Genomic DNA, 275,293 nt, shown 5'->3' on the forward strand with positions numbered 1-275,293 from the left:
ACACATCTGAGGGATTCCACGGGGGCATGTGTCGATCCTGAGCGACCATTTCGAAAATATTTGAAACTCTGCACAGTTTTTCAATTTCATCTAAATCGTCATCATTTTCGATATCAAATCTTCTATATTGAGTCACGACTAACTTTTCAAAAGGGTGTATGTGAAAATGGTTCAAAATATTTAAAAGCTCACAGCAAAAACGGAATGTCTGATTGTTATGATTTTTCAGCAAAGTTAGACAACTAAATGGTGATTCTTAAGAAAATGTGCACAGTAAAAAAAATTTTTTGCATTTAAAATATCATTTTGTCAAAAAACTCAAATATCTCAAACCCTATCTTTTTTCGAACGTAATTTTTTAGGAAAACGGTCCATTATATTAGCCTATCCATAAAAATTTGGTGATGGTAAACTAATAAACAAAAAGTTATGACATTTCAAACATTTCACAATTTTCACATTTAGTAAAAAAATTTTTTTTCTGTGTAAGTTATTTCGAGAATTGCAGTTTGATGCAGATTTTATTGTTAAGGGACGTGATTTAAACAAGTTGTTTCATGATATTTTGATTTAATTATTCATAGCATCTATAAGAAACTTAGACACGATCCAGTGTTGTGATCAAAAGTATTGATAGTGCATAATTTTCATTGCACGTGACTGGCGAAAATTCTTTTAATAGTGTTGAAACTGTTGATAATAACGTTGATAGAAACATATCAGAAATGTTATTTTAAGACAAAAGCTGCAAAATCAAAGATTTATATACACGCTGTCTATAGTTTACCTGCAAAAAATATACCTCTTAGAGAATAGACTTTATGATCGGGAGGAAACGGTATCTTCAACAACAACAAATGCATGATAGGTACATACCATGACAATGCTACGAAAAAGCAAAAAATTCTACTACTAAGGTTGTTAAAGATCTTAGTAATTTTTCTTCAGTCAAGCAAATGACACAAACTAGTCAGTAAAAACTTAAAAGTGATTTTGTTTTATTGTACGAACAACATGAGTAGCTCTCAACTGTTGTAGGCCGTTTGATGGAAAAAAGTGTTCCAGAGTTAGAAATCTCAGAAAGACCGATGTCTGGTTGATGCTAGAATGTCCATTGAATACAAATTTACGCATTTGCACGTCCTGCCTCAAACGTTGACTAAAGAGCAATCTGTATATCATCGGTTGAGCAGAGCAGGAAGTTCGAAAACGACAGCAACTGAGGAAGCCAGATGATACTGACAACACGAGGAATTACAGAAGTATTATGCTGAGAGCCTGCCACCGTACCATCAGCGAAATCTGTTTCAACAAATCAATCGGAAGATGAGTGTATCCAAAAGGTCAACATCGAACGCTTTAACGAGATAGCTGGGATAAAAGTGATCCGATTAAATGGAGTAAGATGGACTACTTATTACCCGGAGAAAAATACCGTGAAATAAACGAAGCTGTACAAAACCTCTTCAAATTAGGATGATGATGTGGAAATAAGACTACGATGAGGTAATTATAAAAAGGAAAGGATTTAACAAAGAATATTAAAATGTTAACTGGTAGTCTTTTGTGTATAAACACTCAAATTGCTATCTACGATCTTGTTCGGATTGTCCAGATTCTTCATCATTGGAAAATACTTTTTCGCTGAGTTTGAAGAAAAATATATTGACTAGTTATCATTTGACAATGGGTGACCACGGATAGGTGATATAGAAACTATTGTAAAACCTGTAGATGAGTTTGTGTCATATTTTTGAAATTAGAAAGTTTAATCCCTCACGATTTCATTAAAACAGAACAATCCAGCTTTTTAAAAAATACGAAAAATACATTACAAAATGGTGAATTTTTAGTCATTTGTGATTTTCTGAAAATTACAGCTTTGTATTGAAGATGAAGTGCAGTCCTCCACTAACGTACAACAAGCTACAATTCATCCATTCGTTATTTATTTTAATGGAAGTACGACATTGAACACTTAAGTTTATTATAATTTCCAAGATTTAAGACACGATTCAGTATCCGTAAACTTGTTCATTGAAAAATGATTAACTTTTACGCGTTGATAAGCATAAAGTCAAAAGATATATTTCATGTCTGATGAGCAGCGTCGCAGTACAAAAATCGTAAGAATTTTTCGAGCCTATGTCAATTTAAATCAATGTACGGAATTGATGCAGAATGGCATTTTTGCACATCACATGGCAAAGGTCCTTTGATGCTATTGAGGAAAAATAAAGCGCATGGCCACAAGAGCAAGTTTAGCCAAAGAACGTGAGCATCAATTAAAACTGCGAAAGAACTTTTGATTGGGCAACATGTAGAAAGAAAAGATTTAACAAATTATCATTTGTTTTACTACTACCGAAGAGTACGAAATAAAGGCTTCAGAGCTCAGAGCAATTTAATAACGCGAAAACGATCCAAGGAACCCAAAATTTCACTGTTTCATTCCATTGTGGAAAATAAAATTAAAGCAAAACTATACTCAAACTGTGCTGATAATAATTAAAAGTGTTCGATATTTTAAAAATTTAATAAAAATAAATAAAAATAAGTATTAATAAACTGTTTTCATGATATCATAACCATACCAAAATTCAAACCCAAAACTCTTAGAGTTTCTATAACAACATATTGTAATCGCACATTTAATTTAATATTAGGATAATATTAATTCATTTTTATTTATTTATCATATAATATTTATACATATAATATACATAATATCGATGAATACATAAATATGGAATATCATACAAACAACTTGTTTAACTCAGCAAGGCCTTAACAAAAAATCAGCATCAAACTGGATTCTTGAAAAAAAATAAACGGAAATTTTTTTTTGTTTACTATATGTGAAAAGTGAAATGTTTGAAATTTCATAACTTTTTGTTTATTGGTTTACCATCACCAAATTTTATGGTAGATAGCTAATATAATGGACCGTTTTCCTAAAAAATTACTTGAAAAAGATAGGGTTTTGAGATATTGAGTTTGTGACAAAATGATATTTTTAAAGGCAAAAAAAATTTTTTTATCTGTACATTTTCTTAAGAATCCCATTAGTTCAATTTTGCTGAAAAATCATAACAATCGAAATTCCGTTTTGCTGTGCAGCTTTTAAATATTTTGAACCATTTTCACATACACCCTTTTGAAAAGATATGACTCAATATGAAGATTTGATATCGAAAATGACGATTTAGATGAAATTGAAAAACTGTGCAAAGTTTCAACTCAATAGAAAATCATGAATTAAAAATTTTCTTAAATTTTGATGCTGTTGCTTGGAATCGCTATCTTCGCAATCGACGTGTCCGAAAAAAAAGGCATTTAAAGATACGTTCAAGTGTGTCTTATTGGACATTACAGGCAAAATCCTTGTGAAGATGGCGCTAGGAGTAATAATCCTCGCTTTCGTGATTTTATCCTAGATTGAAATCAATGAGCAATTCCTTGATTTCTGATAGCAATTTGAATTAATTTCAAAGAAAAACATTAGTATCACTACACCCAAAAAACAAATCTTACAATTATTGTATAAAAATCTGGCATATAACATTTGCTTTTTATACAGATATTGTGTTAATAATACAAATCTGTGATTGTACGACAATTGCCTGAAACCATCCCGAATGCAATTTCCCCGAATGATTCGAATGTAACAATTTCGAATGCAATTTCCGAATGTAACAATTCGAATGGAACAATTCTGAAACATATTCGCAATGTACTGTATGTATCCAAAAAAAGCAGCGTTTAAAGATACGTCTCAAGTTTGTATTATTGGACATTACCAGCGCAATATCCTTTGGTGAAGATGGGCTGGCCAGGAGTAGTAATCCTCGCTTTCGTGATTTTTATCCTAGATTGAAATCAAGGATCACACCTTCCTTGATTTCTGATGTAAATTTGAATAAGGATTTCAAAAGAAAATATGAGTATCACTAGTGTCCAATCTACAAAGTACACCGTAATCATTACGCTTATCAGCTTAATATCCTTTGGTAGTATTATACTTATTGATCCTCCAAGATGTGTTTTAAATTATAAATAATTCGGGTAGAATGATTTCGAAGGTGCTTTTTGATCTATAAAGTCGAACAACGGCTGTGTTTTTAAAAAGCAAAATGCAAACGCCATTCTGAAAACGTTTTGGTAAATATTTTTTATCTTCGAAATCAAGCTTCTGTCCTGTAAATACCTTCTTAAGTAGAGGCAATGGTTGATGTGAATCCTTCTAAAAACAAATATTGCGTTTGCCTAGACTAAGGCAATGGTGAATGTGATTCCTTCTTTAAAAATAATGATTTGCTCGACTAATGCAATGGTAAATGCGTCGCTTTTAGGGAGTGTTTCCAGATATTATTGTTATTATTCTATCTTTAATAACACGTATCTGCCGAAATAAGATAATATGGATGTAATCCATTCTTAAAAAGAAAACATTTCCGAGGTAAGGCAATGCTGGATGTGGTCCTTCTTCAGAAGTAGGTGTTAGCTCGAAATAATGCAAATATGAATGAATTGAGAATGATAATAGATTAATGTGCTTTCTTATTTTGATGCCAATTTGGCTAGAATAAAGGAAAAATATATATGTATTGAATGTATAATATTTTATCGGAAAACATTTTGCCGAATCCATTTTCTCAGAATAGCATTAGGCTTTTTTAGACTATAATTGCTCCATATCTGGAAGCGCGCCTCTTATAGTGAACAAATTACTCTTCTTGTCTTATTATGGACAGACGTTCTCTCTCGAGTTTATATAAAGAAGAATTATCTCCTCCATTAGCATCACATCGGTAGACGGGATCATGTAAAGAAGGCACAGTCTCATTGATTTACTTTGTTTCACACAAACGAGCATTTAAAGAAGGGACTATCTAGCCTCTTTGCCTTATACCGGGCAAATGTGTTCGTTTGAGGTAGACATTGTCACTTCCTTTGCTTTAAACCGGGCAGATGAATTCATCTATACAAGGACACTAATACATTTAAAAGCAATATCTCTTCACTTCGCCTTGTTTTTCAACTTAGTGTTCCACTAGCATTTCCACAGTTATTGAAACCTCTCCCGTGCTCTGCCAGTTGCATGAATGTCTTGTGTGGCAAGTGCAATGAACACACTTGCTCAAAAAGCCGAAATGCTTCTCACCCGGAAGCGTCCTAAGCCAAACCGAGAATCGAACTGCAACCTCTGGATCAGAAATCCTCCAACCGCTTTGTGCGCACTCAAAAGAAGAGAGAAGCATTGGGAAATGTTATCATGGGAATTAGCAACATGCAACTGAACGAAGCATACTGATTTGTTAGAGGTACTATATTTTCGGAATTGTTTCCATCTGGGGAAATGTTACATTTTGGGAAATTGCATTTGGGAATTGTTACATTCGAGGAAATTACATTCTGGGGAAATTGCATTCTGGGGGAATTGCTTGGGAATTGTATTACAATCATAACAGATATTTCACTGATGGTTCTCGCATTAACGGATCCACTGGCTTTCGTTGTGTTTTTCAACGTAAGTTCAACCACCTTCCGAAATCTTCCCAAGAACCGTGTTCGGTTTATGTTGCTGAGCAGGCAGCACTTAATTTCGCTTTGGGGATAATTTCCGATCAGCCTGTAGACCATTATTTCATCTTCTCGGATAGTCATATCGTATTCCTATCGAGGCACTCCTGGTCGATGAAACCTAGTTAAGCACGCATCTTACTTTCTTACAACTTCGTAAGAGAGCAGATGCGTGATTTTGGTCGAAAGATCATTGAAGATTACCTTTGTATGGGTCCCATTCCCATTGCCTAATCTATGGCAATGAGAAGGCGGACTCATAGCAAAGGTGGGCGCACAGGAAGATATGAAGTTTATGATAGACAAATCTCGAACAACGAGTTTTTCCCATTATTATTAGTCCGTTAGAGTACTCTTCAAAATTGGCAAATGATTTGGTCACACAAATGAACTTCTTGACGGTGGCTGTTTTCCATAGTTCCTAAAGTTTCTGGTCGAGCCTGGTTTCAGAGGTGAGACTTGTCGAGGCTTCATTCGCACGATGTCGAGACTTATGTCCAATCACTTTTCACTAAACGCACACCTCTATAGAATAAACCTGGTCGATAGTAGCAACCTATGTAGGTGTGGAGCCGGTTACGATGATATCGATCACGTAGTTTGGTATTGCTTGAAAAACGACGCCTCCAGAGAGCAATTATTGGACACCCTTTGGCCCGGAGGTAACGAGGTAAACAACCCTACAGGAAGTAAGAGGTGTTTTGGGGGATCGCGATGTATGGTTTATATGCAGGCCATCTGTGCCTTTCTTTTGCTCGTCTGACATAAAAGTCTAATTCTCCTATTTTTTTTTTTTCTTTCTCGTTTTTGTTTTGTTGTTTCTGTCTTATTGTTCTGTGTAATACGAAGGCTTCTATGGCCATCTCGGAAGATGCTCCCTGACGAACCACAACCGAGCTCCGACGCTACGCCATACCGTTAATTACGTAAAATACCCGGATGAGCAGCTGTAATACCTTAAACCCAAATCCCAACCTTCAGTCCAGTCCTGAAATTACGCATCTTCTGAACCTTGAGTCGCCACGAGTATCTTGGTCTATGCCCTTTTCCCTTACTAACTGTTGATAATAAGATTATATCGATTGTAAATATCATAAAGTCTCGGCTCCGTTAAGTGTTATACACGCCTCAGCCTGTCAAATAAACACAATAGATAAAAAAAAACAAATGGTCGAACTGTCTGAAAAAGTCGTTTGACCAAAATAGACATTTGACCGAAAATACCATTTGCCGAAATGGTTCTTTGGCCGAAAAGGTCGTTTAGCAGAAGCCTTGACATTTTTTGCCAAATGGCCCTTTCTTTCAATCGACCATTTCGGCCAAACGGCATATTCGTTCTGATGATTCTGCAAACGATATGTTAGAGCAAACAGCCTTTCGGCCAAATTATCAGTTCGGCCGTATGTTACTTTGGCCAAATGCAATTTTTGGCCAAACCGTTTCTCACCCAAGCGTTAATTCCAGCCAAATGCAATACGGCTAGATGACTTTCAATTGATTTTCGACCAAACGAGCCTTCTCTTTTTAAATAATTTCCCATAGAATTTTCGAAGATTTTTTTATGAATATTAAAAAGAATTTCCCGTCCAAATCCAAATCGTGGATAAAGGGCGGGCTCTTCTCCCCATCTATTGGGTCAATCTGGGAAACGAGGGCTAGATTATATTATTCTATGTACGAACTTTCTTCTGGAAGGAGATTCTCTATTCATCCCGTGGATTCGCATAAGTGTCTCTGCTTATGGAACCACCCACCCATTTTTGGCCCTTCATACAGCATTTTGATGAAATACAAACAATAGTATAATCATGATCAAATCGTTTGTCAGATATGGCCAGTGCTATCGGCAGTGCCTTGCTACAATAGATGGTAGTATCATGGTAGTATCATCATCATCATCATCATCTTATATATAAAAATGAAATGGTCTGTGTTCGTATCCGCATAACCCGAAAACGGCTGGATGGATTTTTTTCATTTCTTCGGCAGAAACATTCGTTATAGTTTCCGACAGGTTTATATGATATTTCCTAATGCGAAAATTACGAGTAAAGTTGAGCAAACCGTGAATAACTAAAATTGTGATACCTATGCGAACTTTGCATGGGCAGTTCGGAACGCGCATTTTCGCCTACTATGCAGGACAGCGTCTGCCGGGTCGACTAGTTATCATTAAAAAGAATTTCCCGTCCAAATCCAAATAAATTCTCTTAAATTCCGAATAATTTTCCGTAAATATCCCAAACAGTTTTCGGTGAAATTCAAAAAATTTACGTGGAAATTATAATTAAAATTGGAAATTCTTCTTGAGTCGAGTCAAGTACGAGACACTGAAGACGGCCTTACTGTTGATGTCGAAATACGTATCTGTCAAGATACAATTAAGTGGTGGAATTCAATGGGATTGTCCAAACTCGTCTTATGACAATTAAAGCTTCTGTCAAATCCTGCAGTTACCGTCGCCGTTCTTTTCCATTGCGTTCGAAGCTTTAATGTCTTGAAAATATTCCAAAAAATGCAGAACTTTTTTTTAACCAACGATATAAAAAAATTGCCACGCCGATTCACGCCGCCGCCGGCTAAAATAGCTTTCGGCATGACGCCGAAAACGCCGCCGCCGCTGACCAAAATTTTGACAAACGCCGCCGCCGACGATTTTTGGACTTGAGGTGTGCAGTTTAGATTAGATAGAAATATTATATTGTTCTGCAGTGATCACTATCGCGGTGCGCCGATATTGATGCTGCTAGTTTCCCAGCTAGGACCGCCACACAGTGGGATGGATTTGAAAAAAATGGGACATCACTGCCGTAATCATTACAGCAGATCAGTATTATCGGCGAAACCTTTGATTGAAGCCTTTTGATGTCTTCTGGAGTGTGTAACAGGCCCTACGTTACAATTATATTATAACAACATAAAGATTAACTATCAACATGTAACAATTAACAAATTAAAATAATGCACGTTCTCTCCTGGAGCCCTGAGAGAGACGGCTAGGTGGGGCCCACTACGGGAAATGACGAGGTTTCATATGAGATTTTGGTCCATCAGCCAAATCCCGCAGATATATTTTTATTGCGCATCGCGCTTTTAGTCTACAGCAATTAGTTTGCTGTATTCATAGCTGAGCCTTTGTGTAGGATTCTTATCCTATTTGGGCACCTGAAATAATTTGTGCCATGTGGCAACAGCAATATAAAGTCTGTGTCTGGGAATTCCTCTATTTAGATTTTTAATTGCCTATCTTCAGGCCCAAACACAGAACATTTAGGAATGGAACAAACACAAATCCATTCAAACATTTGTCACTTACAAGAAAGATAAAATGAACCGTAACAAGTGTTTCTTTATTTTTAAAGCATTTTATTTTATGCGTAAGAAAAAATGACTTTAAAAAGTGAACGCCGAGCAAAAATATTTTATTTTGTAGAATGGAGCCATTGTAGAAATTACAATTACAAGACTCTTTGCCGAAGACACCAAATTTCTATCTCTGAAGTACACAAAGTTAAAGAGTTTCAACGTTGGTACCCCCTTTAAATTCATATTTTCCCTATAACTTGTTATGTTCGCCGTAGGTTTATGGATAGGGTGCATAAGCCGTGAGTAGCGTCGTACGCAATTTATTGGAAGGTTGGAGCGTTCGGTTGCAGGCGGTCAGCAGGAGACCAAGAGGAGCTTTGAACCACAACGATTAGAAGCAGTTCAACAGAAGTCCAGCTGGAGCTTCGGACCAACACATTCAGGAGCTAGTCGCAGAGCATCGAGAGGTGTATACAAACGTCGGTGTTGAGCCACTTGTACCGTTTTGATTCAAATCCCGCACATGTCACATATTCCGAACACTGGCATTTTTGCGCCCTTATACTAATTTTTTTTCTGTTTTCCGAACAAAGGACAAAGATTACAAACGAATTTAAGATATTGTGAAAAGAACTACGCGAATATTGTTGAAATGGCCATTTGAATACGAGTGTTCGGAATATGAGGCATGTTCCGAATATGAGTCTAAACGGTAGATATAGACGGAGGTTCTGGAGAAGTTGTTGGACAATCGTCGAATGAAAGTATATGCGACCCGGGATGACCCGGGATGGAAACTCTAGCCACAAAGAAAAAACCAAATAAAAATTACCTTTTAGTGTCATCCCTGTCGGGAATATATATCGTTATCGTATTCCTATCGAAAACTGTAAAGTAACAGCTGACCTAAACTTATTTACCGTACACAATTAGATGTTATGTTACTATCAGGGGGAGAAGGCGGAGCACTGAATCCCTACCACGACATGTGCTGGTTCTAAAATGTAAACAACAGTGTTAATTCTCTACCACCTTTTTGTTATGGCGAGGCAATTTTTATGCACACTTTTGTTTTCGATGTTTTATCAAAATTAAACACTCAATCATGCAGCAATATAACGATGTGGTATGCTTGAGATACCTGCTTGATTAAAGAGACTCGAAAAAGAATTTATTTGCAGTAACTAACCGAATATTAAAATGTTCGCATTAACAATTGCGCCATAACACTGGTTCTAAGCTTCGATGCAGAGTACACGAGCTTTGTTCGCCAGTTATAGGCGTATAGGGCCCTTGGTTACTATACACCGCTTAATTTAAAAAAAAAACTTAGCCCCTAGGTTCCTTACCGTTGAAACTCTACATGAGAAACCTGCGCCTGCCACAATCGAAACCTGACTTCATTGCACGCGCACTATACTAGCATCAGGCCGGACAAAACGAGGCAAAACATGCACATGTGGTAAGGCATACGGCAATATTGCAGTTTATGCTGTTCTAGCCATATCGGGCGGAGATGAACAAGATATGAGTTTGTTACTGTTAATTTCATAATTTACCGCTGTATGAGCGGTTTCTTCCTATGGGCTTTTGGAATTTTATGGCCATATGACAGCGTTGCAACTGATGACATCTTAAATTCCTCGTTTGGTTCCACAAACGTTCGACCGCCGATGCATTTACTGACGGAAAAAGAAAGCCTAAAAATGTTAATACTTTCTGTCGCAATTAGTAAATGCTACACATCGCATTTTGGGATAACCATCAGGTGTGAGTATAATTTAGCTTACCGTATAAGTAATTTATTTTACAAGTAATCAATAGCTGAATTTTCGGTCACCATTCGGCTGAAGACATTCCAAAAGTAAATAAATGAAATAATCTAACCCATCAAAAGGTGACACAGCATTTCTCGTATTTGGCGAACACACAAATCACTATGAAAATTCAGTAACATTATAGTAATGAAATTGATCGAATGCAATATTTAATGAAATAGGTTTACTCAAATTAGTCCACACAATTTCATTTTCGGCGATTGTGTTTCGAAATTCAAACAGGTCAGTGGGGGATAAATTGTTGTTAGCTTCCGTGAAATGTTCACCCCATTTTCTCTATTTTTTTTGTGAACCGTGGTTAAAATGTGAATTTTGCTTATTAATTATCTCCAGGGTAAACTAACTGCCATCAAATTTTGTCGTGGAAGTTGCGGGGATGTAATTTATCATATGTATACTTGACTATCCAGTCGTAACCTACGAAACTTAGCGATTCGCAGTTCTATGCTCCAATCGTTCAATCTTGATCCTTTATGCGTCGCCTAGGTCGTGGTCGATTGTATCGAGTTGTATAATCTCTTGGGGGATGTCCATAAACTACGCAGACTCCCAAGGAGGGTCGTAGTAGAAGTAGTAGTAGTAGAAGTAGTAGTAGTAGAAGTAGTAGTAGTAGTAGTAGTAGTAGTAGAAGTAGTAGTAGTAGAAGTAGTAGTAGTAGAAGTAGTAGTAGTAGAAGTAGTAGTAGTAGAAGTAGTAGTAGTAGAAGTAGTAGTAGATTTTTAATAGCTATCAATACGCCACCTGTAAGTGCAAAATGGATGCAAACAGATTCCGACATTTTACTTCCGAACTTCCTTCAGACATAATAACTGTCAGAACAAAATTTGAGTTTGACACCAACACATTGCCGGCAAAGCGTTCGGAAGTGTGAAAATCGTCTCCCGAACTTCAATTTAGTGCCAGCGACGTTCCCAGCATAGCTGCGAGGCGACAATGTCCAAGTAGGGGGATGTAATACCAACAAAGAAGAGGAAGACGTTTTCAGCGCCAAAACAAGCTCGATTTTGTGACATACCTAACGTGAATAACGTCGTAATGTTTTATTGTGGTAATTTCTTTGATTTGAAGTTTTTCCGATTTTTTTGGGTGAAACATTAACTTGTCTAAATTTCTCCTAAAAAATCTATTGAACTTCATTGAAGTAATAGTCTGAATTTCGGCGTAAAAATATCCTGCAACAAGATTCTTCTGTGTCGAGCAGAAAAAAATTTAAACAATTCTTGGAAAACTTTGCACTTGAAATTATTTGTAGATTCCATGGGAAAATCATTGGACCTCTTACAGGACTTCGTCTTAAATGGCTCTACATTCCAACTGGAACTTGACGGACTTTTTCAACTTAGTATTCTATTAGCATTTCCTCAGTTATTAAATAAAAGCTTTTCTATGCCCGTCATTGCATGAGTATGTATCTTGTGTGGCAAGGCAAGTACAATGGATACACTATGCCCAGGATGTCGAGAAAGTTTCCAAGGCTTCCAATCCTCTTGAAAACATAATTCAGAGCCCTTTTGAAAGGAAGCTCCTTTAAGCTTTTGAGTCTTTTTAGAGTAGGCTTCCGCGCCTTTTTATCAGAGGCTTCTGAGCCGCTTGTAGAGAGGCTTCCGAGCCTCTTGAAGGCGGGTTTCGAGCCACTTAAAATGACGCTTCTGAGCCTCTTGATAGTATACTTCCAAGCCTATTGGAAGAAGAATTCTGAGCTTCTTGAAGCGAGGCTTCCGAGCCTCTTGAAAGGAGGCTGCCGCGCCTTTTGAAAGAAGGCTTCCGAACCACTTGAAAGTAGACTTCCAAGCCTCTTGAAAACAGGCTTACGAGCCTCTTGAAAGAAGGCAACCTAACCACTTGAAATGAGGCTTTCGAGCCTCTTGAAAAGAGGCTTCCGAGTCTCTCGAAAGGAGCCTTCCGATCCTCTTGGAAAAAGGCTTCCGAGCCTCTTGAAAGAAGGCTTCCGAGCATCTTGAAAGGAGGTTTTTGAGTCTCTAGAAAAAGAGGCTTTCCCGAGCAGCACAAGTCAGACGAAAATGGTTGCAGCAACTTGATTGTCACCAAAACTGGTCACATATGAGTTGCAGTAACCTATGTGAGATATGTGTGCTGCTAGGGTTTGAGCCTCTATAAAAGAAGGCTTTTGAGCTTATTGAAAGCAGGCTTCCGAGAGGAGAGGAGGCTTCCGAGCCTCTTGAGAGGAGGCTTCCGAGCCTCTTGAGAGGAGGCTTCCGAGCCTCTTGAGAGAAGGCTTCCGAGCCTCTTGAGAGGAGGCTTCCGAGCCTCTTGAGAGGAGGCCTGGAGCCTCTTGAGAGGAGGCTTCCGAGGCCCTCTTGGAGGAGGCTTCCAGGCCTCTTGAGGAGGAGGCTTCAGAGCCTCTTGAGGAGGAGGCTTCCAGGCCTCTTGAGAGGAGGAGGCCTCCTCTTGAGAGGAGGCTTCCGAGGCCTCTTGGAGAGGAGGCTGGAGGCCTCTTGAGAGGAGGCTTGAGGCCTCTTGAGAGGAGGCTTCCAGGCCTCTTGAGAGGAGGCTTCCTGAGCCTCTTGGAGGCTTCTGAGGCCTCTTGGAGAGGAGGCCTGAGGCCTCTTGAGGAGGAGGCTTCGGAGCCTCTTGGAGGAGGCTTCTGAGCCTCTTGAGAGGAGGCTTGAGGCCTCTTGAGAGGAGGGCTTCCGGAGCCTCTTGAGAGGAGGCCTGAGGCCTCTTGGAGAGGAGGCCTGGGCCTCTTGGAGAGGAGGCTGGAGCCTCTTGGAGAGGAGGCTTCCTGAGCCTCTTGAGGGAGGCTTCCAGGCCTCTTGAGAGGAGGCTCTGAGCCTCTTGAGGAGGAGGCCTGGAGCCTCTTGAGGAGGAGGCTTCCGGAGCCTCTTGAGGAGGAGGCTTCCTGAGCCTCTTGAGAGGAGGCCTGAGGCCTCTTGAGAGGAGCTTCCAGGCCTCTTGAGGAGGCCTGAGCCTCTTGAGAGGAGGCCTGAGGCCTCTTGGAGAGGAGGCCTGAGCCTCTTGAGAGGAGGCTTCCAGGCCTCTCTTGAGAGGAGGCTTCTGAGCCTCTTGAGAGGAGGCTTCCGGGCCTCTTGAGGAGGCTTCTGAGCCTCTTGAGAGGAGGCTTCCCTGAGCCTCTTGAGAGGAGGCCTGAGCCTCTTGAGGAGGAGGCTTCCAGGCCTCTTGAGGAGGAGGCCTGAGCCTCTTGAGAGGAGGCTTCCAGGCCTCTGAGAGGAGGCCTGAGAGGAGGCCTGAGCCTCTTGGAGGAGGGGCCAGGCCTGAGCCTCTTGGGAGGAGGCCTGAGGCCTCTGAGAGGAGGCTTCTGGAGCCTCTTGAGAGGAGGCTTCCTGAGCCTCTTGAGGAGGAGGCCTGAGGCCTCTTGGAGAGGAGGCTTCCGAGCCTCTTGAGGAGGAGGCTTCTGGAGCCTCTTGGAGAGAGGAGCTTCTGAGCCTCTTGAGGAGGAGGCTTCCGAGGCCTCTTGAGGAGGAGGCCTGAGCCTCTTGAGAGGAGGCCTGGAGGCCTCTTGAGGAGGAGGCTTCTGGGCCTCTTGAGAGGAGGCTTCCAGGCCTCTTGAGGAGGAGGCTTCTGAGCCTCTTGAGAGGGAGGCTTGAGCCTCTTGGAGGAGGCTTCCTGAGCCTCTTGAGAGGAGGCCTGAGGCCTCTTGAGAGGAGGCAGGCCTGAGCCTCTTGGAGAGGAGGCTTCCAGGAGCCTCTTGAGAGGAGGCTTCTGGAGCCTCTTGAGAGGAGGCTTCGAGCCTCTTGAGGAGGCTTCCAGGCCTCTTGAGGAGGAGGCCTGAGCTTGAGAGGGAGGCTTGAGCCTCTTGAGGAGGAGGCTTTCAGGGCCTCTTGAGAGGAGGCTTCAGGCCTCTTGAGAGGGAGGGCTGAGGCCTCTTGAGGAGGAGGCTTGGCCTCTTGAGAGGAGGCTTCCAGGCCTCTTGAGGAGGGCTTTCCAGGCCTCTTGAGAGGAGGCTGGGCCCTCTTGAGGAGGAGGCTTGAGCCGCTTAAGAGGAGGCTTTCAAGGCCTCTTGAGAGGAGGCTTTCAGGCCTCTTGAGAGGAGGCTTGAGCCTCTTGAGAGGAGGCTGAGGCCTCTTGGAGAGGAGGCTGAGGCCTCTTGAGGAGGGGCTTTCAGGCCTCTTGAGAGGAGGCTGAGGCCTCTTGAGAGGGAGGCTTGAGGCCTCTTGAGGAGGAGGCTTGAGGCCTCTTGAGAGGAGGCTTTCGAGGCCTCTTGAGAGGAGGCCTTGCTCAGGAGCTGCTTGAGAGGGAGGCTTCTCTGGAGCCTCTTGAGAGGAGGCTTCTGAGGCCTCTTGAGAGGAGGCTTCCAGGCCTCTTGAGAGGAGGCTTCCAGAGCCTCTTGAAAGGAGGCTTCTGAGGCCTCTTGAAAGGGAGGCTTTGAGGCCTCTTGAAAGGAGGCTTCTGGAGCCTCTTGAAAGGAGGCTTTGGAGCCTCTTGAAGGAGGCCTGAGCCTCTTGAAAGGAGGCCTGAGGCCTCTTGAAAGGGGAGGCTCTGAGCCTCTTGAAAGGAGGCCTGAGCCTCTTGAAAGGAGGCTTCTGAGCCTCTTGAAAGGAGGCCTGAGCCTCTTGAAAGGAGGCTTCCTGGAGCCTCTTGAAAGGAGGCTTCCGAGCCTCTTGAGAGGAGGCTTCCGAGCCTCTTGAGAGGAGGCTTCCGAGCCTCTTGAAAGGAGCCTTCCGAACCTCTTGAAAGGAGGCTTCCGAGCCTCTTGAAAGGAGGTTTCCGAACCTCTTGAAAAGAGGCTTCCGAAGCTCTTGAAAGGAGGCTTCCGAACCTCTTGAAAGGAGGCTTCTGAACCACGTGCCTCTTGAAAGGAAGCCTTCGAACTGCTTGGAAGAAGGCTTCCGAGAGGTGTAAAAGGATGCTTCTAATCCTCTTGCAACGAAGCAACCGAGTTTTAGTGAAAAAAAAAATTTTGTTCATTCGACGTTTTGTTCGTTTGATCTTTGTTCCGCAGCCCTTCATACATTGTGTTGGTTGTGGAAAGCAGGATTCAATAGGACGAGACCAGTGGCATTCTAGCTAAAATTCCGCTTGAGGACCTTTCAAATCATTTCAACAGCACTAGTACACCTGCTGGTATAAATTGCGATATTGACACTATCAATCGAAAGGTGGCGATCAGAGCATAAAATATTCACTTTCATGAAGCACATTCACTTCGACTTTTGACATTCGTGTTTTGATTATTCAAAACATAGAATGACTTACTCAGTTTACTTCTTCATAAATTCATTCAATTGATTACCACTGAGTATGGTAACTGCGCGCGAAAAAAAAACAAAATTGGCCTTGTTGATATTGACATTTGGCGCTGAAAATGCCCTTCAATTGAACATCGGGATTAGATCTATGCGTGTATTTATTTAAATCATCAAACATGTGTTCAGTTTTACCATTATTTAATAATTTGTGATATTCAAATAAATACTTACTGACCCATATTCATTCTGAAAATTGAAAGTGCAGAGCCGAATATGAATATGTTTAGAAGTGAAGTGACAAAGAAGCCCGATGGGCTTCATAAAAAATAATCGAATATTTACAGCTCTGGTGGCGATGCTGCATTTTTATATCAATGTTATTTTGCATATACAGCAGTGACAACTGTTGTTGAATGGCGTAAGTTATGAATGTTACTTTTGTACACTCTAGGTGGAGAGCAGTCATAAAAAAAATTGTAGTAAACCGCTTGAGTTTAGTATGAAGCTGTAACCAGATCTCATTTATTGTTTAAAGTTGCAAAATGCAATAAGGGTATAAAAAATCAGAAAAATATTTCTAGGAACTTTTTTCAAATGGGCGTACATGATTCTGAGCTTGATTTTTGGAACGGCAACTGTGCTCATTAATTAAACTGTTTTGGTGAACTTATGTGCCTAACAGGAAGAATAGATTCCGATCTATCTGGTAGTACCGTTAGCTGAACGAAATATGCTGAATTGAGAGTGTATTAGCCATTTCAAATTTTAAGGTCAAACACAGTTACGCCTATTTGAAAAAAGTTCCTAGATTTATAGTTTTCCTACCTAGGTCACATATCGCTGTGGTGCGTAGTTAGTGAAGACGGGTGATTTGTCCATACAAGAAAATTCATTTTACTACAAATGTTGTGGCGCCATCTCTTTCAACCAGCACCTTTGGCCTTGCCCTATTGGACTTTATTGATCGCATTACATTTTATGTAAAATATAAATTTTTGAAATAGAAAATATACAATTATCACAATTGATTGAAATTGTAATATGCCCGCCATTACGTATTTTTGTCCGAGGTACCCCCTAGGGTACCCCCAGGGGTAGATGTACCCCATGTTGCGAATCGCTGGTCTAGACGATTGACGTCGCTAACCACACGGCCATGAAGCCCATGACTAAGAAAACAGTCCCTACCTCAAGTGTGTTACTCTGGTAGATGGTATGCTTACCTCTAAACGTTAGAACCATCAATTCCTTCCAACACACCTCTTTAGAACTGCAACGATACGAATCCGAATCCGCGATGAAGTTGAGAGGTATGCAGTTCCACATACCGAGCTACGTAGTCCCTTTTCGTTGCTGTGGTCTCTACCGTATTATCGCGTGATTATTGCTTAGTTTAATATTGTCTGACACCAACCCCTTAAATTACCAGGAACCATTTCCCCTGAAATTATAATTCCATGTTGTTTTTATTTTCTAAATTTGCAAAAAATTGGCCAAATTACAAAAAACTTTAAATTTGCAAAGTAAGTTTGTAGTTCTCAAATAAAGTTTACAATTAAAATGGAAGAGCTTTATCACCGAAGTTACTAGAGCAAATTTTTACTCTCTATAGTCAACTAATAACTTATCCGATTTTACCGATAACCGACGAGTCCGGTTGTTATTACAAAATAATCCTTTAAAAACGCTCCAATTATTATACACAAGCTTTGCAGGTTCGAGTTGATATTATGCTAAAATAATTAATACATGCATGGTCTATGATTACGGGGGACTGTCTGTTTCGAGCATAGATAAACATCTTGGCGCAAAATTGCAAATGAAGCCATAAAACGAGCTCTGGTGGGCAGTCACTTCCAATGCAATGGAGTTTGAACTATGCCCACGAGCATGGGTGCCGATCACGGAAACGAATCAAAGCATGAAAAATGTCTGTTTATCGCACGGCCGTACAGCATAATTTGTCGAAGCCAACATTGTCACTGACAGATGGCTACACAAAAAAGCTGGCATTTTTCAGCATTGATGCAGACCACCACCACCACATTTGGTGCGAGCTGGTTCGGCTCACTCGCTTCAAAGGGTAGTACCAACCAACAATGACACGAATCCGATACGGTATAATATATGGAAGTCTTATGATTTATTGAACGGGGCCCATAATTAACAGTGTGATGAAAATTTATGACATTTCCAAAATTGAACAACCTAACTGATTATAAAAAACGACGAAAATCAATCAAAACTTCATTAGCATCGTTGTGCCTTATATGTTTACATTTGAGCAATAATACTTATAAATCACGAACCATTACTTTAAATCTACAGGAAGATGAAAGATTGAGAAATATGCAGACTCTGTCTCAGTAGATGATGATATACAGATTACTAATGATCAACACCTAAGATCAATTGTGTGTTTGACATTGATAGTAAAATATTACATCCATAGTACATACATATTTTTCAGTATCTTAAATAATAATTTTAATATGTTTTCTAATGTAAATATGAAAATTCGCTCAATTATTACGTGCTATAGCGATTTGTCAGCAAACCCAATGAAAGTTCAATATAATTCATATCGACAATCAAACATCCGTAAGGCTACAACTATTAACTAGTTCTACAGGGCAACAAGCACCTGATAAGATTGAACACATCCCAATGCTAGTAACAGCTACCGGGCAAATTGAGCGACATACCCACATCATACTCGATATCAATTACATTTGCTCGGACACGCGCTAGCTCTTGAAGGAAACTTTGCCTCTACAGGGTGTCATTGTTCGAGCGATACACTATTATTGGAAATCGACTCATAGAAGCAGATTTATGCCAATTTCAAAATTATGTTGTTCTTTATTTACTGATATAATCTCTTTGAACTGTTTGCTGATTTTGAAAAGGAATCAGAGCATTTAAAGTTAATTGCCTATACTTCGGGTATTGAGCCACCCGGAACGGTTATTAATTACTATGTCTGAAACTCGATTTATGCATATGCACAACATGTGATAGATTTAGTTCGGCAAATGTATTGGAGGGTAACCACTTCCTTCGGTGGGTTTGATCCCACGAAACCAGTACGCTAGACAGGTGCATTCCCTACAAAGCTACGAAGAACCTCCGTCGTTCTCCGTAATCCGGAATGCCTAATGCACTGACTCAACACACATGGCCAACCTCAGCACTAGTGGAAATTTTCATATTTTTTATTGCTCTTTATTGATTTTCTTGTGAAAACTTTTTTATTTTTTTGTGGAAAAAAAAACATTTATTTTGTGGAAGTTTTGTAATTGTTTATTGCCAATATTGATTTATTTATGGAAATTTTGTATTTTTTCTATGGAACATTTTAATTTTTTTATGAAGAACTCTTGTTTATATTTGTTTTTGTTTTGTGGAAAATTCTTAATTGTTTATGGAAATTTTGCATTATTATTATTAATTTATATTATTAAACAAATAATTAAATAAGCACTTGGTTTCCAACATGACCGATTTGTGGCATAGTTGTCGACATACCTCGAAAACTATCAATTTGTCATGACTACCCTGTGCATTCTATAATATTCGTCTACAGATGGGGAAAATGAAATAAAAAGTACTAGCACACACAGCAAGACTCGTTTTAATATAAACATTGGTGGGCGCGGTTCGGCTGATTGGTTAGTCTCAGGCTCCCTGCTTCCTGTGTTGAGCAAGTTGTGCTCCATCGAGCGCATATCCATATGTACAAGATATAAGCCCACATCAGTGAATGAACCCCTTGGCGAAGAATTCACGCGAAACACTGTCATTTCGAAAGATGATTAAAAAGATAAAATGCTATATTAAAGTGTGATAAAATCTTAATAATGTATTAATTATAGACCCAGTTTAAAATTACTTATGAGATATATGCAATTGAGAGTCTAACCATTATATGATAGTGTATCCACATGAAGTTTTTCTTTTTGACATTATTATTTAATAAAGCATGATGTAACACGATTTCTTGATACCCAGGGTTCTAAGAGGTCGAAACTTCAGTGTGGTTACGAAGAAGACAACGCTAAGTCAGCACTGAACACTACGTCTCGGCGGTAGGTACAAACTTGATATAAACAATTCAGATAAATGGCAAACCAATTTGTTACGGTTTATACAATATCTGAAATTATCAATTATGCATCGTATAATTTTAACCTCTCCCGTTCTCCGAACGGCACGCGCTTACCTCGATATTGTTGCACTAGACCCGTTCGTGTTCCTAATCTCGAGGTACCTACTAGAAAACGATAGTTTTGTCTGTGGTATTGGATTGTAAAATTTTCGACTGCTCTGAAGCATAAACTACGTAAAAAAGCGTCGCCAAGGCGCAATTGACTTCTGTTGGAATAATTCTTCTTACTTCAGCAATACTATTGATATCTAATATTTGCTTTATTAAAATAAAATATTAAACACAAATTGACAATATAAACAAAAATATGCAAAACAATAAATTTGAACCAGTCTAATCTGGAAGCGGCGAAGGTACCTTCAACACGTTGTAATCGATTATAAAAGTGGTCGCGGAAAAAGATATTTCAATTCCCACAATAAAGCGGCACGCAAGAGGCCAGACAAATGATTCGAGATCAGAGTGGGACGTACAGATATTGGATGTAAGCGAATGTAGATCGGCGCAGGGATAGGATCTTAATTAATGCATAGGGTTATGATAGGTATTGGCGGCCGTGGACCAATTCCCGACACAGATTCAAACCAACGATGCTATTTTTTCACTATACTATAAAACAAACTGTTTTGGGTTTGCTCAAGAATTTATGACATATCTAGTTAAGACTGAACTGAGCTATCTAATCGGATCTAATGCGAAAATAGTACATTTCCCTAAGTAATGTGATTTCATGGTAATAATTTAATCTTTACGAGCAGATTTTAAATCTTGATCGATCTTATTTTAGTATCAAATGTTTTGATCGGCATAAATAGGGGAGTTTCGATTGTGGGTACCCTTTTGTCTTTGGTCCTTGACTTTCGCCCTAGATGATCTATATTGATTTTTTTTAATTTCGTAAATTTGACATTTTTAGATATTTCAATTTTGTGATTCGGTGGGCATCCTTGAAAACTCGGCTAAAAGTAAAGAAGAAAGAATGAAGCTTATCTAAATCTAAAGAAAAGGAATTATTTGTTTATTCTAATAGCTAGGCGGCACTAAAACAAAAACTCAGATCAATTGTAACCGTGCGCAAATCGTCTGAGGAAATTTAATAACTTTGGTGGCTTTAGCGCCACTCTCGCGTACGAGAGACCACCAGTCTGTTGACTTGCCCGACTATTTTTGAGACGATTCCTCAGGGAAAATCCTCAAACGGTTGCTGGCTTAATGTTCAAAATCACCCGCTGAAACCTGGAAAACCACCCTAAAATCCTTTACCCTGGTTACCCTCGTAATCACTTAAGCTCGCTCAACAATAAACGCAAAACCAATAGAGGAATAGAAGTTTGAGGTACAATCTACCATCGGAATAACGGAAACGTAAAAGAGAACAGCAGGTTCCCACGGAACTGCCGAAACAAAATCAATTGACTCTAGAGCTTCAAATTCAACAAATTTATTAGTCTACCACTTCATTCGGATTGGACGGATTTTCTGTACTAGCTAGGGGGAAACTATTGCATGGCCATGATTATACAAGTTTCTACGTACCTGCGCAGGATTTTCCGGTGACTTTGGGCTTCGGCGGGGTGCCGATGACAATGTTATTTTCGGCGGAGCTCAGAAGACGAAGGGGTTTTACGGCGGTGTGCCGAAGACGAAGGTTCTTCCGGCGGTGTGCCGAAGACGAAGATTTTTCTGACCGTGCTGGCGACGCAGTTGTCGCGATGGCGTCGTGGTACCGGCGGCTTGCCAGTGAGCGTTCGATGCTCCACACGATGGCGGCGTGAGCTTGTGGCAAAATGGCCGAGCTAAAGGTGTGGAGGAAGTGGCGGCTGGACGGAAGGCTTCCGATTTGAAACCGTCGAGAGGGTCCGAAATAACCGTTCCCTCGAACTAGCAGCCCACTTTCCCTTACGACCCGGCTTCACGTACCTTTCCGATTCACCGGGCGAGAGCTAAAAAAAAGCTACTAATTCTCGGTTCGGGTTCGGTTCAACGTACGATAATTTGCGACGTACGGGAACCGTGCTCTCGACACCTGACCACCAAGGGGGTTGTAACGTAATGGTGGTCTTATCGATAGTTTTAAGCGACTTTCGGGTGAGTTTCGCTCGACTAACTAACGGACTTTACTCCCCTCCGTTTGACTATTTCGGAAGGCGGGCCTTAGCGGGACACACAAGCTCAATTTTGGTCGCAAAATGGACGGGACTCCAATTCGACTCCGCTGGTCGCCACACAATTCCAGCCCGTACAAAAAAGCGCCTACGCGCTGGAAGTCCAACGCGAATGGCGAACGTTAGTCGTGTGCAAGATTATAATCATAAATTTAAATTATCTTTTTTTTGTCTCTATCTCTACTCCGGCAAATGGAGAGAATCGCGAAAGTGTCAGATGCACTGACCGAAATAAGTAGAGTAGCTATCTGTAAGACACCAAAAGATTATGTTTCAAGCACTTCACTTTACCACTGTTCTCAATTGGTCGGGGTTCAGCCAAATCACACCAAGCGCCAACGAACAATTACCGATTTTTCTGCTCAAACTTTCGTTTAGCAAATTTAATTGATCGCAAATCGCATCGAATATCTCTCAACTCCATAACTGAGGATATACTAAGGTACCCCGGGGCAAGTGGGACCTAAAAAAAACGCTAGTTCAGCAAAATTGTTAACGCATACTTAGAAAACAGGGTATTTCAAGACATTAACCACGGATACATCATTATATGCTTCCGTTGTTGAAGTGTAGACGTTGTTGAAGTAAGCCATTTATTCAGTTACAAAAAATATTGGTAGTGATATAAATAAATTTACCTGTAGGACCCACTTACCCCTTCAAACGGGGCAAGTGGGACCTATTCTGCTCTATACTGTCGAACGAAACTAGTTTGATGAATGTAGATATAATGTTCATGTAATTTCTGAATCGTAGTAGGGGAACAGACGGCTTTGGCAGGTTTTGTTCTATTATTGGCAGGGGGGTTTTTGTCGACCGAATTTTATGAAATTTGGCCACAATATTCTTCGATATGCAAAGAATGTTTGGGCCAAATTTGAGCAAAATCAGTCATAAAAAACCCCCCTGCCAATAATAGAACAAAACCTGCCAAAGCCGTCATTACCCCTATTTCAGATCATGGATGGAGGTTTATTGCTTGTCAGACTTTTGTTTTTGCAAAAAGAAAGGGATTTCAAGGTTAGCAGATATAAAAACAAGACAACATCCGGTTTACTGTTAAATTGGTTGTTGTCTGGCTTTCCATTCGCTTACTTTCTTACCAAATGTGTTTGATAGAAAGGATAAGCAAATCTTTGTTCACTTTTCGAATGAATGTTTCTCTGTTTAGAACACAAATTATTACATAAATTAGAACTTTAAAGGGAACTTTTGTGTTATAAATTTTTAAAAGATCGAAATGGCCAATTTATTTCTTAAGAACTTTATTTATCTGAAAATCTGTCAATCTGATGCAAAGTTTAAAAATAACAAAACACAAGACAAAACCTGTTAATCTATTGTTAAATGAATATATTGTTTGCACTGTAAACGGAAAATTTCGCATAGTTATAACCATTGCTCTTTTCCATGGGGGAGATAATTTTCAGAAAGTAAATTACACATTTGGTAAATCAACTGTATACTACTTCTAAACAACGAAACCAACGATATCAACTGCATTTGATTCAGATCCATATAAAATATGAGTGTCGAAGTTATTTTTCACTAGTTATTTATTTATTTATTCAGACTAAGGCCGAAGTGGCCTGTGCGGTATATAAGAGTCTTCTCCATTCGGCTCGGTCCATGGCTACCCGTCGCCAGCCACGAAGTCTACGGAGGGTCCGCAAGTCATCTTCCACCTGATCGATCCACCTTGCCCGCTGCGCACCTCGCCTTCTTGTACCCGTCGGATCGTTGTCGAGAACCATTTTCACCGGGTTATTGTCCGACATTCTGGCTACGTGCCCGGCCCACCGCAGTCGTCCGATTTTCGCGGTGTGAACGATGGATGGTTCTCCCAACAGCTGATGCAACTCGTGGTTCATTCGCCTCCTCCACGTACCGTCCGCCATCTGCACCCCACCATAGATGGTACGCAGCACTTTCCTTTCGAAAACTCCGAGTGCGCGTTGGTCCTCCACGAGCATCGTCCAGGTCTCGTGTCCGCAGAGGACTACCGGTCTAATGAGCGTTTTGTAGATTGTCAGTTTGGTACGGCGGCGAACTCTATTCGATCGGAGCGTCTTGCGGAGTCCAAAGTATGTACGATTTCCAGCCACTATACTGCCGTCATACGCATATTTGTCCCATGTTTGCTGGGATTTCCTATGTACATGGGACAGTTATGCGTATAATGGCAGTATACGTCTCCGAATTTCTCTGCTGGTATCATTTTCGGCAGTCACCAGTGAGCCCAAGTACACAAATTCTTCTACCACCTCGATTTCGTCACCACCGATGCCAACTCGCGGTGGGTGGCTCACATTGTCTTCCCTTGAACCTCTTCCTATCATGTACTTCGTCTTCGACGTGTTGATGACTAGTCCGATCCGCTTGGCTTCCCTCTTCAGTCTGATGTAGGCTTCCTCCATCTTCTCAAAGTTTCGTGCCATAATATCTATGTCGTCAGCGAAGCCAAATAGCTGGACGGACTTATTGAAAATTGTACCACTCGTGTTAATCCTTGCTCTTCGTATTACCCCTTCCAAAGCGATGTTGAATAGCAGACACGAAAGACCATCACCTTGCCGTAACCCTCTGCGGGTTTCGAAGGGACTCGAGAATGCCCCTGAAACTCGAACTACGCACATCACCCGATCCATCGTCGCTTTGATCAACCGTGTCAGTTTATCCGGAAATCCGTTTCGTGCATAAGTTGCCATAGCTGGTCTCGATCGATTGTATCATATGCGGCTTTGAAGTCGATGAATAGATGATGTGTGGGCACGTTGTATTCGCGGCACTTCTGCAGTACTTGGCGAATGGCGAACACCTGGTCCGTGGTGGAGCGTTCGCCCATAAAACCCGCCTGGTACTGCCCCACGAACTCCCTTGCAATTGGTGCTAGTCGACGGCATAAAATTTGGGAGAGTACCTTGTAGGCGGCGTTCAGCAATGTGATTGCGCGGTAGTTGCTGCAATCCAGCTTATCGCCCTTTTGTAGAAGGGACACACGACACCTTCCATCCACTCCTGCGGCAAAACTTCTTCCTCCCAAATCTTGACCCAGTGCAGCGCTCTAGCCAGTGCCTCACCACCTTGTTTAAATAGCTCTCCTGGTAGTTGGTCAAAAACGGATTGACTAGTCATCAACACGTCGAAGACGAAGTACATGATAGGAAGAGGCTCAAGAGAGGTCAATGTGAGCCACCCACCACGAGTTTCTATCGGTGGTGACGAAATCGAGGTGGTTGAAGAATTCGTGTACTTGGGCTCACTGGTGACCGCCGATAACGATACCAGCAGAGAAATTCGGAGACGCATAGTGGCTGGAAATCGTACGTACTTTGGACTCCGCAAGACGCTCCGATCGAATAGAGTTCGCCGCCGTACCAAACTGACTATCTACAAAACGCTTATAAGACCGGTAGTTCTCTACGGACACGAGACCTGGACGATGCTCGTGGAGGACCAACGCGCACTGGGAGTTTTCGAAAGGAAAGTGTTGCGTACCATCTATGGTGGGGTGCAGATGGCGGACGGTACGTGGAGGAGGCGAATGAACCACGAGTTGCATCAGCTGTTGGGAGAACCATCCATCGTTCACACCGCAAAAATCGGAAGACTGCGGTGGGCCGGGCACGTAGCCAGAATGTCGGACAGTAATCCGGTGAAAATGGTTCTCGACAACGATCCGACGGGAACAAGAAGGCGAGGTGCACAGCGGGCAAGGTGGATCGATCAGGTGGAGGACGACTTGCGGACCCTCCGCAGACTGCGTGGTTGGCGAAGTGCAGCCTTGAACCGAGCTGAATGGAGAAGTCTTTTATGTGCAGCACAGGCCACTCCGGCCTTAGTCTGATGATAAATAAATAAATGGTAGTTGGTCAACCCCAGGGGCTTTGTTGTTCTTCAGCCGGCCAATCTCCTCCTGGATTTCTTGGAGATCCGGAGCCGGTAGAACTATGTCCTGCGCGCGTTCCCCAGGTCCATCACCATACCGCCATCCTCGTCTGCCACATCGCCATTCAGGTGCTCTTCGTAGTGCTGCCGCCACCTTTGGATCACCTCACGCTCGTTCGTAAGAAGGTTCCGTTTATGTCCTTACACATATCGGGCTGTGGCACGTGGCCCTTACGTGAACGGTTCAACTTCTCATAGAACTTTCGTGTGTTATTAGCGCGGTACAGTTGCTCCGTCTCTTCACGGTCTCGATTTTCCTGCTGACGCTTTTTTCTCCGGAAAATCGAGTTTTGTCTGTTCCGTGCCTGTTTATATCGTGCCTCGTTCGCCCTCGTGCGGTGTTGCAGCAATCTCGCCCATGCTGCATTCTTCTCTTCTACTAACTGCTCACATTCGCCGTCATACCAGTCGTTTCTCTGATCCGGGGGCAACGTGCCAAGTGCAGCGGTTGCGGTGCTACCAATGGCGGATCGAATATCTCTCCAGCCATCTTCAAGAGACGCTGCGCCTAACTGCTCTTCCGTTGGGAGTGCCACTTCCAGCTGCTGCGCGTATTCTTGGGCTAGTCTACCGTCTTGTAGCCGCCCAATATTAAGCCGTGGCGTCCGACTTCGGCGCGTGTTGTACACCGTCGAGAGTTTTGAGCGCAGGCATACTGCAACGAGGTAGTGGTCGGATCCAATATTCGCACTGCGGTAAGTGCGGACGTTCGTGATGTCGGAGAAGAATTTACCGTCGATTAGAATGTGGTCGATTTGGTTTTCCGTTTCTTGATTAGGTGATCTCCATGTGGCCTTGTGGTTATTTTTGCGGGGAAAGAAGGTGCTTCGGACTACCATTCCGCGGGAGGCTGCGAAGTTTATGCATCGTTGGCCGTTGTCATTCGATACGGTGTGCAGACTATCCGGTCCGATGACCGGTCTATACATTTCCTCCTTCCTACCTGCGCGTTCATGTCACCGATGACGATTTTGACGTCCCGCAGTGGGCATCCATCGTATGTCTGCTCCAGCTGTGCGTAGAACGCTTCTTTCTCGTCGTCGGGTCTCCCTTCGTGTGGGCAGTGCACGTTGATGATGCTATAGTTGAAGAAACGGCCTTTAATCCTCAGCTTGCACATCCTTGCGTTGATTGGCTGCCACCCAATCACGCGTTGGCGCATCTTACCCAGCACTATGAAGCCGGTTCCCAGCTCGTTGGTGGTGCCACAGCTTTGGTAGAAGGTAGCCGCCCGATGCCCGCTTTTCCACACTTTCTGTCCTGTCCAGCAAATCTCCTGCAGCGCCACGACGTCGAAGTTGCGGGGATGTAATTCATCGTAGATCATCCTGTCGCAACCTGCGAAACCTAGCGACTTGCAGTTCCATGTTCCAAGCTTCCAATCGTGATCCTTTATTCGTCGCCTAGGTCTTTGCCGATTATATCGAGTCGCATTATCTCTTATATTGTTCGTAATTATTGGTTTTCTAGGCGGCTTATTGGGCCTGCGCAAACCTCCTGTCTCGCCGGAGGGCCATCGTGTCAGGGCTGTTTAGCGTCCCACCTAACACCAGGACTTGGGCTTGTGCGCTTTGAGCGGCACACGGTCGCTTTGGCGGAGCCTACTTGCGGATACATTTTTCACTAGACAACAATCTAAAAACAGGTAAACTGGATCTATCGAAAATGTTGTTCAAATATGTCCCACTTGCCCCATGTATGTTAAAACACAAGGGCAAGTGAAAATTGGAGATTTTGGTTTTAATCAAAACTTTTAAATCGTTTTCGGTGTCACACAATTATTTCATTGCTCAAAGTATTCGCTTTCCACATCAATGATTAATTTGAAAACGACTATTTAGTTGGGAATCCATTGAATGAAAATAAAAGTAATAGCTTTTGCCGGTAGTTTAAAGTCATGATTAAACAATACCATTAGTATGGTGCCGCAAATGGTTTTGATTCCAAATATTTTTGTGTCAGGCGAATTCGTTGATAGTTCTGCTTCATCTTTCTAGAACATTGTTACCATTAAAAACGTTCACCGATTAATCGGCAGCCTTAGTACCCACTTACCCCGTATTTTCACTTGCCCCGGGGTACCTTACTGCAAATGTATGCTTAAATTGATATGAAACTATTTCCGTTGTCCTTGTACCAACAAAATATCACAAGCCGAACCTCGACCAATTATGGCTGAACCCCGACCAATTATTACCTTCAGCAAAATTTCACTTTTGTAGAAATACTTAAATTGTTCGGAACTTGGAAACCGCGATACTTCTCTTCCTCTAGTGCGCGCGAAGATGAACGAGCTTAAGGATTTTTACCTTCAAGAAACCATCAAGGACAATTGCTGGTTATTTACACAGATTCAATTGGCCATATCGATTTGGCGCCTTCTTAGGATCGAGCAAATGGTTGAAAAAGAGCTATCTAGTTTCAGGAGCCATTACTCCACTCACTGAAACAGTATACCACTTTGCTTAGCCAAGACGCAAGCCGCTCGAAATATTTCCTCACCCGAGACAGTCAATTAGTCGGGCAAATTCTGATTATATTATGGTCTCGCTTTGTACTGTGAATCGTCAAGTCGACTTATACTTGTGACACATATATGATACCAATATCACTGTACAGCATAAAATCATATGTCTGTCACCCAGAATCACGCTGGTATCACGATAGCACGATGATTTCCGTACCCTGCCCTTCGACCGTTGTATTGTACGAAACAGAACATAATTTGTTGTTTGAAATGTCAAATACGCCGTTTGACATATGAAATAAAAACAAACATTTGCAAGCTGACTGAGTAAAAATCGTTTTTCTGCAATTCCGGGTGATATTTTTCGCAACATTGGCAAAATAATCATTCGTAAGCCCATTATTTGCTACAATTGGGTTGTTTAGGGATATATATGTTTTTACATATTCAGAATCTGCATAAAAAACTGAGCCTAAGCCAATTTTTCAGATTTTTTGGAGCCCCGGAACTATTTTTTTTTTGCATTTTAAATTTATATGGGACTAAAAAATTGTTCTAATGCTGCATGGGCCAACTGTTATTCTATGAATGTTAGTGTCATTCAATCGATTGAAATGGCTTTTTGTTTGCTGAATAAAAATGTTAATAAAAGGTTTACAAACAAAATAAAAAAATGTTGGAGATCAGCAAAGCATGCTCTTTATGTTAGACTAAAAAAACATATTTTTCATATTTTTCTTTCCTAAACAATCCAATAACGCTCTGGAGATGTCTTCCTTCCGGGAAGACCGTCACATTTGCATAATATTCAATGGTTTGAGTTCTGTATCGTGTGATTTCGAACATTTTGTGCAAGGATCCCATGGGTTTTAATTGGAATGAGGTCTGGGAATTGGGAAGAACGCGGGATCTTTGATTTTCCATTAGTCAGCATCTACTTTTCAAAATGTCCAAATGAGTTAAACGAGCCGTTTGCACTGAAATCACCCCAAACCACTAACGTCCGCAGAAATAATTGCCCTGTGGAATATGTACTCGCATATTTCTGCTAAAATACCTAGACGAAGAATTGGAAAACTATTATGTTTTCATATCGATGAATGAACTGCTGACGCGAATTCGCAATTTATTCAAAAAATATGGGTAAATATTGTGTAATCTATATAATAAAAACTAGTTGACCCGGCAGACGTCGTCCTGCATAGTAGGCGAAAAAATGCGTTCTGAACTACCCAAGCGAAATTGCTATATAAATCTTAATTTCAGTTTTTCACGATTTACTCAACTTAAGTCTTGATTTTCGTAAAAAGAAATATCATATAAACCCGTCGGAAACTATAACGAACATACCTGCTGAAGGAATGAAGAAAATCCATCCAGCCGTTTTCGAGTTATGCGGATACGAACACAGACCATTTCATTTTTATATATATAGATGAGTTGAGATTTCCTTCCTGACGATTTAACTCGCAAACGGGATGACCGACTTCCAAGAAATCGAAGAAAATTCCAAGATTTTTTCCCTAATCGATTCGTTTTGGGACCCGCAAGGTTTGTATATACAAAAAGTGGGTGAATTTAAATGTAAAAAATCATTAGAATACAATTTTGGGTTAGATGTTAAGGAAAACAAAACAAAAGCACGGAAATTGATCTAGAGTGCGGTGCTGCAAATAGTTCATTGTGACATTTGCAACACCCGGGCAAAGCTGGGTTTCTTTAGCTAGTACTCATATAAACTATAGTAACAGTTTATGATTTCTATACATTTTGATGAAACATATAGTTTTGGAAAGCGGTAGAAACAGTTTCAAAACAAACTGACAAAAAGATACAACGGTGCTGGAAAGAAAAGATGTGTGTCATCTTGTCACTGTACGCGTACAGCGTGATACGAAAATCATTGTGCGGAAATCATATGTCTGTCGATAGTATAAGGCAGGCGTTTATAAGATAAGTTGTTCCCAATGTGAAAAAATCTATGTAGGCCAAACAAAAAGATCATTAGATATAAGGTTCAATGGAACATATGGCGGAAGTGAGTAAGGCGAAAAGAGAAAACGATAAGGGATTACATTACGAATTTAGATCTAAGGTAGCAGAGCATGTGTATAAGGAAAATCACCCAATTACGGCATCAAATATTAAAATCTTAAGAAATTTCTCTTCCCATGGAAACTCGATGTAGCTGAGAGTTTGGAAATCCACCGACAGGTACAAACAGCGCTGTTGAATAAGGATCAGGAAATGGCAGCTCTTGGCTCTTCAAGTTTCTACCTAAACAATAAAGTAATCAACTGTATAGGTAAATAAAGTAGGCAAATAAGATTAGATTAGGTACCTAGCGTAGTATAAATAGTGTAAATTGCGATTGTTTTCTTCAAGTCGAGTCAAGTACAAGACACTGAAGACGACCACACAGTTGTGGTCGAAATACGTATCTGCAAAGATAACGAAAATTAACTGGTGGAATTAAATGGACAGTACTTAATTCGTCTTAGACGGTTTATTTTTTTTTTTGTTATTTTCAATTGTTCAGGGTTGGAAAAGTCTCTTATAAAGTCAGTAATAAAGTCCTCAATGCATGTTTAAGAGTGAATTAAAATAAAATAACAAAATTCCACATTTTTTTAAACATATTTTGAAAAATTCGTAATTATTTCACCCTTCGAAAAGCGAAATATTTGTAGTTCAATATTTATCCACAACTAACTTAATTAAATAGAGGTTATGGTGGTGAATGATACATTTTGAAATTTTTACTAACTTCTTACACGGAAAATGAAAATTAGGCGCATAAATTTTGAAATTTCCACAGCTTTTGAATTTTGTCAAAAGGTTTTTATTACATCTCCCGTTTTGCAAGCAAGTGTGTCTCGTTTTTTCATCGAAGTGATCTGGTCAGCCTAGCCAAAAAGAATGTTCATACATCTAACTACATAAAAATTAGCGAAAGCCTTTTGGATTGGGCTTCGTTCTAGCACTCTTTCATACTGTCTTTCAGATGAATAATTTATATATGGTGAAACTTTTGGGAATATATTTTGACGAGACAATATCTTTTGAACGGTAGTAAAAGACAGTGCAAAAATTGTTATATTTCATTCTGCCTTTTTCATACACAAACTGCAGTTTCACGGAAAACTTCGAGCTCATGTTAAACTTCATTACCACAATGCTGAAGAACGTGTTTTACCCGTGACGCTCGGTAAATACCATTACGTGGTGTGTTACGGAATAAGGTTTACCATGGTCATATTGCTAGCCTCTGGATGTCCCAGCTTATACCTTTCTCAATATCCAACTTCGTTGTATTTATGATGGTGTCGCCAAGTCAGTTGCCCCCTGCTAAGATCCATCCTCTCCCTAGTAACGGTGAAGATGCACACGGCCAGCAGTAGTGATCCTCATGCTTTTGTAATTTTTGTCTTTGCTTGATTTCTGATAGCATTCTAATAAGGATTTAAAAAAAAACATGATATTCCTAATTTCCGATCTACTACGAGTTACACAGTGACAATACGAATGCACCTCAGCTCATACAAAGTCACTATTTGGCCACTTTTTCTGCTTCTGAAAGTCACTATTTGGTCCATTTTTTCGTCATCGTTAAAGGCGTTAAAAGGACGCATGTGTGCATCGGGAAAAAGCGGTAACGCAGCGTCGCCGCACCGATGCACACCTGCGTTTTTTCAACGCCACGTGCACGCAGCGTTGAAAAAACGCTACGTGGGCATCGGCCCTTAGTCACTAAGTCACTGTTTTGAACGGCATTTATCGCTACCAGCCCTGCCATGGGAGTTTAGAAGTCATTTGGTCAAATGGCTCAGGAAAAGCCTGTTATAAACTTCCAGCTATAAGCAAATAGCACGTTTCATGTGATGGCCGTCTATTTTTCTGAGACGTCTACACGTTTTGATCAAAACGTTTATTTGCCAGAGAAGCTACTGCGTTTAGAAGCTTATGGCACTAATTGATTGATATTGACGCTGTGAGAGAAAAAAATTCAGAGTAATGGCTCCCCCAGACCTAAGCGATTTGATCGCCGCAACGGTGACAACTAGTCGCCGCGATTCTATCGTTGGGTAGCTGCAGGCAATGTTCGACTTACGGTTCCATACCAACGGCGATATAATCGCAGTCGCCAAGCGTTAGAATCGCTTCGCGATTGTCGCATCGCGTGTGATTGGGGGAGCCTTAAGTGTAACTGAATTCAAGAGTTATAAACTCCGATCCACTGACCTGCTTGCCCTCTAATAACGACAAATGGAGCACGGAGTAACCTATTTTTTATTTCTCTTTTTATTTCTAGGCAATTCATCATGCTCTCAGCTGAAGCTCCCGTAGGTCACAGCCATCATCTCTTCCCAGACCGGCTGAGTGCTCCTATTATAACACGCAGAAAGTTTAGCTTCCCGGCGAATCTCCACTCAACGGTTCTACATGGCGATCCCCCGGGATCGTTTAATGCTGGATCTTTACAGCCATCCAGCACAGCATCTTCAGCACGTAGACGGTTAAGTAATGTAAGCGACGTAGTCACCCGGAAGCTATCCAGCACAATAGGATGGAAGCAACCGGTACTGCCTTCGCAGGATATAATAACTCAAGGAAAGTGTCTCTGTGGCCAGTACATACGCTGCCGACTGAAAAAGTCTGGTGTCTTCAATAGGAAACTTGGACTACAGAGAATACGAAGTATCGTCGGTACGCCAACCATTCACGTAGTGCGCGAAGTGTTCCCAGCACTATTAAGTGTAAAATACTGCTTTGAACTGAACCAGTGGCAATTTCACTGATCCAATAACTTTTTTTCCAGGTGGGCGAAGAGCTTGAACGAATGTATCCCCGCGTATACAACGGAGTAGCTCGCCAACTCAGTCGAATCGGACGCGGCGAACTGAAAACGCCTGAAACAGCCCCCGTACTGCTGAGTGCAATAGCGAGGGATCTGTTTCGTAGTGATATCACGTGGGGTAAAGTGGTTTCTTTATTCGCCATTGCTGGTGGACTTTCCGTGGACTGTGTCCGCCAAGGGCATCCGGACTATCTGCCAAAGTTGATCGAAGGAGTGGCCGACGTAATTGAGGACGAGCTCGTTACGTGGATTTCGGAAAACGGAGGCTGGGTTAGACGTTTTATTACCAAATTATGCATTTCAATAACTTACGGTTTTTTTTTGTAGGTTGGACTTGCGAACAAGGTACGCCCCCCACAGGAGGAAGTGACTTTTGCAGGACGTTGTTTTGTCGGAGCTGGTTTAGTAGTTTGCTTATTTGTTTTCGTGTTATTGTTGAAAGCGTTAGGGATCTACATGTTTCCAAAAATATTTACATAACAATACAATATCTGTCTACAAAAATCTTGATCGTTTAAATTATCACAAATCACACCCCTGAGTTAGCATTAGTATAGGTTTGATTGACCCTCATTGTTTTAGAAATCCTTATTTAAGGAACGATCAGTTAGAATACAGTTCTATCACATAAGATGAAAATCCTTAAAAATGGACATTTTCTTCCATAATGATGAATTTATTCCCTGCGAGACAAATATGCGTAGAAGAAATTCAACAATGGGACAATTGTGTGTAGAAGGGCAGACAAAGCTCGAAAAGGACAAAAGGTAAATGAAGAAGGAAGAACGAAAAAGATGGACTACTTCTACACTACACGTTTGTTGCTTCCAGTTTGTATTTCGCTCTTTAAAGGAAGCACCACGCTAGACAACGAACCAGCATGCAACGCCATTGCCTCTGCCAAACACTTTTTTCTTACGCAAATTTTTGCGGCTGAGGGGGGAATCAAGCCCACACTCCGCAGCAGAATGCAGTTGAATGCCTGTCGACACTAACAGCACGGTCACGAAGCCCAAAATAAAGAAATAACGAAGAATAATGAAGAAAGTAGGAAGAAGGAAGAAAAAGAGAAGAAGAAAACAACAAAAAGGAAGAAATAGAAAAAAAGAAAGAGAGAAGAAGGAAGAAAACAGAAGGAAAAGAGGAAAAATGAAGAAGGAAAAACGAGAAGGAAGAAGAATAATTAAATTAGGAAGAAATGAAAGATGGTAGAAAAACCTATAATCCACCTAATGGTAATGATGTCTTTCTCGTTCGTTTAAAATGGTTGAGAAACATATAAGAAAAGCCTTAAAATAACACTAATGGATAGGTCTTAATTTTCACATTCGTTTATACTAATTGTAAAATTTCCTGATTTGTTGCAAGCAAATCGGATGAGTGTACACACACTTCAATCATTTCACAGATTTGATCTGCTGTTGAGGTTTCGGCGAAATTTCACAGAAATCTGCAATTTATTTGTGTAAGTGCCAAGAAATATTTTTTCCTATAAGTTTTTGAAATCTGTATTTTGGCCATAACTTTTGATCTTATAGTCCGATCTGGCGCCAGCTTTCAATAGGAAACAATTCGACAGGATTCCACGTTGAATGCATTTTGTTGAAAGCAAATCGGTTGAGGATAAAAGAATTGAGACTTTCACGCGTCTCAGGGTAATTCGCCATAACTTTTGATCCCGTAGTCCGATTGCATACATACACACAAACATCACCTCAATTTGTCGAACTGAGGCTCCGAGTCCGGAATCTTCTTTCAAGAGGTGTCAAGAGGCTCGAAAACCTCTTCTCCTCTCGAAAGTCTCAGAAGCCCCACCTCTCAAGACGCTAGGAAGCCTCCTTTAGAAGATTCAGAAGCCATACTGTGAGAGACTTTTTTCGTAAGCTGTCATGAAAAAGTATTGATTCGGAGGCCTATATCCCATGATAAATTTCTTTTAAAAAGCTCCACATACGGGGAGCACTGGTTCTGAATTCTGATGGTACATTTCAACTTCAGACCGCATTGTGCTTTCGTGCTGTGCGGTTCTATTTTCTGTCTTTGCGGAAGGAAGTTTTTAATACTACACGAAGCTATTTTAATTTCAACAGTGCTTCTCAGCGCTATTTGTACCCACTGATCCCGTTACGATCTTTGCAAGGACCCGTGCCTTCGTTTTACGTTGGACCCGTTTGCGGAAGTAAAATTCCGACAAGCGGTGGTAATTCTGCAGGGACACCGTTCTGGGAAAAAACCTCTTAGAAGGTCACGTCTCCACGCTCAGCAATAAGTATTAATAAAAACAAGAGGAAGGGGGAATCTCTGAATTCTCCACTTCCTTCAAAGAAACAAGGTTTCAAGACCGTCCAGCCCAAGCGCGGAAAAAATAGAAGGAAACTGGAGACTTCAGATATTCCTTCTAACTCTAATATCGGAAATAATTCTTCTCCTATCAATCAGTTCGATTTGATTAATGACGAATTTGAGAAAATCGAATCGTGATTCGAATCGAAAGGTGATTCGATTCATGCGAAGAAACAACGGATTCCGCCAATTGTGGTATCTGTTGCCGAGTTTTCTGGCTTTCGGAATGAAATCTTGAGTAACCTTCAGGGGATCAAGGTTTCATTTCAGATTGCTAGGAAGGGTGACTGTCGCGTTTTGCCGGGATCCTTTGACGATCGCAAACGTCTTCTTCAGTATTTAACTGAGAAGCGCCATAAGTTCTTCACATACGACGACAAAACTGAGCGATTGTTCAAAGTCGTCTTGAAAGGTCTCCCCAGTGATGATAAATCACTGGATGAGATTAAAATTGAAATTTCTGAATTACTTGGATTTTCACCAGTCCAAGTAATTAAGATGAAAAAGAAATCTCACTCTGGTACTTCCCAGTCTGGTACCGTTCATGGATTGGAATAATGCTCAAGCAATTCCAATGGTAAAATTTTATTTGAAGATTGTTCTGCGGGATATTATACTATTCAATATCCCAATGGACAAACTTGTTTTTCTTCCAGTCGAAATCCTTCTACAATTGATTTAGTTTTAACGGATTCAAGTCAGCTGTGTGGCCAACTGGTAACTCATGCTGACTTTGACTCTGATCACCTTCCTGTGACATTTGAAATCTCACAAGAAGCCATTTATAATCCAATCAGCTCTACTTTTATTTATCATAGAGCTGATTGGGAATTATATAAAACATATATCGATAGGAATTTTGATGTTGATATTCCTTTGAATACCAAAAGTGGCAGAGGCATTGCAATTCCTAAATCGGCACCAACATTTCAAAAGAGCGAAACTGATTTTGTAAACAAATTCTTCTCACGTCGCTGGTTGGTTAATTTGAGCCCACCCACGTAATCCAACACCACAGATGGAAGCAGCGAATCCTCTTCTTGCATTCAAAAGTGCTGTATTGCGTGGGTGGGAACAAATTAGACCACCAGCGACGTGCAAAGTCTTGTTTACAAAATCAGATTCGCCCTTTTGAAATGTTGGTGCCGAAATGTGAAATTAAATTCAACTCCATTATTATTGACGACGATCTTCAGCTATTGATCCGTCTTAAAAATGTGAGGCGAAGGCAATACTAAAGAACTCGCGATCCCGCGTTGAAAGTTATTTGGCGTGATTTGCAAAATGAAATTAGTCCGATTGAGGACCAGGTTACACGGTGTTTCGAAGACATTCTCAACCAAGAGAATGTTTTTGACCCTTCGTTGGGAACTAATTTGGATGAAGTGAGATCTATTACTAGAAAATTTAAAAATATGAAAGCCCCGGGTGATGATGGTATTTTCTACATACTTATCAAAAAACTTCCTGAGAGCTCTTTATCCTTTTTGGTTAATATATTTAACAAATGTTTTCAATTGGCATACTTCCCAGATAAATGGAAAAACGTCAAAGTTGTTCCTATTTTGAAGCCGGACAAAAATCCAGCTGAGGCTTCTAGTTATCGCCCAATCAGTTTGCTTTCTTCAATAAGCAAACTGTTTGAAAAGATTATTTTAAATAGAATGATGGATCATATTAATGACAATTCTATTTTTGCTGATGAGCAATTGGTTTTCGTCATGGGCATTCAACCACTCATCAGTTATGAAGAATTACGAACTTAATTCGGCTCAACAAATCTGAAGGATATTCGGCTGAATTGCTCTTCTTGATATAGAGAAAGCATTTGACAGTGTTTGGCATGAAGGTTTGATTGTAAAATTGATGAATTTTAATTTTCCTCTGTACATTATTAAACTGATCCAAAATTATTTATCCGATCGCTCACTGCAGGCAAAGTATCAGAATTCTAAATCTGATAGATTACCTGTAAGAGCTGGTGTTCCCCAAGGCAGCATACTGGGGCCCATATTGTATAACATTTTTACTTCTGACTTACTTGATTTACCACCAGGGTGTCAAAAATCTTTGTTTGCAGATGACACGGGCCTCTCAGCCAAAGGACGAAGCCTTCGTGACACTCGTAGTAGATTTCAAAAAAAAGTTTGGATATTTTCTCCACTTACTTGCAAAAATGGAAAATTTCCCCGAATGCTTCCAAAACTCAGCTTATAATTTTCCCACATAACCCAAGAACTTCTTATTTGAAACCTTCTAGCAGACATATTGTCACTATGAATGGGGTTCCAATTAATTGGTCTAGGGAAACCAAATATTTAGGACTTTTGCTGGACAAAAAAATAACTTTTAAAAATCACATTGAAGGCCTTCAAGCCAAATGTAACAAATCTCAAGTACTTATTCAAAAGGACGTAAGTAATTTTGTAAACAAAAATTCAAACGTCGATTCGTCCAATCTGATGGCACTCCCACGCAAACCAACACCTCCAACAGGTAGCCGAAGGCTTCCGCTACCTGTCTGTGGTTATGGTTTGCGCGGGAGTGCTATCAGATTGGACAAATCGACGTTTGAATCTTTGTTTACAAAATCACATACGTCCTTTTGAATAAGTACCCTAGAAATATATTAAGTGCCTATATCCACTTATAAACAGAAAATCAAAACTTTGTCTTAAACTTTTGATTTACAAACAAATTTTTAGACCAGCCATGTTGTATGCTGTGCCAATATGGTCTAGTTGCTGCAATACCAGAAAGAAGGCACTCCAGAGGATTCAAAATAAAATTTTGAAAATGATTCTGAAGTTGCCTCCATGGTATAGTACCAATGAACTTCATAGAATTTCTAATATTGAGACATTGCAACAAATGTCCAACAAAATAATTTCCAATTTTAGACAAAAATCGTTGCAATCTTCTATTGCCTAAGATAATAGTCTAAGAGATGAATGCATGTATTAGATAATTAGCAAATAAAATTAGTTTAAAAAAAAAATGCATTTCAACTTGTTTTACTTTTTTGCCTTTCTTTTATCGTTGTTCGTTATCTATGAAGAGCGATTTCTGCAAATCCTGATTGTAATTAATGGCCATGCCGGAAGGCCAGTCCCCGGAACATAGGCAATTAACTTTGAATGAACTATCACCTTATGAGTTTGAGTTGACACTTTGGTACAAACTGTTAACGGTAATGGCCTGTTAGGGGAACTGGGGGTAGGACGCCCACGTTAAGGAAAATGCCATTTTTATCAATGAAAACCACCATTTCAGCCAGTTTTCATCAGCGCATACTGAAGAACAGCATATCTGCGACTGACTACCGATAACAGATATCTAATTGTCCATTTTATTGCACAGAAATTTGATTTTTAAAAAGCACCCGAACAAAAATGATTTTGAAACCATGCGGGGTGAGATGCGCCAGTGGATGGGTTAAAACGCGCATGTGCTTATCGTACTGATTTTCATTTTAATTGCCTACATTAAAGCAATTAACCGAATGTTTCAGCTGTTTCGGTCATACGAAATGAGCATGGGCGTAATGCCCCACACCGACCTCAGAAGTTTGAAGGCCCATAAAATCGTTTTAAAACCATTTTTGACGACGATTTCGTGTGGAACATAAAGAACACGAGTAAGCAGCATGGCTCAATTATTAATTTATCAATGTATAACAGCGACAGAAAGACTAAATTCCACCGAGCTAGAATTGCATCAAAACACGCAAAAATCGTTTTTTTCGAGTTTTTCATGTATAACTAGAGAAAAATCATGAAATATATGTATCCAATGGCAATATTTTTCATTGCTTTATCGTATAGACTATTGAAAATAATCAAAATGGGGATATTTAACCTTATTCAGGGGTGGCGCGTTTTAACCCCTATGGGCGTGCTACCCCCACTTCCCCTATGTGCTAATTTTGAACACTGCGCTCCGTTTCTCCTTGACCTCCGCTCAGTGAGATCTTTACATCCATCTTCTGGCTCTCAAGTAGGTTGCGCTGCGGTTTGTTCGCTCCACCACCAGTAGACCGATTGTCTATTGTTGCTCGGTTGAGTCTTTCGCAGCATGTTTGCATTGCACGCGCGTAACAGGAAGGCCATCAACTCGTCCTCGTCACAGTCGAAATACATACTACCAACCCCGTGAAACAAGCACTAGTTCTTGAAGCCACCGTTTGTTGGTGTGGCGCTAGTGCTGTTCTTGAAGTTTAAAGCTCCGTTCATATTGTACCGTACATTTCGCGCAGGTATTTAATTATGTATCGCAAATCGATCGTGAAAATTTAAATTTCAATAACTTAAGTTACATTGTTCTGTTTTCGTCATTAATTCAACATTTTACTTGCGGTAATAGCTGCCACAATATAATTATCATCAAAATCAGCAGAAATTATCACCGAAAAAAACAATAAATTAATTTCGATAGCCGCCACAATTTAACATGTTCTGGTAAGGTGCAATCTATTTGACGTTTGTCTTGTGTCGTTTGTCATCGCAGTGATCATCATCATCCTCATGAATTTATCATTATTGGCGAATAAAGGTTGCATGAAGATGAAGAAGTCTAAGGATAATATTTGAAAAAAATTGCACGAGGAAACATACGGGAAGTTTTTTAAAACTCTTTTCAAAAATTTTAGGAGCAATTTAATTAAAAACGGTTAGCAGTACGGGGCTGGACTTTCCTTCTACTGTCAAATTTTATTTTGTGATATCACACTTGATACGCAGTATGAGAAAAGTCCAACCCCGTACTGCTTTCCGTTTTAAATTTGCAATTGCAAATTGCAAATTTGAATCGCAGCAATCTTCTCATTGAAGCATGTCAATCGAATGACCTGTGCTCAAATGACCTGTGCAAATTGAAAATTCATTTTTGAACAGCCTAAAAAGGGGATGTCCAAAATATGTTGCACTTTCCAAAACAAAGAATATTTTCATTTCAGATTGTTAAAAATCTCAGCGATTTATAAACATCCGCTGCCCATTTCAAACTTCCTTTTCATAAATAAGACTTACATCTATGAAATTATGTGATTTCAGCTTGTATCATACGTCTCATTTGAAAGATATAAGGTAGGATATTGGGTAGCACTTCCTCTAGGGGTTCAAAATGCAACATTTACCCTAAACTTGAAAGCGCCAGTTCGAAGATTTAAAAAATACCCAGTCTTAAAAAAGGCTGGTGCACCTCCCAAAACCATTAAAACGTAAATCTATCAAAAGTAATCTTGCTCTGCAACCAGGGTTATTCGATAATTATTGAACTGCCTCTATGAGATGTGAGACAGCACATCTACTTTTCAGTTGACGAACTCAATTCATCTATTTGATCTTGACGCATTAGCTCTTTGGTTACAAACTTCTCACTATAATGTGGGCGTCGAAACTAAGATAAATTAATCTACTTAGTCATTGTACGTGCCATCGACAGGTGTTTTATGAAACACTATTGGAACCTTTTTTCTTTATATTTGATCTGATCCAACTGGAAGTGGATGTCGCATTATAGATAAAATTATGCTTTAAACTGGACCATTTGTGTGTTGACATAATAATAGCTTTTTTGAAGCATAATGGACTTAGCGTAAAAGTCAGGAGATTAAAAATAATAACTACCGAGCTGCCAATGATCATGCACCGGAAAAAGTTTTTTTAGCTGACGAGAAACCTAACCATACTGCTCATGTCGCAAATGTGTAACATTTGAATTTTTGTCGATTATGAGTTAATCTTAAGAATGCTAAGTCACCTAAAAATAAAATCAGATTAGTAGTGATTCAAATTGTTCTGCTGCATTTAATTTTCAATATGAATATGAAACATGCATTCTCCCAGCAGCTGCCTCAGATTAATTTAAGTTCAGATTCACTGTTGCACAGCTTTGTTCTATTTTCTGCAGATTGAATCACGAGATTCAAATTTTGTATGTTTTGGCGATTGAACGCGTTATTTTAACTACGGAATTTAGATCAATGCACTTTGCAATTACGCCGCATTTCTATGCAGCAAAATAAATAATTATTTTATTTATTTAAACAAAATTCAAACATGAACTGAAAACTGCTGGAGATACCAGCGTTTTTTTTATTTTGCTTCAGATTCCAACGAGAATTTGGAGGAAAAATAAATCACTGCTTATCAATAAGTTAATTGGTTTGGTTAATATTTTTTCTACTTGCAAAAATTTGGTTTTTTAACAGAACGATGCATTAGAAATTAAAGGCCCACTCTTTATCACAATGCCAAATATTTGTCAAATTTCTTTAGATATCTGTCAAACCGTTAAGATATCGACATTGGTATCAGGCAGACTTGACAAACTTGTTATTAATAATAATTTGGTATTTGTTATTGTGACAAATATAGTGCTGATAACTTTTGCGCTATAACGAAACATGTATAGCTGAAATAAACGAATCAGCTATAGAGATAAAATTATTTATTTAATTTATTTATTAAATTATTTTGCAATACATTTATGAAACATATTTTAGATGGTGCGCTTAAAAAAACTGTTTCTTTATTTTTTATTCGAATTAAATCTCTCCTCGAGCGATATTGTCGCATGCGTCACTGTGTTCCGTGCTTAAAGCCACTGCTTGACAGCTAGCACCAAGTTTAGCACCAAGTTTTCGGCTTCAATCAAATTGTATGCAGATGACAGCCGTTTCAGGGGGCTGCATACTCCCTGCCTTGATAATCGTGTCCTACTAGAGATCGTGTAGATTGTAGAAAATGGTCGCTGGTCTACTCAGCTCCGTTCCGATGAAAAGTACTTTTGGAGCCAACATTGGTTTAACTTGGCCACGGCCCAGCAACATTTGCCGCATCTGATCAGTACAGCGGCAGTTGCCCATGCTTTGAAGTTACCTGCCATGTCCAGCTTAACTGTTTTACCATTAATAATCAATTCTTGGTCTTGCTGGCGTAAAAGAGAATGCACTTTAAGCGCCTTCCAACATAAATAAGAATATGGGTGAACAAATAAAGAATAAAATCATGTCTTCATTACCTCAAAATATATAAATTTTATTTGATTCTAGTCATCATATAGATTGAACCTTGCAAGAAACCATGGTACATAATCCGAGTGTTCTGAAACCACGGAGAAACTGTAACGATATCACGTCACGGTCACGACGAAATGAAGAGGGCTAACCTGGAGCAACCCGCACATCTATACACATATACGCAGTCTGACGTTTCACACCATTTGATCTCCAGGGTAAGCACGATCGTGAAGATCAGTTCGATCTGAAGAGTTTTAGTCGTACCAGCAGCTGGTCACAACTGGATTATCTAACTGCTGTCATAAGATCGGCCTATACGAAATTAGCGGTTTCCCGTAGTCGCTATCGGATACGTGCGCATTCAGATGACTCGATCAGCATACAGTTTACCACTGACAACGGCCTATTAGAGTAATTATCAACCGTGCAGCTTCCAAATCGATGGACCTGTTATCAACATATCATGGAGATGCCATCGCCAACACTTGCCAATAATTTTACCAATGTTTGGACGAATCGACGTAGTCCTATTCATCATTTAACCACTACACAGGATGTGATTAACCAGGTGAGCCAATAATTACAATCGATCATAATACGAATGTCATTTGAATCAAAAAATAATATAGCAGAGTAAGTAACACTTATCAGATAGCACCGCCTATGAGATAGTTCAATTCATTGATCAGATAAGAGTTATAGTGAAATAAGAACCAATACAAATTATTTCATTCTCATGTGTAAGTATGCTGCTTTGGGATCATCAAAACATTGGATTGATTCTAAGAAAGTCTACATATCATTTCGAGAGAAAGAAGATTTACCGGACAGTGCAATAAGAATAGATTTTTTTCCGGCGTTCATGTGTGTTATTACGGCGAACTTACCTGTAGTGACATTCAAGGTCGTATTTTTTCTAATCCCCCTTTTCCCCCTTCCGCACTCTTTTTCATTCTTCAACCGCACTGATGTGATTACGATCAGGGAAAATGTCTATGTGGCGAGTACATTCGAGCACGACTGAAACGATCTGGACTGCTGAACCGGAAAATTTTACAGCGTTTGCGCAGCACGATGGAAGTTCCTAACTGTGTGGTCGTTCGTGAGACATCGCCAATTTTGAACGGGATGGGCGAAGAGCTAGAACGAATGCACCCTCGACTGTACAGCAATGTGAGTCGGCAGATTTCAGTAGAACCATGGGGCGAACTAACCGAACCGGACTCGGTATGCTATCTCCTACATATCGTTGCAAAGGATCTCTTCAAAACAGACATCACCTGGGGAAAGGTGATCTCGCTGTTTGCGATTGCTGGTGGTTTGGCGGTGGACTGCGTTCGCCAGGAGCACTACGACTACCTTCAGCAGTTGATAGAAGGCACCACTGACGTCATCGAAGAAGATTTGAGTGTATGGATAGTCGAGAAAGGCGGCTGGCTGGGGCTGCAGGACCACGTTCATCCTCCGCAGGCGGAAATTACATTCCTCGGTTGGATGGCGATTACCATATCAACACTGTTTGTGATCTACTTAATTTCGGTTTTACTTAAATATCTTGGCTCAAGTTATTGGTCAAAATTCTAACTAAACGCGCTCACGCAATTATTCGCACTGCTTATTTTACTTTTATAACCAATTTGTGATCATAAAAATAATTGTTCAGAATGTCTAAAGCACAACATTTACTTTGTTTGAATTTTAAATAATAGTGGCCAAATCATAGGAGCAAACTAAAACGTAATCGGCGACGAAAGGGTTATTACGTACGAAAAGTGTTATTTCAATTGAAGGAATACAATGGTGCTCTTTGAAAATATCTACTGTTGATCGTTTCACCGTTGTTTTTGCTATTCGGCTTCAGTAATCCAGGTCGTACCAAAACGTTTCAACCGCAATTACGAGTGATACTAATGCTCAAAGAAAAGAATAGCTAACATATGTAAATCTTTTTTTCTTTCTGTTAAACCATTGTAATGAATAAATTTGTTGAAATACAAACAAAAAATACTTTTCACATTGCAATCCGAAACGCACTTTGAAATATTACGGTGTTTACAAATGGTCGGGTTCAGCCAAATCGCGCTTCCCAACTAAAAGACGGATTCTATAAGCGTCTAGACAAGACCTACCTACGAAGAATTTTCAAAACACGACGAGGAACTCATCATCGGTGACACAAGTTGCCCAGTCATTGGCAAGGAGAACCTCTACACAACTATCAATGACTACGGCCTAAGGCTAGTCAACTTTGCCGCAGCCAGAGGAATAGCTATCTGTAGCAAATACTTTTCACGCAAGAATGTTCAAAAGCATACCTTGAGATACCCAAATGGCGATACATGAACGATCGAAAAAATCCACAAAATGATTGATTTGATCTGGGAGGGAGAAGAAATGCCTTCGAGTTGATGAGCTCAGATAGGGCCATTGACAAAGCACGTCACGCTTTTAGGGGAGAGACCTTTGCCAGCGAATACGAAAGTGGTTTTCGACCAGATGGCTGCGACAAATCCTTGATAAATTCCGAGTATTCCGAGAATACAACTTGTGTTTTGATTGTTATTTAGTATTTCAACAAATCTGTCTGAGGAATTTAAGACAACGTACGAAACAGGTCGACGGACGAAGGGTGGTATATAATGCCACAACATGGCTGATCAACCGTATCAGTTTATCCGGAAATCCGTTTTCGTGCATTAGCTGCCATAGCTGGTCTCGATCGATTGTATCATATGCGGCTTTGAAGTCGATAAATAGATGATGTGTGGGCACGTTGTATTCGCGGCATTTCTGCAATACCTGACGTACGGCGAACACCTAGAGCGTTCACCCATAAATCCCGCCTGATACTGCCCTCGAACTCTCTTGCAATCGGTGCTAGTCGACGGCATAAAATTTGGGAGAGTACATTTTAGGCGGCGTTCAGCAATGTGATTGCGCGATAGTTGCAACCAGGCTTGTAAAATGTCATCTGCATGTCATTTGACTAATTTATTCATAACTTTCTTTAGAAGCCTAATTTTTTTCATAATTTTAGATGTACTCATAACGCTTGAGTAGGGCTATATTTTTGTCCAACGGTACGTTGCTCTAAATATAACATCTGAGGCTGGAGAGTGAAAACTCTCCAAAATGTCACGTGTCATTTGACATAATGTCATTTGAATGACATTTTGCCTCCCACGCCTCAGATTACATATTTTCAGCAATGTCTTGTTAGACAAAGTTGTAGGCACATTTAAGCGCTATAAGTTCGTCTTACATCATGAATTGATAGCTACCTTCTGGAAAAAGTTCTGGGAAAATTATACAAACGAATGCAAATGACATTTTACAACACTGGTTGCAACAATCCAGCTTATCCCCCTTTTTGTAGATGGAACACACACCTTCCACCCACTCCTGCGGCAGAACCTCATCCTCTCAAACCTCGGTAATTTATATATTTATTTATAATTCATCTGACAGCTTAGTCTTAATGAATGAAACTAAAACTAACGGTTACAATAATAGTGACCTCTTCACCCTATTTTTAAAACGTTCGGGTGCTTCGCAAAAGTCAAAAAGCTCCTCAATCATTGTAAATGTCCTGATCATTGCAGAGACTGATTCGTTGTGCCCAAAGAACGTACGATGAAATCGATCCTGCAGTAGTGATCGTTGTCGAAGAGGTCGTTGAATGGCACGAATATCCAGTAGCCCGAGCAACCGAGGAGAGTCGATTTCACCGCACAGTAGTCTAGCCACGAATGTCGCTTGCTGCAGCTTTCGCCTTCTTTCGAGGGTGTCCATATTGAGCAATTTACACCGAGCAGGATATGGAGGAAGATTAAGTGGATCACGCCATGATAAATGACGCAGGGCGATTCGAATAAACCTCCGTTGGACACGTTCAATTCTCATGTTCCATACAACGTCATTCGGAGTCCAGACAATAGAAGCGGTTTCCACGATAGGTCGCACCAGCGCACAGTACAAGGACTTCAAGCAGTGTGGATCAGTGAAGTCCTTGGCAATTTTCGATATGAAACCCAGCTGGCGGTTTGCCTTAGCAATTATCGACGTATAATGAGTGTTGAACGTCAATTTTAGATCCAACACAACTCCAAGGTCAGTAACCTCCGTAACTCTTTGAAGTGTGGTTCCATCAATACGATAATCAAACAATAATGGGTGTTTTGAACGATGGAAGGTCATAACAGAGCACTTTGGAACACTGACAGTCAATTTGTTCTGATAGCACCCGGAAATGAACACGTTCAACAAACTTTGCAGACGATAACAGTCATCATCTGATCGTACTATTAGATATATTTTCAGGTCGTCTGCATAGATAATTCTACAATCCAAACCCAATTTCGATGCAACGTCGTTAAAGTAGAGTGTGAACAGCAGAGGTCCCAAGTTGCTTCCTTATGGCACGCCAGATAAGTTGCAGAAAGGGGACGAAAGGGGACGCGATAGTTTGGACAACATGATGTTGTGGTCGATCTTGTCGAAAGCAGCCTTCAAATCGGTGTAGATAACATCTACTTGAGTCTTATTCTCCATAGCAGTAATACACGTGTGAGTGAAGTTGAGCAGGTTCGTAGTGACTGATCTACCCGGTATAAAACCATACCGATCGGTAGAGATGTAGTTCTTCAATTGGCTTAGAATAACATCACTGATAATTATTTCGAATAACTTTGATGCTGCAGACAAGTTGGTTATTCCTCGATAGTTCTTGACATCCTCTCTATCACCATTTTTGTATACCGAAAACATATAGGATTGTTTCCAAATGTCCGGAAAAATGCTGTCGTCCAGTGATCTTTTTTTCAACTTTTTGGCAGCAGCGATAATCATTCCAGGAGTAACCACGAATGTTGTCAAATTAAGAAGGTTCAGAGGTACATTTAATGATGCAGATTCATATCCAACGTTTGTCAGTTGAAAGAGTTGCTGAACAGTACCATCAGAAGCTGGACGAGCGGATTGTGGGAAAATATTCACGACGCTGTGACTACAACAGCGCCGGAAGTGTTAGGCACAGCACAGCGACGCCAACGAAATGGTTGGTTTGATGAGGAGTGCCAGCGAGTGACGGACGATAAATATGTGGCTAGGAGTCGAATGCAACACGAAGAGAGTGCGCAGGAGAACATGGATAAAAACGGTATGCGGAGGTTTTACGCAACTGTCAATGGCGCGCGGCATAAGCCTGCGCCAGTGCCCGCCATGTGCAATAACCGAGAGATGATTTTGCTGACAGACAAGACTATTGTCCAGGTGGAAGGAGCACTTCGAAGATTTGTTTAACGGTGGAAATGAAGGTGTGAAAGATGAAAAATAGTAAAGGTGCTGGGAAGGACAAGATCCCGGTCGCGCTCCTCAAACACGGAAGTGATCAGCTTCATCAATCAATCCACTACATTATCCAAAAAATATGATGAAAATAACATGCTGTGATTCATGAGGCATGAGGCATGATGAAGCGATGCAGTTTCAACAGAACGGGCCCCCACCGAATAAGTATGTCGAAGAATAGAGAGTTGAGATAGGCAGGTACGATAGGCATAAGACGAAGCAATATAGACAAATCATATGAACACTACTTCCGATTATATAAGCAACTTTTGGGTAATTGAGTTTCGAACTTTCGCATTGATTTTGATTTACAAAGGTGCGAATGCACCTAAGGCATTTAAGTGATTAAGCATTTATTTATGGCTTTGCCAGGCGGCAAGAGCAGACGAATATAATATTGTAATATGGTGTGCAAAACTGTGTGAAGATTTCGGGCGAACACTCCAGTTCGTTCGAATCGCGCCGGGGACTAAGACAAGGTGCCTGTTGTTCAACATTGCGCTAGAAGGTGTCATGCGGAGACCCGGGTGTAACAGCCGGGGTACGATTTTTAACAGATCCAGTAAATTTATTTGCTTCGCGGATGACATGGACAATGTCGGCCGAACATTTGCCAAGGTGGCATAACTGTACACCCGCCTGAAAAATAAAGCAACAAAAGTTGGACTGGTGGTGAATGCGTCACAGACAAAATACATGCTTGTGGGCGGAACCGACTGCGACAGGGCCCGCCTGGGAAGCAGTGTAACAAAAGACGGGGATACCTTCGAGGTGGTCGAGGAATTCGTCTACCTTGGATCCTTGCTAACGGCTGATAACAATGTAAGTCGTGAAATACGAAGACGCATCATCTATGGAATTCAGGCCTACTACGGGCTCCAGAAGAAACTGCGGTCAAAAAAGATTCGCCACCGCACCAAATGTGTCATGAACAAGACGCTAATAAGACCGGTTTTCCTCTACGGACATGAAACATGGACAATGCTCGAGGAGGACTTGTAAGCATTCGGAGTATTCGAGAGACGGGTGCTTAGGACCATCTTTGGCGGTGTGCAGGAAGACGGTGTGTGGCGGCAAAAAATTAACCACGAGCTTGCCCAGCTCTACGGTGAACATAGTATCCAGAAGGTAGCTAAAGCGGGAAGGGTACGATGGGCAGGGTATGTTGCAAGAATGCCGGACAGCAACCCTGCAAGGATGGTGTTCGCTTCCGATCCGGCAGGTACGAGACGGGTGGGCAGACCAGGTACAAAACGACTTGGCGAGCGTATGGCGCATTCGAGGATGGAGAGATGCGGCCTCGAACCGTGTATTGTGGCGTCAAATTGTTGATTCAGTGTTATCTGTTTAGATGTAAACTAAATAAATGAATGAACAATGAAGAACACTTAAAAATCATGCAATGATGCAAATCGCGCTTCGAATCATGAGCGATTCTTTGGGCCATGATTCTGGTGGAATTTGACTCACGCATGATTTGAATCGCCGATGAGATTTGAGATTTTACCAACACTGCTTTGGAATCAGTTCATTTAATATGTTTTAAATAAAAAAACGAGTTTCGCGAAACGAACGAAAAAAATTGAGGTTTTCTACGAGTTTCCACCATTGTCGGTGACTGAACAATGCCTATCTCAAAAATGACGATATTTCAAACGACACGTGAAGGTTCGATGGAATCTATAGCCAACAGGTCCGAAACAATGTTAGGATTCATAGTTATGATAAAGATAAAATTGTCTTCCAATTTATATAAGACAAACATAAATTTACACAAAATGATAAGCATTAATGAATATCAAAAAATGTACTTACCAATTTTTAAACAGCACGTGATATTACCTCTAACAAATATCAACTCCTGTAAAGATTAGAAAACAGGGATACAGTATAAACAATTTTAGTATGTCAATGCTTCATTGTCTGATTTATTTTTCGATACATTCAGAAATATTCTTTAAATACTCTTTAACTAAAAATAAGGCATATGGATGAATATATTTAATTATACGAAATATCAGGAATACATTATTGGCGATTCTATTCGTCACACATTCATCAACGATCATACAAAACAATAATCTAAAATAAATTGATTAATAACGTAACGGTTAAGCAATCGCAAGAAACACTTGCTACGTAAAATGCCTATCTTTTTCCCTCTTTATCTTATTCATAAACGTCAATAGTTCGATTACCATCATTACATTCTGTATTTCGATTCGATACCTAATTAAACTCTGTCCGTATTCATAGAACTACACGCAGTACCAAAGACTTATAGCATTAAATCCTGTCGCAAGTCGTCTGTGCTTACCGGAGATAAACCTGCAACTGCATCGCTGACTGCAGCAGAACCTTGATACCCGGCATGAAGTTGGCAATCTGAGCAAAATCGGGCCCGGACACCAACTGCGTGTGCAGACCAATGCCGTTGGCATAATCGCCAGATTGGACCAACTGCACCAACTGACTGAGGGAAGTTAACGTATTTTGGGATAACTGTACGAGAGAAGAGTGAATTAATTTTCATATGAGCTCATTTTAGCGTAAAGAAAACTTACCCTGTGTTCGCGGAGCATATCGTATAAAGATTCTAATCTCTTCGAGACATCCTCAAGCTTTCGCTTAGTTTGCTAAAAGATAGAAAAACAAAAATATTAATATTTTTACAATCGGCGTACACTAAAACAGCTTACCGGGTTGCCAGCTGCTTCAATGCAACTTTTTTTCAATTCTTCGAATACTGTCTGTAGGTAGATATACTCTTCTGGGAGGGGAGGTTTCTGTTTTGGTGGCTCTGGTACTGCTGGGGCCGGTGGTTGGGGAGTAGGTTGCTGTCGGAAGTTGGCATTGAAATTGGCTCCGGGTTGTTGTAGTTGCTGCTGCTGCAGCTGTTGTTGCTGATATGGCAAGTTTTGTTGGAAGTTTTGATAATTAAGGGTTCCGGTCGTTGTGTGCTGGTGTGGTTGAGCTCCAGCCATTGCAGGATTGAAAATGGTTGGTTGTTGAGGTGGCATTCCTGGAGTGGTAGCAGCAGGTAAGTACTGACCCGTCATATAATTGCTGTTTGGATCCGGATAGCCATTTTGTGGATTGGTCGGAAAACCACCCGGTAACGGGGCCGTGATAGGTGCCACTTGAGTAGCCTCAGGTTTAGCCTGGAAAAAATAATGAATAACGTACGAAATAATGAATATGACTGTATCAGTGCATAAAAATCTTAACTTTTATACGAATAAACTAAACGAACAAACAAAACAACATATTTTTCATTCAGAAAAAAATAGGAAGAATGATCCATGAATTACTTTAACCTTTTAGAACGCGTGCGGTCCTGAGTCCTGTATGCAGGATTGTCCTTGTTGTACACAATACAACAGCGCGCGTGCTAAAGTGTTATTTTTTTTTTCATGAACTAGAAAAAGGCTTAGCAAGTTGATAGGACAACAAAAAATGTTATGAGATTGTTTTATCATTCCATTTTGCTTCAATTTCGAAATATTTTATTGGACTTCGACTTCGAAATTTGCAGCATCAACATTTACAACGAATTTCTGCAATTTTGACGTCGTGGCGCTGCAGAAACTTTGCTAGATGGGACAAAAATGGATCCACGCCCATGAGTGAGTTGAGTAAAAATACAAAAAAAAACTGCACAGATCAGTAAGCCAAGTATTAAGCCACCCGGAGTGGAAATTACTTACTATGTCTGAAACTCGATTATGCATATGCACAACATGTGATAGATTTAGATCGGAAAAGGTATTGGAGGGTAACCGCTCCCTTCGGTGGGGTTTGATCCCACGAAACCAGTACGCTAGACAATTTAAAATCGCCTACCGTGCATTTAGGAAGTTAGTCTGTTTTCGATAGACTGACCATACATACGTACCGTATTTAACGGGACAGTCCCGTTTTTTAGTCCTTCTTGTGCTGTCCCGTCGTAATCTAAAAAATCCTCAATTTGTCCCGTTTTTTCAATGATTCTTCTAAAGAGCTCCAAAATATTATTTAAAGAAATTCAATATTTTTGGTAGGAATATAAAATCAAATATATAGAAAGTGTTTTTCTTGTGTCTTCGTTAGAGAGATTTGCAGCCCTCGGCTGGCTCATCTCTCAACTAAGAAGGTGGACGAAACCCATCAAAAATGTAAGATGTTATGTCATTAATGTTGCTTTTTAAAGAATGCTGTCTATGCCATTTTGTATTTTCCATTGATCGACTTTTCTTTTAACAGTTTTTAACTGTTAATGACAACAGGTGTAAAAATTGGCCAATTTCATCAGTGGATTGAACGAAATTAGTAACTTAGTAGGCAAGTATTTCCTGAAAATCAGATCACGCCTGAACGTAAATAAAATAAAGCGCAGACACAGACATGTTAATTTTCATATTAAGTTCATTTTCGATTATTCTTTTTGAATCGTACGAAGTAGGTAATTCATTTTTTTCCAAATCTGCTTTACCACATATTTTTCAATCATTGGATTCCTCAGGTGTGATGCTACTTTTAGCGTCATTGAAATCAATTTCGATTAAAAAGGACTGCTGAATCGATTAGATTTGACATTTATTCTCATGTGCCAACCATATTGGATCCTTGCAGTGAAATCAATAATCCCCCCAATCATACCACAAAATTTCAACTCAATGGACACAATAACGCCCCAATCACGAAAAAAACGCTCTTTTCGCATTTGTCGTTTGAAATTTTCTCTTGAAAATATTTTTTCTTGGCCTTATAATGTGCAAAACCGGCCATAGTCAGGATACTTTGACTATTGCTTGTTATTTTCAATTGTTCAGAATTGGAAAAGTTTTTGATTTTGATGAAGAATAAAATCCTTAAAAATAGTAGAATAAAATAAAATTCAAAAATTCCACTTTCTTTTTGCTTTTCTCGTATACAAACTATACGTAATGTATGTTGTGTGTAATGTGTTCGCTCCAAAAACGAACTTTTTATAGGAGTCCTGGAGACCCATAGTGTTATATACCGATTGACTCAGCTCGACGTATTGAGGTGATGTCTGTGTGTGTGTATTGTGGTGAATGATTCACTCTATAATTTCTTACACTGAAAATGAAAATTAAGCCTATAAATTTTGAAATTTCTACAACTCTTTAATTTTATCACAAGGTTTTTTGACATGTCCGCGTTTGTCCCGTATTTTCACCGAAATGATCTGGTCAGCCTAGTTTTCGATGATGGTTAAAAAGTATTCGTCTAGCTGTGTGTTTTCTAGAAAATGTCAAAGAAAGAATCTAGTAAGCTCAAAAAAATAAATCTATCGATTACATTCTGTAGCAGATTAATCAATTCATCTCCATTATTGAAAATCGAATAGAAAAACAAAATAATAACAAAAACAAGTGTAACAAAACATAACAATTCATTAAATATGGGCTTAAAAAGTATTCGTCTACTCAAGTTTGGCGCACTTTTCAAATGAAAACAAGAGTTGTAGAAAGGAATTCAATATTTAGTTGGATTCCCCGGTGTATTTGTGATAGCTTGTAGTCTTTGTGACATGGAACTGACCAAATTAGCCGTGACGGGGGACGGGATTTTCTCCCATGCTTCTTTCAATGCTAATTTAAATTCGTTGTTTTTGGTAATGCGACTTTTACGAATTTTGTCGTCCAGCACTTTTCAATAGTGATCAATTGGTTTCATATCTGGGCTCTATGGAGGCGTTTTGAGTTGATTGGAGTATTAAAGAGTAGCTACAGTTTAGTATTTCGGGCTGTGTGCTTGGGGTAATTATTATTTATCAATGTTTAGAAAATGTTGACATGATTTGTGTTTTACTTCTTCTATCAGGGATTTCTTATATCTGGGATTAAATTCAAAAGAGAAGAAAAAAGTCTCTCAACTATCATCTCTGTATACAGAGGGGCAGTAGGGGCAATATGAACATACGGGGCAATATGAGCCACCCTCATTTTGAGCTTATTGACAAGTTTTATCAAGTAAAAGTTATATTATCTTTAGGAGAATACTCCATCAGCAGCTCCATCATCAACCAAGCCATCCGACGAGTTGTTTACACAAGCCGATTTTCCTCCCGTGAACAATGAACTACAAACATTATCGCCGCCGAACGAATCTATATTGTTGAAGAACGACGACAAGAGAAGGAAGACGAATGGACTGACATAGACGAACACACATCGAGCTCATCTGCCGACTACACTGAGGTTACACACAAGCGACGGCGTTCAAAAAGGAAGGAAGAAAATGAATCCAAAAAAGTTTGCGGTGATCAGTGTTCCTCAAGCACGGAACACAACGACAGGGTTGTTTATGTTGCACGCAAAGAAAGAATATTATTGAAGAAAAATAAAAGCGGGACGGGTTATACCAGAAATTGGTAATCAAGATTTTGGCTCGTATTAGAAAAAAAATCTGCAGGAGAATGCTCCACGTATGCCTCAACGTGAAAACCGCATTAAAATTCAATTCGAACATGAAAATCCACTTGAAAATGTTTCACAGCATAGACGCAAAATTTTTATAAAATTTGAAGTTTATAAATAAGTTTTTGACACAAAACTGATTAAAATACAGGTCAAAAATGCATCATAATCAAAAGATATATTATAATTGATTATTGTGCACACATGTTTGTACTTTTATTTTAACTTTTTTTCCAAAACTAGTCTCTATGGGGCGATATTGGCATACCTGTACAGAGCAAGATATCAGGTATGCGAACCAATTCAAATTTCAGTTGCCAAATACAATACATAATATAATCATCTAGGGGAAAAGACGGCTTTGGCAGGTTTTGTTCTATTATTGGCAGGGGGGTTTTTGTCGACCGAATTTTATGAAATTTGGCCACAATATTCTTTGATATGCAAAGAATGTTTAGGCCAAATTTGAGCATAATCAGTCATAAAAACCCCCCTGACAATAATAGAACAAAACCTGCCAAAGCCGTCATTCCCCCTACGTAAGATTTAGTTCGTAAAAATTACTACACCGCATTACTGCGATCGAAACAGAAAAAAGGACCATTGATCAATTAAAATGTGGCTGTTCAAACAACGAAGAGTGGCAAATCGGTTCAGTCCGCTGATGTGCGGATTATCAATTTTATTTGGTATGGAATACTTCTATGAATGAACGCAGAGCTCGGTTAAAATAACGTGTGGTTTATTCAGAGTTTAGTTTGAGAATGATAAGAAAAATACAAATGTCAAAGAGCCAAGATTGCTACGATGGAATGGTATGATTGCCTCACACCAGTAGGTTGCTACGATGTCAAACACTCTAAACTGTTGTAGGAATATCATATTCTTCCATATTACCAATACTGCCCCAAATGGTGGCTCATATTGCCCCGTATAGTCGGGAACACACATTGAAATCAATAGATTTTAAAAAGTGCATTCCAACAATGTTCAAACATTCCAACAATTTGGTACGCATTTTTCACCATTAAACGACGTAATATGAAAGGTAACACTCCCTAGTATAAGTCAACCAGATTTGAATGATGATTTTTTGGGTTTTACAGCGATATGTAGCATACCATGAGAGACTTTTTTCGCAAGCTGTCATAATGAAGCAATGATTCGGAGGCCTATTACCCCATTACCCTATCACAACCCCCCCCCCCCCACGCGGGGAACACTTGTTCTAATGATGCCTTTCAACTTGTTCTACACAGCTGTGCGGTCTTTAACACAAAATTAGCGAAAACAAAGCAAAAATCCTCACTTCTCTGTGGGGGCTGCCTATCCGATTATGTTTTTTTGCACTTGTATACAAGTTTGATAAATTTGTTATCATGGCTTGTTATGATTCGGAACAGTTTTTGCTTTTCTTTTAACATTGTTCGTTATCTATTGAAAGCGATTTCTGACAAACACACCAAAATCGATTCTCTGTCCGAATACAGCACCATATTAGGTATGTGATTCCGCAAAAAAAAATACAAAATAATAAAAAAAAATTTTCGATATTTCAACTTTTCTGAAATTTGCCTCCATGCGGGTGACTTGCAACAGCTGATACACAATACTTTTTTTTCAAAAACTGTTAGTTCAGTTTTTAAACGTTTGCTTCCATTGGTTTTCTGTTTACAGAATAACTTTTGCGTCCGGGACCATGCCGCGTAATTATAGGAAGCCTGCCGGAAGTCGCATGTATGCAAATTTCTCAAAGGAAACTTTGATTAAAGCAGCAGTGGAAGTTAAAAAGAACGACATGTCTATCCGAGAAGCGGCTCGGCGTTACGAATTGTGCTCATCGACAATTTCACGCTATCTCAAGACAGAAAACAGCGAAACTAGGGCTTACGGTGGTCAAACGGTTTTGAGTCCTCAAGAAGAGCAAACACTGGTGGATGGTTTGTTGCTTGCAGCGGAATGGAGAATGCCTTTTCAAACAAATGATCTCAAATTAATCGTGAAGAAATTTCTGGATGACGAAAATAGAAAGGAGAACCGTTTTAAGAACAATTCTCCAGGGAATGACTGGTGCAGATCTTTCTTGGACCGACATAAAGAGCTATCGAACCGATTGTCGGAAAATATCAAACATTGCCGTGCAGCTGTTTCCAAAGAAACGGTAACCGCCTATTTTGAAAACCTTGATGAAACAATCAAGCAAGTGGAGCCGAAATTAATCATCAACTATGATGAAACCAACCTTACAGATGATCCGGGGCGCACAAAAGTTATTGTGCGACGAGGTGCAAAGCACGCGGAACGAATCCTCGATTCCACAAAAACCACTTCCGTGATGTTTGCTGGAACGGCATCGGGTGTATTGCTGCCTCCATTTGTGGTTTATAAAAGTCGATTTTTGTATGATACCTGGACCGCGGGAGGACCTCAACATACGGTGTTCGGGTGCTCTAAGAGCGGTTGGTTCGACAGTGATATGTTTGAAAAGTGGTTTTACAAGGTAGCACTAACACATTTTAAAAGACACGATGATAAAGAATGTCAATCTTCGAAAGTTCTTATCGAAGATAATCTTGTCCATCCGAGTATTGCAAACGTGCAAAGAATACAATATAAGATTCGTGTTTCTTCCACCAAACAACACACATCTTTGCCAACCACTCGATGTGGCATTCTTTCGCCCGTTGAAAATCAAATGGAGGAACGTTCTTTTGGAATATAAGGCAAAATTCGCTGGTACAGTTCCGAAACACTTGTTCCCGGGTCTTCTCAAGAAGACCATTGATAAACTTGATAGTGCTACAGCAAGTTTGCGGGCCGGATTCCGTACAACCGTAATATTCCCTTTTAATCCACAAGAAGTGATAAAGAAACTGCCAGGTGCCAAAAACGACAATGGAGCTGAAAATTCGTGGTCGAACGCTTTTATCAACGTTCTAAAGGAGGCGCGTTTTGGAAAATCACAGGAAGTAGGAAAGGTCCGAAAAAGACGAATCCAAGCTGAACCTGGGCAGGTTGTTACAGTGGAACATTTAACAAAGCAAACTTCACTGGTTTCCACATCAACACCAGCAAAACGCACAAAGAAGGCCCAATTTGTACCAACTATCATCGTTGAAAAAAAAACGAAATAAGGGGCCGGCATCCTCAACTAATGCCCCAGCGCCGAAGAATAACACAGGATCAAAGATTACAATGATTAAGTTGTTCTAGATCATGTTATGATTGAATTTGAAAAAGTGTTGCAAGTCACCCCATCTGCGGGGTGACTTGCAAAACCCATCGTTTTGATACTATTTTCATATTTTGAATATCTTTGCATATCTGTTTATACGTCTAATCTCGAGTATGAGCAAGCATTAAATGTATTATATACTAATAGAATGAATAAATCCTTTTATTTCTGAGTTATGAAGAGAGAAAGCTGTGAAGTGTTGCAAGTCACCCCGTTTGACGGTATACGTTGATATGGAGTATCGCTAGCATGGACCGAAACCTGTCGGAACATTTTTAGAACATCTACAGTGAAGACATACCGAAAGACTCGGAAATTCAATAGAATAGATTCCAGATCATTTTGCATGGTAGGTCCAACTTGCAACACATCGTTTATCGAAACGCCTATGGATGTTGGCGCTGACCCATCGAAGACGACTCTTAATGTCGAACGATTTCGACGGAAGCTCTTCGGTGATCTTCGGTGCGATTAGAAATTCAAGCTCCGCCGAATACTCCGATTGGCGAGACTTGATCGTAGTTCGTAGAACATGACGGATTCTAGTGGATCCACCATTCAAGCTGCTAACTTGATAATCCGTAGCGTGCTTCTTCAATGCCAATAAATTGGCGAACCTTTCGGTGATCGTGAACCAAACCGCGGGCTGTTATGGCAGCCTATAACCATGGAGCACCTAAACGACTTCTAATTGGCGGATGACGTTGCACTACTCGCGCAACGGCGCTCTGATATGCAGAGTAAGCTCAACGACCTTGCCGATCGCTCCTCCTCGGCGGGTTTAGTCATCAACGTCAACAAAACCAAATCGTTGGATGTAAACACGGTGACTCCTTCCAGTTTCACAGTAGCCGGGCAACCAGTGGAGAATGTTGAAAGCTTCCAATATCTTGGTAGCCAAATGGCGTCAGACGGCGGTACCAAGATCGACATAGGCGCACGGATCAAGAAATCAAGGGCTGCCTTTGCGAGTTTAAGAAATATCTGGAAAAACAGGCAGATAAGTGAACGCACCAAAATACGAATTTTCAACTCTAACGTGAAATCTGTGCTGTTATACGCTAGCGAAACATGGTGTGTATCAGTGGAGAACACTCAACGGCTGCAAGTGTTCATTAACAGATGCCTGCGGTATATAATTCGGGCCTGGTGGCCTCACAACTGGATCTCAAACAACGAGCTCCATCGTCGTTGTCACCAGAGGCCGATAGCAACAGAAATTCGGGATCGGAAGTGGGGCTTGGTCGGCCACACTCTACGTAGGGGCGGAAACGAAATCTGTAAGCAAGCATTAGACTGGAACCCAGCGGGACATCGCAGCAGAGGCAGACCCAGAGGCTCATGGCGGCGAAGCCTCAATAAAGAAATAAAAGAAGTCGACCGAAATCTAACCTGCAACAGGTTAAAGCGATAGCCGGGCATCGCTCAGGATGGAGATCTTTCAAGTCGGCCTTTTGCACCACCGGAGGTGTACAGGATCCATAACTAACCTTTCGGTGACGAAATTATTCTGCGAACACGAATCGATTAGGGTTCGACGCAGAAATGGCACGCTGCTTCGACCGTTAACTAGTACCACGGCCGTCGAGAGAAGGGTCTGTTTCTTCAGAGTAACCACCGTTGTGCACATTGTGACATTCTGTTCACTACGGTCGGTTTCGGGCGTGCCAGCAGATGGCAGCTCAGAACGAGCTCTACGCTCGTCTGTCAAATGGGAACTCGAATCATCCGGGGTCGTTTTCACCTGCGTTTCATCATGCTTCTTCTCTTCTGGGTGCAGCAAGGTATGGTGCCTCTTACTGCATTTCCGGCAAGAGTTCGAAGAAGAGCAATCGGTCGTACGATGCCCTTTCTGCATACAGTTAAAACACAATCCAAACTTTCGGAGATGGTTGTATTTTTCATTACACCGTTCTTTTTGAATTGTTCGCACTTATACAGTTCGTGTTTGTAGTCACACATGGTACACTTCTGTTCACTTGTCATAGCTAGAGTTCTCGATTTCACTGCCGGTCGAATCGGCTTCATATTGTCCACTGTTTTAGAGTTGGCTTCCATTTTCTCCAGGATCCGGCACTGCTTCTTCAGGAACTCTATGGTTCCGAGGTAATCCAGAAGAATACCGGACTTCTGTTCCCCTTCCCATGCCTTTCGTGTGTCATTGTCCATTTTAGACGACAGGAGATTCAATACCATGCGTTCCCCTAAACCGGACATTGGCAGACCTAGTTTCTTCAACGCTTCAACGTTTTTCACACACGTGTTTATCAGGCGTTTATCCTCGAACCGCTCAGTCAGAATCGCCCACGCCGCTGCATAATCATTATTCTTAATAATGTCTTGGTCAATTATGCCGGCTACTTTGCCGATGAGGGAATTGCGCAGATGGTACAATTTAATTGCGGACTATTCGTTATCGTACCGTGCCATAATCGTTTGAAACATGCACTTAAACGAAAACCACGACTCATAAGTTCCGTCAAACGTTGGAAGTGGTGCTTTCAACTGAGGCTTCCCTCAGTTGAAAGCACCACTTCCAACGTTTGACGGAACTTATGAGTCGTGGGACACTTTGGGACACTGTTGGCATGGGTGTGGAGGAATATGGTGTTGGCAGCATAGCAGTAACAACTGGTGTTTGCTCCGGTCGACGAACTTCATCCAAGAACATCGCAAGTCGGATGCTCAAATCGTTATATAGCGACTCAAAATCAATGAATCGCTGTTCTTGTTCACTTCTCCGTTCATCAGAGAGGGCGAGGGCATAAATGGCATTTTGCAGTTCATTATATTCACTATAGCGTAGTTCAACTGTTTTTAGGTTTTGTTGCAAAAAATGCACATTGCTCAGGTTAGGGTTCGGTTCTTCATCATTGTCTTCGAGTGCATGTTTAATGCGTGTCAACTTGCCCTTCACCGCTCCTCTCTGATGAATAAGCACTTTAAGTTTTTCTTCCATCATTTTTGGTTTTTCCTTTTGTTGTTGTTCACTGATTTGTTCACCAATGCTGAGTATTGAGCTATTCACTCCCCTATTCTTGTTCTCCAATTTTGAAGGCGTTCTATACATCTTTCGCCATACACACACACTAATACGAGCGAGTGCTACGAGCCGCGCCGACGAGGCCGAGCCCCACTACATTCGGCTGTTGCGTCAGTCGAATGCTCTGGAATAATCTTTTCCAAAAAGGATCGCGATTTTCGCGTCAAACATTACGTCAATTGGTCACTGCGAGATGTAATCACAACATCCGGCCTAGAAGGACCACACATTATGTCCAACAAGGCAAGTGGACTGTATAGACTAAAGACACTATAAACAAAGACGGGAAATGTTCCAATTGGAATTCCAAATTTACTGTCAGTGCTATTCCAATCGAGCAGAAGACCTGTCATTCCAAAAAATCACGCAGAACATTTGGTAAGGGCTAATTTAACTTCCGCAAATAAACATGTTTAAATTATTGTTGTAATATTTTTGGATAAATGTAGCCTAATAAACCCCTACAAATGGTAGAAAATGACTCTCAACTTGTTTTTATTGTATTTGCTATCTCATTTGCGTGGGTATAAGCGTTACTAATCATTTTTTCGAAATTAGGAAAATCACTTACACCAATTTGAAAACTTTGTGCAATATGAGCAGTGTTGCGCATTCAGGGTTGCCTGTCGAATTATTTGCTCAGGGATCAGATTTCGCGTCTTTGTATACAGTGTCTTTAGTATAGACGATATTCCGATTCGGTAGCGAAAGAAAAACGCGTGTTCTTTCTACCGTCAACTGCACAGAAACTATAGTGTATTTAATCAATAAGTTGTCTTGGGAAATACAGTTTTTAAACAGGTATCAATACAATGTTGTTGGCTCTACATTAACGACGTATACACAGGATGCTGTCGAAGCATGGGGCCTTCATGTTCTTCGTTGATTTGATATAGGATTATAGGCCGTCAATTCGCCAGCTGAGATCTCCAACTTCTCCGAAAAGTCATTGGGAATCAAATGGATGTTATTAGCATGCTCGTTAACGGCTGCTTCGTGTGGACAGACGATGATCTGCCCAAAATTGTGTGAGCTGACGAAGTGACGACCTATTTTAACGACCTTCTCTGCAGGAGTTATCAAGCGATCGTTAGCGCCATTTTTGTCTAGTCTATACGATTGACGTCGCTAACCGCACATTCACGAAACCCACAAATGGGTTGCTATTGGTTTTGTATTGAGCCATGTAGACTTGTTGGACGCATTTGCTCCAGAATGGTTTGGAGAACTTAGAACATCCGGATTGGACAAATCTAGGGGCTGTATGGGCACCATGGCACGGCAAATGCTGGGTAAAGCGTACCATTGGTACTTCGCGTACCTGAAGGAATAAAATAGACCCCATCTCGCGGTCCTTAGCCTCTTACCCAGCAACTCCTATCCCTACCTCCCCGCTGTGCTGGACCTTAGGGAAGATCGGGTAACCAACCCCGGTGGGAACTATGGTCGTATGCTGACAGGGAAGAGGGGGTTTGCTCCTCTCCGGAGGTGCAAATCTTATTAAGCGTCTGTTCTCCATGTCAGGATCGGCTCACAACAGCGTCTGTTCTCCATGTTAGGGGCGGCTGATCATCGTCCGAGTGCCAGCGAGGGACTCTAAGTGAAACTGTGCACCATGGTCCACCGGAAATAAGGAGGAATGGTCCTCCGGAAATTTAGGGGGTTTGGTGTCAGGCCCTGCAAGCCAGCCTTTAAAAATCATAAGCAACGAACAATCAACAAGAGAGTACGGACCGGAACCATCGGCGAAGACCACTGCGACGAAAAGGGACTAGCGATTGGAAACTCGGTTCGTGGAACTGCAAATCTCTCAACTTCATCGGGAGCACACGCATACTCGCCGATGTGATCAAGGACCGTGGATTCGGCATCGTAGCGCTGCAGGAGGTTTGTTGGAAGGGATCAATGGTGCGAACGTTTAGAGGTAATCATAACATCTACCAGAGCTGCGGCAACACACACGAGCTGGGAACAGCTTTCATAGTGATGGGCGATATGCAAAGGCGCGTGATCGGGTGGTGGCCGATCAATGAAAGAATGTGCAGGTTGAGGATCAAAGGCCGGTTCTTCAACTTCAGCATAATCAACGTCCATAGCCCACACTCCGGAAGCACTGATGATGATAAGGACGCATTCTACGCACAGCTGGAACGTGAGTACGACAGCTACCCAAGCCACGACGTCAACATCATCATAGGAGATTTGAACGCTCAGGTTGGCCAAGAGGAGGAGATTAGACCGACTATTGGAAAGTTCAGCGCTCACCGGCTGACGAACGAAAACGGCCTACGACTAATTGATTTCGCCGCCTCCAAGAATATGGCCATTCGCAGCACCTACTTCCAACACAGCCTCCCGTATCGGTACACCTGGAGATCACCACTGCAGACAGAATCACAAATCGACCACGTTCTGATTGATGGAAGGCACTTCTCCGTCATTATCGATGCCAGGATATATCGTGGCGCTAACATCGACTCTGACCACTATCTGGTGATGGTTAAACTGCACCCAAAACTATCCGTCATCAACAATGTTCGGTACCGACGACCGCCGCGGTACGACCTAGAGCGACTGAAGCAACCTGATGTCGCCACTACATACGCGCAGCATCTCAAGGCAGCGTTGCCGGAAGAGGGTGAGCTCGATGGGGCCCCTCTTGAGGACTGCTGGAATACAGTCAAAGCAGCCATTAACGACGCAGCGGAGAACAACGTCGGGTATATGGGTCGAAGTCGACGGAACGATTGGTTCGACGAAGAGTGCAAACAGATTCTGGAGGAGAAGGACGCAGCGCGGGCGGTCGCGCTGCAGCAAGGTACCCGGCAGAACGTGGAACGTTATAGACGGAAGCGGAGACAGCAGACCTGCCTTTTTCAGGAGAAGAAACGCCGCCTGGAAGAAGCGGAGTGCGAGGAGATGGAACAACTGTGCCGTTCTCAAGATACACGCAAGTTCTATCAGAAGCTCAACGCATCCCGCAAAGGCTTCGTGCCGCGAGCCGAAATGTGCCGGGATAAGGATGGGAGTATCTTGACGGACGAACGTGTGGTGATCGAAAGGTGGAAGCAGCACTACGAGGAACATCTGAATGGCGCTGAGAGTACAGGCAGTGAAAGTCAAGGCAGCGGAGGAGATGACTACGTCAGTTCAGCGGACGATGAAAGCCAACCAGCCCTCACCTTGAGGGAAGTTAAGGATGCCATTCAACAGCTAAAGACCAATAAAGCAGCTGGTAAGGATGGTATCGGAGCTGAGCTCATCAAGATGGGCCCGGAAAAGCTGGCCACTTGCCTGCACAAACTGATAGTCAGAATCTGGGAAACCGAACAGCTACCGGAGGAGTGGAAGGAAGGGGTTATATGCCCCATCTACAAGAAAGGCGACAAACTGGAGTGTGAGAACTTTCGAGCGATCACCATCCTTCCCGAGCAACACAAGTTAGACTAAAATGGTTGTAGCAACTTGACAGTGACTTAATCTGGTCACATATCAGTTGCAGTCACCTATGTGAAACATGTGTGCTGCTAGGGTTAATGCCGCCTACAAAGTGATATCCCAGATCATCTTCCGTCGTCTGTCACCATTAGTGAACGAGTTCGTGGGAAGTTATCAAGCCGGCTTCGTTGACGGCCGCTCTACAACGGACCAGATCTTTACTGTACGGCAAATCCTTCAAAAATGCCGTGAATACCGGGTCGCAACGCACCATGTGTTCGTTGATTTCAAGGTGACATACGACAGTATAGACCGCGTAGAGCTATGGAAAATTATGGACGAGAACAGCTTCCCTGGGAAGCTTACCAGACTGATCAAAGCAACGGTGGATGGTGTGCAAAACTGTGTGAAGATTTTGGGGCGAACACTCCAGTTTGTTCGAATCGCGCCGGCTACTAAGACAAGGTGATGGACTTTCGTGCCTGTTGTTCAACATTGCGCTAGAAGGTGTCATGCGGAGAGCCGGGTGTACCAGCCGGGGTACGATTTTCAACAGATCCAGTCAATTTATTTGCTTCGCGGATGACATGAACATTGTCGGCCGAACATTTGCAAAGGTGGCAGAACTGTACACCCGCCTGAAACGTGAAGCAACAAAAGTTGGACTGGTGATGAATGCGTCAAAGACAAAGTACATGCTTGTGGGTGGAACCGAGCGCGACAGGGCCCGCCTGGGAAGCAGTGTTACGATAGACGGGGATACCTTCGAGGTGGTCGAGGAATTCGTCTACCTCGGATCCTTGCTAACGGCTGACAACAACGTTAGTCGTGAAATACGAAGGCGCATCATCTGTGGAAGTCGGGCCTACTACGGGCTCCAGAAGAAACCGGTCGAAAAAGATTCGCCACCGCACCAAATGTGTCATGTACAAGACGCTTATAAGACCGGTTGTCCTCTACGGACATGAAACATGGACAATGCTCGAGGAGGACTTGCAAGCACTCGGAGTATTCGAGAGACGGTTGCTTAGGACCATCTTTGGCGGTGTGCAAGAAGACGGTGTGTGGCGGCGAAGAATGAACCATGAGCCCGCCCAACTCTACGGCGAACCCAGTATCCAGAAGGTAGCTAAAGCCGGAAGGGTACGATGGGAGGACATGTTGCAAGAATGTCGGACAGCAACCCTGCAAAGATAATGGCTTCCGATCCGGCAGGTACGAGACGGCGTGGAGCGCAGCGAGCGAGATGGGCAGACCAGGTGCAGAACGACTTGGCGAGCGTGGGGCGTATCCGAGGATGGAGAGATGCGGCCTCGAACCGTGCATTGTGGCGTCAAATTGTTGATTCAGTGTTATCTGTTTAGATGTTAACTAAATAAATGAAATGAAAATGGGCACCATGGGTTGCTATTGGTTTCGTATGTTGACCTGGTAGACCAAGGCTCTGAAATCCACAATGGTTTGAAGAACCTAGAACATCTGTAGAAAAATTGTCAGCATTCATGATTCGTCATCTCTGAAATAGTATTGGGTACAATTTTGAGAAAAAACAGCAGTAAAATCGTTCATGCGCGATATTCGTTTCCAATTTTCGCCCTAAAAAAGTGCCCAATTGACGATCCTTCCTCTAAGAGGTAATAGGGGGAAAAGTAGGGGAACGGTTCGGCACTTCATCCCATAGCTCCCATTTCCATCCCATCAAAAACAAAGTAATGAAAAGGTATTTGATTTGTTATTTATGTTTGTGATTTTTTTCAGCAGTGAGCACGCATGTTAGCAAAAAGAAGCGACAAGATTGGTGATGTATTTCTCTGTTTTGCGAAAACGGAACAGTTCCTCTAGATGTAGCCGATATTGTTTTAAAAACAATCTGAGGTCAGTTTCGGAAAATTTATGAGCTATCGATTATTTTGGGTATATAAACATGTGAATTTGGCTGAGAAATACCTGAGATATTGCTAAGTCAAATCCAGGTCAATATGACCCGAACACCGTAAGTGTGAGTTTTTTTAGTTCTTCAGGAACGTCGTACAAAGTTCAGGAACACAGTTTTCCACAAACTAGGAAAAGTCAAGAAGTTTAAGATCTTCACATTATTGCGTTAAAAAGTTATAAAAATTTGAAAGTCCGATTCGGGTCATATTGGAAGGTTAATCATAGTGAATCAATATTTGTTCCGGCCTAATATGAATTTAATTTAAACAAAAATGGTTTATATTGTTAGCACAAAACAGATAGGCTTCTTTGTCAGGAAATTTAATTCTGCCTTTATTTCACTAGCTAGCCTGGTGGTTGGGAAACAAAATTTACTGATTAATAAGCATGACTTGAAAGCAAAAGTGCATGTTTCTCTCATTTCTGTCCCTTTATTTCGCTTTGAATATGCGAGAGAGATGTTCAGCTTCTGTTGAAGTTGATAGTGCTGTCTAATGAGCAGCTTGTTGTAGCTCGAAGTTTTTTATACCCCACTCGTTTCCATTTGTTGACAAAGAAGACCGAGCAGGATTGGAGAAACTTCGGGCTACTTCAGCCTGCTCATTGGACAACATTAATGAGACCACTACGACACTGAGTTGCTAATCTATTTTATGATGTTGTTAGTCAATTATCTATCATATTAAATATATCCGCATAATATATCCTTTTGAACACTGAAATAAACAAAAATGGGAGTTGCATGCGAATAGCGGCATCAGGGCTGGATTGAAATATGTGGCCACTTATAATATTAAACGACAAAAAGCAACGAAGTAATCACTCCATTAGAACTAAAACATTGTTGATAGAAAAAAGTAGAAAAAGTCTTGAAAATTAAAGCTAGGAAAGTAAACGAAACAAGTCAAACAACAGTTCTAACCTGCGGCGAGGATCGATTTGACTGATCGTGTGAATCAATGATTTTTCGCCAACGACGAGTACCGGCATGGACCGCCGACATTTCACATTGCTCACTAAACTATATATTGAGTCGCAACGATGTCACAGTACAGAAATCAACGAAACAAAAAGTAGTTCACATATATAGAGAGAGGTACACGACAAAATAGAGAGAATAGAGAGACGAATGAAAGTAATAGGAAAGATGAGTTTCAGAATTGTGTATGAGCTGGTAATGCCGCACTTACCTGTGAGCGGGAATTACTCTTCAAGGCGGGCGGGTCGTTCCAGCCGGGCGGAGGTGTGGGATTTTTCTGAATGTTGCCCATGGGCGGAGGAGGAACCGCTGCCGTGGGTGGCGCCGATACGTCCAATGGCTGAACCCCGGGAATGTACGGAGAAACCCCCGGTTGTGCCAGTGGGGCCGGGGTGAAAGGTTTGAAATTGTTCGTGTGCTGCGCTGGCTGCGGTGGATTGTAGAGGGAAGCCGGAGGTTGTTGATTAATCGGTTGTGTGTTGAACTGATTGAACTGGGACGCCGGGGATGCTTGGTAGGCATTCGGGTTATACATGTTGGCAGGTGTTTGGCCGTATGATGGACCAGAAGTAACAGACGGATCGAGTACATATTTGGATCGAGTTAATGGGTTAGAACCCGATTGAGAATTAACGGATGATGGACGTGGTGGATCTGAAGCGATGGGAGGGCCCAGTGGTGGTTTGGTAGCTACTGGGGGAGCTACAGTTGGAGGAGCAAATGCAGAGACCATAGGCTGTTGTTGCGGTGGTAGTCCTGCTTGGAACGGGCTTGTGTTCCACGAAGGTTGACCCATCGGCTGCGAAACTGGTGCTGGGGCTGGAAGCGGAGTAGCGTTGGATGACTGCCAATTTTTTATTTTAGCAGCTTGACCAATTGTTGGAAACATGGGATTAAAAGCTGGCGGATGTTGATTGTTCACAGAGCCTCGCTGTCCCGAGGAATAATAATTATTTTGTTGAACCGGTACATTGCTTTTGTGTCCGAGAGCGTAATACAAGCGATCCCTCAAATCTTCCATGCCCGGATCATCGGAATTTCCGACATATGTCAAGGCAGAATTTAATGAACCTTGTGCAGCTAACAATCCAGCATACTGAGAGAGCAGATCGGCCAGTTTTCCAGACACATTGGATGATCTGCCTTGCTTTTCTAAAGCTTTCTGCAGAAGCATTGCTACCTCCACTAGTTCCTGCAAATCTCTATTGCTGTTGTTATTCTTATCCGCATCACCGTTGACAAAATCAGTCAACGGATTGTTCGATTTTTGCAGATTCCAAGCTTCTACCAGTCGTTCAGTACTTCCCGCACAAATATAACACAGTATCGCATTCCGAGCAAGCTCGGTGTCATTCCCCGCTTCAATCTGTAAACGTTCACCGAGCCTCTCGCAGAGCAAGGGTAGTTGATTTCTGCAATGAGTCAGCGCAGCCACCAATGCCTCTTTCCAAGAATCAATAGTGCATTGCGTAACGACACCGCTCCAGTCTTCCGTAACCAGCGCCGAGATGATATTAGCAAGATAACTTTCGCTATTCTTCAAATAGCGTAACTGAACTCGTGCCAAGAGTTCTGAGCCACCTAAAACGAGAAAAACGAAAAAGTAGTCCAATCACATTGCAAACAAATTCTATGCTTGTCATAAGACGAGTTAATACAATCCCATTGAATTCCACCACTTAATTGTATCTTGACAGATACGTATTTCGACCTCAACAGTAAGGCCGTCTTCAGTGTCTCGTACTTAACTCGACTTCTATGGTTCGAAAAAAAAATCATTCCAGACTCTTACCGGTCATTGCCAAGATCAGCGCCTCTGTGGTTTTTCCGGCGTTCATACACAGTTCAACGGCAGCCTCCAAATTTCCGGTCAATAGAGCCTCGCAAATCAAACCTTCGCTGTCCTGACCAGTGTGAATCCGATACGGAGCGTATGACTTCTTGTCACTTTCGTCGCTTTTTGGCCCTGCGCCCGATGAATGTTGGTGCTCGTTCAACAGTTTGTTTCCGGCAGCAATAGCATCAAAAACAGCATTGTTATCCATTGTCTAGTCGAATGAGAAGCAGTTGATTAGAACGAGTCAGAAAAACAAACGAAACGAACACTCATGGCTTTTTTAGAATATTGTGGTAAGTACAAGGGAAAGCTGGTTGGCTGAAATGCCTAAATGAATGACAATTCTATTCATTCGACTGCAGTATCTACGGGAATTCAATGATAGACATATGTTTCACTATGGGTTTGAATGTGGCTCGTCTTACCGAGAGATCAGTACTATCGTCGGTGCTCGGATCCGTCTCGGTGGAATTATTCTAGCATAAAATATGGAAAACGCCACATGATGCAAATTTCTGCTCTAGCAAAATACGGTGAAAAGTCGTACAAAATAATGGAGAAATCAAACACATGTAATAATTTGGATCAGAAAATCGATAAACTTATGCATCGAACAAACACATAAAAAATATAAAAAATTTATCAACTACATAAGCAGCTATGGTACTGATGAAATAGTTCGGTTTAATCGACAAACAATTAACTTGTTACCAAAAGATCGCAAATCTTCTATATAACTTGCAGCCAATTGGAAATCAATCGTATTTAAAGAGAACGCAACATATTTAATCTAAAAAGTGGGTAAAATTTAATGCATTACTCACTCGACTAAGTCCTGCCATTTGATCAGTTAGGCCATCTACAGAGTTTGCTTGCTCTGCTGACGGAACCGCTTCCTTTCCGCTGTCCGAATATTTCTTGAATTTGTTCACCATGTCCTCAGAATGGTAACCTTAAATAATGAATTGTTATCAAAATATAATCAAAATATGTTTTGTTTCATACTCACCCAACAAATTAAGCATTTCAGCATGTGGGTCATCTTCAAAGTTTGCCTTCAGGAAGTACCACAGAAAACGGGAATGCTGATCGTTCGTTTGATCTGCCTTCTGCCGACAGTAATCGACAAACGTTCCCTCAGCCAACACGTTTTCGAGTCGATTTGATCGTTCAACCAGTTCCGGATCGGTAATCACCTGATTTACCGTCACCGATCGGTTGTTTCCATTAAAGGTAACCAATTTGCCACCAAACTGAAACGGTAAAATCTTCATCAGTATCCAATGTTCTTCTAGCTGGGCAGTAAAAATCTACGTACACCAAAGCAAGCACCAGCGGGTCGCTTCAGCCATTTGGGCGCGCGTTTCAAATCATTACACGATGGTTGAGTTTGTGTGGCCAACTGAGGAGTTGGCTCGTGACCAATGTGTTCCATCCCTGGGAACGAATCGGCGATTTTGTTACTGGTTTGAACCTGCTGGTGGACGCCGCCAAAGATCGAATAAACCGTGACGTTGCCGTCGAAACTGGATCCGGCTATTAACGCCGGATTACGAGGGCACCACGAAACATCAAAATTCCACTGATTAGTCGTGGCTAGCTCGGAAAGAATTTCACCATTCTGAAAAAAAAGTAAACGTAAATAACATCCGAAAACCGAAAAAAAATAATTCGCCACCTTACCGTGTCCTCGGAGTTTTGATTCCAGCAGTAGATTTTGTTATCTTTGCCACAGGATGCCACCAAATCAAAGTCCTTCGGGCACCAGGTGAGACCAAGCACCCCGCGTTGATGAATTTGGAAGCTCTTAGCCGGAGCGGTGGCATAGCGCAGATCCCACAGCTGAATCGACGGTGCCTGGTCCTCTTCGCTTGCCATCCAAAGCTGGGTCGCAACCTCCGGGTGCCACTGAACAGCTCGCCAGCGAACTCTTGTCTGCGTGTCGTTCAGTTTGATGATGGGCTCATTTTTACGCAAATCCCAAATAACGCATCGCGATGAAAACACCGAAGCCAGTATATGCTGAACCTGACGATTCCAAGCCAGATCTTGAATATCTTCGGATGGTTGCATCTTCTGACCTGGGCTCATCGGGACCGTGGTATTGTTGAGATCCCAAATGAATATTTCCGATTCAGACGCACCGGACGCCAGCAAGTTGTGCTGGAATGGATTGTAATCTAAGCTGCGAACAGCGCCACTATGTTTATCCTGTTGGGCAACAAGCCCGTTTTCCCCCGATAGCAAACTGGCTGCGCTGTACACCTGAATGATGCCACTTTCGCAGCCGCCGACAATCAAACCATTGGGATGATTGGTACCGTAATCGAAAGGACTCCATAGCACCTTGTGGAATCGATGAGAACTGGCTTGGCTTCCAACCAGTTCCATATCGTAGCTTGGGTCCGAGAGGTTGATCGAGTACAATTCCAATGCAGCCGAAGTACTGAAGGAAGAGTCCAACTGTTGTGCCGCCGTACCGGCAGCCAACATGATGGGGGTTTGCTGAACCGGCGACCATGCTACGTTCACCGTTTTTTGAAGTTCCTTTACCTTCATTTTGGATTCTGTAAACGACAGAGAATAAGACTCAGTATGCTATTCCGCTAAAATGTTGGAAGTAACGACGCAAGTCTGTTTAAACTCCAAACACGAAATTGGAATCAGTAATCACTAGTTTTGACTTCTAGCCAGTCAGGCAGGCAGCGTTTCAGCCCGACTTTGTTGCAAGTAAGCGATAAGACTCATATCATCTTCTTATTGTTTTTCTCTCCAAAATTTTTTTTCGGTCAATAAACTTCTGCCGTCACTGCTTGCTAAACATTTAGAATTTAACTTTTCACAAATTAAATAGCTGTTCCTAGTAGTTTTCCCGGAGAAGATCACTCAGAAAGCACAGTTTTCAATACTAAAATCTATGTTCGGCCAAGAGTTACTAAAAGCAGTAACCGATCAGATCAACACATAAAAAAATTGCTGACTTGGCCGACGGTGCAAACCTAAATACATAGATGCCTAAAAATCGATCCGAAAATACACTATTATCCGGCATTTGCGTGGTAACTTGTATCATGATTATTTTCTACTTCCCAATAGCTTTACCTTCAATGGGAAAAGTTGAGTAAATATCACGAAAATCACGCAAATTTAAACTTTTTTCAGCACTAAACACAACAGGCAAAAATTTCGGATTGACTGGTTTTCCGATTTTTCTCCTTTCTGTCATCCGTTCCAACGTGGCTGATAAAGAAGACCTATAATCTGCTTTATCAACGTAACCGAACGACCGGCGTTGTCAAAGTTTCGTTAAAAAAACATAAACATTCGATAAGTGCACCCGGAGAAAAGGGAGCGTCAACAAATTACGTACACGCTTACTTCAGTTCACCCAAATATGGGTATTATTGAGCGTCTGTTCTCCATGTCAGGATCGGCTCACAACAGCGTCTGTTCTCCATGTTATGCTACGTTTTGACAGGGCAAGTGAGTTGAACAACTCAGTTGAATTCAATTGACTTGCCAAAAGTTGAACATGTTCAACTTTCTTTTCGTTCAAGTGAATTGAATTAAGATGTTTACACGTTCCATTCGCGTGCGATTCAAGCGACTTGCTCAATTCACTTGCCTTGTCTAAACGTAGCATTAGGGGCGGCTGATCATCGTCCGAGTGCCAGCGAGGGACTCTAAGTGAAACTGTGCATCATGGTCCACCGGAAATAAGGAGGAATGGTCCTCCGGAAATTTAGGGGGTTTGGTGTCAGGCCCTGCAAGCCAGCCTTTAAAAAATCATAAGCAACGAACAATCAACAAGAGAGTACGGACCGGAACCATCGGCGAAGACCACTGCGACGAAAAAGGACTAGCGATTGGAAACTCGGTTCGTGGAACTGCAAACCTCTCAACTTCATCGGGAGCACACGCATACTCGCCGATGTGCTCAAGGACCGTGGATTCGGCATCGTAGCGCTGCAGGAGGTTTGTTGGAAGGGATCAATGGTGCGAACGTTTAGAGGTAATCATACCATCTACCAGAGCTGCGGCAACACACATGAGCTGGGAACAGCTTTCATAGTGATGGGCGATATGCAAAGGCGCGTGATCGGGTGGTGGCCGATCAATGAAAGAATGTGCAGGTTGAGGATCAAAGGCCGGTTCTTCAACTTCAGCATAATCAACGTCCATAGCCCACACTCCGGAAGCACTGATGATGATAAGGACGCATTCTACGCGCAGCTGGAACGTGAGTACGACAGCTGCCCAAGCCACGACGTCAAAATCATCATAGGAGATTTGAACGCTCAGGTTGGCCAAGAGGAGGAGTTTAGACCGACTATTGGAAAGTTCAGCGCTCACCGGCTGACGAACGAAAACGGCCTACGACTAATTGATTTCGCCGCCTCCAAGAATATGGCCATTCGTAGCACCTACTTCCAACACAGCCTCCCGTATCGGTACACCTGGAGATCACCACTGCAGACAGAATCACAAATCGACCACGTTCTGATTGATGGACGGCACTTCTCCGACATTATCGACGTCAGGACATATCGTGGCGCTAACATCGACTCTGACCACTATCTGGTGATGGTTAAACTGCGCCCAAAACTATCCGTCATCAACAATGTTCGGTACCGACGACCGCCGCGGTACGACCTAGAGCGACTGAAGCAACCTGAGGTCGCCACTGCATACGCGCAGCATCTCGAGGCAGCGTTGCCGGAAGCGGCCGAGCCCGACGGGCCCCCTCTTGAGGCCTGCTCCAGTACAGTTCAAGCAGCCATTAACGACGCCGCGGAGAACCACGTCGGGTATATGGGTCGCAGTCGACGGAACGATTGGTTCGACGAAGAGTGCAGACAGATTCTGGAGGAGAAGGACGCAGCGCGGGCGGTCGCGCTGCAGCAAGGTACCCGGCAGAACGTGGAACGTTATAGACGGAAGCGGAGACAGCAGACCCGCCTTTTTCAGGAGAAGAAACGCCGCCTGGAAGAAGCGGAGTGCGAGGAGATGAACAGCTGTGCCGTTCTCAAGATACACGCAAGTTCTATCAGAAGCTCAACGCATCCCGCAAAGGCTTCGTGCCGCGAGCCGAAATGTGCCGGGATAAGGATGGGAGCATCTTGACGGACGAATCGTGATCGTGTGACCGAAAGGTGGAAGCAGCACTACGAGGAACATCTGAATGGCGCTGAGAGTACAGGCAGTGAAAGTCAAGGCAACGGAGGAGATGACTACGTCAGTTCAGCGGACGATGGAAGCCAACCAGCCCCCACCTTGAGGGAAGTTAAGGATGCCATTCAACAGCTAAAGACCAATAAAGCAGCTGGTAAGGATGGTATCGGAGCTGAGCTCATCAAGATGGGCCCGGAAAAGCTGGCTACTTGCCTGCACAAACTGATAGTCAGAATCTGAGAAACCGAACAGCTACCGGAGGAGTGGAAGGAAGTGGTTATATGCCCCATCTACAAGAAAGGCGACAAACTGGAGTGTGAGAACTTTCGAGCGATCACCATCCTTAATGCCGCCTACAAAGTGATATCCCAGATCATCTTCCGTCGTCTGTCACCATTAGTGAACGAGTTCGTGGGAAGTTATCAAGCCGGCTTCGTTGACGGCCGCTCGACAACGGACCAGATCTTTACTGTACGGCAAATCCTTCAAAAATGCCGTGAATACCAGGTCCCAACGCACCATCTGTTCGTTGATTTCAAGACGGCATACGACAGTATAGACCGCGTAGAGCTATGGAAAATTATGGACGAGAACAGCTTCTCTGGGAAGCTTACCAGACTGATCAAAGCAACGGTGGATGGTGTGCAAAACTGTGTGAAGATTTCGGGCGAACACTGGAGGTTGGTTGGAATCGCACCGGGGACTAAGACAAGGTGATGGACTTTCGTGCCTGTTGTTCAACATTGCGCTAGAAGGTGTCATGCGGAGAGCCGGGTGTAACAGCCGGGGTTCGATTTTCAACAGATCCAGTCAATTTATTTGCTTCGCGGATGACATGGACATTGTCGGCCGAACATTTGCAAAGGTGGCAGAACTGTACACCCGCCTGAAACGTGAAGCAACAAAAGTGGGACTGGTGGTGAATGCGTCAAAGACAAAGTACATGCTTGTGGGCGGAACCGAGCGCGACAGGGCCCGCCTGGGAAGCAGTGTTACGATAGACGGGGATACCTTCGAGGTGGTCGAGGAATTCGTCTACCTCGGATCCTTGTTAACGGCTGACAACAACGTTAGTCGTGAAATACGAAGGCGCATCATCTGTGGAAGTCGGGCCTACTACGGGCTCCAGAAGAAACTGCGGTCAAATAGATTCGCCACCGCACGAAATGTGTCATGTACAAGACGTTAATAAGACCGGTTGTCCTCTACGGACATGAAACATGGACAATGCTCGAGGAGGACTTGCAAGCACTCGGAGTATTCGAGAGACGGGTGCTTAGGACCATCTTTGGCGGTGTGCAAGAAGACGGTGTGTGGCGGCGAAGAATGAACCATGAGCTCGCCCAACTCTACGGCGAACCCAGTATCCAGAAGGTAGCTAAAGCCGGAAGGGTACGATGGGCAGGACATGTTGCAAGAATGCCGGACAGCAACCCTGCAAAGATGGTGTTCGCTTCCGATCCGGCAGGTACGAGACGGCGTGGAGCGCAGCGAGCGAGATGGGCAGACCAGGTGCAGAACGACTTGGCGAGAGTGGGGCGTATCCGAGGATGGAGAGATGCGGCCTCGAACCGTGCATTGTGGCGTCAAATTGTTGATTCAGTGTTATCTGTTTAGATGTTAACTAAATAAATGAATGAATGGGTGAAGAGTACCTAAAATCCCCAAAAAGTGCACATACAATCACCGTTCACCCATATTTGAGTGTTTCAGTATATGAACAGTTTATAGGTGAATATTACCCAAATTTAGGTACTTTTTTGAACTTTTACCTGAGGTCCTTTCTAATATGGATTCAAAATTGCATTTTGCGTTTTCCGATTTCGGAAGAAACAATTGTTAATATCAAACAAAACTGTATTTACAAATAATCTTTATTTTTGTATATAATATACATTCCCCCAATATTATTTTTTAAAAGGGTATAAACCGCGTTTTATGTTATGCCGATGCAATATTGTCAGATTTTCTGGATATGATACACTGCGCGGCGTTTGTAATGTTCCAAAATGGGTACTTGCACAAAACTTCACGCGGCGAATGACTGTCGAAAGGTACGGCCGCGCCAAACGATACACCGCAATGCTATTCACCCATAAGAATCAAGTAAACGGGGTGCAAAAAGCGCGGCGGTACCTTTCATGAAGGGTTTGCCGCGTGCAATTTTGAGAAAATCAGGCAATATATGGCCCAACAGCATTCCTGCCTGCTTCACGGTTGGGAACAACTCGTTGCGGAGATCATGTAGATTGGTGATTTGGTGGTGATTTTCATATGGTCTCATGGCTGTTGCTTGCCAGTTCTGTGAACGAGGAAGAAAAATTATATCAATTAGAGAATGAAACTATTGGTAGTGATTAAGTTTTACCTGATGATGATGCTACCATCCGTATCTCATGGATTATATGGACGGTTATGGGGGCCGACAAGGGCTGCTGCTTCCGGTTTCCCTCTGCTTCCGAAGTGCATTGCTACGGGCCAGGTCTACGCCGAGCTCTACACCACCCTTTGAAAAAGATTTATGTAAATGGTACATTCCATTGCGTTCCAGAAAGTCCGGGTAAATCAGTGGGACTTCTGCTGCTGGTTTACCGGATGATTACACTGCTGCGATACTTGCCCTTTCGGAGAAGATTCCCAATACCTACGAATAGATCAAACTATGTATTAGAAGAAATTATCAATCAGGTCAAGATGTACTTACGTATGCTGCTGATTCGGTGGGAATCATCTTTTCCGCATTTCATATAGCGTTCCGGAAACGCTGGCGGGATCAGCAGGCGCGCCGGTTAGCTGCTGGCTAGTTATCAATAGATGTTCCGCTGCTGCTATAGTATCCATGAAGGAAGAGCATGCTGCTGCAATTTTGTAGTGCGCAACCCTCCTCGGTGAAATATAACAGTTGGTTCGAAACCTGCGAATAGAATAAATTATAAAATAAATAACTTAGAAGATGAATTTCAACGATTATGTATTTTCTTACCATTTAGTCCGCATTCTGGTGGTTTTGAAGCTCCGAATCCATTTTATGAAATTTGTCAAAACAATTTTTTTTCATCCAAATTTGGGTAAAGAAAATAACGCATAAATGGGTAAACTATAGATTTACCTATATTATAGGTAAATTTTACCAACTTTTTCGGTAAAATTCACCTATAATATGGGTATTGCTTAATACACCCAAATATGGGTGAATCAAGTACCTATTTATGGGTGAACTGAACTAAGCGTGTATATAAGGCTTACACGCTTAGATCAATTTACCTATTTATGGGTACTTTCATTACCCATATTTGGGTTTTGTATACATTACCGGGCCGCCGCAGGCGGCCCGACTCGAAACTTACCGAAATATCGTTTATCACTCATCACGCATGCAAAGCTTTTTATTGCACTAGTGTTAGTGACGGCGAGATGAAAGCTCATCTGCGCCGGCGCAGACGTTCGTTGTTGAAAAACAAATTTGAAAAAAAAACGTTGCTCCGTTAATCAGTCGAAAAATAATCACCCGTCGGGATAAGTGGTCAACATTTTTCGCGAGTGAAGCAGTGAAAAATGGTAAGTATATTTAATTTATCCGTCGGATTTACGGGATTGGTTTACATATAATGGAATTTCTTCGAAGCGGATTTTTTTACAAAAAAAAACCTGATTAAACCACCTAGCCTAGCCTTTCTCGTGCAAATAAGAACTCATAACTTCCGGTTCCATAGTTCGATCTTGCCAATTTTCAATAGGATACAATGAGACAGGATTCTATGACAAGGATTAGTGAAATTTTTTTTTTAAATGGTGTAGGAAACAATGGGACAGGATTCTGCGTCGAATGCAAGCAAATCGGTTGAAGATTAGTGCCTGGAAAATGAGTAACACTTTTGCTACGTTATGATGGGTGAGTGCGTACCCATAGTACCTTTCTCATGCAAATAAAAACCCATAACTTCCGATTACATAGTTCGATCTTCAATTCGATTTTCAATAGGAAGCGAGAATTTTTCGCCAGTATTATACAAAATACAACAACATGTGTGCCCGGAGTGTTAAAATGTACAAGACATGTGTGACATCGTGTAATACCCCCCCTCCATGTTTCCTGCAGGATTCTGCATCAAATGCAATTAGTTGCAAGCCATTCGGTTGAAGATAATTGCCTGAAAAATGAATGAAAGTTTTGCTACATTTTGATGGGTGGGTGCGACAGACACACACAGGCAATTCGTCGAACTCAGTGGATCGGCATACAGTCAAACCTCCATGAGTCGATATTGAAGGGACCATCGACTCATGGAAATATCGAGATGTGGAATAGAAAAGCCTCGGGAAGCTGTTTGAAGGGACCATCACAGTAGCCCAGAAAATATTTTTTAATATGGCATAATTTGCTTCCATGAGTCGATATCGAGTCATAGAACATCGACTCATGGAGGTTTAACTGTATAACACTATGGATCTCCGGGCCTTCTATAAAAAGTTTGTTTTTGGAGCGACCATATCGCCTTTTCGTATACCTCGCTCGCATTCATATATGTATCTGGGCACTGGTTTGCGCAAAACCAAATCAGTTGTATTGTAGATTCAAATACTCAACAATTTTACTCCTAGAACTATTCTTAAAATAATAATAAAAGCGCATAAAACTGTGTAAGGCATTAGGTCGAGGTCATCAACCCCGTTTGCATTCACATATGCACCTGGGCACTGGTTGGCGCAAAACCAAATCAGTTGTAGATTCAAATACTCACCTGAATTTTATTCCTAGAACTATTCTAAAAAAATGATATAAACGCATAAAACTGTGTAAGGCATTAGGTCGAGGTTATCAACCCCGTTTGCATTCACATATGCACCTGGGCACTGGTTGGCGCAAAACCAAATCAGTTGTAGATTCAAATACTCAACCTGAATTTTATTCCTAGAACTATTCTAAAAAAAATGATATAAGCGCATAAAACTGTGTAAGGCATTAGGTCGAGGTCATCAACCCCGCTCGCATTCTTATATGCACCTGGGCACTGGTTGGCGCAAAACCAAATCAGTTGAAGATTCAAATACTCAACCTGAATTTTATTCCTAGAACTATTCTAAAAAAATGATATAAGCGCATAAAACTGTGTAAGACACCAGGTCGAGGTCATCAACCGCGCTCGCATTCTTATATGCACCTGGGCACTGGTTGGCGCAAAACCAAATCAGTTGTAGATTCAAATACTCACCTGAATTTTATTCCTAGAACTATTCTAAAAAATGATATAAGCGCATAAAACTGTGTAAGACACCAGGTCGAGGTCATCAACCCCGTTTGCATTCACATATGCACCTGGGCATTGATTTGCGCAAAACTAAATCAGTTGTAGATTCAAATACTCACCTGAATTTTATTCCTAGAACTATTCTGAAAAAATGATATAAACGCATAAAACTGTGTAAGGCATTAGGTCGAGGTTATCAACCCCGCTCGCATTCTTATATGCACCTGGGCACTGGTTGGCGCAAAACCAAATCAGTTGTAGATTCAAATACTCAACCTGAATTTTATTCCTAGAACTATTCTAAAAAAATGATATAAACGCATAAAACTGTGTAAGGCATTAGGTCGAGGTTATCAACCCCGTTTGCATTCACATATGCACCTGGGCACTGGTTGGCGCAAAACCAAATCAGTTGTAGATTCAAATACTCACCTGAATTTTATTCCTAGAACTATTCTAAAAAAATGATATAAACGCATAAAACTGTGTAAGGCATTAGGTCGAGGTCATCAACCCCGTTTGCATTCACGTATGCACCTGGGCACTGGTTGGCGCAAAACCAAATCAGTTGTAGATTCAAATACTCAACCTGAATTTTATTCCTAGAACTATTCTAAAAAAATGATATAAACGCATAAAACTGTGTAAGGCATTAGGTCGAGGTCATCAACCCCGTTTGCATTCACATATGCACCTGGGCACTGGTTTGCGCAAAACCAAATAAGTTGTAGATTCAAATACTCACCTGAATTTTATTCCTAGAACTATTCTAAAAAATGATATAAGCGCATAAAACTGTGTAAGGCATTAGGTCGAGGTCATCAACCCCGTTTGCATTCACATATGCACCTGGGCATTGGTTTGCGCAAAACCAAATCAGTTGTAGATTCAAATACTCACCTGAATTTTATTCCTAGAACTATTCTAAAAAAATGATATAAACGCATAAAACTGTGTAAGGCATTAGGTCGAGGTCATCAACCCCGTTTGCATTCACATATGCACCTGGGCACTGGTTTGCGCAAAACCAAATCAGTTGTAGATTCAAATACTCACCTGAATTTTATTCCTAGAACTATTCTAAAAAAATGATATAAGCGCATAAAACTGTGTAAGGCATTAGGTCGAGGTCATCAACCCCGTTTGCATTCACATATGCACCTCGGCACTGGTTGGCGCAAAACCAAATCAGTTGAAGATTGAAATACTCAACCTGAATTTTATTCCTAGAACTATTCTAAAAAAATGATATAAACGCATAAAACTGTGTAAGGCATTAGGTCGAGGTTATCAACCCCGTTTGCATTCACATATGCACCTGGGCACTGGTTTGCGCAAAACCAAATCAGTTGTAGATTCAAATACTCACCTGAATTTTATTCCTAGAACTATTCTAAAAAAATGATATAAACGCATAAAACTGTGTAAGGCATTAGGTCGAGGTCATCAACCCCGTTTGCATTCTTATATGCACCTGGGCACTGGTTGGCGCAAAACCAAATCAGTTGTAGATTCAAATACTCAACCTGAATTTTATTCCTAGAACTATTCTAAAAAAATGATATAAACGCATAAAACTGTGTAAGGCATTAGGTCGAGGTCATCAACCCCGTTTGCATTCTTATATGCACCTGGGCACTGGTTGGCGCAAAACCAAATCAGTTGTAGATTCAAATACTCAACCTGAATTTTATTCCTAGAACTATTCTAAAAAATGATATAAGCGCATAAAACTGTGTAAGACACCAGGTCGAGGTCATCAACCCCGTTTGCATTCACATATGCACCTGGGCATTGGTTTGCGCAAAACCAAATCAGTTGTAGATTCAAATATTGCTTTTTGCATTGAAACTTTTCGTTTCGTCACTGAAACCATTGACACTTGTCTTCAGCGACTGCTTCCGCGATAGAGCATTTGCACATTTCATTCACTCATACATCTACATTGCTGTCAAAATGTGCATTTGACAACTAAATTTTCAGCTAAAAGCTCTATTTTTTGACACCGGTGCACTCACACAACCAATCGACATCAGTTGTCAAAAAATCAAGAGTACCAACTTGACCACTATCTCCTTGTCGCCGAGTCTGGCGCTGAGTGCTCGGCGCGGAAACCCAAAGGTGGGAATAAAATTTTGGGGCTTATGCGCAATACTCAACCTGAATTTTATTCCTAGAACTATTCTAAAAAAATGATATAAACGCATAAAACTGTGTAAGACACCAGGTCGAGGTCATCAACCCTGCTCGCATTCTTATATGCACCTGGGCACTGGTTGGCGCAAAACCAAATAAGTTGTAGATTCAAATACTCACCTGAATTTTATTCCTAGAACTATTCTAAAAAAATGATATAAACGCATAAAACTGTGTAAGGCATTAGGTCGAGGTTATCAACCCCGTTTGCATTCACATATGCACCTGGGCACTGGTTTGCGCAAAACCAAATCAGTTGTAGATTCAAATACTCACCTGAATTTTATTCCTAGAACTATTCTAAAAAAATGATATAAGCGCATAAAACTGTGTAAGGCATTAGGTCGAGGTCATCAACCCCGCTCGCATTCTTATATGCACCTGGGCACTGGTTGGCGCAAAACCAAATCAGTTGTAGATTCAAATACTCAACCTGAATTTTATTCCTAGAACTATTCTAAAAAAATGATATAAACGCATAAAACTGTGTAAGGCATTAGGTCGAGGTTATCAACCCCGTTTGCATTCACATATGCACCTGGGCACTGGTTTGCGCAAAACCAAATCAGTTGTAGATTCAAATACTCACTTGAATTTTATTCCTAGAACTATTCTAAAAAAATGATATAAGCGCATAAAACTGTGTAAGGCATTAGGTCGAGGTCATCAACCCCGTTTGCATTCTTATATGCACCTCGGCACTGGTTGGCGCAAAACCAAATCAGTTGAAGATTGAAATACTCAACCTGAATTTTATTCCTAGAACTATTCTAAAAAAATGATATAAACGCATAAAACTGTGTAAGGCATTAGGTCGAGGTTATCAACCCCGTTTGCATTCACATATGCACCTGGGCACTGGTTTGCGCAAAACCAAATCAGTTGTAGATTCAAATACTCACTTGAATTTTATTCCTAGAACTATTCTAAAAAAATGATATAAGCGCATAAAACTGTGTAAGGCTTTAGGTCGAGGTCATCAACCCCGCTCGCATTCTTATATGCACCTGGGCACTGGTTGGCGCAAAACCAAATCAGTTGTAGATTCAAATACTCAACCTGAATTTTATTCCTAGAACTATTCTAAAAAAATGATATAAACGCATAAAACTGTGTAAGGCATTAGGTCGAGGTTATCAACCCCGTTTGCATTCACATATGCACCTGGGCACTGGTTTGCGCAAAACCAAATCAGTTGTAGATTCAAATACTCACCTGAATTTTATTCCTAGAACTATTCTAAAAAAATGATATAAACGCATAAAACTGTGTAAGGCATTAGGTCGAGGTTATCAACCCCGTTTGCATTCACATATGCACCTGGGCACTGGTTTGCGCAAAACCAAATCAGTTGTAGATTCAAATACTCACTTGAATTTTATTCCTAGAACTATTCTAAAAAAATGATATAAGCGCATAAAACTGTGTAAGGCATTAGGTCGAGGTCATCAACCCCGTTTGCATTCTTATATGCACCTCGGCACTGGTTGGCGCAAAACCAAATCAGTTGAAGATTGAAATACTCAACCTGAATTTTATTCCTAGAACTATCCTAAAAAAATGATATAAAAACATAAAACTGTGTAAGGCATTAGGTCGAGGTTATCAACCCCGTTTGCATTCACATATGCACCTGGGCACTGGTTTGCGCAAAACCAAATAAGTTGTAGATTCAAATACTCACCTGAATTTTATTCCTAGAACTATTCTAAAAAATGATATAAGCGCATAAAACTGTGTAAGGCATTAGGTCGAGGTCATCAACCCCGCTCGCATTCTTATATGCACCTCGGCACTGGTTGGCGCAAAACCAAATCAGTTGAAGATTGAAATACTCAACCTGAATTTTATTCCTAGAACTATTCTAAAAAAATGATATAAACGCATAAAACTGTGTAAGGCATTAGGTCGAGGTTATCAACCCCGTTTGCATTCACATATGCACCTGGGCACTGGTTTGCGCAAAACCAAATCAGTTGTAGATTCAAATACTCACCTGAATTTTATTCCTAGAACTATTCTAAAAAAATGATATACACGCATAAAACTGTGTAAGGCATTAGGTCGAGGTTATCAACCCCGTTTGCATTCACATATGCACCTGGGCACTGGTTTGCGCAAAACCAAATCAGTTGTAGATTCAAATACTCACTTGAATTTTATTCCTAGAACTATTCTAAAAAAATGATATAAGCGCATAAAACTGTGTAAGGCTTTAGGTCGAGGTCATCAACCCCGCTCGCATTCTTATATGCACCTGGGCACTGGTTGGCGCAAAACCAAATCAGTTGTAGATTCAAATACTCAACCTGAATTTTATTCCTAGAACTATTCTAAAAAAATGATATAAATGCATAAAACTGTGTAAGGCATTAGGTCGAGGTTATCAACCCCGTTTGCATTCACATATGCACCTGGGCACTGGTTTGCGCAAAACCAAATCAGTTGTAGATTCAAATACTCACCTGAATTTTATTCCTAGAACTATTCTAAAAAAATGATATAAACGCATAAAACTGTGTAAGGCATTAGGTCGAGGTTATCAACCCCGTTTGCATTCACATATGCACCTGGGCACTGGTTGGCGCAAAACCAAATAAGTTGTAGATTCAAATACTCACCTGAATTTTATTCCTAGAACTATTCTAAAAAAATGATATAAACGCATAAAACTGTGTAAGGCATTAGGTCGAGGTTATCAACCCCGTTTGCATTCACATATGCACCTGGGCACTGGTTTGCGCAAAACCAAATAAGTTGTAGATTCAAATACTCACCTGAATTTTATTCCTAGAACTATTCTAAAAAATGATATAAGCGCATAAAACTGTGTAAGACACCAGGTCGAGGTCATCAACCCCGTTTGCATTCACATATGCACCTGGGCATTGGTTTGCGCAAAACCAAATCAGTTGTAGATTCAAATACTCACCTGAATTTTATTCCTAGAACTATTCTAAAAATATGATATAAACGCATAAAACTGTGTAAGGCATTAGGTCGAGGTCATCAACCCCGTTTGCATTCACGTATGCACCTCGGCACTGGTTGGCGCAAAACCAAATCAGTTGAAGATTGAAATACTCAACCTGAATTTTATTCCTAGAACTATTCTAAAAAAATGATATAAACGCATAAAACTGTGTAAGGCATTAGGTCGAGGTTATCAACCCCGTTTGCATTCACATATGCACCTGGGCACTGGTTGGCGCAAAACCAAATAAGTTGTAGATTCAAATACTCACCTGAATTTTATTCCTAGAACTATTCTAAAAAAATGATATAAACGCATAAAACTGTGTAAGGCATTAGGTCGAGGTTATCAACCCCGTTTGCATTCACATATGCACCTGGGCACTGGTTGGCGCAAAACCAAATAAGTTGTAGATTCAAATACTCACCTGAATTTTATTCCTAGAACTATTCTAAAAAATGATATAAACGCATAAAACTGTGTAAGGCATTAGGTCGAGGTTATCAACCCCGTTTGCATTCACATATGCACTTGGGCACTGGTTGGCGCAAAACCAAATAAGTTGTAGATTCAAATACTCACTTGAATTTTATTCCTAGAACTATTCTAAAAAAATGATATAAGCGCATAAAACTGTGTAAGGCTTTAGGTCGAGGTCATCAACCCCGCTCGCATTCTTATATGCACCTGGGCACTGGTTGGCGCAAAACCAAATCAGTTGTAGATTCAAATACTCAACCTGAATTTTATTCCTAGAACTATTCTAAAAAAATGATATAAACGCATAAAACTGTGTAAGGCATTAGGTCGAGGTTATCAACCCCGTTTGCATTCACATATGCACCTGGGCACTGGTTGGCGCAAAACCAAATAAGTTGTAGATTCAAATACTCACCTGAATTTTATTCCTAGAACTATTCTAAAAAATGATATAAGCGCATAAAACTGTGTAAGGCTTTAGGTCGAGGTCATCAACCCCGCTCGCATTCTCATATGCACCTGGGCACTGGTTGGCGCAAAACCAAATCAGTTGTAGATTCAAATACTCAACCTGAATTTTATTCCTAGAACTATTCTAAAAAAATGATATAAACGCATAAAACTGTGTAAGGCATTAGGTCGAGGTCATCAACCCCGTTTGCATTCACGTATGCACCTCGGCACTGGTTGGCGCAAAACCAAATCAGTTGAAGATTGAAATACTCAACCTGAATTTTATTCCTAGAACTATTCTAAAAAAATGATATAAACGCATAAAACTGTGTAAGGCATTAGGTCGAGGTCATCAACCCCGTTTGCATTCACATATGCACCTGGGCATTGGTTTGCGCAAAACCAAATCAGTTGTAGATTCAAATACTCAACCTGAATTTTATTCCTAGAACTATTCTAAAAAAATGATATAAGCGCATAAAACTGTGTAAGGCATTAGGTCGAGGTTATCAACCCCGTTTGCATTCACATATGCACCTGGGCATTGATTTGCGCAAAACCAAATCAGTTGTAGATTCAAATACTCACCTGAATTTTATTCCTAGAACTATTCTAAAAAAATGATATAAACGCATAAAACTGTGTAAGGCATTAGGTCGAGGTTATCAACCCCGTTTGCATTCACATATGCACCTGGGCACTGGTTTGCGCAAAACCAAATCAGTTGTAGATTCAAATACTCACCTGAATTTTATTCCTAGAACTATTCTAAAAAAATGATATAAGCGCATAAAACTGTGTAAGGCTTTAGGTCGAGGTCATCAACCCCGCTCGCATTCTCATATGCACCTGGGCACTGGTTGGCGCAAAACCAAATCAGTGAAGATTCAAATACTCACCTGAATTTTATTCCTAGAACTATTCTAAAAAATGATATAAACGCATAAAACTGTGTAAGGCATTAGGTCGAGGTTATCAACCCTGTTTGCATTCACATATGCACCTGGGCACTGGTTTGCGCAAAACCAAATCAGTTGTAGATTCAAATACTCACTTGAATTTTATTCCTAGAACTATTCTAAAAAATGATATAAGCGCATAAAACTGTGTAAGGCATTAGGTCGAGGTCATCAACCCCGTTTGCATTCTTATATGCACCTGGGCACTGGTTTGCGCAAAACCAAATCAGTTGTAGATTCAAATACTCACCTGAATTTTATTCCTAGAACTATTCTAAAAAAATGATATAAACGCATAAAACTGTGTAAGGCATTAGGTCGAGGTTATCAACCCCGTTTGCATTTACATATGCACCTGGGCACTGGTTTGCGCAAAACCAAATCAGTTGTAGATTCAAATACTCACCTGAATTTTATTCCTAGAACTATTCTAAAAAAATGATACAAACGCATAAAACTGTGTAAGGCATTAGGTCGAGGTCATCAACCCCGCTCGCATTCTTATATGCACCTCGGCACTGGTTGGCGCAAAACCAAATCAGTTGAAGATTGAAATACTCAACCTGAATTTTATTCCTAGAACTATTCTAAAAAAATGATATAAACGCATAAAACTGTGTAAGGCATTAGGTCGAGGTTATCAACCCCGTTTGCATTCACATATGCACCTGGGCACTGGTTTGCGCAAAACCAAATCAGTTGTAGATTCAAATACTCACTTGAATTTTATTCCTAGAACTATTCTAAAAAAATGATATAAGCGCATAAAACTGTGTAAGGCATTAGGTCGAGGTCATCAACCCCGCTCGCATTCTTATATGCACCTGGGCACTGGTTGGCGCAAAACCAAATCAGTTGTAGATTCAAATACTCACCTGAATTTTATTCCTAGAACTATTCTAAAAAAATGATATAAACGCATAAAACTGTGTAAGGCATTAGGTCGAGGTTATCAACCCCGTTTGCATTCACATATGCACCTGGGCACTGGTTTGCGCAAAACCAAATCAGTTGTAGATTCAAATACTCACTTGAATTTTATTCCTAGAACTATTCTAAAAAAATGATATAAGCGCATAAAACTGTGTAAGGCATTAGGTCGAGGTCATCAACCCCGTTTGCATTCTTATATGCACCTGGGCACTGGTTTGCGCAAAACCAAATCAGTTGTAGATTCAAATACTCACCTGAATTTTATTCCTAGAACTATTCTAAAAAAATGATATAAACGCATAAAACTGTGTAAGGCATTAGGTCGAGGTTATCAACCCCGTTTGCATTTACATATGCACCTGGGCACTGGTTTGCGCAAAACCAAATCAGTTGTAGATTCAAATACTCACCTGAATTTTATTCCTAGAACTATTCTAAAAAATGATATAAGCGCATAAAACTGTGTAAGACACCAGGTCGAGGTCATCAACCCCGCTCGCATTCTTATATGCACCTGGGCACTGGTTGGCGCAAAACCAAATCAGTTGAAGATTGAAATACTCAACCTGAATTTTATTCCTAGAACTATTCTAAAAATGATATAAACGCATAAAACTGTGTAAGGCATTAGGTCGAGGTTATCAACCCTGTTTGCATTCACATATGCACCTGGGCACTGGTTTGCGCAAAACCAAATCAGTTGTAGATTCAAATACTCACTTGAATTTTATTCCTAGAACTATTCTAAAAAAATGATATAAGCGCATAAAACTGTGTAAGGCTTTAGGTCGAGGTCATCAACCCCGCTCGCATTCTTATATGCACCTGGGCACTGGTTGGCGCAAAACCAAATCAGTTGTAGATTCAAATACTCAACCTGAATTTTATTCCTAGAACTATTCTAAAAAAATGATATAAGCGCATAAAACTGTGTAAGGCATTAGGTCGAGGTCATCAACCCCGTTTGCATTCTTATATGCACCTGGGCACTGGTTGGCGCAAAACCAAATCAGTTGTAGATTCAAATACTCACTTGAATTTTATTCCTAGAACTATTCTAAAAAAATGATATAAGCGCATAAAACTGTGTAAGGCATTAGGTCGAGGTCATCAACCCCGCTCGCATTCACATATGCACCTGGGCATTGGTTTGCGCAAAACCAAATCAGTTGTAGATTCAAATACTCACCTGAATTTTATTGCTAGAACTAGGGTAAAGTGACCAATAGTGGACCCCCAACCAATAGTGGACCCTACAGCCATTTTTGCATTATTACAGCACAATTTAAACATTGTGCTATGAAATTCTATCGGGAGAACCTGCCTTACAGTCCTATGATTTGATTACATGAGTCGGAAATGCTTTGAAAAGTCAAATTAGATGATTTTTTACAATTCTATAAAAAATAAACACGAGAGTGTCCATTATAGGAATATTTTGGGGGGTCCATAATAGGGAAGGAGAACGTCCCGAAACGGGACATGAAAATCAAATGAAGTGTCGACTATAGGGAAGCAATTTCCTATTATGGACCCCCAGGGGGTCTACTATAGGGCGAATTCAGTTAGACATTAAAATGTTAATTGCAACGAATAACGTCGTGTATTTGGGTGTTTTATGTATGTATCGCGAAAAGGGGATGCAGAGCTTGTTGTTAGATATCAAGCATAGCTAATATGTTGAAAATTTCTAAGCCTTATGACAGGAAGAGCTAAATTTCGCTACTAGGGGGTCCACTATTGGGCATTTTACCCTATTCTAAAAAAATGATATAAACGCATAAAACTGTGTAAGGCATTAGGTCGAGGTTATCAACCCCGTTTGCATTCACATAAAGCTATGTCCATTTAAAATCCGGAATCGTTTATTGTATTGCAGCGGCACGGAAAGTGACCGCTGCAAGAATTCTTTTACAGCGGTTTGTCTACCTAGGCGCCCACTTGCTGTGGTATAAATTTCACGAAGTTTCGTGCAGCGTGTCAAAAATTATTCCAGATGCCGAAAGCCGAAAGGAGAGAAAAAAGTCTGCACACCCACCTTGATAATCCTGCTCATGGAACCTACGTCAAATGGATTTCGGACAACTTCCTAGCCAAAAATTCTACATGGTGACGGCACGAGGAGTAGTTCCTGCTCGTCTATGGCATCTATAGTGTCTATAATTCGAACGTGAGAATCTCAATATGCTTTGTCTATTTTCAGGATGTCCAACCATCATCGAATGGCGCAGTGCCTTTCATATTGTTTAATGGCCAAAGAGGTGCTCGGGGAAGCATCATTGTTGACAAATATATTTTCCACAAAGAAAAGATGTGCAACGACACTACGTATTACAAATGCGCGGATAAGTCCGCATGCCGTGCGCGGTTCGTCGTTAGGTAATTTGTTTCTAGAACATTTTCGAAACTTTCAAAACCATATATAAGAGTTATGTTCAAAGACGTGTTTTTCCAGTCAAAGCCCTTTCGTTCTATAGGGATCGTTCAAAAACTACGTCCATCGTTTTTCGGCATTTTCAACCCCCTCCCCCCCTACTGTCACAATCTGTCACAAAACACTGACCCCCCTCCCCCCTGTTCGTACAACTGTATGATATATAATGGTTCGGCTTCATTGTACACTACTTTTACATGAAATCTAGTCGGAATCAATTCCCTTAAAAGCAAATTAAAATATTTTTAGCTAATCAAATTGTTTCTAAAGTGCAACAAGGTGTTTTTTCTTGTTGGACGTAACACAAGACGAGACCCCCCTCCCCCTGTCACAAATTCTAGAACCCCCTCCCCCCTCAAACCTTGGATGTAATTTTTGAACGATCCCTATAGTAATAAGTCGTGCCTACTTATCAATGGATCAATCAATGTAACTTATCTTGTACTCACCGCATCAGAACAACGGCACCACTGTATGGCAGTAACATTTGGGGAAGATGTACCCAACTAACATTTAATGTCAATGTAAATGTTATTTCAACTCGTTTATATGGCTTCAAGCTGAATATGTGTGCTATACATATGATCAAGAACTTCTATTCAATTCCTTTACCAGCAAATCTGGCGAATCTATTCAGCTGTTTTTGACGTGCCGGCACAACTACTTTACAGCATGTTACACATATATGTATAATGATACGGTATTTTCTATTTAGAACTTTTAAAGTAAATTCAAATATCATCAGAGAACAGCGCATTAGAAGTAGGGTCACGGTAGAACACTTCTCCATCTAACACTAACAATTAAGACAAAGTGGAACCTTGCGAAGATGCGGGAGTCATTGTATTCCGAGTTAATCTTATCTATGTTCTTCGTATTTTCTTACTAAGTTTTATTATTACGATTATTAGGTTCATTTTAAAGTATTTACTTTAGGTTATAATTAATTGACGATACTTTTGATTGGCACGCCGTCGATTTATCTTCTATTAACAAAATTATTTTTCAGAGGAACGGTTGGTTCGTATAGCACCAACATACACACCCATCCACAACACACCCTCGAAATTGCAAAAAACGAGCTGAAACAAGCGCTTAAAGTTGCCAGCGCTGAAAGTTTTGAGGGATACAAAGCGGTGTTTGATAAAGTTTGCCTTAGACCCGAGTAAGTACTTCAAACAACTAATGAAATTTTCATCATTATTGGTACGCGATATTTACTACAAGACAAGGGTCTATAATACCGTGGAGCATTTCCTCAGCCATTAGTTGAAAGCATTTCTATGCCCTTTTCTATTGCATGAGTATGTATCTTGTGTAGCAAGTACACCCAGGTTTTTTTTTACACGGTTTGGTTTTGGTCGTTTAAGACCTTCAGCGGCAATAAAGCAATGAGTTAACCCCACCAAAAAATTCACAAAAAATCAAAGAAAATTCAGGGGGTATTTGAAAAGCTGTAAAAGTTCAGGTTAACCGAGAAATTAATGAATTCCAACCGCGAAAAAAAAAACCTGGGTGTACAATGGATACACTATGCCCAGAGTGTCGAGAATGTTTCCCACACGAAAACATACTAGACCGGAATTAGAATCGAACTCGTCATCTCCGAATTGATATTCCTACGCCTTTACTCGCAAGGCTAACTAGAGGCTCAACTAAATTATATAGGTATACCGTTACCGTTCTTAATTTGAACTCTTTAAAATTTGAACATCGGTAAAATAAAAAAGTGTTCATACGTCATTTAGCACGTGGGATCGAGAAAAGAATAATGGAACATCGTAAAACGGAACGCAGAATAAAAATAAAACAGCAAAGAGAGCAGCCAGAAACCGGTTTGTTTTATGCTCATAGAGTAACCAGAAATTCAAATTAAAAAGTGAACTCCGTTAATATGAATGATGTACTAGTTTTTTTTGTATAGAAATTGTATTTTGGCCATACTGATCCCATAGTCCGATCCACGTGCCTAAAAGATGAGTGAGTTTGATTTAGCGCACATGCAAACAAGCACACACACACAGACTGACAGCCACACACACATACGCGCACGCACATACACACATCATCTCAATTCGTTGATACACCTTGGTGTACGAGAAAGGCAAAAAAGATCAGTGAAAATTTGTTCTCTTTCCAGACATCGCGAAGCAGCTAAACATGTACTGTATGCTTCTGTACAAGCCTCGATGAGGAACGCGAGGAGCAAATGCTTTCCCAGAGCACCAACAACAGCGTTGGAATTCGACAAACTTATGATGACGGATAACGCTACTGGATTCCGAACGATCTGTGGTGAAGCATTTTACCATGGTTGCGTCGGAGTGAAAGGTAGAGGTATTACCTTATTTTTCGTGGTCCCTGGAACGATAGCTGCACTGAAAGAGGCTGAGAGTACAACGCTATTCTTCGACGGAACTTACAAAACGAAGCCTACGATATTTAAGCAACTTATAATGGCTTACGCAAAAATACAAGAAAAGGTATGTTCTTATACGGTGTCCTGAAATGTATGAGTGACGATGACGGAAATTTAACACGGAACATATAGAAAATCAATTTTGAAATGCATTTTAAAAAATTAGCGCGAGCGATGTTCTTTGCTTAGTGTTGTACAAAATACAACAGCGCGCGTTAAAACGGGCAAATGCGAGCATTTAAAGAAAATAACATATTTTGCCTTATACTGGGCAAATGCAAACATTAAAAAGGGCAAACACAGGGGACCAAAGAGATGGCTAATTCAACTAATACTATCCATCTATTATTCAATATGGTGCACCACGGTTTTTGTATACCGTGATGGCGCACAATGTTTTTGAAAAGAAGCAAGGAAAATTATGTCGTGATATTCAGTGGCATTTGGCAACTTGGATATTACGATAAAACTATTAAGTCCTTTTTTGTTTCGAATGCGCGTTTAATTGCAATTTTTTCATAGGTCTTCCCTCTGGCCTTCATGCCTTCTGAAATCGGTGCAGCAACCACGAACGAATATGCAGCAATCATGGAAAAGCTTGTGGCCATTATGCCAACTGTAGCAGTTGTGGCAACCATATCAGACTTTGAAAAGTCACTGATGAAAGCCTGTCGAGCGGTATTCGAATCAGCAACACACCATGGATGTCTATTCCACTATAAACAGGTAACTAAAAACATGCATATTGAGGCTTTGGTCCGATTCGTGCATTAAAAACAAATTAAACTTAAAAGTGACAGTTTGGAAATTATGAAATTCCCCGCTCATAAGAATGGTTGGTGCTACCCAGCAAGACCAACAAACATCCATCAAAAACGATTCAACATCTGTCAAAAGTAATCTCGCTCTGCAAGTAGGGTTATTTGAAAATTATTGAACTGTCATTTTTAAATTTAATTTGATTTTAATTCTGACCAAAGCCTAAGGGTCTGTCTCATTTTGAGAATTAAACTAAAATTAAACTTAAAAGTGACATTTTAATAATTACCGAATAACCCTGCTCGCAGAGCATGATTACTTTTGACCCTTAGGGTCTGTCTCATTTGGAGAATTAAACTTAAAAGTGACGGTTCAAAAATTTAAAAATCACCCGGTCATACACGCTCATTTTTTTCTACTCAATAGTGAGTAGTTTTGTATCGCCGTCTCTTTTTTTCCCACAGAAATTTTACTCACTTTTTATTAAAAGTGGAACCACTGAAAATTTGAGTAGTTCCACTTTTTTTCTTTTTTTTTTACCCTTCCTTCGGAAGTGTCTATAATTTCACTTTGTATGCGTTACGCAGGTGTGTTACTTATTAATCTATCTAGTTAATTATTAAATAAAATGTATAGTATTTTAACCAAATTCACTTTGACATTGAAAATATAATTATAACAAATGATATAACATGGAATTATGCCTATTTTTCTGATTTGTTTCAAAGAAACAAATGATTTTAATTGAGGAACATATAGAAGCATGTACAAAAAAATCTTCTCAGAAAAGCAAAAAACGTAAAAATTGAAAGGGATTTCAAAAATTTCTTCAGCGGAAGCTAGATAGCAAATGTGAGCATGTTTTGAGACACTAATAGATCACTTGTATGCATGTATGTGTGCGTATGTGTGCAAATTCTGAAATTTACTACCATAAAAATCTCGCTCATTTTTAAGGTACAGCATCCCCCCGCTTATCCGGACCTCGCTAATTCGACGACTCGTTGGTCCGGATCTCGCTAATTCGGAATTTTCCGGATTAAAAAGTATCAACACCCATTTGAACACATTATGCTGTCAGTTTTCAAATTTGTGCTGTGATTTTGTTTTGATTTATTTGTATGGATTTGACAGTCGGATTAACGAAAGCAACCTCGATGGTCCGGCCATACATTTGTCGGATCAGCGAGGGGATACTGTATTGAACAAGTTTAGTTTTACCAAATTAGGCATCCATAAGGCGAAATATATGTTATTATTGAACGCTATTGAGTTTCGCGCAGATCAATGACTGATTTAGTTAGTTTTGGATTAATTAATATCGAGGTCTCTATAAATTACGAGTACAATATATGCAACCAGCGTTACGATAGTTGCTAACCATGTCACAATAGTTATTCAATCCGACGAGCGCCTTATAGATAGGCAGCATGAAGTACAGTACGTTATCACTCGTTGAGTTGTCTCTCAACCCATGACATCCGCCTTTACGTAGGCAATTATTTTGTCACTTTCACGGTAAATCGCCGTGGGAAGCTGAGTAGTTTTATCTTGTTTTAAATACTGGAGTCTGGAAAAAATTTCCTTATAACTAAGGAAGGGTCAAAATCTCACTGTAGGTGGATTAATCTGGGTTTTTAATTTTAAAAACCATTTCGTTTCAGGCAGTGAGGAGACATATAGTACAGCTTGGGGTGCTGCAAACCAGTTCAGAATATTATAAGTATCGCCTGGCTATGCAGCTTCCACATCTACCTGCACATCTTATTCCAACTGGCATAGAAATAGTTATTACTTATTTAAAAGCGAAAGCTCACGATAAAATAATCGCGGATAAATTCGGCAAATATTTAAAAACACAATGGATTAAACAAATTGATCCAAAGATCTATTCTACGTACCGGATGGAAATTACATCAAACAACGCGGCGGAATCCTTCCATGCAAAAATGCTACGTGAAATAGGGGTGAACCCAACACCATGGATCTTTGTGGGTAAGTAATTATCTATCTATGTATGTCCTATATCATACAGGGGTTTAGAAATCAAGAAGTAGGTATATTATAAACATTTCTTTTCATTTCTAGAGAAAATTATTTGCCTTTCAAAAACTACCGCTTTGGATATCGAGCGAGGGAGCAATTATTTATATAAAAGGCAACAAACAGAACGCCAATTGCTCGTAAACAAACTATCCAAAAAATTCGACGCCGACGGCAATGTAATGGCTTTTCTTATGGCACTTAATGCAAAAAATAAAAATATTGAGCTCGGCTGCATAAACTTAGAAGAAAAAGAAGAAGCTGTTCAACTTGATGTATTGGAAGGTATTATTTTATATATTTATTATAATTATGCCGTTTGTGCTTGTCTAAAAAACATTTTTTTACACCACCAAGAATAGGCGAATCCAAGTAAAAATAAAAAGAAATCACACGACGGTGGTAACTTTGACAGATCCTACAGCACAGCATAGGAAGATTATTTTGAAATGCTTTATAATAAACTGTAGAAAAAAAATCTGATTGATGTATGATACGGAAAAGTTCCGAACTATATGATTGATACATTTTCGGAAAATATACAAAAAATGAGATAAGCTTCCAAACATGTACTTTAGAACTTTTCCCGTATAATACATCAATCAGATTTTAATTACATTTTGTCTACAATTTATTATAAGCATTTTAAAATGATCTTCCTATGCTATGCTGTAGGATCTGTCAAAGTAATAGAGACGATTGTCGCTGCGGTTCCCTTGGCTCTCGTTCCCAAACATATTGGGTACACAATAGAAATACTAGAATAAGAGATTGGCGAAGACGCCATCTTGTTTCCAATCGAAAGCGGTTCCAATTCGATTTGTTTACTTTTTGCTTCCATAAGAAGCAAGCAAAAAGTTCAAGTGCTGCCAGTATTATTTTGTCGATTTCATGCATTTTCATACGTTGCCATTTCTACAGTTTTTCACTCCGCCGGTCTCTGGTTATAGGGTTGCTAGTACACAACTGTCAAAACGTACTGATTTTTCCCCATCGCCCCATCCTCGCCAGCAAAAGATGTTTCGCCAGTGACGATAGCGACAACCTTCCTCTATAGTTTGTTACCTCTATTGTCAAAGTTAACAACGTCGTGTTTTCTTATTATTTTTACGTGAATTCGTCTAAAGTTTTAACAAGATTACATATATGCACTTCAATGAACGGGCACAGCTGGTACTACGAATGTGTTCGCTCCAAAAATGAACTTTTTATAGGAGGCCCGAAGACCCATAGTCTTATATACCGATCGACTCAGCTCGATGAATTGAAGTTATGTCTTGTGTGTGTGCGTATGTTTTTTTTTCTTCCTAAGCAATGAAGGGGGAATCTGCTCAACAGACATCCTGGGTTGTCCAGGAAGTGCGGGGTTAGGGACCACCTCCAACAGCAAACGGTAAAACCAGAAAGAAATACTTCAAAGGGGGGGGGCAGTGCACAACGCACCCTCGAGGTTAGCTGCGTGTCCTTGCAGCATCGAACATCGTGACTCGCTTTTTTAGAGGAACGCCATGGTATCGTGCCAGCGCATTGCAGGCTTTCCAGGTGGCCTTACCACACCCTATGTCCTCGGAAGGTGGGAAGGGTCGACTTCGCGCCTGCTTCCCTCTGCACGACTGGTATCAAGAATGATGATGCCGCGTGCACCCCAAATTGACCTCTCTGCGATAGGGCCTATTCGCCAACACACAGAGGGACTTGTCGACGCGGTGCCTATGCCTGCCCCAGCCTTTACGAGGACCCCTTTCCGCCCTCGGGCTCGGAACCCGCCCGGTTGACCGCCACCGCGAAAGCGACGATACCATGTTGTTCTTCGCGCGGCCACTTGTTCGATAAAAGGATCGAGTTCGACCACATGGCACCGGTATGACCTATGAAGCCGACTCCGAACCCTTGGACCACCTCTTATTTACGCCTGAGCTAGCCATTCCTCGAGTCCACGCGCCACCTTCTTGTGTAGCTCCGAGACGATTTGGACGATAGCCGATAAAACGGTGTTCAAGCCAACTTCATCTTTACACATCCTCCGGACTAGGTTGTCCGGGGTAGTGTCCAGACCACATGTGGCAAGCATGTGGTCACGCATTGTGTGAAAACGTGGCCTCACGAACAACACGTGTTCCGCCGTTTCCTCTAAATCTGCGCACACCGGACACTCGGGCGATGCCGAGTGTTCGAACCGGTGTAGGTACTGTCTGAAGCATAACCATGGCCTGTAAGGACCTGGGTCAGGTTGAAAGTGATTTCCCCATGGCGCCTCTTGATCCACGTGCCTATCTCCGGTATCAACCTATGTGTCCATCTACCCTTAGTGGAAATGTCCCACGCACGCTGCCATTTGACCATTGAGGCCAACCTGACAGTCCTTCCGATGCCTCTTGTGCCGCGCATTTCGAAGCACTCTATGTCTTCACCGATAACGATGTCAATAGGCATCATACCGGTGATGACGCAAAGTGCATCGTGCGACACGGTACAGTACGCGCTCGCAACGGCACATGAGCCTATACGTATTTTCTAATTTCTGCTGTAGCAGTTGATACGTAGGGCCGTGCCCCAAGCTGGCCCCCCCAAACCTCAGTATAGACAGCGACACTAGCCAGAAGCTTGGCATAAACCGCAGAGCTATTGGACAACATCCGGGACAACGCCACTATAGCTGTAGAGGCACGCTTGCAGGCGTAATTGACGTGGCTAACAAAGGTGAGCTTACCATCGACCATTACCCCAAGAGTTTGATGGAGCGTTCAGAGGTGATCGCGCAGTTGCCTGCCCTTATCACCGCTTGTTGCTCCGACTTTCGGTTGTTAACAACAGCCACTTCAGTCTTGTGGTGAGCCAGTTCTAACTTCCTGGAACTCATCCACTCCTCTACAATTGCGGTCGAGTGGGCTGCAGTCAACTCCACCTCTTCGATCGATTCGCCGTAGACCTCCAGCGTAATATCGTCGACGACTACCACGCCCACCGGAAACTTCAACCTCAAGACACCGTCGTACATGACGTTCCATAAAACCGGACCCAGTATGGAACCTTGCGGAACCCCTGAGGTTATGTTAACGCACTTTGCCCCGCCTCCGTGTCGTATACCAGTACTCGATTCTGGAAGTAGTTTCCACGAATCTTGTACAGGTACTCGGGAATTCCAAGACGCAGGAGCGCATCTGCAATAGCTGCCCGACTGGCACTATTGAATGCATTCCTCACGTCGAGAGTCACTACTGCACAACAGCGAACTCCCCTCATCTTACGCTGGATAGCTATCTCCGCGGATTTGGTAACCGACAAGATAGCGTCTACGGTCGACTTACCCTTTCGGAAGCCAAACTGGTTACTGTATAGACCATCCGCTCCCTCCGTGCGTATCAACAACCTGTTGAGAATGATCTTCTCGAGCACCTTCCCCGCCGTATCAAGCAGACATATTGGTCTATATGCCGAAGGATCCCCCGGTGGTTTTCCCGCCTTTGGCAATAGGGCCAAACTCTGCCTTTTCCATGCTTCAGGGAAGATTCCCTCGTCCAGGCATCTCTGCATGACAGATCTGAACATCTCGGGAGCCTTAGCAATGGCCGCTTTGATGGCCAGTTTCGCAATTCCATCCGGTCCTGGCGCCTTACCTAAACTAAGGGACTGTGCAATCCCCGCAAGTTCCACCACAGTTACTCTTCCCTCGTCGGCCACCCTGGCCCCTGGCAGCTCCACAACGTGAGGCCAGGGACTTGGGTCATGACGTCGGAAGAGCCCCACGATGATCATCTCCAGCATATCTGGATACCACTCTGTAGGGGCCATCGCCCCACGTGCCTTGGCCATTACGACCCTATAGGCGTCACCCCATGAAATCGCGTTGGAACTTTGACACAGGCCCTCGAAGCAGGCTTTTTTGCTTGATCTTATCTCAGTCTTCAGAGCGGCTCTAGCAGTCACGAACGCCACCTGTCGTTCAACACGCTCCTCTTCTGTGCGTGCTCGCTGCATCCGCCTCCATGCCCGTGGGCAGGCGCGGCGCAGGTTTGCCAGTAAGCCGATGGCCTCCCATTCCTAGTGTGGACTTTCCTAGGCATGGTGGCATCGCATGCACGCGAGAGTACTGTTACCAGCTGCTCGCCGTTCAGACCGAGAGTATTGTGCTCGCGGCGGAGCGCTTCCTTAAAGTCGTCGAAGTACGATGTCTTCCACATACGAGGGCTAGGCTACAAAAAAAATTCTCACTCATTTTTTAGGCACTTATCCTCAACCGATTTGCTCGCAACAAGTTGCCTTCGACGCGGAATCCTATCCCATTGTTTCGTATTGAAAATTGGCCTAATCGGACTATGGGCTCAAAAGTTATGACCAAAATATTATTTTTATAATACACAAGAAAGGCTCTATCACCGCTAGGTGGAATAATCTGTTTTTTTTTCAATCAGCCAACTCTATACTATGATTGTTTGTTATACAGTTATACCAAATTGTAAGTTTTTCAATAACGTTTATTTTTAGAGTGTATAATATGCGCAAAGTGTGCTTCGGTTACGCTTACTCCATGCGGGCACAAACCGTATTGTAGAGTTTGTGTATGGAAGGCAGTATCTGACAACCCTAAATGTCCCATCTGCGGAACACTTTGGAATGGTATACAAAAGGACAATTAGGTAAGTAAACACAAGATGTCTTTATTGGGGGGTGATCTAACTTGCCAATGTCATGGCCCCAAGTCAGCCCTTCACTTCCATCCCACAGACTAAACCGGGTAACAACTTAAACAACTACAACAACTTCAACTCAAAAGACAGCATTGTCATCATTCCTGCCATATGAATCGACTTATTATTTTTCACAAGCGGTGCTGCTCAACGGTACCGTCCAACTGCCGGGATCATTAAGATGACCATCCCTTCGATTGACCGCATGACCTGTACCAATACTACCAATTCCAACTCAAAAGACTGTATACGCGTCATCACCACATCTATATCATACAAATCGATCCATTCCGCCAGTTAGAGATAGTGGCACAGTCAAACGGCATCATCTTGCTTCAACTGCGCAACGACGTGATCATCGATTAAGCGGGTGATTATGCTATTGATATTAATTATCCGATCTCAGGATTGCTTTGAGTATGACGTTCACTTTTTTAATTTCACAACTTCTCTTTTTCTTCTACCACGTTTTTTATCCTTTGTTCGATCAATCAGATTGTACTACTAAGCACCCTTTACTTCCACCCCACAGACTAAACCGGATAACAACTTCAACTCAAAAGACAACATTATCATCATTCCTGCCAAATGAATCGACTCATTATTTTTACAAGCGGTGCTGCTCAACGGTACCATCCAACTGCCGGGATCATTGAGATGACCATCCCTTCGATCGACTACCAACTCCAACTCAAAAGACTGTACCCATCATCACCACGCCTATATGCCTATATCATACGAATCGATCAATTCTGCCAGTTAGAGATAGTGGCGCTGTCAAACAGCATCATCTTGCTCCAACTGCGCAACGACGTGATCTTCGATTAAGCGGGTGATTATGCTATTGATATTAATTATCCGATCTCATGATTGTTTTGAGTATGACGTCCACTTTTTTAATTTCACAACTTCTCTTTTTCCTCTGTAACGTTTTTTTATCCTTTGTTCGATCAATCGGATTGTACTACTAAGCACATTTCACTTCCACCCCACAGACTAAACCGGATAACAACTTCAACACAAAAGACAACATTATCATCATTCCTGCCATATGAATCGACTTATTATTTTTCACAAGCGGTGCTGCTCAACGGTACCGTCCAGCTGCGCGACGCCGTGATCATTGAGATGACCATCCCTTCGATCGACCGCATTAACTGTACCAATATCAACTCCAACTCGAAAGACTGTATACGCGTCATCACCACACCTATATCATACAAATCGATCCTTTCCGCCAGTTAGAGATAGTAGCGCTGTCAAACGGCAACATCTTGCCTCAACTGCGCAACGACGTGATCATCGATTAAGCTGGTGATTATGCTATTGATATTAATTATTCGCTCTCAGGATTGCTTTGAGTATGACGTCCACTTTTTTATTTTCACAACTTCTCTTTTTCCTCTGTCACGTTTTTTATCCTTTTATCCCACAGACTAAACCGGATAACAACTTCAACTCAAAAGACACCATTATCATCATTCCTGCCAAATGATTCGACTTATTATTTTTTACAAGCGGTGCTGCTCAACGGTACCATCCAGCTGCGCGACGCCGTGATTACTGAGATGACCATCCTTTCGATCGATCGCATTAACTGTACCAATATCAACTCCAACTCGAAATACTGTATACGCGTCATCACCACACCTATATCATACAAATCGATCCTTTCCGCCAGTTAGAGATAGTGGCGCTGTCAAACGGTAACATCTTGCTTCAACTGCGCAACGACGTGACCATCGATTAAGCTGGTGATTATGCTATTGATATTAATTATCCGATCTCATGATTGCTTTGAGTATGACGTCCACTTTTTTAATTTCACAACTTCTCTTTTTCCTCTGTAACGTTTTTTTATCCTTTGTTCGATCAATCGGATTGTACTACTAAGCACATTTCACTTCCACCCCACAGACTAAACCGGATAACAACTTCAACACAAAAGACAACATTATCATCATTCCTGCCATATGAATCGACTTATTATTTTTCACAAGCGGTGCTGCTCAACGGTACCGTCCAGCTGCGCGACGCCGTGATCATTGAGATGACCATCCCTTCGATCGACCGCATTAACTGTACCAATATCAACTCCAACTCGAAAGACTGTATACGCGTCATCACCACACCTATATCATACAAATCGATCCTTTCCGCCAGTTAGAGATAGTAGCGCTGTCAAACGGCAACATCTTGCCTCAACTGCGCAACGACGTGATCATCGATTAAGCTGGTGATTATGCTATTGATATTAATTATTCGCTCTCAGGATTGCTTTGAGTATGACGTCCACTTTTTTAATTTCACAACTTCTCTTTTTCCTCTGTCACGTTTTTTATCCTTTTATCCCACAGACTAAACCGGATAACAACTTCAACTCAAAAGACACCATTATCATCATTCCTGCCAAATGATTCGACTTATTATTTTTTACAAGCGGTGCTGCTCAACGGTACCATCCAGCTGCGCGACGCCGTGATTACTGAGATGACCATCCTTTCGATCGACCGCATTAACTGTACCAATATCAACTCCAACTCGAAATACTGTATACGCGTCATCACCACACCTATATCATACAAATCGATCCTTTCCGCCAGTTAGAGATAGTGGCGCTGTCAAACGGTAACATCTTGCTTCAACTGCGCAACGACGTGACCATCGATTAAGCTGGTGATTATGCTATTGATATTAATTATCCGATCTCATGATTGCTTTGAGTATGACGTCCACTTTTTTAATTTCACAACTTCTCTTTTTCCTCTGTCACGTTTTTTTTTCCTTTGTTCGATCAACCGGATTGTACTACTAAACACCTTTCACTTCCACCCCACAGACTAAACCGGATAACAACTTCAACTCAAAAGACAACATTATCATCATTCCTGCCATATGAATCGACTTATTATTTTTCACAAGCGGTGCTGCTCAACGGTACCGTCCAGCTGCGCGACGCCGTGATCATTGAGATGACCATCCCTTCGATCGACTACCAACTCCAACTCAAAAGACTGTACCCATCATCACCACGCCTATATGCCTATATCATACGAATCGATCCCTTCTGCCAGTTAGAGATAGTGGCGCTGTCAAACGGTAACATCTTGCTTCAACTGCGCAACGACATGACCATCGATTAAGCGGGTGATTATGCTATTGATATTAATTATCTGATCTTATGATTGCTTTTGCATTTTGCATTTTGCTGATGATGATTTTATTTGACTCTAGCGAGTTGAGGAGTTTTGTAAAGCCTGGTGCATAGTATTTCACTGTATGGTAATTTAAAGTAATTTGAATAAAAGTTTCTTTCTCTGTTAAGTCGTTGAAAACAATTAAACGATGTATATTTACTTTGAACAGTTGAAATAATAAAATAAAAGCTACTTGAAAATTAAATTACAGCACCATTCATACTTGTAAAAAAAAACTACCAGCCAACGCTAATAATTTGTACTTGTATTATTAGACTTGTAGATTCATTATGCAACGGAAAAATACAAGTTACAAGCTACTCTACTAATATTATTAGTAAAATTTCGATTATGCTACAGGCCCCAGGGTGGTTCCAGCGATAACGCCTGTGTTTTAGTCTGTAGTGGTAAAACTCAAAACCTCAAAACTCAAGGACGATTCTAATGCACCTTAAAACTCATGGATGAGTTGAATCATCATATGTTTTCTTTTGTTCTCCTTTGTTAAAAACAGTGAATTGACGTTTCTCGCATAAAATATTAGACACTTTTTCATGTATAAGCAATAAATTGCCCCCGAATTAATTTCGAATGCGTTTTAAACCAAAATGATGATTTGGCAAATGAGTGGAATGATGCGTTTTAGCATTAAAAATTCAAGCGTGATGCATTCCTTTAAAATCGCAGACGATTTCGTTCGCACGGGAGGGCTCGTTGATTGAGATTTATGAGTGATGATGCGGATGAAATTTTTCGTTCGTGGTGGCGGTCGTGGCAACAGCAGTACATCTTTACATCCGTGTTCCCAACAGCATCTTTGAATCTGGCAATCAACGCCGTGCTGTTGATGAGGCACATAAGTGGAAATGAATCGGTTCTTTTCAGGACCACCATTATGTTTGGGAGGAAGGTTAAGTTGAAATAATTTTTTGACGTCAACTATGTCTAAGGGGAAGACTCAGATACAGGGTGTAAAACGGAAATTTCCAAATTCGAGACCGTCAGGAAATTAGGATAGATTTCAAACGCTAATAGCGTCTTTATCTTTCGATGGATTTTTAATCGCTTACTCTGCAGAAGTCGAATGATGGATTGAATCTTATGCATTTTTGCGTTACTGCTGCCGATTTATTGCAACAATCTCATGAATTTACTCTCAGTCAAACCAAGTTCCTCCAATGAAAAATTTAATGCCCTGAAAAGGACAGATTTCAGATCATGCGGATTCCTAATCACCAACACAACAGCAACCATTCGATAGTCAGAATATCACAAGAGTATTTCACTCAAATGCAGATGCTGGCTCTAGGATTTTACCGCTACACTGCAACAGATTGCCATCGTTGAATTCTCTGACGCAACGATCCTGTTACGAGCGCTACGTACGCCATCGGTGGGAACGAAGAGCGTGCGTCAGAAGGAGAAGCTGCAAAAATGTTGTTGGCGCGGCACCAGACGTATAAAAAAGGGTCAAAGTCTTCTTAGCGATTTCCTGAAGGTTTATTGGCAAATGCTTAAAAGCTAAAAGGAATATACTTCAATCAATCAACTTCAATCTTCAACAGTTCAAATTTCGTCTTATAAATAGTACTCACATTTCAGTGACTCTAGTCTACGTTTCCACGTCTTAGCTACCGTCCAGTGTTCAGTCTTACTTGATACTTGATGGGCTACAGCTCTTCGATGAACCTACGCCGAATGGAGTATCCTTCTCCACTGGACTCGATCCTGGGCCAATCGCTTCCAGTCGCCCTGAACATTGAGCGCCCTCAGGTCCTCTTCAACTGCAAAAAGCCATCGTGTACGCGGCCCTCCACGAAGCCTGCGGCCTCTTCCGGGTTCTCTACTAAATATTATCTTCGCTTGTCGTTCTTCCGGCATACAAACAACGTGACCAGCCCACCGTAGTCTGCCGTGTTGTATAAGCTTAATAATATCCAGCCCTTTATACACCTGGTACAATTCGTGATTCATGCGGCGCCGCCAAATACCGTTCTCCTGTTTACCGCCGAGTATTGTCCGCAGCACCTTACGCTCAAACACTCCGAGAGCTCTCCGATCAGCCTCCTTTAACGTCCATGTCTCATGGCCGTATAAAGCCATCGGAAGAATCAGAGTAGTATACAGCGCGAGTTTTGTTTTCGTTTGCAAACTACGGGACTTAAACTGGTTACGAAGTCCGTAATAAGCCCTATTTGCAGCTGCAATACGCCTTTTCACCTCGCGGGTAACATCATTATCGCACGTCACTAATGTTCCAAGATACACAAATTCTTCTACAACTTCAAATTTTTCACCATCCAGCACTATTTCGCTACCACCACCACTAATGAACCCACGTTGATTGCCAGCGACCATGTACTTCGTTTTGCTGGTATTGATCGTGAGTCCAATCCTCGCTGTCTCCCTCTTGAAAGGCGCAAAAGCCTCTTCCACGGCACGGCGATCAATTCCGATAATATCGATATCGTCCGCAAATCCCAGGAGCATATGCGATTTTGTTATAATGGTACCGCTTCTTTGCACACCAGCTCTCCTAATCGCTCCCTCGAGCGCTATATTGAACAGTAGGTTCGAGAGTGCATCACCCTGCTTTAATCCATCTAAGGTAACAAAGGACGTCGATATTTCATCCGCAACCTTTACACTTGATTTCGATCCGTCCAACGTTATACGAATCAGCCGTATCAGTTTCGCCGGAAAACCATGTTCAAGCATAATTTGCCATAATTCATTCCGTTTCACTGAATCGTACGCCGCCTTGAAATCAATAAACAGATGATGTGTCTGCAAGTTGTACTCCCGGAATTTATCAAGGATTTGTCTCAGGGTAAACATTTGATCCGTCGTTGATCGGCCCTCACGAAAACCTGCTTGGTATTCGCCGACGAAGGACTCTTCAAGCGGTCTCAATCTGTTGAACAGAATACGGGACATAATTTTGTACGCCGAATTAAGGAGGGTTATTCCTCGGTAATTGGCGCACTCCAGTCTGTGCCCTTTCTTAAAGAGAGGGCAAATGAGGCCGTCCAACCAGCTAGCATGCATTTCCTCGTCTTCCCATATTTTCGACTTAATATGGTGCAGAACTTCGTAAAGCTGCTCACTGCCATGTTTGAGAAGTTCAGCCGGGAGCTGGTCCTTCCCGCAGCCTTATTGTTTTCAGCTCTTTGACAGCTTTTTAACCTCATCTAGTGTAGGTGATTCCACAGCTTGTCCATCGTCGCTAATATTTATTCTGTTCTCTGATGCACCGTCACTTCCTCCATTCAACAAAGTCTCGAAGTGTTGCTTCCACCTGGCAGCCACTTCAGTTTTATCTGTCAGCAAATTCCCTTGTTGGTCGTTGCACATGACGGAGATGGCGCTGTCTTTCTCCGCACGCCATTGACAGACTCATAAAACCTCCGCATATCGTTCTGCTCCATTTTTCCTGCGCCTCACTAATCACTTGTTCTTCGTACTCTTTTTCTTCCTGCGGTGGGTTCGTTTTCGGCTGCTCTTGCTTCCTTGTACCGATCTCTATTCGATCGGGTACCTGACACCAACATCCGGCTTCTGGCAACGTTCTTCTCGTCTGTCACTCTCTGGCACTCCACATCGAACCAACCCGTCCTGGGTCGCCTCTGTGCAGTGCCTACCACTTCTCGTGCTGTTGTGCTCACCGCTCCATGGATCGACTCCCATAGATCGTTGATGTTGTCGCTAACGTTGATTGCACTTATCCGTTCTCGAGCTTCTGGCGAGAAGATTTGATAAATGTTGTACTGGATGCGTTGATTGCGGGGACTGTGCTATGTTTCCGGCTTCGGGAGTTGTCATCTTGACAGTTTGAAAATTCTGTTTTCAATTAAATCTATCTCTGGGCCCAAAACCTATTAGGTAGATAATGGCCGTAGAAAGAAATTACTACCGTTTGGTTTGACAGTGTAACAATGAATGAAAAGATTTATTTATTCTGCATTATACATGACTACTATGATCTTCCGGTTTGGTTGCTAGTTTACAACAGAAACACTAGATATGTGCGCATATTTGACCTTCCACCAGAAATAACGGACGCTGACCTTACATCTGTGTTATCCAAATTTGGGAACATTAAACGTACCGTAAAAGAGCGATTTCCGCCAGAATTCAAGCTTGATATGCTAACCGGAGTACGCGGTCTCTATATGGATATCGAAGCAGAAATTCCGGATGTTCTATTCATTCGTAATCGAAAAGGTAGAGTTTACTACGATGGGATAAAGCTCAAATGTTTTACTTGCAAGTCAGACCAACACTTGTGTTGGGAAATATAATAATAAAAATGGGAAAAAGCAACCGAATAAGAGAAAGGCAGATACGAAACGACAACGATCGATCGATTCTGATCGAGAGTCGGACGTTGTGGTCAACCAGATACAAAAGAAACCGAATAATCAAAACTTGGCTTCAAGTGAAAGTGACGGCAGCATGATAACAGTACCCGAATATTCATCCGGGAATAATAGATACAGAATACGAACTTATGAGTGGTTAGATGATGAAGACGAACGAAGAGCACTGATTGAAGAGGATAAGCAAAGACTGGCAGCAGTCCTCGGTATTCCGATAGATAAAATGCAGTTCTATCATGATTAGTTTCAAATTACATTGTAATGTAATAATTCTAGGTTATCAAATTGTATGTAATTATAATATTGTAAAACAAACAATAATGCTCATGGCTCTGCAAAGTGTTTTTTTTTTGTACACGACTGAGCCTATCAAATAAACAAATTGGTAAAAAAAAATAAGATAGTAAAGAGGTAATATTTTAAGGTAGTTTTATATGAAATACTAAATAAACAGGCTGCACAATTCACATCACCACATTTTCACCGTTTATCATCATTCCTTTTTTTCATGGTTTTGTTTTTCTTCGCTGACACTGTCAGAGCTGTCGGATGACAACTGGTCTGTCAGACCTGCTTCCCATCCCTGTGGGAATTTTCGGATGCAGCGTCAATGTTCGTAATGCCTCCCGCAACATTCCCCTCCACGTAATGATGCGCCAGACCAACAGGATTACTAGCCGGAAGTACATCAATCAAGGCAAGCTTCGCCACGGGACGGCGTAGAACCCCTGTTGTTGTCTGGACGTCTACCTGTCGAATGCGACCATCTCGTCCTGGGATGACTTGTACGACCTTACCCCGAGGCCACCGGTTCCGGATGCTCTCTCCTATGATGAACACCATATCTCCTTCCCGAATGGGACAACGCCTGTGGTGGTGTGGATAAAATTTTTTCGCTCGATGGTGGTGGCGGTCGTGGCAACAGCAGTACATCTTTACATACGTGTTACAAGCAGGATTTTTGGATCTGGCAATTAACGGCGTGCGTAGAGCCGAATCATCGGATGGCTGTCGCGCAGTCCAGTAGTTGTTGTTGGTGAGGCACATAAGTGGGAATGAATCGGTTCTCGGAACCACCATTATGTTTGAGAGGAAGGTTAAGTTGAAATAATTTGTCTATAGTGCAACCGCTAGGAACTAGAAAATTTTTCAGTGAAATATTCTAGCGCGATTCTGAGCTCAATTATATGATGTTTGTCTAGCACTTAACCACTCTTCTTGCTGTGGACTTAATTTTGAACAATGATTCAGTGATTGATAAGTGATTGAGAAAGTTAATATAAGACGAACTTTTTTTTCATAGAACAAAGCATAATTGTTTGGTATCGGTAGCGAAATCATAGCATTAGTGCCGGTCCGAGCGCGCGACAGAAGGAGATGCTGCAAATATGTATTCGCTTGGATGGAAATAAAACCTTAAACAAGTAGCAGGCTACCTACTAGAATTATAATCTTGAGGGGAAATTTCACTTAACTGTTACTGCTATCCACGCGAATAATTTTTGGCAGCGTCTTTCTATAACGCGCTCGTGATTCTGCAACCGATGGATAACAATCTGCCATCACCAAGCAATTATGTTTTACTTTGAACAAAATTCATCTCGCCTCAAGTTGTGACTTAAGAGCTACTTTCTCTGATGGTAGCCAATCGTTAGTACTTCAGACAAGAAAATTTAATCTGAGCGCGAACGACCGCATGGACCACACCATCGATGAGAATAAAATTTCCGGTAGCAGCTCCGCCGAAGCCGATGGTGGGACTACGATCTGCTTTTCGCGACATTTCGAACGAAATGGCTCGCGCGCGCTGAAAAGCTGCTTTCTTGTAATCAATAAAGTTAAACCTGTAACCACGCCCCTTTGGTGAGTGTTACGGTTACACAATATTTGCATTCATACCGATCAACAAAGAGGCGGGACCAATGAACCATCGAGGAATTTCATTTGAAATGTCGCGGAGAGCGGTCTTAGCATCGGCGGAGTTGCTGAGCAATTTATATTCGTGGAGTGGATCGTGTGGTCGTCGTCAACACCTGTTAGTGATTTGAAATATGCATTATTTAGAATTAATCGGTTCTTCTCAGGGCCACCATTTTGTACAAAGGAAGATTGAGGAGAGGCGAATATTATTCAAAGGGCAATGGATCAGTGGCGGCCAAGTGAAATTTTATCAAGATTCTTAATTGGTTTTGTTGTAGTTTGTTATTGGGAAGGCAGATTATTAACAATCGATCGATAGATCACATTTTTGTGGAAGCGAAGGTTAAACCTAGATTTTTTTCTAAAGTGCAAATTATAATCGCTTGGCGACAGCAGAATGTTGCCGTCGGTAGTAGAATCACGAGCGCGTGTCAGAAGGAGAAGCTGCAAATGTGTATTCGCATGGATGAAAATAAAACCTGAAGCAAGTAGCAGACTATCTACTAAAATTATAATCTTAAGGGGAAATTTCACTTGACTGCTACTGCTATCCACGCGAATAATTTTCGGCAGCGTCTTTCTCTCTCTCTCTTTTCAGCGAGCTCGTGATTCTGCTACCGATGACGACGACCGCACGACCCACGCCATCAGTTAGAATAAGATTTCCGGTAGGAGCTCCGCCGATGCCGATGGTGGGACTACAATCTGCTTTTCGCGACATTTCGAACGAAATGGCTCGTGCGCGCGGAGGAGCTGCTTTCTTGTAATCAATAAAGTTGAACCTGTAGCCACGCCCCTTTAGTGGGTGGGTGACGGGTACACAATGTTTGCAGTCATACCGGACAACAAAGAGGCGGGACTAATGGGCCATCTTTATTGATTATAAGAAAACTGCTTTCCCCCGCGCGCGTGACATTTCATTTGAAATATCGCGGAGAGCGTTCCCAGCATCATCGGTAGAGATGTCGCAAATCAATCGATTACTTCGATTAATCGATTATTTGTTGTGATTATCGATTAATTTTGAATCGATTACTTTTCAACGATTAATCGATTCAATAATCGACAAGAATCGAGAGTAATCGATTAGTTACTAATCGATTAATCGAGATCTCATGACATCTCTACGCATCGGCGGAGTTGCTGAGCAAATTTTATTCCAAATAAATATGGAATATTGGAAAAATCGATTCTTCTCTCTGTACAAAGGAAGATTGAGGCGAGGCGAATTTTTTTCAAAGTGCAAATTAACCGCTTGGAGACGCCATAAAGTTGCCTGGCGTCCGTGGCAGAATCACGAGCGCGCGTCGGATGGAAATGCTACAAATATGTATTCGCATGGTGGCAGTCAAGTTTAATTCTTTCAAGATTCTTATTTGTTTTTGTTATTTCAGCAAATGGCGTGGGTCGTGTGGTCGTCAGTGACTCGAAATATGCATTTTTGGGAATTAATCGATTCTTCTCAGGGCCACCATTTTAAACATAGGAAGATTGAGGCGAGAAAAATTTGTTCAAAGTACGACGTCGTAGCAGAATTACGTTGCCGTTCGTAGTAGAATAACGAGCGCGTATAGTAGAGAGCTGCTGCAAATATGTATTCTTGCACTGGCACTAGATTCTTCATTTTACCAAACTGTTTTACGTAGTTTACGTCGGGCGGTCGTGTCTTGTACACAACCCTTATGATTTTTATCCTTTGTTCGATCAATCGGATTGTACTACTAAGCACCCTTCACTTCCACCCCACAGACTAAACCGGATAATAACTTCAACTCAAAAGACAACATCATTGAGATGACCATCCCTTCGATTGACCGCATGACCTGTAGCAATACTACCAACTCCAACTCAAAAGACTGTATACGCGTCATCACCACACCTATATCATACAAATCGATCCATTCCGCCAGTTAGAGATAGTGTCAAGCGCTGTCAAACGGCAACATCTTGCTTCAACTGCGCAACGACGTGATCATCGATTAGGCGGGTGATTATGCTATTGATATTAATTATCCGATCTCAGGATTGCTTTGAGTATGACGTCCACTTTTTTAATTTCACAACTTCCCTTTTTCCTTTGTCACGTCAGATCACAAAATGATTATGTCATATAGATCGTTATCTGAACAGGTTATCTAAGGGGTTTGAAATTTTCGAAGTTGTTTCTTGGCAGACCCAGGGGCAGCTCATCAATCTAACGACATCCAACTGGGTACTTGTTCAAGGATGAGACAAGTGGGATCGGAATTGGAGCATCCAACCTGTGCTTTATTCTCAGAATTATGCTCTCAAATAATTGTGAAAAAGTACAAGAATGCAAGAACCAAGGGTTAGGGTCATCAAGCTAACGACATGCAACTGGAGACTTAGTTAGGGATGAGTCAAGTGGGATGGGGATTGGAGCATCCAACCTGTGCCTTTTTTTCCTGTTCGGGTGTGCCACTGCGACCTGTTATAAGATCTATTGTAGCATTACCCGTATCCTTAGTGTCAAGTGCATGTCGAATTACTTCATTACTATTGATAAGCAATGCAGTATCGGTTTCGATACAGTTGTTGTTTTCTTTTCTCAGAAGCACCATGACAAGGTCCCGCTATTTAGACCCTTCACAGAGAGCAATCCCATTGAAGGCGCGCCCCTTATCAATAGGAAATCAATCCTTTCTTGAGAAAACAGAACAGTGATACTGTTTTTGCATCGGAGTCCTAGCCACATCCTTGTCTTGCTTCTAGAATATCACCAGTAAACAATGAAATCCAGGATTTAGCTCTGTCTACAAGACCATTTCAAGCAAGATAATTCGTTCAGTAATAAGAACTTCCGTGTGTTCCTCTCACTACCATTTTCACCAGTTCATGAAGAGTTAGTACGTATTTAAACCCTAACTCGATTTTTCCAGCAGTCAGTTCAGCCTAGGACCGGGTACCGAGGTTTTTTTTTAACTAATTGCTTGAAAAATTGTTTCCGCTGCACACAGTCTAGCCTCAAACAAGAGGAATTCGAGTCTTTCAAGGTAACGAGTCTGCAAGGTAACATTAATTATGTTTTATTGCTGTTGGTAGCGGGGACTAAATACGATGAATCCTTAATTACCACAACTTATTGCCCTAGCTAGAAAAATGGATTAAGCTAGGGCTCTGTTTGGTAGATCTTACACCGCAACACACTACGTCAAAGTGATCTACCGTGTTACGGGAAACCTGTGCCTTATTCTCATATTCATGCTCTCAAATAATCATAAAAAAGCACAAAAATGCAAGAACCAATGTTGGGGTCATCGACCTAACGACATCCAATTGGGTACTTGGTCAAGGATGAGACAGAAGATAAGTCGGATTGGGGTTCGAGCTTCCAACATTTATTTCATAGTCAGAATCATCTGGTAATCTGGTAATATCAACGCACCCTCTGACCATAGCCTATCTGCGTTGTATTTAAATACCGCTGAGCGATACGTCTACTGGGCAACACGTCCGGTGTGCACTGCACTAAGATCTCCTTAGATGCAACCGGACCGAGATCTTACTTAAGGCTCCGAAGGGTCCCGTTTCGCTGTGATATGTTGCCATAAAATAGTAATTTATGCACTTGCTTTTCTAATCTACGGGTGTTCGCGCCCGTCGCGGGAAACTTATCGGACACTTCATAGAAACTCGCTCTTTAAATCAAACATCTTTATTACGCGAACACTAAAACAGTTTATTGCGGTATAAACAGAAGAGACGAGGTGACTTCCGCGACGGTTTATAGACCAGTGCATGATGACGTAGGTTGACAGTTCACAGAGCTTTTCTCCGGGACTTAGCCTCCGGCGCAGCTTCCGATAAAATTGTTTCGTCATTTTATTCGCATGTAGATGTCCTTTGCGATTGATTTCATGCTGAATGCAAAGAATAACACTAAAATATTCGGATCACAGCACTTTTAAACTAAAAAATGAATTTTCATTTTCCTTTCATCGATTTTTCTTCTAACACCTTGTAAACAAGCTCTGTGAACTGTCAAAATAAGTGAGGTTAAGTTAGAGTTTGCATTGGTCTATTTTAACTAACTTATTCTATTTACATCTATCTTTTCTATCCTATGCATACACAGCTGACTCGATCCCAACGATCGTTTTCCAGCTGTAGCAAGTACGAGTAGGTATATAAGCAAAGAGCGAACCGGTTGGAGAGAATTGTACTAACTAGAGATGTCTAGGTAAACAAAACTGTCGATCGATTACCTTACTCGCTCGAACAACGGGAATATTTAAATTTACTAATGATATTGATTATCCACGATGTATCAAAATATGTGGCAAGTCAATTTATTCACCGATCAGATTAGAACGAGCTCAGTGCAATTAAAATATAAACGCAATACTTATCTGTAATTCACAGAGGATGTTGGGATTGTCCTTGTCCACTTTTTTAATTTCACAACTTCCCTTTTTCCTTTGTCACGTCAGATCACAAGATGATTATGTCATATAGATCGTTATCTGAACAGGTTATCTAAAGGGTTTGAAATTTTCGAAGTTGTTTCTTGGCAGACCCAGGGGCAGCTCATCAATCTAACGACATCCAACTGGGTACTTGTTCAAGGATGAGACAAGTGGGATCGGAATTGGAGCATCCAACCTGTGCTTTATTCTCAGAATCATGCTCTCAAATAATTGTGAAAAAGTACAAGAATGCAAGAACCAAGGGTTAGGGTCATCAAGCTAACGACATGCAACTGGAGACTTAGTCAGGGATGAGTCAAGTGGGATGGGGATTGGAGCATCCAACCTGTGCCTTTTTTTACCTGTTCGGGTATGCCACTGAGACCTGTTATTAGATCTATTTTAGCGTTACCCGTATCCTTAGTGTTTAAGTGCATGTCGAATTACTTCATTACTATTGATAAGCAATGCAGTGTCGGTTTCGATACAGTTACAAGAGCACCATGACAAGGTCCCGCTATTTAGACCCTTCACAGAGAGCAATCCCATTGAAGGCGCGCCCCTTATCAATAGGAAATCAATCCTTTCTTGAGAAAACAGAACAGTGATACTGTTTTTGCCATGCATCGGAGCCCTAGCCACATCCTTGTCTTGCTTCTAGAATATCACCAGTAAACAATGAAATCCCGGGATTTAGCTCTGTCTACAAGACCATTTCAAGCAAGAGAATTTGTTCAGTAATAAGAACTTCCGTGTGTTCCTCTCACTACCATTTTCACCAGTTCATGAAGAGTTAGTACGTATTTAAACCCCTAACTCGATTTTTCCAGCAGTCAGTTCAGCCTAGGACCGGGTACCGAGGTTTTTTTTAACTAATTGCTTGAAAAATTGTTTCCGCTGCACACAGTCTAGCCTCAAACAAGAGGAATTCGAGTCTTTCAAGGTAACGAGTCTGCAAGGTAACATTAATTATGTTTTATTTTTGAGACTGCTGTTGGTAGCGGGGACTAAATACGATGAATCCTTAATTACCACAACTTATTGCCCTAGCTAGAAAAATGGATTAAGCTAGGGCTCTGTTTGGTAGATCTTACACCGCAACACACTACGTCAAAGTGATCTACCGTGTTACGGGAAACCTGTGCCTTATTCTCATATTCATGCTCTCAAATAATCATAAAAAAGCACAAAAATGCAAGAACCAATGTTGGGGTCATCGACCTAACGACATCCAATTGGGTACTTGGTCAAGGATGAGACAGAAGATAAGTCGGATTGGGGTTCGAGCTTCCAACATTTATTTCATAGTCAGAATCATCTGGTAATCTGGTAATATCAACGCACCCTCTGACCATAGCCTATCTGCGTTGTATTTAAATACCGCTGAGCGATACGTCTACTGGGCAACACGTCCGGTGTGCACTGCACTAAGATCTCCTTAGATGCAACCGGACCGAGATCTTACTTAAGGCTCCGAAGGGTCCCGTTTCGCTGTGATATGTTGCCATAAAATAGTAATTTATGCACTTGCTTTTCTAATCTACGGGTGTTCGCGCCCGTCGCGGGAAACTTATCGGACACTTCATAGAAACTCGCTCTTTAAATCAAACATCTTTATTACGCGAACACTAAAACAGTTTATTGCGGTATAAACAGAAGAGACGAGGTGACTTCCGCGACGGTTTATAGACCAGTGCATGATGACGTAGGTTGACAGTTCACAGAGCTTTTTCTCCGGGACTTAGCCTCCGGCGCAGCTTCCGATAAAATTGTTTCGTCATTTTATTCGCATGTAGATGTCCTTTGCGATTGATTTCGTGCTGAATGCAAAGAATAACACTTAAATATTCGGATCACAGCAATTTTAAACTAAAAATATGAATTTTAATTTTCCCTTCATCGATTTTTCTTCTAACACCTTGTAAACAAGCTCTGTGAACTATCAAAATAAGTGAGGTTAAGTTAGAGTTTGCATTGGTCTATTTTAACTAACTTATTCTATTTACATCTATCTTTTCTATCCTATGCATACACAGCTGACTCGATCCCAACGATCGTTTTCCAGCTGTAGCAAGTACGAGTAGGTATATAAGCAAAGAGCGAACCGGTTGGAGAGAATTGTACTAACTAGAGATGTCTAGGTAAACAAAACTGTCGATCGATTACCTTACTCGCTCGAACAACGGGAATATTTAAATTTACTAATGATATTGATTATCCACGATGTATCAAAATATGTGGCAAGTCAATTTATTCACCGATCAGATTAGAACGAGCTCAGTGCAATTAAAATATAAACGCAATACTTATCTGTAATTCACAGAGGATGTTGGGATTGTCCTTGTCCTAATCTCGTTGTGAACACAGACTTCCTGTATTGACGGTGGTTGTAGGTAGTATTAGTTATGAATACCACTGCTGATACCGGAACTATGTGATTTTCTTGAAGTCTTGAAGTCTTCTTCATCATAGGTCGTCTGGAAAGAGGTAGATAAGAGAATTGGGCCGCTTTCACTCGCCAGCCCGCAAAACATTAGTAAGTAACTAATCTTACTACAAAGACAAAAATACAGTTCTTATAATTCTGCCTTATTAATGGTTATCACACATGCATATCTGCTATTTAACCTAACTAAAAACATATCCTCAATACTTAATAAAATAAAACGATAACTGTATATAGTTTCTATTATTGTCTATATATACTAGAGTGAGGCGCAGTTGTATGGAAAAACGCAAACTTCGTCCGATCAAGTGAGATCAAGGTTTTTCTGAATCGTTTTGGGACCCCAATCAATTGTGCAAAATATGGGCTCGATTGGTTGCGACCTCACATGCCGCATCGCGTTTTAATTTTACATGGAGATTAGTATGGAAAAACGTACTTTTTAACATTTTTGCTCTTAGCGGCTTCAATTTATCATCAATCACGTGACTCAATACGTTAGCATATAGCCTGGAAGATGCCGAAAGACTTTGCCGAAGAAGGTACGCAGCTGGAAGGCCTACAAAAAATGTTATTACGTTTCGAAAATTGATTGTTTAAACCATATGCAAGAAATCAATGTTTCTGCCAGCACTACCGGACAACCTGTAATTGTCAGAGGGCAAACCCCATTTTCCTTCTAGTCGGAATTTTTACTTTGTGAAATCATTCTGAATATCTCCCATTAGCTCCAAAGTCCTATAAAATCAATAATTTTGAAATAACACACAGTTAAATTATTGCTCCACGTAGTTCGGCAGTGCTGGCAGAATAAATGATTTTTTGCATATGGTTTGAACACTCAATCTTCGAAGCGTTATAACTTTTTTCGTGGACGTTCCAGCAACGTGCCTTCTTCAGCAAAGTTTTTCGGCATCCTTTGGGTTATACTTTAACGTAATGTGCCACTTGGTTTGAGATGAACTGAAACCTCTAGTAGTAGAAATGCAAAAATATGCGTTCTCCCATACTAATTTCCATACAAACTTCAAACGCGATGCGGAAAGCGAGGTAGCAACCAGCGGTCCCAAATTCTGCACAGTTGTTCAGGACCCAGAATGGCTTCAAAAAACCATTGATTTGAAAAAATGACCATGACGCCCCACTCTAATATATACCTACTATTCAATCTAGGATTCCAAATCGGATAAATTAATTCATTTCTCAACCAAAAGATAATCCTCAACGCTTTGGCTGTCAATAGTCCTCACAATATGAACCCTGAAGTTTATAACTTGTTCAATCCTACATCCGTCTATATTGAAACTCAATCCTAACTGCCCCGAAACCGCCCTCAACACACAACCGCCCCGAGCACAGCCACTACATGCGACCCACAGGACCCCAATCAAGGACCGCCCACACTATATACCATTACAACGCAGAGCCTACACCCTCTCCTGGGCTGTGTGACGCTGAAAACATGCTCCTAACGTTTGATGCCTAAAAATAAAAATAATTAAACTAATTACACTAAATCTTACACTCTGAGCGATCCCGGCTGACATCCGCGTTAAACAATGTGTTCCATGAGTGCTGATCAGTGATCACTCATAATAATGCACCGAATCAGGGAAAAATGCAATGTAACGCAGAGTTTAAACCCTCTCTTGCGCTAAGTAATGCTGAAAACCTAACTTTTAGAAATTTGATTCGTAGAAACAAATTACCTATACTGAAATTGTTGCGTGGCAAAATAAGTTATACTATTAGCTAATTTAGTTAAACCCTGACTACCCCACATTATACTGGCCCGTTTGGAGTCATCCAGTGGCACTTGGTCTTAACATTCGTTTTCTTTTTAAATTCTACAACATTTCATCACGCGCTTACCCCCCATATTAGTCATATGTACAACGAATGCTTGACTATTACTATACTAAGTATAGTAAAAGACCGGAAGTAATCATGGGGCCAGCCACCACCATTTATTTCATAGTCAGAATCATGATCACAAATCATTATGAAAGAGCACAAGAATGCAAGAACCAAGGTTAGGGTGATCAACCTAACGACATCCAACTGGGTACTTGGTCAAGGATGAGACAAGTGGAATGGGGATTGGAGCATCCAACCTGTGCCTTATTCTCAGATTCATGCTTTCAAATAATTATAAAAGAGCCCAAGAATTCAAGAACCAAGGTGGGGGTCATCAACCTCGACATCCAACTGGAGACTTAGTCGGGGATGAGACAAGTGGGATGGGGATTGGAGCATCCAACCTGTGCCTCATTCTCATATTCATGCTCTCAAATAATCATAAAAAAGCACAAAAATGCAAGAACCAATGTTGGGGTCATCGACCTAACGACATCCAATTGGGTACTTGGTCAAGGATGAGACAAGATAAGTCGGATTGGGGTTCGTGCTTCCAACATTTGTTTCATAGTCAGAATCATGATCACAAATCATTATGAAAGAGCACAAGAATGCAAGAACCAAGGTTGGGGTCATCAACCTAACGACTTCCAACTGGGTACTTGGTCAAGGATGAGACAAGAGGGATGGGGATTGGAGCATCCAACCTGTGCTTTATTATCAGATTCATGCTCTCAAATAATTATAAAAGAGCACAAGAATGCATGAACCAAGGTTGTTGTCATCAACCTAACGTCATCCAACTGGAAACTTGGTCAAGGATGAAACAAGTGGGATAGAGGTTGGAGCACCCAACCTGTACTTTATTTACAGAATCATGCTCTTAAATCATGTTGAAAGAGTACAATAACATCCAACTGGGATAGGGAGTTCGATGCTCGGCCCGGTATGTTTTCGTGTGAGAAACATTCTCGGTTCCTTGGGCATACATGTATCCATTGTATACTTGGACAAGATTAATAAATAATGCAATTGGTGGACATAGAAAATCTTTGAATCACCCTTATTCTTGTTTACGTACGAACGCGCTTTCGAACGAAAGTTGATGTGCATTCTCGTTTACGCCAGCAAAATCAAATGGGGAAACGATTCGAACGAACTGCATTCGTTCGAAAGTTTCGTTCGTCCGTAAACCAGAATAGGGGTGAATAACTGAGAAAATACTAAAAAGAAAACAAGCCAGGTTCCATTTGGAATGTAGTCGCATTGGAGAATAAAAAAACATGGTCTTATTCAAGGATGTTAACGATCAGTAATTAGCGTTAGATCATTTAGTAGTTTGTCAATAACACATTCCAGAAGCTGATTTTCAAAATATGTTGTATGGTGGACTTCTAGTGCGAAGGTTTTTCTACAACTTTGCCTAATGGTTCGTTTTTAGAATTCAACTAATAACGGAGGTAGAGCGCCAGTTGCAGTAACTCAAACTAAATGATTGGAATTTTGTTATCATTTAGTTTAAGTTACTGAAACTATAGCTATAACTCCGTTACTAGTGGAATTCAAACAACGAATCATTAGGCAGAGTTGTAGTAAAACCTTCGCACTAGAAGTCCACCATACAACATATTTTGAAATTCAGCTTCTGGAATGTGTTATTGACAAACTACTAAATGATCGAACGCAAATAACTGAATGATCGTTAACATCCTTGGCCTTATTCACTTATTTCGAAGGACTGGGACCGAAGAGAATATAAACTGTTACGTCCTTCTCGAACGCACAGTCTGATTCTAAGTTCATTTTTTTTTCTATGGTTCTTGTTCTCGAGATCCCTCTCCTTACGATGTTGACCACGTAGATCTTCCATGGCGTCGCCAAAACCTGTACCTTAGTCGCCACCGGATTTTGCATTGCTGCTTTTCATTCGCCGATCACATCAACGGATTTTAGAAACCGAACTCCACTTCAAATCCTTGAATCAAGTTCCACTTGATGCCTGTCTCTTCACTAAGAATGCAAAAAAGGTACCACAGAACTACCCACCCACGACCCATCACGCTACCTTCATTGCAGCGCACTTTTCTGGTTCCAGTCGTTCAGCTATTTTGGCCCGTCGTTGCTGAATCATAGGCGGTATATAATTGAATATAACATAAATAATGAATTTAATACTATTCAATATTTCTGGCCACGCAAGCGGATGGACGAGTGACGCTCGGGTGTGTCATGCCGAGAGAACGTAGCGATTAGTTCTGGATTTATATTACCAGCATTGTTATGTCGGGGTAGTTGCTGCTGCTATAGCGGAACTGGTGCCTGCTGCTAATCAGCTCCATGAAATCTTGATTGGGCCATTATCTGGACCACCCGGTTCGAGAGCTGTTTGCTGGAATAATTGTTTTTTGCTAGGGAGGCAGTCGTTCTTGTCACGGTTGTTACCACGCCACCACCTGGAGTGGCTACCATACTGAAGCCAAGGGCAGCGGCGTCGCTTTGCTGAAAGATGGCAGCGGTTTTGTGCCGGTCGTTGGTATTATTATGACAACTGGATCCCTCGAATTTTAGCATGCTCCAGTCAAACAAACGTGTTGCATTCCAGTTTGGTGGCCACCTCTTCGCTTGTGGAAATGTTCGTGTCCGAATGATCCGGAGCCAATTTTGCGTCCATGACGATGTTTGTTTCCTATACGAAACTCCATAAGTTCAATTTGCCGTATGTACAGATCAATATTTACACGCTTGCTGCCTCTACCCCACCGTGGCAAGAATAGCTTCGATAACAAGATATTTTCTACTCCGCTCTATCGATTTCCGTCCTGTTTTCCGGGATTTATAGTTGCCTCCGCTCCAACTAATAGAAAATGTCTTTCTTGTTGCTAACATTGTTGTTTCGCGAAGAAATTTTCCTCCACATTCACTTTTGATCCGTTCACCAGCTTTAGCTGCTTCTCGAACTCCTCAAACTATATCCGCAAGTATCCGCACAGCACCGATGAAGAAAAAACCCGATAGTATTTATTACCGCTTTGTTTATATCCCGTACGTCAAATGGAGAGCTTTCATCATAGCCGGTGCTCTCACAAACACTTGTTCAACTTTGCTGTATACACGAAAACGATATATTTCGGTAAGCTCTCTGTCGGCGCAAAAATAGGGTCCCACATTACCTATATTATGGGTGAAATGTACTGATAAAATCGGTAAATTTTACTTATATTCTAGCTAAATTGACGTTACCAATATATGGGTAAATTTATTTACTCATATTTGGATGAAAAAATAAACATTTACGAGAGAACGATAAGTAATCCACAGAACAACAAACCAAGTGTTGTTGTCTGTAACAGTCAGTCCTCAGGACTGGAACAGTTTCCCTAAAATCTTTTACACTCCGTAACTCGAAGACTAGTTAGCGAGTAATCAACCCCAAAACCCCACCTGCAGTGAAAAACTACTATCGAAAATAAGCATATAATGTCGCGATACACCCATCTTGGATGTCGGATTCAGCAGCAATTAGACGCGCCCGCGCCCCGTCATCAGGTAAGCTTATGGTGCTGGACGATTATAAACCCATTATGACACGATTTCCTCTATTTCCGTTAGAACACCAACAGCCGTGGAACTACAAACCGCTCATTGAAGGGTTTGCAGCTGTTACATCCGCAACCTCCGCAACTACCTCCGGTGGAAACTGTCTTTTTTCATCTATGCTGCTTGTGGGAAGTATTTTCACCTCCCGCCGGTATAAGCAAATACATCTCTTCAGGCTGTTATAAACCTACTTGTTCCCGTGAAAAACTGAAGCCGTTCCTTCCGGCTAGTGTCGACTGTCTATAAGACTACTATCGGAACGATAATATTAGCGGTGCTTTCTACCATCGGGGTGGAACATCTCCTGCACGACATAATGGGCGAGTTGTACTTCCTGCAGTGCTAATCCAAGCGGCAACAGGATTTGGCGAATTCACACCAAAGCTGCCCAGACGGTTCGTATACGATTAAGCCAATGATTAGTATAATTAATATATAACCAATGATTAGTATTTATAATGTTCCGTTTATTTTCATCTATTTATGTATCTCCAGTGTGGTTATGACCCACGGGCACCGAGAAACAACGGAAACAGCAAACCATCGATCTGATTCAGGGGCTAGCGAGCACCGCAGGCATTCAGTATAGCAACCGAGACACCACAATCAAGCAGCCTATTTACTGCGCTGACAGCCCATCGAAAGCCCCGACACAAACCATATGGAATGCGGAATCTGCCTACTGGTATCCACTAAATCATTAGACACCTTTCTTGCCAGATGCCGTTGAGGTAAGTTTTGATTATTCTAAGTTGGAAACAGAAATGATCGACTAGGGAAATTTGATTTTCTCCATAAGTTCCACGAAGGCGCTTGTTTCCTTTGGGCGAAACGGTTTGCGCCGTATAGTTACCGAAGCTCGGTTTAATCTTTCACGTGTGACAAAAAGTTCTCTAGTCGACAATTCCTTGATTATGATTTACTCCTTTACTAAGACCATGTCCTCTTTACAGCACTGTAAACATCTTGTTACCAGCGGAATTTGCCAGTAGCATAAAATGCCTATCACCTACACAGGCATATTCCTGATTCCAGCGTTTTTAATTTAGCAGATTGTCCCGTCAACTACTCCTAAAACGGTCGTCTGTCATTTATATTTAACTTTAGCTAGTCAAAAATAAAAATTATAATATTTATATTTGAATAAATTCATATGATCCTTTTTCGAGAAAACGGTTTATTTTAATTATATAATATTGAAATATAAGAAAATTAGAAATGTCTCAAACAAAACAAATACTGAAAATTCACCCAAATTTGGGTGAAATTAACTAATAAATTTCTCCTCTTAAAATACCTATATATGAGTAAACTAGGTTTACCCATAAATAGGTAAAGGGAACTTCACCCATATCTAGGTATGTGCACTTTTTGGGGATTTTAGGTACTCTTCACCTATATTTGGGTGAAATGAAGTAAGCGTGTAGAGAGGGAGGGGGGTTGGTCAAAGTGTGACGATTCATACAGGGTCTGTTCACAAATTACGTAACGCAAAAATCCGAGTTTTTGACCCCCTCTTTCCCCCTCGTAACAAAAAGTAACATTTTTGGTACCCCCTCCCTCCCCCGTATCCAGCATTTTACGTGCGCTAATGGCCGCCACAATTTAACTCATGTTCTGGTGGGGTGCAATAAATTTGACGTTTGGCTTGTGTCGTTATTGACATCGCATCAATCATCATCATCATCATTCAATCATTTTGATGATGGAAACTCCAAGATTTTTTTATGTACAGGTTATCCGACTTGTCAATATCCCCAACTCAGCAATCTTGGATTTTTGTATGGAATTTATGCTCGTTTGTTTACGTTTTGCACTGAAAATGTATGTTTCCCACCCGCGCTGGTTATTCCCATCTATTGACGAAGTCGGATAACCTGTACATAAAAAAATCTTGGGAAACTCCTCGTTTTTGTGTCAAACGACACAAGCCAAACTTCAAACTGTTTCCACCCTACCAAAAACTGAACTTGATTGTGGCGGGGCGGCCATTAGCGCTCGTAAAATGCTGGATAACGCGTAACCTCGCGCGTAACTATGAAAATTTTAGAGGCAGATTTTATTTCTCTTTCTGAAGCATATGGGTTTTAGTCTTGTATCTGCCCCTGGTGCGATAGATATTACAGACAAATTCTGGGTACATATTTTGTTGAATTGCACGTTTCACTGATGCCTTCTGAGAAACCCAATTATCATAGGGGGAATGACGGCTTTGGCAGGTTTTGTTCTATTATTGTCAGGAGGGTTTTTTATAACTGATTATGCTCAAATTTGGCCTAAACATTCTTTGCATATCAAGGAATATTGTGGCCAAATGTCATAAAATTCGGTCGACAGAAACCCCCCTGACAATAATAGAACAAAACCTGCCAAAGCCGTCTTTTCCCCTACTAAAGATTCGCAACCTCGATTAAAATCGACTCCCAACTATTGGAACGACCATTCAATATGGATTGTCTATGGAGTTAAAGCTCTTGAATATTTCTTCCAATCATATGGTCAAGGATGTTATCGATCATTTAGTAATCTGCGTTCGATCATTTAGTAGTTTCTCGATAACTCATTCCAGAGGCCTAATTTTAAAATGTGTTGAATGGTGGACGTTTAGTGCGAAGGTTTTTCTACAACTCTCCTCAACAGGTCGATGTTCGAATTCCACTATTAAAGGAACGCTGCTAGTTGCTATACTTATACTAAATGATAACAAAATACGCAATCATTTAGTCTAAGTTACTGCTACTAACGCTATACCCAAGTTACCGTAAGCATTAAGTTTTTGCATGCTAATGGCCTAAACTTAGCATTTAAGCGACTTAAAAGCTCAATAATGGCATCATTCAAGCAGAGGTGCCCTGCATAAGCAGTGCTAATGCATTGGAGCCTTGGCAAAGGTTGCATTATTATTGGCATTATATTCATCTACAATGCTCATTCAATGCACGATCTAATGCATAGAAACACCGGAAATGTTCAAGGGCATGTTTGCTCTAAATCGGCATCAAAAATGCAAACAATGAATCTATTTATAGACATTCCAAACTAGTTGTAGTCGTTTGCTATAGCGAATTGAGTACCTTGCTTTAACTTCCAAAATCCCACATCAAACATTTAAATCGAGCTTTGAATAATAATTTAATAATCGGATTTTATGCAAAAGATAGTAAAAAGGCCAAAGGGAAATGTAATCATAGAATTACGAAATTTATTGAACTTGTTTTAATGTTGTTCATTCACATAAGAAAAACAATTCAAGTTAAACATCACACATATTCGTCGATACTTCTGGCTCCTTCAATATACTTCGCCTGATCTGCATGTGCGTGATTGTAGACTCCGAGTCCTTGATATAATCTTTGTAAAAGCTTTGATACTCCGTTTACGTCTTCATCTGTAGGATGTCTCCGTCGACACTCAGTTAAGATGCCCCGTTTTTGAGTCCTAGCCACCTTGTTCCTTCCTATTTGTATTCAGAACGGAATATAGCTTCATCTTTTTATGGTTGATGACTTCGAAACCTCACGTAAGGATAAGAATCCTCGTCCAAAACATGTATTTCTTCTTGTTTATGCCCCTTTAATAATCGCCGAAGTGCATTATTCCGAAATAAGGAAGGGTCCGGCTTTGATTGGATTTGTCGTTATTCATGCTCATCTGGACCGAAAGATTTTTCCATCCGCTTCCAATTCAAATTACCTGCAGGAAAACAGAACATATTTTAAATACATATTAGATACCTACTCTAACATTAAGTCCAAGCTTACATCATTAAAACCGGTAACATTTATCATAAACCGGTAGGCGCACAGTACTTTGGCCTCTTCTAATCTGATTGGATCCTTTTGTGGTTTTTATACCATCCGGTGACCAAAGATTCCTTTAAATTTGAAGAGCTCACAGGAGGTACTGTACTTTTCAGCGTTTCCGGTCTCCGTTGCTTTGGCATAAACACCAAAAAGTCACCGTATGGCACAGAAATTTTAGTGGTCACGGCATCTGTAATACAAATGTATTATCCGAGATGTTATCACTACACATACTGTATTGCGTTTAGAATCACTTACCCATGATTATCTGATATAGAAATCGTAAATAAACTAAATTAAATTGGCCTTTTATCGCCGGATTCATAAATATCCCGTATGGCCCAGGTAGCAGAGCAGCACTTCAGCAATAACGACAAGGCAAGGCATCTCAGTTCGAGACTCAAAGAATTTAGTGTTATATATCCAACTAAATTATACGAGGGTGAGGGAATTTAGTATAAACAACCCGCATAATTACAAACTGTACATGGATATTTTCCCGTGCGGTCGACAACAATATCTTTTACTGTTGACAACTGTAAATAAACAATCTTATATAAAGTTTTAACAGTTTGTGGTACGGTTATTTGACAAATAACAATATGTTGAATGGGTTGTTAAGTTATGTCACCATAAAAAATCGTCTGTTTTCGCGTGCAAAATTTTCGCTCAACAGTATGATAAAATGTTGACATATAATGCAGGAAATAAAGAACATTTTAGAGACAGCATGTTATATGTTGACATTTACTGATGATGTCGAGCAGTTATGATTGAATCGATCGAAAAGTATTCGATAACCGCAACGTAAACTGTGAAGCTATATCTTACATGGTAATAATGATTCTGACCATATAACATGTTGTTTTTTATTATGCGGGAAAGAAGATATAGAACTAAGCTTTAGAAAATTAACCTATTATTTTCTTGATTATTTTTATTTTTCTTGTGTTTATCCATTTTAATGATCATAAAAATTCCAAGAAAAAATCATTCAAACTAAAAATAGCATTGGAAAACAAAACCAGATGCCAATGCTTTCTAAAAGCATTAGCGGTGCTATAAACGGGCTGTCAATTTTGACGGGATTCTTTTGCAGCACTATAATTGCATTAGTAGTGCTATGTAAGTGTTTTCATAATCAGCATTTTATTGGCACGCTATTTCGCCTTTTGTGGCATCAAATTAGCATTATATTGACACTCAGAGCAAGTCGGCTTTAAAAGGTTGCTTTACAATTGTATATAATGCTGAATTGAAGCCAGTTTATGATGCTTATGGTTACTTGGGATATTGCACCTACAACTATTTACCTTGAAATTGTTGAGAAATTCGGCAGGTTCTTTCAAACAGTTTTTGAAGAGTTTTCCATTTTCCTTCTCCTTGAGTTTCCGTACAATGCAGTTGCAGTAGAAACATTTTCGTTCTTCGAGTTTTTCGAATTGAATTTCAAATGACAAGACTAATATTTTGTTTATATTGTGCACTACAAATTCATTTTACACATAATATAGTATATTTGAACCTCTTATAATAATTAATATTTATACATGATTTTTATTGGGCGCACTTAGGACGTTTTCACTGGTGGCGTTCTATTCTAAATTTTGACAGTTAAATAGACCAAATCTAAATTTCCCATTTTCACCGGAGCGGTCTAAATTTATTTTTCGAACAGTTTGGTTTCAAAAAATTGAAACTGTCATACTCTTTTGTTTCATTTTTTCGCAGTTTTGGACCAGAATCCGCAGTCGATTCCAAATTTTTCAAAACAACAAGAAAAACAACAAAGAAGAAGGTTGTTTGTTTTTATTCTGAGAATGTCAAAGTTTTGATTTAAAACTCACAAGGATTTTTACAAAACTGATCCGGAATTACCGCGGCACCGGTGCAGGGAAGTAGTTCTGCGGCCAAAAACTATTCCTATAAACCGGATGACAGTTGAAATCTGAATCTAATTTCGGTGGATTCCGGTGCTACTGTGGCAACCGCAGCAGTTCCGGCGATGGAAGCGAAGTTAACAGCGGAGGCACTTGGATCCGGTTTACGATTCGGTCATCCCGGAGAACAGATCATATGTCAAACAGAACTTTAGTTATCAGATGAAATGTCTCCAGCACCTACGTCTTCATGGAACCGGAGTTACCTCCGAGAAACAGCGTTTTGTACAAGGTTTTGTATCATCCGATGTTTAGAGGTGATGGTGCAGCTGCGAGTCATCAAGATACCGTCCTCTTCCCGGTAGCAATTATGATATCATAGAGATTCATACTGTACAACGGTGATCGGCTCCGACTAAATTGTATGGAATTGTGGTGATCCATACGCGGTGATAATTCTGATTCTGACGGGAATTTATTGGGATTCCAACCAAAATACAATAGGGATCCCGACAGGATTCCGATGGCAATATATTGAGGATTATGACGGGAATCCATTGGGGATTCTGACAAGAATCCATTAGGTATTATGACGGGTATCCATTGGAAATTTCGACGAGAATCCATTAGAGATTCTGACGGGAATGTTCTAGGGATTCCGACGGGAATCCTTTGGGGATTGGGAATCCATTAGGGATTCCGACGGGAATGTATTGAGGTTTTGATGGGAATCCATCAAACGACGAGATTCCATTAGAGATTCCGACGGGAATCCATTAGAGATTCCGACGGGAATCCATTAGAGATTCCGATAGAATATTATTCATTAGAGATTCCGACGGGAATATATTGTAATCCATACGGAAATCCATAGAGAATTTCGACAAGAACCTGTTAGGGATTCCAACGGGAATACATTGAGGATTCTGATCAGATTCCATTAGGGATTCCGACGGGAATCCATTAGAGATTCCGACGGCAATCCATTAGGGACTAAGATGGGAATTCATTAAGGATTCCGACGGGAATCTATTGAGGATTCCGACGGGAATGTATTGAGGATTCCGACGGGAATCAATTAGGGATTCCGACGGGAATCCATTAGGGATTCTGACGGAAATCCATTAGGAATTCCGACAAGAATTCATAAGATATTCCGACGGGAATATATTGGGCAGTCTAACTAGATTCCACTTGGGATTCCGACGGTAATGCACTAAGGATTCCGACGGGAATCAATTGTGCATTCTGACGGGAATCCATTGGGAATTTCGACAAGAATCCATTAGGGATTCCGACGAGAATCCATTGGTGATCTCGACGGAATCCATTGGGGATTACAACGAGAATCCTATAGGGATTCAGGACGGGAATTCTTTGGTGTTTCAGGCCGGAATTCTTCAGGGATTCCAGACGTAATCCTTCAGGAATTCCGGAGGGAATCCTTCAGGGATTCCCGAGGGAATCTTTCAGTATCTAGTTGAAGAACTTTATGATGATATGCTTATGGATTTCCAGAAGGATTTGGCAGAGGAACCCCAGGGAGGAACTACAGAAGAACTTGGTGGGTACAGGAATTCAAGGAGGTTTTGCTGAAGGAGCTCCAAGAGTATTTGATGGAAGAACTTTTGAATGATATGCTAGAAGTACGATTTGGTGAAGCAACTCCAGAAGGATTCACTGGAAGAATTTCAGAGCTCCTGGAGAATTTGTTGGAGAAACTTCTAGAAAAACTGCTGGAGCAACTGCAGAAGGATTGGAGAAAATTCAGGAGGATTTTATGAACGAACTGCAGGATGATTTGATTGGGAACTCCAGGAAGATTTGGTGGAGGAACTCCAGGAGGATTTGGTGGAGGAACTTTAGCAGGGTATGCTGAAGAAACTCCAAAAGGATCTAGTGGAAGAACTTTATGAGGATATGCTTATGGATCTTCAGAAGGATTTGATGGAGGAACTCCAGGGAGGTTTGCTGGAGGAACGCCAAGAAGATTTGGTTCAGGAACCGGGGTTCAGGAATTCCAGAAAGTTTTGCTGGAAGAGCTCCAAGAGGATTTGATGGAAGAACTTCCATGCTGGAATGACGATGTGGTGAACTGGAAGAATTCTAGGAGAATTCGCTGGAGGAATTTCAGAAGGATTCAGGTGAGGAACACCAGGAGGATTTACTGGAGAAACTTCTGTAAAATTTTCTGGAAGAACTTCAGGAGGATTTACTGGAGCAATTCCAGGAGGATTTTGTGAACGAACTTCTGGACAATTTGATTAAGGAACTCCAGAAGAATTTGGTGGAGGAACACCAGAAGGATATACTCGAGGAACTCCAGGAGGATTTAAGTATAGATCTCGAGAAGAATTTGTTGAAAGATCTCTAGGAAAATTTGCTGGAGGAAGAAGGATTTGGCAGAGAAAAACCAGGAAGTTTTGGTGAAGGAACTTGAGAATTTCATGAGAATTTGTTGGAAGAATTTCAGAAGGATATCCTGGAGAAACTTGAAGAGGATTTGGCGGAGAAACTACAGGAGGATTTGCCTAAGGAACTTTGCGAAGAATTTATGCTGTTTTTTTTTTTGCATATTATTAGGAATTTCTATCAAAAGGTTAAATCTAGAATTTATGGATGAGTTTCAGGAAAACTTCTTGGGATGACTGTAGGAGTTCCTTCGTTCAGTAATTTCTCCTGTAAAACCCATGAAGAAAGAGCCATTGAATAACTGGTTTTGGTACTAAAACTAAAATAAGCCCTATTGCAGGTTTCCTTGGGGAACCTTCTACGGGAACAACGCGGTGGCCATATGTTCACATAATAAACAAGATGTTGTTTATAAACAACACTTTGTTTTTTGTTTGTGTAAATACACTGTTTGGAACAGACACCGGTGAAAATGGGCGAAATTCGGTCTATTTTTGGTGGTCCATATTTTTAGAACTGTTAGAAAAATAGACCAAAAAAATAGACCAGCGGTGAAAACGTCCTTAGAATGTAAATTTTGAATTGCGCTCGTCGTCTATGTGCTTTTTGCACTTATAATTTATCAGCCATTTAATTTGAGTGTAGTTGATGTGGGTGGGTTGAAAGTAGAAATGGAGAAAATGTGAAACTCAAGTATCACTGACAAATCAAGACAAAATTTTCAAAAGGACTTATCTGCTTTTGTAAACAAAGTTTCAAACGACGATTTGACGAATCTGATAGCTCTCCCACGCTAACTAATACCATCAATAGGTAGCTGAATGTTTCCGCTACCTGTTGATGGTGTTGGTTTGTGGGGGAGAGCTATCAGATTCATCAAATCGCCGTTTGAATCTTTGTTCACAAAAGCAGATAAGTCGTTTTGAAAATTTTGTCTTGAAATCAAATGCCATCAAGATATCCCGACGAAGAAAAATGATTTTGATAGTGACCAATCGTGTCCCGTCTTAGATGTCCATAACGTATTGAACGATTCAACGGAGACAGGGTTTCGACTTTTCGTTTCAATGAGACCAAAGCAAGCGTTTTTCGGGCCAAGGGAAAATCTTGTTTCGTTGTTTATGTTGAGGATCATCTTTCACCCATCAATTTTTTCTCTAGAATTAGCATTGGAAGATGAACGAAAATCTTGCCTATTAGATGAAAATCCTTTTTCGTTTCATTACTTTTACCTCTCACTCACTTTTCGCGAGAATTATCGCAGAACAATTACAAAATTGTATGGCCGCGCCGGGTTTCGAACCCAGAATAGTAACAATAATAGCTGTTGGGATGTGCTTACTTTAGCCACACCACCACGCTATCTGTATGAAAGCGTTCAGTTATTTGTTCCACATAAGCTACTACCATTTGCATTGATGATGCCACGAAAAGACTCGAATATGAAAGAAAAAGAGCAAACCAACGTTTAGCGGCAATCGAAGTAAGCGAAAAATTGTTATCACTCTCCAGGCTGTTTTTCTTTTCCGAAAAGCGATTTCTCCCCGAAAACTTCCGTGAGGGAAAATCATGTGCTACTGAGATTGAGTCAGCATTATGAACCTTGAACGGAGATATAAAACGAATCAAGGATTCAAACATTTCATTTTATCAAACACTTTCTGATTTCTGTGCTTTTCAAGACATTGGTTCAAAACTGAAGCATTCTCAAAACACACTGGTGTGAAGAAAGGATCTCGTCCGCAGAAATTTGGTGAGAGAATTCCATTATATGCAATTACATTATATCCCATTATTTATATAAAATATTACAAAATAGTATATATAACCATCAGGGCACCCGATTGAAGCGATTTGGATAGGAAGAGTGGAATCGCCAACCTCCTATTGTTAACATCTCGTGGATAAAGGGCGGGCTCTTCTCCCCATCTATTGGGTCAATCTGGGTAAAGGCTGCCTTACACCTCGGGAAAATTTTCCGCCGGAATTTGGTCCCCGTGTATTTTAAGGCTGCCTTACACCTCGGGAAAATTTTCCGCCGGATTTTGGTCCCCGTGCATTTTAAATGGGGCCGGGATTTTGATTTTCCGTGCCCAAATCCCGAAAACATCACATATGCAAAAATACATGGGGAAAAAATCCGCGAACCAAATTCCCGAGGTGTGAGGCTACCTTTAAAGGGGGCCGGGATTTTGATTTTCCGTGTCCAAATCCCGAAAACATCGCATATGCAAAAATGCATGGGGAAAAAATCCGCGGATCAAATTCCCGAGGTGTGAGGCTACCTTAACGAGGGCTAGATTATATTATTGTATGTATGAACTTTCTTCTGGAAGGAGATTCTCTATTCATCCCGTGGATTCGCATAAGTGTCTTTGCTTATGGAACCACCCCACCCATTTTTGGCCCTTCATACAGTAGTTTGATGAAATACATACAATAGTATAATCATGATAAAATCGTTTGTCAGATATGGCCAGTGCTATCGGCAGGTGCCTTGCTACAACAGATGGTACAGTATCCCCCCGCTTATCCGGACCTCGCTAGTCCGACGACTCGTTAGTCCGGATCTCGCTAAAGGTAGCCTCACACCTCGGGAATTTGGATCGTGGATTTTTTCCCCATGTATTTTTGCATATGCGATGTTTTCGGGATTTGGGCACGGAAAATCAAAATCCCGGCCCCATTTAAAATGCACGGGGACCAAAATCCAGCGGAAAATTTTCCCGAGGTGTAAGGTAGGCTTAATTCGGAATTTTCCGGATTAAAAAGTATCAACACCCATTTAAACACATTATGCTGTCAGTTTTCAAAATTGTGCTGTGATTTTGTTTTGGTTCATTTGTATGGATTTGACAGTCGGATTAACGAGAGAAACCCCGATAGTCCGGCCATACATTTATCGGATCAGCGGGGGTATAATGTAGTATCATCGTCATCATCATCATCATCATCCGTAAATATAAATTGAACTGTTTACATGGTTGAAGTGGTTGAGCTAAGATGCAACTTCTTTAAATGAAAACTCTCTGGGTTGCCTCTATTAACTTTGGCTTTGGTTTGGAAGATTTAATTATGAAATATAATACCAATAAAAAAGTTTGAAATAAATTTTCACACGCGTTATGCGAGCCGGTGACAAGCGCGGTGTCATCATCATCAATAGACATAGTCTATGTCTAAGACCGCTGTCATCATTGAAACGCAGTATGAAAAAAAATTATAGCTGAGGACATCCTGGCTACGATCTGGCGATGGGCTAAACAATAGGATGTCAGTAGCCTGGCGTTATGCGTAGCATTTGGTAGTACCCACCCCCTCCCCCACCTTTTTGTGTAACAAAGTATAAAGCAAGTTGGACCTCCCCTCCCCCCAAAAGCGTTACGTAATTTGTGAACAGACCCACAAAATTTTCAGATGTTTAATACAAAAAGTGTGACATAAGGGTGAGGGGGGGTTGAAAATGCTCAATTTTCGCGTTACGTATTTAATGGATCTTCCCAAATCTGTTTTAGTGTTCAATTGACTTGCCAAAAGTTGAACATGTTCAACTTTCTTTTCGTTCAAGTGAATTAAATTAAGGTGTTTACATGTTCAGTTCGCGTATTCGATTCAAGCGACTTGCTCAATTCACTTGCCTTGTCTAAACGTAGCATTATTCTCGACTCTCTTGATCGGTAATTTTTTTTACGGTTTTGCTCCGTAAGAGCACCTCCACGGGAGTCCTCATTGCTATCCAGTTTTCCGCGAGCGGTAATGGCCGTCAGCATGCCTGCGGGTTAGTCTCTGGTTTGACGTTTCTGGAGGTCAACTGCACCCACCATTCAAGCATTTTGATCAATGTGATATATAACAAGGATTGATTTCACTGAATCGGCACCTTTTTATATGCCACATTGGTCAGAATTCTCGGAGCGGTGGGTGCAGTTGACCTCCACAGACGTCAAATCAGAGACTAACCCGCAGGCAAGCTGGCGGCCATTACCGCTCGCGGAAAACTGGATAGCAAGATATATATATCTTATATAGATATATAGATATATCTTAAAAACAACGTTTTCCGCGTTACGTAATATTTGAACAGAGACCCTTAATATATATATATAGTATACTTTGGGGTTGTTCAAAAATTACGTCCATGGTTTTGAGGGGGGAGGGGGGTCTAGAATTTGTGACAGTTTGTGACAGGGGGAGAGGGGGGATCTCGTCTTGTGTTACGTCCAACAAGAAAAAGTATCAAATTACATTTTAAAAACAATTTGATAAGCCCACAAAAATTTTAATTTGCTATTAAGGGAGTTAATTCTTACTAAGTTTCTTGTAAAAATAGTGTACGAAGAAGACGAACCTTTATTATAAATTACAGTAGTACGTACAGGGGGAGGGAGGGGGTCAATGATTTGTGACAGCTTGTGACAACAGGGGGGGAGGGGGGTTGAAAATGCCGAAAAACGATGGACGTAATTTTTGAACGATCCCTTCCCGGTCTACCGATTTTTCTACAGTCAAGCTACCGATTTATCAAAACACAATCTGGCCACCCTGGTGTGAATGTCACCCACAGTGATGATTTTTGCAACGCACACTAAAATTTTTCATCGCGGTTGTTCGTTTGTCAAAAAAAAAATTGTTGTGCCTCTTTCTTTGCGTCCTCGGTTAGCCAAGTTCTGAAAAAGTGAGTTTAATTCATGTTTTTTCGCCACTAATTGATTAAATTTCATGCATTTCACAGACACATACTTCTAGCGCACACAATAGTGTAGATAGTTGCGAAAAAATCACTGATATGGTGCCATAAACATTCACTTCCCTGTAAGCTACGAAGAACGGTAAGAATAAGAAGCCTACTTTCAACGCACATTCGCGGCGGCCCCTTCAAGGAAAGGGGCGATAGAACCTGCTAATCATGAGTGCAAACGCCGGTGCAGGGGCCACCACTAGTGGTGTATCATTGAATATGTCCACCGCGCAGGAAATCGAAACGGTGACCTTGATAAGCGATGACTCCGATATCGAAATGACGGATTTCACTCCGAAAGGAAAGGGGAAGACGGGGTCTGCGCAGGCAGAAAATAAAGAAGGGGATGAAGGTCGGCGAATTAGTCGACGGAAGAAGCCAAGAGTGGAATATTCTGACACAAGACCGGCTACGAATTCGTCAGATACCGCAAACAATGAGAAAAAACCGGAGGCGAAAATGGAAGCCAAGGTCAAAAAACGTGAACCGGAACCTCCGGTCAAGGACGAAAAGGGTGGGGAAGTTGACCCGAATCCTCATCGCGAGATAATGGCGGGTCTGGAGGGGGCAGCCTTCCAGTCCCGATTGCCATTCGAAAAAATGACTGCTTCGGAAGCGGTTTGCTTTCCGGAAATTACTAAACATGGCCTTGTTGCTCAGCGGGTGTTTCTGAACGTGCGCAATCGAATTCTGCAGATGTGGATCGAGAATCCAACCTTGCAGCTGACTGTGGAAAACGCATTAAAAAATATAGAACAACCGTTCGATAGCGATCCAAATTTGGTGCGGAAGGTGCATGCATTTTTAGAGAGACACGGTTTTATTAATTTTGGCATATTCAAGCGCTTGAAACCATTGCCAACTAAAAAACTAGCAAAAGTAATTGTCATAGGTGCCGGTATATCCGGCCTTTCCGCTGCTCAGCAACTTCAGCAGTTTGGATTTGACGTAATAGTTCTTGAAGCCCGGGATAGAGTGGGAGGAAGGATAGCCACGTTTCGTAAAAATTCTTATACGGCTGATTTGGGAGCAATGGTCGTGACTGGAATATGGGGAAATCCCATTACAATACTCAGTAAACAGACGGGAATGGAAATGTGTCCTATTAAAACCGCATGTCCTCTATACGGAGCTGGAGGAAAGCCTGTTCCTAAGCATAAGGATGATATGGTTGAACGCGAGTTTAATCGATTACTGGAAGCTACAAGCTATCTCTCCCATCAACTTGATTTCAATTATGCTGGAAACCATCCCGTATCATTAGGCCAAGCTCTAGAATGGATCATTAAACTTCAAGAGAAACACGTCAAAGAAAAGCAGGTTCAACATCTGAACAACATTATAAGCTGGCAACAGAAGCTGATTGAGAATCAGAAATCAATTAAAGACACAATGGATCGGATTAAAAACCTTCGCGCAAAGCACAAAGAATTACTTCAAACGAGGCCAGCTAAACCAAGTGAACTTGACAGTAAGTACATTGAGCATGAATTCAGCATTCGCCTCACGACACGAGAGGAACAACTCGCTTGGAAAGAGATCGAGCAACTTCGCTCTAGTCAGGGAAAGATTGAATCCAAACTGAAGGAGCTTGAGAATGATCAAGTGAGTGAGGTGTATCTTTCCTCGAAGGATCGCCAAATTCTGGACTGGCACTTTGCCAACCTCGAGTTTGCGAATGCGACACCATTGAGTAATCTCTCACTGAAACATTGGGACCAGGATGACGATTTCGAATTCATCGGTAACCATACGACCGTCAAAAACGGATACTCTTGCGTTCCGATCGCCCTCACGGAGGGGCTTGATGTTCGAGTCAATACGGCGGTGAAGCGTATCAAGTATTTTCCCGGTGGAGTCGAGGTGACAGCCGATCTCAAATCGAACAACTCCACCGTTCATTATAAGGCCGACCTTGTACTGTGCACATTGACGCTGGGCGTTCTCAAAGTGGCAATCTCAGAGCAATCTTCGCAATTGAACACCGTCCGATTTGATCCACCGCTACCAGAGTGGAAACAATCGGCAATACAGCGGTTGGGATTCGGAAATTTGAACAAAGTTGTGCTGTGCTTCGACAGGATCTTCTGGGACCCGAACACCAATCTGTTTGGGCATGTCGGAAGCACTACCGCTAGCCGTGGTGAGCTGTTTCTGTTTTGGAACATTTCGCAGTCCCCGGTTCTGCTAGCCCTTGTTGCCGGGCAATCCGCTGCCATAATGGAGAATGTTTCGGACGATGTAATCGTAGGTGAGTAGAACAGAACATCGACTTGGGAATCCCAGTTAAACATATGTGTAGGACGTTAAAATGTCGCTTTTGCGCTATAATTATGGTTGATAATGATGTTTTTATTTGTTATTTAAGGTCGATGTATCGCCGTCCTGAAAGGCATTTTTGGCAATTCCTCAGTGCCGCAGCCCAAGGAAACAGTCGTCACCCGATGGCGAGCAGATCCGTGGGCACGAGGATCGTACAGTTTTGTTTCGGTGGGATCATCTGGAAGCGATTATGATTTGTTGGCAGCACCAGTGACGCCGCGGTTCAGTGGCAGCACCATCGGAGGGCTGGGCGGTATCAACGGAGGGGCTTCGCACTCCGGCACAAACGGGAACGACGATGAGGATGGTAGCAAGGCGGACATTCCACGATTGTTCTTCGCTGGTGAGCACACTATTCGAAATTATCCAGCGACCGTTCACGGGGCATTGCTTAGTGGCCTGCGGGAAGCTGGTCGGATAGCGGATTACTATTTAGGTTTCCCGAATACCTACCCGGATGCACCTAAAGAAGAACCTAAAAAATAGAGACACCGTCTTTTAGTTTCATTGATTAAGTAAGTAACAATTTATAAATTATTGATTGAACAAACAAACAAAAAATCACTTATCAAATATTGTGGTTTGCTATAGAATTGCAAAGAGATATAGCACACCTATTTCTACACTGGATGAAATTTTAATTGCAATTTGAAACTAGAACTAAAATTTGAGATTAGAGAAGCTACTCTCTGGCATTTAATTAGATGTGAAAATGATGCAAATTGTGCAAACAACTAATTGTTTCCTGGCCTGGTTTGAAGACTTTCCAATATTTACCTATTTGCTTTATGCTCGTGTCAATCAAATTAGATATTGAAATGACGCTTGTTATATTCCTAATTAATGATGTTATTGAAAATGTTTCGCATATAAGCAGAGCCTCGCTAATATGGTCGAAGTTCTGCCATATCGCACCAATCGATGTTAAAATGTTGCCCAATTGTTTGACGTTTTCCTGCAGCCGTCCTAATTGATAACCCGTCCCGGTCCTGTGTTTCAGAAAGGAAATAGGGGTTTCCGATCTCCATCTGTTTATTTATCCTCCCGCATCAGATAGTGTTTGGCTTTCGAATGCCATTCAGCAAACATCATTAGGGAGAGATCCCCCAGCGCCGGACACCTCCCAATACCGGACACTTCTCAAAACAACACTTGCAGAGATCCCTCCACCATTTTATATAGTACCTACAAAAGAAAGCTATTGAAAAGTCTTTTACCTGCATGGAATATCAGTCCCTCATGTTGTAAACTGAACAAAAATCCCAAAAAAAAATCATGTTTCGCCTTACTTGAATCAATAATATTCAATAATATTCAAATCAATCGAGTGCATTCTGATAAGGCCGTTACAAATATTTAATTGACTTTTTGTTCTACTGGTCTCCGAAAGGTCAAAAGGGGGGGGGATATTAAAAAATAAATATTAAAATGAAAAAAAAAATCAAAAAACGCCTCGGATTTGTTAAAGAATGTTTTGAAAATGCTCAAAATTATCCGAATTTTATTATGGTTTATGTACCACTTTCGCTGGCACCGGTTCAATATATCTAACAAATCGTGATCGTTATTTAAAATGTGGCAAATATTGACCATCTCCACATTAGGCCGATACAAATATTTAAAATCTATTTTGTCTCCCCCCCCTCGGATTTTTTTGCCAAAAAATTTGTTGCCCCCTAAAAATATGGTATAGTATGGTATAATAGTATACACTGAAGACGGCCTTACTGTTGAGGTCGAAATACGTATCTGTCAAGATACAATTAAGTGGTGGAATTCAATGGGATGGTATAAACTCGTCTTATGACAGGTGAAAACATTCCACTAAAAAGCTCAAAATAATTTTCTTATCATGTTGGCACAGTTGAGTTGCAGAAAATTGCAAATTTGAATTTTCTTTCTGAAGTTTTTGGAAAAATGCGTCTCCTGTAAAATTTACTCAATGTAACATGTACCACTTTCGCTGGTACCGGTTCATATAATGCAACTTTGGTGCAAAATCAATTTCTGTATCCGGAAGCTGTCCCCCGAGTCCGGATAGTAATATTTTTCATGTGATAGAAAAGCCATACTTCAATTCAATTGTTTGTTCTTGATGAGGTATCAGAAAGCCTTAGAAATAAGCAGAAAAATTAAAGATGTCATTCAAAACCCAACTTAATTCACCGAGTGGTGATACTGCCTTTCTCGCATTTAGCCAAGACACCAACCTTATATGGCGCTTCTATAGTTCGATTCCATTTTCTTAATAACTTTTAAACGCAATGGTCGATCGTTAACAAATTCAATAGTGATCAACAAGGCTTTGTCCCCTGTCGAATGCAACTTGTTGCGAGAAAATCGGTTAAGAATTACTATATGAAAAAGTGGCTAATGTTTTTCGGTTTTCGTGTGCACACACACATACACACGGGCAGACAGACATTTGTTCAGTTCGACGAGCTGAGTCGATTGGTATATAACATCATGGGTCTCCGAGACTTCTATAATAAGTTCGATTTTGGAATGAAATGATAGCCTTTCGGTACAACTTTGTTGTACAAGATAGATAAAAAGGTAGTAATTTAGAGTAGGATGTAAAAAATCTAGCTGGAGAGTCTAAAATGCTCTACTAACACATTTTAATATCTACGACTTAAAGCAAATATTTTTTTTTCTATTCTAAATGATGTCTTCACTGATGTAACAGGAACTTGGTCATATTTGAACATGAGAAAATTATGTCCGGTACTTAGGGACACTTTTCTGTACCGTGAAATTTTTCAGAAAAATTCATCAGCAAAATACATCTATACACGTGTTTAAATGGTCAAATATAGTTTGTATTAATCATCAAAGATCACATTTTGTGTATATGGTATAGAAGTAAACATAAGCCGAATAATTAGGGAATTTTTCGTTAAATGTCTTATGTATCCGGCACTAGGGGATCTCCCACTACTTTAGAGGTGTACGCCGCCGCCGACATTTTTGCATCGGCGTGCCGCTGGTCAAAATCTGATCTAAAATTTTTACAAAAAAAAGTCATAATAGCTGTAAAATTAAGTGGTGCTCTTCTTGCCCCAGGTGGCGGTCTTGTACCGTTCTCCTCTATCATTTGAACTGTTGGGGGTTTAGATTAATATTTTCGATTTCAGATGCAATCCCTAGTGTTTCGAGGAAACCAATAGTGAGTGAGGGGTTGCTCAAATGGTCTGGTCATTAATGCATACCTAAAACAAACATGAATGCTTTTAATTTTTCCATAACCGTGGAGGCACCATATTTGACGCAGGGTGATTATACAATGAAGCCCGTGATGAATTTCAAATTCACCACACGTTTATCTACATATATTTCCAAAAGCCCAAATCTGGCGTAATATTTTTCGCAAAGTGCCGAAAATCAAATTATGATTGATCAGCATAACTAAGCAAACGATCTACCATTATTTCAGCCCCACACGCGTTATGGTTCTTTTATCTCGTGCTCTTAAAAAATATATTGGAAAAGCACGTGGTTTACAAAATGGCCGATTTCTGGCTTTATTCTATAATCACCTTAAGAAAATTTTAAAAAGTATCATTATTTAAAAATAATTCCAAAATGGATTCGCTTAATATTCTGCATAACGAGCTTAGTACTATTATAGAATGTGTAGAAATAATGAAACTTCGAAATATAAGTGTATTTCTTAGTTTTTTAATCTGTTTTTATGCAGTACAGGTGCCCAACTTGACGCCCTAATTTTACTATGTTCCTTATTTGACGCAAAGTTGTTCCTAATTTGACGCACTTTAAAACTATGTTAAAACTCAATCAATTTAATGACTTATTTTTTTATTATATAAAGACAGTGTAATAGAACTTGGTACGATATAAAATAAAAAGTTAATTAATTATACAAAGAGACATTTTTTTGTTCAGATGTTCTGCAAGTTATATGCTCTGTGGCATGTAAGTGTTTTGTTAGTTTCATGAAACCTGCACATCATTCAAAATGCTTCTTATTTAGGTCTTACACCATGTCAAAATATATATTTGCGGGAAAATTAACTTTTACATTTCATTACATAACCAGCCTACCATGGTCTGTTGTATTTGTAATAAAAACATAACTTTCTTTGGTAATCTGCAATTTTGAATCTATAAACTGAGAAGTTCATATAGCTTCTGTCTAAACTGAGAAGGATACAGAAAACGCAACTTGTATATGAACCCTTTTAGAACCACATTGAAGCTACCAATCTGCAAGTGTTACGTGACCGGCAGATATATCTAAAAAAATATGAGCTGCCCATCTATATACATTTTTTCAATAATTTATTTATTTATCATCAGACTAAGGCCAGAGTGGCCTGTGCTGCACATAAAGGACTTCTCCATTCAGCTCGGTTCAAACTATTAACAAATAAACTATTAACATAAACTGAAGCTTATATGAGAAAGGCAGCCATATTTTTGTTTGATTTCATATTCAGGGTTGCACGACTTGTAGCGACATAGTATAAAATTGAAAATGTGTTCATTGTTTTGGTTTGTTAGAATTTCGTACAAAGAAAGTAAATTGAATTATATGATACTAATTTATATTAAAATATTGTTTTCCCGCTAGAATTCTAAAACCAGCATATGAAAACAGCATAATTACCAAATATCTGTGAGAAACGCGTCAAATTAACTCACCAAAATCGAAGGCAGCATAAGGCATACTATCATGGGCTAGACACTTAGTGGAATGATCCAATGTTGACTAATATTTAAAGTAGTTGAGAGTTAGTTAAAACTTAATGAATACATATTGCTTTTCCTAAGACTATTATTGAGGTTTATTAGCACTGCCTTGTCTATTCGTATGATAAGATTAATTAGGAACATCATAATGCATTGTGAGCACAAAACAGATATACATCATAGAACAAACTGCTAATTTCAAAGTAGGCTCTTTGTATATCAACAATCGACGAACGGCACTCCCGTATATCTAGGGCGACAGAGAGAGAAAGCAAAGCATGCGATGTTGCTCTGTCTTATGTGCGTTGTTCAGTAAAGCTTGACTTCCACCGCTAGTTTCGCTAGCGTTCCAAAATCATCGAAGGACCACATTTCACGGCAAAGATGCCTATATGTTATGTGATTGTGAGCCTAATTTGACGCAGAACATTTTGAGTTGAAAAATGCGTTCGAATGTTGCAATGTTCAACGTAAAAGGTAAAGCTTACTCATAATGCTCAGCTGTTTGTATGTAGGGGTAAAAGATTCTCACAAAAGTTATTTTGCGTGAAAAAATGATCATTCGATCCTTAGCATTGTCGCTAAGAAAGAAAAAAATTGACGCATTATGATTATGACTTCCATATATTTTATTCGGGTACGTTGATTCTTCATAAATAATATGCTTTTTATGTCATATATGCAAAGAAGAAGAGCAAATAAAGCCATCTAGCTTGATTCGTTGATATATTTTTGGCGAAAATAGGTTTTCTGCATCATTTGATTTGAGAGTGCGCCAAGTTTGGACCTGCGTCAAATATGGTGCTTCCACGGTACATCAATTTAGTAACATAAAATGAAATCAATTTAGTCAATTAATCAATTTCGTAACGAAATATTGAAATCTGCAATCTGTGTTTGATAATGTAATGGGATCTTGGGGCGGTTTATTGATTCAGTATCAATACTTACTTATTTTATGCCGTCGACTAGCACCAATTGCAAGGGAGTTCGTGGGGCAGTACCAGACGGGTTTTATGGGCGAACGCTCCACCACGGACCAGGTGTTCGCCTTTCGCCAAGTACTGCAGAAATGCCGCGAATACAACGTGCCCACACATCATCTATTCATCGACTTCAAAGCCGCATATGATACAATCGATCGGGACACGTCATCAACACGTCGAAGACGAAGTACATGATAGGAAGAGGTTCAAGAGAAGACAATGTGAGCCTCCCACCGCGAGTTTGCATCAGCGAGCCGAATGGAGAAGACTCTTATATACCGCACAGGCCACTTCGGCCTTAGTCTGAATAAAAAAAAATCAATACTTACTTGATACCTGATGGGCTACAGCTCTTCGATGAACCTACGCCGAATGGAGTATCCTTCTCCACTGGACTCGATCCTGGGCCAATCGCTTCCAGTCGCCCTGAACATTGAGCGCCCTCAGGTCTTCTTCAACTGCAAAAAGCCATCGTGTACGCGGCCTTCCACGATGCCTGCGGCCTCTTCCGGGTTCTCTACTAAATATTATCTTCGTTGGACGTTCTTTCAGCATACGAACAACGTGACCAGCCCAACGTAGTCTGCCGTGTTGAATAAGCTTAATAATATCCAGCCTTTTATACACCTGGTACAATTCGTGATTCATGCGGCGCCGCCAGATACCGTTCTCCTGTTCTCAAACACTCCGAAAGCTCTCCGATCAGCCTCCTTTAACGTCCATGTTTCATGGCCGTATAAAGCCACCGGAAGAATCAGAGTAGTATACAGCGCGAGTTTTGTTTACGTTTGCAGACTACGAGACTTAACCTGGTTACGAAGTCCGTAATAAGCCCTATTTGCAGCTGCAATACGCCTTTTCACCTCGCGGGTAACATCATTATCGCACGTCACTAATGTTCCAAGATACACAAATTCTTCTACCACTTCAAACTTTTCACCATCCAGCACCATTTCGCTACCACCACCACTAATGAACCCACGTTGATTGCCAGCGACCATATACTTCGTTTTGTTGGTATTGATCGTGAGTCCAATCCTCGCTGTCTCCCTTTTAAAAGGCACAAAAGCCTCTTCCACGGCATGGCGATCAATCCCGATAATATCGATATCGTCCGCAAATCCCAGGAGCATATGTGATCTTGTGATAATGGTACCGCTTCTTTGCACACCAGCTCTCCTAATCGCTCCCTCGAGCGCTATATTGAACAGTAGATTCGAGAGTGCATCACCCTGCTTTAATCCATCTAAGGTAACAAATGACGTTGATATTTCATCCGCAACCCTTACACTTGATTTCGATCCGTCCAACGTTATACGAATCAGCCGTATCAGTTTCGCCGGAAAACCATCTTCAAGCATAATTTGCCATAATTCATTCCGTTTCACTGAATCGTACGCCGCCTTGAAATCAATAAACAGATGATGTGTCCGCCAGTTGTACTCCCAGAATTTATCAAGGATTTGTCTCAAGGCTCAATGCTCAAGGTAAACATTTGATCCGTCGTTGATCGGCCCTCACGAAAACCTGCCTGGTAGTCGCCGACGAAGGACTCTTCAAGCGGTCTCAATCTGTTGAACAGAATACGGGACATAATTTTGTACGCAGAATTAAGGAGGGTTATTCCTCGGTAATTGGCGCACTCCAGTCTGAGCCCTTTCTTGAAGAGAGGGCAAATGAGACCGTCCAACCAGCTAGCAGGCGTTTCCTCGTCTTCACATATTTTCGACATAATATGGTGCAGAACTTCATAAAGCTGCTCACTGCCATGCCAGTTCAGCCGGGAGCTGGTCCTTCCCCGCAGCCTTATTGTTTTCAGCTCTTTAACAGCTTTTTTAACCTCGTCTAGTGTAGGCGACTCCACAGCTTGGCCATCGTCGCTAATATTTATTCTGCTCACCGATGCACCGTCACTTCCACTATTCAACAAAGTCTCGAAGTGTTGCTTCCACCTGGCAGCCACTTCGGTTTTATCTGTCAGCAAATTCCCTTGTTGGTCGTTGCACATGACGGGAGATGGCGCTGTCTTTCTCTGCACGCCATTGACAGACTCATAGAACCTCCGCATATCGTTCTGTTCCATTTTTTCCTGCGCCTTGCTAATCACTTGTTCTTCGTTGCGTTTTCTTGTTGCGGTTGGTTCGTTTTTCGGCTGCTCTTGCTTGTACCTTGTACTCTATTCGATCGGGTACCCGACACCAACATCCGACTTCTGGCAAAGTTCTTCTCGTCTGTCACTCTCTGACACTCCACATCGAACCAACCCGTCCTGGGTCGCCTTTGTGCGGTGCCTTCCACTTCTCGTGCTGTTGTGCTCACCGCTGCATGAATCGACTTCCATAGATCGTTGATGTTGACGCTAACGTTGATTGCACTTATCCGTTCGTCGTTTATCTCAATGATCGTATCAATGATATACATATATCAATGATATATATCAATGATCAATGATAAGTATTTCGACCTCAACAGTAAGGCCGTCTTCAGTGTCTTGTACTTTCTAGAGGCTCGGAAGCCTCTTTTCGGTTCGAAAGGTTCACGCATAGAAATTTTGTTACGTTGATTCAACAAATTGGTTTGTTGAATCCAACCATGACCGTTTGTTTCAATGAAAATCAAAATTTGTAATGTCAACAAACCAATTTTGTTGATTTCGCCATAAATTATGTTTACTTTTACAAATTGGTTTGTTGATATAATCTGTCAAAGAAAACTAATATGGCTGCTAATAGCGTACCAAATGCCAAATCAGTTGCAATGGGAAAAGTGACTCCGCGTGATTTTTTTTTCTAGTGGAAAGCGACATGGAAAGTAACAATCGAAAGTGTAATGGATATCACAATTGTTTTTTAAACGTAGAAGTAAGTATATATATTCAAAAATAAAGCCAAATATCTATTATTTTATAATATATTTATAATATTCCATCTTTTAGCAAATGCCTCAGTTTGATCCCGTTATATCTTTCTCATCAGACGAATGGAAAAAAGATGATTGGGTCGAGGTTGGGGCCCTATTGTAATGGATACGTGATCTAAAAAAACTGAAGTGTTATTTATAATAGCATGAACTATAGTCTGCAAATAAAAATTGTAATATATTGTTTTGTAAAATATTTGTGTGTTCGTAACTTAACCTCAAATGTAAAGAAAAAATATTGACAATTCTACAAAAAATATAGTGGTTTTAACAAACACGTTTGTTAAACTAATAAAAATATTGTTAAAACGACAAAACGTCAAAATAAAATGTATAACTATCATGATTGTTGGAACAACAAACATATTGGGTTGAATTCAACAAAAATGTTTGTAAGCCCTGAGATAACAAACGAGTTTGTCGAATTTGACCCTGTATTTTGTAAAGTTTACAATTTATTTCTGTGCGTGTTCGAAAGACTCTTTTCAAGAGGTTCGGAAGCCTCTTTTCAAGAGGTTCGAAAAACTCCATTCAAGAGGTTCGGAATCGGAAGTTTCCTTTCAAGAGGCACGGAAGCCTCCTTTAAAGAAGCTCGGAAGCCTCCTTCTAAGGAGCTCGGAAGCTTCCTTTCAAGAGGTTCGAAAGCCTCCTTTCAAGAGGTTCGAAAGACTTCTTTTATGAGGTTCGGAATCGGAAGTCTCCTTCCAAGAGGCTCGGAAGCTTCCTTTCAAGAGGTTCAAAAGCCTCCTTTCAAGAGGTTCGAAAGCCTCCTTTCGAGAGGTTCGAAAAACTCCTTTCAAGAGGTTCGGAATCGGAAGTCTTCTTTCAAGAGGCTCGGAAGCTTTCTTTCAAGAGGTTCAAAAGCCCCCTTTTAAGAGGTTCGAAAAACTCCTTTCAAGAGGCTCGGAATCGGAAGTCTTCTTTCAAAAGGCTCGGAAGCTTCCTCTCAACAGGTTCGGAAGCCTCCTTAAAAGAGGTTCGGAAGCCTCCTTCTAAGAGGCTCAGAAGCTTCCTTTCAAGAGGCTCGAAAGCTTCCTTCTAAGAAACTCAGAAGCCTCCTTTCAAGAAGCTCGGAACCCTTCTTTCAAGAGGCTCGGAAATCTCTTTTTAAGAGGCTCGGAAGCCTCCTTTCAAGAGGTTCGAATACCGCCTTCTAAGATGCTCGGAAGCCTCGAATACTGCCGTGAATCGCATATTTGTCCCATATGAATAGGAAACCCAGCCAAGATGGGACAGATATGCGATTCACGGCAGAATAGTCCTGAATGTCTTATAGGAAGCGTGATGTAAAAAACTGAATTTGTAATATAATGTTCCCCGGAATAAGAAAGATTTCAGATAACTGTTTTGGAGAGACCAAACTTGCGAAAGTTTAAGGTTCTTTTTTTCATGTATCTTTTTCATTTTCATTTATATCGAAAAAATAAGGGGTACCTCAATTAATGCGAAAGTTCAAAGGGGTACCTTTCAAAGAAAAAGGTTGAGAACGGCTGTTCTATTCTATAGATCAGTGCAAGATGACGTAGGTTGACAGTTCACATAGCTATTTCACCAGGACTTAGTCTCCGGCGAAGCTTCCGATAAAATTGTTAGATCATTTTATTCGCATGTAGATGTCCTTTGTGATTGATTTCATGCTGAATGCAAAGAATATCATTGAAATACTTGGATCACAGCAATTTTAAACTAAAAATATGAATTTTAATTTTCCCCTCATCGATTTTTCTTCTAACACCTTGTAAACAAGCTCTGTGAACTGTCAAAATAAGTGAGGTTAAGTTAGAGTTTTCATTGGTCTATATTTAGTACCCTGTAACTAAACTGTTTCAAACCCCTTATGGATCATTTACTTTATCTTTAACTTAATTATTTCTATTTTCATATTCAAACACCCACGAAATGAGGAAACGAGTAGGAAAGAAGGACTTGAGAAAAAAGAAATCCTAAAAAGGATGGCTCGTTGAAGCCGAATGGATCGAACGGAATTGAATGACGAACGAATATAAAGAGAAGCGAAAACAAACATCAGAAATCCGATCGAGGCGCAAATAGAAAAGTGAAATCAGTAGACTACTAAAACGATGAGCTTGGCGATCCAATGGAAACAACGTCGGCTCTACAGACAAGAGGATAAGATTCCAATCAGGACTCATTACCTTCTCTATTTTATTTTCCCAAACTAAAACAAACAGAATTATACTAATCCCAAACTACACGTACCTCTATCATACGGATTTCAATCGTTTTCCTCCAAACATATAAATCGGTTGTATGTCAATGCCCAGAATACCAATCCCCAGAATCAGTTCCCCAGAATGGTATTTCCTAGAATTCCATTTCCCAGAACGACCAATTCTCCAGAATTATATTCCCCAGAATGCACCATTTTCCGGAAAAAAAAATCCCCAGAATGACCCATTCCCCAGAAAAAAAAAACCGAATGACCCATTCCCCAGAAACCAAAAACCCAGAATGACCCGTTCCCCAGAAAAAGGTATCAGTCTAAGAAACTATGTTTTTCGCTGCCATTTCTATAAATTAAAAATACTAGATACTATATTTCTATGCAAAAATACTTATATTGAAGTACGCATTTGCCCGGAATAAGGCAAAACGACATATGCTGCCTTATTTTAAAGCACGCATTTGCCCGGAATGGAGCCCATTTGATATGTTTGTTAGGGCTCACATATAATACGAAGGAGCATATAATCCATTATACTCGTTGTTCATATTGGGGGAAGCCCATATGGCATAATGCCGTTTGGCATAAAGCCGTTTGGCATAATGACCATTTGGCATAATCGTTGAAAAGAGTATGAAATGCAATGGGTCGTAAGAATATATAATTTCCATTTTTAGAAGTATGTATTTACCTGGAAGAAGACAAAAGAGTAGATGACTCCTTCTTTAACAGTATGCGTTTGCCCGGAAAAAGGCAAACGAGTAGATAACTACTTCTTCAAGAGTATGCATTTGCCCGGAAAAGGTAAAAGAGTACTTAAATCAAAATCACTCATTCTTTTAAAGGACGCATTTGCCCGGGATAATGCAAAAGAGTAGATGACTCCTTCTTTAAAAGGACGCATTTTTCCGGGATAATGCAAAAGAGCAGATGACTTCTTCTTTAAAAGTATGCGTTCCCGGATAAAAAATATCATTAAAATATCATAAATTTTATTGTTACAACACCATTTAAAACATAATTTTCACCATTGAATATACTGGAATTTTGACAATAACATCACATGAGAAATAATGGTTTTCCACGATAAAATGAATGGTAAATGGGACTTTTACAATTAAAAGGGGGGTTGTTATGTATCTTTACAATAAAAAATCGAAAATTTTCCATACAAAATTCGGAGCAAAACAATTGATTTTTACGGTTCTTCAATGGGATGATTTCGAGCGACAAAACAATAGAAAACATTGTGTTTTAAATGTTTTCAATTACTGTTTCTATTGTTTTACAATAGGAATACAACAGGATTTAGAATACATTATACTCCAATATTACAATAAAAATACAATACAATTAATTGTTTTGCATATCATTTTATTTTCCTCCGGATGTTTAACATATCTTTAGACGAATCCAGCGCACTACTTCCAAAGTTAAGTGGGTTGCCTGTATCTGGAGAAAAATCCAACATCGGTTTAAAAAGTGTACTAACTTTGTTCCGAATAGATATAAACCTGTGAAAAATGTAAATTATAGAAGAATGTCAGTTTTATTAGAAAAAATACGTCGAGAAGAAAATAAAAAATTACCTGCATCAGTTCTTATTATATCCCGTTGGTGAGATTGGCCAATGGTAGCCACTGAACGATCTTCAATCAGTGACCAGCAAGCAGCAGTATTTTATTTATCATAAGCTTCATTTCTGTAAAGGAACAAGGATACATGTTACCAGGCATGTCATCAGGTACTATGATGATAAAATTTTCATTTATTTTTTGTTCGGGATGAACCACTGCGTTCATTATGTACATTGAACTTTTGCAGTATAAGACGAGGTATAAGATTACGATTACCGGTGGTGAGTATAGGCCGTTTGTCAGCGCAGTATCATTACTTGACACTTTACCGGTCGCTACTAAACGCGCTGCTAAAACAGTAGCGCAGCTGACAGGTGACCAAATTGACAAAATAACAGCGATAATATTTGATGACCTATCAAACGTCGCGAGTCACAGATACGAACTGCAGCCCCCGAAATGATAACCGCAAATAACGAAAATAGTGACCGCTGAGAAAAAGAGTGAATAATCTAAAATGACAGTACAGTGACAGTGATCAAAATACTCGCGCCCAGTAATGATGCTCTAACGCGCTTCAACACTTTAGATACTCACCACGGTACAGAAGCCATAGTGATCTACCGCTTTCCCAGCAGCAGCAGAAACTGCAATGAAAAAGACTTTCTGCACCATACAGTTTCATTATTTTCATCTCTTCACTAATTATAAACAAAACTGTACACGGTCAAATGAATCCAGCCATTCTCCGAGTAAATTATAAGCAAAAGTTTTTGTTCATTTTTTTGAAATCAAATTTTTATTGCAAAACATTTTTAGACCTGCAACAAGACCTGCAATATGAAAATAAATACTTGAGAACCGGTATAACATTTTTATTCATTTAACAAACAAAGCTATTGTAATTTTATTGTTTTCAATTGTTATTTAATCAATATAATAAATCCATGAAATATTTCAAAATTATATTAATTCAATAACATTAGACGGATTTCCAGATCATCCAAACCGATTACTTTTAAAAATTGTTTAGTTTTTGGATGAGCAATACTAAACATAAGCGAACAATAAAAATATAATAGAATATATCGGAAACATTTAAATATATTGTGATTTTAATGTACGTACAATAAAGATCTTTTACAACCGTGAACATTTTACAATAAGCATACAATAGTTTGTATTGTTTGCCACACAATCTATTGTATTGCAATGGGTTATGTCATACAAGTTACTGTGAATTTTTATCCGGGTTGCCCGGGAAAAGGCAAACGAGTAGATAACTACTTCTTCAAAAGTATGCATTTGCCAGGAAAAAAGGCAGAAGAGTAAATGACTCCTTCTTTAAAAGTACGCATTTGCCCGGGATGAAGCAAAAGAGTAGATGACTCCTTCTTTAAAAGTATGCATTTGCCCGGAATAAGGCAAAAGAGTAGATGACTCCTTCTTTAAAAGTACGCATTTGCCCGGGATGAAGCAATTACGAAGTATTTAGTCTAAGCTAGGAAATGGTGCATTCTGGGGTATGGTATTCTGGGGATTAGGACATTCTGGGGAATGTCTTTCGGGGGATGGAGGCATTCTGGGAAATATCTTTCGGGGGATAGGGGCATTCTGGGGAATGTCTTTCTGGGGATTGTGGTATTCTGGGGAATGGTTTTCTGGGGAGTAGTGCATTCAGGGGAATAAATTTCTGGGGAATCACTTTCTGGGCAATGGGTTTCTGGGGTATGACATACAATCATATAAATCATCTGAAAAGTTTCTAAACTATAACAAACCCTATCGTAGCGATCCCAAACTGTCTGAACATCTATCCGAGGGGCGGATCACTCACGCATTTTCGAAGCAGTCATACGTATTGATGAACGCATTTGCGTATTTTTGAGCATTTTTTCATGCATTTGAGTATTGATGCAATGGAGCACGCATTGGTGCATTTTACAGTGCATTGACGCATTGGTGTACGCATTTGAATATTTTTAATGCATTAATAATCAAAACAGCTTTCGATTCAGTTTTGTTTTTTTTTATTTCAATTTTGACGTATATTTGTTGTGCTTTCGATTGGAATTTTGGTTATTCCCATATAGAAAACATGATTTTTCTTTTCTTGGAATACATGTATCTGCCTGCCGTAATAAGAAAAAAATCACAAACTGCCGAAAGTCACCCTCAATTCTAGCTGTCTGAATGGCGAAGCTTAGGTGGCGGTTTTTTTTAATGATGAATAGACATTGACAACTGATAGACAAAAAGATAAAAAGTCGGAAAGGCATATGTAAACATTGACTTATTCCACAAATTCATTATCACCGGGAACTGGTAGAGGGCCTGCTACAGTATATGTGCCAGGTTTTAGGTTTGACTAAAAAGTGTCCAGTACAATCGGTGAACCATGCATAATTGGATATTACAGAATATGTTCATATGTAGGACCAAATACCCTTAGAATACGTGCCATTTTGCAAAAACATGAAGTGTGAAACGTCACATCACAGGTTTCAAAACTGTTTTAAAAGTGGGCAACAAAGACAACGAACCTACATTCCGACATATTTCTGCAATCTCCTCATTCAATTGAATGCTCCCTGCCAGCCAGCCGAGGTAAAGTTCAGCGCCTTATGCCAAATGGCTGGAAACACCATCAGTAGTATACCAACTAAAAGCTATTTTCCTGAAATTATTTGCAAAAGTCAATGTTGACTACCGCTTCGTCAAAATAACAATCTCAAAATATGGCGTCTATATCTGTCAAATCTGTTAAACGCACTTTGTACAAAAACGCATTTTATAACGAATTGATGCATTTGTAATGCAATATGTATTTTATACACAGAAAGAAAATTCATTATTGAAATTAAAAAAACCATTGGTAAAAATAAAAAGTTGCGTTGGTTCTTTTTCGTAGAGAGTTGCAAATGTTCAAAATAAAAGTACGTTAACTTTTGCAACAACCATGTTTCGAAAGTTGCATTCCATTCTAAAATTAAAAGTTTGAACTTTTAAAACAAAATTGTAGAAGTGTTAAAAAGAAATTATCAAATCGTAAATATAGTGGAATACAGGGTGGAATAGATTTATTAAAGAAAGACAGTTTCAGCCGCCCAAAAAAGGAGACTCCCACCCACCCCTTACCCATTCAAGTTTTCTTTCCCATTTTTACTACAATATAATAATAGATTTTGTTTATTTTATTTCATAGTTTTAATCAACATGTCGGTATGAATGAGTAGCAGCTCCAAAAAATCTGCAAAGTCGCTCGTTGGGTGTACATTGCAGATATAAGATGTTTTGCCAATCAACGATTTGAGAAAAACTGTAAAAAAAAAGAAATTTTTGCATTCCATTAAATCTTTGCATTAAGCAAAATCACGTCAAGCCCACTGCGCAATACAACGAAACTTCCTACGGAAACGGCGAGATTGGACAGATAAATTTTCAGTCAAATCCTACTGCTTCCGTAGCCGTTTCGTTCCATTGCGTTAGTGGGTTAGGTGTTTTTGTCTGACATTTTCATGCTGTTTATACACAATAATATTATGACCTACCTTTCCAATTCCGTGGGTTATTCACTGCTCCTAACACCGCTTTTCCCTCTGCTTTTCCGGAACTCATGATCGAGGAGATAAAATTTAAAGTTTACCGCGACTTGTTGGACCTCTTGTCGCCGTTCGCAGTCAAGAAGTTTCGCGACGCAACTCGCCACGGATAGAGGCGAAAACCTGGACACGAAAACGACGATGCACACGGAGAGATACCTACTACGGGAGTTTTGCTAAAAATTAATGGACAAAAATAATTTAATTCACAATGGGAAAAAATTCTATATTAAAAACATGTTATTGTGCTAAATGTTGTACGGAAGTATAATAGTCATATAAGAAATAGACAAATACATCTCGATAAACTTTATTTATTTTTACCATCTGATAGTCCATAGTGGAACTAGGTAACAGAAGTGAACGATGTTCTCGATGTTCTCTCTTCCTGTTCTCCCACGAAATTCAGTAGTTTTGACAGATCTACAATTTTCTAGTTGAATGGATGAACTTTTAATTTTACAATGGGAACAGGAAAGAAACACTTTTAAAATAAGAAAGTTACTTTGAAATGGATCAATTTCATTTTTATTTTTGAAAATACGGAGCACTTTTCAAATGTAAAGTGCATAATATTCTTTGGAACAATGTTTGTTTTTTGTGTGTACCAGCGATCATTCCTCAACGCACTTAGTATTGAAGCGCATTTTTAAACGCATTAAGCCTTTATTCGCATTTTTCAGTGCATTTGGTATTTTATGCACTTTTTAACGCATTGGTTTAATTCGCACATTTTTGGTGCATTTTTCTCAATACGTATTTTCGATTCAGTCAAATTTCGAAGTGATCCGCCCCTCGCATCTATCACGGGGTGACTTGCAACACTTTTCAATTTTCTCTCTCAATAATTCTGAATTAAAAGGATTAATTCATTCTACTAGTGCATGATACTTTTAATGTGTCCTAATATTAGTGATCAGACATATAACAATAATAAAAATATGAAAATAATATCAAAATGATGGGTATTGTAAGCCACCCCTACTGCGGGATGACTTGTAACACTTCATCGAATTCAATCATAACATGTTTTAGAACAACTTAATCATATTGATTTTTCATCCTGGGTCATTCTTCACCACTGTCAATGTAGGGGCCTTACTTGAGGGATCCCCCCTCCCCACATTCCGATTTTTTTACGATTTCAACGGATCGATTAATATTTTTAAGTCATCGGTTTGAAAGGTTGAATGTGCTTTATGTCGGTTTAACAACCGTTTCTATCTCTACAAACAAATCTCTAATATAGGAATAGGTTTCATAAGGCTATCTGACGTTTAATCATCTTTCTCTTGCACGCGCACGGAAAGGATAGGATTTGTTTTCATACGGAAACGCTTCGGAAGCGTTTCCGTATGAAAACAAACCCTATCCCGTCCGTGCGCGTGCAAGAGAAAGATGATAAACGTCAGATAGCCTTATAGCAGTCGCTACACGGAAGAAAAAAAGTACTCAAAATTGAGTATTTTTAAACTTACTTTTGAGTTATTTTTTCTCTTCTCTTTCATCCACTCTTTCTTTTGTTGTCAAAAACAAAAGAGCCAAACAATCCAACGACGCCAGTTCAATACGGGAAGCCAATTTTGAGTTTTATTACCTGAGGTCGAAATTGAGTGAATTAAACTTAAATTTGGGTAAATACATTTTCCGTTGGGTACTTTTTTAACATGGAAGTAAAGGCAAACTACTTCGACCCTACTTACTCAATTTTGGCTTCCCTTACGGATGTTCGAGGTTGGGTGAATTAAACTCACTGTTGGGTAGTTTATTTCTTCCGTGTAGAGCCGAAAGCGGATAAGCCGGACACTCTCCTCCTCTATCTTCTATCCTCTTACAAGTTTACTACCCTAAAACTAAACTGCGTTGAGTATTACAAGAATAACAAGAACAATGGAAATGAGTTTTATTATAAAAAATAATTTCAGTCAAAATTATGGCCAGTGACCATAAAATCAACATTCAAAACGGCAAGTGGGAGTTTCATCATTCCTGCATAATCTCTTGAAGTGCAAAAAAGTAATCGAATGTTTTATTAGGTTTGATTTTTTTCGAATGCATAAAAATTGAAAAAATGTTTGTAATAGCTTATTCAGATTACGCCATTTATGATCATAAGTACCATGATAAAGAGTAACTTGATGCTAATTTCTACATTAAATTTATTTTCTCATATTTAACCCACGATAATTATGATATTTAAATAGCGTACTCTGAAAAGACTATAACATGTATTACCATTCTTCCTGTGTTTGCTATAGCAGTATCTTCCTAAAATAAGTTCGGTGTGTAACATCCGAGACACCTATTTGCTGTCAAATGCTTTATGCTGTCAAATGAAAACATCAAACAAAATATTTATTTTTATCAATTATAATGGAGTGAAGTTGGTTCCGATGATGAACGTAATCATTTTTTAAAATAATTTGTCTCGAAACATTTACAAAATATGAAAATTGTGTGATTGAAGTTATTGAGGACTTTGCTATATACAATAAATAGAGGTAACTATAGATCCATGGCTTTGAACGTATGGGTTTCTTCTAGCAAATACACGAACAATAACTATTTATGAGATTTTTAATTTATAGAACTTTAAAATAGCTCAGATGGAGCATGCTGACGATACCGATGTCGACATTGAACAGTTTCAACCAAGTTCTACGAAGCACACGGATGATGGGAAGGAATCATTGGAATATAATTGCAAATACTGTGATATGTCATTCTCCTGCGTTGAAGAGCACATTCGCGAGTTTCATGAAAATGAAGATGTAATAGTGGAAGTAGTTGAGGATGAAGTCACTTGCAGTTATGGCTTCGAAGAAATTGTCGACACTGAAGAGCTTTCGGCGGAGGACGAATCGAATGAATTCAATTGCAACATTTGCTCCACTAAATTAAGAAGTTCGAGAAGCTTAAAAATGCATATGCGAATACATGGTGTTAAGATAGCTAATACAGGCACAACCAGAAATGAAACGCATTTCCTTTGTGATATATGCAACCGGAGCTTCAAGAGTGACGAGCATTTGCAACTTCATTTGAGTGCTCATGGAACCACCGCGACTGAAGATGATACCACTAGCAGTGTACATTCTACCAACCAGATCGGTTATCCGTGTACATACTGTGGAAAACGATTCAAACGGCCTTACGAGAAAGTAAAACATGAGCGGATCCATACCGGCGAAAAACCATACGCGTGCGACACTTGCGGGAAACGGTTCCGAGTGTCAAACTGTTTAGCGATTCATAAGCGCACCCATGATGATTTGAGGCCATACGTCTGTTCCCATTGTAAAAAGAGGTGAGTAGAGGCGGGGCATATTAATCGATTAAGTATGAATCAAATTATTATGGTTGAGATGACTGTTGAATGCTTATTATGTTTTTTTTAAATTTAAATCCAGATTTATTGAGAACTGGTTGGTCGAATGTTACACTCAATTCACTATACATCCAGTAGCGTGCATGTCAGGTAAAAATAGAATGCTGTCAGTTTAAGTTGATTGGTTTGTGCATCGCTAGAACCGAATATTTTTTTGGAATATATTTATACTTGCGGGTTTTATTTTACTCGCTGTGTCTTTTGAAAGGAGAGCAGGTTAGCACTCCCCTTGACAAGGATGGAACACATAATGGGCCGGAAAGGCACAAAATTTCCGGCCCTAGCCGATTTTTTTGGAATTTACTAAACTGAATAATGCAAAATAATAATTATCAGTACCTATGTATCAATTCGTAATTTGTTACTTATTATTGGGACTCACCTATCCTGTCGTGATACGCATGACTGTCCCATGTACATAGAAAATCCTAGCAAACATGGGACAAATATGCGTTCATATTGAACATCATTGTATTGCATGTAATATTTTTTAAATTCAAATTCCACGAGAGAGATGATTTATTCGTTCTCGTCTTTTACTCAAGTAGAATGATTTTTTATGCTTTTTTGTTTGCATTTCAGATTCAAAACTCAATCCACCTACGACCACCACCTGAAAATTCACTCAAACGACCGCTGTTATCAATGCTCCTTTTGTTCAAAGTCATTCAAGACGGCAGTCCAACTGAACGGTCACGAGAAAAGCCATACCAAGCCATTCTCCTGCTCGGAATGCAATCGCCCATTTGGATCGCTATACGCTGTACGGAAGCACATGGAGATACACCTGCAGGCAAGCAACAAACTTAGTCATTGCTGTACTATTTGCGGGGCCAATTATGCAAGGGAATTCGCTCTACGTGATCATCGGAAGCAGCAACACGGAATCGTCGACCAGCAGCCTGATGATGTTGAGATTGACGAGAATAGTAGCGAAATTGTGGAAACCAGCACAGCGACGGTATTGTTTGAAGAATGCGAAGAAATAATAGAAGAGGAGATGCTGTTTTGAATATTTTGTTTTATTTATGCTGTTTTCTATAACGAATGATATAATACTTAATTTTTTTCTCCTAAAGGTGACACGACGAGCGCATAATTTAATTGTAATGATTTCACTAGATAGGTATTTCTTTTACCATTTGTTTTCGCGATCATGAACTTTAATAAAACATCATTCATATCGCGATAATAGCTATTGTATTGTGTTGCTTTTTGTTAGGTATGGTTACAGCAATCGAACAACAATAATTTGTGATTTTTATTTTTACCGTGCTAAAATGAACGAATATGAGCGAAAACATCTTAAAATATTTAGATTTTTTTTATCCATTTGCAGATATTATAGTCAAAATAATGTTAGTTTTTTATTGCCTGATGTATTTTTTTTGTTCGACGAAGAGAAGTATACACACACATATACAAATGTATGCCTTCCATCAGGTGCTTCTTAGCATTTTTACAATTCCTTTGGATTCACATTTGGAAGTCGAATTTACCATAAAATAAAAACATTTTTTTTTATAATATAAAAGTGACAAGTATTGCCGCAGATAGCACAAAGCACTACGTTGAAGTTTTGGCATAATAATATATCTATCGGACCTTAGTCCTGTACCGGAAATTGGGCCCTTTTTATAAACTTTATCAGTGGACAAAATGTCATGCTTCTTCTGTGACGCGTTTCGTTTCAAAATTGCACGGTAATAATAACTAACCTGTTGTTAACACTTACTATTTGGATATAATTTATTCACATTTACATACATTTCCAATAAATCACAATAGGTTTTCGTTTAAGGAATCGATTCGAGTTTGAACAGTTTGATAAACTTAAAGCATGAGCATTTATTTCAGCTTGCCAATAAATTTGAATAAATACACAAAATATACAAGATAAGCTGCCCTACTTAATTATACAGTACAATTACAGCTAACTCACGTTTGAACATTTAACAAAATATACATGCAAATATAGACTGTGGAATGTGATAAGTTTTGCTGAGTAAATATCTTTTTTGATACTAAACTACCATTGATGAATGCAACACGTAATTGCACAGTTAAGAAATTTCGCTTAGTATCAGCTCTGGATGAGCATCCCTACTTGCAGTAACAGTGGTCTAGAAGTTTCTATTTCTAAACGTGTTGTAGTGATTGATGATTATACCCTTTGACAGTGTTATAGGTAAAACTTTTCCTTCTAATCTGTAGTTAGATGATTATTGACTGCTTGTTGTTTTAAATATAAACTTTGGATATTCTGCTCGGCTGTTTAAGGATTATTGGGTCGGGCAGGGAGTGGAGGTGCCCCGCCGCTTCGATTTGGTATCGGAGGTGGCACCCCGCGCCGCACTGGCAACGGAGGAGGATTTGTCTTGGGTGGTGCCTGGGATGCGCACGCTGGAACGGACGATTGAGGTGAGCTGGCACCAGAGCTGCCACCGGAGGTCCCAGGAGGAGATGACTTGTTGGATTTATTGTTGCTGATCACGTCCAGGTCGTATACATCACAGCGCGGTGGAGGAGGCGGTGGCCCTCTTGGCTCTGGTATGGCCTGAAAGGATGTTAGATTGAGTATATTGTAAAGAGATGCCCATCACCATAAACTGCACACAAACTGATTCGTAAGTACATTTTTCACAATCAAATTAGGGTATCTGTTCCTATATCAATAACAATAAGGCAATGCGCATATGAAATGCATTGATTTCTCACCCAATAATCAAGAAACATGAGAATAATTATGCTCAGCTCACGTAATTTTTAATTGAGAACAATTTGGCAACTTCAAAAATGAAATTATTATCACATTCTAGAAGTATTTAGCTAAAAAACATCATCACCGCCATGTACCTATTTCAATAACATTCAAAAACAGTTAATCCTATGCTTGTACCTATATCAATAATACTGTTTCCAACATAAAATACGCACACTATTACTTGTGTGTATACGTAACGATATGATTGCAGTGATGCCGTATTCGTCAATGTTTTGTATTTGAGTTGAAATATAATTACAAAATTGCAGTTTTTGTTGTAGTTTTTCAACTTATTAGTTTAATTTTATGTTTGTAATAGATATTTTTTTTCGATATACCTTTTTTTTACAAACATAAGAGTTGAATTTCACAGTGAAAGTTCATTCAAGCATTTTTGAAATAAAAATCCAGGTCGGCAACCCTTGAGTACTCGCAAGCCATGTAAACAGTTTGGAATACGGACAAGGATAATTAAGACGTTGTTCGAAATAAACCTATATCAAACTATAGGAAATCGCGTTGGTTTTTCAAGTATAATTATATTTATAGTGAAAATGTGATGTGCTTTATGTGTTGTGAGGTGAATTTTAAAAGAATACATTTGTGTTGACTTGAAATTGAGTGGAAAACAACAGCGTGAAAACAGATGAATCTGCTAGTAGCCATCGAGCAGTGCATCAAACCATCAGCTCAGAGGTAGGAAAATGAAAAAAAAAGTGCTTTATAATTTTATCTTTTAATAATTTGATTCTTGTGAATTAGAACATAACATAAACAAAATCTTGAATAATATTCCAAACATTCAAGAATGTGTTCCATCCGTTATTGTGTACATACGATGTGAAAAATTGTAATTAAATTGATTTTTTATTTGGTTTATCGACGGTTGAGATTAATATACGGGCTGTTATTAATATGGGAACAGATACCCTATATGTTTTTTACATGTTCTTTCTAATTTAACATTAATTTTAACACTGATCAAAGGATAATAGCCTATTGGCGCTTTGATGTTGCATGAAGAAGAAGAAACAGAAAGATGATAATCGAAAAAATCTCCACGGGGAACCATACGAAGAAGTTTTTAAAACTCTTCCCAAAAATCATAGAAGCAATTTAATTAAAAACGGTAAGCAGTACGGGGTTGGACTTTTCTTATACTGCGTATTAAGTGTAATATCACAAAATAAAATTTTGAATAGTAATATTGTGTTTATTATACAGTAGAAGAAAAGTCCAACCCCGTACTGCTTACCGTTTTTAATTAAATTGCTTCTATGATTTTTAGGAATAGTTTTAAAAACTTCTTCGTATGGTTTCCCGTGGAGATTTTTTCGATTATCATCTTTCTGCTTCTGCTTCTTCATGCAACATCAAAGCGCCAATTCAGATTATGCCATTCATGATAAAAAAAACATCATGATAAAGAGTAACTTGATGCCAATTTATGTCTCATATTTAACACGATAATTATTATAATAAATGCCGTAATCTGAATAGGCTATAAGGCTCTGTCTCATTTCCCGAATTGAAATAAATTTAACTAGAAAGGAAATTAAAAAATCACCCTATTATAAGAATGGCTGGGGCTATCATTAGTCTATCAATACTAATGACACATCTATCAAAGTTGAGCCTAGTTGGCCCAGCAGACGTTGTCCTGCATAGTAGTACGAATCCTTATTTTAGTATTTCATGATTTACTCCACATTTCTCATGATTTGGTGAATTTAACGGGGAAGTGTTAAAAATCATTAAAATACTATTTTGGGTCAGCTATTGAGAAAAACAAAACAAACGCATGGAAATTGATCTAGAGTGCGGTGCTGCAAATAGTTTATTGTGACATTTCCAACACCCGGGCAAAGCTGGGTTTCTAAACTCGTCGGAAACTATAATGGACGTTTTTGCTAAAGGAATAAAGAAAAGCAAGCAATTTGCAAGCTCTTTGTATATATTAACATAGCTGATCCCAAGACGGATCGGTTGGTTAGGGAATCTTGAAAATCGGTTCATCCGTTCCTGAGTTATTGCTTCAAAGGAAATGCAAACTCATTTTTATACTGTACCGCTCATAAAAAAATCTACGTTTCCGCTCATTTTTAGTCGCAACAAAAAATACGCGCCTAAGAAAAACATACCTAAAAAAAGCTACTTCGATATTTTTTAAAAATTGGTCGCCACGGGGTGCATTCCGGCGGTGAATGCTTGGATGCACGCGGAGAAATTTTTCACATCTATGAGAGCCTTGAAAAATGATCACGAAAGTTGTCATTTTGTTGCAAGGCACAATATATAGAAAAGAGAAAAACCCATATTTTATCCTCCAGTGGTGATTATGCCTTTCTCGACTCAATGTGTTAAATTCAAATTAGTATGGTAAATGTAACGTAAATTGCCTACATTTTGGCGGTTAAGCTTTGATGCGATTATATCACGCTGTTAAGAATTACTCAATTACTATGAGAGTAATGGATTGATTTATGGTTTAAAATGTACATGTAAACAGCGTATTTGTTAAAAGGAAAATAGAAATTTTATTCAAACCGCATGAGTTATTAGCAAACAAAAACAATTGTGTCCAACTAGGAAAGTTTCTCCGTCGAATGAAACTAGTTGCACTCGAATTGGTCAAGTCCTTCTATATGAACGTGTTTTACAAAAAAAAATCCCGGGGCTACACACATACACACACACGCACAGACGGACATTTGCTCAGTTTTTCGAGCTGAGTCGATTGGTATATAACACTATTATTATTATTAAAATCTTTATTAAAGAGGTTTTTAGCCCAAGGCTAGTATATAACACTATGGGTCTCCGAGCCTCCAAACAAAATTTGGCTTTTGGAGAGAAATTATAGCCTTCTGGTACAACTTTGTTGTACGAGAAAGGCAAAAAGAAAGAAGACTAGTCGAGCATGCTCGATCTTGCTCGGGTTCTGGGATTGAATCCTAAAGAGAAAGAACAAGTCTCTGACTTATCATATCTGTATACATAAACGATATGTAGCATACTGCGAGAGACTTTTCGCAGGCTGTCATTATAGATAACTGATTCGGGAGGCCACACGAAGGGAGCTAAAACATAGCGAGAATAATTATTTTTCTGTGGGGGCTGCCTTTCCGATTCTGTTTTTTCGCACTTGTATTACAAGTTTGATAAATTTGTTATCATGGCTTGTTATGATTCGGAACAGTTTTTGCCTCTCTTTTATCGTTGTTCGTTATCTATTGAGAGCGATTTCTGCAAACCCTGCTCGGGTTGTTTATTTTTCGTTCTAAATGACAATCGTTTAGTAGTCGTCGCCCTCTAGATCGATTTCAGTTCGAGCTTGATGGTTTTCTTTAGAATTCATAAAAACGTCTCGAACATTAAGTGTACGTAAAGTCTATATGTTCGCCCCAAAGATGAGCTTTTCATACAAAAATTGGACTTACAGTGTTATAAATCAATCAACTCTTTTTTTTCTGTTCAACGAATTGAGAAGATGTTTGTGTGTGCGTTTTTGTATGAATGCATCCACCGCTCAGCTTCTGAGACGTGCAGACGTGTTTCCGATTGCGCTCTTGGAAAGTCAAGTGATCGATTTCAGTGGTTCAAGTTCGATTCCGTCCGTGTCGCGTCGCGCTTTTTTGTGATCCGCGATGAGGCGAGCAAATACTTTTCGTATTGACTATTCGAGTTTCCCGGTGAAGCCGTCATTCGAAAAGGTTCACGGCTTTTGCCGGACGAAATACCGATCTCCTCATGCCTTTCGTGACGGGCGTCTTAGTGTTTGTGAAGAAGCAGGGAGGCGACAACACAGCCCGATCGTACCGGCCCATATCGCTGCTCAATACCGATGATAAATTACTCTTCCGCATCCTGAAAAACAGGATGGAACGAATTATGCAGGTCCACCGCATTCTAAGCAACGGACAGAAATGCTCAAATGCAGAGCGAAACATTTGCCAGGCCACTCTCGCTTTGAAAGATCGGATCGCCAGTCTCCGCCATCACCGTCGCGCTTCACTCATCAGCTTCGATTTGGAGAACGCCTTCGATCGTGCGCGGCACTCGGTTGCTCGGGTTCAACGAGGAACACTCATCTCTCTTCTCTCGAACATAGCCAGTCGGTCCACATCCCGGCTGCTTATCAATGGGCACCTCTCTCGATCGTTTGAGATCACACGGTCGGTGCGGCAAGGCGACCCGTTGTCCATGCATATGTTCGTGCTCTATCGCCACCCACTGGTGTGTAGGCTTGAGCAAGTGTGTGGGGATGATTTGCTAGTTACCTACATCGACGATATCAGCATGGTTGTGACGTCATCGTGGCAATATACCGCCGGAAATAAGTATAAAGAAAGACAAACATGTTTTTCATACATTTTCATCATGTTTGAGAATCGAAATCTCGATTCGTAGCGATTCGATTTGGCTAAAATTTTACTAGGCACCTGTTTTCCACTTGAACTTTCGATCTTTGAGTGAATTGTATACATCTCTAATGATTTTGACCTCCGAATCTGGAAATAATTATAAAGACACCACTTTTTTATATGGGGCTCCATACAACAGACCTGTCTTTATAATTATTTCCTGCAAGCTACCAATATAAGTAGAATATATGCATAAATGTTACTTTCATTGAAAAAAAATCAAGTAATTTTAGGCCTGCTGGCAAAAAATCAGCCCAATCGAATCGCTAAGAATCGAGATATTGACTTCTCAACATGGCCATTTTGTATGGAAACCGAGCTTGTCTTTATACTTTTTTCCACCAGTGTAGAAGCGATGAATGAAATATTTCGTCGCTTTGGGCTTGCCGCCGACGCAAAATTGAATTTGCGAAAAACTACTAACTGACTACACTCAACTGGGATGCACTGGCGGGCAAGTTTTCACAGAAAATGTGGCTGCAGTCCTTATGCACGCTGACTCTTCACCAGAGGGTGATTATGCTGAACGCGCTTGGCACATCGAGACTGTGGTATCTTCCGTCTGTACTGCCTCCGCTTGGTGTCCACATAGCGAAAATAACAGCAATGATGGGGACGTTGCTGTGGAGAGGAATGCCTGCGCGCGTTCCGATTATGCAGCTGATACGCAAACAGGAGAACGGCGGCTTAAATTTACATGTTTTGGCATGCAAAAGTCGTAGCCTGGCCACCGACAGACACTTGATAGAGATCGACTCCATTCCTTATTATAAATTCCTTCTATTCCACGCAATTCCTCGCCCCGAAATTTCTATAGACAATCCTGATCTAAAATCAATCCTACACGTAAAAAAATTTAATGTTGTTTATTATTAATATTTCTAATACTTTTTTGCCAAAGCAGGCGCTTAATGACATGTATAAGAAAAAACTTATACATCGCATTAGTCACATACATTCGAAAACTTATACTTTTCATTAACTTATGAATGTTATTAGCTTTTTGATATGGGATCATTCATTAGGTGGCATAATGAAGAGTATAAGTATTTTCGAATGGTTTTTTGCCATAACATATAAGGTTATTTTTTTACGTGTATCAAATGTATCCCAAATTCCCCACCACATCCAACAAAACCCCTCCACCGATCTGATCCACTGGCACTTCGTCCAGCAAAATGAACTCCCAAAGGTGGAACGAAACAGTCCAGTGCTTGACTGGCCACGCGCGTGGCGAAATATTGAGTTGAAAGAGCTTTCCTCATCGCAGCGATCTCAACTTTACCTGCTGGTGAATGGGAAAATCGAACATCGGAAGCTTTTGCACGTGATGCAACGGGTGGTGGGCGAGAACTGTCAACACTGTGACATACAGGTACCTGAAACGCTCCAGCACAAGTTCTGTAGCTGTACTTGTGTCGACCCGGCCTGGACGGTCCTACAGCAGAAGCTAGCCGGCTACACAAATGGTTGGAGGCGACTGTCGTTCGAGGACCTCACGAGACCTGTTTTGCCAGGAATTGGAAGAGCTGCCTGAGTTGAAATTCTCCGCTTGTTTGTGAAGTATATCGGCTTTGTTAACGAGTGTAACGATAGAATTGATTTAGTCGCTTTTATGTTCTAATTAGATTAAAATTGATTTCGTTCCCCCTTCTTTCTTCTTCCTCCTTCTTTCTTCCTTCTTCCTTTTTCCTTCTTCCTTCTTTTTTCTTCCTTCTTCCATCTTTCTTCTTTTTTCTTCCTTCTTCCTTCTTGCTTCTTCCTTCTTCTTTCTTCTCCCTTCTTTCTTATTTCTTCTTCCTTCTTCCTGCTTCCTTATTTCTTTTTCCTTCTTTCTTCGCTCTTCTTCCTTCTTCCTTGTTCACTCTTCCTTCCTTCTTTCTTTTTATTTCTTTTTCCTTGCTTCTCCTTTCTTCCTCCTTCATTCTTTCTTCTTCCCTTAATATGGAAACAAATTTTAACTATTCGGCCAAACGGCATTCGACCAAATGACGGTTTCGGCCAAATGGCATTCGGCCAAATGACCCTAAACTACCGATAGGTAGATTAATCAGGCGTTTTCTTATTTATATCAGCCTAATCACCACTGAAATTACAATAATAACAAAGAAGGAAATAAACCCTGGAGGAAAGGAAAAATTTGCGTGACATTACGCACTTTCCCCGCAGTGTTTGGTACAAGGGATAAGTTTAAAATCTTTGAAGTACTTGCTTTCATGCAGGCTTCGGAATTCTCACTCATATGAATAAAAACCCAGGATTGATCCAAACAGCGGAGTGCAATTTTTCCATATTCTCCTTTGAGCAAGTGTTCTCACACAATATTTTATCCGGATAGAAAGACGGGCGATAAACTCGCAAGCGCCGGCTTGTCGGATAATTTAATCAGCCTCCAAATTCTCCAGCTCGCCATTTTTCCAGATAAGTTTTAAAAGCATATTCACAAAAATGTAGGTCCGCAACGAGATTCGAACCCAAAACAATTTTAAAATGTGTAGAGTGCCCACTATAACCACGCCACCACACGAACCGATTGAAAGCGAATAGAAAAACTGCTGTCTTGAACCTACTACTTATCGTGGCGCATCGTTGTATGCAATCAGTTCGGAGAAGCAAAGTGAGCATCATTTGATTTTCGCGAAACATGAGAAGAGGGATAACAATTTTTCGCACCATCGCTTGTGCCGGAGTTTATCGCACTGGAATTTATCCGGATAAAATGGATGGTGGAGCGATCTGTTGTCGCGTGAGTGAGTGAGAAATCCGAACCCTGCTTCATGGAACAAACCACTACTTGTATTACGATCTGTCTAATTTTCCGAATTAAATTTAATTTATCTTAAAAGTGACAGCTTGGAAATTAAAAAAATAACCCGGTCATAAGAATGGCTGATGCGACCCAACAATTCCAATAAGTCATCTAGCAAGAAATATTCAATCATCTGTCAAAAGTAATCTTGCTATGTGAGCAGGGTTATTTGATAATTTTCAAACTGCCACTTTTAAGTTTAATTTGAGTTTCAGTGAGGAAACGACACAGATCCTTAGTATGGTCACCTGTGAGTCAAATTTACTGAAAAAAGCGACAATGTGTACAAATAAGAATTGATTTCATGAATACAAAAATTAACTTCTCGCGAAACCTAAAACCTAACAGTTCAAGCGTTAACCGTCTTAGTGTATGTATTATACATATTTTAACATAGTATTAGTTTAAGCATTAAAGTATATTCTTACACAATGTTAGTGTTACGTGAGGATGTGATTGTTAACCCCTCAACATGTGCCTAGCTGTCGGACTATCGTTTTGTGTCTCTTATATCAAACATATTATGTTTGAACATTTCACCAAATAATGTGATGTCCATGATAGCCAGGTTCTGATAGGTCACGGTACTACTTTTTATTCAGACCGGCCAAAGGATATTTTGAAAAGTTTTTTTTGTATCTGAATTCAATAGTACAGAAATAAATACTGATGAATTTTCAAGTGAGTCCTCGAAGTTCAGGAAGCTTTGTAGAATATCAGTAACTAAAGACCAATTTCAAGAAGTCTTAGTAGGTAGTAGTTTCTGTGACAACTAATCTAGATACTTACAATATCGTCATTTATCTCTTCGTAAATTGCCCCAGTGTCCTGGGAAGGGGTATTGCCCAGCGACGACCCGTGCGCTGGCGAGCCAAGTATCGGACTAGAACTGGCATATTCTTCAACGGGAGGAGTTGTTTTCGTTGTAGCTGAAGTTGGCACCAGAGGCGCGGGAGGAACGGCTGGTTTTTGGTGCAACTTGGACGCCATTAGCACTTCAGCGCCCAAGCTGATGACCCCTGCTTTTGGATGGTGATGGTGGGGTTGATGCTTCGGAGACGCTTGCGGAGATTTGGGCAATGGGGGCCTGTTAGGAGGAGCGGGTCTGAGAGGCGCTTGCTGTAGATTTGGAGGACTTTTTGGACGCGAGGGAACCTCCGGAATGCCAAGGCTGTTGTAGTCGCCTATTTGACTATCGCAGAAAGTAACTGTGTTTGGTGTGCAAAGAAGAATCTCCTTTTCTACTCGTTGGATCCAGTTTTCGGTTTTCAGTTTGATGGCGAGATTTACTCCACACACTTGCACAAACTGCTTCTGAGCAGCTGTCAAAGCCGATTGACCATCGCGGAACGTAACCCACATGGTGTCACCTACGAATCGGACCAGAGTTACTTCACCGATCTGCGTCAATTCCTGGATCAATGCGCTCATTAAATTCTCATCGTAAATACTGCCCTCATCTTCATCACCAGAATCTGTATTACCGGATACGTTTGTAGCTTGGATCAAAATAGTTCCATCTGGCGGTCCCAAATCTCTGATGACATCGTTGAAAACTTGTGATCTTCGTTGCTGATCAATCTTGCAAATGTCGATATCAATAATGGCAATAACAGGCCTGTGATCACTTTGCTTCAGTTCTGCTCGACCGTAGTGCACTAAAATGCCGGGATTCCAGTTCGGATGCTTATCCGCATCTGGACTCTGCTTACGACGACGCCACAACACTCGATCCGTCCAAGCCGGCGCTCGACATTTTTCACTAGTATCATAATCATCACTGAACAGATCATATTTATACGTTGGAGGGAACGAAATTTCACCTTCCAAGAAATCATTGAATACGCTTCCCGTGTTCTGCTGGATTCGTAATTGATCGTACTGCAACACTGCACCAATATCACCCTGCTTCAGCGTATCCTTCAGCTCATCTTTTTCCATATCAATCCGATAGTTAAAATCTCCGCACCAGAAAATGTAATCGTGTGACTTCAACGACCGTCCCATCGGGAATGCGATTTTTCTGGTGATTTCAGCATAGTCCGCATTACGTTCGGCGACTTGCGATTGGCCAGCGGCAAAATGAGCGCAAACGAAACAAATTGACGTTCCGTGGATTACGAACCGAATTGCAGCCGCTCCCTTGTTTCCCGTTGCACCTCCCAGACCCGTCTTAACGCAATCAATCGCCACATCGCGAATATGCTGAGCATGCTTGGGCCGAATGTAGATGTACAAGCAAACGCCAACAAGCTGCTGATAGGTCAACAGGACATACTCTTCATCGCGACTAATGACTTTCTGCAACTCTTCTGCCCACGCTTTTGCGTTATCCGAGCTACAAGTTAGAAGCACATCATTAGAAAATTATGCTTGGTTGTATTGCAGAGCTTCTATTAGTTTGAGGACTTACCTTGCCGCAACAATATTCGATGCATTCAGATCGACAATTTCTTGAAATCCAATTGCGAATACGTCGATTGGTGGTTCCTTACTCTCCTCAGGATGACTAACATCAACCAATGCTGCAAACATTAACACAATAGCATTACACTTCGATTTGATAATCTAGCCAGGCTATAGTTACATTTGGACCGAGCCAGTCGATGGCAATCGAGCAGCCAATCAGCAAGGGACACATCTTTATATGCTACACTGCGGAAGTGTTTCCCGCCGTTGACGTTGTACGTGCCACATGCAATTCGCAAATCCAGCGGGTTGACAAATTCCTCGTAACGGCGACACATCTCTCGGAGCACAGGCGTCGGCGCTGTAAAATCGCATCGTCACATGACTATTTAGTGGAAAGTCACATAAAATACTTACCATGCAGCATATTCGATGGAAGCAATATCCTTGCCCGATCGGCCAATTCTGAGCTAAGCGTTGAGCCGACGAGCAAAACATCGATAGCTTCCTGCTTCGAACTGTCTAACAAGTTGTTTTGAATCGTTCTGGCAGCGGATCGCGCTCCGTCCATCAACTTCGAACCACCTTGTATGGCACCGGTTCCGGCATAAATTTTGCTTACTTCGTTGCCATTGTTGATCCACATCTGTCGGAAAATTTCCTCAAACCGCGATGCAATCTGCTGCTTCTTATCCGATAACGCAGACATCTGTGTGATTTGCTCGTTCAAAATCTCTAACCCAATATAAGTCTGGACGCAATTTGTACGATCCAGACAATCTAAGCAATTAGTTCGAATTGTTCCTTTCTGTTCTCGAAACACACTATCGCCAATGGCATGGAACAAACCATAATCCGAGCACATTGCATCAATCTTGGCCTTCAGCTTCGACAAGGCGCTCGTGTTACCTCCCCTGCATTCTTGATGGTAGTCAAAAACAATATGGGGCACATCCGTGTGATCGGATTCCCTATGGTGCCGCTGAAATTCGTTGCTTAACATGGCTTCTCCTTCCTTGCTACCTATCAGGCTTGTCCCGAGAAGATTGATTATTGCTTGTTTGCCGTACCGTGATTTCATCGTTGTCATATGCCGATCAAATGCACATCGCGAAGCTTCAAAGCCTCGCGATAATTTAACTTTGTGGGAACCCACCTGCACGCCTGGCTGCTCCCAAAATAAAGGAACACTTCCCCTAGACTGAATGTACGACGATACCTCGTTGTCGAGGTAAATACACTGCTCGGTTTCCACGAAGTTGGCCACACAGCCTTCGTCGTTTGTTCCCCTTACGTTAAAACGTGTTCCAGCACGTTCACAGCTTAATCTGGATATAATGGCCGCTCTGGCTTGTTTACTTCCGGCATAAACTGTTCTAATTTCCACCGATCCACACATCGCTTTGAGCAGCCAAAAATTGCACTCCACTCCAAACCGCAACATATGAATGAACAACATGCGATTCCAGAAGAACCGATTATCTGTCTTGGTGGTCCTTCTTCGTCTTTGCGCCGAAAGTGTGATGTCGAAGTTAAAGCCACCACTTGCCAACTGCACACTATTGCTGGGCGCTGGATTTGCGAACGAAAAGTAAAACGTGCCAGAGTTTAGCACCTTACGGATTTCGGAGATTCGGTCCTCGTTCGTCGGCTGGTACTGCAGCGAGACGAACTGCGTTTGAGTGATGCGGAATATTTCATTGTCTAAAATTTTCCCGACTGAGAAGCATCCGGTGACCATCACCAGATAGAGTAGAGAGCTATCGCCAGCATTCAGCTGCAATACGCCTAGGCATCCGTATGCGTCCAACACTTTGGTGTACTGTTTGCGAACGATTTCCGTTTCCTGGGCAGCTATTGGTGATGGAAGAGAGAAAAAAATTATGTGTTTTAAAAATACTGCAGATATACCCATTTTCTTTTTGACCTTATTAATTGATAAACATCTAATAACCTTTATATATCTATCACTTCTAGTAAGCTATTTTCGAAGAGCTTAAATACTTACAGAGCACCGCTACCGCCTGCGATTCGAACAGTAACGTTTCCGATTTGTTCCTATGTTCCAGCAGTACGCTATGTGGTGAAGGAGGTTTGGATTTCTCCAGCACACGAAATCCTTTCGACATCGCCATAGTGCAGCCGGCTTATGCGTTGTACGTGTTCAGTTCAATGAAGTAGAATCTGTAAGAAAGAAAAGACACATCCATTATGGATTATGCGTACTGATTCATACTGACCGTTATACTTTATTTAACCATTTTACCGATTAGATAAGATTAGAATAATCGTAAGCGCCGCTTGTCACAATGATACAAAACCGGAATCATTTGTAACTTCTTCAAAGCTATCTAAAGACGAGCGCCATCATCAATGCGGTCTTCGTCAATGGTAAAAAAAGAATTATTTCACATTCTTTTTCTTCCTTCTCAAACTTTCTCACGATCCCAACATTTTCCCACGATAAATGGTAATTACGGCTTAGCATCGGTGTTGCCAGCTTTGGGTTGTTGAAAGACTTTCTTGAATAAATATGTCGAATACCTATATTATAATGCAATAATGTATTCGAATTAAAAAATCTCGGTTATATTCTATGATTATAAAACATGTACCCATAATACCTACCGTAGATTTTTATCATTGGATCGAAGTCCATGATTTGCCGTATGGTATTTATAAATGTTTAATAGATACAAGTCTACTTTAATATTCAAATAGAATAACTAAAGCTAGCATTAGATGAACCCGATTTTTTATTACAAATGGTAGGTACATATTTGAAAATCTACGAAAAAATCACATTTGAAGCGAATTGATAGCCTTTCGGTACAACTTTGTGGTGGGAGGAACGCCAAAAAAGGTAAGATGCCAACACACCTCAACGGAGTTTTGTTTTCTTCATTCTGAGATACCGGCGCAAACCAGTGCTTTTCATCTAAACGAAGAATGTTTTGCTTTGTTCCGCTATCCGCTCATCTTCGTGTGGCATTGAATCAATCCTGATGCTTGACCTTTACTTTACACACAGATATTCCTACGATAGTCTCGCGCTCTCGTTCATTAATGGAAAAATTATCATTGTATACTGCAGTTCTCGTTCCAACAACTTGATTATAGGTACACATATTTTTAAGTGGAAAATATCACATTTCGCAAATTAACTCCTAATGCTTATAATTCCAAATTAAGCAATACAAATCATCATGTGAACTGTTGTTGTGCGCACTATCGTAGTAAATTTGATAGGGTAGCGGGAGGTAATATTAACCCTGGATGTAACGTTGGCTCATCACGTAAATTAATCAATAATTCAGCGAAAATACATCGTTTTGTAGGGAGATACTTATCACTGCTTCTTTTAAAAAGTATATCAAGCTTATTTTAGTTGCATTACGCTAGATTCATGCCTAATGTGACCAGACGTCCCGCGTTTCGCAGGACGCTTCATTTTTCAACTCAAGCATAATTTTTCATAACGACGTATGTAACAAAAGTAAACAAAACGGGGTTTTTAATACAACGTGACAATCACACGCGGCTTTATATAATACACATGGATTTTACTGATTTCAGATCTGAAAATTCTTTAATTCAATCTTTTTGCGAATCGACGTATGTAAAAATTTCTATTTTTGAAGTCTCACTGTTACATACGTCGCTTCAACATATGGGAACTAAGAGCGACCTATGTAACAAAAAAAGCAAAACAAAACAAAACTGCAGTTGCGTCAACTATGTACTATGGAAAACCGACCAATGTACACCGACGTACGTGTAGCATACCGGTGGATGTATAATTTTATCATTTTTCACAGTGAATTTGAATGAACTGAGCTTTGCTGTGACGTGTCATGTAATGATGCATGCCAGCGGAAAAAAGTATTGAAAAAAGATTTAGTTTTAAAACAGTTTTAGAAAAAGTTTTGCCAACTTTCTGCAAAGGATTTCTCGAATCCTCATAATTGTTACATACGTCGTTATGAAAAATTATGCTTGAACTTCATTTTCCCAAGTCATATTAATTTATACGGTCTCACAAATATTTTTAAATATTTTTTGGTCCAAAATCTATGCGTGTTGCACTTCTTTTATGTGAATTTCCAAGCCAGTGACGTAACACAGATAGGCGTTCCGCGTTTCGCTGGACGCTTGCTGGTCACATTATTCATGCCATATGTGCTGGTAGTTAAGGTGTTGCAATTACTCTAACATAGCAATGGTCAGGGTTTCGACTTTTCGTTTCAAAGAGATCAAAGCAAGCATTTTTCGGGCCCCTGGGAGAATTTTTTTCCTATGTTTATGTTGAGGATCATCTTTCACCTATCCATCCTTTCTCTAACATTGTTTTATTTATTTATTACATTCATTTATACATAAAAGTCTTCTCCATTCAGCTCGGTCCATGGCTGCACGTCGCCAACCACGCAGTCTGCAGTCGTCCTCCACCTGATCGATCCACCTTGCCCGATGTGCACCTCGCCTTCTTGTTCTCGTCGGATCGTTGTCGAGAACCATTTTCACCGGATTACTGTCCGACATTCTGGCAGTCGTCAGATTTTCGCGGTGTGAACGATGGATGGTTCTCTCAACAGCTGATGCAACTCGTGGTTCAGTCGCCTCCTCCACGTACCGTCCGCCATCTGCACCCCACCATAGATGGTACGCAGCACTTTCCTTTCGAGAACTCCCAGTGCGCGTTGGTCCTCCACGAGTACGGCGGACACCTGGTCTTTTTTTTTCTTCCTAAACAATGGAGGGGGAATCTGCTCAACAGACATCCTGGGTTGACCAGGAAGTGCTGGGTTAGGGGCCACCTCCAATGAGGGAGGCAGGACTGCATCCCCGACCAGCTAAACCGTTTCCATTGCCGCCAAGCCCATCGTCCCTTCGGTACAACCAGAAAGTAATGCTTCAAAGGGGGGCCAGTGCATAACGCACCCTCGAGGTTAGCTGCGTGTCCTTGCAGCATCGAACATCGTGACTCGCTTTTTTAGAAGAACACCATGGTATCGTGCCAGCGCATTGCCGGCTTTCCAGGTGGCCTTACCACGCCCTATGTCCTCGGAAGGTGGGCAGGGTCGACTTCGCGCCTGCTTCCCTCTGCACGACTGGTATCAAGAATGATGATGCCGCGTGCACCCCAAATTGACCTTTTTGCGATAGGGCCTATTCGCCAGCACACAGAGGGACTTGCCGACGCGGTGCCTACGCCTGCCCCAGCCTTGACGAGGACCCCTTTCCGTCCTAGGGCTCGGAACCCGCCCGGTTGACCGACGCCGCGAAAGCGACGATACCATGTTGTTTTTCGCGCGGCCACTTGTTCGATAAAAGGATCGAGTTCGACCACAGGGCACCGGTATGACTCATGAAGCCGACTCCGAACCCTTGGACCACCTCTTATTTGCTTCTGAACTAGCCATTCCTCGAGTCCACGCGCCACCTTCCGTGTAGCTCCGAGACGATTTGGACGATAGCCGATAAAACGGCGTTCCAGCCAACTTCATCTTTACACATCCTCCGAACTAGGTTGTCCGGGGTACCCGACTAGAAGAGCATAACAAAAATTGAACACAATTTTAACATATTGTGATATTTATAACTCATTTTGATACAATTTTGTTGTCAGTAGCCATTATCTTTCAAATGTTGTAACAGGATTATATCATAATATGATTTGAAAAATGCTTAACATCGAATTGCCCAATAGTAGGCAATTAAAATAGATGTAGCAAAGTCTCCCAGCCATAGGTATCACAACGCTGATATAATTTGAGAAGGTTGCCTTATTTGTTATGTTGTTAATTTCATGTTCTCGAAAAATATTCTTGTTCAGACAAAAACTAAAAAAATTATGATTGTTGATCACAATCTGGAGACCTATCACGACCTGTAAAAATTCCAACTGCACAGAAACAATATATTTTGTATCTAATTCGGTTATAAATTTCTAACAGAATATGTTATTTTTATGATAAAACTAGCAGACCCGACGAACTTCGTTTCGCCTAAAATTGATTTATTCTCTGCTAAGTTCTCGAGTTATGCAGAAATTTCTGTTTCATTTGTATGGGAGCCCCCCTTTCTAAAAGATGGAGGGGTCTCGAACCATCTTAAGAACCTTCCCCGGCCCTAAAAAACCCTGCATACAAATTTTCACGATGATCGGTTCAGTAGTTTCGGAGTCTATAAGGTTCAGACAGACAGAAATTCATTTTTATGTATATAGATTGTAACATAATTTGATAGTTTTTTGTCTCCAGTAGTGCAGTTTTTGATAGAAATTTAGATATTTTAACAACATCCTGCACCATGTTTCTAACATATTTTGTTATAAAAATTTAGTATAACATAATAACATAGTGTTATATAATTTTGATATGACCTTCTAGTCGGGTAGTGTCCAGACCACATGTGGCAAGCATGTGGTCACGCATTGTGCGAAAACGCGGGCACAGGAACAACACGTGTTCCGCCGTTTCCTCTAAACCTGCGCACACCGGACACTCGGGCGAGGCCGAGTGTCCGAACCGGTGTAGATACTGTCTGAAGCCACCATGGCCTGTAAGGACGTGGGTCAGGTGGAAAGTGATTTCCCCATGCACCTCTTGACCTACGTACCTATCTCCGGTATCAACCTATGTGTCCATCTACCCTTAGTGGAACTGTCCCACGCACGCTGCCATTTGACCATTGAGGCCAACCTGACAGTCCTGCGGATGCCTCTCGTGCCGCGCATTTCAAAGCACTCTATGTCTTCACCGATAACGATGTCAATAGGCATCATACCGGTGATGACGCAGAGTGCATCGTGCGACACGGTACGGTACGCGCTCGCAACTCTTAGGCACATGAGCCTATACGTACTTTCTAACTTCGTTCTGTAGCAGTTAATACGCAGGGCCGTGCCCCAAGCTGGCCCCCCATACCTCAGTATGGACAGAGCAACGCTAGCCAGAAGCTTGCGCTTGCTGGCATAAACCGCAGAGCTATTGGACATCATCCGGGACAATGCCACTATAGCAGTGGAGGCACGCTTGCAGGCGTAATTGAAGTGGCTACCAAAGGTGAGCTTATCGTCGATTATTACCCCCAAGAGTTTGATTTAGCGTTCAGAGGTGATCGTGCAGTTGCCTGCCCTTATCACCGCTTGCTGCTCCGACTTTCGGTTGTTAACAACAACCACCTCAGTCTTGTGGTGAGCCAGTTCTAACTTCCTGGAACTCATCCACTCCTCCACAATTGCGATCGAGTGGGCTGCAGTCAACTCCACCTCTTCGATCGATTCGCCGTAGACCTCCAGCGTAATATCGTCAGTGAAGCCGACGATTACCACGCCCACCGGGAACTTCAACCTCAAGACACCGTCGTACATGACGTTCCATAACACCGGACCCAGTATGGAACCTTGCGGAACCCCTGAGGTTATGTCAACGCACAAAGGTGGAAGCAGCACTACGAGGAACATCTGAATGGCGCTGAGAGTACAGGCAGTGAAAGTCAAGGCAGCGGAGGAGATGACTACGTCAGTTCAGCGGACGATGGAAGCCAACCAGCCCCACCTTGAGGGAAGTTAAGGATGCCATTCAACAGCTAAAGACCAACAAAGCCGCTGGTAAGGATGGTATCGGAGCTGAGCTCATCAAGATGGGCCCGGAAAAGCTGGCCACTTGCCTGCACAAACTGATAGTCAGAATCTGGGAAACCGAACAGCTACCGGAGGAGTGGAAGGAAGGGGTTATATGCCCCATCTACAAGAAAGGCGACAAACTGGAGTGTGAGAACTTTCGAGCGATCACCATCCTTAATGCCGCCTACAAAGTGATATCCCAGATCATCTTCCGTCGTCTGTCACCATTAGTGAACGAGTTTGTGGGAAGTTATCAAGCCGGCTTCGTTGACGGCCGCTCGACAACGGACCAGATCTTTACTGTACGGCAAATCCTTCAAAATGCCGTGAATACCAGGTCCCAACGCACCATCTGTTCGTTGATTTCAAGGCGGCATACGACAGTATAGACCGCGTAGAGCTATGGAAAATTATGGACGAGAACAGCTTCCCTGGGAAGCTTACCAGACTGATCAAAGCAACGGTGGATGGTGTGCAAAACTGTGTGAAGATTTCGGGCGAACACTCCAGTTCGTTCGAATCGCGCCGGGGACTAAGACAAGGTGATGGACTTTCGTGCCTGTTGTTCAACATTGCGCTAGAAGGTGTCATGCGGAGAGCCGGGTGTAACAGCCGGGGTACGATTTTCAACAGATCCAGTCAATTTATTTGCTTCGCGGATGACATGGACATTGTCGGCCGAACATTTGCAAAGGTGGCAGAACTGTACACCCGCCTGAAACGTGAAGCAACAAAAGTTGGACTGGTGGTGAATGCGTCAAAGACAAAGTACATGCTTGTGGGCGGAACCGAGCGCGACAGGGCCCGCCTGGGAAGCAGTGTTACGATAGACGGGGATACCTTCGAGGTGGTCGAGGAATTCGTCTACCTCGGATCCTTGCTAACGGCTGACAACAACGTTAGTCGTGAAATACGAAGGCGCATCATCTGTGGAAGTCGGGCCTACTACGGGCTCCAGAAGAAACTGCGGTCGAAAAGATTCGCCACCGCACCAAATGTGTCATGTACAAGACGTTAATAAGACCGGTAGTCCTCTACGGACATGAAACATGGACAATGCTCGAGGAGGACTTGCAAGCACTCGGAGTATTCGAGAGACGGGTGCTTAGGACCATCTTTGGCGGTGTGCAAGAAGACGGTGTGTGGCGGCGAAGAATGAACCATGAGCTCGCCCAACTCTACGGCGAACCCAGTATCCAGAAGGTAGCTAAAGCCGGAAGGGTACGATGGGCAGGACATGTTGCCCGAGTGTTCATACTTTCCGTGATGTACTAGTATTTAATATTTGTAAAAATGATTGTGACTTTGCAGATATGCGTTTTGATGGTACCCGGGGGACGTTTTTCAGCATCAGACTGAAGTCAATTGTGAGATACTGAAGATGGCCTTAGTGTTGGGATCAGATAGAAGATGTATGTAGAATTATGCTACCCGGAATTGCCAAAACCTTAGGAAATTCTTGGTCAATAAGGGTTGTTGGCGAACGTACGCCAGCGCGCCTCTACTATTTTGGCCTCTCTATGTGATCGGTCGCTGAACCCCTCGCACGATAAGCAGGTATGACCTCGGGTATGACGGAATGACAGATTCCACACGGTGACACCGGTGAGTCGGGATGAAGAACAGAAAACATAACAATTATGATAGAGAAAAGTGCATGTCATGTTGTAAATGCAGTAGATGTACAGAGAAAAGCAGTGAAATTTATTATTCTACGGTGAATTAGTTGTTATGTTAGCTATTTGGTGAATTATTACTTAGCAGGTATTAATGCGTGCTTATCGAAACATGAATTCCTTGAAAAATCCTAATTGTGTTTCATCCATTTTATCAGGAGTGAAAGCCTAGAATTATACGTGCACTTAAACTAAATTTCTTTTGGAACTTATGAACTAGATTGGTGGACTATCTAACTACCTAAAAATCATACAATTACTTAAAATATCCTTAATATTATAGTACGGAGAAAAAGTACGTTTAAATTGCAGACTTGACTACGAATCTGACCTAGACATTAGACTTGTTCATGGACTGACATTGACTGGATATAGAAACGGGACTAAACGTGAGTTACATTGAATTTTGATTACTTTATTTACAATGATTCTAAATTGATATTGGAAAAAGTATATTGTACCCTTATCGTAATCCCCAAGCAACGGTCGTTTTATTCCGGGGTTATTATTTTGGAAAATTTCCCCTGTTGGCAATTTCCAATAAGGGGTTTTATTAGGTCTCTTGCTTGCATAACTGTATACCAATTTATAAATTGTTGAATCGAATGTTGTTTTCTACAATGAACTGTCATCTACTTAATATCAAAGCGATCATCTAACACAGGAGAATATAGCAGGGCTGGTAGCGACCAAAGCCACTCAAAATAGTGACTTTAGTGACCGAAGCTGACGAAAAAAGAGACCAATTAGTGACTTTCAGTTGTAGAAAGAGTGACCAATAGTGACTTCCAATTTCAATTGCAAGTTCGATGAGACGAAATCAAGCGTTTTTTGGCACAAAGTAAGAGGGAGCGCAACAATGAAGAACAGTATGGAATGGTATAGTATGGAGCTTTAGATGTTGTACTCACCGATAAATGCCAATAAATCAATAATGATTGAGTCATGTACGGTGATCAAAAAACTTTTCCAATTAGAATACGAATTGTCAAAAAGGAATGGCAAAAATTAAAATGCAGTTCGAATAAGATCATCTTGGGCAAAGTAAGAGCTGCGGGATGAGGCGTGAAGCAAAGTAGCGCGACTTTCGTATGAATCTCCGAACAAGCCACCGATCGCTAGAACTGTTCTCATGCGCCGAACAGCATAATAGTAGGTTGAAATCGCTGTTATTTTGCCTGTCTTGGTAAGAGTAGTCACCATGCTACTACCCAAGCCGTTCCTGGGTGGACGTTAGGCAGAATAACAGCGATTTCAACAATGCTGTTCTCACAACTTGGCCCTCTACTAAAAATTTCAATTTCTGTTCGCTTCATACTCGTCGCTCGCTTGTGACACCTATCCATACTGTTCTTCATTGTTGCGCTCCCTCTTACTTTGACCTTTAGATGTTGTACTCACCGATAAATGCCAATAAATCAATAATGAGTAAAAAAAAATCGCCACATGATTTTGTAAATCGTTTGTCAATCCTCCCCATAACATCAATCATTTACAGCTTACTACAAATAAGCAAGATAGTAAAGCCTATTTTACTGTTGTGGGATTGAATCCATTAAATTGAGCTTTGTGAACGATTCACAGGCTTTTTACAAAATGAACAAAAGTGCGAGTGTTACAAACATGCGATCATGGGCAGTTTAGTTCTTGGTAAAACAGGGGAGAATCAAGTCTCCCAAGGAATCAAGTCTCCCCACCTTCCCCTACTGCATAAAGGTTGAGTTTAAAAAAACTCGAAGCCGAAAGGTCTCTTGCTTGCATAACTGTATACCAATTTATAAATTGTGACGTAAAACACCTTTAATTAGCTACTGGTGAGCAGCGAGTTAAATAGCTCGCGAAGTTTCAGAGCGATCATTTTTCCAAGATCCGTCATTTCCTTTCCACCATGAACAAAGCATCTTCCGATGGATACCTAAAGCTTTATAAAAAATCTTAGTCAATAGTTTCAAAATAGTTGAAAATAGTGACTTTTGCGAAAAAAGTGACTTTAGTGACTTAAGGTCGAAAAAAGAGCCTGACTGGCCCGAAAAAAGTGACCAAGTCACTAAAAAGTGACCCGCTAGCAGGCCTGATATAGAGTTAAGGAGGTAAAACTTTGACACCTGGTACTAGAGATGGTATTCGGTGTTCGACCGAATACCGAATATTTCAACTTTTAGTTATTCGGCGAAACGAATATTCGGCCGAAAAAACGCTTATGCTCAATTGATACAAATTTCAGTAGGTTTTTTCTACAAGGAAATAAATATCTTTACCTCCTAATAAATCAAACGCAGGTTTCTTTTGATAGACTACGAATTGTTTTCGAAAAGAATAACGTCTTATTTGTAAAACATAACATAAAATAAAAAAAGGATGTGTGAGCTTTGACATCAAGACATTATTATCAAATGTCAAAGCTTGTAATCTAGATAGGTTTTAGGACGACTGCGCAAAACAAATGTCGACAATTACTTCACTTCAAACTCAGCAAAGATGGGACAGATATGCGATTCACGGCAGTAGGGGTGATCGGGGCAATAAGGGCCACCTAAGGAAATCGTCCCGAAAAGCGCTGAAAAGCTAAAAAAAACATCGTTCAAATGTAGTTGACTTATACTAGAGAATGTTACCTTTCAAATAACGTCGATGAATGACGAAAAATGCGTTTGGAAATTGTTGGAATGCACTTTTGAAAATGTATTGATTTCAATGTGTGTTCCCGACTGTACGGGGCAATATGAGCCACCATATGGGGCAGTATGGACCACCCATCCAAAACGTTTATTTAGGCGAAAAAAGTATCGTAATATGGAAGAATATGATATTCCTACAACAGTTGTGAGTATTCCATACCAAATAAAATTAAAAAACCGCACAACAGCGGACTGAACCGATTTGCCACTCTTCACCGTTTGAACAGCCATATTTCAATTGGCCAAAGGTCATTTTTTCTGTTTCAATCGCAGTAATGGGCAGTAATGTAATTTTTCCGTATTGAATCTTACATATATGATACAGAGGCGTCGCGTGATCAATTCATCAACCTGTGCACCGTTTAATTAAATTTATATATTTCGAGAAAAAAGCATATAAAAAGGACCTGAAATGGCACATCCAATATAAACGATTCATCTTGAAGCGTGTTTCCCGTTCCGTCTATCTGCTTCTAAGCTACATCCCATTTATCGAATTCAACGCCTTAAATTCAAAATAAACCAAACTAAAAAAAAACCATCATGAGAGAGAATCATAATACTTTTCAATAGACGGATGAGACATATATCTATCTATTCAATGGAACGGTATCTTTTAGTTTTAATTTAAGTTATTTCGTAAAATGAGAGGAGTCTTTATTGTTATATGTTAACCAGAAAATTAAAATATGTTTAGAATGATTAGACGGATATTACACATAACAGAAAAATGGCGTCTGTACAATGAAGTTTATAATCTAACCATTCCTCAATTATTAATTATTCCATTTTTAGTTTATTACTTTGATAAATAATTTTCTTCTGGAAGGCCTGTTCTCGAACCACGTGGACAGATGTCGAACAGTTTCAGATGTGTACCTGCAATTTTTCATTAATTTGTGTGAATCATGGATAAACCTTTCAAGTTGTTCACATTGTATAAGAATATCAGCTCCCAAATATTTTGGATATTGGATTTGACGGAAAATTCTTCATAAGCTAAAATCCCAATCAGTACACCCAGTTCTTTTTTTACACGGTTGAGTTCGATTAAGTCCTTTAGCGTCGATGAAACTATGAGTTACCTCACAAACAATTCACAAAAAAATCGAAGAAAATTCAGGTGGTGTTCTATGAAAGCTATGAAAGTTCAAGTTAACCGAGGAATAAAACAAATATTGGGTGTATAAAATATTAAACATGCTTTTGCTCCGATGTGCCTATTCGGCTTATGCAATGCCGGACTTTCGCCATGAAACGCTTTGAGAGAGCAGAAAATTTATTTAATCATCGCCTCTTTTTTCTTTCTATTTTGTTCCGATTGCGCGCTCTTCATCCAATCGCGCATGCGCTGTAGGCACCAAACCGATATGCTTTTGACATCGGAACCAAACCGTGCACTGCTAGCGACGAACGGTTTGACTACCTATGCATCGCTGATTGCGGTTAGAGCGGATGACCTACACATACAAAGTAATGCGTATATGATGCATGGCAAACCGTTCTCGACTGAAAGTGCACGTGATGGACAACATGTGGCAGTGCGTTGTTTCGGTATCGTAGAGTAAAATATAACGCGCCCCCATCGCAGCATTTCGGCTGCCTCATATGCATATCACATGGATCACATGCCGCATATAAAAAAATCGAGCATATTTTACGATTATTTATTTATACCCAATCGTCAAATTTGTACAAAACATATGACAACTGCACATAATCCAAATATATATTTGGATACGAATGACAAGAAATCTTTCGAGAGTTTAACTGTTCGGGACAACATTGCTACCTGTGCAGTGCACAGGTTGCACATGCGGACGCGACGCCTCTGATATGATAATATTCTTGTATTTGACTACTGAAATTTAAAATCGCTCGCATTTTAAGGCCTGATATCTTGCTCTGTGCAGGTATGCCCATATTGCCCCAAAGATACTGGTTTTGGGAAAAAAAGTTTTATGATGAATTCAGATTTGTATCAATACAAACATGTGTGTACAATATTCAATTTTAATATATCTTTTGATTGTGGTGTATTTTTGACCTGTATTTTGATCAGTTTTGTGTCAAAACCTTATTTATAAACTCCAAATCTTATAATAATTTTGCCTATGCAGCGAAAATTTACATTTTCAAGTGTATTTTCATGTTTGAATTGAATTTTAATGCGGTTTTCACGTTGATGCATATGTGGAGCATCCTCTTAAAGATCATATAACTTTTACATGATAAAACTTGTCAATAAGCTCAAAATGAGGGTGGCTCATATTGCCCCTATTGCCCCTATTACGTGCCATGTATTAATGCATGTCAGCGGAAAAAAAATAATGAAAACAAATTTAGTTTTTAAACAGTTTTAGAAAAAGTTTTGCCAACATTCTGCGTCTGCACATAGGGGGAAAGACGGCTTTGGCAGGTTTTGTTCTATTATTGGCAGGGGGGTTTTTGTCGACCAAATTTTATGAAATTTGGCCACAATATTCTTTGATATGCAAAGAATGTTTAGGGCAAATTTCAGCCTAGTCAGCCATAAAAAACCCCCCTGCCAATAATAGAACAAAACCTGCCAAAGCCGTCATTCCCCCTACGTCGTTATGAAAAATTATGCTTGATTTTATTTCTGATGAAAATCACCATGGAATGGCTCTACTATTACATACCTTTCGTTTTCGTTTGCGTCCTCTGCCTGCTGGATTATTATCGTCAGCAAAGAATCGACTAAACGCCCCCGCGACTGACCTCCAGATATCACTTTCGTGACGGTGGAAGAATGATGATTCCACGAAATTGCGTTCGGATCGGGTTGGGTAAATATAATACACTGTTGTTCTATCCGCATACAAAACTGAAATATCAGCTTTTCCCTCTAGTTAGATGCAGCGAGCAAACAATGTGCAGCGAATAAAAACAAGAGTGAAATCCTCGGAGGAATGACGAAAATCTGCTGCAGTGACGTAAGAGCACTTTGCACACTCAGCTTTCCTCTGATTTTTTCTTCAATGTAATTTTCCGCAGACCGAAGGCGTGTTACGGATGTAAACGCATTGTCCGTCACTTTTATTTCACTTCACTCGAAGCACTGCTTATTGTAGAATATATGGGCCACATTTTTATCTAGAAAATAACAGATTAATACACGAATTTGTAAATATTTTACTCCCGAGTCCAATCCGTTGCAATCTGATTTTGTTGTTTGACGTTTTGATTGAAAAATCAATCGATCGATGTTGCTTCTCACCTCCGGATTGGTGAGATGAACCATAAAAATATGAAGTGAGAAAATGGGACATAATGAGCAAAACGGCAAGACTGTCAAATTTAAAAATGGCTGCGTACTCTACACGGAACCTCAAAACTACCCAAAATGGGATGTTTTCACTCAAAACTGTAGTTGGGCCCAATAAAGAACTCAATTTTGAGTAAAATGATTATACACTCAGGAAAATCGACACATACTTTATGGCAAAAATCCATGTATTTTGAAATATGCATATCATGTGTCGGCACATACCAAATTGCATACAAATTCACACATGGATACGATGACCCACATAGATACAGGGGTTAGACAAAAAGGTTAAGATAGGCAAAATTTTGTCGAAGTTCAAATCAGCATAACTTTGCGTAGAATAGTCCGATTTTGATGAAACCGGAACCATCGGACGCGGAAACTCTTCTAGTATACTGTCCTCATGCAAAACTTCAGATTGGCCATTGGCCACCGGAGATGTTCCGGGTTTTCCGAGGGTATGTCAAAAATGCATTTTTTCTTCTGCTTGTCATTTTATGTGACGTTTACTCGCATCATGTTTTATGCTTTCCCCAGAAACTAGAACTAATATGCTGACCAATGCTGGCTGCAGATCGAAAATCCGTTAGGTATAAGCAGAGATATGGCTTTTTTCGTGAAAACGGTACGGGATGGGCCATACACCCTGAACAAATGTCACTTTCGCAGAACACCCGGAACCCGTTACAGAACCCGACCAGAGAGTCTTACAGTCCTCAAAATGTATTTTTAATAAAGATCCTATATTCATTGTCTTTGGAAAACATGAATTTTGACACCCATATATGCATGGTTCCAGATGGTGCCAAAACCGGCACCTCCTGGAAGGCCCTTGAAACCTGCTATAAGTGTGGCAGTGGACTCTATCATTCTGTAAATGTTTCTGTAACATTGTATCGCAAAGCCATCCCGGATAAAAATGTACTATTGGTTCAATAGTGTAAACAATTGAATTACCATACCATGTACGGTATACAATAGGATACATTGTTTCTTGATGGTTGCACAGATTGTATCAACACTGAGGATACAATACATCAACATATTTCTCTAATGTAACAATACTTGCAATTGTTTTTGAAACGTTTTCGTACATAAGATTCATACATTGATAACTTTTGAAATGTTTCATTACATTGCATATAAACTATTTAACAATATTTACCTCATAGCGCCAAATATGCATTTTATCCCTTTAAATTGCATTGTTGAACAGTAAAGCTGTCACAACTGAGAAATCAAAAATCGTATTGTTTTACTATACGAATACAATACAATCCATTGTATTTTGAACAGATTTGTTCGGATATTTCAACAATATATTAACCATACACTCTATTGTGTGACGAAAAAAATGTATGGAAAAATCTCAGATTTTGTATAGTTACGATACTTAACAACCCGTACATTCTATTGCGAAAACTTCATTTACATTTGAATAAATGGTTCATAACAATGCATTCAAATGTATTTCTAAGGTTTCATTTACAATATAATCTATCGCCAATTCAATGTTGTTAATAGTAGTGTTACAATAAATTGTACTGTTATTCTACTGTATTTTTTATTCGGGATGTAGTTAGATACTCATATTTGCATTATTCCAATCTGTTATCATTTCATCATGATCCGGGAACCGTTTTTACGGAAATGGCCATAACTCTGCGTAGTTTTAATGGATTCTCGATCTACAGCCACCATTGGTCGGCATATTAGTTCTAGTTTTTGGAGAGAGCATAAAACAGTATAAAAGTAAACGTCACATAAAATGACAAGCAGTGGAAAAAATGCATTTTGAACATACCATCGGAAAACCCGGAACATCTCCGGTGGCCAAGGACCAATCTCAGGTTTTGTAAGAGGACAGTATACACGTAAAAAAATAACCTTATATGTTATGGCAAAAAACGATTCGAAAATACTTATACTCTTCATTATGCCACCTAATGAATGATCCCATATCAAAAAGCTAATAACATTCATAAGTTAATGAAAAGTATAAGTTTCCAAATGTATGTGACTAATGCGATGTATAAGTTTTTTCTTATACATGTCATTAAGCGCCTGCTTTGGCAAAAAAGTATTAGAAATATTAATAATAAACAACATTAAATTTTTTACGTGTACTTAAAGAGTGTTCGCTTCTGATGGTTCTAGTTTTATCAAAATCGGATTATTCTACGCGAAGTTATGTTGATTTGAATTTTGACATAATTTTACCTATCTCAACCTTTTTGTCTAACCCCTGTAGTATGTACACAGATAACAGACATTGATGCTAGAACAAATTTTATTGAAAATCCTGTGTAAACTTTTGAATTGATATACGTTGGCCCACTACTGCCATCTACACGTAAAAAAAATTAATTATTTAATTTATTAGATTTGATTTAATAGCTTTATTACTCATCAAATATGTAAACCATCAGGCCACGCAATAACCATCATGTCATATTTGCATATGATCTGTTAAGCGTGTATATATGTTTTATTTCATGGTGCAATGAAAAGTATAAGTTTTTCCTAATGGCAAAAATGTATTATGATAAACTTATACCTTTCATTTCATTTGGACATGGCGTACATGTCGACAGTAAGAAGAACCTCGTGTTAGTTTTCTCGGTGATTTTATCAGGAAAGTATCTTTATACTTTAGTTTATTTTTTAATTAACGACTAATACATTTTTTTCTATTTATAGATCTTAGATTGCGAGATGCAGATTAAACACCAAACCACAGCAGTGCACTGGATCCATCGGTGTAAAGCTTTCGCCGAGTGATTTGGCTATCAGAAGATCCTCGAGACTCGTGAAATGAGGAATATATGTTAAAATGGCCAGTGCAATATAAGCAGCGGTCATCCAGATATATGAATAGGTTTCTAGGTAAGTACATGCATAGCAATACCAACTACAGTGGACAAAGATATAAATTGATTCCTGTTCACATTCATTTCAGAAATGCACTGGAAATGCTCCACAACAGGTTCCGGTAAAACAATCATCTTCTGGAATAAATCACCTGCCCGCTCGGAAAGATCTTCTAGAAATCTCCCGAGATATCTCTGAAACAAAAAATAAGTCTCCTAGATATTTTTCTTCGATGTCTAGAACCTGTCAGACCTCAAATCCGCCTCAAATGCAACAACCGTTTAAACCGGTGTCTACCTCAAAATTTTAGACGAGTAGACCGTTTGAACCGTTTAAACCGAAAGAAATTTGACATATCGGTTCTCTTAGAAAACGCAGAGATATCTCCTAGACATGAGTACCACAGTTCTTCTAGATTTTTGCTAGATATGATGGAGACATGGGTACCTATTGATTCTTCTTCTTTTTGTTCTTTATATGCTTCGTTTTGTTTACATTGTAAAATTATATTCAGAACCATTTCAAATATTTTATTAGAATTCTTTTTTACATTTTTGTACAATATTTTAAGAATACGTTCTATTCGAGTATTGTAACGTCCGTAAATTGATTATTGATTGTTTGCGAGATACGAGCTCCATGAAATCGACAAGAGGCAACAAATGGAACCCGCTGGTGCTGAATAGTCGATGACCATGGCATTGGAATAAGCTATTCTAAGGAACGGCTTTCAGGATTATGTTTTAAACTATTAAGTGTTGCGACATTCTATTAATTGCAGCAGGATTTTTCTGGATTCCATTCGGAATTATTTCTGGATAACGTTTGAAATCTTTTGATACCATTCGAAGTTCTTTGAGAATTCTTAATTCCAATCTTCTGAGGATTCCCGAATGGAATCTCGAAATACCGAATAGAATTCCGAAAGGATATAGCGAATAGAATCGCGACATAATTTCAAATGGAATCTTGAAAGGATTCCGAAGGGAACATAAAATCCTAGAAAGATTCAGATCGAAAAGCTAAAGTACTTTTTTGTAGAATTTAGAACGGATTCCAAATAGAATCTCTATACAATTGCTCTTACAATCGAGCTGCAGTTCATCATCCGTGCCAGCCAAACATCCTCCTGCAGAACTCTCCAATCACCGAAAAACACTTACATCATGCTTTGAGGAAAAATACACAAACACTGAATCGAACTATTGTGACGCCATCGTATACCGTTCATATCTACGTCTTTCGTATAGTGACCTGCGGTTCACTGATGGGCCGCAAGGCCGTCCCCTGGATGAATCGTTCGTTTCAGATACCGCATACGTACGGCGTTTTCTCCGTGTGCCGCCGGATGTGCAGCGTAAAATATCTAGTTGAGCTGTGCGAATGGTCGTTCGTTCGAGTAAATGCATTTGTATGGCCTGTTGAAGATTTGGGAAGGGTATGGATTATGCAAAGGCAATTTCGAAATGTATAATCGTGAAATACTTTTCTCCGGTGTGTACTCGAGTACAGAAGATCTCCACCACCAAACACCAAACTGTATTGAAAAACCTGAAATAAGGGGATGTGCTGGAAGATTCGATGGAATTGTGTTTATGAAGGTAGCCTTACTTTTTCCGCAAGTACAACGGATCGGTTTCGTCCAATTGGCTCAAGGTAACTGTCCAGCAATCTTGAATTTCGGACGGATCCACTGGTATCTATGGCCAAGAGGCCATGAGCAGCCAAATCCTTTAGCACTCTCCGCAAATTAATCTATTTTTTTCCTTTTTTTCAACCGGTGAGCAACGACATAATTGTCTCGTCGAAATCAAATTTATTAGTCGAGAGTATAGACGAAGGGTCATCGGTTCGAAAACAAAATGGTGGATCTGATCAAATGGACCAAATGTGCAGTTGCTAGGATGAAACCCGTGACACATTCATATGGTTGGCGTCCTAATGAGGTAGATTCTTGTGAGATGCTCGATTTCTTGGAAAGTGGGTGGTATTGACGAATGCTCGGAAGTACTGTTTGAAGCATGTTTTTGCTAGCTAAATAGTTATTCAATAAATAAACTTTCTATTCAATGCTGACCAATTGCTAATACTTTATTTCAATTTGAAATTAAGAAATCCATTCAAAATAAACCTCAATATTTTTCATTAGACTAACCTTATACATGACATAAACAAATCTAATACCCATAATTATTACAAATGCATGATACTCATAAGCCAGACTTATACTTTTTATTCTTTGTTATTCATAGCTCACATATGAGCATTGTATACGTTGTATTATTATTACTCAATGGCAAAAATGTATAAGAATTTCTTATATATTCGTTATTGCGATTCTCTTCTAAAATTAGCAGACTGGCTCACCGGTTACGCGCCGGGTCCCATGCGCCGAGTTGTGCGCCATACAAAAAGTAAATAAACCAATGTCAAACAGATGTGAGCTTTCTGTGAGCTTTTTCACATTCGCTTCTAAGGTATGCAGCATATTGTCGTCCCTAATCAAAATATTACGAAAAGATATTATTTAGTGGAATTGTTCGAGTTTTAATAGTTTCTGCCTTTCTTTCGCGTGCATTGCGTTTGGCATATTGTTCAAGTGGACGTTAGTAGTACAATCGTGTTTAATTTCTGATGTTATATTCTACACTTGAATGGTGCAGGTATCACAATATGATAAAGTACCTTAGCGGCGCACAACCAAGCGAAGCAGAGGTGAATGAGCAAAATGCTATAATATCTCGAGAATCACAATATGAAAATTTATTTTCGTGTACTCAACTGATTGCAGCAGTACCTAAGGATGCAGCTGAATTACAACCGTCGAACACAGCCAATGCATTTGACAGCCGCAATCGGGCTGCGTTTTCAACGTTTTCAATAACAATGATCCTTGCGCCATCTCCAATCGATTGCCAAACGCGGTCCCAATTTAAAATACATTTGAATTAACGGTTGCGGATGTTTACACACGTATGGGATGCCAGCCTCAACATCTGTTATCTGTGGTATGTATGAACGCTCATGTAATGCATGCGGGTGCATGAAATATATGTGTCGGAAATATGGAATGCATTTGGCAACCCCCATTGCAAAAATCCATGTGTCCACTCATCCACTCATGAATATAATGCGGAGTTTTTTTGTGAGTGTACTCGCACTACACTGAGGCTTTGGTCCGATTCGTGAATTAAAATCGAATTAAACTTAAAAGTGACAGTTCGGAAATTATGAAATTCCCCGCTCATAAGAATGGCTGATGCTACCCAGCAAGACCAACAAAACATCTATCAAAAATGATTCAATATCTGTCAAAAGTAATCTTGCTCTGCGAGCAGGGTTATTTGCAAATTTTTGAACTGTCACTTTTAAGTTTAATTTGATTTTGATTCACGAATCGGACCAAAGCCTGAGAACAACGCTGCGGTAAAAATTACCATTCTGGTTCAAGCTTTATCAATGACGGAATAGAGAAGTCGTACTGTAGTAGATTGGTAGCAGCCTCATAAAGCAGACCCCACACGAGGCATATATTGACAATACTTTTTTCGTCAAACTTTTCATCAAACTTTTCTTCAATATTTTCACTGATTAGCCGGCATGGCCGTAGCTGAAGAAAAACTCAATTTTTTCTTGAACTAATACGAATTAAATAGCGGTATAACGCACAAAACACGCACACACTCAACCGTCATCGACTCCTGTGGGCAAACTGCGGGGGGAGATGAGGGGAAATATTGAAAGGAATATCAAACTTTTCTGATTTCCCTCAATATTTACTTCAATATTTTGGGTTCGCACTCACACCATCAATCTTTTTCTTCAATAATCAAGAGTTTGTCAAACTTTTTTCGTCGTGTGGGGTCTGCTTAACAATTGCCGTCATAATATTCCAACATTTATAATGTTCCCTATCGACTGAAGGACAAAGTAATGAAATATTTGGATAAACTGGAAGATCAAAAAGTTATGACACCTATCAAAACAAGTGAATGGGCATCTCCCGTTGTGATCGTTATGAAAAAAAAAATAATGACATCCGATTGGTAATTGATTGTAAAGTATCAATCAATAAAGTTATAATACCAAACACTTATCCGTTACCAACAGCTCAGGATTTGTTTACGGGTTTAGCTGGTCGTAAAATGTTTTGCTCATTGGATCTGGAGGGAGCATATACACAGCTAATGTTGTCAAAAAGATGTAGAAAGTTTATGGTTATTAACACCATTAAAGGCCTTTATATATATAATCGGTTACCGCAAGGAGCGTCATCAAGTGCCTCAATTTTTCAGCAGATAATGGATCAAGTGTTGCAAGGAATTGAATTTGTTTACTGTTATTTGGACGATGTGCTAATTGCTGGAGAGTGTTTTGAGGATTGTTATAAAAAATTAATGTTGGTTTTACAAAGACTTTCGGATGTTAACATTAAAGTAAATTTGGAAAAATGTCGTTTTTTTGTTACGGAGCTTGACTATTTGGGACATATTATTAGCGATAAGGGTCTGTCACCATGTCCTGACAAAACCCTAACTATACAGAAAGCTAAAACTCCAACAAATGAGATGGAATTGAAATCATTCCTTGGCCTAATTAATTATTATAACAAATTCATCCCTCGGTTGTTGCAAAATTGTGTCGTTTATATAATTTATTGAAAAATAATGTAAAATTTGTTTGGGATGAACACTGTAATAGAGCTTTTCAGGAAAGTAAGAATTTACTTATGAATGCACAGTTTTTGGAGTTTTATGATCCCAAGAAACCCATTGTGATAGTATCTGACGCATCCAGCTATGGCTTGGGAGGAGTAATTTCTCATATTATTGACGAAGTGGAAAAACCGATAAGTTTTACATCCTTTTCACTTAATTCAGCACAGCGCAAATATCGTATTTACACTTGGAGGCTTTGGCTTTAGTAAGTACTATAAAAAAAATCATAAATATCTTTATGGACAAAAATTCCAAGTTTTCACGGATCATAAACCCTTAGTAGGCATATTTGGCAAGGAAGGGAAAAATTCTATATATGTAACAAGGCTACAGAGATTTATACTAGAGCTCTCTATATATGACTTTGATATTCACTATCGACCTTGAACCCAAATGGGAAACGCCGATTTTTGTTCAAGATTCCCGCTACACGCAGAGAAAATCTACCTTTTCGAACTAAAAAATAAAATAAATATTTTTTTAAACCCAAATATTTTATTTTTAAAATCAAACCTAAAATATATTTAATTCAAAAATTTGCATTGTTGTTTCTACTGCAATCCAGTATTAATTAATACAGTATACCCGAATAGAAATAAATGGTACGCCGAATGGTTGATATTATTGGCATTCCATTCCTCTTGTAATCATTTTAAACTGTATGATACTTGTACAATTATATGATTGACAGAAATAAAACCACGATCATATATAATAATTTGCAGATTATACATGTTATAATGAGGATTACCTGATATCATATTATTGTATACGTATCTCACCATAAATAATTTAGATATTCACCAACACCGAAATGAAGTTGTTTCTTTTTCAGTGTGATAGTGACAATCGCATCGGCAACAGATCCAACCGCCATAGACCAGTGCATGATGACGTAGGTTGACAGTTCACAGAGCTTGTTTACAGGGACTTAGTCTTTGGAGCAGCTTCCGGAAAAACTGTTTGGCGATTAATTAAGAATATTGATGTCTGCTGTGGGTGATTTATGGTAGGAATCAAACCATGTCACTAGAATATTCGAATCAAAATGATTTTGAATGAAAATTACGGATTTTTATTTCCAGCTGATCGATTTTAATTTTAACACCTTGTAAACAAGCTCTGTGAACTGTCAAATAATTGAGGTTAAGTCAAGATCTTGCATTGGTCTATTCAAGTTTTTTTTCGAAGTCAATGGCGATGTGCATTGTGTTTGTGTGAAAGAAAACCTAAAATTAAACGGATTATAATGCATGTAAGTATAAACTATATTATACAAACCATGAATAATATATATTTATTGTTTATTTCCAGAAATATCAATCTCATACCGGGAAACAGTACGCCATTGCGCAAGCGGCTGTGGTTGAGCAGCGAAAAAACGCTTGCGAAGGTGAGAATAGTTTATGATGGGCTTAATAACCATTTTATATAAAAATCAGCGCTGGCGTTCTAATTATTCCATGGGCATGCTTATCAAGAAATGCACATCCAAGACTGATTTCAAGCTGTTATTCATTGTTTTCTTTGATTTCTTACAGGAACATGCAGCACCATCGAAATCTGCGAAGAGGCACTGATGATAATAACATAATTGCAATATAATATAAGATGGTAAATAATTATATAAGAGGGTAAATAAAATATAAGTAAAACATGTTTGATGATCATTTTTTTTATTATAAACTGAGAAAACACCTTCCTAACTATTATATCCAGTATCGTAGTTCGTAGAATAACATTATACATCCTATAATACGGTTAGCATATAATTAAATAATCATTACACGCTTTTCAATCTTGATTAAACACTGAATAATTAGTTGGTCCAGAATTCGTTTACGAAATCTCATACTACTAATCTTTTTTGTTAAAATCGATTATACTCCGAATCATTGCAAGAAAAAGAAATGATGATAAACTAATGATATCTGGTAAAATCGCCCAATAAAAATATATGGAAAAATTGGCCCTTTTGAATGGTAACGATACTTAACGACCCATTGAGTGTATCATCTAAAATCAAATTATTTTAGACGCTATCATAAATATTATTCGTAGTATAATTATTGTTTGATACTTTTTATGATTCCATTAAAAATTCCATTACAATTCGCTGTAATCAAAAAACGATAACTAGAAAAATAGATGTATAATACCATTCTATTCGGGTATTATAAACTAGTTTGTGGAGTAAATATTTGAAAAAATTACAAATAGAATTATTGTGGTTTTATTTTCCACACGAAGCCTACCCAAAAATAAAATAATTTATAATCACAGGTAATTTTATATCGCATTCAAAATAAATTTTTGATTATAATATTTATTTTTGTTGAATTTAAGAAAAATATTGTTGAAAGGAAAAAATTTTTTGGGTTAAAATATATTTTGCACAAACAAAAAAAAATATTGTAAATTCAATAATTTTTATTTTGAGTGCTGTTTTGGAACATTGTAGAAACAACAATATTTTTCGTCTAATCAAATATGATTTTTTGTTGAATTCAACAAATAAAATTATTGGCCGGGGAACAATAATTTTTTTTGTTGTTTTTATACATAATATTATTGAGTTTAAAAAACATTTCTCTGCGTGTAGAACAAACAGTGCCTAAGGATTTAGATATGGAATATGTGAAAAGTATAAATTTTGGAAACGACTTACCTATTGATTGCAAACTAGTAGCCAAATGGTCGAAAGATGATGATTTTCTTCAACGAGTTATACATAGCATATTCACAAAAAGGCTGGCCTAAAAAGTTAGAAAGACGTTTTATTGACATTTTCGCGAATCACCAGGACTTGGAAATAGTTGACGACTGCTTGCTGTACCAAAATAGGGTGGTGATTCCACGGCTTATGCAGAACAAAGTATTGGAATTGCTCCATGCCAATCATGCTGGAATGGTAAAAATGAAGCAGCTCGCAAGGCGCAATGTTTACTGGTTTGGAATCAATTGTGACATTGAAAAACATGTTTCATCCTGCGATATTTGCAATAGCATGGCAATAGTGCCTAAACCTAAACTACTTTCTAATTGGATTCCAACTACTCGACCTTTTAGTAGAATTCACATAGACTTCTTCTACTTTGAACACCATGTTTTCCTACTGATAGTAGATAGTTACTCAAAATGGTTAGAAATAGAGTGGATGAAGAATGGTACTGATGCGAATAAAGTTATTAATAAATTAGTATAGCATTTTTTGCACGTTTTGGACTGGCAGACTTATTAGTCTCTGATGGTGGCCCACCATTTAATTCGGTTGCATTTGTGAGTTTTCTTGAAAGACAGGCCATAAACGTAGTAAAAAATCCACCTTATCATCCATCCAGTAATGGTCAAGCCGAGAGGTTTGTAAGAACGGTAAAAGATGTCATGAAAAAGTTTTTATTAGAGCGAAATGTAATGGAATTAGATTTGGAAAAGCAAATTAATTTGTTTCTAATAACATATAGGAACAATTGTCTAACGGAAGATGGAACAGGTCCATCGGAACGAATATTTTCGTACAAACCAAAAACTTTAATCGATTTAGTCCATCCAAAAAAGCATTTTAAACAGTATTTACAAAAACAGCCACCGCATGAAGATACTAACATCCCTAAAAAGGATGGAGATGTCCATACGGGGTCAAATGATCCATTTAGCAATGACAGCGGGAGACGAGTTGTGGTATAAAAACCACAACCCTCACGTTAAAGCTAAATGGATAAAGACCAGTTTCATTAAGTGGCATTCTCAAAATATATTACAGGTGCAAACTGGAAACGTGTTAATCATGGCCCACCGCGACCAGGTGCGGAGATATAAGGTCATGGACCAAAGTAAACCAAATCTGGTACATAGTCCTCCTGAGGAGGTGCGATGAAGGGGAAGATCAGAGTGGCGGAGAAAGAGTCTTGCGCAGCGGCAGCGGAGGGGCAACGGTCGATGTTCCGCAAGTAGACGTGAGCGCTCGAGCAAGACGTAAAAGAAAACACGATGAAATCATAGATCAAACTTTTACTCCGAGAAGATCAACCCGAGCGAAGAAAATTAGAAAAGACGATATTTATGTTTACGCGTAATCTTTTTGAAAATATCGGTTTAAGTTAAACGATTCTGAAATACTTATTGAATTTACAATTCTGTCGAATACCTGAATGATTAAATCATGTTCGAATTATAATATTATAAGTTCAGTAGAAAATCGAATTATAGGCGCTATTGAAATTGGATTTTTCTCACAATCCATACGTTAAACCTAATTTCGGAAGTAGTGCGCTGTATAGCACATCACCAAATGAAAACAGCGCACCACTTCCGAAGTTAGGTTTAACGTACGAATTGTGAGAAAAATCCAACTTTGTTAGCGGCTATAATTCGGATTTGCGTTGAATTGATAATACTTAGGGTCTGTCTCAATTGGATAATTAAACTGAAATTAAACTTAAAAGTGACATTTCAATAATTACCAAATAACCCTGCTCGCAGAGCAAGATTAATTTTGACAGATATCGAATCATTTTCCATCGATGTCCTATTGGAATTGCTGGGTAGCACCAGCCATTCTTATAACGGGGTGATTTTTTAATTTTCGAACTGTCACTTTTAAGTTTAATTCTCTAAATGAGACAGACCCTTATGCTACGTTTTGACATGGCAAGTGAATTGAACAACTCAGTTGAATTCAATTGACTTGCCAAAAGTTGTTCATGTTCAACTTTCTTTTCGTTCGAGTGAATTGAACTAAGGTGTTTACACGTTCAGTTCGCGTTCGATTCGAGCGACTTGCTCAATTCACTTGCCTTGTCTAAACGTAGCATTAGTTTAGACTCTGTCTCATTTGGAGAATTAAACTTAAAAGTGACAGTTCGAAAATTAGCACATAACCCAGTCATAAAAATGGCTGGTGCTACCCAGAAATTCCAATAAGACATCGATGCAAAATGATTCGATATCTGTAAAAAGTAATCTTGCTCTGCGAGCAGGGTTATTTGATAATTATTGAAATGTCACTTTTAAGTTTAATTTCAGTTTAATTCTCCAAATGAGACAGAGCCTTAGTTGTCGGAAACAACAAGCAAGGAAGAACATCCAAAGGGATGAGGAGTTATAGTATATGGTCAGATCTGAATAAAATCATTAGAGCGTGTGTTGTCAACTGACAGCTCGCTAATCTTAATACACATATCCAATTTTCGGCTGATTTATTAGGAGCTGATTTGTGTATTTTTGGGTTTTTTGATCGAATTGCATCAGCCGAAACCTATATAAAAGTTCATTTAATCATCATACAATGTTCTGTGAAATTGTTCTGTAGCATACCAACTGCCGTTTTTGCAATTCTGAGGTCAATTGAGCAATCAGAACCAATTTCCAGATCGAATGAGTGATGGAGGTGTATTTTCCTATACATTTTGGCTGAAATCCCCATACAAACTTCAAATCAAATGCGCCAGCTTATGCAACAAGCGATTGAGCTGAAATTTTCAGAGATTGATTTTCTCACCCAAAGACACAATCCTGGGGGGTGCCCCGTGGAATTAGACAACTTTTTGTTTCCTGGGCCAGTCTACTACACATGAACATGTACTCGTTTAAAAGACATTGAAATAAAACAACCAGTCTTAGTCTGGTTAGATCGTTCCCAAAAGAGAGTCTACGCATTCCTGTAAACCCAATCCGAATACTCAACAAAAACTTGATCATATTACTGGACAATTATCTAACAAAAAGAAAGTTCAAACCCGACAATCAGTCACTCACGAACGCTGATATGTGCGTCAACAGATGGTTTAAATTAAATGCACAACTATTGCAGAGTAAAAGGAAAACGACCGGTTAGAATGAATGACCAACGACTAATGAAAAATGTATTTCAGTTCAAACCACAGGTTGCTACGATTTGCCATGTGTTGCTATGGTAACTTAGATTATATAACAGAGGGTTACATAACGGACTAGTTCGATCTTGAGTTCGATCACAAAACAGATAGGTAACAGATAGGACAGCAAAGCATGCGATGCTACTCTGTCTAACGCGCGTTTTTCAGTAAAGCTTGACTTCCACCGCTAGGTTCGCTAGCGTTCCAAAATCATGGAAGAACCACATTCCACAGCAAAGATGCCTATATGTTATGTGGTTCGATGCTCATTCAAAGTCAATGACTACTGCGATTGCAGCACTCCTTCCTAAGCAATGAATCCGGGGATTATACGATTGGTTCCTTGCGATCTCGCTTGCGATACAGATGGCTGATTGATTGTCACACCGGATGGGAATTCTTTGCACACCAAATATCTGCGATTGGAAGTGGTGCCACCAAAGCGCTTCCTGTATAGTGCGGGAAAGCGCAATGTATTATAAATTCAGTAGAAAACCGAATTATAGCCGCTATCGAAATTGGATTTTTCTCACAATCCATACGTTAAACCTAATTTCGGAAGTGGTGCGCTGTATGGCAAATCACCAAATGAAAACAGCGCACTACTTCCGAAGTTAGGTTTAACGTATGGATTGTGAGAAAAATCCAACTTCGTTAGCGGTATAGATAGTGGAATATATAGATGAGCGAAGATAAATCCACTGTCTCCAAACGAACTGTCAAACGTGTCTCCAAACGAGCATGACGTCATGATTTCAATGGAAACGTTAAGGGCTGTGACGTCATATGCGCGTGTGCACGGGCAAAAAAATCGACTCAGCCATGCTTTCGCTCATCTATAGATTCTACTATCTATAGTTAGCGGCTATAATTCGGATTTGCACTGAATTGATAATATTACTTTTATTATGTGTTTATAATATTTCTTTTGTGTTTATATTATGAAGCAATACTTCCGAAATTAGGTGTAACGTATGGATTGTGAGAAAAATCCAATTTCAATAGCGGCTATAATTCGATTTTCTACTGAATTTATAATACAAATATATTGCGCTTTTTGCACTTTATAAGAGTTTTGCGAGATTTTTTTTCTCACAGTCATCTTTTTCTCACACTCAATACAATCAAAAAAGTTTGTTTTTCCGTGTATAATATTTGTGTGTGAGTGCTCAATCTGAAAACAAATAGGGGATCGTTAAAAAATTACGTCCATGATTAAGGGGGGGGAGGGGGGTCCGATTTTTGTGACACTTTGTGACAGGGGGAGGGGAGGGGGTCAAGACTAATGTTACGTCCATTAATTATGCGACACCTTTTTAACCAAACAGGAAATATCTTCAGTGTATGATGATATTCAAATTCGTTTGAATTTTTCTTGCCGTGCATACATATTTACATATTTTTATCACTGGGAGTTTATCGGACATTAGAATTTGAATGATTCATTCAAGTCTCGAATTTTTCATTGAGAATTCTCGCGTTTCGCCGTTGATATATCGTTTTTATACTGTAATCTAATCAAAACATTTTTTGGTGGACCACATTTAAGGTAAGATCTGTACACCTTCTGATATATTATTTTATTCCGAATGTTCTTTTAGATGGATCGTGGTAAGACAGTTCAGAAACTTTTCGATGGTTTTTGTAAAGCATATCCGTTGAAAAGTCGACAGGCGAATCAGGATGCATGTCATGCTTATTGGAGGTCTATTAAGGACAAATCTGATTGCGATAAATTGGCGCAACTTAAAATTAAGGAGCTTCAAAACATGTCCAAAGCGCCCAGTGGAACACTAATGAGTTTCTTCAAAACCGTACCGTCCGTACCCTCATTGAACACTCAGTCGCAACTTTCCAGTGCTTCTACGAACTGAAACTTTTGAAGAACAAAAAGTGTAAAATTGAGGCGGGTTTAATTAAATTGAAATCCGACCAGCAAAGGCAACGCGATTTCCGGATCCAAAGGAAACGAGCTATGAGCTGAGCTGAGATTCAAGAAGGATGTTGGACGTCCGGCAATTGAGGTGAATCAACCACAGTTCATCAAAACGCTACTTGACATTGCGCAACACGGAGCATCGGCAGATGACCGCCGAAGGTAAATTTCTAAAACATGCTAATAATAAAAAAAATCACCTTCCATTTTTATAGATCGGAGACACTGCGGACCGTGAAAAGTCTAGATGAACTCACTGAAGGATTGCGCAATGCTGGATTCGAGGTATGTAGAACATCAGTTTACTATCGACTTCATCCACCTAACAGTAGGACTACGGATGGTAAGCGCAATGTCAAAGCTGTTTCGGTAGAGTTAATCAAGCCCGGAAAGGATCTGCACCGCATGCACGAAGATGGATATTTTGCACAGCAACAATTAATGCCTTGGATGAGCTAGCTTCGTTACTAGGTCCAGCGGAAGTAGCCAAGCTGAGTATCGATGACAAAGCTCGAGTTCCTCTAGGTATTGCCGCCGCAACGAGTCAATCACCTCTGTTAATGCACATGGAATATCGAATTCGACTTCCTGATCACGATTGGGCTGTAGCAGACAGGCACAAGTTGATTCCGTCTGTCTATGCTGGAATCGCTATCAAAGACAACGCATTCGGTGATGGATCTGGTGTGACATATTCAGGACCTACATACGTCGCTATCAGATCCGGAAAGCACAGTAAATCTACCGCATACAGCCACGCTAGAGATTTCGACCATTTGTATGAGTTGGACAGTTTTGGTGCGTTTTGAAAACATCAAATGGTGATTCTAAACCAGTCCTCATTATATCAGTTGATGGAGGCCCGGACGAGAACCCGCGGTTTCAGAAGAACATTGAAATCGCCATCCATAATTTTTTGACCAGAAAACTCGACTGTCTCTTTATTTGCACTAATGCACCAGGCAGAAGTGCTTTCAATCCAGTTGAACGGCGAATGGCTCCACTTTCGAGACAGTTATCTGGTGTCGTGCTGCCTCATGACCACTTCGGAACTCATCTTGATTCAAGTGGGAAAACCATTGATATCGATTTAGAGCTACAAAATTTCAAACACGCAGGAGAGTGTTTGGCGGACATTTTTTCATCGGTAGTAATAGATGATTACCCGGTAACAGCAAAGTTTCTCGACAATCATAACTCCGAAATTCAGAAAAGCTCCTTGATTAGTGCAAGCGCGGAATGGATTAGCCAGCACGTTCGTTCTTCTCAGTATTTGTTACAAATAGTGAAATGTGAAGATCTGGAATGCTGTACAGCATATCGAAGTGCGTACATCCGTTTCATCAAAACCCGGTTTCTGCCTCCACCAATTCCATTGTGCTACGCGCCAGATTTGCAGATTTCAACAGATGTCAATACTTCAAGGTTTGCAACACTTAGCCAAAATTTGGCCTTCTTCAACAAAGATGTTGCTTATGATCAGCACTGTTCATCAATTGCGAGTAAATTGGAAGCGCGTATATGCAGTGATTGCAATTTGTATTGCGCTCAAGGGGTGGGACGCTGAGCACAATTCAATTTGTGCTCATTTTATAATCTGTGACTATCTGTGCCACCTTGTGCCACAGTGTGCCATGCGAGGTGCCATGCATTGTGCCTCACCTCACGTATGTCAGATTGTCACTTTGACAATCAGAAAGATTTGGCAACACTAGCAAACGTCGTAAACATCAATCTGTCTGAGCCAAGCCAGCTTGACTCTTGTCGCGATGGCGCGATGGAAGAAAATTATCAAGTTATTTATTTATTAGCGAGGATACTTATTCGACGTAAATTACTGACCAGTAGCGGGCGTTCCTCTCCTTCGGTGGATTTCACACAAGAGATTTTGAATAAGAGCTTCGTTGTGTCGGGAAAGGAGGAAGGAAATTCCATCAGTTGAACCGCAGAGTAGAACTTTGGTTTTTGTAGGTTCCCGCTGGATTTAAATTTTGAAATGCTTCTTTTCGCATCGCAGGAGATGGAAAAAAGCCTCGAATTAAGCAGAATAGGACAATTCCGTCCACATATTTATAAACCCATGAAGTAGAGTTCCATATGTGCTTGAACCAGATGCCTGATTCTATTCCAAAACAAATTTCCACACATATTGTTTTGGCCTCCATGAGGCTATTGTTCCTTCGGATATCATGAAAGCTAAATCAGAAAACTGATAGTTTTTCGTGTTTAGTTGTATCCGGAACTAATCAATAAATTTAGCTATACATATTGCAGTTTATTTGCATCACTAAAACGGCAGATTCCGTTCCGGAAGTTTCGGTGTGGTAATTAAATATAGGGTAAATGGATCATAAGCACCCGGATAAAAAATATGATTAGAATATTATAAATTTTACTGTTACATCACCATGTAAAACATAGAAATTACCATTGAATGTAATGGAATTTTAACAACTCAATCACAACAGAGACAATTGTTTTCCACGACTAAATGAATGGTAAATGGGACTTTTACAATAAAAAAGGGGGGTTGTTATGTATCTTTACAATAAAAAAATCGAAAAATTTTCATACAAAATTCAGAGCAAAACAATTGATTTAACGGTTCTTCAATGGGATGATTTCGAAGGCCAAAACAATAGAAAACAGTGTGTTTCAAATGTTTTTTCTCAATTTTTTTTATTGTTTTACAGTAGAAATACAATGGGATTTTAAATAAATTTCACTTCAATCTCGACTTCAATATTACAATAAAAATACAATTCAATTTAATGATGTACAATTTATTTTATTGGTATTAAGCGGGCTTGGTAGTCATATGGCTACTGCTTCTGCCTCATACGCAGGAGGTCGTGGGTTCAATCCCAGGTCCGTTCCATTCTCCTACTTTGTATCTTTCTCTTTATTTCTCATGTTCTAGCAATCGCTAGAACTGGAAATGAACTTCCATACCGTTTCCATTACTATTCCTATACCTTCAACTTTAGTATTCTAACATTAATCTGCTAGAATTGGAAATGAACTATAGAGCTCGTTTCCTACATCCAATTAGAAATTCCATCAGTTACCTTCTCCTATCTATCACGTTGGCAGCTCGTTAACCAAGACGAACCACTGCCTCTCGAACCTACCTCAAAAATTCCAACAAATTCCGCATGAACTCGTGGCAAGTGCAGAGGTATATTCGGCTTGCAGTGGGCGAGTGATTGCATCATCATTTCCTCCCCTTCCCTACATTGACTTGCATTCTGACGTGGCAGACGCCAGTATGACCTAACAAATGAGATCACCAGTACTTGTACATTGAAGATGTGCACTCAGGAAAATCGACACATACTTTATGGCAAAAATCCATGTATTTTGAAATATGCATATCATGTGTCGGCACATACCAAATTGCATACAAATTCACACATGGATTCGATGACCCACATAGATAGTATGTATGAACGCTCATGTAATTCATGCGGGCGCATGAAATATATGTGTCAAAAATATGGAATGCATTTGGCAACCCCCATTGCAAAAATCCATGTGTAAACTCATGAATATAATGCGGAGTTTTTTGTGAGTGTGTGCTAGTTCCAAGCAAACATCTGTTGGTTCCCTGTGCAAGAACAGCTGATGTGGTCATAATGGAGTAGCAACTACGAGCAGTCAATCAAGCTCAAGCTGTACAATTTATTTTATTGGTACTATTTCAATTTAGTTTTAAATTTTATTTGTAATCAGTAAATTTAAATTTTGTTTCATTTTAATATATGTTTAAGATAATTCTACTTCAGTTTTAATTAAATTCAATTCAGCTTTAATTTAATTTCAATTTGATTTTAGTTCAATTTGTGTTCGAATTAAAATTAAAATTATTAGTGGTATTGTTAAGTGCGTTAACTGCTATTCAGACCGGGATTCATAAACGTAGATTTCAGTCGCCAATGATGCAACCGGCTATACTCACTGGAGCCGCTGTAACTAATGCTGCTCGCATTTTTTTCCTGTGAAAGACGTAAATTATAAGATCATGTCAGGTTTCTTACAAAAAGTATAAGCCGAGAAGAAAAACAAAAGTTACCTGTTTAATTTTTTATTGTATCCCGTTGGTGATCCCGATGTTAGTCGCCGAACGATATTGAATCATCAGTGATGGTGGCATGCAGCAGTGTTTTATCATTAATTCAATTTCTGAAAAGGAACAAGGATACATGTTAATAAAAAATCTGCGAACTGCTTCGGCGGTGTAAATCAAGGGACCCCTTCCTGAAGGTCTTTCACGTAAAAAACAATAATGTTACTAGGCACATACATTCCAAAACTTATACTTTTCATTAACTTATTATTGTTAGTGCTTTTTGGTATGGGATCATTCATCAGATGGCATAATGAATTAGTGTATTGATATTTTCGAATAGGTTGTTGCTGGTTGTTGCTTATAAGGTTTTAATTTATAAGTTTTTTTCTTTACGTGTTGAAAGATTTATCCCACATCAAAATGATCCGGTATCATGATGATAACACTAATATAGATACCTTGATAGATACTCACGGTACAGCGGGAAATGATCGGCCGTTGCTTGCTCGCAGAATCAGTATTGTCGGCGTAGCATCAACTTAGAATTCGGAAGTCGGGACTTCCGAACCGAACTTTCTTCCGAAATTTCATCTGTCAAACTAATTGATGTGTTGTTTAGCGCATCTTTAGGCGAATCCAGCGCACTACTTCCGAAGTTGGGAGAAAATCTGTATCAGGATCTGGATCTGTATCTGGAGAAAAATCCAACTTCGATATAAAAAGCGTTCTAACTTTGTACCGGATAGACGATTATAAACACTTCGTTTACTTCGTCTTCTCACTAATCACACTAATCACGCTCATCTAAATCCAGTCATTCTCCAAATAAAATTAAAAGTGAAAGATTTTGTTCCTTTGAATTTTTAAATTTAAATTGATCAGAACATGAATATTTCAAGACCTGCAATTAAAACATATATTTGAAAATCGGTAGAATTTTCATGTAATAATGAAAGTTATTGTTATTTTATTGTTTTCAATTGTTATTCCATTAACATAATGAATCAATGAAATATTCTAAAATTATATTTTTATTTTCTTTAAAACGGATTATCTGATCACCGAGATGGAATACTTTTATAATTTGTTTAATTTTTGGATGAGCAATATAAAACATAAGCGAACAACTAAAATATTATAGAATGTATCGGTCACATTTAAATGTATTGTACTTTTAAAGTAAGTACAATAAAGGATTTTTACAACCGTGAAAAATCTACAATAAAAGTACACTGAGAATAATCTACACGCTTATGCAATGTTCTTTTTCCCTCGGATCTAACGTGTATCATCACTCGTCATTTTCACTAGTGATTCCCGTTAATTTCAATGTCTTTTTTCACGTGCATCTAACGTGTTTCTTCGTTTATCGTTTGCACTAACGATCCACATCAAACTCATCAGAAATAAAATTGAATCGTCACCACTTGCCAATACTGTCAAATCTAACGTGTTTTAAACATCGTTTTCTAGTCCAGTCTTACTGAACCTTTTGCAGAGTGGTATGAGGAAAATTTTGTTGTGCTCTCGAACAACATTCGTTTTTCAGTTAGTAAATCAATGTTAAATGTGCGTAAACGAAAAACCACCTAAACAAAACATATTTTCACTAAGAAGGTGAGTAAAAAATCTGTTTTATTTCCTGAACACATAATAACATGATCAAATTTACAGGTTTGTGAGCGGTTATTCATTCGCCAGCACGGTGCCGCATTTCATATACCCAGATATAAACAGCATACATGGTGTACTTTATGCCCAGCCAATCAATTGAATCTTTATTCGCATCGTTTTTATGATAATAAATATAATAATTGTTTCCACTAGTTAATTCTGTACAAGTGTTTCATTAATGACCAATTCAAAAATATTGGAGCGAATAGAAAAATCTACTGAACCCATTTTGACCACAAAAGCAGGCATAAGAAATTAACGTGTTTTTCCTTTTCATTCTTTATTTAGTTCAAATGTATTAAACGTTTTGACTTTTGACATTAGGGACTGGAATTACACGTTATTTCGTTATGCTTCACAACTAGTGAAAATTCACGTGTAATCCCAATAACATGATCGTGTATAATGTTTTCAGTGTACAATAGATTGTATTATTTACCATACAACCAATTGAATTCCAATGGATCATACCATACAAGGAACTGTAAATTTTTATCCGGGCAGGCGTCCAATTAAAATAGCAGCAAACATTATTTTTTAATTTCATTAAGATGCAGTGAACGGCAATTTACTAAGTTTATTTTTCTTTTTGTATGCAGTCGTGCTTCTGCTTTTGACGAAAATTGAACTTTAATGATCGACTAATTTTCGTATATAGATTTATTCAAGAATTGAAACAGCCAAATTAGGTTATCAGTATAGTTTGTTCACAATCAACACTAAATTCGACAATTGTGAGTATCTGCTCCTTCGAAAATCTAATACTGGAATATACATATAAATAATATGTTTAAATCTCGCCGCTCTGGCTGATCTCATGCATTTTCCAAATCCTGTGATGTTAGTACAATATCAGAAGGGTGTTTTTCAACTATGCACAAAGCTGATGGTTTATTTGAGCTTTATAATAAAATTATATAATCCGTATAACCTTCCAGGAATCCCTGATGGATTCTCATATTCTGTGTAATTCGCTTCGTCTTGATTTTATTAGCCATAATTTGCTAGATGTAAATGTACAAAGCTTTCATTTGCCGTATTAATAATGATTGTTTATTATTGGTTGAATTACCCTACGCTGACCCTCGTATTTGAAAACAAATCAAAACAAGATTGGGCAAGGCTGCCAGTATATTTTATTATACTCATTCAATTGTCAAAATTGTGCCGCAGTGTGCCATACCGAGTGCCACACTTGTGAATAAAAGCATGGATGTGTGTGCCTGGAACATTGTGCTCAGCGTCTCACCCCTTGATTGCGCTTCTGCTGTTCTGCTGAAGAAGCATCAAGCTGTCCATCGAAATATTCGTCGTCTAAAGGAAAGGAAAACTCCCAAACATGATGAACACCAGGAAATGGAAATAGAGTGGCTCGATATAGATGAACTAGATTTGACTGATGAGAACGATTTCATGGAAGATGTTGAATACTTGGATGAAGCATTGCCAATTATGTCAATGGAGGAACATTTCTCTGTCCCTTGGGCTGATGACAACTAAGGAATCAATACGTCACGTAATTTAATTGTTATGTTCATTAACGATGCGAAATAAAATGAAATTAAAAAATAAACATTTCTCCATATGGACGTACACTGAGGAAAATGGACGTATGATTTTCAATCAAACGCCTTATGAAAATTTGCCACAAGGAATCGGTATGAATTTCAATATGTTGCCTTATGAATGATGATTTTCATTTAAAAAAAAGTGAAATTCGGCAGACTGGATTCAAACCATGGGCGTCGGGGTTGGGAGGCCGGTATGCAGACCACACGCCCATTGACGCTTGAATACTCGGGAAGGTAACTGCGTATAAAAAGCACTGCTGGTGGAATAATCGGTCGAAGATTCATAAGGCGCCAGTTATGAATTTCGATAGTCCAGTTTGCTGAGTGTACATAAAGGGGGAGGGGGGGGGGTATAATAATTTGTTACAGTTTGTGACATGGGGGGGGGGAGGGGGGTTGAAAATGCCGAAAAACGATGGACGTAATTTTTGAACGATCCCAAATCATGGCGGGAATCGATTTAGTGTACACGCTTACATGTGACTAACGAGTAATGGGTTATAATTGGGTAAATTTCAGTAACAAAAATCGATCAACCCGAAATGAGAGTGCGTGTGAGAAAAAGAAGCGGGCAGATCACAATCTACACATAACTCTTCAAATTGGTGAAATCGGCAATAATATCAGCCTCTTTCGCGTGAGCACCAAAAGCACCAGAGTACCGGCTGCGGATGATGATGGTCCGGGAGCCCACAGGGTCCCGGCTTTCCAGATTATAAGCTCGGTTATAAGGTTTTGATTTCATATTTTATTCCACCTGTTGAAGAAAGTAAATGCATTGTTAATATTAATATCAACCACTGTTAAATGCAAATGAAACAATAAACACCTAATTTTTTCTCCATCTTGCTTCGTCATGTATTGAAAATAATGAAGAAGAGCGTTCGAATCTTCATCTAGTCGAAAACCTGATACCAGGCCTGATACGAAATAAGTGTAGATTGCCGAAATTTGCATTCAATATATATAAATCAAATACTTACGTTACGTTTTGATATATTAAATGAAAATCGTGATGGTTCCTGCCTGCAAGACTTTTGAAATTATTTACAACTACTTTTTCACCCATTTTTCCTCTTCCATGCAGGTTGTTAAAATGGGTATTTTTTCACCCATTGATCAGTATAAAAAATTACCCCTTTTTTGACAGTTCGTTACACTGACAAAAATCTCCGCATTATATTCATGAGTTCACACATGGATTTTTGCAATGGGGGTAGCGAAATGGATTCCATAATTTCGACACATATATTCCATGCGCCCGCATGCATTACATGAGTGTTCACACATACTATCCATGTGGGTCATAGTATCCATGTGTGAACTTGTATGAAATTAAGTATATGTCGACGCATGATATGCATATTTCAAAATACATGGATTTTTGCCATAAAGTATGTGTCGATTTTCCTGAGTGTATGTTACCAAAAAATGTATACTTTTTTACCCATCAATGGGTAAAGCGTTCCAACCGTGTACGCCGTTTGGATTTTGGGTTTGAATACAGCGCACCTTCTCCAATGGTATTTTTAGGAGCACTCGACAACTTCACGTCCTGTAAAATTTTTGCCTTCACTGCATCCGATGTTAATGCAGTGCCCGATGCCTCGAGTCCCATAATCATGGGTTCATAGTACTCCGGAAGTCCCATCAGCAACAACGCATCAAGCCATGAGTCGTTGACCTTGAAGCCGACCCCTGCAAGCTTATGTGCAGAGGACATCAGTTCATCCACGTACGATTCCACGCTGCCGCATTCGTCCAAACGAATTGAGGTTAGCTTGCTTAGCAACCCGATTTTCCTGGTCAGACCGTTATCCTGAAAAACGTTCCGTAGCTTGTCCCAAGCTTCTTTGGCATTCTCAGCGTCTTGGACGAGACTGTAGTTTGTCGTTTCCAGGCTCAGGTAAATTGTGGCCAGCGCCCGCAAACTGACTTCGTCATCGATTGCTTATGCTCTATAAAAAGCTCGTTGCTATGAAAAACGACAACAAAACAAATGTCATCACTTTTTTTCTAGCAGCTTAGAAATATGAATATATCGACATAAGGAGAGAGAATACAGATCAAAATATGATCAGAACACATCGAGCTAGAGAGATTTAGTGATATGGAGGATATCGAGATATAGAAAGCCAAAATGTACGTAGATTTAAGGGACTGAGGAAACCCTCGACATAGGGAGAGACATCGAGAAATAGAATATCGAGATGTAGAAAGTCGACTGTATAATAATTATTGGTATCGTCATCGAAATAACTACCATTATATATATATGGCTTTTTCCAATGGTGTTTACTGTTGTTAAACGTATGAACTGTAATCTTTATTAAATAGCTTTGAATCGTGCCACTCTGTGCAGCTACATAAGAGTACTGTTTGAGCATCGCTTTTGATATTTGTAATTAATAAATTATAAGATCATTGACTAGAGTATTTCGTGTCTTCATGGAACGCTGTTGTTCCTTCAGTCGGAATCACTTATCACTTCAGCTTTGATGGTGTCAATTACAGGTATGAGTCCACTCACAGGCAACATTTCCTGGCTGATGTCATTCATCCGAGAATCAACAACATCAGACTCATTCGCGGCTGCTGGCGTTGGTGTGCCACAACCAAATTCATCGCCGATGTTCACCGTGCTGCTAAATCCCTGCAGCATATTGTTCAAGTCGTTTAATGCTTCCACAAGCGAGCAAACAATCTGCTTCTCATTATTAAATCGTTCCTTCTCCACATCTACTCTGCTGCGTGATAGGGCCAAATTTTCCCGTTGAATCGATACCAACTGGCCAAGCAAAGCTTTGATTCCTCCCTGTTTTGGAGCTGTTGGCGCTAGCGTGATTGGCGGTGGAGGATCAGGCTTCTTTTGGGGAATGGCCATCAGACTCGTTGCTGCCGTTATGACCGGCTTTGGTTGGATCGCAATTTGGGTGGCGGGGGTTGTTTTGACCATTGGTGTCGGAGTGGTTGTGTAGATGTGCTTAGAAGGAGTTATGATTTGCTGCTTCTGGCTGCCAGCAGTGTTCACAAAAAGTAGTTTCATTGGTTGCATGGAAGCCGAAGACGACGGTACAACAGAAACATTGGGCATGCAGTTTGCGATTGATACAGTTGGTTTAGTGTAGAGTTGAATCGGCGAATTGAAGTTGATTTTTGGAGCTTGTGGTTTTAGAAGGAAATTGGTTGGTACAAGAGATATTTTGCCTGGTGTGTTTGCGGTTGTGGTAGGAGGACCACCCGGAACAATAGTTACATTCTGTCCTGCTGGCTTGGCCAAGATATTTGGATTTGGAACAATTGTTGAAATATTGATGCCAGAGTTTCCAGTATAGTTAATTATTTTGATAGTGCCAGGAGGTTTACTTGGCGATGGGATTGTGGTCATTGGTACAGTGGTGGACGGGGCGCATGTCACTATTGGAGTAGCGGCAGATGAAGTCGGCGGTGCAGTTGTTGTTTTATATGGATGATTATTCGCTTTTGCTGGTTTACGCGATGTTCGTCTACGCAAACGTGCTTTTCTGCGTTCACTAAAATGAAACAAATCACATGTTTAGGTAGAATGAATAACACCTGTTGCTTGGGGTATGTTTTGCCGGTATACGGATGAATCATAAACAACAAATGAAACATGATTTGCGCATATGCAAGAGAGGTGTAGCAGTTCACTGCAAGGACTTAAGAATTAAATTCATGAAGTACACAAGTGCATGAACACAGACTGCAATCTCCGCGCATGTGCATTGCGAAGCTTCATGCTTCCCAATACTACTACGTGTTTTGACGATAGCAACACGAAGAGGAGCTGGCTTTTCCATCAGTTCAAATTGAGTAATAAAATTATGATTTCAATTGTACTTACTCGTCTATGTCGAAGTCTGATTCGTCGCTATCATCGCTCATACTATCCTCCTCATCATCTCCATCATTTTCAAAGTCTGGATCGTTTGGATCGTCATCATTATCTTCGTCCATTGGTTCGTCTTTCGGTATCAATAAGTTAGGTTCTTTTAGCTCAACTTGCTCTGCATTTTTGAGTAACTCATCAGTTCTTATTTCCTTGTCATCATCGACACTCATTTCAAGTTTCACTTGCACCTGATCAGACGAAGTAATTTCATCATTCGGTGGACCAGCATCAGCACTGGGTGATTTATGATTGTTACCGAAAATCGGACGTGTCATAATTTCGTCCATTGACTGGAAATGCTTCCACGATGTAACGATACCAGATTCAAGATCCTTTTTAATACGATTGTAACAACACTTTACATTCTTGATCCTTGTATTGATCTCTTCTGGTGATCGATTGTATCCATATTCACGCATTTTTTCAGACAACTTTGCAATCACTGGGTGCTTTTTGTGTGACGTTAACAGTGTTTTTTGAACTTTAGGATCACCCCATAGTGAAATTAGTAACTTGGTTTCTTCGAAGTCAAAATTTGGATTACGGCAATGTGGTTTCTTTGGACCACCCACAGAACCAATCAATACTTTATTAGTAGATACCCACATGTTGAAAGAGTTTTTATCCCAATTAGTACGTTTAGGGCGTGTATTCATCTCTACTGTATTCAAACATACGTTCTATGGTCACTCTGCACTATTCGACGATAAATACAGTTCAATTTTATTTCCGCTTGTAACTAGTCTACTACACAGCGCAATAGAATCCAATTCACTATGAAAAATCGATAAAGTTTTGCTCCTATCCCATCTACACTGGTTTTTCAGTACAGGGACAAAGGTAAAGTTCACGCTTGCGAGCAGAGAACATGCGCCATCAACGCCGGTGCACTGTTCACGACTGACTTGCGGTACCGAGCAGGCGTCCAGACAGGGGTTAGGAAAAATCAACCCTCGCATGATTGTTAAGGGTGGATGGAAATGTGCGGTGCGCAAGACGCACATGCCCAGTAACGTAATCTGGATTTTGTTACCATCCATAGCTCTATGCTTTATGCCATTCGCTATACCTACCAACATTAATTTATTGCACTGATCGTATAAGCGCACGTCGCATGTGTTGTATGCTATTCCACCGCATGGATTTGAAGCGTCACTCTAAACAGAGCAAAAGTAAGTTTGATAGAAACGTAAAGGTGCATTGTATATATGCCTATAGGCATCGTATATGTGAAGTGAAAGTGAGCGAAATGGAACGGGGTATGCTTTCGTGTCACGCATTCTATGCTAAGGTCTTCTGCATGGTATGCACTTGAAAACTGGTTAGTGGCGTTCTTGCTGAACACACAAAACACTACACGAGGGTTGCTTTTTATGCGAATAGATTTTATCAATTTCTCAGATTATTTCACAACTTTTCAAATACAACCTGATTTTTCTTAACTTTTTTGTCGTTTTTCGTGGGGTCAAATCAGTGTTTTATTAAACCAAAAAATATTGTTCTTCTTCTATAACCTCCACATCCTAACTAAAACCTGTCATGTCCTTCAATATAATGTTCTTCCTCTATTTTAACAGTTATTAGAGCTTTTCTATGCCCCTTTTCTATTGTATGAATATGTATCTTGTGTGGCAAGTCTGGCCCCAGGAAGTCGAACGAATGTCTCTTTCCTGAAAACATCCTAGACACCTCGCATAATACCATATTATATTTGTTCAAAATAAATTACTTATAAATAGTGTGTATTACGATATTTTTAAGTTTTAAGTTTTATAATGATTTTTGAGTTTTAAAAAGTGATTACTTGGTCATGTTTAGTATAATGAAAATTTTACTCCATGAGAGGGCCACCTCTGTTCATTGTTATTTATTGGCGTGGGTTTGTCGCATCCATGCATATGTTCAGGGATATAATTAGTAGGGAAAGAACAATTTCTCACTTATTATAAACACTCAATATATGTACAGCGCCGTAGCGTGCGGTTGGCCAGGCTGGCCCCCGCCAAGGACGCCAAAATCATTGATTATTTTACAACAAATAGAACATTAACAAATTTTGTATAAATTAGGGACAATTTAAAAACTAAACCGATTATGCGTTCGTTAAAGGTCTATGGTAGAGAAATGTTGAGTAATCTAGAGCAAAGATTTTTTTTTATTGCCACATCAACATGTCATACGGATTGATCTTAGCTTTGACTAATATTCTAGTTTCTTAAAGACTTCCGGAATCGGATTCAATTAAAATGCTATTTGGAAATTTTCAAGTTTGATACCCATCAAGCGTCGATCACATTGATGCAAATGTTGGTCACTATTACGCCACCGATCTTTAATAGCAATGAGGAATAAATAGCACAGGAACGATTCAGCTTTTCGATGTAGATTCCTTCAAGAAATACATCCATAATAAACCAATTGATCAAAGACCGAAGGAACCTTTTGCAATAATAACTGATACCAGTGGTATGACTTTAAGTAGATTTGATATAAATTTGCTCATATTATTGATAAAAACTCCTTGAAGTCTCGATTGAAGTCCAAATTACATGAAGTTACGTCGAAACCGGTAACTTTGTTAATCTTGTTATTAGGGCATTAGTTGATTGGAGAGTGTTCATTGCATATTTTTCCTCTAAAAATAATCAAATCCAGATTACCCTTGAGTTGAATTTCCTTCTTGATCCTGCTTCCGATGGCGATTCCAACCAACCAACTTCATCGTTGAATTTAATTGACCCAACTATGTGCAGAACTGCCTCCAAACCACCAACAGACAAACTCCCAGAGTTGAACCGATGACCCACTTAAGTCCATTAATTCCTCCAAACTAGGGATCCTATATTAAGAGATGTGCGAATACTTTTCCAGACGATTTAGCAACGCTGTTACTTTCGTAAACAAACGCTGCCAGCACTTGCCGCAGTGATAAATATTTAGGCTTGCACATGACTTTACATTCGAAGACACTTTTTGATTATTTTGTCTATCCTCCAGCAGTGCATTTTCGCTAAAATTAAAGAGCAATACGAATGAACACGATATAAGGCATCAACTAGATTACTTTTACTTACGAATGCAAAACAAATTGTTCATTCGATAAAACTTTTCATAAAATATATTTCACAAAAATCGCAATACCTTTCGATCTGCAACAATAACGATGTCCATTTGGCTCAGATTTTGACAGTTCTCAATGCTCGATTGGCTCAAGATGGCCGCTTTCGCATATCTCTGAATGTAGGATCCCTACTCCAAACCATCAATCTAGCTTAAGGCTCTATAAACCGTAATCAATCAGATAATGACGATGATTTTATTCGAATCCGCACTAATACTAATAAAGTTTTGAACTAAATTCAATATTTTGGGGGTATTTGCCGACTTACCTCCATCATAATATATTCATGGCATTTCCTTATTAATTTTTCACTTATCCAAATAAACAATTACTAAGGAATTGCAGGAAAAACGCTGAAAACTGCCTTTTTCCTGGGCCGGCATTCGTATTTTTATCGAACGCATACTAACTCCGAACGTTCGGAGCAAACACATACACACGCACTTGATTTTTCACTTGATCTTTTCCCACTGTTTTCTTGATTTAATCACTCCTAAAACATATTCACTAACTGAGTTTCACATTTTTCTTCAATATTGACTACCAATTAATTCACTTCGCGTCCAAAAACTGTCGAAAACTGCTTTCCAGAAATCGAAGTGAGAGACAAATTTGACGACCGTATTGTGAACGCAATAAAATGCGGAAGACTCAAACTCACTAGCGCAATAGGTGAAATGGTGAGTACAAAATCTACGCGATGCAACTTCATTCAATCCGAACAATACAATGTATACGCCAGCCAACACGCAAACAAAGGTGTGCATACACGAGAAAATAATCATCTCTTCACCGTTGCCAGATTTGTTTATTTGAAAAAATCATTGCTGTTTGCCGGATTGAACAAATATACCAGAAATAAATATTTTAACATGTTATGTAAGCTTCTGTTAAATTCCAAGTGATGAATAACAAATTTTAAACCGATAAATACCCATATATTTGATACACCGTGAACATGTGTTATGATATAGAATAAACATTTCGTCAAGTCTGGCAACATTATGCATCAGCTGGCATATTTTTAACACCCCATTTCCACCCACCACAGTTGTAAACAAAATTTATCTATCGCTGCTGCACTTTTCCGTACCAATTGCCTCACTATTACAAACAAGCGATACAGTCATTAATTCTCAAAACATTGTGATGGAGTCTTGAGCCTTAACCAGATCTGAGTTTTTTCTTGATTCGAATACGAGGACCAGTAGTGTATCAGCACCATCGATAGATTCACTTCAGCGATCGTTTTTTCTTGATCCGAATAGGCCTAGTAGCGAATCCGACTATCAACCAACCAACTTTAAAATGGGATTTTGATGTAGAATTATGTTTTTCGGTAAGATTGGGAGGGGGGGGGGGTTATTCCAAAGTTTCAAATTTGGGACCGTCACGAAAAGAGGTCAGGACGTATGAGCCAATAACGGCCGTTTTCAACGGATTCTGAGGATTTTGGTAAAAATCGATCAGTAAACTCTCTAAGATTCTATTCAACTGTTGTTAACAATTCATTCAATGCATTCAACTATTGTAAAATTCAATTTCGTCAGCCAATGCCGAAATTGCACTTTATCAGTAAACTGCCTACATTTCGGCTATTAGAGCACCTCCACGGGAGTCCTCATCGCTATTCTTATAATAGGGATCCTTCCCGAGTGCTATTTTAGGATAGTGCCCCACCTCCCCACCGGTGGTTTCTATTTTAGGTGTAGCTACTTCATAAACATATTGAGTTCTCACCGGGCGTTGCTAAAAGTAGTCATCTTCTTCAATGGCTCTACATTTCAACAGGAACTGGGCTAGCTGCTCAGCTTAGATTTTATTACCAATTCCTTAGTTATTATTATTTGAAAGTTTTTCTATGGCCGCTTTTGCATGAGTATGTATTTTGTGTAACAAGCACAATGGATACACTATGCCCAGAGAGCCCACTCGAAAACATCCTTGACCGAATCGGAAATAGAACTCGCCATCTCCGGACGGCAACTGGGAATAATCGAACGCTTTTGCTCGCAAAGCTGACTGAAGACCCGTCATAGTACTTAAATATATTATATCAAGCTTTTTCCATTTTTTTACAGTTATTCCTTCTGGATTTCCTTCCTCCTGGAGATTTTCTTCGAAACAACTTCTGAAAGAATCCGGCAAATTCACTTGCAAAGTTTTTTGAAACCACAAAAGAGATTATAGGGCAATTCCAATAAAAAAATCCAAAAGATTCTGGAAGAAATCCTAAAACTATTCTAAGGGAACTGCTAAAGATTCTACTTTCTACACTCGAGAACTCCCTTCCAGGGATCTGTGAGGTGTGCATTATCACACCTCCTTGATATTCCTTCCCCTCGCTTTGGTCGAACACTATGTCGACTTGTGAGATGCACATTGTGCTGAACATTGTGTTGTATAATGTTGGTAGCACTGTCAACTGCGCACTTCCTGCATCGGCACCCTCATCGCTCATCCAGTTGGTTCAAGCGTTCGCAGAGGTAAGTCGTGTTCGGAGAAGACCGACGCTGGCAAATGGCGGGTGATTCCATATACGACGGCAAATGATAGCTCCGATCAAGACAAGCCATTTCGGGATTAAAGTACGCTTAGTGAGTTATTACATTGGCGATCCGTGCCAGGTATTTTTTAAAGTAATTTTTAGGACCTGGAATGATAAAAATCGACAAATAAAACGTGCTATGGAATCACCCGCTAAATAGCTAAAAAAAAAAGAAGATGGCGTGAATTGGGGGGGCTTAGTGGAGTAGTTTCGTCAGGAACTAATAACCGGGACGTGATTGTCCCGAAGAACCGATTAAAAATTCATGCAACCCAGAAGAGCTGACGAGACCAGCACCGCCAGAGGCGCTAGTGTAGTTTACTCACATTTCGGGTAAATTTATTTGAAAGTGTTATGTCAAGTGTAGACTTTTTTTGCTGTGAGTTTTGGCGCTCACCTCGCACGAAAAAATTAATAAATATTTATTTATTTACGTCAGTTCGTCGCTCATCCTTCTGTTTTCAATCTGTGCAGAAAATGGCCATTCACGTCCTAAAAGCACTTGAATTTACTTCCATGGTGCTCATGTAAGTATAAATTGCTGGGTCCGAAGCTGGATTCCAGTCAAAATTGGTTATTTCCGGACGGATGGCGATGACTCACGTGAGTTTTTTTTTCTCGTAGGCTTATTCCGGCCTGGAAGAGCAGTTCATCGAAACATCAACGCCGGTAAGGAGTTTGCCGGTTCAGTGCGCCCGGAATGAACAAAAAAAATGTAACGTCATCAATCACATCGAGAATCAGTTTGTCACTTCCGATGCGGGCATCATCATGAGACAGATGTCGAACATCCGGCGGCCAAACTGATGATCCAGGTTAGCCAGATGCAGGATGCCGAAATGCGAGATGCGTTCCACCTTCGTGGAGGTGTTTTGCGGGGCGTTGCTGGAGGTCGCAGAGCTGCTTCGATTGGGAGTGACAACAAGCGATATTGCTAAAGGGTATGAAAAAGCCCTGGATCTGGCTTTGGAACCTCTGCGAAGTCTGGTTTGCCACAAAGTAAATGATTATCAAAATCAGGAATAGGTTAAGGTAGTATGGATTTCGTTTATGTCCAAACAGTTGGGTAACGAGGACTTCATTTCAGAATTGATAACAAAGGCATGTGCTTCGATTCTGCCGGAAAAAGCCCTCCTTCAATGTGGAAAACAAGATTTTGGGAAGTGGATTGCACACGTCCGAGGTGGTTCATGAAATGATGTTCAAGCGGTTCCTGGAAGGCGAGATCACTTCGGCCAAGAATGCTAAAATCCCTATGTTTTCCTGTCCGGTGGATATTATTCAGACGGAAACCAAGGGAACTGTTCTGAGAGTGCTGATGAGCTAAAGAACTTCAGCTAGGGAGAGGAAAATCTATTGGAATCACAAATTAAGGCTATCACTGCCTTGCCGGAGGAAAGTTCAGCGATATGGCTCTGCATTACATGAACAAATATGATGGCGGTGCGTTTGAATTCCAAGTTTGCGTCGATTTAGCAAGGCCGTTAATGGAACTGTACTACCTTGTTTGACTCCAACAAGTTCCGAAGAGCTATTGCGACAATGTGTTCGTAAATGAACTTTCCTCAGATACCTCAGTTTGTATTTTCCGCTCGGAAGGATCGGATAGCAGAATTGTTACCATTGTCATTCGTGGCTCCACAGACAACTACATGGACGATATCGACCGTACCATTAACGATGGAGTCAACACGTTCAAGGGTCTTTTCTGCCAGGAGCTGGAGCTGTAGAAATCAAACAAGCTCGTTTGACGCATGAGTACGCATAAGATTAATGGCTGAAAATCGAATACAGTCAAAGCTCCATGAGCCGATATTGAAGGGACCATCGACTTATGGAAATATCGAGATGTAGAAGAGAAAATCCTTGGAAAGCTCTCTGGAGGGACCAGCACAGAAACGAATCCATCATGTAGAAGTTTGAAAACCAAGTGCAGCCGGAAGGGCCAAATTTCGTCGCCGGCACCGTTTCAGAATTCGGAACGGTGGCTCTGCAGGACAAGGGTGAGTCTTTTTTATTCGGATTATCGAAAATGTCTTCCGAATTTTATACTATTACATTTTGTTGAGAATTCTTTCCGAAGCTTGCCAGTAATTCATTTTTTTGCCGCCAAAACCATGAATGTTGACAGAATCCATAGAGAATTCCCAGCTATTTGTGAAAGAATGTTGACTGGATTCAAATGAGTAAAAATCTTGATTCGAATACTGACTAGAAAGGAATTTCATTGAGAATTCAGTTCAAATTTTACCTGTAATCATAATTCGGTAATTATGTCGCCAGGTAATCATTGGATTTCAGCTTCATCTGGATACGATTTATTTGTTCGGAGACTCATTCTTTTCACTCCACCCCCTAAGTTATTTCGTAGTTTTGTTTATGTATGTTATCCACCAGTCTTCTTCTTTATCCATGAGTCTTGCTCTTCATAAGGTTCCACACAGTACAGTCGAATTTGATTGTTATTCTGTCTTCACTGCACTGCTGTATAAAATTTGGTATGAAGATAAAGGGCCAAAAGGGGTGGGAGGGGGACGAACATAACATGTAAGAAGAGAATTATTCCAGATTCCGTTGGGGTACGTACGACTTGACTTTTGGGATATTTCGATGAAAATTTTATTTTTTGATGTGGAACTATTCTCGAACAGTATCAAATAACATTCTACACCAAATACGGGTCCATTTGTGATGTGTTAAAATTTTTGACGTGATTGTGACCGTCTATATGATGACCCCCTCTTCTTCTTATAGGCATTACATCCCCACACTGGGACAGAGCCTCCTTGCAGCTTAGTGTTCATTAAGCACTTCCACAGTTATTGACTGCGAGGTTTCTAAGCCAAGTTACCATTTTTGCATTCATATATCATGAGGCTAACACGATGATACTTTTATGCCCAGGGAAGTCGAGAAAATTTTCAATCCGAAAATTGCCTAGACCTGCACCGGGAATCGAACCCAGCCACCCTCAGCATGGTCTTGCTTTGTAGCCGCGCGTCTTACCGCACGGCTAAGGAGGGCCCCCGAAAGCAGTATATTGTAGGAAAGCGCATTTTAGTATCTAGTCCAAAATACGTCATGCGACAGCGCTACTTTCTGAATTTTTCACAAAACAAAATCTGATAAGTCTGTAAAGTGCAAAAGAATTCATTGGCCACGGAACATCACGAAGTGATGTGGAACCTGTTGGAGGGGACACTTTCCTTTTTAGACTAAAACGTGTTATGCGGAAGCTCTTCATGTTTTCTCACGAATGATCTAATGAGTCTGTAAAAGACAATTGACCTCATTGGTCGTCTCCAGAACATCACGAAGTGCCCATGAGGAACCTGTAGAAAGGGACATTTCATTGTTTCATACCCACACGTGTCATGCAATAGCTCTTGCTTTCTTCATGGTTTCTCACAAATGATCTTTTGATGACTTTGTGAGAGACAATTGACCTCATTGTTCATTTCCAGAACATAACGCAGTGTAGAAGGGGACATTTCCTTTTATACCAAAACATGTCATGCGACCGCTCTTTCATCATGGTTTCTCACAAATGATCTTTTGAAGTGACTGCAGACTGCAGTCTCGCCGTCTCTCTTCAGTTCCCACTACTGCTCTGCGATCGATTCCAATGAGGTCGATGTCGTCCGCAAATCCCGGAGCATATACGACCGTGTGACAGCGACCCTGCGACAGGTACGCAACAGAATTTTGTACGCCGAGTTCAGAAGAGTGATCCCTCTGTAATTGGCACACTATAGTCTGTGCCTTTTCTTATAGATTGGGCATATGAGGCCATCTGACCAGCCAACTTGATCGTCGCCGACTATGTCCATTCTGCTTCTTAATACACCTTCATTTTCACCGTTCAACAAATCTTCGAAGTGCTCCTTCCACCTGGCTGCTACCATAGTCTTGTCTGTCAGCAAATTCCCCTCTCGGTTATTGCACATGGCGGTCACTGGCGCATTCTTATGCCGCGCGCCATTGACAGTTGCGTAAAACCTCCGCATATCATTTCTATCCATGTTCTCCTGCGCTTCAGCTATCACACTCTCTTCGTGTTGTCTTTTTTCTGCGGTGGATTCGTTTCTCTTCTGCCCTTACTACGCTGTACCGCTCTCTATTGGAACGGGTACGAGCCACTAGCATTTGAGCAACATTTTTCTCGTCCGTCACTCGCTGGCACTCCTCATCAAAACAACCATTTCGTTGGCGTCGCTGTGCAGTTCCTGCGCTGTTGAGTCACAGCTTCGTGGATATTTTCCCACAATATATTGACGTTGCCAGATCCGGTGTCATCTCCTATCCGCTCGTCCAGCTTCTGGTGGTACTGTTCAGCAACTCTGACAACTGACAAGTGTTGAATATTGAAACACATCGTTTTATTGTTTCTGTTGGGCAGAGGTGGACACAGCGCAACGGGTAACCACAAACGGAACCGGCCGCGGGAGAAAGAAAAACACAACACGGGAACTTTCACGGGGACAACGAAATAAAAACAACTACGTGGTACGAGTCATGGTGGCATAATAAAAAATATGTTTATTTACATCTATTCGGTTCATCTTGTCATCACAAGCACGGAGACAGCGGAGACAGCAGACCCGCCTTTTTCAGGAGAAGAAACGCCGCCTGGAAGAAGCGGAGTGCGAGGAGATGGAACAGCTGTACCGTTCTCAAGATACACGCAAGTTCTATCAGAAGCTCAACGCATCCCGCAAAGGCTTCGTGCCGCGAGCCGAAATGTGCCGGGATAAGGATGGGAGCATCTTGACGGACGAACGTGTGGTGATCGAAAGGTGGAAGCAGCACTACGAGGAACATCTGAATGGCGCTGAGAGTACAGGCAGTGAAAGTCAAGGCAGCGGAGGAGATGACTACGTCAGTTCAGCGGACGATGGAAGCCAACCAGCCCCACCTTGAGGGAAGTTAAGGATACCATTCAACAGCTAAAGACCAATAAAGCAGCTGGTAAGGATGGTATCGGAGCTGGGCTCATCAAGATGGGCCCGGAAAAGCTGGCCACTTGCCTGCACAAACTGATAGTCAGAATCTGGGAAACCGAACAGCTACCGGAGGAGTGGAAGGAATGGGTTATATGCCCCATCTACAAGAAAGGCGACAAACTGGAGTGTGAGAACTTTCGGGCGATCACCATCCTTAATGCCGCCTACAATGTGATATCCCAGATCATCTTCCGTCGTCTGTCACCATTAGTGAACGAGTTCGTGGGAAGTTATCAAGCCGGCTTCGTTGACGGCCGCTCGACAACGGACCAGATCTTTACTGTACGGCAAATCCTTCAAAAATGCCGTGAATACCAGGTCCCAACGCACCATCTGTTCGTTGATTTCAAGGCGGCATACGACAGTATAGACCGCGTAGAGCTATGGAAAATTATGGACGAGATCAGCTTCCCTGGGAAGCTTACCAGACTGATCAAAGCAACGGTGGATGGTGTGCAAAACTGTGTGAAGATTTCGGGCGAACACTCCAGTTCGTTCCCGCCTGGGAAGCAGTGTTACGATAGACGGGGATACCTTCGAGGTGGTCGAGGAATTCGTCTACCTCGGATCCTTGCTAACGGCTGGCAACAACGTTAGTCGTGAAATACGAAGGTGCATCATCTGTGGAAGTCGGGCCTACTACGGGCTCCAGAAGAAACTGCGGTCGAAAAAGATTCGCAACCGCACCATATGTGTCATGTACAAGACGCTTATAAGACCGGTTGTCCTTTACGAACATGAAACATGGACAATGCTCGAGAAGGACTTGCAAGCACTCGGAGTACTCGAGAGACGAATGAACCATGAGCTCGCCCAACTCTACGGCGAACCCAGTATCCAGAAGGTAGCTAAAGCCGGAAGGGTACGATGGGCAGGACATGTTGCAAGAATGCCGGACAGCAACCTTGCAAAGATGTGTTCGCTTTCGATCCAATTGAGTCAATCGAGCATTGAGAATTGTCAAAACATGAGCCAAATGAACGTTGTTATTGTTGCAGTATGAGAGGTATTGAGATAGATTTTAAGAAAAGTTTCATCGATTAAACAATTTGTTTCACTTTCGCGAGTAGAAGTAATCTAGTTAATGTATTGTATTTTGCTTGCACTTTTATTTTAGTGACAATGCTTTTTTAAACACTGTTAGCAACAATCAATATGAAACTGACGATTTTTTGTGGTTCCTGTTTCGTAAGCTATGAACGATCTTCGGTACCCAGCAATGAAATCGTCGCTTCAGTACGTAATCTATTGATGCTCCATTGAAATAAATTTTAGTACTGCTGTCATAGCAACACTTTTCAAATTTGTTTATTTTTCAAACAAAAACACAGTACGAATATTAAATTTAAATTTTAAACTCGCTCAGAAGGAATCGTTGGTAGGTAAAATTGTCGGCCACAAGGTCATTTAATTATATATCACCGTTTTATCCACTGCTCCCTCTTCACTTACTCTACAGTAGGTGCAATTAAATAGAAAACATTGAGGAGAAGCCCGGTTCTATTGACCAAGGTGGACTATGAAACGATCGAGGTAAAGGCTACTGTACTTGTGGCGGGCATAAGGCGATGGACGAAGTTGTTGAATTGGCTTGAAGGTTGGCGGTGCGACTGTGGCACAATGGTGGCTGCAGAGGTGATGGTGTATCATTCTGATGTCGGAGTGTGCTGGACAGCGGCGGGGATAGCCCAATGGTGGCCAGGAAACGGTGGTGGTCTGACGTTCTTCAAGCGAATTGGCGACTTAGCTTCCGAGCTCGCACGGTGAATGCCATCGATCGATAGTAGTCTAATGGAATTTCGGCAGGAGTTGCGAGTCAACAATCCTCGTGCCACAATGTTGGCCTGAACACAGAGGTACTAATCTGCTTTTCGTCGTAGCTCTGCGACGAGGCGCGATGGGGACTGGTGACGTAGTGTCCACGCGTCGGAAGGGACTGGCCTGCTACCCGATTGGTGCAATGGCGGCGAGTGAAGACTGTGACCAAACGTGGGGATGCTTGTAGAGTAGCCAAGAAACCACAAGCCAGTTACAAGCGATGAACAATGAACACATTTTTTTAATATCATTATTATCCCAGGCAATTTTTTACATTTTTATAAAAGGAAAAAATCGAATAATCATTACTCGCTAGTAGAAAAAAACTATAAAACCACTCCCTATCGTCGTTAACTGGGCTTGATAAATGATAAAGTAAGGAAACACGCAGGTTACCAATTGATGAATCTGCCAGTTTATTTCGGAGTAATTCGGTAGTTTGGTACCATCGGAATAATATATTTCGTAGTGACTCGAGGCAGTGTACTTTAGAGTTGGGAGAGCCGTCATTCAACGTGGACGATCGAAAAATCGAAGGTCACGTAAGCTAGACGTAGCATGGTCCGGGTGAGTCTCGTTCTAGTCATATTCAAGAACCGGACACTTTTGTTACTTATTCCTTGAGTAAAAAGCTCTGGGCGGTAACTGATTAAAGAGGCGAAAACGGAAACCCTCACTCACGAAAAGCTTCAGAGCCGCTGAGTCAAGTGAATAGCTCAGAATGCATATTATTGCTGTGTGTTCTATTTAGTGGGGATTATGCCAAAAATTGATCAAATCCTAATACAGCTCATTTTAAAATGCAACGAAATAATCTTCTAGTTTGTAAATGACCATCATACGCTATCTGAAGTATATCTCTGCCATTTTCCATATTAGATTCAGCTGAAATTTAAATGATTCTAACCCGGTTAATTGTTAAAGAACGTTAGCAAATACGGTGGGTTCTGGGTTGATAAATTGATTTGGTGTGGGTGGTGGAGGCGTAGACCAATGCATAGACGGAATTAAGTTACCCTAAAAAAACAAAATTACATCTTAGAAACTGCGAAAGCTGCAACATCTAGAATCACTGGTCAAGCGACTGTGTCTCAATTACTCAATTACTGATTGCATCCTGTTTCGTATTTCATTGATGAACTTATAAAACCATAAAAAATCACTTTAATAAAGATTAAAAAAAAAAAATTAGTGTGCTTAAAATACGCAACGGAACGCAGCATTTTGTTGGGTTTTCGGGCGATGAAATTTAATGTTTCCATCTACCTGCGGCGCGCAGTTCAACAAAATCTAACTCTTCTTCTTCTGGTGGAAGTTCGACAGAACAACGGTAAATTCTTCTCACGGAAACGATCCACTGCGGAGGAAACCTGTGGCACAAACACAAATACATGGACACCTCTTCCTCCAATGTAAAAATTCTTCTGAAATTCCTTATTTTTCAAAGGAAATGCTTCTTAACCTGAAATCAAATATAAAGCTTATAGGCTAGTTTATTATGGTTTAAATTATGGTTTTTCGCAAACCAAAGGAAAATAATAAATAAACAGCCAGGGTGATAACCTTGACAACAATAGAATATTAGACCAGTTCAAATTTATGTAGAAGCGTTGCTTTGTTTTACTGGGTACCGAAATCTTAGAACATGGAACCACAAAATGAGTACTAATTTGTTCTGACCCCAACATCTGGATTATTATATCTATGCTGTTGGTGGACAGACAAACATATTCCAAATTGTTATCAAATGCAAAGTCATATACAAGCTTCAACATTTTGCGCTGCGGTAAGTACTGGAAGCGTTTGCTAACAAAAGTAACAGCGTTGCTAAATCGTCTGGAAAAGTATTTGCGTATCTCTCATTATATGATCCCTAGGTTTGTACGACGATGCTTCTCATTAGTGAATGTGCAATGTATTATGTCTGTTTGTCTGTGGTAGAAACTTCGGTAGGCTAGCATACTAATGACACACTGGTGGTATTCGTACTATGTTACAAGTTGTACCACAGGTGTGTCACCTTGTACCATGCTGGTACAACGTGGAAAACCATTGTGCAATATGTACTAGGGTACAGAACCGTGGTATACCACGGTCCTTGTACCACCAGTGTGTCTTTAGTATTACCAGGGTTGCGCTACCTACATCGCGTTGGAAGAGCTGTCTTTTCGATGCTGACACGATGCAACATGATGTGCACAGTTTAGTTTAGAGTCCCTCGCTGGCACTCGGACGATGATCAGCCACCCCTAACATGGGGAACAAACGCTGTTGTGAGCCGCTTCTAACATGGAGAACATGCGCTCGATCAGATTTGCACCTCCGGATAGGGTAAAATCCCCCCTTCCTTGTCAGCATACGACCATAGCTCCCACCGGGGTAGTTTACCCGATCTTTTCTAAGGTTGCTCGTATCTCGACCAGCGTCACGAGGAGGTAGGGATAGGAGCTGCTTTGTAAGAGGCTAAAGACCGCGAAATGGAGTCTATTTTATTCCTTCAGGTACGCGAAGCACCAATGGTACGCTTTATCCAACATTTGCCGAACCCTATAAAAGTTAAAAGCTACAGATATTCCCAGGGTAATTTTCAGAGGAATTCATGAAGGAATTTTCAGAGCAATCCACGATAGAGTTCCTAAAGAGATTTCCGGAATAACTAAATCCTTCGAATTATTTTGGTGGGATTTTAACCCGTATTCTTTCTTTTGCAGACGTTTTCGACCGCAACCAGGCATGAACCTCGATATGAGCTCCCGTCCAGTATCTTCTTGGAAAATTTACAACAAATAGCGTAGCACTCGAAGAACCCGCTCATATGGTTCACCAACTCATGGTTAATTTCGCAAAGCTCACTGAAGAACTTCCAGGAGCAGCGGGATGAGGCTATCAAGGGCCCTGCCTGACACGGTCATTATAAAGCCAACAAATCTGCCATGATCACGTTACTGCTCGAGGTTACTCGTTATCAGCAGGAGAATTTATTCGACATGGAATTTTTCATTAGACGTTCGAGCCTAAGACGCAGAGGTAGAGGCCATCACTGAAGATGTGTGACTTGCAAGATTTATCTCGGAATGCGAAGGAGCTGGCGAAAGTTATTAGTTTGGCAGAAGTGTTACTTCAGGCGATGGATACCCGCGATCCGATTGGAACATAGACTGAATCCGAGTATCTTACAAAACAACTCTCCGAATAGGGTTTGAACAATGATTTCCTTGAACAGATAGTCAAAAAATCTGAAAATTGGTTGTAGGGAGACCTGATGAGGGTTTCCAAAGAAAAGTCGAGCGGGAATGTCTACGTGACTGACGAAATCGAATTGAAGAAGGATGGAAAACAGCATGGAGATTAATCTGAAACGACGGCCAAACATCGAAGCAACTTCTACAAGACCAATAACGTTATGAATTGAAAAAGGAACAAGAATATTGTATTTCACATATAAGAGTTAAATAAAATATAGCACAATAATAGCACGTGCCACTGGCGCTCTCTGATTGTCCCACACTTTTTAACGATCATTCGCTTTTGGGGGCGATCGCTTCTGTCAAATGAGCTAAGACACAACTCCGCTGCAATGTTAATACACGTAGGTTGGTAGCTGAGCTACGAAAACTTCGCGAGCCATTATGGGGGTGGCGGTAGTGTTCGATGAAATTTCATCATGGCATCGTGAGCAACAAATTTTAATTATTTTCCATGGGGTGACACGTCGGTTCGTCGGTGATACGACTGCTATTTGATAATTTTATTTCTTTGCGGGGGTTTGCCACGTTGCGTCGTAAGTCACGTTTACTTTGACATGTACCTAACATTATTCTGTGCTTATTCTACGTCTCGTGTGAGGTGAGACTTTTCGAATTGTATGTTCGACTCACGGGAGAATAGTTGAAATTTATATTTCTCGAGTCACCCGAAAAGTAAGACTAACACAGCTGTTTCTTTTACAGCAGATCTCATCTAAGCGAGTTCCGTAATGTTCATTTTGAATTTCCAGACTTTGACTCATCCATATTGAATCTGTTTTCTTCGAAATTCTACACAACTCGGAATCGATGATAATGATTGTTATTCTTTTACGTGAGTCGCGTCGCGTCGCATCGCTCGTCGCGTTTACTCTGGCTTGCCCCTTACTGGCGGGACTCTGAATAGAGTAGAAACCTCTGCACCAGGCCTTTGATGATACCGTTGCATAATTCCGTTCGAAGCAGTTTGCCAGCCGTACACAGAACATGTCGTCCAAGAAGACGCTGTTGCAACTGAATCAGAGGGAATTACGTTCATAGATAGTCAGAGAGGTCTCATGCTAACTAACATCGTAATCGTTTAAAGTCATTTTTGTCATTTTCTTGTCAGAGTCACATTATTTAGCCAGTTTTTATGCTATTCAGACGTCTACTGTCATTGTACGCGTTCAAAATCAACCAAAGCAGTTTATCCGACTCACATGGAACATGCTGCCCAAATGCTTCATCGTAGAAACTTTATTGTTTTTTATCAAATATAAGAAAGTGTTCAATTCCCGATTTATAAAAAATGACAAGCTAATAACTTTTGAAGCAGTTTTCCAGTCGCACAAGGATCATGTCGTCCATTAAGACACTGTTGAACTGGATCAAAAGACATTATATTTACAACATTAATAGATATTCTCTCCCATTATCTCATTCTTAATTATATAGATTGATGTGTACGATGTCATTTTTGTCTTTATGGTCAGAAGGTATGGGTTCCTCGAATTACTTTGTTCACCTAAGTTATTGGTTCTTCATGGTTTTTGTTCTGTGTCAATAGTACTATCAAACACAATGTAAGTTAGGTCTTGTAAAAAGTAGAAACTAATCGTGCATTTGGTCTATTTTATTGTTATTCCTTTGTCAAGGTAGTCTAAGACTATTATTATGTTCTAAGAAGTAGCTTAACCGTTTCTAAACTGTCAATATCTATAAAGTACTAATGATCAGCTATGAGTCAGCTATAGGATTCACTTTTCGGTGGCAAAGTAAAGCTTCATCACGCCTATTCCCTACTATTAGTAAAAATTATCGAGAATGAAGCCGTCATAAGATTGTTCATATACCACCATTATAATGTGTGGTATTTTTATTATGGCTCTTCGAAGTGAGACATAACAAAATAAGACTGGCACCACGTTCCTAGTTTTAAAAAAACTTCTACTCAGTGAATCCAGTAGTCATTTCCATGTCTTGAATACATTGTGTATCAATAAATGCCTAGCTAGCTAAGTATAAGCGTGGCTACGACTCATCGTCACAGGGAACGCATCAGAAAAGTATTGCCGAAAAGAAGAGAACTCACATCATTATCACTGATGAAAAGGCCTCTGCCTGATTGCACTACCATTCAAGGCTCCAAGACACGATGTCCGTTGGATCACATGCAAATGCCGTAAATTAGTGCGTCAATGCCAGATATGTAACGCGGCACCAAACAAAAATAGTCAACATGTGATACCACCACGACAGGATATGTCTTTGGTTGCCATCTCAGTGCTAATGGACCGACCACCGCGGCAAGGTAACATATCCGAGGGGAAGGAACTATAACGTTAATATATTATTATAACTAAAACGCGTTTTTCTCGCTCATTTTATGTTGGGGACCATATTTTTTTCGCACAGCAGTGTAAAACAAGTTGAAATGCATCATCAGAACGGGGCCTCCGAAATTGGGGCTTATTCAAAGTAATTTATCATGGGTGGTAGCCCCCCGAATCAGTTCATTATCGTAAAAACTACCGAGAAACGTCTCTCACGAGTCACGGTATGCTACCTGTCGAGAGTGTATACAGACATAGCCGTGCGGTAAGACGCGCAGCTACAAAGCACGACCATGCTGAGGGTGGCTGGGTTCGATTCCCGGTGCCGGTCAAGGCAATTTTCGGATTGGAAATTGTCTCGACTTCCCTGGGCATAAAAGTATCATAGTGTTAGCCTCATGATATACGAATGCAAAAATGGTAACCTGGCTTAGAAACCTCGCAGTTAATAACTGTGGAAGTGCTCAATGAACACTAAGCTGCGAGGCGGCTCTGTCCCAGTGTTGGGGATGTAATGCCAATAAGAAGAAGAAGATACAGACATAATAAGTGAGAGATTTTTTCATTCTCCTTCGGATTTAAACCCTGATTACTTTTGAATGTTCTTTCAAACGAAAGTTAATGCGCATTCTAGTTTACGCAATGGGGAGAAGATTTGGATGAATCGCACTCGTTCGAAAGTGTCAGTCGTCAGTCTTGGATTTACCTGGAAGAACCGAGATTTTCGATGTTATTTAAGTAGAGGAGTATGTAAATAACTAGATTAGGGATACGGCAGCTCATGGCTCTTCAAGTTTCTACCTAAGCAATAAGACAATTAGTTGTATAGGTGAATAAAGTAATTAAACAAATTGCAATTGTCTTCTTTATATCTAGTCAAATACGAGACACTGAATACTTAAGTCGTCTTATGACAGTGAAGGCGTTCCGCCTGTTACGCCTGAGATGTGCAAGCTGTGACAACTTGTTTCGTCTGTTGCTGCAGTTCGGCTGCACTGGTAGCGGATGCCACCGCTTGAGGTTGCTGTATTGTTACGATCGCTACGCTAATGATCCGCTAGACGTTTGCAATCGCACTGGGCTTGCAGTTTAGCGCTGTTGATTTTGCAATTCAGTCAGAATAGCCTGCTGCTGCTAGCTCCGGCGGCCACCTTAATGTTCCCGATGCTCTGAGTAGGAACATAGACTTCGGCCAACTGCATTTGCTTGTGCAGCCAAAGTTGCGGTCACAACCTGAAAATGTTGATGATAAATTTAAGGGTTATTAATGTCTGTGATCTAACTACAAAATCAATCACAATTCGATGTAGTAGAAAATCAAAACTCACTTGAACGGTCTGTCGTTGGTTGGCCTGTTGTGACACTGATAACGGAATGAACCGTCCGACACTGGTCTTACCCAGCACGATTTGTCCACCAGCGACAATAGATGCCGGCTGCGCATGACGGATAACTTGCTGTATCTGTTGAACAGTAACAGTTCCTGTAGGTAGATTATTGGGACCTTGCACGAAAAGCTGCATTGGTTGGGCACTTTTGCCGGCCACCTGCGTAATCTAAGTCATTTTTCCAGTCTTACGCTGAGCAGCAATGATTTGCTGTTGAAGATAAAGCTGTCGAACCTGACTCTTGATTGCTTTCAGTTGACCAGGTTTCAACTGAGACAACGTCATTCCAGTAACTGCTACTGCTCCCGATGAAGTTTTAACAAGTGTTGCAATTTGCTGACCGGTAGTTCCAGCCTATTGGACTTACACATTGGCAGGAGCAAAAACCCGTGTTTGGGGCATAAGTTACTGCTTGTGCTGTTGACTGATAATCTGCCGTTCCGCCATCATTTGCATCTCACCCTCAATAACCAGCCGAGCATCATCTGTTTCGTTCCAACCTGCTCAATGAACTGAGTTCTCTGTTGTCCAGGGGCAACTTGAACTGTGGATATTGTTCCTGCCTGTATTGTGGTAACAGCCGCTGCGGAACTAGTATTAATCGTAGCAACTGAGACCTTCTGCACGACTGCTTGCACTTGTACTGCCTGTCCTACCGTGCCTGTTTGGATGATGTTGCTGGGTGATAATGTTCTGATTTGAAGGGCTTGCGACTATGGCCTTCACAATTTGCTGCTGACTCGGGCTGGGGTCGAGACCACAGGCTGGGCGCGTCCGGCCTGTATATTGATGAGGCTTGCACAAGTGTTGCCACTGTCGGACTCGCACTGGTTCCAACACCACAGACGACGATCGTTGCTTGCTGAACTTGACCACCGCTGAAAATGGGGGTTTTCCCGGCATAATTTTTGTTTACTCGTACTGCAAGCATAGCTAATATTATTGAATTTTTCAAATAAATAAAATATGGGCGACTTACTGTATTCCATCATCCAGTTGATCCGACATCAGCCCCAGAAAGTCGCGTGAAGTGGTCCACTTCTGCCTTCTTGTATATGGCAGTGTATATTCTTCTGAACAATCAGGATCAGTTGATAGTGTTTACGCAGAGCGCAGATACTCGCGCTACAATGTCCATGCTCCCCGGAACGGTACTATCCGGTCGGTGGTAATACGGGAACCCACAAAGAAGCACGGAACGGAAGGATTGATGATGTTGACCATTTTCCTTTTCTACGCGATGACAGATCCACAGAAAACGAAAACATCGATGCTGTCAGTTGTGCACGGCGAGAAATTTACGCGCAAAAGTTAATACTGACAGCGTTTGGCTTAGCGTCTTTTCATTTGTATACCTAGAACTCTACACACCGATGGAGACTTCAAGCGCAACACGAAAAAAATCCTAGTGTCATGTCCCGGTTATTAGTTCCTGGTTTCGTTACGTTTTTAACAGGCACAACTCTACACACGTATAAAAGTTTAATCAAATTTTCGTGAAAAGATATAAGGTACACTGAGTAATAAAACGAACACTGAGAAAATATACAGACTTAATTTAAACTAAAAAAAAACATTTTCTGAGAAGAGGATGGATGTGAGGTGTGCATTATCACACCTCCTTGATATTCCTTCCCCTCGCTTTGGTCGAACACTATGTCGACTTGTGAGATGCACATTGTGCTGAACATTGTGTTGTATAATGTTGGTAGCACTGTCAACTGCGCACTTCCTGCATCGGCACCCTCATCGCTCATCCAGTTGGTTCAAGCGTTCGCAGAGGTAAGTCGTGTTCGGAGAAGACCGACGCTGGCAAATGGCGGGTGATTCCATATACGACGGCAAATGATAGCTCCGATCAAGACAAGCCATTTCGGGATTAAAGTACGCTTAGTGAGTTATTACAGGATCCTAGATGAATTTCCAAAGAAAACCATATACCTATGACGAACGACAGAAAAGAGAAACTTACGGGAGATTTTCTGGAGGAACTCCTTGAGTATGCACATACTGAACAATTACTAGTGTGTGGGGCGAGACAGCCCTGTTGTATACCGCTCTATATTATATACTGCCGTCTTGGTGTTGCAGCCAAGCACCGTTATCCCTCAGTCAGATGTCAACAGTGACCCGAGCAAGGCGAACCCTCCGCCGAGTGCAATGATGCGTAATGGGTGATTTCCTGGCACAGTAGCAGGTTACACATTTGGCGACAGTGGCAGGTTTTACTGCTCATTATTTTAGTATCACATTGTTTACTAACAATACTGTGTCATGGAAATCACCCACTACGCAGTCATAAGAAAAAATATAAATTCTAGACCATAAAAGTTGTTTACTTTCTTCCTTGTTTACGAAGAAAAAAATTTCAAGAATTGGCAGAATCGCAATAGTGTGTTGGTAAGTAAACACGGAGTATATTTTGCATCGTTATTCCTAAACCATATTCCCACCTTTGGGCTCTCGCGCCGAGCACTCAGCGTCAAAGTCGGAGACATGGGGATAGTTGTCGAATTGGTATTCCTGATTTTTTTGGCAACTGATGTCGATTAGTTATGTGAGTGCACCGATGTCAAAAAAATATAGCTTTTAGCTGAAAATTTGTATTGTCAAATGCAAGTATTATACATGTATGAGTAAATAATGTGCACAAATGATATATTGCGGAAACAGTCGCTGAAGACAAGTGTCAATGTTTTCATAGACGGAACGAAAATGTTCAATTCAAAAAAGTAATATTCGAAATTGAAACGATGCTTTGCGTGTTTTGAGGACCGCCAAGCTGGAATGATTTGCGTGATTTGAGGACCGCAGTGGCGTGTTTGGAGGACCGCCAAGTTGGAATGATTTGCGTGTTTTGAGGACCGCATTGCGTGTCTGGAGGACCGCCAAGTTGGAATGATTTGCGTGTTTTGAGGACCGCAGTGGCGTGTGTGGAGGACCGCCAAGTTGAAATGATTTGCGTGTTTTGAGGACCGCAGTGGCGTGTTTAGAGGACCGCCAAGTTGGAATGATTTGCGTGTCTTGAGGACCGCAGTGGCGTGTTTGGAAAACCGTCAAACTGGAATGATTTGCGTGTTTTGAGGACCGCAGTGGCGTGTTTGGAGGACCGCAGTGGGGTGTTTGGAGGACCGCCAAGTTGGAATGATTTGCGTGTTTTGAGGACCGCAGTGGCGTATTTAGAGGACCGCAGTGGCGTGTTTAAAGGACCACCAAGTTGGAATGATTTGCGTGTCTTGAGGACCGCAGTGGCTTTATTGGAAAACCGTCAAACTGGAATGATTTTGTTTTGAGGACCGCAGTGGCGTGTTTGGAGGATCGCCAGGTTGGAATGATTTGCGTGTTTTGAGAACCGCAGTGGCGTGTTTATAGGACCGCCAAGTTGGAATGATTTGCGTGTTTTGAGGACCGCAGTGGCGTATTTGGAAGACTGCCAAGTAAGGTTGGAATGATATGCGGGTTATGACGATTCGCTAGATATATTGGAAGAAAGGTTTGCGAGTTGGAATGCAGTGCACGTCATGGCGTGAACGTGTTGAAAGGGCAATCGTACATAGTTGAAATGATTTACAAATCATGAAAATCGCAATTATGCGTTAAAAGAATCTCAAGGAAGCTCGAAACAAGTTTTTGAAAATAGGGGGAGCAACAATGCCATGTTGAATGCATTGCCTGTTGATGCAAAGTATAATGCTACGTTTTAACAGCGCGAGTGAATTTATCAATTCAGTTGAATTCATTTAACTTGCCAAAGGTTCAAACTGTAACTCTCTTTTCGTTCAAATGAGTTGAAAGACGGAGTTTAAACGTTAAATTCAACTACAAGTCAATCGACTTGCTCAATTAACATCCGAAATTTTCCCAAGAGCTCAAAACATTTGAGATGGCCTTGAAGCAAACAGCAAACGTTGGAGAAGCTCATGTCACTGTTGAAGAGGCTGGAGAAGAGATTCGTCAGTCACAAGTCATGTGATTCCTTAGTGATGAACTCTAATTTTTGAAAAATCACTTTAATAAAGCTTAAAAAAAAAAAAAAAAAAAGTCATGTGATTGCAGCAACTTAATTGTGCCTGAATTTGGTCATATATAAGTTCCTGCGATATATGTGTAACATGTGCGCTGCTAGAGCGGACGGCGATTCCCACACGCCGACTAGAAGATTTATTCGTGAAAAGATCATTCTTTGAAGAACTAGGAACTCGAGAAGCGGATGTTTCGGAAAGTGGCAGCATATAAGAGGAGACCAGACAATCATCAGCATCCCATCATGAGCCGGTAAGGGTGCGACGCATTACTCGCATCAACTCCGAAGCTCCATCATTGCAGGAAGTTGAAGCGGCCATCCGAAGCATAAAATCCAACAAGGCTCCCAGGGTCGATCGCATTTCAGCAGAGATGCTCAAAGCTGACCCCACTATCCGTGCAAATGTTGCATCAACTATTCTGAAATATCTGGGACACCGCGGCTTTTCAGCGCCGACTGGATGCAGACCTTCACTAAGTGAAGGTTCTTAAAAAAGGGGATTTGACCTTGCGACATTTGGATAGGTATCATCTTACTGTGTATTGTTCTCAAAGTTCTGTGCAAAGTTATCCTAAATCGGATACACGACAATATAGACACGACTCTCCGACGACAGCAGGCAGGATTCCGCCCCGCAGGATCATGTGTGGACCATATTGTCACGCTCTGTATTATTCTGGAGCAGATAAACGAATTCCAAGTGTCATTTGGTATTCATTGACTACGAAAAAGCTGGACCAAGAAAACCCGTGGGGCGCCTTTAGACGCAATGGTGTTCCAGACAAAATCGTCGGCTCAGCGAATCGCAGTACGAAGCTTTTACGTTCAGAGTCTTGCATAACGGATCTTTGTCTGATTCCACCCGGGTAGTCGCTGGAGTGAAGCAAAGATATATTCTATCTTCGCTGCTGTTCCTTATCGTAATTGACGATATCATGGTGGGTACGATTGACCGTGTACCAAACCGTGGGCTGCTCTGGCAGCCTATTACTATGGAGCATCTAAACGACTTCGTTTTGGCTCAGGATTTTGCTCTACTAGCACAACGGCGCTCTGACATGCAGAGTCAGCTGAACGACATGGCCGAACACTCATCTACGGCGGGTCTCACCATCAACATCAACAAGGCCAATTCATTGTATATTAACACGAACAAACGCTCCAACTTTACAGTAGCCGGGCAAGCAGTGGAAAAGGTCGAAAACTTTCAATAACTTAGCAGCCAGTTAGCGCCGTACGGCGGAACCAAGATTGATATACGAGCACGGAAGGCTAGGCACGGATTCAAGAAGGCTAGGGCTGCTTCTGCAAGTTCACGGAATGAATGGAGATTCAATCAGATTAGTCAACGCACCAAATTTTGAATATACAATTTCAACGTGAAATCTGTGTTGCTTTACGCCAGTGAGACTTGGTGTGTATCAGCAGAGATCACGCAGAAACTGCAACTATTCATCAACCGATGCCTACGTTTTTTAATTCGGGCCTGGTGGCCTAATAACTGGATCTCGAATGCTGAGCTTCATCGATGTTGCCATCAAAAACCGATATTAACTGAAATTCGAGAGTGTAAATGGAGGTGGGTCTGCCACACATTACGAAATACCGGAGACGAAATCTCGCGTGATTTTTGAAAACGTCGTAAGTCCAAAAGAGAGGCTCTCTTTGTTTACTTTCTCTTTCGATTATTACAAAGCCATACTAACATTTACATTGGATTTTCCAGTACCGATCTGAAGAAAATAGCTTTGTCTAGTATGCTGAGGTGAAAATATTGCAACAAATTTTAAACTAGCCTAGATATTAGCAAAAAAAAAAGCGTAATGAAAGAGAGTCTCTCATTTGGACTTACGACGTTTTCAAAAATCACGCGAGAAATCTACAAGCAAGCAAGTGCTGGACTGGAATCCTACAGGACATTCTAGCAGAGACAGACCCAGGGGCTCGCGACGACATAGCCTCAATAAAGAAATAAAGGAATTCGATACGAATCTGACCTGGGCTTCTTCTTCTTCTTATTGGCATTACATCCCCACACTGGGACAGAGCCGCCTCGCAGCTTAGTGTTCATTAAGCACTTCCACAGTTATTAACTGCGAGGTTTCTAAGCCAGGTTACCATTTTTGCATTCGTATATCATGAGGCTAGCACGATAATACTTTTATGCCCAGGGAAGCCGAGACAATTTCCAATCCGAAAATTGCCTAGACCGGCACCGGGAATCGAACCCAACCACCCTCAGCATGGTCTTGCTTTGTAGCCGCGCGTCATAACCTGGGCTTATGTCAAGGCATAAGCGAGCAGCCGCTCGAGATCTTTTGCGTTGGACCTATACACCCCTAGGGGTACTCAGGACACATGAGGGAGTGAGTGAGTATCTTTGTTGGTACGGTGGAAGAAACTTACGTCTGCGCCATGGGATGTAATGAAGTGCATATAGTATAAAAGCTTTCTGTAATCGTTCCAGGCGAGCATTTTGCATGATATGGAGTCCAGATAGTAATACCATATTCTAAAGTATTTTGAGCAATCGAAACGTATAACGATTTAAGTCAATAAGCGTCAGTGAAAGTCCTCGTGTTACGCCTTATCATTTCCAAAGTAGCTTTGGTAATAACAATTGCGAAGTTCTCAGGAAAACTGAGCATACTATCAAGTGTCATACCCAAGTCCTTGACGAATGCAACTCGTTACGATATTCCCTATCGAGTATTAAACATTAGTTGACCATTAGCGAGAAATGGTAATTACGCTGCATTTTTTTGGCTTTTACTTCCATTTTGTGTGTTACGCACTAGATAAGCAAAGCATCCATGTCCATCTGAAGAGCACAGCAGTCCAGTCCAGTCCACAGCAGTTCACTACTCGATAAAATTTCAAGTCATCTGCATACATTACGAAGGGCAGATCGTTGACGAAGAGCACGAACAGTAGTGACCCTATACTGAGGGACCCCGGAATATACTGAAAAAGGTACAGAAAATGTTGAGCCAATTCTAACATATGCTCTATGATCAGTGTTCAAGATTGTCTCTTGTTTATGAGAAGAGCATTGCATTTAACAATGTAGAATATGGAAAAGTATGCAATGATTTAAATAGATGAGTCATGTCATTCACTAATAGTTTTTGTTAATAAGACCGGGTCTCCAGTAGCCTTGTGAGCAAAGGCATAGGATTGCCAATCCGGAAATGGCGAGTTCGTTTCTCGGTCCGGACTAAGGTGTTATCGGGTGGGAAGCATTTTCGGGATCCTGAGCATAGTGTATCCATTGTTCTTGCAAGACAAGATACATATTCATGCAATGTCGGGTATAACAAGGGAGTTAGGACTAAGTCCCAGTTGGAGTGTAGTCCCGCATAATGAAAAACGACATACCATGCAGTCAAAATTACATGTGCGTTATAAGATATATTGTCACTATTCACTTCATTGTTAGCATACAATTTTAAGCTTGATTCACCATACCAACCCTACAGCAACACTTACTGTTAATACATAACATGCTGTCGATGTGTTATTATATAGTTCTTCAATTGTACATCTACCAACTGATGTATAGTACATCAAAAATTTTGTTCGAAAAAACGACCGGATTTAATTATACTTAACCGCCCATTACTCATATGGTCGTTTAGCCATTTACCATCTGAGCTACTGTTGAAACAGTATATGAGACTGTTCATTTATAGTTAACTACTATTAGTGAGACCATCGCTACAATAGCACTTATTCTCTTCAATTATAACAGATGCGGTCTACTTATGGTCCATGATTATGCGGGGTGCCATTGAAGAAGTAGAGGTCCGGCATATCACGACTCACGCTTGATGTGTGTATTTCGATGTTTTCTGTTTTTTTTTCAACAGAATTCTAAGATAAACTATAAGATTACTCAAGGCGACGATCGATGCTCAAGACAGAGAGTAACGGCAAGCAAATCGGCAAATCGTTGATGCTTTGATACGTAACTTTGGCACGAACAAATGGAGGAAACCTGAACAGGTCGAAGACGATGGAAGTGAATTTAAATAAAAAAGACAAGTTATTATTGCAGAACACCGTGCAAAAACACCAACACTAAACACAATCCGGAGAGAAAGGGGGATGTGTGGGGCGAGACAGCCCTGTTGTATACCGCTCTATACTATATACTGTTTATGCCGTCTTGGTGTTGATGATGAGCAAGCAGCCAAGCACCGTTATCCCCCAGTCAGATGTCAACATTGCCTCCGCCGAGTGCAATGATGCGTAATGGGTGATTTCCTGGCACAGTAGCAGCACAGATAACAGATATTGAGGCTGGTATCCGATACGTGTGCAAACATCGGCAACCGTTAATTCAAATATATTTAAATTGGGACCGCGTTTGGCAAACGATTGGAGATGGCGCAAGGATAATTTTTATTGAAAACGCAGCCCAACTGCTGCTGTCAAATGCATTGGCTGCGTTCGACGGTTGTTAACCAGCTGCGTCCGCGTGTACTGCCGCAATCAGTTGAGTAGATGGCAGTAGTGGGCCAACGTATATCAATCCAAAAATTTACACAGGATTTTCAATAAAATTTGTTCTAGCCTAAATATCTGTTATCTGTGGTAGCAGGTTACACAACTAGCACCTTCTGAGCCCGCTTCTGAGGGATTCCTGGAAGACCTACTACTACCTATGAATATTGTGGGCTCTAGCTGGCGCCGGTGTATATCGCAGCTCTAAATACTTTTGCTGATCTAAATACTTTCATTTCCCTTGCTATTTAATTACATAGACCGAAATTGTTCTGAAAAAGAAAAAAAGGCAAGCTGGCGGCCATTACCGCTCGCGAAAAACTGGATAGAAATTTAGCAACCCATTATGGGGCGCCAAATTTGGAAACTCACGGCTAATTTTTGAGTAACGTTCTCATTTTACATTCCGTTTAGATACTACCGGTGTAGAAGTTTTTCCCTATATAGGGCCCGAAAATAGCGATAGGGACCCAAATGGGGACTCGCATGGAGGTGCTCTTAGCCATCCGGCATGAACATGCGTAAAATGTTGATGATCAAATTTCGTATCCACTATCGCACTATATGTAATTCCACAGATAACAGACATCCAGGCTAGAACACATTTTACTCAAAAAGCTGTGTAAATCAAAGTACGTTAGAATACTGACTGTGGCAATACGTCGTTTGGTGGCGCTAGGTGTCTTTCATGACGTCGTGCGTACTAGCTGTCACATTCCACCAAACAAACATTGCGCGCCAAAATGATACCAAGCTTGCCGCCTCTTCCAGCACATGCTAACTATTGATGTTTATTTTTCATGCACTATGTAACCAATAAGGTTAAAAAACAAATTCAGCAAAACGTATTTTCATACCTTCAAGCAATTTGATTGTATTACCATAGTATCTACAGTTTCTGCTATAGCCACTTCCCATATTGGTGAATAAATATATGCCGAAGAGATATAATTATTCTCTGCCGGAAACGCTAGTTAGATTCCTATACATAACCCGAATTGAAATACTAAAAGGGACATGAATGATAGAAAAATCATAAACATACTTGAGCACAAATTATGGCCTTTTCAAAATGTTTGGGAGCTGGTCCTTACCTTCCTTTCGACGTGGACTGTATTACGTTGAGTTGGTGATGATTCCTGGTAGTTTATGTTGTGTGTACTTGGCTCGGCTTATTTTTATTATTCCTTCGGTGTTTCGGTTCTTTGGTTTCGTCAACAAGGCAACCTTTCACATTCACATAATTTATTTACAGTCCATTACACATTACATTTTATACACAAACTACACTTTATTGCATGACAGAAAACTACATTTAATCTTACTAGCTAAACACAATTCTTGGGTCAAGTTTCCATAAAAATTGGTTTCAGACTCCGTCTGATCCGATCGGCAACGTATCCAACTTAATAGTCCTGTCCATTCGACTGTGTTGGTCGACAATCGTATTTGTCTTCGGCTTGCATATGAAGTAATGCGCAGTGGATGCACTTTCATTAGTCGAGCCAGATCGCACCGAGGGGTTCATCGATAATTTGGTCGTTGATCCGTAGACATTCCCGCCCACCCTGAAATAGCTGGGATTTCTGAAACAAAAGAAAAGAAACTCTCGTGCGCAGATGGATGGATTTGACTGATTTTGGCTATGAGCTTCGGGTAAAGAACGCCAGTTTTACTCTATCGGTAGGCATATAATTTTCCTTTCCTTTTCTTCGTCTATCCTGTTGAACAATTCATCGGAAGACGACTTCGTTTCTCCTTCATATCGACTGCTGTATTACAAACAATGCGGTAGTTATTGCATGGCCTGTCCACACATCCGGATACCACCCATCCGAAAACTGATTCCGTGAGCGTAGGAAGTCCTTTTCCAAGCAGTACCTCATCTCCGTTTTTATAAAATGTGAAGAAGTGTTGTATCCCTAATACTAAATCAATGGCCTGTGATGTAAAAAAGGATGGGTCCGCTAATCTCACACCATCTGGGAGTTCCCATCCAGTAGTGTCCACATTAGTTGTGGGTAGGTTCGCTGTCACTTTTGGTAGCAATAGGAATTCCATTCTTCGTGAGAAGTCTGTGACACGCGATTTGATCGTGACTGTGGTTCTCCCCTTTACTTGAATGTTGGCTTGTCCAATTCCATTAACCTTGACATCGACATGATGCCTCTGGACATTCAGTTGTCGTGCCAGCTTCTCCGTCATGAAGTTGCATTCGGAACCAGAATCTAATAGAGCCCTTGTTGGAACACAGACTCCATCTTCACCTTGGACTAGAACTACGGCCGTTGCAAGAAGTACCGACGATTTGTGATTGTTTGAAACATTGGATGATACTTGGGTTGGTGTTTGGGGAGACCTCGTACCTTTGGATTGAAAACTAGTGCCCACTGCAGAAGCTCGAGCGCTCGGAGACCCGTTCCCATATCCGTTTGACGATGGTTGGAAGCAAACCAATGTATGGTGCTTGCCCCTGCAGTTCCGGCATGAGAATTGAGAGGGGTGTGGTAATAGATACGAAATATAAATTGACAAATTAAATAATTATTATTTATATAAGAGATTAGAGCAATTGGAACACAACCCCTTTACAGATGATACTCTATACAAACAAAATGTGATCTAGATCACTATCCTTGATAAGCTTTGGTAGAAATTTCTTCCTGACTTTTATCTAGATAAGTTCTCTTTAGACCTGGTGATAGTTGAAGGGCTCTTTGGAGAGTTTATGTAGAGTCAAAGGAAATATAGGAAAAGATGACTCAGTCTTTTGAGGATAGCTAACAGCGACGGACGCGAAATGGAGCACCAGGAGGAACATTCGGCTGCTATGGTTTCGGCTGGCGCATACGTTAGCATGGCCAGCCATGAAGAACGCCTTCTAGTTGAAGATGGCGTCACTTTGTCCGTTCAATCCGGTTCTTCGGTCGGCGGTTACGACATTGGCCCAGCCGGTAGCGCAACCGAACCACCGAAAGCGTAAGTATTTCCAATAAGGAATTAGATTAATCTAGAAACTAAAAAACGGGGTGATTGAAAAATAATTACCGGCCGGTAGTTGAAGGCCGGAAGAGGTAGAGAAAAAAAAAAAGAGAAATGGGAAAATGATTGATCGGAAAATAAATGGTCGGAAAAAAAATAATTGATCAAAAAATAATTGTTAAAAAAAATAGTTGATTGGAAAAAATACATGAAAAATGTGAGAATTTGGTTGGTGTAAGCCGTGAGAGTTAAAGAAAAAAAAGAGGAATGAAAAAAAAAAAATGAAAGAAAAAATAAATGGTCAAAAATAATTGTTGAAAAAATAGTTGATCAAAAAAATAATTGATTAAAAAAATACATGATTCAGCTGAAAACATAAGAGACAAAAAAAAAATTGAAGTCAAATTTTCTGAAGTACGGATAAATCATAAGAAATGCGGATAATGGTAAATGAAAAAAGTGAGAACAAAACGACAAAGTAAATGAAATAGGTGCACAGAAACAAACATAATTGAATTGCAACCCTTCCAAAGAAAATATATTTATCTAGAAATTTTGCTTGTTTCAGAAAAATTTCAAAAAAGAAATTAATTAAAGAGTTGAAGGAGGCGGTGGAGAAGAACAATTTCCTCCGAGAACAAGTGACAAGACTATCCGCTGATCAAAGTGTGAGTAATGGTTCTATCGGCACTACTAGAGAAGAAATGACAGATGCCAGGCAAGGCTCCTTGTTTCTTGCAACTATGAATAGCTGGACTCTAGGTACACTCAACGTTCCGGAGTGTATACCAACTGAAGGCGAAACTGAAATTGATAAGCGAGCATATGAATTTTGGAAAGAGACTTTGATTGCTTCACTGCAACTCGTCAACTCAGCTGATGAGATGGCTAAATTTGGAGTTTTCAAGATAAAAGCGGGAACGAAACTGCGAGAAATTTTCAGCACAACGGTTTCAGCCCCAGGAATGCCTGATGAGAAATCAGAGCCGTTCTCGAATGCTTTGGCACGGCTGGATGATTATTTCGGTTCCAGAGCTTATATCTTGTCCCAACGCGGTAAGCTGATGAACTTGTCTCAGGCATTAAACGAAAGTAGCATAGAGTTCGTCCGACGAGTGGCTACTACAGCCAAGTTATGTAGCTATGGTAGAGAGGAAGAAATGGAGGCCGTTGTTCGCGTAGTAACTAAGGGTGCAAGCGATAGCAGGGTTCGCATACTTGCTCACAGGAATTGGGTGAAGCAAGGAAGCATGAAAGATCTGATCGACTTGGTACGAGATCGGGAATTGGAGAAAGCAAATGAAGAGGAGTTCCAAAGAATCCATCGCCGAGACGAACCAGCGGTCATAGCCGCAGTTTCGCAGAATGTTTCGGAGTTTCAAACACAACGACCAACAAACTTCCAAGCGAACTGGAGAGGGAGAGGAGTGCCTCGCGGTTATCGTGGTGTCAGAAGCGCTGCCAGGGGATTTAACACAGGAGTACTACGTAATCAAAGCGGATCTAGTTGTTGGAGATGTGGTAGTTTCTCCCATCGATCCTTCACTTGCCCAGCAGCTGGTAAAGTGTGTCACACGTGTGGTCGTATGGGCCACATTGCTCGCTTGTGCACATCGTCGAATCAGCAAATCCGACGTAGATCTTGGAAACGACCAGCAGAATCCGAAGAGCAAGGAAGGATCAAACAAATCGCAGCTGTAGATAGCAAAGCTGAGCATCTTGAACCAGTCACCAAGGTACATGAGATTGATGAGGAACCAGAGTAATTCAGTAATAACTCATTTTGATAAATAACTGTTGAATTTTCTGCATTTGAATTTATTTTGTCATTTTATCGTTTCACAATTTCTGAAATAAAAAAAAAAAAAATCAATATTAATAAATGAACAAACTGACTTATTTAGAAACGAAATACGCTGTTTTATAAAACCTTTAAAAAAAAAAGGAAACAATCCATAAATGTAGTTGTATTAACGTCGCAATGAGTTTGATCATATTAAACTGAATTACGTTGCTCCAAGGCAATCAATGGTCGAATATATGAAAACACGAAATAAAATACATAATTTGATTGTTTACAGAAAGTGCGTTTTGAAAGCCAACAAGAACCTAGTCATGAGATAGATAGCGTACAACCACACTCGTCGATCTTCTCATTTGATGACGCTATTGTGACCGGTCGAGTAGCAGGAGTCGAAGCCCAGTTCGTAATAGATTCAGGTGTGTCAAGCATTTCTACACATTACAAAATGATGTTTGCCATCTTTTCTGCTATTTATCCAGGCGCTCAGGTGTTCACTATAACGATTAAGTCGTTTGATCAATTTATGGCCGACCAACAAGCTGCTTCTCATATTATAGCCCTAGCATACACCACTGACAAACCTTTGAAAGCATACGCCTCGGTCAATTATATAAAAGTATTGGCCACATTTTCAGCCGAACTTTTTATTTCGGAAGAGCGACCAATCACCATTGAGAAATTCTACACGGAAGAAAAAAAGTACCCAAAATTGAGTACTTTTAAACTTACTTTTGAGTTATTTTTTCTCTTCGCTTTCATCCACTCTTTCTTTTGTTGTCAAAAACAAAGAGCCAAACAATCCAACGACGCCATTTCAATACGGGAAGCCAATTTTGAGTTTTATTACCTGAGGTCGAAATTGAGTGAATTAAACTTAAATTTGGGTCAATAAATTTTCCGTTGGGTACTTTTTTAACATGGGAGTAAAGGCAAACTACTTCGACCCTACTTACTCAATTTTGGCTTCCCGTACGGATGTTCGAGGTTGGGTGAATTAAACTCACTATTGGGTAGTTTATTTCTTCCGTGTACGTTGTCGATGAAAAGCGAGCACTACTTGGGTTTAATACAGCGATCAGGTACAGTGTGCTTGACATTGGGTTGAAAGTACCAATACAGTGTAATCAATTGATGCAAACCCAGTGTAACTCGGAAGCCGCTAGAGTCGAGCGAACGGTTCAATGCAAGGAATTCCCGAAGTTCAATGTTCCTCCGGTAACGTTAAGATATGACCCAAGTATTCCACCATCGAGGAACGTGTATACCAACATTCCAATGGCATTCAAGGAGTTGACTAAACAGAAACTAAATGATCTGTTAACATCGGGGATAATAGAGGAAGTGACTACAGAGATGGACAGATCATTCTGTTCATCCTTGCTCGTAGTCCCCAAAGGCAAGGACGACGTTCGACTTGTGATTGATTTAAGGGTCCAAATCAAAGCATCCATAGAACCCTTTTAAGATGCCTACATTTGAATCCATTCTAATGGAACTCCACGGAGCGAAATGGTTCTTCAACCATTGATTTGAGAAGTGCTTTTTCCACATAGAGTTGGATGAAAATTCCCGTCACCTGACGAATTTCTTTTCGGGGATGGACTCTACCGATATAAAAGACTTCCTTTTGGACTATGTAATGCCCCTGACATTTTTCAGGAGGTATTGCAAACTATTGTTCTTGCCGACTGTGAAGGGAAAGTGAATTATTTGGATGACATAATGGTTTTTGGAAAAACGAAGGACGAACACGATAGGAACTTGGCGAAAGTTTTGGCTTGTTTGAAGAACCATAATGCATGCATCAACGAAGAAAAATCCATGTTTGGACAGCAGGAAGTATCGTTTCTAGGATTCGTGGTATCGTCCGATGGTTGGAAACTAGAGGAAGGGAAGATCACCGCACTTCAGAACTTCAGGAGCCCAGAGACTTGCTGAAGTGAAAAGCTTCTTGGGGCTCTTTAACTTCATCGAGAAATTCATTCCCAACAGAGCTCAAAGGACGTGGAAGTTACGACAATTGGCCAAGTCCGAAAGCTTCTATTGGAACGCCGAATTGGAGGAAGAATTCTTGTTCTTGAAAAACGATGCATGGAAAACTGTTACTACCTTAGGCTACTACAGCAGGTTTGATAAAACGGAGATTTATGTGGACGCCTCTCCGTACGGTCTGGGAGCCGTCCTAGTTCAGCAGGATAAGGAAAGCAATCCTCGAGTTATAGCTTGTGCCTCAAAGGCCCTTACTCTTCCTGAACAGAAATACCCCCAGACACAGAAAGAAGCGTTGGCTATGGTCTGGGGTGTGGAAAAATTTTCGATGTACTTAATGAGCACATCCTTCACTATCTGAACTGATTCGGAGGCCAACGAATTTATTTTCAATGGTTCTCATCGTATTGGTCGCAGAGCAGTCACCAGGGCGGAGTCTTGGGCGTTAGGATTGCAGCCGTATAGCTTTACGGTGAAAAGGATACCAGGAAATTCAAACCTTGCAGATTCTCTCTCCCGTCTGGTCAAGCAGAATGTGCCAGATAGATCCTTCGATGATGATGCAGATGACAAACATCTGCTGTACTACCTTGATTGCGGAGCAATGGAGATTTCATGGAATGAAATAGAAGCGCTTTCCGAAAATGATGCAGAGATTTGCAAAGTCAAAACAGCTATGGATACTGGAGAGTGGATAAACGAGTTGAAGATGTACCAGCTCCAAGCGAAGGAGCTTAGAATCATCGGAAGTATAATATTCAAAAATGACAGAATCGTTCTTCCTATAACACTGCGCCGAAAGGCAATAGTTTCCGCCCACCAGGGGCATATGGGAGTATCGTCGACAAAACGCATAATGCGTGAATATTTCTGGTGGCCAGGAATGAGCACCGAAATAGAGCTGTATGTGAAAGCTTGCGAAACGTGTCTTCTACTGTCAAAAAGAAACCCTCCGGTTCCTTTGATTAGTAGAGAACTTCCGCGCAACCCATGGGAAGTTCTGCAAATCGATTTCTACACCGACAACGAGTTTGGTTACGGCGAGTTCCTAGTTATTGTGGACATTTACTCCAGGTATCTACATGTCATTGAGATGAAGTCGATAAATGCAGAAGCTACTGTTCAAGCCTTAAACAAAGTTTTCATGATTTGGGGGTATCCGTTGGTCATTCAGAGTGACAATGGGCCCCCATTTCAAAGTGACAATTTCATTAAGATATGGGAGAATAGAGGAATCAAGATTCAAAAATCAATCCCATTGAGCCCTCAGTCCAACGGGGCAATCGAACGTCAAAATCAAGGGATCAAGAAGGTTTTGGCGGCGTCTAGGTTGGATAAAACGGATTGGAGAAAGGAACTTGAAAAATACGTTCACTCCCATAATAAAGTGCGGCCCCTTTCACGTTTTGGTGTAACGCCATTCGAACTATTAGTAGGATGGAAACATCGTGGCACATTCCCATGTCTATGGGAAAATAATTTGTCTTCCCGACTAGATCGTGAAGACATAAGGGAAAGAGATGTTTTGGCAAAACATGAGAGCAAAATGTACGCCGATGCTAGACGTGGTGCTAAGACATCCGATTTACAGGTTGGAGATAGAATCGTTTTAGCACAATCAAAACGACTTAAATCAGATCCTAACTTTGGTCCGGGAAGGTATACTATTCTTGCTAGAGATGGAGCGAAAATTGTTGTTCGGAGTGACCAAGGCGTAGTATATTCCCGCAACATTGGAGATGCGAAACGAGTTGTGGAAACCGCTGAACCCATCTCGGCGAATCCAGAGCATACTGACGACATTGCAGCTGAGTGTATTGCACCAGATAATAATCCATCTAACAGTGAAGCTGGGAATACAAAGGATATTAAATTAGATGCCGATAATCAGGTAGCTGATGAAGCGCTTCGACTGAGACGAAACACAAAAATGCCGAGTAAGTACAAGGACATGGTGCTGTATAATGTTTACGATTAACACATGATTAATTCAAGTTTCACACTAAAATGGTCAAATAAAATGTTATAATACTGGTGATATTGTGGTCTTATTATTACTAACCGAAACGGTGATTTACCTACTTGTACCAGACATAAGTTGAATAAAATGATGTTCCACCGAAAGCCTATTTTAAAGTGCATTTTAAACAACTATGTGATGACGGATGATATCCATGTAAACAAAGTAAAGCAGGTAAGCTACTGATAGCCAGTTGAACCGTGAATGTCTGATGGAGATGTCGTTTACCTTGTTCTTACATATTCCACACTGTTTTTTTTTTGGTGCGATGTTCACGTATTCCCATACAGTTTTTCACGATTATTTTATAACCGTCCCGAATAGAAAAATCGTGCTGAGATTGGCGTTTGACGTTGACCTGATGTTGACAGCGTGTGAAACGATGTGAAACGTTTGAGAGCATTCGCAAAAAAAGGCCTATTGGGAAAACAAATAGTACACGGAAACGAATCAATAAATACACAGTGATTGATTTTTACTCACTTAAATACAATGATAACGGATAGTCACGCAAAGAACATTGCAGTCGAAACCTTGGTCGAAACTACCATTCCGAATGGTAAAATTTACTGAAATTTCATTGTAGTATTAAAAACAGAGCGTAGTCTACAAAATAGTAGCTTTTACCACGGATTTTTTTCTTCTGTATGTGCACACATTTTTTATTTTTTTATATAGACTCAACATACATGTTTCTGAAGTAAACTCAAAACCAGTATATGCTTGTAATAGTTTGTTGAACAGGTTTTTACAATTCGTAAGACTACATGATCTTCTTGCGCAACATTTTCGTTAATGATGTTGTTATATAAAACACTCCACAATGATGTAGCAAGCACATGTTATCAAGTGCTACATATTATCAATTTTATTTATACAGCAACTAGCTGACCCGGCGAACTTTGTCTAACCCAAAACTGATCGATTTGGTGATATATTTTTTTTACGTACACATTTTTTTCTAAACAAAAAACAAACCAATTAGTCAAAATAATTATATAGATGAATCATGTTATTTCCGATTATTTAGTTCTCGAGGAAATTTTTTACCCAGAGTAGAGGAGAGGGGGATTGTGGTAATAGATACGAAATATAAATTGACAAATGAAATAATAATTATTTATATAAGAGATTAGAGCAATTGGAACACAACCCCTTTACAGATGATACTCTATACAAACAAAATGTGATCTAGATCACTATCCTTGATAAGCTTTGGTAGAAATTCTTCCTGACTTTTATCTAGATAAGTTCTCTTTAGACCTGGTGATAGTTGAAGGGCTCTTTGGAGAGTTCTTGTAGAGTCAAAGGAAATATAGGAAAAGATGAGTCAGTCTTTTGAGGATAGCTAACAGCGACGGACGCGAAATGGAGCACCAGGAGGAACATTCGGCTGCTATGGTTTCGGCTGGCGCATACGTTAGCATGGCCAGCCATGAAGAACGCCTTCTAGTTGAAGATGGCGTCACTTTGTCCGTTCAATCCGGTTCTTCGGTCGGCGGTTACGACAAGGGGCATTCCATTGCTCGATGTCCACGTTTAAAGCAGTTGCGGCAAAGTGCTTGGCTTCGTAACAACCTATCACGATCGGAAACGGACATCTCTTGGAAAGTCGGGCACGGGTAGAGAAGATGGTTTTCCGGACATGCAGCACAATACCCACTAGACCTTTGAACGGTACTGCAACTGGAACGAAGAATGGGCAACAGGGAATCAATATTCGAGCAACGCCTAACAATATACCCTTTGTCGTCAACAGAGTTTGTTACTGACAAACGCACCTAGCGACAAACCTTTATCAGAACCCGAACACAATATGACAAAAATCATTTGCCTTGCATGCTCTGATATTTCCGAGAATACGATACTAAAATTGTAATCATTGTTGGATTCTCGAATAATTCCATAAAAGCAGAAACTATGATAGCATAAAACCGAAATTTGCTCTAGAAACAATGCAAAATAACGGGATGAAAAGTTAGCAACAAGATTGTCTTCTTTTTTGTCGCTGACAAAATTTTTCGGATCTTTGTCATTATTATCTCCGACAAAAACAAAGCTTTGTCGTTGGTTCTCTTTTGTCGCTTGTTTCGCAAGCGCATTTCAGAAAAATTGATTCACTGGTGGGCAATCTTCTCTTGGTTTGAGAATATTCCACCTTGGAATCGGAATGCTTGGATGGTAGGAATGATAAAACTTTAACTCTTCGTTGCAGGAACTCGATAAGGTCTTTTATAGTGTCCTCCTCCTTGGTGGACGAGAATTCTTCCCAAATTCTTCGTGTCGCTGCATCTAACCGAGCGCACAATATATCATGAAGCAGCAGATCCTTATAATCAGCGGGCTGAACTAGCTGGTCCAATGTCTGCGTAGTTCTTTCGAATCTCTCCAGCAGGGACTGCAAATCAGCCGCTGACTCCCTAGTCAGCTTTGGAAGTCTGAATAGTGCCTGAACCTAATCGTCTTCGTCCGGTTTGGTTTTTGCTATACAAAACAAACAGCAGCGTCTGGTGTCGTCGGTAGTGATGGTTTATCACATCAGAAAGCAAGTTCGCATAGTTTTCTATTGTGCTTAGGTGATAAATCACTAAGAAATCCTCTGCTTGTCACTTTTATTTAAAAGAGGGGAAGTCGACGAAGAGAATTCTCTCTTGCGACATTCGCCCTTTTACCAGATAGAGCTTGATATATGCAATTGAAACCAGAGTGATGAGGAGGATCTGTTGTTTATGTCCATGGTGGGTGGTGGCGCCTAAAATTTTGACAGCTTCCGTTAAATCCCTTACACACGATTGAGAACGGACTTGTATGGCTGTTCTTTGTGATTTCATTGTTAAGAAATCATTTGATCTCTATGTGATACAAAAGATAAGACCTTCGGCAGGCATAAGACACCAAAACATAATTGGAAAGTGGCACTTTTTCTGGGTTATGAATAATTATATTATAGAACAAAGGCTTAAGTGACCCATAATAGTGGGGGGACTGTACCTGCACCCTGGTGGGTTTCAGTAATGCACAGACAGATTCAACAAGCACCTCAAAACTGCATTTGACTAAGCGCGAAAAGATGCATAATTGGATTACCTGCATCCAGGTGGGTTTCAGTAATGCACAGACAGATTCAACAAGCACCTCCAAAAACATTTGCACATAACATATGTGTAACTCGGGTAGCAAAAGTTGTACCCTTAGAGTAAAATCAGCAGTGATTCAAATCGTTCGGGGCTGTCAGTTTGAATTTGAATCTGAATCATGCACTTTCCCAGCAGTGGCTCAAGATTCATTTTTTATAACAGTCGAGATTCAAAAGCTTAAAACTGTTATACCGCTCAGTTCTATTTTCTGCAGATTTGAACCACGAATGAATCACGAGATTCAAATATTTTTCAATTGTTTTGGTGTATGAATGCGTCATTTTATGTACGGATCAATCCACTTTGCATTTACCGCACCTTCCTCAGCAGCAACCAGGGTTACTGATTCCTACATAGCATCATCTTTCGCTTGAGATGCCGCTCAGTTATGAATACCACAGCTTTTGTTCGTGTGTCTTCGTCACGCGTGAGAACACGATACGCAATGAACCAAACCATACATTTTGGGCTTCCCTTTTCATCCGTGCTTTTGCCAATCACTGAGTTACCAGTATCTGCAAATTGGAAGCAAACGGCACTCACCAGTTATTCGTATCTGCACGGATTCTTGCTTTGCGTATAAAGTGTTCATCGGATTCCTTGTTGATTGCATCACGAGCGATGGATCGCCAAAACGCATCGCGAGTGATGATGATTGGGTATGATTGGAAGTTGTAGGGAGCGTTACACAGGATTCTCTTATGGATATAAACCTAGAGGTTCTGCTTCAGCCTTTCGGAACATTTGAAGCGCGAGCCCACGAGCTTTGTATTTAGGACCGTTTTCTTCACCTCCGCTTAACTCTTAAGTGGTGCTTACCCATACACTTAAACCTGGTTTAAGGCCTAAGCGGAGGTGAAGAAATTGGCCCTTAGACGTTAATTATTGTTATATCGCTTCAAACTTAAAAGATAGACGCTTACAGTCTTCATTAAAGTTATTTGGGAGATCTAGGGCTTTTAGTTGAAGATGAATTCAGGGATGCATCCGCTTGACAGCGGTAGCGTATGTGCGACGACGTAATGGGGTCGAAACTTATACGATTTTACTCTTTGAAAGGCAGACGAATCTAAACAATAAATTAACAAAAATAACAATAAGACGCAATGTTTACATGGTATTAAACTCGAATGAATGTTTGTTATACATTAAACAGTTCAGAAACATTGGAAATTTTGTGGCAATATATTTGCCACTGCCTTGCAAGCGCAATTTCAGCGACAACAAAAATAAATAAAATATTTTTAAAAATTAGGTTTTACGCTGGGTACTGCGGGTTAGAGCCGCTTTTCTGCGCTCAAGCGAGTAGAAGGTGTCGTGATCCGATCGAGATTTCTAGTCTCGACCGTTCGTCGCAACAATACTCAGCAAACTGATTGTCATTTCGCTCTCACACGATCATCCCAAAAAGTTTCTTGCTGGATGGAATCAAAATATCTTACAATTTTAGGTCGTTCGCTACACGTTTAAACAAAATATACTACAAATGAGTATAATTTAATTGGATAATAACAAAATGCAAATAAGACAATGAAGTAAAGTGAATATTGATTCCGACACTTTATAGACCTGATCTTATCTACTACAGAAGGATATTTTGAAATCACTCCCATTAACAAAATTATTTTGCAGTTACTTGGTTGTCAAACATTTCCCGCTCTTAGAATTACGCTTTCCATGCTGCATGAAAGCGCACAAATGCACTAGACTCCACAAGACTTTACGGTTGTTTACATACATTCTTGCTCTATTTAGCTGCTGAATCTCGTGAAAGTTCGTAACGAGTGCTTTTAGTTGCATTCCTACTAATTATCCACTCGAAATATAATGTGAAAATATTTGTCACAAAGAATACAAAACTAAAAAAACGCAATTTCGTCGAAAATCCAAAAATTAAATATACACCCAGGTTTTTTTACGCGGTTGGAATTCATTAATTTCTCGATTAACCTGAACGTTCACAGCTTTTTAAATACCCCCTGAATTTTCTTCGATTTTTTGTGATTTTTTTTAGTAGGGTTAACTCATTGTTTCATTGACGCTGAAGGTCTTAAACGAGTAAAACCAAACCGTGTAAAAAAACCTGGGCGTACAAGAAAAGCAACGCATTTTTCACGCTAAACACCTTATAATCTAACACAGGAGAAACAAAATAATTAATACCAATGGGAAAAAGTATAACTTTGTCGTTTTTTTAACGAATTACAACTGAAAACCCTTCTTTCACTCGAAACATTGACATTTCAATTTTTATGGCTTAAATTCATCTGAAGTGTTACTAGATATAGCTACTAGATTTTTTTATTCTTTATTAAAGTGATTTTTAAATAATTATAAAGTTCATCACTGATAGTACACGTGTGAATTTTTTGTTCCGAATTTCGTATTTGTGATTCTTTATTTTTTTAAACTTACTCACTCGACTCCGAGAATAAGTATCATGGAAAAATTGGATTAATGCATACCGTCGTCGGGGGTGACAATGGGTCTGGGGTGAGAATGAGCCAGCGTCCTCGCTGACAGTCTGGAGGTCGGAAAAAATCGTTCAAAAAGGTCTTTTATAATTCAGTTTTCTTGTTCTCAGATACACTAAATCTAATCTTCAATTTTATGTAGCTGAAACAGTGACCCATTCTCATCACCATTTGAACCACTGTTTCCCTCGAAGACGGTACCTTATAACATAGAGAACAGACATGGAGGCTCGAACAAAATTTCTAGATTGCTAATGATACTATTGATTGATTGTACATCATTTGATCTATATATCATTTACCCCATTTACCCTATACACAGTAACCAGTAACCAGGGGGCACCAGTAACTTCAATACACATCAAGTCTCTCTGGCATATAAAAACACAGATTTCACTTTAGATTAGGAAATATTTGAAATATAGTGCGTTGGCTAATCAGATTGGATCTTTATATGTTCCGTAAACTCGCAAAAACAGCCCTAGCCTTCTTGATCCGTGCTCTTATGCTTAGTTCCGCCGTCCGAAGCTAAGTGGCTGCCAAATATTGAATGTTTTCGACGAAAAATTTCTCGACATTTTTAATTTTCTCCAAGAATTCTATAAAAAAAACTCCTACAGGGAAAGCCCTCCGTGATGTCTATGATAACTTTGGAAATTCCGGAATTTACTTTAGAAATTTCTTTATGAATTTCTTTGGAACTTCTTTTGGGAATTTCTTTGGAAAATCCTTCAAAAAATTCGGAAATTTCCTATGAAATTAATATACTTCCCCCATTCGCATATATGCCAGTCCCATGCCGTTTTTGTCGAATACAGATATAATAGCCATTGATGTTTCAAATCGCATGTTTCATATAAAGTTTCAAAAAATCTAATAATGATGTTTAACATTAGATGTTATTAAAATTTTGCTGAGTAGTTCATCATTCGATAGATTACCGTGAAACAATTTAGTTAAGGTTAAATAGTGTTTGGTTCTGTGCAGTCAGGTTGTGCAAATTCTTAATGGAACTATTATGCGAGTACTTTCAATACTGGACGCACATGACTTTGTATTTTTGGACATACAAAATCAACACTATCCATTCCCGAGTAGACGATAATAGTTCAATAATATCAAATGTTGATAGGATAGCCCTGAGATGAGATAAGACATCTCGGAGCTGAATGCCCTCACACAAATTATCCACAACCCACTCAACGGGCAGCTCCAGTGTGACCAACTTTTGTAACTAACTGAAAACCAACCAGACGAATAAATTTCAATCAATAATTACCGAATGCTGAATTGTTCATTCGAACGTCATGGTTGTAGTTCTGACTATGATTACTACATTTTTATTATTCATTCTATTTCACGTTGAAATTATTGAAAGGAACGTTTATTCGTGTTTACTTGTTTCTTTTTAAACTGAAGTTGGAAAATCCCCGACTACTAGCAACACCGCGAAAGTAATAACAAAGCACCCACTAGCAAAATAAAGCAACGCTGCGCTTGCCGGCGTCTGTCAAATCTCCCAATCAAAACTGGCCTTTTCTGACAGGCAAATGGTTTCAAAAAGGGACAGTGAGATGTCTTATCTCATCTCAGGGATAGCCCAATCCAGTTTTCCGCGAGCGGTAATCCAGTTTTCCGCGAGCGGTAATGGCCGCCAGCTTGCCTGCGGGTCAGTCTCTGATTTGACGTTTCTGGATGTCAACTGCACCCACCGCTCCGAGCATTTTGACCAATGTTGCATATAAGAAGGTGCTGATTCAGTGAATTCAAGCCTTCTTATATACCACATTGATCAAAATGCTCGAATGGTGGGTGCAGTTGACCTCCAGAAATGTCAAATCAGAGACTAACCCGCAGGCAAGCTGGCAGCCATTACCGCTCGCGGAAAACTGGATGGCTGCCAGCTTGCCTGCGGGTTAGTCTCTGATTTGACATTTCTGGAGGTCAACTGCACCCACCATTCGAGCATTTTGATCAATGTGGTATATAAGAAGGCTTGAATTCACTGAATCAGCACCTTCTTATATGCAACATTGGTCAAAATGCTCGGAGCGGTGGGTGCAGTTGACATCCAGAAACGTCAAATCAGAGACTGACCCGCAGGCAAGCTGGCGGCCATTACCGCTCGCGGAAAACTGGATAAGATATGGATATGATTGATATAAGAGATAAAAGATAGATGTCAATATTTTGCACTAAAATATCATGAGGATACCAACTTATGCTATTTGTAATAAGTGATTAATATCATGTGCCATTAGTTCTTATAGGTTCATATTCATAGCATATCTTGATATTTTCATGATATTTCGGTGTAATTTTTTGATATATTTGCCTGTTCTTTTATCTCTTATATCAATTAAGTCCACATCATGTTTTATTATTCTGTTCATAGCTTCTGCCTGAGTTGGGTTAACTCAAAAGTGATGAAAAGTGAAATTTTACTGTTATATGAGTGGGGCAGTATAGGAGTTTCGATGAAAATTTATTTAGGAATCCTTTATAAATGCTTTTGGATGGATGAGATACGTAGTTGGTGAGAACTACGCATGGTGAGAATGGGTGATTTGTCCAAACAAGGAAATTAATTATACTTTAAATGTTGTGGCGCCATCTCTTTCAAACAGCACCACCGTTTTAGTACAGGTTCCCTGAAGACAAATTGGAAGAAGCAGTCCGCGCCCTATATTAGAAATCTAAGACTTCCGTTTGATGCCAACATATCGAAAACCTATTGTAAAATGCATTTTTGCTATCACAATAATTAAATAATGTTCAATTTGTCATGCTATCAGAAATCTATGGTAAACTACGACGAGCAGCGATATCACTTGAACCTCGCTCCATACATCCCATACCTAGGTAGGTATGTTATTCGCCACCCGCATCACTTGCTGTCCGTTGCAATGTTTGCCGGCGGACTGCGATGATTCAATTTTTCTATCATCATCACCACTCATCGCCATTCATCATCGCATCCGATCGCAAATCTCCAAATTCTGCTGGAGATAAATCGAAGCCGATGCAAAAGCAGTACGAACAGTACAACACTTTTGCACACACCGGAGTCACTCACCACATGGTGATGAATCAAACCCGAAGCTAATGCAGTACGAATAAATACGAAACATATTCATACAGGATTCACTCGTCAGCTTTGGGAAGATATATTTTGTGCGGTTCATTCGGGATGCATCATTTATCGTTCTTTTCCGATTCCGTTCGCAAAGTATGAGTGAATGCGAGATACTTGATGCGATTTCCAGTAACCCTGGCAGCAACATAATCATTTCATTTAATGGAAAAAAAATCAAACATGAATAGAACACTGCTGTGGAAGCCTGTGAGTTTGTTCTATTTTGGCTCATATTCAAACTAGAATAGTATTCGAAAATTTGCAACCAAACTGAATCACTACTGATTTCACTCTTATAACAGATTGAATGTGTTATACGGAACATCGAAACGTCAAAAGATATGGTATAACAGTATTGAATTAGCAAGGGGTCGCGTGATTTTTACTGTTTATCTGATTATTATTCACACCAAAATTAGCTACATTTTTTTTCGATTACAACGTGGTGGAATAAAACTGAATAGTAAAACTCGTCTTATGACAGGACATTCCACAAAAAAAGGCTTAATAATTTTCTTATTGTTTTACAGTTTTGTAATCCAATTCTTCCATATTGATGGTTTAAAGTGTTTATGTTGATGTAAATAATAGCTCTAAATAAATAATAAAAATTAAATCGTATCCGCATAACTCGAAAAAGGCTGGATGAATTTTCTTCATTCCTTCAGCAGATTCGTTGTCGTTTCCGACGGGCTTATATGATATATCCTCATGCGAAAATAATGAGACTCGTACGAAAATTTCGCATGGGCAGTTCACAACGCACACTTTCGCCTACTATGCAGTATAACATCTGCCGGGTTGACTAGTTGGTAATAAAATTTACCGATTTTGAGGAAAGACAGCTCGTATTGTATTCGTATATCTTGATGTCACCGTTAACCGGTCACTGTGATTCAGAATAGTAAGCAGCAATGCAACTCTAGTCAACCATTGCAAGCCGAATATACATTGCACTTGCCACGAGCTCATGCGGAATTTATTGACATTTTTGGATAAGGTTCGAGTAGCACAGGTTCGCCTTAGTTAACGAGTTGGTAAAGTGGCAGGAAACTACCTTTTCGTTTATTTATAGTTCTAGCAATTACTGCTAGAATATCAAGATGGAGATATAGGATATGAATGGAAACGACATGGCGTATGAGTCAAAAGCGGTAACAATATGACTACCAAGCCCACTAGATACTGAACAACAAGAAGAAGAAGACGCACATAGTAAAGAAACTCTCTGGTATTGAGCTAAAATCTTTCTTTCTGCAAAAGAATCGAACTAGTTAACATAGACCATTGGTTCATTGAATATAAAAATGATTACAGTCAAACCTCCATGAGTCGATGTTCTATGACTGGATGTCGGCTCATGGAAACAAATTATGCCATATGAAAACAATATTTTCTGGGTTACTGTGATGGTCCCTCCAAAGAGCTTTTCAATGATTTTCTATTCCACATCTCGATATTTCCATGAATCGACTGTTCCTTTAAATATCGACTCATGAAGGTCAGTCACAATCATTATAAAATTATATGATTATAATAAAATGGATTAAAAACATAATTATACGATTAATCTTTTGAAACTCTGTAATTAACTTTGAAATATTTTGAACATGAAACTTCGATTTATCATAGTACAGTAACACCAAACTTTTGAATGAAGTATTACAATATTGGTTCACAATATCAGTGTTTTGCTGTTTGAACAATAAATGTAATCAATATTTCCCCTTATCGGTACAAATTTGTAAACGTTATTACCAGAATATTATCAGCAATTTGTCAAGTTATTCAAATTAACCTAATGCTTATTTAAAGCGTATTAAGTAAATGGGTGTTGAAACAGCTTTTCAATTCTCAAAATGATCTGAAACATTGTTAATATAGTTCCTTATTATTCCAAACTAAAAACATCTCGCGACGCCGTCCCACGAGTTTGCTTTCGTATACTTGGTTAATGATTTAGGGTGAAATCAGGAGTGATTCAGTTTGATTCTAAATTTTCGACCACTATTCTAGTTTGAATCTGGAGCAAAATAGAACAAACTCGCTGGTTTCCCCAGCAGTGTTATATTCATATTTTTTAAATTTTTAATTAATTGAAATCATTATGTTACTTCCAAGAAAGGCGCCGGAATTGCAAAGTGGATTGATCCGCAGATAAAATGACGCATCCATACACCAAAACAATTGAAAAATATTTGAATCTCGTGATTCAATCGTGGTTCAAATCTGCAGAAAATAGAACGGAGCGTTATACCAGTTTTATTTTTTGACAGTTGACTGGTATAAAAACTGAATCTAGAAGGGCTGCTGGGAAATTCAATGTTTCAGATTCATATTCAAACTGACAGCCCCGAACGATTTGAATCACTGCTGATTTTACTCTTAGGTTAGAGGATATACATATATTCAACATTGCAGTCTATACGGAATAAAAGTATTAACAAGAATGACATCTAGTCAATAATAAAACTTTTATTTTGAAAACTGTTTGGTTTTTTTCTCATTTCATTTCGCAACTCATTTTTGCAACTTGAAAACCAACATTGGTGTATCCCTCGCCATCCTTTTGAAAAAACCGAAAACTGCATATTTACAGATTAGTTTCTAATGTAGTACAGTTTTAAACGACATCTTAATTAACACTTTTTGAAAAAACTTCAATTTTCTTCAATTCATACACAAACATATTGAACCAGTTTTAGGATCATTTCATTTTCGATACTAGTAATCGGTAGAAAAAAGATATTGTTATAAAATCGCCTGAAAATAGCTGTTTTAGATAAAGAAAATGTCGATATTGATTTTATATGTTGTCCATTGTTGTGAGAAGCGCAGAAGAGATTTGTTTTCGGATATTATCTCCCATATCTCGATAATGTTTAAAATATATGCATGCTAAAACTGAATTTCTCCACACATCGGTTGTCTATCCTGACCTTTGTACTCTTTGAAACAAAGTGTTCTAATTTTCTGATTATATGGTATTTGTTTACATTTGAGAATGACAGAACGATGTTCCCGACGCTCGTTATAACAGTTTTGGCCCACCGAAAGGGGGTCAACTTTTTGATGGGATCTTGTTCGAAGATCCACTTATGTTATGTGACATTTGGCTATGCGCGAACGGATGCATATTTGAATTATCTGCACCCTGGTGGGTTTCAGTAATGCACAGACAGATTCAACAAGCACCTCAAAACTGCATTTGACTAAGCGCGAAGAGATGCATATTTGGATTACCTGCATCCAGGTGGGTTTCAGTAATGCACAGACAGATTTAACAAGCACCTCAAAAAACATTTGGCTGTGCGCGAACGGATGCATTTTCGAATTACCTGCACCCTCGTGGGTTTCAGTAATGCACAGACAGTTACAACAAGCTCCTCAAAACTACATTTGACTATGCGTGAACGGATGCATATTTGGATTACCTGCATCCAGGTGGGTTTCAGTAATGCACAGACAGTTACAATAAGCTCCTCAAAACTACATTTGACTATGCGCGAAGAGATGCATATTTGGATTACCTGCATCCAGGTGGGTTTCAGTAATGCACAGACAGTTTCAACAAGCACCTCAAAAAACATTTGGCTATGCGCGAACGGATGCATATTTGAATTACCTGCACCCTGGTGGGTTTCAGTAATGCACAGACAGTTACAATAAGCTCCTCAAAACTACATTTGACTATGCGCGAAGAGATGCATATTTGGATTACCTGCACCCTGGTGGGTTTCAGTAATGCACAGACAGATTCAACAAGCACCTCAAAACTGCATTTGACTAAGCGCGAAGAGATGCATATTTGGATTACCTGCATCCAGGTGGGTTTCAGTAATGCACAGACAGATTTAACAAGCACCTCAAAAAACATTTGGCTATGCGCGGACGGATGCAGTTACAACAAGCTCCTCAAAACTACATTTGACTATGCGTGAACGGATGCATATTTGGATTACCTGCATCCAGGTGGGTTTCAGTAATGCACAGACAATTTCAACAAACACCTCAAAAAACATTTGGCTATGCGCGAACGGATGCATATTTGAATTACCTGCACCCTGGTGGGTTTCAGTAATGCACAGACAGTTACAATAAGCTCCTCAAAACTACATTTGACTATGCGCGAAGAGATGCATATTTGGATTACCTGCACCCTGGTGGGTTTCAGTAATGCACAGACAGTTTCAACAAGCACCTCAAAACTTCATTTGACTAAGCACGAAGAGATGCATATTTGGATTACCTGCATCCAGGTGGGTTTCAGTAATGCACAGACAGATTCAACAAGCACCTCAAAAAACATTTGGCTATGCGCGAACGGATGCATATTTGAATTACCTGCACCCTGGTGGGTTTCAGTAATGCACAGACAGTTACAATAAGCTCCTCAAAACTACATTTGACTATGCGCGAAGAGATGCATATTTGGATTACCTGCACCCTGGTGGGTTTCAGTAATGCACAGACAGATTTAACAAGCACCTCAAAAAACATTTGGCTATGCGCGAACGGATGCAGTTACAACAAGCTCCTCAAAACTACATTTGACTATGCGCGAAGAGAAGCATATTTGGATTACCTGCATCCAGGTGGGTTTCAGTAATGCACAGACAGATTCAACAAGCACCTCAAAAAACATTTCGCTATGCGCGAACGGATGCATATTTGAATTACCTGCACCCTGGTGGGTTTCAGTAATGCACAGACAGTTACAATAAGCTCCTCAAAACTACATTTGACTATGCGCGAAGAGATGCATATTTGGATTACCTGCACCCTGGTGGGTTTCAGTAATGCACAGACAGATTCAACAAGCACCTCAAAACTGCATTTGACTAAGCACGAAGAGATGCATATTTGGATTACCTGCATCCAGGTGGGTTTCAGTAATGCACAGACAGATTCAACAAGCACCTCAAAAAACATTTGGCTATGCGCGAACGGATGCATATTTGAATTACCTGCACCCTGGTGGGTTTCAGTAATGCACAGACAGTTACAATAAGCTCCTCAAAACTACATTTGACTATGCGCGAAGAGATGCATATTTGGATTACCTGCACCCTGGTGGGTTTCAGTAATGCACAGACAGATTCAACAAGCACCTCAAAACTGCATTTGACTAAGCGCGAAGAGATGCATATTTGGATTACCTGCATTCAGGTGGGTTTCAGTAATGCACAGACAGATCTAACAAGCACCTCAAAAAACATTTGGCTGTGCGCGAACGGATGCATTTTCGAATTGGGTCCTAAAATGAAGAATCGATATTCGATTTTCTTTCAAGGAACGATGAAGGTAATCATTCTAATCGTGTCAGTTTTTCTTTAGACTCAAAAATCGAAAAGAACATTGTTTAATTTGAAATTGAGAAATAGATGAAAATTGCTTCCTCGACATTTTCGGTCTTGTTTGACGTACGGATTCAAACGCACTAGCAAAACACCGCAGGGCACTTGACTCAACCTTTGACAGTTAACTGTCTCCAATCGATTGCCAAACGCGGTCCCAATTTCAAATACATTTGAATTAACGGTTGCGGATATTTACACACGTATCGGATACCAGCCTCAATATCTGTTATCTGTGGTTTCAACAAGCACCTCAAAACTACATTTGACTATGCGTGAACGGATGCATATTTGGATTACCTGCACCCTGGTGGGTTTCAGTAATGCACAGACAGTTTCAACAAGTCATTATTGATTTATTGGCATTTATCGGTGAGTACAACATCTAAAGCTCAAAGTAAGAGGGAGCGCAACAATGAAGAACAGTATGGATAGGTGTCACAAGCGAGCGACAGTATGCAAGACAGGCTTGTCTTGCAAGAGTAGTCACCATGCTACTACCCAGGAACGTTCCTGGGTGGACGTTAGCAGAATAACAGCGATTTCAACAATGCTGTTCTCACAACTGGCCCTCTACTAAAATTTCAATTTCTGTTCGCTTCATACTCGTCGCTCGCTTGTGACACCTATCCATACTGTTCTTCATTGTTGCGCTCCCTCTTACTTTGAGCTTTAGATGTTGTATTCACCGATAAATGCCAATAAATCAATAATGATTGAGTCATGTACGGTGATCAAAAAACTTTCCCAGTTTCAACAAGCACCTCAAAAAATATTTGGCTATGTGCGAACTTATACCACAGAGAACAGACGTTGAAGCTGCACTCACTATGTTGTGATAGCTTTTTACTGTTCATTTTGAAATAACTTTGGAATGTCGCCGTTATCCCGTGCATAATCAGCGCTAGCGTCATCAAAAAATGCCACTGTGCGCTAGTGTCGTGCGCATGCAAGAGTATAGCAGCGCCATCGTGTTGTCAAAGTGAGATTATGAGTTGCAATGTCGACGTCGTTGGCGCTGCGGTTCGGTTTGTTTGTTTACACATGTTTAACAAGAAATTTTGTTCGAGCCTCCATGTCTGTTCTCTGTGCTTATACATATTCGAATTAGCTGCACCCTCGTGGGTTTCAGTAATGCACATGAGCTCAGTATCTCGTACTCGACTCGACCGCAGATAACAGATATTGTGTATCCGGAACAAAGTTAGAACGACTTTTATACCGAAGTTGTATTTTTCTCCAGATACAGGCAACTTTCCCAACTTCGGAAATAGTGCGCTGGATTCACCTAATGATGCGCTAAACAACGCATCAATTAGTTTGACAGATAAAACTTCGGAAAAAAGTGTTAGAGTTTGGTTTAAACTGATCACCGTGTATTGGGTTAATTATAACAAACATATGAGTAGTCACATGAGAACGTGTAACCAAGAGTAAAATAAAATAACGTCATTCGTTTTCTATATCCAAGCTGAACACACGCTCCTTTTCTTCTCTCTGCTAAATATCACCGTTTTCAGGTTATGGGACCAGCCCTAACCCCGCGAAAGTACGCGTTTCGAACACGTTCGAACCAGTTTTGCGTCGGTTTGTGAGAATCGGAGAAGTCGCGAGTTACGATGGAGGTGGATAGAAAATTTATCTTTTGATGGATCAAACTACGCTAATTGGTCCTTTCGGATGGAGATTCATCTCGAGGAATTAGGCCTCTTGGAGTGCGTGCGCGGAGAAGCGGAAAATCTTCCGGAATTGCAGATTCACGTCGGCGACGATGCCGATACACAGGAGAGCAAGGAGGAGCTTCTAGCGGATCGCCTCAAGCAGGATATAAAATGTAAATCGGTGCTCGTCCGCAACATCGCCGACTCGCAGTTAGAATATATTAAGGGCAAGCGCACCCCAGCTGAGATTTGGACTACACTCGAGTCCACTTTCGCCCGAAAGGGAATCTCCGGACAGTTTTACCTGTTGAAGCGGCTTTCGGCGATGAAGTATAATGATGGAACATCAATGCAGGCGCACTTGCTTGCTTTCGACCGGATGGTTCGAGACCTGGATTCGGCCGGAATCAAGATGCACGAGCACTTGGTAGTGTTTCACCTTCTACAAACGATGCCAAGGTCATATGATCAGCTAGTCACCGTGCTGGAGACCCTGTCGACGGAACAATGTACGCTGGATTTTGTTAAAGGCTCGCCTGTTGAGCGAAAGCATTAAGCGTGAAAACAACGAAGGCAGCTGTGGAAGCAATTCGTCGACGGCATTCACAGGTAAAAGTGAGAAAGCTAAGTTTAAATGCTTCGCCTGTGGCGAATTTGGACACAAGCGCGCCGACTGCCCCCGGCGGCGTGATCACGACGTTGCAAAGCAGGAAGACTGAGGAAGAAGGTGAATAAGAAGGAGAAGGCGCACGTCAGCGAGTCGTCGGAAGTGACATTCATCAGCAGCTGCATCGTCGATGAAAAGCCTGCTGCTAGTAATAGTGGTTTCAGTGGATACTGGACTCTGGCGCGTCGGATCATATGATCTGCTGCGATGAGTATTTGCGTGACGATGCAGCTATTGGACAGTGCAGTGATGATAAAGATCGCATCGGGCCAGGTTCTCCGAAGTCACCACAGGAAAAGTGGACATGGTAGCCCACATCGGGCAGCGAGAGCTTAAGTGTGTAGTGGAAAATGTACTGTTTGTGCCCGGCGAACTATAATTTATTCTCGATCCGCCGGTGCGGCGAGCTTGGTATGGAAGTAGTGTTTACCAAAAACTCTGCCGTGATCAAACAAAACAAAGAAGTAGTGTGCACCGGTCGCCGTACCGATAGACTGTATGTGCTAAATGTGGACGTGAAGAGAGTCGTGGGTTCGGAGAGCCTGGCAACAGTGCGTGAAATGGACGATGTGCAGTTATGGCACCGAAGATATGGCCACATCGGAAAAAGTGGACTGATAAAACTGATTGGTGGTGACATGGTGCGTGGCCTATCGCTGAAGAAGAATAAAGTGCTTAATATGAAAATATGCGGCCCGTGTTTGGAGGGGAAGCAGACTAGGAAGCCGTATCAAGATACGCCGCTACCACGGAGTTCCCGCCCGCTCGAGTTGATTCACAGCGACGTATGTGGTGCGATGAAGCCAGCCGCTTGGAATGGTAAGCGATATCTAGTGACATTTACCGATGACTTCACCCACTTTTGTGTGGTCTACGTCTTGAACACAAAAGACGAAGTGCTGGAATCGTTTAAATCATATGTGGCAATGACCGAAGCTCACTTTGACAGCAGTATCAGTCGCTTGCGTTGTGACAACGGGGGCGAATATGTAGCCAAAGCGTTCACTGAATTTTGTGCTGTAAAAGGTATACGAGTTGAATACACTGTACCCTATACCCCCCAGCAGAACGGCGTCAGTGAGCGTCTCAACCGCACAATTCTGGACAAAGCACGTTCGATGATAGCTGATTCGGGATTGAGCAAGTGTCTGTGGAACGAGGCGGTTCAGGCGGCCGCCTACCTGATCAACAGGAGCCCAACTTCGGCAGTGACATTGAACAAAACACCTTACGAGTTGTGGTACGGTCACAAGCCGGATGTGTCTCGGATGCGAATCTTCGGCAGCTTGGCTATGAGCCTTATTCCGCAAGAAAAGCGTAGTAAGCTGGAAGTCCGCAGCAAGGCTAGTCATTTTGTCGGATACGGGCCAAACGGATATCGGCTATGGGATGGTAAGAAGATATTCATTGCGCGTGATGTGGTGATCAACGAAGTGCCGGCACCTCCTCTCGGAGGAAGCGTTTGCAAAGATCAGGCTGTTCCGGAAAGGAGGAACTTCTTCGGGTGGTTGCATTCAGCCGTTGGTAGAAGCTGATGATGATCGCCAGCTTGCTGGACCGGTGGGGCGCCAGTGTGATAAACCGTCGACTCAAGTCGAACAGCATTTCGAGGCGGTAGACACGGCAGAAGACCTTTCCGATGCTGAGATCGAAGAAGAACAAGGTGCTGAGCATGAACCGGAGCCACTGGTAGCCAACAATCTACGCCGAAGTGAACGGAACCGAAAGCCGCCCAGGAAGCTGAATGATTACATGTGCATGGCGTTCGCCCTCAATGCGGAGAACTATGTTGAGAGTATCCCCGAAACCATCGAAGAGCTACAGCAATTGGACGATTGGTCAGAGTGGAAGCGTGCCGTGGATGACGAGTTGCAGTCGTTGGCTGACAACGGTACATGGCAACTGGTAGACTTGCCTGCGGGGCGCCGGCCGATCGACTGTAAGTGGGTTTTCCGAACGAAGCACAACCCGGATGGATCCCTGCAGAAGCGAAAGGCAAGATTGGTCGCTAAAGGCTTCACACAGAAGCACGGATTTGATTTTTCGAAACCTATGCGCCAGTCGTGAGGATGGCTACCGTTCGTGCTATGCTTGCGTATGCCAATCAGCACGATTTGTTCGTGCATCAAATGGATGTGTCGGCCGCTTTCCTCAACGGTAAACTCACGGAGGATATTTATATGCGCCAGCCCAAAGGTTTCGAGGAGGGAGAAAAGGTGTGTAAGCTGCTCAAATCCATTTACGGGTTGCGTCAAGCGTCGAAGGCATGGAACGACCGCTTCAATGAATTCATGGCCAAATGCGGGTTCGGAAGATGCGAAGAAGATAGCTGTCTCTATGTGCGCTACGGCAGCAACGGTCCAGTCTATATTCTATTATACGTGGACGACTTATTGATTATTTCAAAGGATCTGCGCAGCATAGAGATGGTAAAGCGAATGCTTAAGAAGCAGTTCCGAATGCAAGATCTCGGAGAGGCCAACATGTTCTTGGGCCTACAAATCGATCGGAACTGGAAGGAAGGCACCATGAAGCTGCGCCAACCGTGCTACATTAACGCAGTCCTGAAGCGATTCAGCATGGAAACATGCAAGCCATCACGTACTCCCATGGAGTCCAACTTGCGGCTCGAGCAAGCACTGGAAACTCAACACCTAGGAAAGCCGTACCGTGAACTTCTCGGCTGCCTCACGTACCTAGTTGTGACATCGAGGCCGGACTTGGGTGCGGCAGTATCTTTCTTCAGCCAGTTTCAGTGCAATCCATCGGAGCAACATTGGAGACATGCGAAAAGGATGTTGAGATACCTGAAGGGTACGTTGGACTACGGGTTGGTTTACAAGCGGAACGAAACCGACCGACAAATCGTTGGGTTCGCGGATGCAAGCTGGGCGGCCGATGCCAACGATCGTCGCTCTACTTCTGGGTACTTATTGCAGGTTTACGGGTCAACGACAGCGTGGAGTTCCAAAAAGCAAAGACCCGTGGCGCTCTCATCTACTGAAGCCGAATGTTACGCCCTGGCCGACTGTGTTTGCGAGGTTCTGTGGACACGCAAGCTGTTTGCAGAGCTGAAGCTGTTGGACTCTGGGCCGGTGAGGATTTATGAGGACAATCAATCCGCGATTGCCATCGCTGAGTTTGATGGGCCATCGAAAAAGTTGAAACACACTGAGGTAAAGCTCTCGTTCATCAAACAGTGTGTGAAAGAAGGTAAGGTAGAGGTGAGTTACATACCCACCACTGAACAAACAGCTGATATCCTTACTAAAGGGCTCACTTTCGCATCCTTTGAGAAACATCGTACAGCTCTAGGAGTAGTAATGTGATAAGTTTAAGGAGGGATGTTAGAGTTTGGTTTAAACTGATCACCGTGTATTGGGTTAATTATAACAAACATATGAGTAGTCACATGAGAACGTGTAACCAAGAGTAAAATAAAATAACGTCATTCGTTTTCTATATCCAAGCTGAACACACGCTCTTTTTCTTCTCTCTGCTAAATATCACCGTTTTCAAAAAGTTCGGTTCGGAAGTCCCGACTTCCGAATTCTAAGTTGGTGCTACGCCGACAATATTGAGGCTGGCATCCGATACGTGTGTAAATATCGGCAACCGTTAATTCAAATGTATTTTAAATTGGGACCGCGTTTGGCAATCGATTGGAGATGGCGCAAGGATCATTTTTATTGAAAACGCAGCCCGAATGCGCCTGTCAAATGAATTGGCTGCGTTCGACGGTTGTTAATCAGCTGCGTCCGTATGTACTGCCGCAATCAATTGCGTAGATGCAGGAAGGTGAAACGCCTGTCATCCGCGGTGCAATAGCACTCCACCCAACATCGTTTTTGGTTCTTCTGTTTTTGGTGCCCAGTTTCTGTGTGGTATACCCGAATTCAGCTGCTCATTGTGGGTAATTGGTTCGTACGCAGTTAGTGCTAATTGTCGGCAATTAACTTTCCCTGGCGAAAACTTGAAATTGGTTGAGGTATATCGAGCCTTTAGTGTTTGTATGGCTTTCTTATGTCGAAAAGAAGCCCGTTGATACTTCCGAATCTTTGTTATCATATGAAATCAGCGAAAATAAAACAAAAACATTGTACGCCATATTGAACGAATGGTGGGTAGGCGTATTAGTTTCCTCTTCAGTCCCCTGCGTAGATGGCAGTAGTAGGCCAACGTATATTTATCAATTCAAAAGTTGACACAGGATTTTCTATAAAATTTGTTCTAGCCTAAATATCTGTTATCTGTGACTCGACTAAGTCTTACACTAACCACAGATAACAGATATTGAGGCTGGCATCCGATATGTGTGTAAACATCCGCAACCGTTAATTCAAATATATTTTAAATCGGCACCGCGTTTGGCAATCGATTGGAGATGGCGCAAGGATCATTTGGTTTCACAGTGTGACGTCACGCGTATGAAGACACGACTGCGTTCTGATGAATTCCTTCCATATTTGACAGGTGTCGGTGGTTTGTATATAAACAAAGGTTCATCCGCTTGCTGCGTGAGATAGGATGAACCACATGAACCTACCACCGATAAATGTCAAATTAAGTTCATTCGATTGAGTTTTTGAGGTTATGTTTATTTGATGTAAAACCTTATTGTTATTGAAAACGCAGCCCAAATGTGGCTGTCAAATGCATTGGCTGCGTTCGACGGTTGTTAACCAGCTGCGTCCGCGTGTACTGCCGCAATCAGTTGAGTAGATGGCAGTAGTGGGCCAACGTATATCAATCCAAAAATTTACACAGGATTTTCAATAAAATTTGTTCTAGCCTAAATATCTGTTATCTGTGCACTAACTTTTTGATTATTCAAGCCTCGATATTCTACTATTCTGTAAAAGTGCATGGTTTTTGAATAATTTTCTAATTCCTGTACCTTCTAAACCCCATACAGACAAAATTTGTATTTAATACAGACATTTTGCTGAGATGGATACAGACTTATAAAAATTGTATCTGGCATCCCTGCAGAGACTTGGCATAAACGATTAAAATTTAACACAAAATTGAGTTCAATTGAACGAGCGTGTGGCTCACCGCTCACGTCTCATCATCCTTTTGCCATCAGGAAAAAGTTAAAAACAAAAATGGACGCAGCCATTTGTTGAGTACAAAAATAAAAACAAACAAAAGTTAGATTATTTTTTCAAAGTTGAATGTAAATAGTAGCTACTTTTTTCCATTATAATCAACAATTCAAACTAGCATCATGGTTGTAGAAAGCACTCCTGTGACGAAGACGAAGGTAATGGTAAAATTCAAAATTGTTTATTTCATATTTACTAATGTTCGGATTTAAAATAGATTAAAACGGCCCGCCCAAAACCCGTCTATCTGTGGACCGTAGCAGATACTTTAAAGTGGTTCCGCAGGCACTGCAGTGAACAGTTTGGAAAATACAGCGATCTGTTCCAAAGGGTAAGAATTAATCTTCAAATGATAATATTTAATTTAGTTTTAATTAGTAATATTTTTTTTTTGAGAAATGGCAAAAAAGAGATCGCTCTTTTTTAGAGCCATGTTGCGAAATCCGGTAAGCAAGTTACGTATTGCTGTGTTGAAAAGGCTGTATTATGTCCCATGTCCGTGTTACATGGGAACATTTCCGCAGGCCTGGGGAAATTTCCAAAACCCCACCCAGTGCCAAGCCAAAGTGGGGTCATGGAACCAAACATTGTCACATGGAGTTAAATGCATGATTTGTGGTGGAACCTCTCACGCCAAGGACGCATGTCCTGTGAGAGAAGATTCCAATAAATTTAAATGTGCAAATTGTGGGGCAATCATAATCCAATTCTGGGAATGCCCTTCACGCAAAAGTTTTGAATTCCTGCAAAATTGATGACGGAAATTCCAATCGGATCCCAGATTCGACGGAGAAATTTTCAAACGCTCAAATTTCGAACCAGTTACCGGTCGAGCAATTCATACCCACCACACACAAACAAATTTTGCGCTCGTCAACGGAGCAAGCACTTAGTAAATTCCAATTTTCGAATGTACCTACGTATGCAAACATCGCTGCTGGTAGACAAAATTTCTCTTCTCAAAATGAGGTTTATACCCATGTCCCAACGGAAAATAATGGTCATGTTGTGATTCAGGTAGCATGACTGCTTCGATTTGATTTTTAATCGAACAATTGCATCACATGATTGATGCAATGTTCAAAGCAAATACCATACCAGAAGCTGTCTAGGTTGGTATAAGTACACACAAAAATTGTTATCGGACTCCGTTTTAATGGATCTAAATAATTGTGTGAAAGTTCTAAATTAATGCCCGCTCTCTAAAGGGTAAGGAAGATTAATTATTCAACTTCCTAACAGTACATAATGTGCAAATTGCCATTATAACTGAAACCTATTTAAAACCAGTACTCTCCATTAAACGAGATCCAAATTATTTTATCTACAGAAATGATCGTCTTGACAGCGCCTGTGGTGGGGTCCATTGTCATTAATAGACGTATCAAACATAAATTATTTTCTTCGTTTGAAACCAAAGTTTTGAAACCTTGGGAGTTTCTGTTGCAAATTTTGGTCAATTTTCTTCATTGCAGCCTATTTGCCTTTTCAATGCAATGGGCTGCAAAAGAATTGTTGAAAGCTGATCTTCAAATTATGACTCGCAACAAATCAAAATTCTTCGTAATTGGTGACTTCAAGCCAAACACCGTTCTTGGAATAATGCTCAAAGCAATTCCAACGGCAAAATTTTATTTGAAGATTGTCTTGCGGGATATACTATTCAATATCCCAATGGCCCTACTTGTTTTTCTTCCAGTCGAAATCCTTCTACAATTGATTTAGTTTTAACGGATTCAAGTCAGCTGTGTGGCCAATTGGTAACTCATGCTGACTTTGATCTGATCACCTTCCTGTGACATTTGAAATCTCACAAGAACATTTATAATCCAATCAGCCTCACTTTTAATTATCATAGAGCTGATTTTTATATAAAACATATATCGATAGGAATTTTGATGTTAATATTCCTTTGGATACAAAGTGATATTGACAATGCGCTCGTATCTTTGACAAATGTAATTGTCGAGCCAGAGGCATTGCAATTCCTAAATGTGAAATTAATAACTCCATTATTATTGACGACGATCTTCAGCTGCTGATCCGTCTTAAAATGTGAGGCGAAGGCAATACCAAAGAATCCTGCATCCCGCATTGAAAGTTATTTTTGAGATTTGCAAATGAAATTAAAAACGTTTCGCTATTCTGAGAAATACCAACTTTGAGAATAATGTCTCAAGTTGGATCCCAGTTCGAAACCCTTTTGAAATTAACGAAAATTCTTAAAAACCTCAAAAGCCAATTCCAGCGCTTAAAGAGGGAAATAAAATTTTATTAAAAATGGCGAAAAGGCAAAACTTGCTCAGCAGTTTGAGAGTGCCCATAATTTTAGTCTAGGTCTCACTAGTCCATGAGGATCAGGTTACACGAAGCTTCGAAGACATTCTCAACCAAGATAATGTTTTCGACCATTCGTTGGAACTAATTTGGATGAAGTGAGATCTATTATAGAAAATTTAAAATATGAAAGCCCCGGGTGATGATGGTATTTTCTACATACTTATCAAAAACTTCCTGAGAGCTCTTTATCCTTTTGGTTAATTTATTTAACAAATGTTTTCAATTGGACATTTCCCAGATAAATGGAAAACGCCAAAGTTGTTCCAATTTTGAAGCCGGACAAAAATCCAGCTGAGGCTTCTAGTTATTGCCAATCAGTTTGCTTTCTTCAATAAGCAAACTGTTTGAAAGATTATTTTAAATAGAATGATGGTTCATATTAATGACATTATTTTTGTGATGAGCAATTTGGTTTTCGCCATGGGCATTCAACCACTCATCAGTTATTAAGAGTTACGAACTTAATTCCTCAACAAATCTGAAGGATATTCGACTGGAGTTGCTCTTCTTGATATAGAGAAAACATTTGACAGTGTTTGGCATGAAGGTTTGATTGTAAAATTGATGAATTTTAATTTTCCTCTGTACATTTAAACTGATCCAAAATTATTTATCAGATTGTCACTGCAGGTAAACTATCAGAATTCTAAATCTGATAGATTACCTGTAAGAGCTGTGTTCCGGCAGCATACTGGGGCCCATTTTGTATAACATTTTTACTTGACTTACCTGATTTACCACCAGGGTGTCAAAATCTTTGTTTGCAGATGACACAGGTCTCTCCAAAGGGCGAAGTTCGTGTCATTTGTAGTAGATTGCAAAAAGTTTGGATATTTTCTCCACTTACTTGCAAAATGGAAAATTTCCGAATGCTTCCAAAACTCAGCTTATAATTTTCCCACATAAACCGAGAGCTTCTTATTTAAAACCTTCTAGCAGACATATTGTCACTATGAATGGAGTTCAATTAATTGGTCTAGCGAAGCTAAATATTTAGGACTTCTGCTAGATCAAAATTAACTTTTAAAAATCACATTGAGGGCCTTCAAGCCAAATGTAACAAATATATTAAGTGTCTATATTCACTTATAACAGAAAATCAAAACTTTGTCTTAAGAACAAACTTTTGATTTACAAACAAATTTTAGACTCGCCATGTTGTATGCTGTAATATGGACTAGTTGCTGCAATACCAGAAAGAAGGCACTCCAGAGGATTCAAAATAAAATTTTGAAAATGATTCTGAAGTTGCCTGTGGTATAGTACCAATGAACTTCATAGAATTCTAATATTGAGACATTGCAAAAAAATGTCCAACAAAATAATTTCCAATTTTAGATAAAAATCGTTGCAATCTTCTATTGCAACGATTAGCCCTTGTACCCTAGTATAAATTAGGTTAAGTTTAGTTTAAGTAGAAAACATTGTAATTCCTACATGGTTCAATTCAACCATAGGAAAATACCAAATGCCAGAGGCAATTGAAATGTGTTAATAATAACTAAAAATATAACATAGCAAATAAGGATGATAGTGTTAAGAAAACACGGAACACCTAGTCTAAGAGATGAATGCATGTATTAGATAATTAGCAAATAAAATTAGTAAAAAAAAAAAAAAAAAAAAAAAAGCTCCTTGTCGCTTACCTCTCCAATTGCAAAACGCACAAAGCTTTCCCAGACTTCCTAGCTGTATTTTGCTTCGGTGGGCATTTCGATGCAAAATGTTCCCACTTCTTGCAGTTGTGGCACGTGTTGTCCTTCTTCGCCGAACTGCTACGCCGTTTGGATTTTGGGTTTGAATACAACGCACCTTCTCCGTTGGTATTTTTAGGTGCACTCGACAACTCAGGGATGCCAAAAATACAGATTAATCTGTATTTATACAGATTTTTAAATAGTTTTCAAATACAGAATCTGTATATACAGATATACAGATTTTTTGAATCACGATCTGTATGTACAGATATTTTAAATTTTATTTGGCTGTACCGTGAACTATCTGTAATATATTTTTAGTGTTTCATAGACCTCCTATTCAGGACTACGAATTCAATTTTTCCATGAATAGTCTGACAGTTCCTTATTGAATTCCTGTGACGCGACTGAAAGAAGAAAATGGTCTTGTTTGGTTACACATTATTACAGATAGCAATGTATGTCGTATGACTTTAAATGTGTTTTTGAAGATGAATTTTGCAAGGATCGATTGTTTTGAACCCGCAAGATTTGTATACACAAATAGTTGGTGAATTTAACGGGGAAATGTTAAGAAATAATTAGTTTAGTTGGACGTTAAAAAAGTGGGTTGGAGGCAGAGACAAGTGAATTAAACAAGCCGCTCGAATTGGACGTGAATTAAATGTCTGAACATCTGATTTGACTTGAATGAATTCAACTGAGCTGATCCATTTACTTGTTCTGGGAAAACGTAGCATAAGTGACATTTTCCTTAAATTGATTATAAAGATAAATGCTTCCGTTTTAGAGTTTTGCGGCAATATGTTGATTTTTTATAGATTTTCTATATAAAAGTAAAAATCACAGATCTTTTTTCTTTGTTATAAGACGAGTCTGATATTCGATTTAATTCCACTACTTTATCGTACCTGATTTGATACGTATTTTGACCTCAACAGTAAGGAATAGTACAAACTCGTCTTATGACAAAAATATGTTCTCAAAAGCTTAAAAATATTTTTTGCATTAGAATTTTGCGCTCAATTTGTATGAAACAATAACATTTTGAAACACTTTACACCCACTAAACTAAATTTTTGACACTTACAACCTTAATTTTCACAGTTTGATTTCAATACAGATATCGATACAGATTTTTTTAATGAGAAATACAGATGAAAAGATTTTTTCGGTAGGAAACGCAGATTTTCATTTGGCAACCCTTCACGTCCTGCAAAATTTTTGCCTTCACTGCATCCGATGTTAATGTAAGGTGCTTGGTGGCCTTGTGTCACTGCTTCTGCCTCATAAGCAGGAGATTAAGGGTTTGATCCCTGGCCCTTCCAATTTCCTATTAGATAATTTTCATTAATCATATAACTCAATCTCTTTGCAAATCATATTCTCATTGCTAGCCAGTATGATTCTAAATATAGAATTGTTATAAAAGCGCCTGTTACTTAGTAGCAGTAAATAAAATGTAAAAATAGACTGGATTCATTTGTACCCGCATATGAATGCTATATACGGTCGCTATGCTGCAGGCCCCATACAAGTCAGAATGTGTGAGGTTGAGTGCGGTAGCAATGGATGGTACAGAAAGAAAAAACATTAATAAAATTGAAAAACCATTGAAATTTAAAAGTTGTTGGTTCTTTTTCGTAGAGAGTCTCATATGTTCAGTGCAAAGTTAGTCACTTTTGTTTCCAATGCGTTTGAAAGTTTATGACAGGTTCCAAAATTAAAAGTTTAAACTTTTAGAATCGAAACGTAGAACTGTCAGACCGAAATTGTTACACTGTTAAAATTAAAAGTTTTTCCTTCTAAAACGAAAAATAAATATATTATTTTACTTTTAAATTTTCTTTTCATTTAATGAAGACAATTTTTTTTGAAACATTTTATTTAATTTATTGTTTGTCCGATATTTAAATACTAATATAAATAAAAATCGTTGGAATCGTTGACGCTGTTGGCCTCTGCTGAACCAGGCATTCTTTAATCGTCGTTTCATCTGTCGAAAGAATGAATGAAATATTTAGATTTTTTTTGCACATAGGTGGCTTTGAATTGTCCTGATGTGACCTACCTTAACTTATCTAGTTAGTACGCCTTTTTATTATTATGTTCGGCACACTGCGATCAACGGTTCCGCATCCAGCCTGACCGTTCCGTACTGTAAAAAAAAAGAACAAGCAATTTTAGTGTTTATGTTAACATTTTTCTTTTTCAATACTTGGATCTAGCTTTCGCAGGCGACTTACCTTGGATTGGATGTTTCGAATATTCCGTTTCAATCGGATGGTTCCCTAGGGAAGGCTGATTTGAGGCAAAGCAACGGAAAGAACTCCCGCCGTTGAGAGCCATCACGTAGTTCGAAATCTAATCAGAGAAACAAAAAAAAAATGATATTTTTAATGGTTGGGTTCACTCGTTGGACATTTTAGG

General features: G+C 40.4%; 10 protein-coding genes, 4 long non-coding RNA genes, 1 other non-coding gene and 1 pseudogene across 27 annotated transcripts in view; 10 read left to right on the forward strand and 6 right to left on the reverse strand.

Moving 5' to 3' along the window:
* LOC134220942 (bcl-2-related ovarian killer protein) overlaps positions 1–33,991 on the forward strand; it is a 147,430-nt gene extending 113,439 nt beyond the window's left edge. For 7 of the 8 annotated variants that reach the window (XM_062700091.1, XM_062700093.1, XM_062700094.1 and 4 more), the window contains 3 exons: positions 32,956–33,400; positions 33,463–33,771; positions 33,829–33,991. In XM_062700091.1, the coding sequence (XP_062556075.1) occupies positions 32,956–33,400; positions 33,463–33,771; positions 33,829–33,981 (907 nt within the window). In that variant the 3' untranslated portion in view covers positions 33,982–33,991. Of the gene's footprint in view, positions 1–19,927; positions 19,984–32,955; positions 33,401–33,462; positions 33,772–33,828 lie in introns of those variants that run through there. The other variant, XM_062700099.1, reaches the window with a different exon arrangement.
* Positions 33,992–43,058: 9,067 nt separating this feature from the next.
* Positions 43,059–44,870, forward strand: LOC134226855 (bcl-2-related ovarian killer protein). Its single transcript, XM_062707902.1, has 2 exons — positions 43,059–43,433; positions 43,850–44,870. Exons 1-2 carry the CDS (start codon positions 43,329–43,331, stop codon positions 44,447–44,449), a joined length of 705 nt encoding a protein of 234 aa, XP_062563886.1. The 5' UTR covers positions 43,059–43,328; the 3' UTR covers positions 44,450–44,870.
* Positions 44,871–50,108: 5,238 nt separating this feature from the next.
* Positions 50,109–72,349, reverse strand: LOC134220946 (protein transport protein Sec31A). Of its 2 annotated transcripts, XM_062700102.1 has the most exons (11): positions 72,209–72,349; positions 70,790–71,673; positions 70,425–70,727; positions 70,116–70,359; positions 69,931–70,058; positions 69,062–69,317; positions 67,481–68,850; positions 67,213–67,311; positions 50,914–51,375; positions 50,779–50,850; positions 50,109–50,716 (listed from the first exon to the last, which is right to left on the reverse strand). In XM_062700102.1, the coding sequence occupies exons 1-11, from the start codon at positions 72,330–72,332 to the stop codon at positions 50,528–50,530; spliced, it is 4,131 nt and encodes a 1,376-aa protein (XP_062556086.1). In that variant the 5' UTR covers positions 72,333–72,349; the 3' UTR covers positions 50,109–50,527. The 2 variants fall into 2 exon arrangements, with proteins under 2 accessions (XP_062556086.1, XP_062556087.1); XM_062700103.1 differs by lacking the exon at positions 67,213–67,311.
* Positions 72,350–89,783: 17,434 nt separating this feature from the next.
* LOC134221036 (uncharacterized) lies at positions 89,784–111,151 on the forward strand. Its single transcript, XM_062700215.1, has 15 exons — positions 89,784–89,901; positions 90,966–91,121; positions 92,097–92,439; positions 92,898–93,101; positions 94,799–95,129; positions 95,223–95,462; positions 99,663–99,814; positions 99,903–100,235; positions 100,398–100,697; positions 100,861–101,179; positions 101,301–101,619; positions 101,783–102,101; positions 102,223–102,541; positions 102,705–103,012; positions 111,111–111,151. The coding sequence occupies exons 1-7, from the start codon at positions 89,834–89,836 to the stop codon at positions 99,812–99,814; spliced, it is 1,494 nt and encodes a 497-aa protein (XP_062556199.1). The 5' UTR covers positions 89,784–89,833; the 3' UTR covers positions 99,903–100,235; positions 100,398–100,697; positions 100,861–101,179; positions 101,301–101,619; positions 101,783–102,101; positions 102,223–102,541; positions 102,705–103,012; positions 111,111–111,151.
* A 10,184-nt stretch (positions 111,152–121,335) lies between these two features.
* LOC134226864 (uncharacterized) lies at positions 121,336–122,852 on the forward strand. Its single transcript, XR_009983569.1, has 4 exons — positions 121,336–121,637; positions 121,701–122,083; positions 122,184–122,419; positions 122,642–122,852. It is a non-coding gene; the product is annotated as an uncharacterized LOC134226864 (long non-coding RNA).
* Positions 122,853–134,316: 11,464 nt separating this feature from the next.
* LOC134220950 (possible lysine-specific histone demethylase 1) lies at positions 134,317–137,565 on the forward strand. Of its 3 annotated transcripts, none has more exons than XM_062700107.1 (3): positions 134,317–134,458; positions 134,516–136,772; positions 136,890–137,565. In XM_062700107.1, exons 2-3 carry the CDS (start codon positions 134,690–134,692, stop codon positions 137,327–137,329), a joined length of 2,523 nt encoding a protein of 840 aa, XP_062556091.1. In that variant the 5' UTR covers positions 134,317–134,458; positions 134,516–134,689; the 3' UTR covers positions 137,330–137,565. The 3 variants fall into 3 exon arrangements, with proteins under 3 accessions (XP_062556091.1, XP_062556093.1, XP_062556092.1); XM_062700109.1 differs by having other exon boundaries at positions 134,343–134,458; positions 134,530–136,772; XM_062700108.1 differs by having other exon boundaries at positions 134,346–134,438.
* An 11,465-nt stretch (positions 137,566–149,030) lies between these two features.
* Positions 149,031–149,856, reverse strand: LOC134226866 (uncharacterized). Of its 2 annotated transcripts, none has more exons than XR_009983570.1 (3): positions 149,821–149,856; positions 149,236–149,348; positions 149,031–149,160 (listed from the first exon to the last, which is right to left on the reverse strand). It is a non-coding gene; the product is annotated as an uncharacterized LOC134226866 (long non-coding RNA). The 2 variants fall into 2 exon arrangements; XR_009983571.1 differs by lacking the exon at positions 149,821–149,856 and adding an exon at positions 149,500–149,564.
* A 5,318-nt stretch (positions 149,857–155,174) lies between these two features.
* On the forward strand, positions 155,175–157,226 carry LOC134220960 (gastrula zinc finger protein XlCGF8.2DB). Of its 2 annotated transcripts, none has more exons than XM_062700120.1 (3): positions 155,175–155,326; positions 155,414–156,132; positions 156,796–157,226. In XM_062700120.1, exons 2-3 carry the CDS (start codon positions 155,432–155,434, stop codon positions 157,223–157,225), a joined length of 1,131 nt encoding a protein of 376 aa, XP_062556104.1. In that variant the 5' UTR covers positions 155,175–155,326; positions 155,414–155,431; the 3' UTR covers position 157,226. The 2 variants fall into 2 exon arrangements, with proteins under 2 accessions (XP_062556104.1, XP_062556105.1); XM_062700121.1 differs by having other exon boundaries at positions 155,190–155,326; positions 155,427–156,132.
* LOC134228237 (U6atac minor spliceosomal RNA) lies at positions 156,408–156,508 on the forward strand. Its single transcript, XR_009983898.1, has one exon. It is a non-coding gene; the product is annotated as a U6atac minor spliceosomal RNA (small nuclear RNA).
* On the reverse strand, positions 157,215–183,827 carry LOC134220959 (synaptojanin-1). The gene is made up of 7 exons (XM_062700119.1): positions 183,267–183,827; positions 170,628–170,803; positions 169,037–170,473; positions 168,798–168,980; positions 168,624–168,735; positions 167,000–168,548; positions 157,215–158,770 (listed from the first exon to the last, which is right to left on the reverse strand). Exons 2-7 carry the CDS (start codon positions 170,752–170,754, stop codon positions 158,489–158,491), a joined length of 3,690 nt encoding a protein of 1,229 aa, XP_062556103.1. The 5' UTR covers positions 170,755–170,803; positions 183,267–183,827; the 3' UTR covers positions 157,215–158,488.
* A 3,182-nt stretch (positions 183,828–187,009) lies between these two features.
* On the reverse strand, positions 187,010–189,056 carry LOC134226869 (uncharacterized). The gene is made up of 3 exons (XR_009983572.1): positions 188,378–189,056; positions 188,252–188,317; positions 187,010–188,184 (listed from the first exon to the last, which is right to left on the reverse strand). It is a non-coding gene; the product is annotated as an uncharacterized LOC134226869 (long non-coding RNA).
* A 3,276-nt stretch (positions 189,057–192,332) lies between these two features.
* Positions 192,333–193,120, forward strand: LOC134220961 (uncharacterized). The gene is made up of 3 exons (XR_009982132.1): positions 192,333–192,739; positions 192,799–192,877; positions 193,026–193,120. It is a non-coding gene; the product is annotated as an uncharacterized LOC134220961 (long non-coding RNA).
* Positions 193,121–208,902: 15,782 nt separating this feature from the next.
* Positions 208,903–211,399, reverse strand: LOC134226871 (histone-lysine N-methyltransferase SETD1B-like). Its single transcript, XM_062707924.1, has 2 exons — positions 210,476–211,399; positions 208,903–210,143 (listed from the first exon to the last, which is right to left on the reverse strand). Exons 1-2 carry the CDS (start codon positions 211,177–211,179, stop codon positions 209,078–209,080), a joined length of 1,770 nt encoding a protein of 589 aa, XP_062563908.1. The 5' UTR covers positions 211,180–211,399; the 3' UTR covers positions 208,903–209,077.
* A 5,624-nt stretch (positions 211,400–217,023) lies between these two features.
* On the forward strand, positions 217,024–217,960 carry LOC134219468 (T-complex protein 1 subunit theta-like; annotated as a pseudogene).
* Positions 217,961–239,697: 21,737 nt separating this feature from the next.
* LOC134226880 (uncharacterized) lies at positions 239,698–247,407 on the reverse strand. The gene is made up of 2 exons (XM_062707954.1): positions 247,345–247,407; positions 239,698–240,964 (listed from the first exon to the last, which is right to left on the reverse strand). Exons 1-2 carry the CDS (start codon positions 247,359–247,361, stop codon positions 240,208–240,210), a joined length of 774 nt encoding a protein of 257 aa, XP_062563938.1. The 5' UTR covers positions 247,362–247,407; the 3' UTR covers positions 239,698–240,207.
* Positions 247,408–268,844: 21,437 nt separating this feature from the next.
* The window catches only part of LOC134221039 (protein aveugle), a 76,306-nt gene continuing 69,857 nt past the window's right edge, over positions 268,845–275,293 (forward strand). Inside the window, exons 1-2 of the mRNA XM_062700218.1 lie at positions 268,845–268,984; positions 269,044–269,157. Of these exons, the coding sequence (XP_062556202.1) occupies positions 268,949–268,984; positions 269,044–269,157 (150 nt within the window). The 5' untranslated portion in view covers positions 268,845–268,948. The remainder of the gene's footprint in view (positions 268,985–269,043; positions 269,158–275,293) is intronic.

Source organism: Armigeres subalbatus, chromosome 3, assembly GCF_024139115.2.
Source record: "Armigeres subalbatus isolate Guangzhou_Male chromosome 3, GZ_Asu_2, whole genome shotgun sequence".
NCBI classification, from domain to species: domain Eukaryota; kingdom Metazoa; phylum Arthropoda; class Insecta; order Diptera; family Culicidae; genus Armigeres; species Armigeres subalbatus.

Coding starts and splice junctions, on each gene's coding strand:
- LOC134226855 (XM_062707902.1), top strand. CDS start 43,329: ATGGAGATGCCATCGCCAACACTTGCCAATAATTTTACCAATGTTTGG. Junction 43,434..43,849: donor CACAGGATGTGATTAACCAG/GTGAGCCAATAA, acceptor GATTACGATCAG/GGAAAATGTCTATGTGGCGA.
- LOC134220946 (XM_062700102.1), bottom strand. CDS start 72,332: ATGACAGAAAGGAGAAAAATCGGAAAACCAGTCAATCCGAAATTTTTG. Junction 69,318..69,930: donor AAATGGCAGGACTTAGTCGA/GTGAGTAATGCA, acceptor TCATTCGACTAG/ACAATGGATAACAATGCTGT. Junction 50,717..50,778: donor ATATGCTCCGCGAACACAGG/GTAAGTTTTCTT, acceptor TCTCTCGTACAG/TTATCCCAAAATACGTTAAC.
- LOC134221036 (XM_062700215.1), top strand. CDS start 89,834: ATGTGCAACGACACTACGTATTACAAATGCGCGGATAAGTCCGCATGC. Junction 92,440..92,897: donor ACGCAAAAATACAAGAAAAG/GTATGTTCTTAT, acceptor ATTTTTTCATAG/GTCTTCCCTCTGGCCTTCAT. Junction 93,102..94,798: donor GTCTATTCCACTATAAACAG/GTAACTAAAAAC, acceptor ATTTCGTTTCAG/GCAGTGAGGAGACATATAGT.
- LOC134220950 (XM_062700107.1), top strand. CDS start 134,690: ATGAGTGCAAACGCCGGTGCAGGGGCCACCACTAGTGGTGTATCATTG. Junction 136,773..136,889: donor TTCGGACGATGTAATCGTAG/GTGAGTAGAACA, acceptor TTGTTATTTAAG/GTCGATGTATCGCCGTCCTG.
- LOC134220960 (XM_062700120.1), top strand. CDS start 155,432: ATGGAGCATGCTGACGATACCGATGTCGACATTGAACAGTTTCAACCA. Junction 156,133..156,795: donor TGTTCCCATTGTAAAAAGAG/GTGAGTAGAGGC, acceptor TTTGCATTTCAG/ATTCAAAACTCAATCCACCT.
- LOC134220959 (XM_062700119.1), bottom strand. CDS start 170,754: ATGGCGATGTCGAAAGGATTTCGTGTGCTGGAGAAATCCAAACCTCCT. Junction 170,474..170,627: donor GCAGGCGGTAGCGGTGCTCT/GTAAGTATTTAA, acceptor CATCACCAATAG/CTGCCCAGGAAACGGAAATC. Junction 158,771..166,999: donor AAGAGATAAATGACGATATT/GTAAGTATCTAG, acceptor ACATCCTTTCAG/GCCATACCAGAGCCAAGAGG.
- LOC134226871 (XM_062707924.1), bottom strand. CDS start 211,179: ATGAATACACGCCCTAAACGTACTAATTGGGATAAAAACTCTTTCAAC. Junction 210,144..210,475: donor TCAGACTTCGACATAGACGA/GTAAGTACAATT, acceptor GTTTCATTTTAG/TGAACGCAGAAAAGCACGTT.